This window comes from Pleurodeles waltl, chromosome 9 (assembly GCF_031143425.1).
Source record: "Pleurodeles waltl isolate 20211129_DDA chromosome 9, aPleWal1.hap1.20221129, whole genome shotgun sequence".
Taxonomy (NCBI): domain Eukaryota; kingdom Metazoa; phylum Chordata; class Amphibia; order Caudata; family Salamandridae; genus Pleurodeles; species Pleurodeles waltl.
In genome coordinates this window covers 407,773,866-408,062,223 of record NC_090448.1, presented here as the reverse complement: position 1 = coordinate 408,062,223, position 288,358 = coordinate 407,773,866, and the positions used below count along the sequence as shown (strand labels likewise).

The following is a 288,358-nucleotide window of genomic DNA, read 5'->3' as shown; positions in this document are numbered from 1 at the left end:
TGTCCGCGGTGGCGGTAGTTTCCACGTGAGCTGCCCACACAGGGCCTGGAGGCCAGGTCAAGAACGCCACTAACGGAAATCGAGGTGAGGCCCCCTGCGGACGTGTTGTGCCCTCCACTGCTGGAGGGCCCACTCTGTAAAAGCGGATGGCTGCCTGAAAGACAGTAGTTGCACACTAAAAGACGGACATTGGCAGCGAGCACGCCCTCGGCCACAGGGATCGCCGGGGAGTTGAAGCAGGCTGCCCAATCTAGTGAACAGCTTATCAGACAGGCAGCACACGGACTGGGCGAGGTGTGGTGTGAGGTGGACCCCCTGAGACTCCGGGCACTTACTGGTAACGCAGGACGCAGCGCCCACATGGTAGACACACCGCTAAGAGACGAAGCTGTGTGTGGCCGGGGGGTCAGCGGAGAGCACACGTGTAGCCCGCCCGCAGCTGGGCTGTTCTCTTTGTGGGTCCACCACGTGGCCCGGGCTCAGGTCCAAAAAGATAGCAGCACAACTTTAAGGTCTTATTTGTGCGTGTTGACCCTATTACCCATGGGGAGACCCAACGCGCTGTGATGAATGACTACCTGTGAGAGAATTGCAGTACTTGACGTGGTAAATATCGGCAACCTATACTCCTGCGGCCGCAGGAGGAGTTGAGGGTCTGCGAGGATCGCCCTGGCCGGAGAGTGGCTTTCAAGCCAGCCGACACGTTGATCGAGCCAAAGAGATTGTAAGGAGGGCTCCGCAGGACTCTCGGTACCTAACAACAAGGCAAGACCTCGTGGCTGTCTCAGCCTCCGTGGCAGCATGTGTACCACAACGTGACAGGGTGTTTGGCCGACAGCCCGGGCTGTGTCTGCTCAATGTGACTACTTGCTGGGGGACAGAACCGCATACAATCATGGTCAAACCGAAGCCACTTAGGTCACAACCGACTGTGGAAGAAGAGGTGCCGCCCCCCACGAATGCGGCCGGAGACCATGCTGCTGCCCTTCATCAGATGAACGAGACACTGCGAGCTCACTCCACACAATTCGACAAGCTCTTACAAGCCGTGTTGGACACTAAAGTAACTTTGAAGGGGAAAATAGACTTAGTGGCACTGGAAGTGAACCTACTCAGAGTGTATCACCGCAAGCTGGCAGACAGAGTTTCAGATAATGAAACCACGCTTACCACAGTTCGGCCCGAAATCAAGTAACTGCAAGACTAGCTACAGCGAATGGAAATGGAGGTTACTCTCTTGCAACGCACAGCGGAGGATGCTGAGGGCCGGGTTCGGAGGAACAACATTAGATTTGTGGGTTTCCCGGAGCACGTGGAGATGCCAAATGCCGAGGCATTCTTAGAACAATGGTTAAAAGACACGGTATTGACAAACAATGCTTCACCTTCGATCACGGTGGAACTGGCACATCGGATCCCGAGCTGGCCACCGCTCCCGGGGCCCCACCTCAACCCCTGATTGCACGTCTACTCAACTTCTGTGACAGAGAACAGATCTTCCAGAGCGTCAGGTAACAGGGCTCTAGGCAGATGGACAACAATGTTATTATGGCTAATCCTGACTACACCGTCGAGGTGCAATGCAAGTGTGCGTCCTTCACGAGGGTTAAACAACTCTTACGCAAGAGCAACCTCACCTACTCTTTACTATTCCCAGCACGTCTTCAGGTGATAGATGTGGAGAGAACCCACATTTTCCCATCCCCGGAGGACGCCTGGACTTGGTTACATGCCAAGGGGTTAGTCAAACCAAACAGCAATGACTCAAGCAGGACGCATGGATCACACCTCAGCCTCGATGTCAGAAGAAACCAGGTATCGGGATGCATCCCTCCAGGTCGCAGGTGGCCGAGAACCAAGTGCAGGCCTTAAAAGATGCTAATCTGTTCACGTCTGCACAGTACTCTACCCACTGTGAGGACAAGACCATGGACTCGAACCCATCCCAGGGCCACTCCAGTGCCTCCATCTCCCCCTCCTAATTTGGCCCAGAACTCACTCCGCGCACTGCAGATGACATTTAAACCTCGGTTTAAGCCACTGGCTTTGGGTGAACTGCCCAGTCCCCCAAGATCTGATATGTGACACAGTAGACCGCACAGAAGGGATGGTGCCTGGCTTAGCTGCGGGGGTCGAGCACAACCAAATCCAGTGCTCCTACATTGCTGTCTTCACCCATCGACCTGCACGGTCATCCCCCCAATGGCGGGCTCCAACGCCATTGATGAAGTGGACGGTAGGGTGTCCGGGGCGGAATGGGCATGAAGATTATCCAGATCGGGCTGCGTCCCATGGAACTCTTGCTTCTCTCACCCACACCTCCTCATATCCGCAAGGGTTGCCAAAGGGACAATGTTAGGACAGTTGTTACCTGTGGCACCCATTGTGCCAACGAGTTACGAGTTGGACGTAGCCCAGTAAGTTCCTTCTTTGTTCATAGTTGCTTCTATAGCACACTTTTCTTTGTATCTACGAGATGGCGAGGGATAAGGGTGGGTGACTATACAGAAGGGGGTGACTGGCTGGTAATGGTGTTCTCCACATTATCCCCACCCAAACATCGAGCACTGCCAGCACCTACACCATCACAAGTCCTTGTATCCACATGGGCACTGACACTTACAACATATTAACGTGGAACGTGAGAGTCATGGCCAATACCACCAAACGCTGCAGGGTATATGCGTATCTCAAAAGACACAAAAATCACATAGCTATACTGCAGGAAACGCACCTATCAACAGAGGATTTACGCAGCCTCAAAAGTAAATAGTGGGGTCTAGCATATGGCACCACGACGTCAGCATTTGCCAGGGGGCTGTTGGTGTGGATCGCTCCAAAGTTCTCTACACAGTAGAGCACCACAAGACTGATGTAGATGGTCGATACATCCAATTGGAGGGGTCATTAGACGGTAAGCCACTAATTATAGTAGGGCTATATACTCCCAATTCGAAACAAGGGGACTTTCTATTGTTGATCCCTCCCCAACCCCTCCAAGACCCTATGTCAAACAGCATATGGGGCGGCAACCTAAACTGTGTACAGGGCATAGATATGGACAGATCCCACCCCCCCCCACTGGATGGCGCTTCCAGCAGGAAAACTTCCCAGGTGTTGCGGACATGGATGTTTAGAGAGGAGGTTCAGTGATGTGTGGTGTCTCCTTCACCCTCTAGACAGAGAATTACTCCCCAGTTCATCGCCTACACTCCTGCATAGACATGTTGCTCAGCTCTACTGGGCTGACCAACATCATCACTGGGGCATCATACTTGGCTAAGACATCAGATCATTGTCCACTGATGACCTCCATTCAATTGGGTAGAGCGCGTGCTCGCATTCCCACTTGGCACTTGCAGCCGAACCTGCTACTTAATCCTCCATTCTGACAAGAAATGGCGGGGTGCATCTCCACTTATTTTGAAATTAATGGGGGGATGGCGGCATCGTGAGTAGTAGAATGGGATGCCCATAAAGTGGTGGTGAGGGGTCTCTGTTTGTCAGCGGCGGGTGGAGTGTGGCGCACGTTGTCCCGTGAACTGCTACAGATAGAAACAGAGCTGCAGGAAGTGTAGCTAGGGGTGGGCACTACAGCCCAGGAGGCCCTACGTGAACCACGTACACACAGAAATGAGGTTGATTCATGCCTGCAAAAATATGATTACCGTCATTACATTGCCAGGACACGGAGGGTGAACGCTCCAGCAGGTTACTGGCATCGTTGGTACACGTTGAGCAACAGCGCACTCCCATAGGGGCCATAAGATTAGATTCCGGTGCAGTCCAGTCTCCTCAGGGTTAGGTTGGAGAAGGGTCGGGCTGTCATAAAGGCTCTTTTGAGGAACTCTAAACATTCTTCAGAATCAGTTGACCAATGGAAGGGTACTCCTTTTCTCAAAAGTTTTGTAATGGGGACCACCTTTTTAGAAAACTCTTTTATAAATCGGCAGTAGAAATTGGCAAAGCAAATAAAACTTTGCATCTCCTTCACAGTTTTAGGAGAAGGCCAATCCAGGATTGTTTTAATTCGAGCAGGATCCATGGGAACTCCATTTTCCGATAAAACGAATCCCAAGAATTCTACTTCCTTTGCATGAAAGGCACACTTTTCCAACTTCACATATAGGTTATTTTCCAACAATTTCTTTAGAACTGCTCTCACATGATCTACATGGTCTCGCAAATTCTGGGAGAAGATTAAAATATCATCAATGTAGACTACTACAAATTGATCTAAAATCTCTATCAGACCATCGTTCACAAAGTGCTGGAAAGCGGCCGGCGTTAAATAGCCCATAAGACATCACTTGGTACTTGTATAGACCTAACCAGGTGCGAAGGCCGTTTTACATTTGTCTCCCTTAGCAACTCAAATTAAATGGTACACTCCGCGAAGATCTAGTTTGGTGTAGATTTTTGTGTCTTTTACCTGATCTAGCAGTACTGAAATCAAGGGCAAGGGATATTGATTCTTCACCGTAACTTAATTTTTTATTTTCAATCTCTTTATTGTTATTTGATACACAACATCATGTACAATCGAGCACCAAAGCGCTATCCTTAATGCAATACCAGCATGTAATTCAACAATAGAGAGGAGCAAACAGTATAGAGAGATCCGGAAAAATAAGAAAGGGTAGAAACAAGAAGAAGGAGGTAAGATAGTGATGGCTTGGGAGTGATCTCCGGCAAGAGGGGGTGGAGGGAGGAGATAGGGGGGTATACCCATTGTGACACAATACTTTGAAGAGTTAAATGATTCAATCACTGACGAAACCAATTGACAGTTGAAGGCAGACAACTACAGACAGCTCATCAATGTTGTCACAGCAGTTAGTAGTGTGCCCGGTATTATTCTGTGTGTGTTATTGGTCCGGATGATAGACCCCACAGCAGGTGCGTGATGTTTTCTAATCTGCTAAGTGTGCACTTAATGGTGTGGATACACGTAACGATTGTGCTGGGCACGGGTTGTGTACCTCGAATCGCCCTAGCTAGCTATATGAAACCCCAATGTATGAAGTATGAAGCGTTGTACCGGGTCATCTTTCCATATGCGTGCACTATTGTCATCTCACTTAAGCTATGCTGCTGACGTGCAAGACATACTTGTCTGGTGGTACCGCTAGTGGCTTCATGGGGGGCGAGTGTCATCTTTATTCTCGAGTGAGATGATGAGGGTATCCCATGTGTCCAATCCCTTGATCGACAACCCTCTATCTCGGAGTGAGTGTAGTACCTGTGCCTCCACCTTTGCCCATTTCAGCGGGTCGCCCATCCAGCGGTGTGTAGCCGGCGTATTCAGTGCTTTCCATTGCATTACCAGAAGGCGTTTGAACAACACGAATGCCAGTTCGATGCACCTGTTTCCCCCCCTTGGGCCTCAGGCAGATACATAACAGACAGGATTCGTGCGTGGGGACAGTGGGTGTTCCACTAGTTCAGCGGTTAAAGAGGTTATAGCGTGCCAAGACCACAATACCAGCGGGCAGTCCCATGTCATATGGTAAAAGGTGGCGTTCGAGTCACCGCATCGTCGGCATTCCTGACTAACCTGGGGGAACATACGCTGGAGCCGATGCGGGGATAGGTAGATTTGATGCAAATAATTTATATGTGTGTAACGGAATCTTGGGTTATGCAACACTTCTCTTGTCAGACTGAGTGCAGTGTGCCATGCCTTTCGTGATGGCAGCGTAGGAAGAACCCGGTCCCAACTAGCCTTCTCTCCTGCTTGAGCCATGTCTGGGCTCCCAAGCAGAACATCGTACAGCTGTGATATGCTGCAGTTAGTACCCAGGCCGGCTAATAAGTCGTGTAAGAGAGGGGTAATTGGGGGTTCGTTGTCCCCACCATGTCATGTTCTGCGTATGAGTTGTTGTAGAGCGCAGTACGTTATGAACCATCCCGATCCCACGTCATGTGTTAGCGTGAGCTCAGTGTAGGACATGAGGCCATGAATTAAGCCTGTGTTGTCCAGCCAGTTTCCGCACCCCAGGAATGGCCAGCAGTGAGATCCTGGGTGAGTATGGTGGATCCTGGCGCCCATCTAGTATGTAGTGGTGCCAGCACTTGTGAGCTACTTCCATTAGAATGTTATGTCGACGTGGAGGGCTGTTGTGGCCTAATAGCCATTGCAGTACGTTGGTGTGGCCCAAGATGACATGTACTAACTTTGTGTCTGTGTTTAGGGGGTCCTGCATCCAGCGCAATGTCCAATATAATTGTGCTGCTGCATAATACAGCTCATAGTTCGGTGTGCCTAGGCACCCCTGTGCGAGCGGTAGATGTGTGTCAGCAAGTGCTACTCGCTGTCGTCCACTGCCTCACACCAAGTCAATCATCAGACTGCTCAGCAATGTGAAGAAGATACAGGGGATTACTGTTGGTAGTGCAGAGGAATGGTATAGGAGTCTTGGAAGTATTATCATCGCGATCGCCACCCTCCCCATTCGGAATAGCGGGAGCGAGCGCCAAAACGGCAGAGAGCCCCTAACCAAACTGATCGTACGTCCCAAATTTCCTTCTCCAAGGTCCACTGCATTGTGATATATTTGAACACCTAGGTATTTAAATGTTGTATAACACCACGGTAGTTCATGTGTCCTGATCCTGATAGTGGAACAGAGACCCTCAGGAACGGTGTCAGTGGGAACAGGCAGGTCTTTGACCAGTTCACATGCAGGCCTGATAGGTCCCCAAATAGGTCCAATAGTTGCAGTAGGTCCGGATGCAACGCTGTGCAATTGTGCAGATATATCAATGCGTCGTCCGCGTAGAGGGAAATGATCTGGTGTTTATCACCATCAGGTATGCCCCACATTTGCGCCCTTCGTCTAAGCTGTGTCGCCAGTGGTTCAATTGCCAATGCGAATAATAGCGGCGATAATGGGCAACCCTGTCTCGTGCCCCTCCCAATAGGGAAACTTTCTGATATAATCCAGTCTGTCTTAACCCTGGCAGTAGGGACAGAATACAAGATTCGGATCAACCTCATAAATACCTTCCCAAACCCCATATTCCTCAATGCCTCCATTAGGAAAGGCCAGCCTAGGGTATCGAACGCCTTCTCTATATCAAGGGATACTGCAACCCGCAACTCTGGAGCGTCCGACATGAGCCTTAACAGACATCTAATATTTGTGAAGGTATTCCAACCGGGAATGAATCCTGACTGGTCTTCGTGAACCAGAGATGGCATTAGTGGGAGCAGACGGTTCGCAAGGACCTTACCCAGTAGCTTGCAATCCAGATTTAACAGTGAGATGGGGCGATAGGAGCGACATCCAATGGGTCACGACCTGGCTTGAGGAGGACCACTATTACTGCCTTGCACTGGGAATCCGGGACCTGCCCTTTTGTTAGTGCTTCATGCAACGTTTCCATATAGGGTTTGATTATCTGCACTGAGAATGTGTGGTAGTATTCCGCCGGAAGACCATCGCTGCCCGGTGCTTTATTACAGGCTAATTGTCGCAGAGCCAACTGAATCTCATCAGAGTCTATGCATTTCTCTAGTTCCATCTATTGAGTCATAGAGAAGCAAGCCAGGGGGAGTGTATGAAAAAAGTCTGCCAACTGCACCGCTGATGGGGGGGGGGCCTCGCAGCGTACAGTGCACTGTAGTATTGCTTGAATGTATCATTTATATCTGCTTTTGTGTTAACCACTGCCTCCGACCAAGCAATTGGTGGTGTATTGTCTCAGAGGCGCAAGGAAACAGGTCAACTTCACCCAGTGGCATTTTGATCCAGGAAATGAACTCCTCCTGAAAGAAAATATCCAATTGCTGACAAAGCTATTGGCAGTGAAGGATGCCTTTCAGGAATGGGACTTGTCATGTAGTCACTGTGTTTACCGATCATAAAAATCTTCAGTTTTAAAGTCTGCTAAGACATTAACTCCAAGGCAATTGAGATGGTCCTTGTACTTTGCAGATTAAATTTTTACCATTACCTATTGACCCGGTTCTGCCAATGACAAGGCAGATGTGTTATCAAGAATGAATAATATACCTGGAGCCAGAGAAATTGAAAAGATTCAATTATTCCAGCAGACACGTTTGTTTGTACCTTGCAATTTTCTGAAATAAAAAGGAAGGTTCGAGAATCCATATCTGACCAAGAAATTTCAGATTGGGCCCACAAAAAAGGAAGAAGCGTTTCATGAACTAGCGCTACAAGTGTGTCATGATGATCCTTTAGCTGCCCATAAACTAATTTTGAAGACTACCAAATTAATTAAGAGGTATTTCTGGTGGCCTGCCATTATCCCTCAAATAAGACAATATGTTCACACCTGTGATAAATGCATTTGGGGAAAGACAACACGATTAGCTCCTGAAGGTGAGCTTCAGCCTCTTCTCATTGCACCATATCCCTGGCATACCATTACTATGGATTTGATTGTATGTTTACCTTCAAGTCAAGGTTTTGACACAATCCTAGTTTTTGTAGACACCTTTTCTAAAATCAATCATTTCATCCCTCTGAAGAAGGTTCATAGAGTCTCCCAGGTTGCATAGTTATTTTCACAGCACATAGGGCCATATGTACGAAAGCTTTTTCCCATAGACACAGAATGGGTAAAATCCTTTCGTACATCTGGCCCATAGTGAGAGCTCATGGCATTCCTGTGGTTGTAATCTCAGATCGAGGTCCCCAATTTGTTTCCCAATTCTCGAGGGCCTTTATGAAACAACTTGGAATAGACTCACTTTATTCTACCAGTTATCATCTGGAAACGAATGGACAGACAGAAAGAGTTAACCAGGAGATAGAGCAGTACCTACGCTTATATCTCCTGGACCAAGATAATGATTGGCCAGGTTTCATTTGGACAGCAGAATTTGCGTACAGCAATGCTATTCATGCCTCCACTGGTTATTCTCCTTGAGCTGCTCAATCCCCAGGAGGGCAGAAACCTGTCTGTGAGGTGGAGGCAGCTGGGGCTGCAGTGGAAACCTCAGAGAGATGGTTTGGCAGTACTGGGGGTCCATGGTGGAGCCCCCAGGGTGCATGGAATACCCCCCCCCCCAATACCAGATTTGGATTGGGAGTTCAATTTTACAATCTTAGACACCTCACATGGCCATAGTCTGAGTTACCATTGTGAAGCTACATATATGTAGTGCACGCTTATAATGGTGTCCCCGGACTCACGAAGGAATTGGCCCTGGCAACGTGGGGGCACCTATGCTAGTGCAAGGGTGCCCTCACACACAGTAACTTTGCACCTAGCCTTCAGTAACTGAAGGTTAGACATATAGGTGACTTATAAGTTACCTGGTGCAGTGAAAAATGGCTGTGAAATAGGGTGTGCACTAATTTACTCAGGGAGCAATGGCAGTCCTGAAGGAGTGTTTGTATGAGCTCCTTGTTGGTGGCAAAAGAAATGCTGCAGCCCATAAGGATCTCCTGGAACCCCAATGCCCTGGGTACCATATACTAGGGACTTATAAGGGGGGACCAGTGTGCCAATTAGAATTGGTATTTGGAGTCACTAAACTATAGTGACAAATTTGGTACACAGAGAGAGCATAAGCACTGGAGTTCTGGTTAGAAGTACTCCAGTGACACAGTTAAGCATACTGACAACACACATCGGCCACAAACTATGAGCACTGGGATCCTGGCTAGCAGGATCCCAGTGAGACAGTAAAAACACAATGACATACAGGCAGATATTGGGGGTAACATGCCAAGAAAGATGGTACTTTCCTACAGGGTTGGGTAGAGGTAAAGGAAGGTGAGGGTGAATTGAGGGTTATAGAGTGGGTAAAGGTAAAGGGCGGTGTAGGAAGTTGGCTCTGTATGTGCTATTTCAAAGTAAGGAATAGCATGCACAGAGTCCAAGGGTTCCCCTTAGAGGTAAGATAGTGGCAAAAAGAGATAATACTAATGCTCTATTTTGTGGTAGTGTGGTCGAGCAGTAGGCTTATCCAAGGAGTAGTGTTAAGCATTTGTTGTACATACACATAGACAATAAATGAGGTACACACACTCAGAGACAAATCCAGCCAATAGGTTTTTATATAGAAAAATATATTTTCTTAGTTTACTTTAAGAACCACAGGTTCAAATTCTATATGTAATATCTCATTCGAAAGGTATTGCAGGTAAGTACTTTAGGAACTTCAAATCATAAGAATTGCATGTATACTTTACAAGTTATTGACAAATAGCTGTTTTAAAAGTGGACACTTAGTGCAATTTTCACAGTTCCTGGGGGAGGTAAGTTTTTGTTAGTTTTACCAGGTAAGTAAGACACTTACAGGGCTTAGTTCTTGGTCCAAGGTAGCCCACCGTTGGGGGTTCAGAGCAACCCCAAAGTCACCACACCAGCAGCTCAGGGCCGGTCAGGTGCAGAGTTCAAAGTGGTGCCCAAAACACATAGGCTAGAATGGAGAGAAGGGGGTGCCCTGGTTCCGGTCTGTTTGCAGGTAAGTACCCGCGTCTTCGGAGGGCAGACCAGGGGGGGTTTTGTAGGGCACCGGGGGGGACACAAGTCCACACAGAAATTTCACCCTCAGCGGCGCGGGGGCGGCCGGGTGCAGTGTAGAAACAAGCGTCGGGTTTTCAATGTTAGTCTATGAGAGATCTCGGGATCTCTTCAGCGCTGCAGGCAGGCAAGGGGGGGGTTCCTCGGGGAAACCTCCACTTGGTCAAGGGAGAGGGACTCCTGGGGGTCACTCCTCCAGTGAAAGTCCGGTCCTTCAGGTCCTGGGGGCTGCGGGTGCAGGGTCTCTCCCAGGTGTCGGGACTTAGGATTCAAAGAGTCGCGGTCAGGGGAAGCCTCGGGATTCCCTCTGCAGGCGGCGCTGTGGGGGCTCAGGGGGGACAGGTTTTGGTACTCACAGTATCGGAGTAGTCCTGGGGTCCCTCCCGAAGTGTTGGATCGCCACCAGCCGAGTCGGGTCGCCGGGTGCAGTGTTGCAAGTCTCACGCCTTTTGTGGGGAGCTTGCAGGGTTCTTTAAAGCTGCTGGAAACAAAGTTGCAGCTTTTCTTGGAGCAGGTCCGCTGTCCTCGGGAGTTTCTTGTCTTTTCGAAGCAGGGGCAGTCCTCAGAGGATGTCGAGGTCGCTGGTCCCTTTGGAAGGCGTCGCTGGAGCAGGATCTTTGGAAGGCAGGAGACAGGCCGGTGAGTTTCTGGAGCCAAGGCAGTTGTCGTCTTCTGGTCTTCCGCTGCAGGGGGTTTCAGCTGGGCAGTCCTTCTTCTTGTAGTTGCAGGAATCTAATTTTCTAGGGTTCAGGGTAGCCCTTAAATACTAAATTTAAGGGCGTGTTTAGGTCTGGGGGGTTAGTAGCCAATGGCTACTAGCCCTGAGGGTGGGTACACCCTCTTTGTGCCTCCTCCCAAGGGGAGGGGGCCACATCCCTAATCCTATTGGGGGAATCCTCCATCTGCAAGATGGAGGATTTCTAAAAGTTAGAGTCACCTCAGCTCAGGACACCTTAGGGGCTGTCCTGACTGGCCAGTGACTCCTCCTTGTTTTTCTCATTATTTTCTCCGGCCTTGCCGCCAAAAGTGGGGCCTGGCCGGAGGGGGCGGGCAACTCCACTAGCTGGAGTGTCCTGCTGGGTTGGCACAAAGGAGGTGAGCCTTTGAGGCTCACCGCCAGGTGTGACAATTCCTGCCTGGGAGAGGTGTTAGCATCTCCACCCAGTGCAGGCTTTGTTACTGGCCTCAGAGTGACAAAGGCACTCTCCCCATGGGGTCAGCAACATGTCTCGGTTTGTGGCAGGCTGCTAAAACTAGTCAGCCTACACAGATAGTCGGTTAAGTTTCAGGGGGCACCTCTAAGGTGCCCTCTGTGGTGTATTTTACAATAAAATGTACACTGGCATCAGTGTGCATTTATTGTGCTGAGAAGTTTGATACCAAACTTCCCAGTTTTCAGTGTAGCCATTATGGTGCTGTGGAGTTCGTGTTTGACAAACTCCCAGACCATATACTCTTATGGCTACCCTGCACTTACAATGTCTAAGGTTTTGTTTAGACACTGTAGGGGTACCATGCTCATGCACTGGTACCCTCACCTATGGTATAGTGCACCCTGCCTTAGGGCTGTAAGGCCTGCTAGAGGGGTGTCTTACCTATACTGCATAGGCAGTGAGAGGCTGGCATGGCACCCTGAGGGGAGTGCCATGTCGACTTACTCGTTTTGTCCTCACTAGCACACACAAGCTGGCAAGCAGGGTGTCTGTGCTGAGTGAGAGGTCTCCAGGGTGGCATAAGACATGCTGCAGCCCTTAGAGACCTTCCTTGGCATCAGGGCCCTTGGTACTAGAAGCACCAGTTACAAGGGACTTATCTGGATGCCAGGGTCTGCCAATTGTGGATACAAAAGTACAGGTTAGGGAAAGAACACTGGTGCTGGGGCCTGGTTAGCAGGCCTCAGCACACTTTCAATTGTAAACATAGCATCAGCAAAGGCAAAAAGTCAGGGGGCAACCATGCCAAGGAGGCATTTCCTTACACAACCCCCCCCCCAAACGAAAGAGGATGAGACTAACCTTTCCCAAGAGAGTCTTCATTTTCTAAGTGGAAGAACCTGGAAAGGCCATCTGCATTGGCATGGGCAGTCCCAGGTCTGTGTTCCACTATAAAGTCCATTCCCTGTAGGGAGATGGACCACCTCAACAGTTTAGGATTTTCACCTTTCATTTGCATCAGCCATTTGAGAGGTCTGTGGTCAGTTGGAACTAGGAAGTGAGTCCCAAAGAGGTATGGTCTCAGCTTCTTCAGGGACCAAACCACAGCAAAGGCCTCCCTCTCAATGGCACTCCAACGCTGCTCCCTGGGGAGTAACCTCCTGCTAATGAAAGCAACAGGCTGGTCAAGGCCATCATCATTTGTTTGGGACAAAACTGCCCCTATCCCATGTTCAGAGGCATCAGTCTGCACAATGAACTGCTTAGAATAATCTGGAGCTTTGAGAACTGGTGCTGAGCACATTGCCTGTTTCAGGGTGTCAAAGGCCTGTTGGCATTCCACAGTCCAGTTTACTTTCTTGGGCATTTTCTTGGAGGTGAGTTCAGTGAGGGCTGTCACAATGGATCCATATCCCTTCACAAACCTCCTGTAATACCCAGTCAAGCCAAGGAATGCCCTGACTTGAGTCTGGGTTTTTGGAGCTACCCAGTCCAGAATAGTCTGGATCTTGGGTTGGAGTGGCTGAACTTGGCCTCCACCTACAAGGTGTCCCAAGTAAACCACAGTTCCCTGCCCTATCTGGCATTTGGATGCCTTGATAGAGAGGCCTGCAGATTGCAGAGCCTTCAAAACCTTCTTCAGGTGGACCAGGTGATCCTGCCAGGTGGAGCTAAAGACAGCAATATCATCAAGATAAGCTGTGCTAAAGGACTCCAAGCCAGCAAGGACTTGATTCACCAACCTTTGGAAGGTGGCAGGGGCATTCTTTAAACCAAAGGGCATAACAGTAAACTGATAATGCCCATCAGGTGTGGAGAATGCTGTTTTCTCTTTTGCTCCAGGTGCCATTTTTATTTGCCAGTACCCTGCTGTCAAGTCAAAGGTACTTAAGAATTTGGCAGCACCTAATTTATCTATGAGCTCATCAGCTCTTGGGATTGGATGAGCATCTGTCTTGGTGACAGAATTGAGCCCTCTGTAGTCCACACAAAACCTCATCTCTTTCTTTCCATCTTTGGTGTGAGGTTTGGGGACTAAGACCACTGGGCTAGCCCAGGGGCTGTCAGAGCGCTCAATTACTCCCAATTCCAGCATCTTGTGGACTTCCACCTTGATGCTTTCTTTAACATGGTCAGATTGTCTAAAGATTTTGTTCTTGACAGGCATGCTGTCTCCTGTGTCCACATCATGGGTACACAGGTGTGTCTGACCAGGGGTTAAGGAGAAGAGTTCAGGAAACTGTTGTAGGACTCTCCTACAATCAGCTTGCTGTTGGCCAGAGAGGGTGTCTGAGTAGATCACTCCATCTACTGTGCCATCTTTTGGGTCTGATGACAGAAGATCAGGGAGAGGTTCACTCTCTGCCTCCTGATCCTCATCTGTTACCATCAACAGATTCACATCAGCCCTGTCATGGAAGAGCTTAAGGCGGTTCACATGGATCACCCTCTTGGGGCTCCTGCTTGTGCCCAGGTCCACCAGGTAGGTGACCTGACTCTTCCTTTCTAGTACTGGGTAAGGGCCACTCCATTTGTCCTGGAGTGCCCTGGGAGCCACAGGCTCCAGAACCCAGACTTTCTGCCCTGGTTGGAACTCCACCAGTGCAGCCTTTTGGTCATACCAAAACTTCTGGAGCTGTTGGCTGGCCTCAAGGTTTTTGGTTGCCTTTTCCATGTACTCTGCCATTCTAGAGCGAAGGCCAAGTACATAGTCCACTATGTCCTGTTTAGGCTCATGGAGAGGTCTCTCCCAGCCTTCTTTAACAAGGGCAAGTGGTCCCCTTACAGGATGACCAAACAGAAGTTCAAAGGGTGAGAATCCTACTCCCTTCTGTGGCACCTCTCTGTAAGCGAACAGCAGACATGGCAAGAGGACATCCCCTCTCCTTTTGAGTTTTTCTGGGAGCCCCATGATCATGCCTTTTAATGTCTTGTTGAATCTCTCAACTAAGCCATTAGTTTGTGGATGGTATGGTGTAGTGAATTTATAAGTCACTCCACACTCATTCCACATGTGCTTTAGGTATGCTGACATGAAGTTGGTACCTCTGTCAGACACCACCTCCTTAGGGAAACCCACTCTGGTGAAGATACCAATGAGGGCCTTGGCTACTGCAGGGGCAGTAGTTGACCTAAGGGGAATAGCTTCAGGATACCTGGTAGCATGATCCACTACTACCAGGATATACATATTTCCTGAGGCTGTGGGAGGTTCCAGTGGACCAACTATGTCCACACCCACTCTTTCAAAGGGAACCCCCACCACTGGAAGTGGAATGAGGGGGGCCTTTGGATGTCCACCTGTCTTACCACTGGCTTGACAGGTGGGGCAGGAGAGGCAAAACTCCTTAACCATGTTGGACATATTGGGCCAGTAGAAGTGGTTGACTAACCTCTCCCACGTCTTGGTTTGTCCCAAATGTCCAGCAAGGGGAATGTCATGGGCCAATGTTAGGATGAACTCTCTGAACAGCTGAGGCACTACCACTCTCCTAGTGGCACCAGGTTTGGGGTCTCTGGCCTCAGTGTACAGGAGTCCATCTTCCCAATAGACCCTATGTGTTCCATTTTTCTTGCCTTTGGACTCTTCAGCAGCTTGCTGCCTAAGGCCTTCAAGAGAGGGACAGGTTTCTTGTCCCTTACACAGCTCCTCCCTTGAGGGTCCCCCTGGGCCTAAGAGCTCAACCTGATAAGGTTCAAGCTCCAAAGGCTCAGTTCCCTCAGAGGGCAGAACTTCTTCCTGAGAAGAGAGGTTCCTTTTCTTTTGCTGTGTTGCAGTTGGTTTCCCAGCTGACTTTCCTGTTCTCTTGGTAGGCTGGGCCATTCTTCCAGACTCCAGCTCTACTTGTTCACCCTGTGCCTTGCACTGTGCTCTTGTTTTCACACACACCAGTTCAGGGATACCCAGCATTGCTGCATGGGTTTTTAGTTCTACCTCAGCCCATGCTGAGGACTCCAGGTCATTTCCAAGCAGACAGTCCACTGGGATATTTGAGGAGACCACCACCTGTTTCAGGCCATTGACCCCTCCCCATTCTAAAGTAACCATTGCCATGGGATGTACTTTTCTCTGATTGTCAGCGTTGGTGACTGTGTAAGTTTTTCCAGTCAGGTATTGGCCAGGGGAAACCAGTTTCTCTGTCACCATGGTGACACTGGCACCTGTATCCCTCAGGCCCTCTATTCTAGTCCCATTAATTAAGAGTTGCTGTCTGTATTTTTGCATGTTAGGCGGCCAGACAGCTAGTGTGGCTAAATCCACCCCACCCTCAGAAACTAGAGTAGCTTCAGTGTGGACCCTGATTTGCTCTGGGCACACTGTTGATCCCACTTGGAGACTAGCCATACCAGTGTTACCTGGATGGGAGTTTGGAGTGGAACCTTTCTTGGGACAGGCCTTGTCTCCAGTTTGGTGTCCATGCTGTTTACAGCTATGACACCAGGCCTTTTTGGGATCAAAGTTTTTACCCTTGTACCCATTGTTTTGTGAAGAGGCTCTGGGCCCACCCTCCTGTGCAGGTTTTTGGGGGCCTGTAGAAGACTCTTTACTATTTTTAGTTTTGGTTGTCTCATCACCCTTCCCCTGGGGAGTCTTTGTGACCCCTTTCTTTTGGTCACCCCCTGTTGAAGTCTTGGACACCCTTGTCTTGACCCAATGGTCCGCCTTCTTTCCCAATTCTTGGGGAGAAATTGGTCCTAGGTCTACCAGATGCTGATGCAGTTTATCATTGAAACAATTACTCAATAGGTGTTCTTTCACAAATAAATTGTACAGCCCATCATAATTACTTACCCCACTGCCTTGAATCCAACCATCTAGTGTTTTCACTGAGTAGTCAACAAAGTCAACCCAGGTCTGGCTCGAGGATTTTTGAGCCCCCCTGAACCTAATCCTGTACTCCTCAGTGGAGAATCCAAAGCCCTCAATCAGGGTACCCTTCATGAGGTCATAAGATTCTGCATCTTTTCCAGAGAGTGTGAGGAGTCTATCCCTACACTTTCCAGTGAACATTTCCCAAAGGAGAGCACCCCAGTGAGATCTGTTCACTTTTCTGGTTACACAAGCCCTCTCAAAAGCTGTGAACCACTTGGTGATGTCATCACCATCTTCAAATTTTGTCACAATCCCTTTGGGGATTTTTAACATGTCAGGAGAATCTCTGACCCTATTTATATTGCTGCCACCATTGATGGGTCCTAGGCCCATCTCTTGTCTTTCCCTTTCTATGGCTAGGAGCTGTCTCTCTAAAGCCAATCTTTTGGCCATCCTGGCTAACAGGAGGTCATCTTCACTGAGAGCATCCTCAGTGATTTCAGAAATGTGGGACCCTCCTGTGAGGGACTCACTATTTCTGACTAACACAGTTGGAGACAGGACTTGAGGGGTCCTGTTCTCCCTATTTAGGACTGGAGGAGGGACATTGGCCTCCAAGTCACTAATTTCTTCCTCTGTGAGGTCATCATCAGAGGGGTTGGCTTTTTCAAACTCTGCCAACAGCTCCTGGAGCTGAATTTTGGTAGGTCTGGAGCCAATGGTTATTTTTTTGATATTACAGAGAGACCTTAGCTCCCTCATCTTAAGATGGAGGTAAGGGGTGGTGTCGAGTTCCACCACCTGCATCTCTGTATCAGACATTATTCTGCTAAGAGTTGGAATACTTTTTAAAGAATCTAAAACTGTTTCTAGAATCTAATTTCAAACTTTTAACAAACTTTTAAACTCTAAAAAGACAATGCTAAACAGGGACTTAACACACAAGGCCCTGGCAGGACTTTTAAGAATTTAGAAAATTTTCAAATTGCAAAAATGAATTTCTAATGACAATTTTGGAATTTGTCGTGTGATCAGGTATTGGCTGAGTAGTCCAGCAAATGCAAAGTCTTGTACCCCACCGCTGATCCACCAATGTAGGAAGTTGGCTCTGTATGTGCTATTTCAAAGTAAGGAATAGCATGCACAGAGTCCAAGGGTTCCCCTTAGAGGTAAGATAGTGGCAAAAAGAGATAATACTAATGCTCTATTTTGTGGTAGTGTGGTCGAGCAGTAGGCTTATCCAAGGAGTAGTGTTAAGCATTTGTTGTACATACACATAGACAATAAATGAGGTACACACACTCAGAGACAAATCCAGCCAATAGGTTTTTATATAGAAAAATATCTTTTCTTAGTTTACTTTAAGAACCACAGGTTCAAATTCTATATGTAATATCTCATTCGAAAGGTATTGCAGGTAAGTACTTTAGGAACTTCAAATCATAAGAATTGCATGTATACTTTACAAGTTATTGACAAATAGCTGTTTTAAAAGTGGACACTTAGTGCAATTTTCACAGTTCCTGGGGGAGGTAAGTTTTTGTTAGTTTTACCAGGTAAGTAAGACACTTACAGGGCTTAGTTCTTGGTCCAAGGTAGCCCACCGTTGGGGGTTCAGAGCAACCCCAAAGTCACCACACCAGCAGCTCAGGGCCGGTCAGGTGCAGAGTTCAAAGTGGTGCCCAAAACACATAGGCTAGAATGGAGAGAAGGGGGTGCCCCGGTTCCGGTCTGTTTGCAGGTAAGTACCCGCGTCTTCGGAGGGCAGACCAGGGGGGGTTTTGTAGGGCACCGGGGGGGACACAAGTCCACACAGAAATTTCACCCTCAGCGGCGCGGGGGCGGCCGGGTGCAGTGTAGAAACAAGCGTCGGGTTTTCAATGTTAGTCTATGAGAGATCTCGGGATCTCTTCAGCGCTGCAGGCAGGCAAGGGGGGGGTTCCTCGGGGAAACCTCCACTTGGTCAAGGGAGAGGGACTCCTGGGGGTCACTCCTCCAGTGAAAGTCCGGTCCTTCAGGTCCTGGGGGCTGCGGGTGCAGGGTCTCTCCCAGGTGTCGGGACTTAGGATTCAAAGAGTCGCGGTCAGGGGAAGCCTCGGGATTCCCTCTGCAGGCGGCGCTGTGGGGGCTCAGGGGGGACAGGTTTTGGTACTCACAGTATCGGAGTAGTCCTGGGGTCCCTCCCGAAGTGTTGGATCGCCACCAGCCGAGTCGGGGTCGCCGGGTGCAGTGTTGCAAGTCTCACGCCTTTTGTGGGGAGCTTGCAGGGTTCTTTAAAGCTGCTGGAAACAAAGTTGCAGCTTTTCTTGGAGCAGGTCCGCTGTCCTCGGGAGTTTCTTGTCTTTTCGAAGCAGGGGCAGTCCTCAGAGGATGTCGAGGTCGCTGGTCCCTTTGGAAGGCGTTGCTGGAGCAGGATCTTTGGAAGGCAGGAGACAGGCCGGTGAGTTTCTGGAGCCAAGGCAGTTGTCGTCTTCTGGTCTTCCGCTGCAGGGGTTTTCAGCTGGGCAGTCCTTCTTCTTGTAGTTGCAGGAATCTAATTTTCTAGGGTTCAGGGTAGCCCTTAAATACTAAATTTAAGGGCGTGTTTAGGTCTGGGGGGTTAGTAGCCAATGGCTACTAGCCCTGAGGGTGGGTACACCCTCTTTGTGCCTCCTCCCAAGGGGAGGGGGCCACATCCCTAATCCTATTGGGGGAATCCTCCATCTGCAAGATGGAGGATTTCTAAAAGTTAGAGTCACCTCAGCTCAGGACACCTTAGGGGCTGTCCTGACTGGCCAGTGACTCCTCCTTGTTTTTCTCATTATTTTCTCCGGCCTTGCCGCCAAAAGTGGGGCCTGGCCGGAGGGGGCGGGCAACTCCACTAGCTGGAGTGTCCTGCTGGGTTGGCACAAAGGAGGTGAGCCTTTGAGGCTCACCGCCAGGTGTGACAATTCCTGCCTGGGAGAGGTGTTAGCATCTCCACCCAGTGCAGGCTTTGTTACTGGCCTCAGAGTGACAAAGGCACTCTCCCCATGGGGCCAGCAACATGTCTTGGTTTGTGGCAGGCTGCTAAAACTAGTCAGCCTACACAGATAGTCGGTTAAGTTTCAGGGGGCACCTCTAAGGTGCCCTCTGTGGTGTATTTTACAATAAAATGTACACTGGCATCAGTGTGCATTTATTGTGCTGAGAAGTTTGATACCAAACTTCCCAGTTTTCAGTGTAGCCATTATGGTGCTGTGGAGTTCGTGTTTGACAAACTCCCAGACCATATACTCTTATGGCTACCCTGCACTTACAATGTCTAAGGTTTTGTTTAGACACTGTAGGGGTACCATGCTCATGCACTGGTACCCTCACCTATGGTATAGTGCACCCTGCCTTAGGGCTGTAAGGCCTGCTAGAGGGGTGTCTTACCTATACTGCATAGGCAGTGAGAGGCTGGCATGGCACCCTGAGGGGAGTGCCATGTCGACTTACTCGTTTTGTCCTCACTAGCACACACAAGCTGGCAAGCAGGGTGTCTGTGCTGAGTGAGAGGTCTCCAGGGTGGCATAAGACATGCTGCAGCCCTTAGAGACCTTCCTTGGCATCAGGGCCCTTGGTACTAGAAGCACCAGTTACAAGGGACTTATCTGGATGCCAGGGTCTGCCAATTGTGGATACAAAAGTACAGGTTAGGGAAAGAACACTGGTGCTGGGGCCTGGTTAGCAGGCCTCAGCACACTTTCAATTGTAAACATAGCATCAGCAAAGGCAAAAAGTCAGGGGGCAACCATGCCAAGGAGGCATTTCCTTACAGGCGGTGAGGGTGCTTTGAGGTCTGAAGGGTAGATTGAGGTTAAGTGGGCTGAGGGTGACTTGAGGGCTAACAAGTTGGTTGAGGTAAAGGGAGGTGAAGGTGACTTAGGGGTTCAGAGGTGGGTAGAGGTAAATTAATATGAGAGTGACTTGAGGGTTCAGGGATGGGAGGAGTTAAAAGGAGGTGAGGGTGATGTGGGGCCTCATTGTGGATAGAAGTAATGGGGTGAGTGTGACTTGAGGGCTGATAGGAGGGTAGAGGTAAAGATTAGAGGTGAGGATGGCTTGAGGGTTCAAGGGTTCAGGGTAGAAAGAGGTAAAGAGAGGTGAGGGTGATTTGAGGGCTTGAGGTGGATAAAGGTAAAGGGAGGTGAGGGTTCAAGGGTGGGTAGAGGTAAAGGGAGGTGAGAGTGACTTGGGGGTTGGGGTGGGTAGTGGTAAGGGATTGTAAGGGCTCAGGGGTAAGTAGAGGTAGGTGGAGGTGAGCGTGACTTTGAGGGTTCAGGTGTGGGTAGCGGTAAAGGGAGTTGAGGGTGACTTCGGGGTTGGTGCGGGTAAAGGTAAGGGGAGGTGTTGGTGACTTGATGGCTGTGGTGGGTAGACATAAAGGGAGATGAGGGTTGAGGGATGATTAGAGGTACATGAGGTGAGAGTGACTTGGGGTAAAGAGAGCTAAGGTGACTTGAGGTGTCAGTAGAGGTAATGGGAGGTGAGAGTGATTTGAGGGTTCTGGGTGGGCAGAGGTAAGAGGAGGTTAGAGTGGCTCAATTGGATAATGTAATAGATATGGTACAGCCTGCCATTTTATAGTATGGTATGGTTTGTTATTGTATAATATGGTGTGTTATAGTCGGGTATTGTACAGTATGGTATGCTCTAAGTCATTGCCTGGTATTGTGTTGTATATTAAGGTATGAGAATGGTGTGTTATTGATGCATACAGCCTGTGAACTGCTAAAACCACACAAACACGTGCATTTAGGCAAGCGCCAATATCGCCCGCAGGTACAATTTAAAAACATGACTTACATTGCCTTTCCCAGGTTGGGAAGGAAGGCGGTATTAAACAGGATGCGACCAAAACGAGAATGAGTCAAACAAATGCCCACTTAGTGAATGCTGCAACATGTAACTTTATTGAAATTTAATAAATTGTGTTGTTGTTTTTCTACGTGGCCAGGACAATACTGGACAGAGAAAAGCAGCTTATTGGAAAGTGAACTTTTGAAAAATCTGGAAACCAAACAACAAGCAAAGTGAGTAGTGGGCCCAAGATGAAAAAGCAAAGACAAAGCGGCATAACAGCAGCTACAGAAATTAGACAGAACGGCATAGGAGCATGTAGAGAGAACATCCAGACAAACAATAAAAGCTCAAAAATAAAGTGCTACAATCCGAGTGCAAGCAGCGCGGAAGGACTCTAATCAAGCAATCAATCTGTACTTGGTCCATAGATGAAAAGAAAAACGCAGAGGCGAAGTGAAGCTGACGTGCGCAACACGAGCACACCAATTAGGAGAAAGGAAACAGGTGCCAATGAAGTCTACCAATGGTAAGAGATGTGTGGGGTTAAAAGCCCCTTTCTATTTTATTTTTTTAAAAATAGAAATGATATAGATCGTTACAAACAACAACGCGTGTGCGCTTTCTTGGGGCGAGACGTAAAAAGGAATGTGAAAGAGAACCGTAGGAGTACTAAAATGCGTTTGTGACTAAGCCCCTCTGATTTACAAGGATTTAGTTGAGCTGAGCCAACGCAAGTGTAATATGATGCATAAAACTTGTTCCAGTCTCCAATTGTGTCCCTACATTCTGAAATGGGTCAGTCTCAAATCCAATCGTGACCCATGACAGCAGTTCAATCTGGATGACGTGATAGATCTACTGCAGACATCCATATTGTGTGTAGACACAAATTTCGTTGCACAGAGGCATGTACACACTTTGTGGATGAGTCTTTTTCTCATTTCGAAGTGGATGTGAACTGTTAGAAATAGAATTCTCCATGGTCTTGGTCTGTCCGATCAAGAGAGAAGAGACGTTTTTCTTTTCATGGAGAGATAAAAGAAAAAGATGGACGGCTAAAGAAAAGAATACTTTCATATCTGAATGATTGGTGAAGGGCGCGTGTTTTCTGAAAAACTAGTAAATATGTTTGCCAGGGAGAGTGAGAAATGTTTCTGTGAAGATACAGATATGACTGTAAGGCCGACTCGTTTTGATGTGTGTATAAACCAGTGGTGGCTGGTGACTGAAAGCAGTGGTGGGCCACAAATACAAGACGGAATTGCACCTTGTGAGAGAGCCTCACTACCCACGTATTTCCATTCACCTACTCACCCACTGCCTTTGGTCACCTACCCATTTACTCATCCACAGTGTCATCCACTGCCATTCACACAACTCTTATACACAGACACCCACATTTTCTCAGCCACTCTGTCAAGCCCTGCAAACACATTCAAACAAACACACATTGCGTCACCCATCCAGTATCCAGCAGTTTCAGTGATAAAACGTACACGTTTATTTGAGCATCAGATTACATGTTTAATATGACATATCACGTCATTAGTCTGCAGAAGAAATAAAACAATAACTAGCCATGATAAATTACTGGAACCATTACTGCCTTTGAGAGACAAAATCACCTACAGAGGCAGTGAAAGGAGAGGAGAGCTGAGAGAACAGATTATTTTCTAATTGTCTTTAAAAAAGATAGAGCTCCAACTTACTTGTGTGCAGGGTTGTCTTTGGCATATCTATGACTTGAGGTCTTCAGGTCACACTCCTGTCTCCCAGAGAGCCCCGGATGGAGTTATTTATTGTATTTATTCCATTTCTCTGCCACAGACTGGGGATTTTCTTTTCGCAATGCCACATTCTTTTAATAAAATGTGACCTCTGGTACGTAGACCCTTCTGATCACACCCCACCATTTGAGTAAATAGGAAAGGGTGGAAATAATATCGGAGTGTCATGAAGTTTTCAGAAACCCGGGCTGAAAAAAAACCGCTCCAGGCCGGTTACAATCGGGGCTTCTGGTGGAGGAGGAGATAAGCCAGGGAAGTCACTGCGTTCTGAGAAAACGTAAGGGCTTTGAGCCCTGTCAGCCCTACTGTGCAGCTTTCAGCCACATACTGACACAGGCGCAGTGGGGCTTTTCAAAGTGCACAACTTTCACTCCGAAAATGTTATGCAGAAAATGTTTTACTTTCATCGTGTAATTAAATTAATGCTTCCCTAGAGAGGCCAGAAAAGGCTAGGGGCGCAGCCCCTTAGCCCTTGAACACCAGCCGCCACTAAACCCCAAATTGTTAGATACTTACCAAAAATTATACGGAGCCTTTGTGACAGTGGCTTCTAAAAAGTGTATGTGATGGGCTGATTGACAGTATGCAGAATTTCTAAACAAGTGCCTTATGGATATTTGCAGTATGTGATTTTTGTGTTGTTGATCACGTGTGGTGTGTTCACCTATCATCTGGTGTTCTGTTCTGACTATTACAGCTTGTTTTTCTTTGAAGTTTGAATTTTATGAATCCTCATAACCACATTCCTTGAAACCCATAACCCACAGGGACATACATACTCTATAAGTGGCAGCTGGCAGCAAAATAAATTGGAGAGGCGCAAAAAACGGTAACATACACACATAACACACACATAACATGCACACTAATATAAATAGATATATATTTTTAAAACACTTACCTTACTTGATGTCCTGCAGCACGACCTTGTTCTGCAGCACGTTCTCACTGTGCGAAGCCCACAGCCAACGCCCTCATCCAATCAAGACACAGTTTTCATGCTGCTAAGCAGCATGAAAAAAGTGTCTTAATTGGCTGGAACGGGCCAGCTCAACGCTCCAAAAAGCACTGTATGCCTGTGCCTTCTCTCCAACCTAGCTGATCAAGACAGCTGGTTTGGAGAGATTTGAATTGCACATGTCGGTTTGGCCGTAGCAAGGTAGCCGGCCAAACCATCATGCGGACTTCAAACAAAGGGGCCACTTCTAACTGCTGCCAGTCATTGGCAGCAGTGACGCAATGGCCTCACCCTGCCCTCGCACTTTGTTTGCTGGCAGAAAGTGTCAAAAATAAAATGGCAATAAAATCATTTTATTACCAGTTTATTTTTTACACTTTCTGCACAGCAGTGCAGGGGGGCAACGCTCCTTTCCTCCCATGAAGGAACCACCACTATCTTAGCTCGTTTTTTCCATCATAAGGTTTAGAACTATTAATCTATGTTCTGCATTGACATGGCGAATTGACGCTGAAATACAGGGAGGAGGCATTAAAGCAAGATTTACAACAGTGGGGTTACTGGAGGTCTTTTTTGATGCTGAATAATTTTACAGACAGATCAGCAGAGGCATATTTAACTTACCTGAAAGTCCATAGTGCCCATGGCCTGTAAATTAAATGCTAATAGTGGACCTGCAGCACTGATTGTGCCACCTACATAAGTAGCTTCTAAACCATGACTCAGGCCTGCCAATGTAAAGCCTGTGTGTGCAGTTCCACTGCCGCTTCGATTTGACATTTTAAACTATTTGCAAAGCCTTAAACACCCCCTTTCTACATATAAGTCACCCCTATGGTAGGCCCTAGGTAACCCATAGGGCAGGGTGCTATGTAGGTAAAAGGCAGGACATGTACTTATGTATTTTACATGTCCTGGTAGTGAAAACACCTAAATGCGTTTTCCACTACTGTGAGGCCTGCTCCTCTTACAGACTAGCATTGGAACTGCCCTCATATACTTTTAAGTGGTAGATTCTGATCTGGAAGGATTAGCCATGACAGATTTGGTATTGACAGATTGGTAATAGAATATCCTGCTTACTGGTAAAGTTGCATTTAATATTGCTATTTTAGGAATGCCACTTCTAGACAGTCTGTATTTTTGTGCACCTACTGCCCTCTGTGCCTTACGGTCTGTCTCCAAACCACATCTGGTCTCTGCTAGTTGACAGCTCCCTTTCTGCACTCCACTCAGACAACCATAAACACAGGACAGTCAGTCATATCTGCATTCATCTCCATACTGAATAGGTCTTCGGTCTTCCTGGGCAGGAATGGTGGAGGGGCTCACACTTACATTTTAAAGGTCTGTAGCCTGTCTTCACACAAAGGACTGCTAACCCCCCACAGGGATCCTGGCAGACAGGGATGGGCAGAAAGGGGAACTTGTGTACTTCAAAACCACTCTTGGAAGTTTCCCCCACTTCAAAGGCATTTTTGGATATATAAAGTGGGTTTCTGACCCCACCAAATCAGACACTTCTGGAACTACACCTGCAGCCTGTCAGACGAGCTGCCAGGCTGCCCAAAGGACTAATCTGGACTGCTTTCCTGAGAAGGACTGCTGCCCAGCTGTTTACCCAGCTGCCCTACTGGCCTCTTACACTGATGGAAGGACTCTGCCTTCCTCCTGAAGTGCTCCCCAAGGGCTTGGATTGAGCTTGCCTCCTGTTTCTGAAGTCTCAGGACCAACAAAAACTTCACCTCTTCAAGAAACTTCTTGTGCGGTGAAAATCGACGCAACGCCTTCAGAAATCGATGCAAAGCCTGCATCGCAGCTGGGAAATCATCCCACTGCTTACCAGAACGATGCAGCACCGACTTATCGACAGGGCATTCGATGCGGTGGCTGCCTTTCGATAGAAAATGAGACGCATAGCCTACCGGATCGACTTAGCGCCTGCTCTTTCTACCAGCGTGTCTAGGATTTTCAATACAGTGTCCTTGGGTGTCAAAATACCCCCGCAGTGAGGAACCAAGACTGCGTGCCGGGAAAACAATGCAAACCCTTGCAGCGTTGAAAGAAACGTCTCATTGTCTGTGCCATGCCAGAAAATCCAACACAATACCTTATTTTTCCATGCATCTCCTCCTCTGAGGGCCCCGTGTGTCGTTATTTTTTATGCATCCCAGGTTCTGTGTGTTACAAAGAAATAGCTATTGATTTCTAAGGATTGAGCCTCTTTTAAACCTTTTAAAAGTGACATTTCAACCTTTGCTTATTGGAGCTTTGTCGTTTTGACCTTATTTAATTCAGATAAATATGATCTATTTTTCTAAAGCTGTGTGGTGTATTTTGTGTTGTCTTCACTGTGTTTCTGTATGATTTATTGCACAAATACTTTACACATTACCTTCTAAATTAATCCTGACTGCTCAGTGCCAAGCTACCAGATGGTGGGCACAGGATAATTTGAATTGTTTTGTGACTTACCCTGACATGGATTGTGGTCTCTACTTGGACAAGGGTGTATACCTCTGCCAACTAGAGACCCCATTTCTAAAACACCCCATGCCTCTCTAATCCACCACCAGACACTTCCCGCCCTTTACTTAACTTTTTAGATACTTTTTTTTATTTCTTCTTGTTCCCCTAGTCTCTGTTCTCCATCTTTCTCTTTCTATTTTAAGCCATTTTGTGTTCTTCTCCGTTCTTCTCTGTCTTGAAGTCTTGATGAGACAAAAATAAGTGTTGGTCCCAAAATATGAATGCTGATGGTCCCAACCCCTCAACCACCGGTTCAAATTAAGCACTGACAGTGACATCTTAGAATTTGAAATAGAAACACAATTCGCACAGTGATATATTTATTAAAACGGTTTTATATCATTTCATTAAAAAATCACTTCAGAAACATATTAAAGAAAGCATTATTTGTGTTCCCCCTTATATTCCTCCACCAATTCTGCCTTCTGGCCCTTTTCTAACATTCCAGCACCCTTTCCTGACTGACTCACTCCGAAACCCCATTAAATAATATCTTAGATTATCTCTCTGGCCCAACTTCCTGCCTGCTCCTTTTCCAAACCACCTTCTTTCAATTTGATTATTTCCCCTGAGCCTCCACGTTTACTTCAGGAACTCTGGATTTTTAGACAATCTAAGAACTAATGTGCTACCAACTGCATTGTTGGCCTCAATTATCTTGAGGACGGAGAGAGGAAAACCCTTCCCCAAATTCTGCTAAAGAAGTTCAGCTTGATTGTTTCACTTGCTCAGAATCGATTAAGGTATTTGCGCTTCACTACTTTCAAAGTTCATTAGCTGGCACTGGGTCCATCACAAAGGAGAAAAACGTGGGGGTCGTGGGAGATAGATAATACAATATTTACATTATATTCTTTGCATATCACCTGTGTCTTTTGGACTAAACAGGATAAAGTCTGTGTCCTTTGTTTCCCAATGGATCACCAAGAGGATAAATGCCTATTATGTAAAGCATTTCTGTGGAAGGAAACAGTTAAATGTCAGAGAGATACATGTTGGGTACTATACACTAAAACGTAACCTCTACCAGTTCTCCTGAACTGCCATATGAAGAAGAGTGAAGAAAGCTCCAAATTGGTGGTAGGAAGGTTGGAGCTGATGGCGAAGGGCAAGACATATGACTGTCCTCCATAATATATGTAAATGCGGAGATTTGGAGCCAGATTACATGTGAGCCTAAGTCATCCGCTCTTGGAGGCTATAATACTCTGAGGATTCCAGAGAAGCTTGTATTGACCAGGACAAACACTGCTCCCAGACCAGACATTTAAACACATACTACACAGAAACATTTACTCAGACTCTTACTTCTATGCCAGACTGCAAAAATGTAGTCTAAAAGATGGATCTGCTGCAACAGACGGAAAGACCTTAGGGCTAGATGTATCAAGCTTCGCATTAGCGAATACCAAATAGAGATTTTTATTCGAATCGCTAACTGGGATTGGCAAAATGCGATGTAACAACACCATCACAAAAATTTTGGTGATTTCTTAAAATTCACAATCGGGAGTAGCAAATAGCGATTTGGTAAAATAGCGAATTGGTATTTTGAAATTGCTAATTGCGATTTTTGTATTCTGGAGAAGCTTGATGACATCACAACCAGGAAGCGAGTCAGTGCATGCTGTTTCCAGAAGCCTGAGCCACAGGAGCAGGCAGAGAGACCCAGCACAGCACCAGTGAGGCACTCAGGAGAGTCATCCAGGACCAGAAAATACTATGGTCACTGATGGGAATGGGAAGGACAAAGGAGAGAGGAAGCACAAACTGATATTCATTGTGCAGGAATTGGAGGTGCTGACAGAAGAGGTGGTCAAGAACCATGACCAGTTATTTGGAAAACACTCACTACAGGTCCCAGAAAGTGAGAAGAGAAAAATGTGGACTGATGTTCGACCAAAATATCCACGGTGGGTGTTGCGCAGCGTTCCATCGAGGAGATACGCAAGTGCTGGAATGACTTGCGTTCACTTGCCAAAGAGAGGGTAGCAAGCAGGCTGAAGGACTCAAGGAGCACTGGAGGAGGACCACCCACCCAGACACCGTCCACCCCCAAGGAAGACATGGTGGAGTCAACACTTCTACCTGAAGCTGTTAGTGGTGTCACTGAGATTGACATCTCAGGCACACCCGGCACCAGCACATGTAAGTGCAGTAATGATTTGAATCACCATATGTGAATGTACAAATGCCCCTTAGAAAATAGCAATGACACTATGCACAGTGCTAAGTAGTCCATGCCACATATTACATTCAACACAACAATGCCTTATGGGAGTGGTAGTCCATACCCCTAAAGTGCATCTACTACATAAATAGCAAGATAGTGTAAAACCAAACAGATAAATAACACAACAGACAATTAGAGATACTATGCCAGGGTACATGTTTATCATTTAAGTAACTGTGAGGGTACAAATCCAAGAATGACATGCTGTGCATTGTTGTTGCAGATGTTCCGGGCCCTAAGTCAGCAGAAAGTGGAAATGGGGGGAATGACAAAAGTCAGCCACAGTCCGATTCAAACACCAGTGAGTCCATCATACAAGCACCAACTAGACGCAGGGCAGGAGTGTTACCCCTCCCTGAGTTTACCCGGGTCTCCGATGAATTGCCGGAAGAAGTGCCCACACCACCTCCAGAGGTTAGAAGCATCTACAGACAGCAGTCCCTTTCCCAGCATCAGTCCACTCCCCGCAGGAGGCGTTGCGAAGAAGGCAGACAGTGCACAGAGGAAGGGGAGGGCCCATCACTGTTTGGTGGCCTTGAGGCATCCATGCTGAAAGTGCACGGCCTGCAATGTAAACACATGAAATCAATACACAGGCAGCTGGTGTCAATTGATCACAACATGGGATCAATGCACAGGCAGTTGGGGTCTATCGAATATGACATGGGATCAATGCACAAGCAATTGGAGTCTCAATAACAACATGTGCAAGCTGCATGAGGGACAGCAAGCTGCAGCAGAACACGCAAGGGAGATGACAAATGCCATTAGGGAACTCTTCACTGTAATGCAGCAGGAGCACGTCACCCACCGTAGGTGCCTTCACCAATTGATGGGCAGGTTGGATGGGTTCAGCAGATCTGTCAATCGGCTCACTACCACAGCTGCTTTGGTGTCATGACGTGCTGTGGGCATGAAAGAGGAAATGGCACATTGCAGTTGGAACGTTGCACGAGGATTGGTGCAAATCACCAATGTATTGGAGACAATGCAGATAGCCCGGAGTGCTACAAACAACGAACTGGGTGGTGGGGACAGTGAGGAACTCTCTAGCCTAAGCAGTGTCACAGCCCCTGTGATGGATCCTAGGCGTCGCAGTTGCAAACACAGTACTGCCTCTGAACTCGCAACAAGAGATGCCACTGAGACCACTGAGCGTTCAAGTAGAGTGTGTGGACGTAAAAAGTAATCAATAAGTGAAAGTAGACGTGGTGTTGTCATTACTTACATCAGAAATACATGCGTGTAATCTCAGCACGTCTTTGTCTGCCCTCTGCTGCACTGGTTCTGTCTCCTGGGTGAAGGGGTGGCAAGGGATCATCATCCTCATTGGAGTCAGGCTGTGTGGGTTCCACTGGTATGCCTCTCATCATTATGTTGTTGTGCAAAACAGCACATGTGGCCACGATTTTGCAGGTGTTTTCCGGACGGTAACCTCCAGCTGCTGCTATGACCCCTTGATAGCTTCCTGAGACTAACAGGTGCGGGAGCACAATACCTTCAAATTAGTGGGTATGGCATTGGTTCTGTGTGTGTTTCACTGCAGTAGGGGTTGTAAATCAGCTACCAAGTCAAGTATTATGGCTGAGTTTAACCTGTACTTAATCTCCTCCTCTGTTCAAATAGGGTAATGCACACTTTAAAAATGTGCTCCTGTCTCCTCCTCCCTCTCCTCAAACCTGCCAGGATCCTCATCCTCCTTGTCATTACGTAAAATGCAGCCATTGTGGAAAAGGGCTGATGCATTCTGGGCCTCTTTATATAGGTTGCACCTGTTTACCACCTGATTTCAATTTGTGGTAAATTGCAATTTTAAGAAATCGCTATTTTACTGATTCCTTAAATTTGCACTGCGAATTCCTTTCATACATCGTGAGAGTTGATTTTGCCTTCGCAAATGGTGGATTTTACCAATTCGCACCGTTTGCAAATGCAAAATCCATTGATACATCTAGCCCTTAATGAGGTGGATTGACTCTGAGAGGTGAAAAGACCTAAAAAAGAAGACAGAATCTGAGATTTTGACCAACCTCGAGAAGAGAACCCAGTATAATCAAGTGAAAAGCCTTAAATGGAAATTTGATCCAAGATGTAGGAAGATGTTAAGGAAACAGGTTCATACCGAAATTCACTTTTGACTTCGAAACAAACGGACTTGGCAAGTTGCTCTTCTGATCAACTCCAAACTTAATGTCGAAACTGTGCTAGCCTATAGTTTTTGAGACTCAGGAACACTGGGAGAAGTAAAAACAATAGATTTGTGACAAAGAATACACATGAACCAGACACCAAACATGTTTAGGCACAATCTTCCCCCATCACAACCACAAAATTCACTCTCCCAAGATCACCTAAATGAGAAAGAGGAAATGAACATTTGGAGAGGCAGTTTTGGAGGAGCTTCAAAATTGTCTCATCTCAAAGAAGTAAAAAAAAAACTTCTCCTGAAAATACTCAGCCTTGGAACACAGATTGAAAGAAAGAGGCCAACCAGTAAAATAAGTAAGCAGACTGAACAACACGTTCATGCCTGGAACAGGTACCAGGTCAGTGAGTTGAAGAAGCTTTATTGAATTAAAATGTCCTCCTCCAGCAGAAACATCCTCTTGTCAAGTTGTAATACAGAGAGCAGCCTTCCGACCTGGTGTTAGCATGTTGTGGAAGAAGAGGAAGATGACTACCTCACAGATTGCCTGACTCAGACTGGAAAAATACCGAATCATTACCCCAATATTAAAACAAGCATTGGAAAAGCCTCAATGTCTCACATTTTGGACCTTTTGGCTTTGCCAATGTTTTATATGCTGTTAACATTGTTAAAAAACAAAAACAAAATTAAAAAACCCTTTGACACTTCCTGTCACATTAGTTTAGCAGTGTGCTTACAAAATGACGCAGCTGTGTTTTGTTTCTTTCTTTTCAATTACTGATCAAAGTTAGATTGGCAACTAAAATGAAACAAGTGCAAAATCGTTTTTTAAAAGTGGGTCAGAAGAATCATTGGGGCTGCAGATGGGGGCAAAAACAACACAGATGGCGTGGATAAAGAAAGCGACATGGTGGACAGGATGGAACCAACATGGAGGGTGCGGGGCGGGAGGAGAAGCAAAATATGATGAGGGTGGGAGAAAAGCAAACTAACGAGAAAGAAGGCAACGTGGAGCTGGCATGGAGAAGCACAACGGAGTGGTGGAGAGAAGTACACGTGGGAGACTGCTGGAAAACATGCACTCTTCTGGAGTGCTTAAACAAAACGAAAAAAGTAGTGCTTGCAAAGCGAGCAGTGGAATGACACACATAGTGCATCCATGCTCCAGGAAAGAGACAAACAAAAAGGACGGAAAGCCCACACAAGCTAATGGACGAAAAGCAAGCAAATGAATGACATTTAAGCTAACCAATGGCAAACAATGGTTAGGATCTAAGTCCACTGTAAACTGACAATAGTCTTGGACAGACAGCACTTGCGCTATTAGGCAAGACTTTAACAGTTCTCATGTCTGCAAGTAAAAATGTCAGGGACTTTGTAGAAACATTTATTACTTGAAGTGTTGAGAGGGCATATAGAGCAGCTCCTCAGGGTCCAGCATAGATTCAGGGTCATCTGTAGCCAGACTCGGTGGTTGTGGAGACAGCACTTTTGAAGAGACTTGTCTCCGGTTTAGTGAAGTTTCACCACCAGTAAACAGCTGAAAGCGGCTGGTAATAGAGTGGTCGTCAAAGGGCCATGCATTGGCATACTGCTTATTCCCAGGCCCAACTTAGCAGATATTACAGGTACTGATGATATACTCCTGAGCCATACATAAAGAAGGCAAGATGATTTAAAACTTGGGAAATTGATGCGACCTGGATAGTGTCTGTACATTCTGATGACAAATAAGTACTACACTGCGGCTGATATATCAGACAAGTGTGTGTGTTTCTGGGTTTGGACCTGAGGTGCAACAGTACCTTTCAAGTATTTGTTTCAATGGGAAATCATCATTTTGGCCCAGAAGAGTTAGATAAAATGGTCAAAAAGATTAATAAACTATGAGAAGGGAAAATCGGTGGTGGATGTGTATCATCAATACCCCTACAGTAGACAATCACTGTCTAGCAAATAATCTGGTGGTCATAGACCGTATTATCTGTAATCAACATCAAGAGCAGACGCATCAGTTTCATCCGACATGAGAGTTGACATGAGATCATTTTCATGGAAAAACAAGACCCAGTAGCAGGGACCCACAAGGAAAAGAGCCCTCCGCCACAAACAGACTGCATTTACTTGCTTGCGATCACACAACACCTGAGGGTGACAACTGAAGTTTTTTCCAGAAAAACGGAGGGCAGTGACAGTGGGTAATATCCACAATGCTTAAAGCTGCATATTTCTATGTTGCGATGCATTATGCACACTGACAATAACTGAGATTTTGTAGTAAGTGGAAAGCATTACTGCTTCAGAGTACTACTATTCATCATAAAGACTGCACTGGGTGTTTACCAAATGTCTGGCACTGGTGGTAGCACATCTGCATAGGTGTTCAAGCCAAGGCGAGGGGTTTGGGACAACTGGGTGCTTAAGGGAATCACCCTTTAGAAGTACCAAACACATACAGTCCGGAGTTCACATGCATCAGTATTTTATTTTAATTTTTAAATCCTCCCAGGGCACTTGAAGAAACACCCTCCACTCTTGGGACGCACCACGAGAACTATTGACGTAATCAAGGTCATTACCTCTTGTGTAATCCTTGGATTTTAAGTATAAATAAACCCATTTCACTTTGCTCCCTTCAGATCACAATATAAAGCAGTTGATTTGTGCATCAAAGCACAATGTATATGAGAATCCCCTCTATTTCTCACCTCCATCCTTTAGATTTGAGTTCTTGATCATTATGAGAAGTCACATTTCCAGCCACCCCAGGTTCAAAGTTTTATGGGATTAGCTTTCAGTTTATTTGCGTACAAGGTCTACCCAAAACTGGAAACAATTTTGGTATTTCAGAAGTTGATTTCTTCTTACCGGACACCATAACATCTGTCATTGAGAAAGGTGGTGAAACTACTGCCGATGATGGCGTCCTGCATTTTGCTGGTTCCAAACACACATTTACAACTGTGTCTGCTTCAGAAATGTTTGAGGAGTGAATAGTCTCGAGCTACTGGGACATGAGGGAATATAATGCTGTCACCACCCACAGTACAGCACAAAATACACTTGTGAAACAAACAGTGTGTCACTGGGTACATCTTTTGTAGACCATTAACACAGATGCCACGCATAAGGGGTCGGGCATATACATGCTAGAAGTTGCTATATAGGGCATTCCAAACAGCACAGCAGGTGCTCCAGGACATCAATTTATTAGAACTTACTGCAGTGCCTCTGCTGCTCAAATTATTTTAGAAGAAGCTACTCACCAAATTACTGTTAGAACATGACCACCTTGGCAACCGTGTACTGCATGCAAACCAAGGAAGACACATTTTCTTCTGTTGTCCAGCAAAGCACAATAGCTTATGCACCGGAGTGAGACACATTGTATTCATTCAGAGGTATGGACAACAAAATTGCGGATCTGTTAAGCAGAAATACCCAACAAACAAATGAACAGGAGATCTAGACAAATGTTCGTCCTAGATTCTTTCATGAGGAGACCCGTATATAGCCTAGTTCTCAACAGAAAAAAATATTAAATTCCCAAATTATGCCTCCAGATATTCACCTCCTCCCCCAATATCCCCAGGACATTCTCTATAGATAGATTAGTCCCTGACATTTGCTTATTGTAAGAAATTAGTTTTTTGATTGAGGGGGTTGAATCACAGAATGTCACTAAATTAACTTGTGCTTCACCCTCTGGTAGCTTGGCATAAACACAATCAAGCTAAACTCAGAGGCACTGTGTAATTTTCTGCAGCATGCAACCACTGATGAAGTGAAAACACAACACAAGAAAAATCCCACATCAATTTAGAAAAATAGAGTAATATTTAGTAAATAAAATAAAACCACAACAACAAAAATCCAAGCAGTAGAACTGGAGCTATAAATTTAAATTTCTTTTAGTAAAAATAACACCTGAAGTGCCAGCCATGGACATCTAGTCGCACAAGACGGGATCAAAGTAGAAAGTTATTACCAGCTGCAATGGAGTGCGGTTCAGATACAAGAAATGGATTGGGCCCAGTATCGTCTTCCCTTCAGACTTAGAAGAATGTTTGAGGAAAAATGCCTGAGAAGTAAACTTCAGTGGAACAAGGCAGCCGGTGGCCTAAGGAGTTGTGGTTGTCGTTGGGGAGTCGCTGGACGATTTTGCTGTGAAAATTTCTACATTCGGACTTTGTCACTCTTTTGAAAAGTTGAAAATCTCCAGTGGGACAAAGTTGCAGGCTGTAGCCAACGAGGACTCCACAAGGCCAGCTACAGTTCCGAAGAGGAGCCGCTGGACAGGCTTTGTTGCTGCAGAGAATAATGTAGCGAAAGCTACCACAAAGTGAGGCTGACCGGCGATGCACCTTGGGCAGATCAGAGAGCAGGTAGGTCCCAGTCTATTGTTGGTTCCTAAGCCACTTTTCTAGCAGGTAATGTTCTTCCTAGGTCCATTTGGGCACCGTTAGCACCATTTCCATGGCTTTAGGATTGGGTGGGCAGCCCTTGGAGGGCAGGACTCACTTTGCGCACCTTCCAGATGCAGGTTCAAGGTTGTTGGAGCTTCTTCTGTCCCTGTAGCTCATAACAGGAGGCCAGCCAATTAGCTCTTGACTTCACTTTGAAAGTTCTGGGGTTAAGCAGTAAGGCAGGCCTCAATTAGCAGGGCAGTCCTCTGAGGGTAAACGACAGGCTTCAGCCAGGAGAGCTGTCCTCTGGTAGAAGCAGAGCAGTACACTGGGGTACAAAGCAGGCCTCAAGTAGAAGGTCAGTCTTCTGAAGTACAAGGCAGCCCTTCTGGAAGCCCTCTGCATATCCAGGAGTGAATTGAAGCATTGCTCTGAGGGTCCAATATTTGTACTTGTTGCCAATCTTTGAAGTGGGAGAAATGTCCCCCCCATCTGGTTCTGGAATTTCCTTCATCCCCTGCACAGGCTGCAAGAGGTCTAGGGTGACAAAGGTTCAGTGTAAAGTTCCTTGTGAGTGTTGTTGGAGGCAGCTCTTTTTTAAATGTAAGTGGGACAGGGAACAGCTCTGCCCCTCCCATCCTTGGCAGGGTGTCCCTTCTTGCCAACACCTAGCCCCCCTGTGTCTCACTGTCTGTGAGAAATACACAAATGCCAACTGTCAACTATTACCAGTCATGTGACCCAGGACACAGGCTCCAAACGGTTAGTACAAGAAAATGCCAAGTGGCATTTTCGGAATTGTGGCTTAAAATCCAACTTTACCATTAAAGAAGGTTTTAATTTACAATTCTTGAGACTAAACATGACTTTTGCACCTGTTCCCAGTCAAATATTAGTACCTATTAAGTTAACCCCATGTTATCCTATGAGGTAGGCCTCCTAGTAATGAAAAACAAATTTAGGAGTTTTCACTACTAGGGCATGTAAAACTTAACAGTTCATGTCCAACCTCTTAAATACAATGCTCCCTGTCCAATGGGCTGTGCTTTGCCAGGCTGCATTGGCAGTTTAAAACTGCACAGAACTTGCAATGGCAGACCTGGGACATGTTTAAAAGGATTGCTTAAGTGCTACAGGCCCATGTGTAGCCTTTAATTTACAGACCCTGAGTATGTGTAGTACCACTTTACTAGGGACTTATAAGTAAATTGAATGGACCAATTGTTTGTAAGTCAGTTTTACCATGTTTAAGGGAGGGAGCACAAGCACTTTAGCACTGATTAGCATTGGTAAAGTGCACTCAGTCCTAATGCCAATAAATGTGAAATTCAGAATAAAGGAGGGGTGAAGGTGAAACTTTGGAGATGACTCTGCAGAGAGGGCCAAGTCCAACATGTATGCTTTCCCATTCTCTAGTCTGCCATATGCCACATGAGACAAGCATCAAAGACCTGTGATATTCTCATTGTTCTTACAGGTGCATGTCCACCCTGGCTCTCACATCTAATGGACATTTCGGTATATGCATTTACCAAGCTGCAGCTAGAGCAAGATTTGCTAAGCCATCAGTGAGTACATCTGGCATATACAAATCCACACTTGTTGACTTCATCAAATCTGGCATCAGAGGTCTTTGAATTTAGCTGTTTAGTACTCCCTGTGTATTGTATGGATATTCATAGGAAATCACAATACCAAACAAGTTGAGCGTGTTATTCAGTAAAAGGAAGTGTTTTTCTAGTACATGTATTCGTATAAATCAGAACCTTTTCTAATTTTTGCATTGACTTTTAAATGCCAGGCTTGGTCTGAACAAAAAATTAGCAGCATGCTTTGATTTTTAGAATTCCTGTTGTAAAAGCATTCTTGAAATGCCTTAAGAGAAAATATGCCATTTAAAATGTTTCCAGTTCCTTTTTTTGGATTAAAACATTGTTCTGTCAAATAAACTAAGGACCTGGCCTGCTGCTTAACACAATTGCCTTTTGAGATGTAATAGTTATGCACACTAGAAAAATCTAATATTTTAAATGGTGTCTTGGGGTTATTTCCTTTTTTTAAACTTTATTTAAATTTTTAAGCAACCGTACATTGAATAATGAAACATGAGTATTTGGGTTGGCGCCGTCCGATCAGAGTCATGAGATACAAAGTAATGAACCACCAGGGAAATGAGTAGTGTGTCAGTAGTGCTGTCAAGGAGCATAACATTAGAAGATGTACATACATGTTTTGAGTACACCTTAATCACAGACATCACACCCCTACCAGGTGGAGCACCTACACTGGTGCATCTCCCAGCCGAGGTGAGAAACAAACACAGCCATACATGTCAGGTACTTCTCCAGGCTATGCAACTCACTGCACAAGGCGTGTATTAAGTAATCTCAAGATCCCACGCCGCCCACAGGGAGCCTTCAAGGCTGCCAGCTCATCCCCTTCTTCGTCAGTCACCACCGCCTCACTAGATTGAGCCAGGAAAACCTGATATTGCTTCCATATATCTTTTGGATGGCTGCAATCAGGTATTTGCGGTAAAGATCTGATTGTGTTTTTCAGAATGCTTTCTAAATATGTATTGTGTGCACATATTTGTGTGCATATGTGTGTGTATTCATGTGTGTATGTATGTGTGTGTGGATATATATATATATATATATATATATATATATATATATATATATATATATATATATATATGTATGTATGTGTGTATGTTGTTCTGTGCTTGCCATGTTCGTGGGTCATTGCATGGCTCCTGGGTGTGTTGTTATACTAGATATCTATGAATTCCTGGTCTCATCTTATATCACACTTATCTACCCATCATCATATGTCATGTGTCTATCAATCTATCCTCCATTCCCACTCTGACTCATCCCAAATCCATTCTACTACTTTAAACTCCTAAATAACTCTGCCTAAGCTCTTCCCTCCGCTTCCACATCTAACTCACCAAACCTCACTTTACTACCATGACCTCCCAAACAACCCTACTAAATTTGCCCTCATTTATCTCACCCTACTACTATGATCTCCCTAACCCCTGTCACAGACTCTTCCCTCCTCCATTACCCTTTACTCATCACAAGCCTAAATCCTATTATCATATACTCCCAATTAACATTTCTGGATTCTTTCCTCCTCCACCCCTCCATTACTTCAGTCAATCTAACTAACAAACTCTCATATCCACGGCTCAAATTAACTCATAATAATACTAAAACTGTACTCATATTTCCCGATACTAATCCATCACTAATTCTTGTTGGGTTCAGGAGTAGCGTGCTACTCGCTGAAAAGCGCTTCAACACCTCATCAGGGGTAGTAAGCGCTATATAAATACTATTACAATTACAATATCCACACGCCAGTCCTTCAGAGTCAGAAGTGGCCCCCTAACCCAGCACATTGCTAATCTGTGCCTTGCAAGCAGTAAACCAACGGCCAACAGCCATCTAGAAGTGTTCAGGATATCTCTGTCGTAGCCCGGCAGCACCAGCAAGGGGGTCCGTTTGATGTGCCCACCAGTAATCTCTCCAAGCTCCATCAGTACTGCCTGCCAGAACCACCAAACTCCGAACAAAACCAAGCCACATGGGCGAACTCTGCCTCCCCCTTGCCACATCCATGGCAGCAAGAGCTGTCAGGTCAACCATATTGGAACAGACAAACTGGTGTATAGCACACCCTGTTAAGATTTTTGAAGTGTAGTAACATGTGACAGCTATTCAGAGAAACAGACTTCACTAGGAACAACAATAGGCCCAATGCTTGTTACTGATAGTGCTATCCAGCTCTCTGCCAATCAAGCCTAACTTTTGTGATTGCTGGTTGCTGTGCCTCTTGTGGGAACGCCTAAAGTTTTGCTATTGGGCAATGTGGTGCAGTTGTTTGTAACAGGTGTATTAATGCCGGCAACTCTGGGGGTTCAAGTAAATCCTCCACCAGGAGCTCTCACATCATTTGGTGGACCCCATAGTAATGAAACCAGGCCAGGACAGAGGGCTCAACGCTCTGCTCACTGACCTGCTCTCAACCGCACATCGCCCCATATCGGAAAATGCCACCCAGAGTTGTCAGACCTAGCCCCTGCAGCGCATTTGCTGCCCTTTGTTCTTGTGCTAGCGGAAACCATGTACACCAATCCAACGGGGTGCACGGCAAATAAAATAAGGACCCGGCCTGCTGCTCCATAAGCCGCTGCCAGGAATAGACCGTCGTGTTCAACAGGTCCAAAATATTAAAGTGCTGATCAGGTTTTGCAAACAGTGCCTGAGGTAGCGATACCTGGGAGGCGGAATCACACTCAAGCCACAGATGTGGGAGGTCACTTGGACTCTGTAACCAATAGTGAGCGAACATACAGTGCGCAGCCTTGTAGTATGACTCTAAGTCCTGAGCATTCAACCCTCCCATGTCATACGGCAAAGTCAAGGTGTCCCACCCAGCTCACCCGTGGCTGCTTCCCAGCCCAGGCTAGGTGAAACAAGAGAACTTGCAAGTTGCCAAACACTGCGGTGAGCAGAAGGATTGGAATGTTCATGAATAAAAACAGAAAATGAGGCAAAACCACCATCTTCATTATGGCTGTACACCTGCCGAGCGACAGAGGTAGTTTTACCCAGCGATGGCCTCTGAGAGCTTCTGCACTGCTCTGCTCTAATTATCCATTAGGACCAAGGACAGGTCAGTGTGGACCTGAATCTGTAAATAACGCACCAAGGCTGTGATCCACTGTAGTGGATATTCTGGGCCATATTTATACTTTTTGATGCAAAACTGCACCGACGCAGTTTTGCGTCAAAAATATTACCGCCAGCTAACACCATTTCTTTGCGCCATGCGGGCGTCAAATTTATACTTTGACTCACGGCGGCGCAAACCACAGGTGTGAGTCATTTTTTTTTACTCAAACCAATGCGTCATGTCGTAAAGGAAAACGACGTTAACGTGGCGAAAATTACTGTGAGCTGGTTTACGACGTCGCAAACCGGATAAGCGCCGTTTTTTTACGCAATTGCATCAAAAAGTGCCGCAAACACTGCCAAATGTGCATAGGAGAGCCAATATGGATCCCACATGCTTGCACAGACCCCAGGAAGATGATGACAGACCAGGAACCAGCCAGGAGGACCCACAGAAGACCCAGGACACGGAGAAGAAGAAAAGAAAGTGTCTCTTCAGTGCAGAGGAACAGGAAATTCTGGTTAAAGAGGTGACGGAACACCAGCACCAACTGTTTGTCACCTCAAAGCTGCCAATCAGTAGGAGAGAGGCAATATGGCAACAAATTGTTGACAAGATCAACAGTGTGGTAGAAGTACGAAGAACAGTCATTGAGTGCAAGAAACACTGGCATGACTGCAAGCGCAGGACCAAGGAAAAAATGGCCATGAACAGGAAGGCAGCACTGCAGACTGGAGGTGGGAGTCCAGAACCGCAGGAGGCCCTGGACCACATGGAGGAGATGGTCGCAGCCGTCATCCCTGAGGAGATTGTCACAGGGATTCAAGGACAGGACAGTGCAGACTACCAGGAGACAACACACATGCAGGGGAAATTGCATGGGGAATTAAATTGCACAAATGTTAACTGTAAGCAGGGGGGGTGGACACACCTACTACACAATGCATGTAAGTCATGAAATTCAGGGAGTGGAATGGGTAAAGGGGCATGGGGGCATGGCCCGTTCTGAGGAAACCTGGGGCACACTACTACAAAACACCAACAACCTTTGCATGGGGGTATGCTGCCATGCCAAGGATGTTGCAAAGGTAAAGCCAGGCCAGGAGGGCAGGGTCCAACGTAAAACTGGCAGCCCGTCACACGTCAGCCAGTATTCTCTCTACAGTCACTAGGGCCCAATTAACAACCTCTGGCCATACCTGCAAGTGGAATGTAACATTGACAACAGTTGCCACTACCACCTATGCTGTGTGTGCAGGTCAAGTTGCTAATGGCAGTAACGTCCCCATGAATCAAACACATCCAAATTAGAGGGTTCAGGATGACAACGTTATCAATCCCCTGAAATCAAGACAAATGTTCCAGTCCAGTAAAATGTGATTGTCCAAAGTTGCTACAAACATCAGCCATTGTCATTAACATTAGGAGGAACACAGCACTAATGCCATAGCCATGCTGCATATGTCAGGGTCCACCCTGTGCCTGGGTCACAATAGCTCCAATGCCACCATGCAACATCCTAAATGTCATACTGCTCAGACAACAGCATTGAGGGGGAGGACACATGTAACTGGTTACAGAAATACACCTGCACAGTCAGAGGATGAAATGGAACACTGCTAGGACTATCAGTGCAATCCAATATACCACACATTCCCCAACATCAGCAGTCCACATTACCAATGCTGACATCCATATTGTGCCATAACAAAGCTATACATAGTATATGCTAGATCTCAACTACATATAGGTGGATGTGAAAGATCAGAGACTGGGGCAGGTCCAGATTATTAAGTGTGGTGCTAGTGCCATCAGAGCACCCACAGCCAGTGAAAGGCCTCGCCATGAGAATGGAAGTAGACGTAGAGGGTTGAGTAGGACAAGAAGGTGGCAATTCACAATTTGGCCTGAACCAACTCCTAGAGGATGTGATGTTGACAAGTCCACAAACTGACCACAATACATGTGACATGCAGGTGGGGCATAGACCTGGGAGAATGCTTATATTATAGACAGGAACAATGAACAGGAACCAAGATCACAATGTGAAAATAATCGGAAGGCAGGTATGTCACATTACAAAGCCCACAACACAGACACACTAATTGTACCATATCTAATTGAAGAGGACGATGGCTCTCCTGCGGATATGCCTGTCCAGGACTACCCTGATGACATGGATGACGAGCTGGCAAACATCAGCCAGCAGACCCTCCAAGATGTCCTTGGAACCCTCCAGACCACACCTTCAGTCACAAGGAGGAGCACAGAACTAGCAGCCATCACAGAGGACCCACCCACCACTCCAATTGTACGACCTGCCAGCTCCAACACAGCTGAGGATTCTGACGACCCTGGCACCAGCTTTGAGAGAACTGTAGTTGGAGTTCAGCGGGAGCTGGCCAAGGAGGTGCGGGTGGGGATGCAAACAATAGCAGCCAGCCTAGAGGGGGTGCGTTCGTGCATGATGTCAACTGAAGAACAGGCAGCAGCTATGCAAGGGAGAACAACAATCTTGCAGGAACTTGAAAAAAGGTTGAAGGAAATCAGCACAGCTGTAATAGAGTTGACCCAACACCTACAACAACAATCCTGTCAACGTGTGCACGAATGCAATATTGAACCCCTCAGGGCCGACCTGACTGCCTACCACCGTGATGTGGCTGCTATTCTTAAGAACCAGCAGTTCCTCCTTGCTGCAGTACTGCCCTTAAGACCCCACAGTTAGCAGCTACCGGGATGTTTGACTCCACGTCTTCAAACACTGAGGTGTGTGTTGCCCCTTCACAACCACCACCACCACCAAGGGCAGAGGAGACAACACACACATCAGAAGATGAAGACGTGGAACAGATCACCTTCACCCGTAAGAGTATCCGTTAGCACTAGTCCCTGCCACATGGCCACCTATTACCAAGGTCCTGTGCTTTGTAACATGCCAGACTTGCAACAACTGTACTCAAGCACTGTTCTTCAACCCACTGTTTATCTTGTCACCCTGCCCTGTGATTGTCTCTCACTAACTCATTGGCAAATCCTGTCCCTCTGCACTGTCTGACACTTCACCCCAGCATGTCCAATGACATGTCCTTTTGCACTTGTGTAGGATCACAATGGAAGATGTCACACTAATGGACTCACAATCATGGACAATGTACATATAGCACTTTTAAATAAATAGCACTTACAAAACAACTTTGTCTCTGTGTAATGTGACACATCAACCGTGATGGCCATCAGTGATGTTAACCTCAGGTCAAGGATCACCGATTGTCTATACACCTGACCTGAACGAATCTTGGCTGATAACTATGCACGGTGGCCTGGATTGTACCATCATCTGCCCTTCCTGAGGGTTATTTCAGAGGAAAATATAAACTATACACCAAAATGCTGTGTTGTACAGAATAACGCTTCCTCAAGGGATGTCTAAGTTAGAAAATAGTGCCTTCAATTTTTACTGAAAGTCAGAACTTACGTATATGACATTTGCCCCAATTTTTAGCTAACACACACCAAATAGCATGAATGGATGTGTATGAGTTTCCATACAAATAAGTAACCAGGCTGAACATTGTAACAAATGATAGGTGTGAGTTATGTATACCAAAGTACATGAGAGCATACTACCACTCACCTTATAAGGATTTGCTTGGACATCAGGCTGCAGGCAGACTTAACACAGTGTCCCCAATACCAAGGGGGTCATTACAACCCTGGCGGTCAGTGCCTGAGGTAGCGATACCTGGGAGGCGGAATCACACTCAAGGCACAGATGTGGGAGGTCACTTGGACTCTGTAACCAATAGTGAGCGAACATACAGTGCGCAGCCTTGTAGTATGACTCCAAGTCCTGAGCATTCAACCCTCCCATGACATACGGCAAAGTCAACGTGTCCCACCCAGCTCACCCGTGGCTTCTTCCCAGGCTAGGTGAAACAAGATAACTTGCAAGTTGCCAAACACTGCGGTGAGCAGAAGGATTGGAATGTTCATGAATAAAAACAGAAAATGAGGCAAAACCACCATCTTCATTATGGCTGTACACCTGCCGAGTGACAGAGGTAGTTTTACCCAGCGATGGCCTCTGAGAGCTTCTGCACTGCTCTGCTCTAATTATCCAAGGACAGGTCAGTGTGGACCTGAATCTGTAAATAACGCACCAAGGCCGTGGTCCACTGTAGTGGATATTCTGGGCCATATTTATACTTTTTGATGCAAAAATGCGCCGACGCAGTTTTGCGTCAAAAATTTTACCGCCAGCTAACACCATTTCTTTGCGCCATGCGGGCGTCAAATTTATACTTTGACGCACGTCGACGCAAACCACAGGTGTAAGTCATTTTTTTTTACTCAAACCAATGCGGCATGTCGTAAAGGAAAACGACGATAACGCGGCGAAAATGACTGTGAGCCGGTTTACGACGTCGCAAACCGGATAAGTGCCGTTTTTTGACACAATTGGGTCAAAAAGTGCTGCAAACACTGCAAATTGTGCAGAGGAGAGCCAAAATAGATCCCAGATGCTTGCACAGACCCAGGAAGATGACAACAGACCAGGAACCAGCCAGAAGGACCCAGGACAGGGAGAAGAAGAAAAGAAAGTGTCTCTTCAGTGCAGAGGAACAGGAAATTCTGGTTAATGAGGTGACGGAACACCAGCACCAACTGCTTGTCACCTCAAAGCTGCCATTCAGTAGGAGAGAGGCAATATGGCAACAAATTGTTGATAAGATCAACAGTGTGGCAGAAGTACGGAGAACAGTCATCGATTGCAAGAAGCGCTGGCATGACTGCAAGCGCAGGACCAAGGAAAAAATGGCCAGGAACAGGAAGGCAGCACTGCAGACTGGAGATGGAAGTCCAGCACCGCAGGAGGCCCTGGACCACATGGAGGAGATGGTCGCAGCTGTCATCCCTGAGGAGATTGTCACAGGGATTCAAGGACAGGACAGCGCAGACTACCGGGAGACAACACACATGCAGGGTAAGTCGCATGGGGAATTAAATTGCACAAATGTTAACTGTAAGCAGGGGGGGTGGACAAACCTACTACACAATGCATGTAATTCATGAAATTCAGGGAGTGGAATGGGTAAAGGGGCACGGGGCATGGCCCGTTCTGAGGAAACCTGGGGCACACTACTACACAACACCAACAACCTTTGCATGGGGGTATGCTGCCATGCCAAGGATGTTGCAAAGGTAAAGCCAGGCCAGGAGGGCAGGGTCCAACGTAAAACTGGCAGCCCGTCACACGTCAGCCAGTATTCTCCCCACAGTAACTAGGGCCCAATTAACAACCTCTGGCCATACCTGCAAGTGGAATGTAACATTGACAACAGTTGCCACTACCACCTATGCTGTGTGTGCAGGTCAAGTTGCTAATGGCAGTAACGTCCCCATGAATCAAACACACCCAAATTAGAGGGTTCAGGATGACAACGTTATCAATCCCCTGAAATCAAGACAAATGTTCCAATCCAGTAAAATGTGATTGTCCAAAGTTGCTACAAACATCAGCCATTGTCATTAACATTAGGAGGAACACAGCACTAATGCCATAGCCATGCTGCATATGTCAGGGTCCACCCTGTGCCTGGGTCACAATAGCTCCAGTGCCACCATGCAACATCCTAAATGTCATACTGCTCAGACAACAGCATTGAGGGGGAGGACACATGTAACTGGTTACAGAAATACACCTGCACAGTCAGAGGATGAAATGGAACACTGCTAGGACTATCAGTGCAATCCAATATACCACACATTCCCCAACATCAGCAGGACACATTACCAATGCTGACATCCATATTATGCCATAACAAAGCTATACATAGTATATGCTAGATCTCAACTACATATAGGTGGATGTGAAAGATCAGAGACTGGGGCAGGTCCAGATTGTTAAGTGTGGTGCTAGTGCCATCAGAGCACCCACAGCCAGTGAAAGGCCTCGCCATGAGAATGGAAGTAGACGTAGAGGGTTGAGTAGGACAAGAAGGTGGCAATTCACAATTTGGCCTGAACCAACACCTAGAGGATGTGATGTTGACAAGTCCACAATCTGACCACAATACATATGACATGCAGGTGGGGCATAGGCCTGGGAGAATGCTTATATTATAGACAGGAACAATGAACAGGAACCAAGATCACAATGTGAAAATAATCGGAAGGCAAGCATGTCACATTACAAAGCCCACAACACAGACACATTAATTGTACCATATCTCATTGAAGAGGACGATGGCTCTCCTGCGGATATGCCTGTCCAGGACTACCCTGATGACATGGATGACGAGCTGACAAACATCAGCCAGCAGACCCTCCAAGATGTCCTTGGAACCTTCCAGACCACACCTTCAGTCACAAGGAGGAGCACAGAACTAGCAGCCATCACAGAGGACCCACCCACCACCCCAATTGTATGACCTGCCAGCTCAAACACAGCTGAAGATTCTGACGACCCTGGCACCAGCTTTGAGAGAACTGTAGTTGGAGTACAGCGGGAGCTGGCCAAGGAGGTGCGGGTGGGGATGCAAACAATAGCAGCCAGCCTAGAGGGGGTGCGTTTGTGCATGATGTCAACTGAAGAACAGGCAGCAGCTATGCAAGGGAGAACAACAATCTTGCAGGAACTTGAAAAAAGGTTGAAGGAAATCAGCACAGCTGTAATAGAGTTGACCCAACACCTACAACAACAATCCTGTCAACGCGTGCACGAATGCAATATTGAACCCCTCATGGCTGACCAGGCTGCCTACCACCGTGATGTGGCTGTTATTCTTAAGAACCAGCAGCTCCTCCTTGCTGCAGTACTGCCCTTAAGACCCCCACAGTTAGCAGCTACCGGGATGTCTGACTCCACGTCTTCAAACACTGAGGTGTGTGTTGTCCCTTCACAACCACCACCACCAAGGGCAGAGGAGACAACACACACATCAGAAGATGAAGACGTGGAACAGATCACCTTCACCCGTAAGAGTACCCGTTAGCATTAGTCCCTGCCACATGGCCACCTATTACCAAGGTCCTGTGCTTTGTAACATGCCAGTCTTGCAACAACTGTACTCAAGCACTGTTCTTCAACCCACTGTTTATCTTGTCACCCTGCCCTGTGATTGTCTCTCACTAACTCATTGGCAAATCCTGTCCCTCTGCACTGTCTGACACTTCACCCCAGCATGTCCAATGACATGTCCTTTTGCACTTGTGTAGGATCACAATGGAAGATGTCACACTAATGGACTCACAATCATGGACAATGTACATATAGCACTACAACACTTTTAAATAAATAGCACTTACAAAACAACTTTGTCTCTGTGTAATGTGACACATCAACCGTGATGGCCATCAGTGATGTTAACCTCAGGTCAAGGATCACTGATTGTCTATACACCTGACCTGAATGAATCTTGGCTGATAACTATGCACGATGGCCTGGATTGTACCATCATCTGCCCTTCCTGAGGGTTATTTCAGAGGAAAATATAAACTATACACCAAAATGCTGTGTTGTACAGCACAACGCTTCCTCAAGGGATGTCTAAGCCAGAAAATAGTGCCTTCAATTTTTACTGAAAGTCAGAACTTACGTATGTGACATTTGCCCCAATTTTTAGCTAACACACACCAAACAGCATGAATGGATGTGTATGAGTTTCCATACAAATAAGTAACCAGGCTGAACATTGTAACAAATGATAGGTGTGAGTTATGTATACCATACTACATGAGAGCATACTACCACTCACCTTATAAGGATTTGCTTGGACATCAGGCTGCAGGCAGACTTAACACAGTGTCCCCAATACCAAGGGGGCCATTACAACCCTGGCGGTCCAAGACCGCCAGGGCTGTTATGACGGAAGCACTTCCCAGGTCATTACGACCGCAGCGGAAGCACCGCGGTCGCACCGCCGGGGCCGGCGGTTTCACGCCACAGTGGCCCTGGCGGTTGTAATCATTCAGGGCAGCGCTGCCCAGGGGATTACGAGTCCCCCTACCGCCAGCCTTTTCCTGGCAGTTTGAACCGCCAGGAAAAGGCTTGTGGTACGGGGAGTCGAGGGGCCCCTGGGGGCCCCTGCACTGCCCATGCCACTGACATGGGCAGTGCAGGGGCCCCCTGACAGGGCCCAGTGCAGCTTTTCACTATCTGCTATGCAGACAGTGAAACGCGCGAGGGGTGCAACTGCACCCGTCGCACGGGCGCAACACCGCCGGCTCCATTTGGAGCTGGCTCCTGTGTTGCGGCTGAGATCCCCGCTGGGCCAGCGGGCGGAAACTAGGTTTCCGCCCGCCGGCCCAGCGGGGATCTCCAAATGGCCGTGGCGGGGTGTGGCCGCATTGGCGGCCGCCCGTCTCGCCAAGGTCATAATGAGGGCCCAAATCTGTTAGCAAAGTATGTGACATTGAAAACATACATCACAAAATAACCACACTTTGGGATCCATAATAACCGTGAGTGGTGGGTGCAATGGATGGCCGAATCTTAGCTAAGTAGCTTTGGTGTAGCTGGCAATGTAACAGCTTAGGTGGGATATGGTTGCAGCATGGGACACAAAAGCTAATACAAAAGAGACACTGTTCACTCATGGCAAGGCCCTGATCTACAAGCATTTGACACATACTGTGAAGGGTTACCTAGATAGTTATTAAACAGTAAAAACAGAAGCTAAAACCAGGGAAAACACCTTACCTAACCTAAACTACTCTAACTACACATTACCCACAACTATCCCTAACTATCCTAAGCTAAACTTACTTATCACATTTAACGAAACAATCTAAACATCAGCCCCCCCACCCCCCTTATAAGACGGAACACATGGAGGACAACATATACTAACCTAAACACATAGGCCCGTATTTATACTTTTTGACGCTAAACTGCGCTAACGCAGTTTAGCGTCAAAAAGTTTAGCGCCGGCTAACGCCATTCTGAAGCGCCATGCGGGCGTCGTATTTATTGAATGGCGTTAGCCGGCGCTAGCAGACCGGCGCTGCCTGGTGTGCGTGGAAAAAAACCACGTACACCAGGCAGCGCCGGCGTTGGGGAAAATGGCGTTAGGGCGTCTTAAAAATGGTGCAAGTCAGGTTGACGCTAAAAAATCGCCTCCACCCGATTTGCGCCATTTTTAACGACGCCCAGACGCCATTACATGACTCCTGTCTTAGTAAAGACAGGAGTCATGCCCCCTTGCCCAATGGCCATGCCCAGGGGACTTATGTCCCCTGGGCATGGTCATTGGGCATTGAGGCATGTAGGGGGGCACAAATCAGGCCCCCCTATGCCAAAAAAAAAATATAAAAAAAATAAAAATGTATACTTACCTGAACTTACCTGAATGTCCCTGGGATGGGTCCCTCCATCCTTGGGTGTCCTCCTGGGGTGGGCAAGGGTGGCAGGGGGGGGTCCCTGGGGGCATGGGAGGGCAGCTGTGGGCTCATTTTGAGCCCACAGGTCCCTTAACGCCTGCCCTGACACAGGCGTTAAAAAGAGGCGCAAATGCGGGGTTTTTTGCCCCGCCTACTCCCGGGCGTGATTTTTGCCCGGGAGTATAAATACGACGCATTTGTGTTGCAGTCATTTTTTTGGACGGGAACGCCTACCTTGCATCTCATTAACGCAAGGAAGGCGTTCACGCAAAAAAATTACGCTCTTTCCTCATACTTTGGCGCTAGACGCGTCTAACGCCAAAGTATAAATATGGCGTTAGTTTTGCGCCGAATTTGCGTAGAAAAAAACGACTCTAATTCGGCGCAAACGGAGTATAAATATGCCCCTCACTATCTTACACTAAACAAATATATATTTTTTGTAAAATTAAACACCAAAACCCCAACATCGTCCCCCACTCACCCACCTACACACATAATAAAAAACAGTTGTAAATAGTATGATAACCCCACCCACCACCCACCACTGCTAACTAAACTAACAGCCTATACTAACCTAACACTAAGCCCCCTAAACCCACTAATTTAAAGAACCAGGAAAGAGGAGGGAGGAGAGGGAATCAGGGCTGAGTATAAGCCTACAAGTTGGCCCTCCGCAGGGTCTTTTTGATGGCACGCACCCTCTGATTCACTTGTGCCACCTCCTGCTGCAGTCTGGTCGTTTTACGTAGCACACGGACCAAGTTCCGTTGCATCTGGTTAAATGCTGCAGGGACTATGACTGCAGCAGGGGTGGTCTGGGTACCAGTGGAGGAAGTATGGGCCCTTGTCGGTGCCATGTCCGTAGGCTGAGGTGCAGGTGCCACCTGGGTGGTAGTGGTGGTGCTGGTGGTGGTGGCTGTGGTGGACACGGAAGGGCCCCCTTGGGCAAATACCCTCCACACTACGGAGGCTCTTTCATGGCGATAACATCTTGCCATGTTGCGGTACCCAGACTCCACATCCAGAATGTGGCGGTAACGCATTGCCCTGCACTGAAACTCTCGAATCTGAATGGGAGTCATATTGGCAGCTGTTAAGACAAATAGAAAACCAAACATTAGGTACTTCATTGTGTGAAATGGCTCAAGAAGTAAATCAGACAATACATCTAATGTACCTGAAACAGTCTATATCATCATACAGATCACTGATTGTCCCTGGGGAAGTACATGGCAAGCCAGCCTACACATGTCCTATCATCAAACTGCACATCCAAACCCTAAAAGATGGGTAACAACTGGAATGACTTTGGCATCATTGTTCAGCCACTTGTCAGGTAAAAATCATGCTGCAAATCCTCCACCACTGACAGGCCAACAAATTTCTATCTTCTTGATGGCAATCTAGGGCCACAAGATCTGCGGGTTGTAAATGGAATTGCCAGTATAGAATGCAGGTGCTAATCATGAGTGGGTATCCTAGGTTTGGACAAGTGATTTACAGATTTACATGTCTGTGTACCAAACTTGGATCATCAGTCCTAGGTACACTATTCACAACCCTATGCCTGTGCCTGGGTGGGGGTGGGTGGACAAGCAACTAATAATTTCCAACAACAAGGACACCCAGGAAGCTTTGGAAAGCTGTACATGGGTTTGGCCAGCACACCACAGGTAAGGAGGAACTCCAAATAGGATACACCCAAACCTTGGACAATCCCATCAACACTTATCTTTGGAGACCATTGCCAACATAATTTCCTACCAGTAACCCATTACTTACAACAAACAGATAGATGCAAGAACACCTCTGGCCATGAGCTGCATGCACACCTAGGCCATTGTACTCAAGTGCCACATACTCGTAGCACAACATGTGGAGCTACATGCTGCTAGGAAGTTAAACATACAGTCAAACATGTTCATTAGTGAATAGGGAAGCTGAAGTCTGTGGGTAAGACTTTTGCATCCCTATTCTGGGAGAATCAGGGTCTGACTGGCTGACTAAATCACTAATATGGTCCACTGCTACATTTTCTGATTTCAGGTTTTATCCACATAACTCATCACTATTCACATTTCTGTGCCTACAGGTCTGACCTAGAATCCCAAAATATGACAATACGATAAGGATTGGCCAACTCAAAGATGGGGAAAAAATGATACTCCACTCAATGAACAAAACAGATCATTGACCAGCGCATCACACATTGCTATGTGTCCGACACACAGGAGTCAATCACACATCATCAGCAGACAACACAGAACAGAAATATCAACACTTACTAGAGATGTCTGGGTCCGCAAATGGAGCCACCTCTCCGATAGTGTGGGGTGCAGGTCCACCTATAAGGCATGGACGGGAGAAATGTGCTCAATGTCTGTGCACTGTACAACACTTCAAAATACAAATACTATGTGTAATATTAACTCATAAAGTAAAGCCTCTCAGACATGATACTGCATCCTACATACCACTGCAAACATGTACAGACCAGGGGACTCCAGTGAGTGATACACACATATCTGCACACATGCAGTGGCCCTATCATGTGGTGGCAAACATGCTCCTTCATTAGTGAGCAGACAAATTCATGGAGTGTAATCCTCTCATCATGTGTATCCATGAGAGACATGCGAAGCCACTTTCCGTGAGGACTGCAATACCAGTCACCCAGACATTGTGACTAAGACCAATTGTAGACACACAGGTACAATGTACAGAGGGCCAGGGACAGTTGTTAGCCCTCAATTTGTATCATTTTCTTCATTTGGTGTGCCACAGCTATGGTGAGTTGCACCAACCATAGACATATGAACCTGTGTGCAAACCTTTTGCCAGTCATCCCTAATTGAAATGTGGCACTACAAACTCAAAATATCAGTCTAAGATGTTACCTGAATCCAGTTCAGACATGTATCCGAAAACAATTGAGGGACACATTATTTCTTGAAAATTTCTGGATTTCATAAATATGCTTCCTGATACACTCACAGACCACACATGAAACATATGTTTGAGCCCATTGCCATCATCAATTGAGGTGAAGCCAGCACTAATTTACAGGCTCCTGTTGTGTTTTGAAAGTTAGTCTAGCTGTTGCGTCAACAAATGACAGTAATGTGTAGGAAAATTGTATACTTCTCAGGCAACTGTGGCCCATATCTATACATATTTTGCACCGCAATTGTGTTGCTTTTTGACACAAAGGTGGCGCAAACTTACAAAATACAAATTTATTTTGTAAGTTTGCGCCGCTCTTGCTTCAAAACAGGTCGCAATTGCGGTGACAAAGTAGAAATATGGCTCTGTATGTTTCACTAGCATTCCACATGATCCAAAACATTGCCGGCAGCATATGAACAAATCAGCTACTGTCACTACAGAGCATTTAAACGTGCACATTACTCTGATTTGTACTCACCAACAGGGCCACCAATCACAATCCCCAGGTGGTCCAGCAGGTCTTGCTCCCTGGCAACAAGGTCAGCCCAGCAGTGCTTCAGCTGGTGGTCATTGCGCGGTGTGTTGTATATTCTCTGCAGATGGTACAACACCTTTGCCCTCCGGAGCCTCCTTGCCTCTGTGTGATAGCCTTGGATTACACGACCACCTGCCTCTATCATTAAGGTTAGGAAGTGGCACACCAGCCGAATAAACCCACCCAGCTTCTCCTCTCCCATCCTGCCAAGACGAGGCCTACCCAACATTATTGCACCAAAAAAAAGAGGGATTAAGGGGGTACAAAGGAGAATAGAGGGAAAGTAGGACAGGAAAATGCAAAATAACTAAGAACACAGCCCAACTATACCCAAACTATCACTACCCACAACAGACTCCCAACACAACAAAGACAAATGTTGACAACACAAATGACCAAAAAAACACTCAGACAGGATACCACAGACAGTTATTATACACAAAAAGACAATTTAAAGACCACACTGGAGACAAAATCACAAAATGCACAGCGAGACAAGTCTAAACACAGCCACACAGTCAGGAAATATCACAGACTGCAAAGTGAAAGTGAAAGTACACCCACTGTACCAAATCTGTAAACAGAATATCCTATTGCATCACTTCCTGCCTCAAATACGGTACGTTTTTCTTGCTATGCCTCAAAATATTATGACGCTTATAGTCTGTGCGTCATTTTTTTTTACGCACATGTTTAGAAATAACCCCACATCCATATTGTTAAATATGTTTCATACTTAACCAATTTCCAGGGGTACAGTGTGGGAATTACCACTCAGGGCCAATGGATGTTTCATGGCAATGTGCGACATATTTTGACGCGTATGCGTCATTTTTGGACGTATGTACGTCTTTTTTTACGCATATGCGTCAAACTTTCTGTCATTAACTGGGTTTGGGTCATTTCTCAATTGTAATGGTACATTACAGTTGTGACAGTACAGAGATAGGCTGATTGCACCCACATTGTGCATTACTGTGTATGAGCACATGTGACAGATCATACTACTGCGGACCATGATCCTCTACTTGGTGTAACGGATTTTCACTCTTCACTGACGCAATAGATGGCCAAACGTGTGGGATACAATTATGTATTACCCAGTTTGGGCATGTTTTGCGTCAAGAGAGGATAGCAAGGTGACGCAACTCAATACAGTAACTCAATGCCTATGGGTCAATGTGTGTGATTTGGCTACTACTATTGTTGTTGACCCACTGTGTGACCATCACAAGATGCATTTTTGCAAATCTGCTTGTATGCATGTGGAGTCAATGTGTCCAACCCTCAGATGCAAGTCAGTGTGGAAATGAGAGCGGACATGTGTTAGTCATACACATAGCAACAACTGCTGTGTGCACTTCCTAGGTTTTTTGGAACATAAATACCACCAATGACAAAGCATGCCCTGGATAGATAGCAGACGGTTGTTCATGGCAATGTTCCAAAACGTAGCCATCACATGTCCTGGAATGTTGGATACTACTTCCTAGGCACTTGTTTGTTTATCCACCATGAGTCAGGCATGGGATCATACTATGTGGGCACCATGTTTGTGACACGGACACCCAAATATAATACACAATTTTAATGTTACGCCACAGTTGGAGTCATATAACTGAGCAATGTCTCTCCTGTGGCAGTGGAGGACCAGCAGACCAAGCAGCACGTGTTCACATATTTCCAGTGGTAAAATGCACAGAGGTGTCTGGTTCATGTATGTGGGCCAATGTTTAGCCTGTATAATTATTGGTGTCTATGTTGTCACAGTTACGTGCAGGTCTAGTCATGAGTCTGTGGAGGCATTTCCTGTATCTACAAAGTATCCTCCGCAGATCAATAGAAGGAAAGCCAATGAGGAATTGAGAACACACATGGGGATGGTCCAACCCTGTCACTGCAGACGTGTTATGAGACTGTCAACAGGGCAACCTTGGTGTGCTGACAAAGTTAATGTCTCAGGATTCTTATACTGGCAGGTGTCCTCACAACATTTGTACACAGGTTGGCCTCTAAAATTCCCAATGCATCTGGGAACATCAGTGCCTCTGTGCTGATTAATCTCACAGCTATTCACCACACAAGCCCCATCAATATGTTGGGAGCAATGTGAATCAGCATGTGGACTGTCAGGGTCCTAACATGTGTAGACATTTCATGCACATTATCTGACGTTGTTTGTTGGGCTGGAGGCACCATACCCAATCCATGCATACAGCCATGGTACACTGTCACAATTTGTCACTCATGCATACATGAAACCCAGACAAGGGATAGGCCATGATTCAGCTATTTGGAGACAAGTTCCCCCCCATGGTACGATAAATAAACTGATTATGCTATACAATGTATTTGAGTATGCATTGTACACCCACCTGACACAATACCCCAGGAGGAATATGAAGGGTTGGGAAAGAAACTATGATACAAATGTAGGCACAAGGAACCTTTAGGGTAACGCAAAGACAGGAGCCAGTCAGGCTAACAGGATGCAGGGTCAATCAGGATCCAAACATTTCACAAGGTAAATACACAGTGGTCAGACAGAGACTGGTCAAAGGTGGAACAAGACTGTGGAAATGGAAAACTGTGTTTGTCCTGTGTGTTGGAACGTAACACATTAACCCAAGGGCTGTGTTACACAGCTGATTTATACGGCAATGCATAACAGTGTTATAGATAAAATGGCTGCTTCTATGCTGTTCCAAGCAGCTGCAAGGGCAGTGAATGTTCAAATGGCTGGTCTCCATGGAGGTGTTCACAGGTGTGTGCAGCATCAGTCTCTCACAAGTCCTGTAGGTGAGATTCAAGTTCAAAGGGACAACAGTACCTGTCACATGGGAAGAAATGCACTGGTGATTACAGGTCCTACAGACTACAAGCCAGTGCATTATTCAATCTGACGTCCATGCAGACAGAAGTACAATGACTATGGCATACCATACTAAAGAGGGAAGCACACTGGATTTACATTGTGAGTCTGGGAGTGTGTAGAGGAGGGATTATCTGGGGACACATATTCCCATTCCAGGGACCTCTGAAGAGGGGTGGGCTGAGACAGGGAACATGGATGTGGCTGGACTTAGGACATGGGCTGCCATGTGCAGGGGATGTCATGTGAGCAATGGTAGTCATACCTGGGGCACTTGTGCTATGAATTTGCTGCTTAAATGGAAATCTTGTCACACATAGTCCTTGCAAAGATAGGTGATGTAAGACTTACTGCTGTCAAGGGTCTGGTCATACATTCCTGTTACCAATGCAATGGAACATCCACTGCCTCATGTATGAGGCATTTTTTCCCGTATTGACGGATGGTGTCTTAGTTGTGTGCCATATGCTGCGATGAACCACGTTGCCAACATGTATGTGTGAAATAGGTGTGGTCCTCTGCTATTGCCCTTCAAATGTGAAATGTGCAGGATATATGTCATTTACAGTGTGAGTGAATGTGGCTGTACATTCATACGCATCAAACTAGTTTTGGAATTTTCTGTGTCCTAATCGCTATTTCAGCAATGCTCCATGAGGCTAAACTCTGATTCTGATAGAGATAATGTTATACAAAAATGATTATCCAGACCACGATATAGTGATTAGTATAGGTGTTTATTTACATATGGTAAGACAGTGGTGATGGATGAGTAGAGTTAAAATAAATTTTGGACAATATGTTGTCTACGACGCAATCCTGCAGCTGTCTTTGGATTGTCCACCTCATGTTGATGGACAGCATCCTCCTCTTCCTCCTCTTCAGGCATTTGTGGGTCGGGTTCATATAGGGAAATGTTCCTTCTTACTCATATGCTGTGCAGGATGGCACAGGTCAACATTATTTTGCACACCATTTCAGGTGAGTATAGGAGGCTGCCTCCGATGATGTCGAGGCACCTGAATCTTGACTTCAGGATGCCAAAGGTCCTCTCGACCATGGTGCGTGTCCTCCTATGTGCCTCATTATTGGCACACTGTGCTGCAGTGCTTGGGTTTGCAAATGGGGTCATGATCCATGGCTGGAGCCCATACCCCTGATCAGCTGAAAGAGAAAATGAGTGAGAATATGTTGATGTACCTTGCACCATAAATATCACTTTGCATGGCAGTTGTTCTCTTGTGTTGTCTGTGACTCATTGGTGTTTGTGTTATTGTGTGGAATCCTAGGCTTCTAGGATGTACCATCAGCATTGGGTTGTTTCCTTATCTGAACGGGTGTTTGGCTGTTGACCGGATGTCAGCAGTATTTTTGTAGCGTTGCAGTACAGTGTGTACTCCCTTGCATTGTGACTTGTGAAATAGGTGCCGCTGTGTCTTAACTGGGGGTGACATGATACTTCCATACACAGAATCAATTTGACAGTGGTGGTAACACGGTTGCATCTATATACCCTGGACATCCTATACAATTTCACATTTGCAATAGAATTATTTAACCATCAGTGAGACCCTTAGATTTTGCAAGGTGACAATGTGCAAAAAATCTCCGTACGTTGTGAGCACTGACGTGTTAACAATTGACTATGCACTAATTTCACATGTGTGACAAGTTCACTGCAGACCTATTTCTCTGCCCTTGCCAAGTCGACTCAGGTTGTAACGTGTACCTATTCTATTGAACATGTTCTAAATCAGATGGCTAACTTCGTTGTGAGGTTGTCATTTAGAGTTTCAGACGGTCCGTATTCCAGTACATCTGTTGTGTGTGTGTTCATTTGTCGCAATGCGTATGTGTAGGAATGTGCACTTTCAATATTGTCCCATCAATATGTGTTCTTTGCACAGTCCTCTTGCTTCTTGGTAGTGGGCAATGTGAGAGCAGGAGTGATGTGAGATGTTGGTACAGCCTCAATGATTGCACATCACCTTCATTGGAGTCATCATCATGCTATGTGTGTCATGGTGTTTGACCTGCAGCAAAAAACATTACACACCCCTTACACAGTACGTATTGGTTTGAAGGGTGTTGGATTGAGTGTTATTGATGTGATATTGAAAGATTAATCTTCCAAAATGTACTGCCAGTTGGGGCCATGTCTTTGTTTTAAACTGTCCTCTTGTGTCTGTGGAGTGGCATCTGTTGTTATTTGGAACTGTCATTTGTCCCTAGGTGTGTCTCCCATTGGGTGAGGATATCAAACATGCCTAGTGGTGTCACAACTGCAGTGTGTTCCTGTCCACGTGTCGATGTTGTGGTGTATGTGTTGTGTGTCCTAGAGGGTTGCTATGCAGTGTGTATATAACTGGGTTTCTGTACTTACCAACGCCATTTCCATATCGTCCATCCTGGAAGTGTTGATTGATGGTGCAGTGACGGAAGATGAATGAATCATGTACACTCCCAGGATACTTTGCCACGATGTTGGTGATCAAACCCCGGTGATCGACAATGGCCTGCACATTGATGGAGTGTGTGTGTGCTTCCTGTTGCGGTATAGATGTTCGGTTGCAGCAGGTGGCACAATGTGTACAGGTGTGCAGTCAATGGCACCAAGGATGTGTGGGAAGTCATTAATTTGGTAAAACCCCTGTTTTGTCTCCTGCTGCTTCTGCTGTGTGTTGCGGAAGCTGATGTGGCGGGGTGTGAGGGAGATGATGGCATCCAGTACCTTGGGTAGGAAGGCAGAGAATGATGGCTGTTAGATCCCAGCAACCAGGGCGCCAGTGGTTTGAAAGGAGCCACTTGCCAACATGTGGAGTACAGCTAGCAGCTTGGTTTCTGGTGGAATGGTGTGGGGTGTCTGCAAGCTGGGTGCCAACTGTGGCTCAATGTTGCGCAGCAGCTGCTGAATGGCTTGCCAGTTAAGCCTGTGTCTCTGAATGATGTCTTGTTGGCAGAGTCCCAGAAGGGTTGTCCTGGTGCGGAATATCCTCTCCTGCCTTCTGCGTTGCCTTTGGAGTCCCTGCTGGTGTTGTGGAAGCTGCTGTTGTTGGTCCTGTGCTCTGCGTCTGCGTTCATGCTGGATGAAAAGCACCTCCATGTCTTCCTTTTGGAGCTCTGCTGTTGCTTCTGTGTGTTTTCATTAAGTACTGGTGTGTTTGCCCCATTTTAACGCCTGCCCTGACCCAGGCGTTATTTTTTGCAGCAAATCGGGCTGTGCGTCATTTTCCGACTCTGCCTCCCAGCTGTGCGTCATTTTTGCGCGTTAGCATAAATAAGGCGCACGGGAGTTTATGTCATTTTTTGGACGGGAACGTCTACCTTGCATGTCATTAACGTAAGGCGGTTTCCCGCATCCAGAAAATGACGCACACGGCGGAATTTTGGCGTTCATGGGCGTCAAAGTTTAAATATGTTGCACGTGTTGCGCTGAATGTGCGTCAAAATGTTTGACGCACATTTGGCGCAAACAGAGTATAAATATGCCCCTCTGTTTGCACCGGCGTTATAGCCGTAGGAAGCGGAAATATCAGGGACTTATCCAAATTAATGCACAGGCTGGAATGCCACTAAACAGCACGACCTACCAGAGAACCAAAGTCAAGTTATGCTCAATGTTGCATACATAAAGGATAGTGTTGTCTCCATATGCAGAAATGATCAGATTGTAGTGCGGGAACCGAAGTCCCCTGTAGGCATGGTACTCCCACAGTGCACAAGACAGTGGCTCAGCGCCTAGGGCATACAGTAGCAATGACCGGGGTCATCCCTTTCTGGTGCCCCTTGAGATACCTTGTGCATCGAGAGCAGCATGCAGCCCTGCTTCACCCTCTGTTAAAAAACAGTGACCAAATGCAGAATGAGTATATCTTGATAGGCCGTGTAAAAGACCACTGTCAACCCATCAGTGCCCCACGTTTTTGTGCTATGCATACTTTCAATACTGCAAGGATCTCCGTGGGGCACAGCGGGGCCATGAAGTGCTCCTTATGTTCCACCGTGAGCCATTTTATGGCTATATGATCAAAAGAATGCGATGTACGATCATCATGCGCAATGCGCGACATATATTACTCTAAGTTTCGGCTAAATCTTTCTGAGACCTGCTCCAATGTACATAGAAGCATTCTTTGCTCGTCCCACACATCTAAAACTATATTTTCTTCCCGCCTAGGGTGTAAGATTGCCGCCAATGTTTCTCCCGGGTGCTCACCTTCTCCATAAACCCTCACAGTCACATATTTACCCAAGGGATTGACTCTGCGCCACACCATGATACTCCTTCATCCTGAACGTATGTCTCTCAGCAAGCTCCGCCCTGCCATCTCCCAGTGCCTCTGGTCTAAATCCGCAATCTCTGCCTCCAACCGTGCCAGCCTACCCTGCAGTGACAGAAGCACTCTGGCATGCTTTGAAATCGTCACCCCACCAGACATAGACCTTAAAGGTTGTCCAGACCATTGCGAGTTTTGCTACGGAACCGATGTTGATGCCAAAGAATTCCTCTATAGCCTGGGCCAGCGCCTCCTTAAACAGTGCATCCAGGAGAGAGTATAGCGGGAAACGCCATGCAGAAACAGGTGACTGTGGGTTGTGCAATTCCAGCTCCAGCAGTACTGGTGAGTGATCAGAGTAAGTGCGGGGCAAAGGCTAACATCGTAGCACCAGGGGCACCGGGATCTGCAACAGTAACCCGAATCGATGCACGTGTGGATGTCATGGACCGTAGAATAGTGGCAGTAACCTGTCCCCATGGGGGAATTATTCCATCGAACATATAGCAGGTCACACAGTGCCGCGTTGTCACTGAGGGACGGGCCGCGGCCGTAGGCCACCAGGGTGGACCCCCTGGAGCGATCCTGGCCCGGACTCAACACAATTTTGAAATCACCATCCCAGATCTATAGTTAGGCCTGTACACCACCAATAATAGTGCCACCACATCATCTTTGTAATAGCACGCCACTACATACCTGCCACCCGGGACTACATACACCTCATGTATTTTAACACCTAAGCCCCTCCAAACTCAAATCAGCACGCCTCTAACATGTGAGGTGAAGCCAGCCGCGCAGAAGACTCCCTGTATATAACGCTGTGTCAGTACACCACTTCCAGGTGAAAGGTGTAGCTCCTTGAGTATAGCTACGTTAATTCTACGCCGCTGCAAATATGCAACCACCTTGCGAAACTTCCTACAGTCATTCAGCCCTCACCCCGACATTCCAGTTAAGAAATTGTAGCAGCAGAGGGCTCTGAGCGCCCGCCACTGCACCAGTCGCATCATCCGCCACCATCCTGTGACTCGACCTGCCAAGGCAACCCAGCAAACAAAGCTCTCTCGGACTGCAACTAATGCCAGTGCGCAAATAACAACTGAAATAAACAAAACCCACCCACACTGTGTGCCCTAACATATACAGTGACACGTTTCCCCCCAGACCCACCCGTTAGCCATCCAACATAACCCCAGACAGAGCTGGGAGGTGCACCGATGTTGCCCAGCCAGTCACCTCCCGCCACGTGATGTCACAGGGGGGGCGTGATACAAACTTAGTGTGTGCTGCAGCAAATGGATGACAATTACACATGATGGAGCACCTCAGCAGCCCACGCCGCCCATCCTTGCACATCGTCAAGCTCCCACTGAAAAGTACCAACTATGATCCAAGTTGTAGCACCCCGGTCAAAGCAGTGACCATCCCCCCTCCCCCCCCCGCTAGCAGTCCGCCGCCAGGCTACTGGAGTCGTGCTCACGGCAGCAGGAGTAATGATACCAGCAGGAAGGAATGGCCATGCACTCCCCCCCAGCATTCCTGCAACCCAGGAAATATCCCTCATTGCAAAGGCCCAAACATTCCATCCCGTTGTAGAAAACCACAACCAACTGGAGTTAGTCCTGTTCCTCTAAGTCCTGGGAAGCGGCAGCATCTGAGTCATCCAATCGGGGCGCGATGCTGGCCCCCCCGCTCTCACTCGGCGTTTGAGGAACGGTTGCAATTGTTTCGGGTCACCAAAGATCGTCGCCTTTCCGTCAACCATAACCCGCAGACGTGTGGGATAGAGCATGCCGTACACCATTTGTAGTTCCTGCAGTTTGCACTTGGCCGGGATTAACTGACTCTGAGCTTTCTGGACCTGCTGCATGAAGTCTGTGTACAGCGATACACAGCCTTACGGCGATGCGCCTTTAATTTCCTTACTTTGCGGACACCAGCATCATGGTACCTGTAGTTTAAAAGTCTTGCTATGTGGGGACGAGGTTTTGCTCCGGCACTGAGCGTTTTGCAAGGGAGCAATGGGCACGCTCACCTACAAAAACATCTGAAAAGGTCTCTCACCCTTGGATATGGAGGAGGAGCCACTCCATGAATCTTTCAATGTTGCTGATGTTTGTAGACTGAGCTAGCCTCAAAAATATGAGGTTATTGTGGCACGACCGGGCCTCAGGATCCTCGGTCTTAGCCTGCAGTGTGAGGAGTGCTTTCTCCATCCGTTTCTGAGCTGCTGATGCTGTGACCTGCTCCTCTTCAGTCTCTGATACGCACCTTTCAACCATGTCTGGGGACTCGACGTGTTTGTCCAGACGCTCCAACATGCGATCCATTTGGAAGGACAGTACATCGATCTTGTCATCTATCAGTGTTGCATAGTGGCCAGGATCTGCCGAAGTTCACTGCCCACCTCTGGGTCAGCATTGTCCCGGCTGGGTTCTGACGTGGTTGCGCTATGGTCTCGAGCTTTGGGGGTCTTTCACAAATCGAATTGCAATTCGGGCTGTGACTTATCTGTTTTGCCCTTGATGCAAGGTTCACACGCAAGTCTTTCAGAGCCCACAGATGCAGACGGCAGCAACCCGAGTAGTGAGATTAGTGATGTCACCATAGCCACTGCAGCAGGAATCCACAGCACTCCACTGGGCAATAAAGGGTGGAAAGTCAATATAAATTCGGACACAATGACCTGTGGGCCCCCCTCCGAAAGAGTGCGCATATTCACAGTGCACCGCAGGTGCAGCACCCTGTAGTCAGCCACCTCCAGGAGTAGCACGCAGGGGTTGGGAATCCACCGCTGCCACGCCTGCAGTACCCAGGCCTCCGCGCTGTGAGGCTGTAGCACAGGGGCGTCCATGAGTTCCCTGCCTCCATCTGCTGCTAAAATAATCTTGCGGTGTCCCCTCCTCAGGGGGCCCAAGCAGTCCTCTCGAAGGCCGCCCTTGGGCCCAAACCCAGAGGGCACAGACAGGTTTCGACAAGGTCTCAGGGGCCTGACCGCCCCCTATCTGCTGTTGCTGATGGCTAAGCAGGGACCCCGTTACTCATGTGGGGCTCACCGATGGCCGTGTGCCCCCCCCATTCATCGAGGGATTGGGCTCAGTAGCGGCGATCACCAATACTTCATATTTGCTGCTCCAGGAACGGGCACTCCTCACTCATGGCTGGCCGCAGCGGAGTGCAAGACGGGGCCTTCAGTTCCCTCGCGGGACCGCTGACTGTCACTCAGGCACCCCGTCCAGGCTGTCACTCTAGGCCGGAGCACGTGAGGCAGTGGTAGGTCTCACGTTCTGTCCTAGGGCCAGCTGCCCTCCGCAAGCTGTCTCGCAGTCCCGGATGTTGGGTCTGTCGGGGAACGCCAAGAAGCACCTACTTCACGCCGACCTGGCAGTTTCCAAACGGGGTCACACGATCGCCAGGGGCACCGGGCACACACTTGGCTCCTCCTAAGCAGCTGCACTCTCTCGCCGCTTGTAGGCAGCAAAGCGGGGTCAAGGCACAGTTGCTAGTTGCGGGCTAGCAGCGGCGCCCGAAAGGCGATTTTTCAACTCACCCCCAATCTTTGGTAGAGTTAGGCTGCATAAATGTTCGACAGCAGTCCCCAGGCAAATCTGAGCACCAGGATGATGTAGGATTGAGTCACGGCAAAAGGAGCTCACCTAGATGGCGGCAAGCTTCGTCCTCCCCAAGTCAGTGCTTTATTTGTGCGTGTTGTTTCCAGTGTGGAGCATCGGCACTAATTGTTAAGGGCCGGCACTTATTTTTCTGTCTCAAGCATTTACTGAGAGCAAAAGACGCATATGGGAAAGACGGAGGAAAAGAAAAACGAAAAAGTGTCACAATGGGAGAAAGCAGGGAGCTGAAAGAGTGAGCTGAAGGTGCAGGGAGACACAGTTGCACTCAGTGAGTGAGTTACAAGTGTTGACAAGGAAGAGCCTTGCTTACAAACTTTTGAGTACAGGGTAGTCCTACATACTGACCCAAGATTTTCACCAAAGTCGGATTGGTATTTCACATCAGCCAATCCACTAAATTCTATAAATTTTTCGAAATATTCAAAACGTGGCTGAGAGCTCATTATTCACCCTTGGTGTAATTATGTACCACCACATCGACTGGGCTGGGTTAATTGGAAATAATAAACTATTTTGTTCAACACTTCTAGGCAATTTCTAAATCTGCCATTGGGGTACTCTTTTATAGGTGAATTCTTGTTGTAAAAATATCAAATGTCTGAAAAGTTGTTAGAATTTTAAGAAATCTTAAACAATAACATTAATTCATTCATGTATTCTATTTAAAGCAAAATGTATACATGTTGTTAGGCAAAACCAAAACATACAATGCTGCATACCTCATGTGCAGTCTTTGCTCTCAAGAAGGGACCTATGTTGGCTTGCATATGCAACATTCATTAATCTAACATCTGTGGAACGCTATAGAGACACCAGCCCACACAATAACAAAACTCTAGTGTGTGGATATACAGAATCGTGAAGAGTTACAATTAGGTCATTTTCTGCAACTTTCAACAAACCCAACACTGCATGGAGGACTTGCTGCTCTACAGTCAACGTACAACATATAATCTAGCTACAACACATAATGCAAAGAGAAAATGTTACTTACCTGTAGCAGACTGTTTGAGGTTCGTGCTGTTGTAGGGTAGTTCAAAAGTGAAAGAATTACAATATCAAAATGGAAAGAGTAAGAATGAGATTGTCAAAAACTGCAGAAAATTGATGTTCTTAGAAAAATGGGAAAAGAGGATGGTGGGGAAAACGGAAAATGCTGAAAACGCAAACGGGAGAGAGGAAAAGGAATGTAGAACAATGATAAATGTTTGGAAAAGAAAAAAGAACAGCAAAAAATGAAAAAGTTAAAGAAGATGTAAGATGATAAAATGGGACATAGAAAACTAAAATATCTGAAACTCCTGTGTGTGATTGACAGATCACTGATTGACCTTGGAGGTTGATTCTGTTGGTTAAGATACCCACTGTTGAGATCCAAGTGTAGGTTTCAGGTCACAGGTTCTAATCCCACTCTAGAAGCTCAGTGGGTTAATATCTCAATTATAGAGAAGATCTCTGTGCATCCTGCTGGTCAGAAATTCTAATCCCAATGAGGAAGCACAGTGGTTAATTTAACCTTACTGCAGAGATTTGTGTGCAGCGCATGGATCACAGGTTCTAATTGTAATGAAACCAATTGGGCTAAATCACCTGTGACAGAGGAGCTCTGACCTCTAAGACTCAGGTTCCAGTCCAGGTAAGATAGATCCCTCCCCGCTGTGCACTGGCAGAGTTGTATGTTCTCTGGCTGGATGATTACAAGTCCCAAGCTTCTGATATTTGGCGTACTTGTTTAAATATTATCAATGACACACAAACATGTTAAACTATCAATTAATTGTGTATTTGGGCTATATATTCTTATACGCAGTTACCCATGTTTCTAGATAAATACTTAGACTACAGATATTTCTTCTGCAAAAACACAGGGGGTCATTCCTACCCTGGCGGTCCGAGACCGCCAGGGTAGGGGACGGAGGAAGCACCGCCAACAGGCTGGCGGTGCTTCTGGGGCTATTCTGACCGCAACGGTAAAGCCGCGGTCAGAAAAGGGAAGCCGGCGGTTTCCCGCCGGCTTCCCGCCGGCGGTTTCCCGCCGGCTTCCCGCCGGCTTCCCGCTGCCCCTGTGAATCCTCCACGGCGGCGCTGCAAGCAGCGCCGCCATGGGGATTCCGACCCCCTTCCCGCCAGCCTGGTTCTGGCGGTTTTCACCGCCAGAACCTGGCTGGCGGGAACGGGTGTCGTGGGGCCCCTTGGGGCCCCTGCAGTGCCCATGCCACTGGCATGGGCACTGCAGGGGCCCCCTAACAGGGCCCCACATTGATTTTCAGTGTCTGCTTGGCAGACACTGAAGATCGCGAAGGGTGCAACTGCACCCGTCGCACACCAGCAACTCCGCCGGCTCCATTCGGAGCCGGCTTCCTCGTTGCTGGTGCTTTCCCGCTGGGCAGGTGGGCGGCCTTTTGGCGGTCGCCCGCCAGCCCAGCGGGAAAGACAGAATGACCGCCGCGGTCTTTTGACCGCGGTACGGTCTTCTGGCGGTTCCCGCCAGGCGGGCGGCGACCGCCGCCCGCCAAGGTAGGAATGACCGCCACAGTCTCCAAAATAAAGTCTGCCAAAGCCTTCACTTGCATATGCTCCCTATAATAATGTTTAAATGTATTTAATTATAAAATCCAGCCATGCTCACTTCCTGCTTACTTTAGGACTGGTTGTAGTTTGTTATACCGTCTCGTGTTTTGTCCATGTTCATGGGAGAGTAACTTTAGATTCAAGCCAGCTATTTATGTATGGCTAAGATGTGGTCAGAGTTTTTGCAAAATATTTTAATGCAGTCAGTGGGCTCTATTTAGACATATTTTGCTGTGATTTACACTTGTAGTACTGCTAACTTACTCTTAAGTTCCAGAAGTAGGTCAACAGTACTTCAAGAGTAGGTTACGTTTACTCATAGCAAAATCTTTGTGAATCGAGCCCTAGCTTTCCACAGGGTATTAACCTGTACTTTAAAAAGCAACAAAAACAGGATATTTTGCTCTTTTGCCATGCATCTGACCATCCATCCACATCTAGTATTCCTCCCTTGGTGCCTGTGGCATCCTCTAAAGCTTCTCAGGTCACAGTTCGATCTTTTTCACACTTTAACCCTGCTGCCCGTACACACTCACTCTTATTTCACCTCCCAGCTTTGCATTCATGGAATATCCTTCTGCCAGTTTCTCTAACAATCACTATCACACTTCAGCTTATTCTAATCATCATCCTCTCATTTAGGTGACTCTCCAGGACCCCAATAATGCTCAATGACTTTGCTGTTTGTGGGTTTATTGGCCGTGTGAGAAGGCAGCACAGCACCCGTGCCTTTGGCATGAGGATTTTAGGATCAGTCTTCGTTGGGCAGTGTCCGTCGGCCTCAGGAGTGCGTTGGCCGTACTGTATTTTGGATTTCCATGAGACTGATAGATACTGAAAGCTGAATGTCACTGGTAATGAAAGATCACAGTAATTTCCCCTTTCAGTACTGGATCCCAGCCAGGTGAAGCAGGGACCGGGCAGCCTCTCTCGCTTCATTGTCCACCTCAACCAGACCCATGGCCTCGATGCACCAGTCCAGTCGGCTCCCGGTGGGGTCTGAGAAGACCAGAAGCTCCAGACAGCTGCCATCTTCAGGTGTGCTTGGGTCCGAGGTAAACAGCATTTGCTCTGCACCTCCTTGCACCAGCTGGATGTTCACGATGCTGTATGTGTGGTCCTTGTTGTGAGGCCCTGCTTGCTGTAGAAGGTCACTAGACTGCTGGCCACACCCGTCCGTTCCTCCGCCTATGAGCAAAAAGAAAGGTAAGGCCCTTTTTAGTTAGGAACCATGTGACAGTCATTACTGTAATTTACTATTATTTCATACAAAAGTGCATTGGATTCCCCGTTTTGGTCCACTCCAAGTTTGATCCGAGCATTGTAATTCTCGCTATTTTTTTCTAATTTCACATTTCGAAATGTTACCAGGTCAGAACCTTAAAATCAATTTAATGCCTAATCTCCTAACATTGTTTTTCTAAAAAAAAGAAAGGACATTTTTGTAATTAGAAACTTTTGAAATCACAACGTGTTTAGGTTAGTCTGCCACTATTATAGGTTGTATGTGATTTCATAAAGGAAACAATTTGTGGAAACTGTTCTGAGAAACAGTTTCACGTAAATTGTTTAATCAAACCTTTTAAGGTGAATGGCATTTAGTGGAAAGAAATTAATTTAATTGCTTTTCGTGTGTTTATTGTGTAAAATGCAGTTCATTTTGAACACTGATTCTCTTTTGGTCTTACTAGAAGGGCACTATTTACCTTCTTATAATTTGCTACCCTCATCCAGATTCCTCTTCCTCACCTTATTTGTTCTCCCATGTTCCTTACGCCCCCATCATCCATCAGTCCTTCTCTTTTTTGGACAGGGGATAGGTCCAATCCCCACCCTGTTCCATCTTCCAAATTTAGGTTGAAGCTTACCAGAGAGCAAAGGCATCTTGAGGACATTCAGAAAGCTGACCTAGGAATGCACTTCTCTAGTTGCCTAACATTGGCCTTGTGGTTTGTAACTCACATTTTCTAGCTTTATTTGCTTTAACCTGTCCAGGTTGAGTTCATCCTACCCATAGCCCAAACCTTGTCTACTGTATTTTTCCACAAACTCGCTTTTTGTTAATAGCCCTTTAAATCCTGGACATATCTTGTCATATTTGCTGTGCTTTCAAAGACAGAGGTCAAATGTCAGGCCCTCTCCTCCAGGAAGGTTGGTGTTTATTTTTCTTTCTCTGACTTCAAAGTGAGATTATTTGTGTGACAATCCTGCTGAGTACCCATGTAAGAGAAGAGAGTGTAGGGTGTTTATTTTCCTAGCACTCAACAAAAAAATCAACTGTAATGTTGTTTCAGATTATATCAAAATTAGTACAAATGAGGCACTTTTTTGTAATTCTGAAGTGTGGTGGAAACAAATCTTTTAATACGGTCAAAACACATAAATTCTAGGTGATGACATTTGCACACATTATCATTTGTGCAGTAAAACTGTGTTTCGGTGCAAGTGTAATGGGCATTTCAATTGAAAATGTGTTGTCTGTAACGGCAGTGTGCTACCTTAACGTGCGTATTCAACACTGCGCCACTCCACTCTAAGACACTATGCGATGCGCTACACCTCTCGCTTCCATGCCATTCCACTCTATGCCACTCCACTACGCAACACTTACCCCACACCACTCTACCCCACGCTAATCAATCCTAGCCACTCCAATAAATCCTTCTCCACTCCAATGTACCCTTATGTACCCCACCCCACTCCACTTTGCTACAATCTACACCATTCTACTCCACTCCACCTAACCTACCCTACCCCACTCCACTCATCCCACTCCAGTCTACCCCACTGCTTTCTACTCCACACCACTCCAATCTACCCCTCCACATCCCAATATATCCCACGCCACTCCATCCAACTCTACTTCAACCTACTCCATTCCAATCTACCCCAATCCACTCCAATCTACCCCACTTCACTCCACTATGATCCAGGCTACCCTACTTCACTGGAATCTACCCCATTCAGTATCCCCACTCCACTCTACCCAGTCTATCCCACTCCGCCCTACCCCAATTCATTCCAATCCACTCCACTTCTCACCAGTCCACCCACTCCACCCAATCTAACCTAATTGACCCCACCCATCCCAATACACCAAACTCCACTCAAACCTCCCCAACTCTACTCCCCTCTACCATGGTCTTCCCCACCCCAATCCACTCCAGTCTGCCCCAATCCACCCTTTTCCAAAGTAACCAAATTCAACAAACTTCACTCCAATCTACCCCATTCAACTCCAATCTACTCCACTCCACTGCAGTCCAATTTACTCCATTCCATGCCAGTTGAACCCACTCTACACCAAACTCCACTGCAATGGATCCAACTCCTCTCCACTTTGCCACAGTCTGCCACAATCTACCCCTCTTCATTATACCACAATTTACCCTACTCCAATCTACCACAATCTACCCCACTCCACTTCAGCCTAGCACACTCCAATCCACACGACTGCATTCCTGTCTATCCCACTTCACTCTATCACACACCACTGTTCCCTAATCTACCCACCCCACTTCATTCTAATCTACCCCACTCCGGTCTACCACACTGCACTCCAATCCAACCTACCCCACTCCACCTCAATCCAATCTACCCCTCCCCTATAAATCCCACCCCAATCTACCTCACTCCAATATACCCAATCTGTTCCAATCTACTCCACACCACTCAACCTCAGTCTACCCCACCCCACTGCAATCTACCCCACTCCAATCTACCCCACTCCATTTCAGTCTACCCTACTCCAATCTACCCCTCCCCAATCTACCCCACTCCAGTCTACCCTACTCCAGTCTACCTACTCCAATCCAATCCACCCCACCCATCCCAATATACCCCACACCACTCTATCCAACTCCACTCCAATGTACCCCACTCCATTTTACCCCACTCCAACTTAACCCACTTCTATCTCTCTCACTCCAGGCTACTATATTTTACCCAATCCCCCTGCCATAATCCACCCAATCTATCCCACTCCAATCCACTTCACTCCACCTTAATCTACCCCATTTCACTCCAATCTAATCCTCACCACTCTACCCCACTCCACTCCAAACTATCACACTCTAATCTATGCCAATCTACTCCAATACATCCCACTCCACTCTATGCCAATCTCCCCCAACTCAATCTATCCTACTTAATTCTACCCCACTTTACTCCACTCTACCCCGTTCTAACTTAATCTACACCACTCCACTCCAATCTAATCCACACCACTTTGCCATACTCCACTCTACCAAATTCTACTCCACTCCACTTCATTCCACTCTATACCACTTCACTCAAATCTACCCTACTCCACTCCAATCCACCCCACTCCAATCTACCCACACCAATCTACCCTAATCCGATCTACTATTCCCCAATCTACCTTGCTCCGATCTATCCCACTCCAGTTTACCCCTATCTACTCCAGCCTAATCTACTCCACTCCAGTATACCTCACTCTGCCCCATTCTACCTCACCCCACTCAAATGTACCCCAATCCACTCCACTCTACCTCACTCTTCCTGCACTTCACTCTACACCAATCTACCCTAATCCACCCCACTCCAATCCACCCCTACTTCACCCTACTCCACACCACGCCACTGGCTTTTAGCCACACTGGAGTACAACATGGCTAAAACACAGTGCCAAAGCCAATAGCTCCTGCATATACAAGACCTATTTTCTTTGCCAATGCTTGTTAAACAATGCTTACATTCCCTGTCTCATGTTCTACCTTTTTCCGCTTTTTTGTGTCCATCAGTTTCTGTACCCTCATTCTTTCTATTAACCTGTTCACTAATCCGCCTTTCTCTCCATATATTTTTTTCCATGTCATTATTCAAACTATGTTCCCTGATCAGGATTTACTATGGACCAACAATTATTTATTTTAGTAATACAGTACTATATATTTTAAACTTTTCATGCAGCTTTTCTATTATTTTCAAACTGTATTTTTATGAATTTGAGTACTATACTAATTTGGACCCAGATGCTATATTTTCTCATAATTATATTACAAATTCCAACTCTTGAATGCAATATGATGAAAGATCAGTACATCCCTCACTGTAAATTTGCAATTGTAAGGTTTATTCAAAGAACAGAACACTACTGTACTTTTCCTGCAGAAATTGATAGCACTAAAATGTTTCCCAAATTCAGAGAGGTATACTCAATCCATTTGGAAAAGTAGCCCAACAGCACCTTTCCTTCTTTGAAAATATTCATAAAACCGGCAAAATTCAGGGTAAGTTTTTCCTCAAGGTTGGTGAGGAAGCTCTATATCAGTGGTTCCTAACCTGTGGTCCGGGGACCCCTGAAGGTCCAGGAAGCCTCCTCAGGGGGTCCGCGATTGTTTAGAAAATTAAATAATATTAACGGATTAATTAAGTGCATGTAAATAAAGTGGCTAAAAGTACAACTGAAATGTTTTTAACGTACTGTAACTGTCAAGGAATTTCAAATTGGATAGCAAATATTAAATTAGTATCCTCAGATTGATTCGTGGGAGCAATGCAGGTGCGTCAAACAGAATATTGTATGGACAATGTGTGACTTCAATTGAATTTAGAAAAGCTCCTACTTTCTTATAAAAACTAAATGTTTTATTTTTTTTATTTATATTTGTTGATAATTAAATAAAATGTGTCCTCATTTGTGTATGTGTTTGCTGAATGCTTGTTTCTGTATTTTTTGTGTATTATTTTGCGTTTCAAATCATCAGCAACGTTTTGGTCGGGGTCCCCGGCTTTCAGTAATGAGTCAATTGGGGGGTGGGTTCCAGTAATGATTCACTGTGGGTCCCTGGGTTCAATCATGATAACGTGGGGGTCCACAGAAGTCAAAAGGTTGGGAACCACTGCTCTACCTAAGTGAAAGACAAATTTCGCATTTTCCATGCACAATGTTTTCATTCCTTACACTGATTTACAAGCATATCCACACTACCATCCATCGATGGCCACCAATGTTTTACACAATTTCTTCTTTGTAGATATCATCATGCCTTAGGTCTTATGGGAGCTGTCTCTGTTGGCCTACTATGAGCAGTCTCAGGAGGGACAAACAAGACATCTCACAATTACAAGTTGGTCTTCAAAGGCACCTCTTCAGGTGATACTTTCCAACAAGGCTGCAAATCTTTGTTCACGTTTCTCTTTTTGCCAACCTTGTACAACATGCTCTACCACTTCAGGCAGACCCTTACCAGAAGACGCAGTAGCTCTCTGTTCGGTTCAGGCTCTGGAGATCCACCGACAACGATAAAACCTCGGTGGGAGTTAATTCTGTAACCTGAACCAAAGGGACAGCACCTTTCCCTCTTACAACCGCCTCTGACATTCTGACTGCACATTTCTTGTATATTCTCTACCCGTTGTATTGCCACTACTGTAATTGGCCCGCGACACATTCTCCTCTATACACAATTATTAGTCTTACAGTTTTCTGTATGCTTGTTAGACTCAATTGTTATATGGTTTGCACTTGCTATTGAGTATACATACATATATATATATATATATACACGTATATTTCACTGCCATGTGCAGCCTATTTTCATTTGTAAAATGCTTTGATGCCCACTGACCTATTCAATCATATTATGCTCATGCATTGTATAGTAATAACATTTTTAACACAAAAAAACACATAGAATACATTCACATGCACACAGTGTAAAATTCTATTTATTACCATTGTGTGTGTGCGGGACGGATCTCGATCCGCATGTAACGCAATAATAAACTCGCCTCCAATTTCGTGGGGGAGGGGGGCGAAGTTGAGAAGAACATGTAATTTTGTTTAAAACCAGCAACGGTGTCGCCCCAGAAGTGCCACATTCGGGTTCTCTTTTTGTTTATCAGCCGTCTTGTGCTCATCAGCTCAATGTAAAATACCCGCTGCGGCTACTTCAGGCCCAGGTTAGATCGACACCTCGGCTCGAGTGTTATTTCCACCTCGATATTTGTCTCAGCGCCTACACACACAGCATCACCATTGCCGTCGGTTCCCATGGAAACCTCCGTTGCTAAGGATTTTTTTGTACCGATTTGAAGCCAGAAAAAAATTAATAAAACCATCCGCTCGGAAGCGACACTGACGAGCGAGAAGGGACGGTGTGTGAAAAAGTGCCCCTGCTGTGATACAGGCACATGCGCTCTTGTGCGTCGTGTGTCGATGCTTCGCTTCTTGTGGTGTAAGTGATCTCTGGGTCTGGCCTGAAGCCGTTCCTAGTCTAAATGCGCGTAGTTTTATGTTGCTCTGGATATGAATTATGTGCAGCGATCTGGAGCTCGTAGGCGCCTTGTAAAGTTGACCTGCTAAAGAGACACGATGTGTAGGGTGGTAGAAGAGAGAGTAGGTGGAATCTAAACAAGGCACCCTTGATAATCGACAACCCATTTTCTGGCACGGCTGACGGCAGGGGCATAAGAAAAGCTTTGGCTACAGTACTCTTTTTTGTTTGTTAACAAATTAAACACTGCATGTCATACTTAGGGCACCACGCACCCTTGTTGTGCATGCCATACTCTGATTTATCACTAGGAATTACTGCTTCACGGACACACTATTTCCACTAAGTATCACTGTCGCCTATAGCGCATTAATTGATTGCTTAGTGCCAACAATGTACAGAACAGATTTACCTTTTTATTGGCAGTGCCGCTTAAATTATATGATGGGGAGGACCAGTGCTGCAGGGTTGATAAATTATGCAACAAAACGCAAATTATGTAGCATAACAAAGTACATTTTGTGATAGCATTACTTATTTTGTCGTTTTTTCTCTTTAACCTAGGGCAAAGGTAGCAGATTAAAACCCAAATAATGCAATGAACTGTCTGGAAACAAGTCAATCTTTGTGAAGGCCATCGATTGTGTGACACACTAAAGTATACAAAAAAATAATGGATGGAAGGCTTGAGTTGATTTCAGCCACTGGTAATTAATTGGGCCTCATCCCATTTGATCTTTATTTGCACACCATGCCACTTCAGAGTGAACCCTGCTATGTGCAAATCAGTCTTGAGCCTGCTCCAGTAGAAACAGTCCATTCCGAACTGCCAGGCCTGGCCTTCCCTGAACCGGAACAGAAGCAGGCCTGGACTGTTTTCGCCCTAGTTAGGGCTCATCTGCTAGGTAAAGCTTGGATTCAAGTGGCACACCTTGCACAGGACCCATGTCTGGGCATAACCCATCCCACTAAGGTCACACACTATAGTACTGTGCCAGTCATCACTCTGTTTTTTGTAAATTGTGATCCATTTGTGCTAGAAGCAAGTTTGTTAAAATCTGCAAATTAAGCAGCTGATGATGGATTATTGTGAAGTTGGTGCTTCCAACATGCATTAAGATAGGACTATAATAAACAATGCATTATAATCTTTATGATAAAGGGTTGATTTGTCTGCCCAGAACCTTAAGGGTGATGTGTTTCCACAGTATGACTAATATTGCTTCTCGGCAGGACCATGACATTGCAGTTTCTTCTAGAGCAGTTATTACACCTGTTCAGTATAGACAGATCCTCATCATACAGAATTTGCATATAATGGGCTTCATTTTATGGTTTCAGTACACATGTTCTAGGAAACCAATTGTACAAGTGAAATCCTAGGATGTCAGGAAATCATGCTGCTAGCTTTTGAGCCGGGGGATGTAGTGGATACCTATGTTGGGCTCCAGGGTATCAGTAATGGTGAAAATATGTGTTGGCTGGTGTATTCTCTGGAACTCAAGTTGACTCGCATGTTTAGGTTACAGCTTTATTTTGTCAATCCTGGTTCCTATCTTACATTGCTGCACCATTTGAGGTCATTGATTGGTGGCCTGGTTTCCATCATCATGCTGCATGGTTTGTCGTAGCAGAACTTGAAACTGGCATAGCGATTAGTGGCCTAGCAGTGCTGCATCTAGGGTGGTGTCCTGCAGAATAAAAGAGTACACTGCAGCAATCAACCTGTGAGAAATTCACCTGTCAGTGTCTGTTTATGTAGGTCTGGCCGTGTGTGCAGTTGTGTGAGATTTTGTCTTTTTCAGATCAAACAGCGCGTGTACTGTGTTTTTGCATTATTGTGTTGGTTGTGGAATTTTTTTGTATTGTTTTACAGCTTTTCTTTCATTCCCTACACTTCCAGGAATTTTTACCACCAGCTTTTGATTACAGGTATTTTAGGGTGGTATTTTCCACTGGCTTTCAATGACCTCTCATACTTGTAATTGGGTGTTATTTACCATGTGTTAGTTTTCAAATATGGTAAATATGACATGGTAAATAGCGCATTCATTAAATAGCGCAGTTATAGACAGGTGGTGTTTAGCAATTGCGCTAAATATCACGTTTTTTAACGCATGAAAAAAAAAGTCAGCTAGGTAAAATATTTTGCTATTTACCCTGGCATGCAGTAATTACCACTGTGCCTAACCTGCAATAAGGCTGTAGTCTTTGTGAGCAGAGCTATTTCTGTTTTGTGTTCGTCCATGTCAGATTGCAATGATAAGGTACAGGATTCTGAAAAACTCACACTCGTCAAAATTGGCTTCCTCTATCATTGGTGTAATGCAGGATTTACTTTCTTTGGAGGACACTTCAGTGCACAGAAATGGACAAGTGAAATTCAATATCTGAATGTGGGCATCCAAGTGGACATTAATTTAAAAATTAAATAGACAAAATAATTCCAGCGACTTCAACTTTTGACAGAATGTTAGAAGATTTAATGCTTGTGCTTCTTAATGACATTTGACCTGAGTTCCTTGCATCTAAAGGAATATGTTCGTCTACTAAAAAACAAGTACAGCAATAGACCTACATTGCCTAGAGCAACCCACGAACAACCAACCACAGACGAAACTTCTACTCTGACACAAACTCATTTCCAGAAGTATGCAGCCACAGCTATATACTCGAATAGAAAAAAAAACACACACACACAACAAACATACAGGCCCATTAACGAAAAACCAACACACTCGCTCCTACAGATACCAAAATAAGACCAACACATCAAATGGAAAGGTAAATAAAGATCAGAAGGGCAAACAGTCAACATAGTCACACAAGCACAAATACGAATCGGGTACATATGCAGCCAAGAGTGCACATGAGCCCCAAAAGTTGGTACAAACAAACCAAGCCCATCAAGTAAATACACAGAAATGGATGCCAAGACAAACGCCATTACCAACAAAAACAGAACAGTACCTGGACACCTAAAGAACCAGAAGCACATGGACACAGACGCACATTAGTACACTCCAAACACACATTAGCAACAAAGCACCAACCTCTTAGTTAATCCAACGCAGAATGAAAGATGCTAAAGGAATTATGCTAAACTCTTGGGAATGTCTCAGCGCCAGATGCAGAACTAAATCCACAATCTTTTCTGATGTTCCAGTCCCAAGTACCACCTATTTCTACCTCTTGATCTCACTGAACCTTTAAAAACAATTTGTTTGCACGCAGTTGAAAACCTCAACAAATGTCAAATGCCATGCTCGAGCTACCCTCAATACCATTCAGATGTGGGTGACATTTTTGATCGGGAGGAGCAGGAAGACCAGTTCGCCGCCATTCGATCTAATAACGCCCAATCCCACCACCTCGCGGTCTGCTGTAGCCACGCAGTAGGGTGACATGGCGTCCCGGATTTTCACCAGCTGCCCGGCAGATTAAGGGAAATTTAGCCCAAATCCCGGTTTTTAGAGGGAGTCGACTGAAAATGGTGGAACGCATTTGAGTTCGGGGTGTCTTAGCCCACCGTTCGCCTATGTGACCTGTAATTTACAGAGAGTCAGCAGCGCATCGTATTCCCGGGAATAAGAGTGTCAGAAGTTGATTACACTTCTTCGGCGATGAGTCTGGAGCGGGCATTGGCGCGCATTAGAAAGTGTATAGTAATACCCGTAGCAGTAACATTGCAGACCGTGCTACTTTCCACATTCAGATGGGTGGCCATGGTGATGTACAAACTGCTATCACCAAGTATTGAAAAGAGTTACTGAATACTTGGATGGATAAATCTGACATGCCAGCATTACAGCTCAGTAAGGGACAGAGACAGATCAGAACAAAGGCTCTTCGGTAGACTGTAACATTTCAGGGAATGTATCCGGGATTGTTCACGCGCAGCAAAAAACATGTTGGCATGTACAGAGAGAATGTGCCTGCGGCGTGCAGTGAATTTCTCTTGGCAAAACTTCGGTCGCGGAACAGGTGACCATAGTTTAATAACTAGCAGAATTTTGAGGTAGCTGAGGTTACCCCTGCCGGAAGTCACTCTTAGCTCAACCAGATTTCTGATCTTAGGAATTTCTCTTGTCTATAGCTAAGGTATGAGCATTGTAGTTTAAACCAACTTCAGCGATTCTAAGCCCAGACAAAAGACTGCAGAGTCAAAGCAGGGATACCTAATCAGCACAATCAAAAGCAATGTTGGGGTCCAAGCAAGTTACGTATAATGACACGATGGGCTATGCTGTAATTGGAAAACCTAACTGTGGGAACCCATAGCTGGGGCGGGAGGAGTCGAGGGGGTGGTGTTGTTGGGGACGGGGGGGTGGGCAAGATGTGACAAGAAAAAGTCATGAAAAGAAGTCTGACAATGAATTTCTACATTTCTTTTTTCAAAACTCGGTCACAGAGAAATTGCAACCAAGAGAAACATGACAGTAAATCTGTTCTAGCGTAATTGATTGCAAAGGCTGCATTTTAAAATATCTTATGGGGTTAAGGCGCCCTGTGCAGAGAGCTTTCTGTACCCAGTAACTGTCAGGGGATTATAATAATGGTAAAATAATTCTGGTGGTTAAACCACTTGCTGGAGAGAGGTGTGTTTTGTTTAGTCACAGGTTTGACTCATAAAGTAGCATGGAGGGTTATGGTGTCTCCTGCAAAGCACACTGTGTAACTTGCAGATGCCAGATTACTATCTTATGCAGACAGGTAAATGGGTCTCTGCTTTTGGCACAGAGATCCTGTTATTGCTTTCAGTTCGTAAATTTGCAAATTGCAATCCTTCTAATATAGCACAGTGAGTTATGAACAGGCATCAAGGAGTGGCATGCAAACTGCAAGACCTGAATTTAGAACCTTATTGTTTTCTTCAATCTGTTATTATAAGGCCACTAAAATGGATTCTTTGGCTAGGAATAAAGTCTTATCAGTGCAAACAATCCCAAACCCTCCATTACATTTTTAATTCTGAATTTTGTTTCTCCTAGCCATGCCATTTTAGCATATAATCCCTACCAGAAAAGATGTGTGACTCCTACTCCTTGAAACCCTCTTTGCTTTATGAAACATCATTTACATTGATTTAAACATTTCTATGGTTCATTGTCAATGTTTAATGTGTTTAATATGTAAAGCGTTCTGACACCCTACAGTAGATTGAGTAGCACTATACACGTATTCAATTAAAAAAAGTAAGTGCTATTTAAATTGCTATTTGTCTAAATAGTCGTAGATACTGATACATCTGACATTCTTTCAGAGCATGCATATCTCTTGCATGTAGGGTGTTGTAGAAAGTTAAAAACCTCACTGCATATCATAGGTTCTCCTAAGTACTTGTGAAGTGATAACAAGTGGTGTGTAATTTTTCCCAAATTCCCTTAGCGTCTAAGTCTAAGGCTGCAGATAGGTCTCAGCCAAGATTATACAATAACAAAAGAAGGGCTGATGGCCCTTCAAATTTGACCTATGTTTTGGGCCCAGCTGGAACAGAAAGTGAAAAAGCCCCCTCACTGACTGCAATTTGCTTCTCTGAACAGAAAGCAGATAACACGCAGGCATTGCTGAATTGTGTCCCAGTGTTGTCAGATTACACCAGGACCATTTCAGCATATTCCCTGAACCAGGTCAGTAATAGCTGCCAGATCTGGGATCGGACTGGCTCCACTTTCATTCCAGCACTGACCATGGCCATTAATTCCATCCAAATTCAAAAGCAGCCTGTATAAGTTTGATGGCTTGCTGCATCCTGGAAAACATTCAGCCTGGTTATCAGGAACTACTATGACATTTCCACAGCTAGCTGCCCCACCCAGTATTTCATAAGACGTTTTGCATCTGTGTTGGCCATGTAATATGACGTATTAGAGCCACAGTCGTTATTACCCTTGTCCAGTGTGAGCAACAGCAATACACTAGATTTCCTCATCAACTGATGTACTTCCCTGTTCGCCAGGATTCTAAGACTACTAACAATTCAGAGATCATGAAACTGTGTGCTTCATAAACATCTGTCAGGCCTCCCTCATCTACTGTTCTATTTCTTTTTGGGTCCTTCACTGCCAAAGCTATGACTTCTTCAAGGTAAAGGAGTTCTGATGGATTGATAATACTGGCCATTTTCCGGGACAAAAAGCAGCTTGAACTCTACTTTGAGAATAGAAATTCCTCAGAAAACACTGCACCCAAATAACATATAGTTATCTACCCATTGTAACAATTGCATCAGATTGCTTATCAAAAGGATTCATGCTATCAACTCCTATTGCTACAACCCTCCTCAAGGATATGATGAGAGGGTATAGTACAATAACTACAGTTCTTACATTGCCATAGGTTTAGCCTACTCCTTTATGTGTGTGTTTTTTTGCAAAAACACTATCTGAATTGTGTTTTTTTTTGCAAAAACACTATCTGAATTTTATGGCTGTGTAAATAAGACCCGATTATCTGCTTCTTTACCATATTGTTTATAACTTAGACATTTTGTGTTCTCCTCCCAGCAGTGGACAGATGCAAGGTTTATCTCAGTTTTAGGACAAACACCTTGCAGAATCTTTCAAGTATCTCGAAGATTCTCCAACTGACCACTGGGGGTATCTGTTATATAATAATAGGCCATTAGCATATAGTGATACCTGGCCAGTACCTCCATTTCCCCAATCCAGCTCTTGCACCAGACCGTTCATCTGTATCTATGCTCCCAGTGGTTCAATGGCCAGGGTGAATAGCAATGGTAAAAGAAGGCACCCCTGTCAGCCTCCCTTTCTCTAACAAAGATATTTCAATGGGCCGAAATACGTCTGCTTTGTTTTCCCTGGTAGCACTGTACATCCAGGGAGTTATGAACTGGAGGGCAGATCACTTCAATTGAGTGTTTCCTTCTTCCTTGTACTTATGCGTTACCAGAATGACATTATACAACATGTTCAGAACCTCTGCTTAGACGTTATTGTCAAATACATTTAGAAGTTCCTAAGCTCTGTTTAAGGTTCCAGAGCAATCTTGCTTAAGGGATGGATGCATTTACAATCAAGTGGTTCTTCTGTGGACTTTTCCTCCATCACCTTTGATTCCAAAACTCCTGGTAAAAATATGCCAAGAGAGGTAAGATGTTTTAATGTCTCATTATTGGCTCCGGCAAATTTGGTTCCCTCTCTGATTGGAGTTATTTGTGAATCCTCCATGGAGCCTCTCTCTTTCTCCTGTCTGAAACCAATAATATCTTCAGTTGTCCTGCCTCTGCTTGGTGGCCTGGGAAGTGAAAGGCTAGGTTGACAGAGTTTAAGATTATCTTTGGAGGTAGAGGAAACAGTTCCGTCCTTTAGAACAGTGTTAACTAGAAGAACCCATGAGCACCATTGGTTTTCTTTTAAAATTTAATGTACATCATATAGGTTGCAACCTTTATCTTGTCATCTCAGATTTCGTATTTCCTCCTTAATGGTTTTCATTTGGGGTTGGCTGTGTTAAAAGTCCAGTGGGCAGCAATCAGAGACTTTAGAGTACTGTGGGAGAGTAGGAAAATATTTCTGACTTAATAGGTTACTTAAAGGTTTCAGTCTACTTGATTCCCTGCGAAACACTTTGCTTCCTCCATGGGATTTACCATTGGAGGTCTTCAACAACCACCCTTTACTCCTTTGTCTTTAGAATAGTCGTGGTTGAAGGGTGTAGTATTGGTGGTGATCACTACTGTGGGGAGATTAGGAGATTTAGGCTTGCTCGTTACTTTTCCTCCTTATTTGAGAATTCAACCAGATTCATTTTTTTTCTGAAACAGGCTCCTTTTTTACCAAGGATTTTTTCTTCCTGTAAGTTAGAACATGAAGTTATTGCTGATGTTCAGGAAGAAGGTTACTATATGCAAGTGTTTAGATGTACCTAAAGCTCTACCAACTTCTTTCTAGTGAACATCTGAGTTTCACAAATAAGGTTCTTATTTTGTTACATTTGGCATAAATACCAGTGGACTGAAACCTTCCTTAGTCACTCTGAGCAGATGGATCAGGAGAACCTCTTCCCCCTAATGATCAGGAAAAGTCTGCAAAAGTGTGTTACTGCTGCATGGGACTAGACATCAGATGCCACCTTATTGGATGTACGTGTAGAGTAGCTACGTGGGCCTTTTCAAATGACGGTTTCTAATCAGGCACCATTGACAATAGACCAAAATATTTTGTCAGCTATAATATGTTATTCTCGTTGTTTCTGAATTTCATTATTGGATATCAGTAAACGACACTGGTGAAAGCTGTACATTCTGGTTGAGACTTCAAGCTGCAGATGAATCACCTTTTGAATACTCCACAGGTGTTTTTCAGCAGTACCTCAGTGCTCTGGAAAGTGGCAAATTATAGCTCCGCAGGAATGCTGTTCCGCTTCAGAAATGTGTGCGGCCAGTATGGGTGCCACAACCCCACACTGACGTCAGTTCCTTTCTTTCCGCACCACCAGATGCAGATCTAGAGTTCCCTTCAGAACATTCTGAGACATTTCACCTCAAAATTTCCCCAGGGTGCAAGTAATGTCACCCCAGAAAACTACAGATTTTATGCCCTGCTGGGGACTGTTGCAAACAAATACCGGTGACAGAACCCCTCCATGTATGCTTGTGGTGCCTGGGATCGGGCCACAACTCCAAGGCCTGTATGACTGTGCAGAAGGTCATCACGGAATGCAAGGTGAAACTCTAAATTGCCAAACACAAAAAGACTCCCCACCGGGGCTGCTCCCAGTTGTATTCCATGTCCAAGTTTCACTCATAGTCTTGTTTCAATTCTCGGAGTCGTCGAAGCTACTCGAGAGGTAGGTCTTTGTCACACTCCAAGTCATCCAGTAAATCCAGAAAGAAATAAAAGAAAATGAAGTGGGGCTCTGTTCCCTCATGCCACTTATATTCTCCTGAGCAAGAGCAAGTGCGGCTCCACTCCTCTCATTCATGCACCCAAAGTCGTCCAACTTTGGTGACGATCCCACAACTTGTGCTGACACAACCCGAGTTTCAGGGGCTGAATGTGACATCGCTTAAGATTAACGTGTTTTGCGCTGCCATGCTCCGGCTCTTCGGATCCTTTCTGGCTCCCTCTGGCGTTCCTCCATCTGAACTACCCCAGGCAGGTTCTCCTGTGGCGCCAATTGGACCTTCCATGCCCTTCTTGCCTCTGACTCCAATTTCGATCCTGCTTCTGGCCCCAAGAACTCTGGCGGCCCCAGGTGCTTTGATGTCAATGCCAACTCAGTTAATGCCGAAGAAGGAGAATCCGATTTTTCCATCTTTCATCAAGTTGGCACCATTCTGACCTTGATAGAAGTTGCACTTGATTACACCCGAGGCCTCTCTTCCTCACTGGATATACCGGCCCCTTAAGGGAGGCAGCCCACTCTGCATTCCCTCTTTGTCACAGACTCTGATAATGACTATGACAGGGTGATGAGTTCGCTCAATGTACAATGATGACAGATATTATGAGGACTTGCAGGAGGTACTGTAATTGATACCAATCCAGAGATGGCTCCTTTTTCTCCCCAGACCAGTCACAGAGCAATCCGTATTTTACATTATGGTTATGCATAGGGAGACGGAAGTTCTTAACTTCCAGCTTCCCACCATGGAGATATAAACTAATGTTCTTACAGAGGGCCTGCACTGGGACAGACTTCTGCTGAGCCTCTCCTCCCATTTAATGAAGCACTAACAGACACTTTATTAGGGGTCCGGACCAAAGTTTGCCCTGATCCCCTGTCAATCCACAAATTGCCAGGCATCATCTTCCTGCTCCAGACCGTGCTACAGGCAACCCTGCTTTCCTTTCACAGTACTCTTCTCCCAAGAGACTTGTGGTACAAGGCTCTACAAGTCAGTCTAATCCAAACGTGTTCCCAACCACTCCTCCTGACAGGGAATCTAAGCGAATGGAAACATGTGGTAAGCAGGTAGTTTCCTCCACCAGCCTGGCCCTCCGTTCTGTCAACGCCAGCCGGTTGCTAGGGCACTGCTCCAGAACCCTTTGGTATTCCATGACACAGGTTCTCCCTGGTGTGCCGGACACCTGACAACCTTCTTCCTGTCCTGGGTCAAGCAATTCTGGATTGTCTTGGTGTGCCCAAGTCCACAATTCGTTGTGGCTTCGTCAGGTGATCCATTTGCACAATGTTGTTATTTGCCGCCATGCATGATTGCGTTATGCTGGGTTCTCTGAAACATCCAGTCCTCCCTGATGGACATGCCCTTTGGCGGGATACACCTGTTCAGAGACAAGGCTGATTCTGCCCTCAAGGAATTCAAAGAGAGCAGGGCTACCACTCGCTTTCTGGGCCTTGATGCCCCCTCGCCAACCACACCAGTTCCAATGCTCTTTCCGCAATTTTGGACGAGGCATCCCTTAACTGCCAGCCTGTCCAGCCCCCACAGAGGACCCAACAGTTTAGCGATCGTGGCCATAGCCAGCATGTCACCCAATCTGCCATCCTCACCCCCTGCAGCCCCATCTGCCAAACCTCTTTAGCGTGCCCTTGTAAAAGCACAGCCACCCGATGGGAGACAGAATTTAGGGCCAGATGTAGCAAAATTGGAAATTGCGACTTGCAATTTGCGAGTCCTTCCGACTCGCAAATTGCAAGTCGCAATTTGCAATGCAGAACAGTGTCTCAGACACTGTCTGCGAGTCGGTATGGGGTCGCAAAGACCCACCTCATTAATATTAATGAGGTGGGTCGCAAATTGCGCCCCCAATACCGACTATGGGCACTCGCAAACATGGAGGCCTGCTGTAGTCACTGTTCGTGACTGCTTTTAAATAAAGCAGTTTTTTTTTTTTAAGTGTAGCCCGTTTTCCTTAAAGGAAAACGAGCTGCACTTAAAAAAAATCCGAAACCTTTAGTTTCGGTATTTTTTCAGGGTAGGTAGTGGTCCCTTGGACCACTACCTAACCTGAAAAAATAATATGTGGTCCATTCACCTTCCAATTTGCGAGTGGGTTACCATCCACTGCAAGTGGATGGTAACTGCGACACCATTTGCGACCGCATATGCAGTCGCAAATGGTATTGCATACCACTGCGAATCGCAAATAGGAAGTGAACACCCCTTCCTATTTGCGATTCGGAAATGCATTTTGCGAGTCGGTCCCGACTCGCAAAATGCATTTCTGCATAGGAAAATGCGATTTGCGAGTCGCAAACGGCAAAATTTGCCGTTTGCAACTCGCAAATCCTTTCCTACATCTGGCCCTTAGCAACTCTTTCTAGGTTGTCATGCAATCACTTCTGGCATGTGTGTGCTACAGATAGTTTACGAGGCTCATGCTCTATCATCCCTTTCTTCTCTGCTGCACCTTCCACTCTCCCCCCAATGACTGAAGGAGGAGCATCTCTTCATTTTGCAGCAGGACATGCAGGCCTTTTGGCCAAAGGGGCTGTTGAGAGGGTGCCAGCCTCAGATCTAGGACGTGGTTGTTATTCCCTCTAATTTCTAGTGCCCAAGAAGGACTGAGGTCTTTGGACTATATTAGACCTCCACCCTCTCAATGTCTTCCTCGGATAGGAGAAATTCTAGATGCTTGTCTGGTCTAGGTTCTATCTGTCCTTGACCATGGAGACTAGATGGTGGTGTTGGACCTGCAGGATACCTATTTTCATATTCCCCCCATGCCAGCCCAGCGGTGGTACCTATGGTTCGTGGTGGGACAGAAGCATTTCCAATTCCCCTTTGGTCTCGCAATGCCCTTCGGGTGTTCACGAAAGTGATGGTGGTGGTATCAGCTCATCTTCGGCTGTCTAGGGTGCCAGTCTTCCTCTACCTCAATGATTGGCAGTTGAAAGCAGGCTCTCATCAGGTAGTCATCAACCACATGCAGACTACGGCAAACTTGCAATCATCTTAAGGGTTCACTATCAGCGTGCCAAAGTCACACCTGACTCCTTCTCAGACGCTCCCATTCATCGAAGCCATTCAAGACATGGTGCAGTTTTTTGCCCTTGTCTCTGATTGAGCATGCCAAGTAGCATATGCAGGCTCTGCAGTGGGATCTGAAGCACCAGCAGGCCCAATATCAAGGGGACCTCTCTGATCCCACTCAGATTTCGGAGAAGACTGCAAAAGATCTGCAGTGGTAGTTGCTGGACCGTGATTCGGTCAATGGCAGAACCCTCTTCCTTTCCCCTCCCAGAGCTGACAGTGGTGACTGATGCAAAGCTTCTGGGTTGGAGTGGCTATCTGGGAGAGGTGGAAATCTGGGCCCCCTGGTCTCTGGTGGAATCCTGGCTTCACATCAACCTTCTAGAGCTGAGGGCCATCCGCTTAGCATTGAAAGCCTTCCTGCCATCCATCAAAGGGATGCTGGTACAGGTACTTACTCACAGCACCACTGCCATGCGACTTTGCAACACACAGGCAGGGAGGGGTCATAAATCCTGTGCCAGAAGGCCTTGCACCTCTGAAAATGACTGGACCACCAAGGATTTTCCTAGTGGTGAACCACCTGCCACGATCCTTGAACATCAGGTTGGACGAGCTCAGCCATCGACACCTAGCCTGTCACGAATGGCAGTTACACTTGGAGGTAGCACAAGGTCTCTCCTGTGAATCAGGATAACCTTGGCTTTAACTGTAGTTCACTGGTGGAATGCAGAGTGTCAGCACTTTTGCACATTGGAGTTCCCAATGCGTCTCTCTCTTGGATTTACATTCTGCATCAAGTGGAATTCGGAACTCCTATGTGCCTTATGGATGACACCTCTCTTGTTCAGAGTTCTCAAGAAGATCAGGACAGACCACGCCCAAGTCATCCTAGTGGTTCCGGATGGGGCAAGGAAAGTTTGGTATACAGAAATCCTGGGCTTGAGCATATGTCCTTTAATCATGCTGCCCTTCTGGGTGGAGCTGCTATCACAGCAACAAAGCAGTGTTCTGCACCTGGGCCTTCGTACTCTCCAACTTCATGTGTGGAGATATAGTGGTGACCGCTGTTTACCTTCAACCTTCCTCTGGAGATGGTTGATGTCATCTTATGTGTCTGTTGTTGGGACAAATGTGTGGCTTAGTGCATACATACCAGACTGATCACCTTCAGGCTACGTTATCTGACGTTCTGTTTTTTTTTCACCTGGCTTGCAAGGCTTTACTTTGAGCACAGTTAATGTTTATCTTTTAGCCCTTTTTGTCTTCTTAGGGTTGCCAAAATTAGCCCTCACTGTTTTAATCACTGGTTGTGAAGTGATTTCTGAAAGGGCTTCAACATATGTCTCCCCATTCTCATTTTGACACGCCTCAGTGGGACCTTATTCTGGTCATGACCTATCTGATGTGCACTCCTTTCCAGCTACTTCACAGTTGTACCCTAAGGCTCCTTACCATTAGGACTGCTTTCCTCACCACTATCATCTCATCACAGTGTGTGAGTGTGCTTCAGGCTCTTTGTTCCAGTCCACCATATACTGCCTTCTATCCAGACAAACTGGTTTACTGGACTCTGGCATTCTTCCTGCTGAAATTTGTTATGCTGTTCCACGTCAGACAAACCATCGCCCAGCCAGCGTTTTATGCTCCACCTCACCCTTCTGAGGAGGAGAGATTCCATCGTTTAGACCTCAAAAGAAAGCTCAACTTCTACATAGATCATACCAAAGAACACCGGGTGGACAATGTTCTCTTTTTGGGAGTTTTCTAAAGTGAACAAAGGCAAGGCAGTACAGAAGAGATTATGTTGGATTATGCTCTGCATAAAGATGTTCTTCCCACTGGCAAAAAAGCAACCTCCAGAAGGATTGCATGCTCATTCTACCAGGGCCAAAGCTGGTACCACTGAGTTAGCATGCAGAGTCCCTGTCTTAGGCCTTTGCCAGGCAGCTACATGGGCGTCTCTCCAACTGTCTGGACAGTCAGGTTCGATGAGAGAGGCCCTGCAGGACTTTCTGGTTTGAGTCCACTCACAGACCCACCTCCACACAGGCACTGCTTTGATATGTATGCAAAAGTTGAGAAATCTGTGGCTATAGATCTCTGTCAGAAGAACAAGTTACTTACCCTGGTAACGCTCTTTCTTGTTTAGACTCTATATAACTATAGATTCCATGCTGACCCTCCCTATTATGTTATTCGACTCTACTCTTTAATAAGATCCCAAGTATAGGAATCTGCACACTGTCTATCAATTTGCTTTTGGAGTTCTGCATCTGGGGATGCGGACAGTCTCAAAAGCAACAGACATCAGCTTGCAGTAAAAGCCTCTATAAAGGAGGGTACCTAATTTCTGGAGCAGAAAGACGTCCGTGTGGAGCTGCAAGGTGCCACTTTCAATCATGCAGAAGAAAAGTTTCTGGGTCCAGTCTGATGCCTGGGGAATATTCAAAAGATTAAGAATCTGGTGCTAGATAGAATAGCTACCAGCTGCCTCCAAAGAGGGTTGAAGGACAGTTGTGAGTTTTTTTGATACAGGAAGTATTCTGGAAAAGAGTCCTTACAGAGGTTCTTCCCAGACATTTTACACAAGGAGAGGAATATTCAAAGAAAGATAACAAACCCAAAAAACGAAGAAAGAAATCGAAAAGGAGAGGTACTTTTTAGGGAACGTTGCCTGAAAGAAAAAGAATAATGGACATTACCACAGACAATCTAGACGTTATGCTGGTTGTTTATTTGTTGCCCTCGATGATGAATTGTTTGAGCTTCAAAGCTGAAGTTGACAATGAACCCATCCAAATACTGTGATAATGGCGTGTTTGCTTTCATGCTTATGAGTGTTTTCAGCCGGGATTATTTACAGGCCCTTCATTGGACAAAACTGAAATGTATAAAACAAGTGGTAATGGCATTACAGATTTCACACCTGTTTCGTACAAAAAACTGCCAGTGTGAGAGGAGCAGGAAAAAATAATTATTAGGCGCTGTAGAGATCTCCAATGAAATGAGATTGGTCGCTATGTTTTTTCTTACTGCATATATACATTTCTTGAAGTATCAGATTCAGTGTTATGCAGCCAGAACTTTAGAGAAGTCTCCTCTACTGCTAGGGTAATTAGTCCTTTCTGACTTGCTCCAGCAACTGTGGAAAAAGAATAGATGATGGCAGCTGGATCCTCTAGTGTCAGCAGTGCCAAGCCAGGACAAAGCCACTTCAACCCAGAGAGAGGACATTTTCATGCCAAGGTTCATGGAACCACCATTCACTGTGAATCAGAGGTGGGGAACTCTGCTACTGGCGTCAGGTGGGTTATCTGATTTCCCTCCGCCAGCAGATCTCTACAAGAGGAGCCGGTTTGTAGTTACTTCTTCTCAGTATGCTTTTCTACAATGCTGCAGTTGCTCCACACATTGGACACGCCATTTCACTCCATTACTCATAGTACCCAGCTCAGTGCTTAATTTATAAATAAAAAATGTGCCGGAGCTCAAAGCCGTCCTCTTAACCCCTTCGCTGCCAAGCCTTTTCCCGCTCCTGTGCCGAGCCTTTTTTTTTGGCTATTTGGGGCAGTTCGCGCTTAGGCCCTCATAACTTTTTGTCCACATAGGCTAGCCAAGCCAAATTTGCGTCCTTTTTTTCCAACATCCTAGGGATTCTAGAGGTACCCAGACTTCGTGGGTTCCCTTGAAGCAGGCCAAGAAATTAGCCAAAATACAGTGAACATTTCATTTTGTTTTTAAAAATGGGAAAAAGTGGCTGCAGAAGAAGGCTTGTGGTTTTTGCCCTGAAAATGGCACCAACAAAGTGTTTGCAGTGCTAAAATCACCAGCTTCCCAGCTTTCAGGAACAGGCAGACTTGAATCAGAAAACCAAATTTTTCAACACAAATTTGGCATTTTACTGGGACATACCCCAATTTTACAATTTTTTGTGTGTTCGGCCTCCTTCCAGTCAGTGACAGAAATGGGCATGAAACCAATGCTGGATCCCAGAAACCTAAACATTTCTGAAAAGTAGACAAAATTCTGAATTCAGCAAGGGGTCATTTGTGTAGATCCTACAAGGGTTTCCTACAGAAAATAACAACTGAAAAAGAAAAAGATTGAAATTGAGGTGAAAAAAACATCACTTTTTCTCTACGTTTTACTCTGTAACTTTTTCCTGCAATGTCAGATTTTCGAAAGCAATATACCATTACGTCTGCTGGACTCCTCTGGTTGCAGGATATATAGGGCTTGTAGGTTCATCAAGAACCCTAGGTACCCAGAGCCAATAAATGAGCTGCACCCTGCAGTGCATTTTCACTCTATACTGGGTATACAGCAATTCATTTGCTGAAATATAAACAGTGAAAAATAGCTATCAAGAAAACCTTTGTATTTCCAAAAAGGGCACAAGATAAGGTGTTGAGGAGCAGTGGTTATTTGCACATCTCTGAATTCCGGGGTGACCATATTAGCATGTGAATTACAGGGCATTTCTCAGATAGATGTCTTGTTTACACACTCTCTTATATTTGGAAGGAAAAAATGTAGAGAAAGACAAGGGGCAATAACACTTGTTTTGCTAATCTATGTTCCCCCAAGTCTCCCGATAAAAATGATACCTCACTTGTGTGGGTAGGCCTAGCGCCCGCGACAGGAAATGCCCCAAAACGTAACGTGGACACATCACATTTTTTTAAACAAAATAGAGGTGTTTTTTGCAAAGTGCCTACCTGTAGATTTTGGTCTCTAGCTCAGCCGGCACCTAGGGAAACCTACCAAACCTGTGCATTTTTGAAAACTAGAGACCTAGGGAAATCCAAGATGGGGTGTCTTGTGGGGCTCTGACCAGGTTCTGTTACCCAGAATCCTTTGCAAACCTCAAAATTTGGCTAAAAAAACACGTTTTCCTCACATTTTGGTGACAGAGGGCCAGATGTATTATCACGGCCCTTTGCGATTCGGTAATAGCGATTTTTAAGAAATCGCTATTACCAACTCGCAAAGTGCCATGTATCACATTTGCGATTCGGTAATAGCGATTTCTTAAAAATCGCAAATGCTATTACCGAATCGCAAACGGCGATACCGGCCCCATTGGCAGCTATGGGCCTGTTGGCTCATAGCTGCGTATTTTTTGCATTTCCAAAATTGCGATTTCTGAACCAGAAATCGCAATTTTGGAAATGCAAATCCCCAGGGTGCTGGGGGCCTATGGCCCCCTCTGCTGCACCCCAAAAATGTTTTAGGGGACATGTAAAGTACATACATGCCATAAGGGCATGCATGCTTTACATGTTCAATTTAAAAATGCATTTTAAATGCATTTTTAAATTTTGCACCAAGTTACTACCTGGTTGCAGTCCATGGTATTTTGCATGTGCGAAAGGCCATTCTGCGAAAAATCACAATTTGTGATTTTTTGCAGCATTGCCTTGCGACCTGGATTTTGCAGATCGCAAATTGTTACTCGCAATTTCCAGGTCGCAACGCAAGAAATCGCAATTTTAGCGATTCCCCATTTGTGGTCTGCGAATGCCTTTCATGCATTGCAGACCACTGTTTTGCACTCGCAAACGGACGAATTTACCGATTCGCACCGTTTGTGAGTGCAAAACTTTTTCATACATCTGGCCCAGAAAGTTCTGGAATCAGAGAGGAGCTACAAATTTCCTTCCACCCAGCGTTCCCCCAAGTCTCCCGATAAAAATGATACCTCACTTGTGTGGGTAGGCCTAGCGCCCGCGACAGGAAATGCCCCAAAACGCAACGTGGACACATCACATTTTTTTAAAGAAAACAGAGGTGTTTTTTGCAAAGTGCCTACCTGTAGATTTTGGCCTCTAGCTCAGCCGGCACCTAGGGAAACCTACCAAACCTGTGCATTTTTTAAAACTAGAGACCTAGGGGAATCCAAGATGGGGTGACTTGTGGGGCTCTGACCAGGTTCTGTTACCCAGAATCCTTTGCAAACCTCAAAATTTGGCTAAAAAAACAAGTTTTCCTCACATTTTGGTGACAGAAAGTTCTGGAATCAGAGAGGAGCCACAAATTTCCTTCCACCCAGCGTTACCCCAAGTCTCCCGATAAAAATGATACCTCACTTGTGTGGTTGGCCTAGCGCCCGCGACAGGAAATGCCCCAAAACGCAACGTGGACACATCACATTTTTTGAAAGAAAACAGAGGTGTTTTTTGCAAAGTGCCTACCTGTAGATTTTGGCCTCTAGCTCAGCCGGCACCTAGGGAAACCTACCAAACCTGTGCATTTTTGAAAACTAGAAACCTAGGGGAATCCAAGATGGGGTGACTTGTGGGGCTCTGACCAGGTTCTGTTACCCAGAATCCTTTGCAAACCTCAAAATGTGGCTAAAAAAACAAATTTTCCTCACATTTTGGTGACAGAAAGTTCTGGAATCAGAGAGGAGACACAAATTTCCTTCCACCCAGCGTTCCCCCAAGTCTCCCGATAAAAATGATACCTCACTTGTGTGGGTAGGCCTAGCGCCCGCCACAGGAAATGGCCCAAAACACAACGTGGACACATCACATTTTTTCATAGAAAACAGTGCCTACCTGTGGATTTTGGCCTCTAGCTCAGCCGGCACCTGGGGAAACCTAGCAAACCAGAGCATTTTTGAAAATTAGAAACCCAGGGGAATCCAAGATGAGGTGACTTGTGGGGCTCTGACCAGGTTCTGTTACCCAGAATCCTTTGCAAACCTCAAAATTTGGCTAAAGAAACACGTTTTCCTCACATTCGGTTCTTGAATCTGAGAGGAGCCACACATTTCCTTCCACCCAGCGTTCCCCAGGGGGGGCAGAAATGGCCTAAAAAAAAATTGCCCCCCCACCGCCCCAAACCCCCCGAGAGCGACCCTTGCCTATGGGGTCGCTCCCCCTGTGTGACATTGGCGCCAAAAAAAAAATCCCCGGTGCCTAGTGGTTTCTGCCCCTTGGGGGCAGATTGACCTAAAACCGGCCAATCTGCCCCCAAGGGGGGCAGAAGTGGTCTAAATACAATTTGCCCCCCAGGGGAGCGACCCTTGCCTAATGGGTCTCTCCCCATCTCTGAAAAAACAAACAAACAAAAAAAAAAACCCACAATTTTTTTTTGCCCTGGCGCCTAGAGGTTTCTGCCCCCCGTGGGGGCAGATCGGCCTAATAACAATAGGCCGATCTGCCCCCAGGGGGGCAGAAATGGCCTAAAATAAATTTGCCCCCACCCCCCCTTGGAGCGACCCTTGCCTACAGGGTCGCTCCCCCAGCGTGATATTGGCGCCAAAAAAAAAATCCCTGGTGCCTAGTGGTTTCTGCCCCCCTTGGGGGCAGATTGGCGTAGCAAAAATCGGCCGGGCAGAAATGGCCTAAATACAATTTTCCCCTCCAGGGGATCGACCCTTGTCCAAGGGGTCGCTCCCAATCTGTAAAACAAAAAAAACAAAAAATCCCTGGTGCCTAGTGGTTTCTGCCCCCCTTGGGGGCAGATCAGCCTAATCAAAATAGGCTGATCTACCCCCCAGGGGGGCAGAAATGGCCTAAAATAATTCCCCCCCCAGGGAGCGACCCTTGCCTAAGGGGTCGCTCCCCTTGCGTGAAATTCACGTAAAAAACAAAAAACTCCCTGGTGTCTAGTGGTTTCTGTCCCCCTTGGGGGCAGATTGGCCTCATAAAAATAGGCCAATCTGCCCCCAAGGGGGCAGAAATGCCCTAAATATAGTTTGCCCCCTAGGGGAGTGACCCTTGCCTAAGGGGTCACTCCCCACACCTAAATCAAAAACATAAACAAAAACAAAAGAAAAAAAAACAAAATATCCCTGGGGCCCCTCTGGGGGCCCCCCTTTCTGCACCCCAGGGGCAGATCGGCCTAATAATAGGCCGATCTGCCCCCGGGGGGGCAGCAAAGGCCTTCCCAAAAAATGCCCCCCCTGGGAGCGACCCTTGCCCAAGGGGTCTCTCCCTTATGTCCATTTAAAAAAAAAAAAAAAATCCCTGGTGTCTAGTGGGCGTTTCAAAAGCCGGATTGCAAGCAATCCGGCTTTTGAAACGCTTGGAGAGACTTCAAAGGGAAGGAAATACATTTCCTTTCCTTTGAAGCCTCTCCTTGCCTCCCCCACGTGATCGAAAGAGAAATGCTTTGCATTTCTCTTTTGATCGCGCTGGAAGCTGAGCTTCCAGCACGATGGGTGAGGCTCTGTGACATTCAGCGCGCGCCCGCGCGCTGAAGTCACAGGGGGTGTGGGGGGAGGTCGGGGGTGGAAGGGGAAGGGCTTCCCTTTCCATCCCTGCCTTTGTGGGGGTGGGGGGAAGCACACAGAGGGAGCGAGAGCGCTCTCTCTGGGCTGTGTGCCGAGGACGTAGTGGTTACGTCCTCGGCACAGCAACACTGTGCCGAAGGACGTAACCACTACGTCCTCGGCACAGAACCGGTTAAACATGCAGCTAATGCAATTAAATGTGGGAACACAGAATACTGAGGCAGCGTAATCCTGAAGCCATCTCGGGCCTCTTCAATCCATTTACAGGCACTCCCTGCCCCTTCAGCTCACTTTTGCAGCTTCTGCTTTCTCCCACTGTGACGCTTTTTTTGTTTTTCCCTTTCTCTGTCTTTCCCATATGTGTCTTTTGTTCGCAGCAAATGCTTGGTGCAGAAGAAAAAGTGCCGGCTCTCAAAAATAAGTGCTGGTGCTCAGCACCGGAAACAACAAGCACAAATTAAGCACTGACCCAGCTCACGACACTTACCAAGGTGCAGGGGATTGAAAGCAGCTAAAGTAGCAAGCAGTGCCAGGCAGTCAAGGTCAAACGCGGCACCAGTCAATTCTTAGAGAGGCAGTGACACCCAATAGCCGGAGGCACAGAGGCAAGATGTGCATTAGTAGTCCAGTGACATCAGGGGTGCACAATCTCTTTTTAGGGGCTATACCCTATATCGATCGGAATTTCCCATGGCAAAGCTTGGCAATATTATTGATACCTCATCGCCATTTTGGATATGTCCCTCGTCCTAATTTTTGTTAATGTCATTCCCATGAAAATGATGACTCTCTAAGACCTGTACCACAGAAGAAAATGTTAATATAGCCGGTTTCGCTAGATATAGGCCCTCATTACAACCCTGGCGGTCAAAGGCCACCAGTGTTGTTTTGGTGATCGTACCTCCAACAGGCTGGCGGCACAAGTTGCCATAATTTAGCGCTGCGGTCAGACCATAGTTGTCCCAGCGGTTTTCCGCCATCGTTGTCCCGGCGGTTATAATTCGCCAGTGCAGCACTGCTTGCAGCACTGCCCTGGGGATTATGACTCCCCTTCCCGCCAGCCTGTCCATGGCAGTAGAGACCGCCATGGAAAGGCTGGTGTGAAGGGGAGACCTGGGGCCCCTGGGGGCCCCTGCACTGCCCATGCACTTGGCATGGGCAGTGCAGGGGCCCCCAGGCACAGCCCCACCCGGCTGAAAAGGGCGACGGGCGCAGCTGCACCCGTCGCACAGCAGCAACACCGCCGGCTTCATTAGGAGCCTGCTGCAATGTTACGGCCGACATCCCCACTGGGCTGGCGGGCGGAAACTCTGTTTCCGCCTGCCGGCCCAGCGGGTATGTTGAAATGCATAGGCGGCCGCTTGGCAGTTCAACCTTGGCGGGCAGCCTCCGCCGCCCACCAAGGTTGTAATGAGGGCCATAGTCTCCTGAGGTGTGGGTGCCAGAGATGCTTAGCAGTGCACATCGGTCCTTACTTACATCTTCACATACACAATGTCTCATAATATTCTTTGAATAGCTAGTATTTAGGCAAAAGCCATTTGTTTCATTGGAAAATAATCACAAATCTCTAAGCAAAGTTAATACATTTATATAATATCTGATTCTATCCCTCCTAGAAAATCAGATGACGGGTAGCAGTTCCTTTTTGCTAGTGATTATCATCTTGCCAGGAAACTATAAAAGATTATAGCGATTTTTCAAAGGGCTGGCAAATCTGGCTTCCCTTTAACAGAGAATGTTAGCAGAACAGTCAGATAAAGATATGTATTCCCTTTTGTCAGTAGGGCTTATGGACATCTAACCTCCATATGTTTGCTTGGAATGTGCAACATATAAGCATTTTAGTTTCACGGCACGGGGAAAAGAGAAAGAGACAATCGACAGGGGAAAGGGGACCAGATAGAGGTAGAACACCATCATGCATGTCATCCATAAATCCCACCAAATATAGCATGCAGTCCTAAGAACTCTGTTCTTGTAAATGGAAACACAGAACTATAATCAAAGATAGCAATCTTATATATTTTTAGATTGTTTCCATCCCAAATGATCTATTAGTGGGTGGCAACCTCTGCCCGCCCTGATTATCTTGCCATAAAGGATTAAAGGAAGTGGTGTTTATGTGTTTATTTGAAAAATGGTTTTCAAAAGATGTATTTTCTGTTCTCCACCACCTAAATATAAACATGTCAGAGGATAGTGCACCCAGATATGTTTCTAGAATCAGGATATGCTTCTAGAGCCACCTAGGTGTAGGGATACCAGTAAATTTAAACATGCATTGATGCTAAAAACAAACACAGGCACAAAAACAAACTCCGCTCAAGGCAACTTGTTTGGCGAAATAGTAAAATGTGGTGCATTCAATTTACCATAAATGTAAGAAAGAAAAAAATTGTGCCTAAATATACCAAAACATACGTGGGGAGTTGCTTAGACCTCCGTTGAATTGAAAGTTATCCGCTGAATTAGTGGACATTTTCTATTGGAAACAGCTGCTACTTTTATGGCGGGAACCTCTTCTGGTGGGTAAGCGAGTAGTGGGAGGTCTGCCATGCTATGTCTTCATGGCAGATCTGTCATCCCTGAGGCTATTGCCGAAGAAGGACTGTGAAGGCTGCCTTCAAATGTTTAAGAAGATTAAAAGGTCTTGTGCTATGGCTCTACGACATAAGGTGGGTTCACAGCAGGATAGCAGAGCACTCTGCTCCTCAGAAAAAGGGGTTGTAGTTAGAGAAGGTTCAAGTTTTTTTAATATGTCACGTTTAAGGTATTTCATTTAACATTTTAAGGTGAGTTTGCGATTGACATTTTTGTTAACGCCGTTATTCTTTATTACTTTTTATTTATCTCACGTAAATGTTTATGTAGATTCTCACGCTTTCCACCTCCATATTAATTGTACGTGATATTGTTTCAGAGGTGTTTTTTTCTTGAAATTATTGTCATGACGTAGACTTTATTTTATGTTTTTTGAAAATGTGTAATTGGTTCTCACTTTCAGGAAACTTATTTCTCTTACAGTGTGGCATTAAGAACTGATTTCTGACCTTCAGCTATGGCCAACGACACAATCCATGTGAGATGAGGGGCAGAGGGCACTAAAAATAGGTGGGATCTAGTTAGCGTATGAAATGCCAATTATATCACGTGTAATTATGTTGTGCAAAGTTACATCACAAAGTTATTATGTGCCTGACTTTAATGGAAGTGGGTTTGTTCTGTTCTATATAGTGTTCTATAAAATCACCTAGAAACATTCTATCTAGTTCCCTAGCTGTGAATATGTTGCTACGCGTCTCCTGAATTCTCTTTTCCTGATGCTCCATATTTCGGAGTTTAGCATTGAAAGTCGGCATACATGTTTTACTATAGCTTTGTGGATTAAGCGCTCCATGTGGGAAGCTGTCTGTAACCAGATGGTCAGGGTTTCGGTTCCTACATGATCAACTCAGCTTTTCATCGTCCAGGGTCAATGACATTAATATTAGGTCAGACTGCGTAGTAATATTTGCATCCAAAAATGTGTGTCAAGAGCCACATATAAAAGCGCTAGAGAAAAAGTTGTCACAACATTTTGCATCGTTCTCTCCTTTTTAGACAAAGCAGGACAACATACCCCTCAATCCAGCAAAGAGACGTTCGTATATCTTTGAGATCTTAATACAAGGACCAAAGAGTAACTGGAGGAAGATCCCTTGTTTTATAATTAATAGCTATTCTTGGGCCACTTTCAGACACATGGGTGCATCCAGGGGGTTGAAAGGCAGGAGACCCCATTGAACGTGTATGCAATAGCCCTTAGCAAAGACACAGGGTAACAGCCATGAAAGGGTGAGGCACAATGGGATATTATTGGTCATTTCACTTTAAGGAGACCTTATCCCTCCTCCCTTTCGACAGCACTAAGGGTGCGGTGCTCCCTCTTTACAGACTGGAGGATTGCACGCATTCTTTACTGGTGCCTGCAAGGAGGACTGTGTTTCTTACAGTTTCCTGTGCCTATGTCCATTCTCCCTCCTACTCCACATTATGGCTCTCATGATACCTGTCTCGTTGGGGGTGCTGTCTTCCAGCTCGTCAGCAGGAGGGCCCAGTAGAATCTGGCTCAGAGCACCTTGTCTAAAATAAAAGGGCAGAAAGAAAAACGAGCAGATTATTAGGGAGCACAGAATGGGGTTAGGAAGTAAGAAGGCTGCAACACTCCAGAGGGCACTTATTCTGGGCATTGCAAGAGCAGAAGTCTACTGCACCATTGGGCATCGCAAGAGCAGAAATCCACAGCACCACTGTGGGCTACAAAACTGGAAAAGACCAGGGACTATCACCAATAGCGACTTAACCATCCTAGTGCTGAAGATGAGAAGGTGAACGAGACCTCGTTCACTGAGGGAGAGTGGGCTCCATATCCTGTATCAACTGGTGTAATAATCCCTGGAGAACTCTAATACTACTCTGTGCCCAGACTCCTGCATGATCCCCAGCAGTGCACTATGCCCCATTGCCCAAAGAAAACCTGTGCCTCTGTACTACTATCTGCAGACCATCTACACCACTAGCATCAGAGGTTCTGCACGACTCCCTTACAGGTCCTGTGTAACCCCCTGAAGAGTGTTTTCACCAATTCATAAAGGATATTTGCATGCCTCACTTTACAGCTGATGCACATCTTCCTACATAGACTCGTGCAACATCCGGCAGTCTTCCACTCTCCTGCAGGAGATACTAGCACTTCTCTTTGCAGACCCCCTCCACTACTTTGCACACCTCCTGTGTTGCTTCTTACATATCCGCGTGAACCACAGCCCTGCCCTTACCTTGACGTGTCACAGCTCTGTCCACACCAGTTCTTTCTCAGTCCGTCTATTAGCAGGTGCCGAAATTTTGGCTCCACGCACCACAAGGAGCCTTTGCCCTCGATCTGTGAACACGAAAAGAGAGATAACTTATGATAGTTTTCCTCAATGCGTGGAGCATACTGGATGTTAATTGGGGGGGGGGGGGGGGATGTTGGAGTGGCAGTGTCACCTAGGAATCTACATTTTTTGGGATTGTGAACACACTGCCACTCAAAAAAATAAAATTAAGAACTCACCATTATACCAAACCCTCACATTTGCAGCAAAATAATGAAATAGAAAGTGCATCTAAAGAAGCATCCTTTGTGGTGTTACCTACACTGGGGTAGTTCCATGCTCTTGTGAGGCTAGTTATCTGTTCATGCTGGGAGTGTCACATTAGTGTTTTCCAAATGGCCCCAGGGCAGGTCATGGTCACTTTGGCCTGGGAAACTAGTATCAAGGTGTGGTCGCAGTTTTTGCAAGGCAAATCCTTCCACGTATCTTTTGTTTTTTATACATGGCCACTTAATTCTTTCCTTCAGTTGACGTTTACTGCTAAGGAACACAATGGGTTAGTGTGCCATCCTCATCAACTTGGGTGAGGATGACACCAGTCTTGTGGACTGAGCGGTTCATTAATTTTAAGTACGGACTCTGGGCAAGTACCTATAACAATTATTAAGTACACTGTTCCAATAATGTTAACGTAAGACACAAATACAACACAGGGGAACTTGGTAGCCAAGAGCAGAAGAGCCCTCACACACCCAATAGGATGTCAAGCTTCATCACTGGGCAAGCTCCTCGTCACACCGGCACTGCAATGTCTGACGGGCCACCCCTTTAAGAAAAGGGGGGGGGGGGGCTCTTAGCTGGAGATTTATTACCAATGATAGTTATGCCAAGGATGAACACAAACTATAGGTGTATTCAGGAGAGAAGAAAAGTGAAGAGTAAAATTGGCTCTAAACTGTAACCATCACATTTAATAATTCAGAATATGGTTTAGACCAAGATTAAAAAATGAAATAGGGAGTGCTAATGGAGATAATGCTCAGCCGCACTCTCATTCCATAAAGGTAAAGGGAGGTGGACACTATCCAAACTCCTATAGTGCTAGGTCGACATGTTTCGCGTCTGGGTGGTCACAAAGGATCCAGTGACACTTCTTCAGGACCAAAAACATAACTTCTCCTGATAATCTTACATAGACCCAAAGAGGATTCAATTTAGCAAATATTTTCCAGTCACTTACTCATACCAACTGCGCGTCATGGTCAGTCTAGTCGGCAAGTCGCCCATCCCAAATTAAGATAAAGGCTCCATAGGAATGCACGTGCCCAGAAACAGGTATGCGATATTGCGTTGCTCCTGTTTCAGACCGGGGACCTACCTGGGGCCGCAGAACGCGGAACGCAGAACTCGACCCCCTGGTAGGTCCCCAGACTTCAGCGATGCAGTTGCATTTAAGTATAGCCAGATTGTAGAGGTTTCTACCAGCTGTAGTAGGAAGGTGATATGGCTTAGGTCACAATAGGAATTTGTTGTATGACGTTGGAGTTCTTGTCATAGGTGGATATGACATCTTGCCTGTCAGGTAAGGGAGAGCCAGATTGAGATAACGTTTGAAGAATGGAGGTGGGCATTTAAATATGGGCCAATCCTCGACCTTAAACCAATAGAAATCTCGCCTGGTGCTCTCTTCTGTGTAGCCCTGCTATAAGTTCAGCGGATGTCATGGACGTCAATTCACTGAAATGCCAGGGGTAGCGAATGACATCACATCCCTTGACCTTCACTTTTACTCACACACACAAACTCACAATTGCATACATTCTTTCTCACATAAACACACTCTCACCAGCAAGCAAGCACACAACATACATTTAAAAGCATTTTTTACTTACCTCCGCTGCCATGGACGGGCATATTCCAGTTAATTGTACTACATTTTTATTACACTAATAGTGAAAAATAGATTATTATTCACTATTAGTATAATAAAAAAAATTGACAGAAAACAAGGAGAGTGGCGTCCCAACTGACGTCCAAAGTCCAGAAGGACGAGCTGCCTCTGTGTTCCTGGCACAGAATTTGCCATCTCTGAGGTCAGGGGTCGCAAAGGGCAAGCCAGAGGTTGCAGCTAAATTACGTCTATGGATGATGTGTTCCACCTTAAGAGTTGTGTTCTCACCACTCTTCACAATGTTGTAGCACAGAAGGGAGGCTTTGAGATAGTTTTACAGCTGCTTGACGTAGCTATTTTTAAACTGAAATATTTTTTAACAGTCGCATAACACCTGCCTTCTAAAAGCTATCTGGGTCAAGGCCCTCAGGAGAAACCAGCTTCCTTTTTCTGGCGGAACTCGACAGGAAGTATGTCAAGCTAAGTGGATAAATGTCCATTTTGCAGGATTCTATCAGCGAAGCAGTATAGACTGGCTCGTTATAATCTTAAAAATTGTTGGAAAGTAGTTGCTAGAAAACTACGTGGAGGCCAGTGCAAATACAATTGAGTGCTCTCCCTGCTGAAGTATGCCACTGTGTTTCTTGAATGAAAACTAAAAATAAAAAAAATTATAATGTAAATCATTTTACTTTAGCTGCCTTACAACTTTAGGTCTTGCCGAGGAAATTGTGTTGCTTTTTTCCAGACTCTTTTAATAAAATAATAATAATAAATAGAAAATACATAATATATACATACATAAAGGGGCTTTGGGTTAGATCTCTTCATTCGTTGTTTTGCTCATCTGTCATTCACAGATTGTTTCAACCATGACATCATACAGCCGCTATTATAAAACAATTGGGTAATCCAGTGGACCTCTAGACCTGGGTATAGTTAAGTTCAGTCAACAAATGGACTTGCCGAGACAACGTCTTGAGCTAACAAGTCATACTTAATAGAAAGCATGTGAGGAATAAATCAAAGCAAAATGTGCTCGTGTGGTGTGACAGGTGACAAATGTTGTATAGAGACCGTAAATTCAGCACCTCCTGCTCCATATTTTTATAAGTAGCCCTGGCACTCTGGCCATCCATACTAGATGCATTTTCATTTTTCTGGCTGCACAGAGGTGAGCCACAAATAGATTAAAATGTAACCTTATCCTTAAATTGAAGACGTTGGGATACCTCAGAGTGTTTTTTTTTCTGGTTGGGTGCTGTCCTTCCTCAAGCCAATCTGTTCCTTTGGGGTCATTCATTGTAAGCCAGAGGTCTTCAAACTGGGGGGCGGGCCCCCCTCGGGGGCCCTCAAGTGATCCCAAGGGGGGCACCAAACTCTGGCCAAAAAAAAAAAATATACAGATAACATGCATTGTTTTAAGCAGAAGCATGTTATTGCAGTTTTAAAAAGGTAACAGTACATAACTGCAATGTTTAAATAGGTTTAGACATATTTAAACATTGCCATCTTTCTAAAATAATTGTGAAAAATTCTGAGGGGGGCCCAATGGTTTTTATTTTTCAACTGGGGGGGGGCACGGCATTAAAAAGTTTGAAGACCACTGTTGTAAGCTAATACCAGTTGATGGGAAAAAAACTTCCCTCACTGCGTTCCTCTCTGTTTTCCAAAACAATGGAGCGAGGTGTCTAGCACAGGCCTACAGTGATAAAAATTGTGGCTGACATTGTGGAGCTTTTGTGTAAGCCAAGGCACTCAGTTTAGCTAATCCATCTCTTTAGGCTCTTTGTATGTGACAACCCAACTGCTGCTCACTGAGTGTGTTAGAATGTTTATTTTAACCCCAGGCCACAACACATCAGGTGCAGAGGGAAGTTTGTGCGAGGGGTGTGTTATCAATTTTGCACAGTTTTCTTGCATGTACTCAATGCTTCACTGTCACAAGTGTGTGAGGTGGGTTCGACCAATATTTGACAGTGGTAGTGGCAGGTATGGGAGATGTGATTGCATTAGAGGCATCCGTAATGAGCTGTATCTGCACTTAGCACTCTCTGTAGGGTTCTTCCCTTTTATTTTCTGATGTGCACCAGTGGTAGTCTTGTCAGATTTGCCCAAAGGAATAAGCAGTGAGTGTGTACTTTGAGCTGAATGGGAAAGAATTGATGAGTTGTGAGCCTGAGAATCTATTTCAGGAATAAATACCCTTGAATTAATAGGATTTTATAGGGGACCACTTAATCATAATCTAGCATGATTCTGGTGTGCATGGGTGATAGAATGCAGGGGTAAACCGTGCACAGTAAGTATGCACCATGTTTGGGGTGCAACAATATATTGCTATGACTGATTTTAGCTCATCAGAGTGTGTCCTGTTACAGGGGTTCCCTTAGTTTGTCCAGGCTATGTGCAGTCCTCGGTGAAAAGAGAAAGGAAAATTTTGCCTCCAAGCCCGCCATCCCTCTTCAAATAGATGCTACTTAGGAAGTTGACAGAAGACAGACTGGGCTTGCACCAGGTACGGCCATTCTAGCTCAGTAAGCGAACATCTGTGCCCAGGCTTGAGCAATACAAATACAACAGAAGAGTAGACATCCTACCAAATAGCTGCCTCTCTGACCGTCTCCAGCTTGATCCTCCTTTCTGCTAAATCCCCCTCCTTGTCCCCTGAGCCTAATGTAGAGGTAGGGCAGAGAACAGACCTGGATGGGTTTATTTCGCTACTGGATTATTCCACAGGAGTCTTTATTTACCCTCCTGTGCCCAGAGCCCGCTCTGATCTCTAGCAAATTTGTGCGCTGGTTGGGACGACCAAAGAACCCGGCAAGCTAGATGGATCTGCCGCAGAACACACCCCCTGTGTTCAGTTTGCAGTGCCAACACAGGACATCTCACAGTGACGCACCATTAGAGATGTGCCATTTGTGGTGTTCTGTAACTGAGTGATGAAGTAATACTCTGGAATGTATGGTTGATTGCTAACATGGAATGTGGTGAAGAAGATTCTTAGTCAGTTGCGCTGTTCTCTTGAAGTGGATGGAGTCTCTGAAAATGACTACTTGATAAAGAAGATAAAATCAAGTTCATCAAGCTGCGTGAGCCTTCTTATTGGAACGTAACATTGGCAGCGAGTGACGTGCTGCCCATCCAGTCATTTTCAGGAGGATGTATTTGAATTAGAACTACGGAGACTTCAACACTGCAATCAACAGGGTATCAATATTCTAATTTTTCAAGGATCACTACCTTTAATGAAACTCATCGACTGACTTTTGAGGCATTGGAGAGATGTACAAATGCCATGAAGATGTTGAAGGGGCTTGTGTAGGGCTTAGGCTCTGATGTATCCGTGAACATTTCAGAGGCTCGAGGACTGAAGGCTGACAGCGACAGTTGTTTTGAAAATAAGCCGGAGCTGTTGTCAGGTGAGTGCGTTGAGAGCTGCCTCTGGTATCGTCATTGCGGTGAGAGATGCCTCTCGTGTTGTAATCTTGGTGGCGAGTGAGATGCCAGGTGAGTGCTGCCTCTGATGTTGTCACCCCTGCCACAGAACAAGCTCCACCAACTTTAAAAACTGGTGTCCTGATTGGTTGTCCTCCTAGCGGTAGAACAAGCTTCACCGCTTCTAAAAAAACAATCATCCATGGTTTATGTAGCGGCCATCTTAGTCAAGGAATGGTTTTGGAGCTCCAACGCGTATCGTCAGTGATACACACTCTATTTAGGATAACTCAGAACTACAATGCATGTCAACAGTGATATGCACACTAACTATAATAGTATTTACTATTACATTTTGGGATGCATTCGGATCTGTAGTGCGTATCGCCAGTGATACGCACACTATTTAGAATATTTCAGACCAACAACACGCATTGCCCACACTTGAAATACAACACGTTGATGCTTGAACAATGCATATCAACAGTGATATGCACAGTAACGTTTATGGTATTTATTAACAACACAATGGCGCTATGCGTGTTTTCACCATTATCATGAAGACTTTTGATTTTATGTTGTAACTGTGTTTTCATGAATTGTTTCATATATATATATATATATATATATATATATATATATATATATATATATATATATATATACCCAGTAGACATCTTGCATAAGTTTGCCATCTGATGTTGAGCTTGGAGTGTTACAAGTTCTTTGAAGAAGGTTTTCGACTCACAAGATCGAGTGACTTCTCCTCTCTGTAATAGTGCGCCTCGGCATTGAATCCTTTGTTAGATTGGTTTCCTGCAGGAGGGTGAAGTAAAAAGTGTACAAATGTATATGTACATATATATATAGTGAGAAATGTGTGATCTGATGGATGTATAGGAATGTGGAAGTAAGCATCTTTTAGATCTAATGCTGTCATGTAGTCTTGTTTCTGTGACAGGGGAATGATGTCCTGTAGGGTGACCATGTGGAAATGCTCTGACAGAATGTACTGATTGAGGGGTCTGAGATCCAAGATTGGTCTGAGAGTACCATCATTCTTTGGTTTGAGGAAGTATAGGGAATATACTCCTGACCCTTGTTGGGATATAGGTACCATCTCTATGGCATCTTTGAGTAGAAGTGATTGTACCTCTTGTTTTAATAAATTTAGATGTTCCAGAGAAAGTCTGTGCAAGTGAGGGGGGATGTTTGGTGGACTAGAGGTGAGTTCTAGGCAATAACCATGTTGGATAATTGATAGTACCCATTGATCTGTTGTAATGTTGTGCCATTGTTGGTAGAATTTTCCAGCCTTCCTCCTGCAGGAGATGTGTGCTCTGTGGGGATGTGTAAAAAGTCACTGTTTGGTTGAGGTGGAGGAACCTCTTGGGGTGGTAATTTACAGCTGCCTCTAAAGATATTTCCTCTGAAAGAGCCTCTGTTGTAAAAATGTGGCCCTTGTTTCTGTTGGGATGTGGACAGCTCTGGGGTTGATGGTATAAAGCCACCTCTAAACTGGGGTCTACGAAAAGTTCCCAGAGTAGGGGTAGTTTAAGGAGCACCCAGAGCCTTAGATGTATCAGAGTCTTTTTTTAAGCTTTTGTTTGGTGGTATCTACTTCTGGGCCAAATAAGTGTTGCTTATCAAAAGGCATATTTAACACTGCCTGTTGTATTTCTGCGTTGAACCCTGAAGTTCTTAACCATTAGTGCCTTCTAATAATCACACTGGTATTGATACCTCTTGCTGCTGTGTCTGCTGCATCTATTGCAGATCTAATTTGATTATTAGAGATAGTGTGCCCCTCTGTTACTATCTGCTGTGCCCTTTTCTGATGTTCTGGTGGACAGTACTGTAAGAACTCCTCCATCTCATCCCAGTGAGCTCTGTCATATCTTGCTAACAGTGCTTGAGAATTTGCAATCCTCCCGTGATTAGCAGCTTGAGTTGCTACTCTTTTCCCAGCTGTGTCAAATTTATGACTCTCTCTTTGTCTGAGGGAGGTGCATCCCCTGTGGATTGGCTATTTGCCCTTTTCCTTGCTTTACTGACGACTATAGAGTCAGGTGGTAATTGGGCTCTAGTATAAAGTGAATCTGAAGGTGCAGGTTTATACTTTTTGTCTACCCTTGGTGTGACAATTCTAGACTTCACAGGTTCTTTGAAAATGTCCTCTGCATGTTTAAGCATGTCTGGGAGCATAGGTAGACATTGATACTCTTTGTGAATAGATGTTAATGTATTAAATAAGAAGCCATCTTCAATGAGATCTGTTTGCAACTGCACGCTGTGATATGCAGCTGTCCTAGCTATAACCTGATTGTAGGCAGTGGTATCTTCAGGTGGAGATGGACTAGCAGGGTATAAATCAAGATCATTAGAAGGTATGGGATATGAATCATATAAGTCCCATGGATCTATATCCTGATGAGTATCGTCTAAATCATCCCCATGTTTTCAGATAGGGGATTATGGAGAAAATTGTGTAGGGGAAGGTGGTGGTGGAGTATCTGGTGGTGGAGAAGCAGGAAGTAAAGTAGAATGTGGTGGTGAAGGCTGTTTTAGTGCCTTTGGTTTCTCCTTTTGCTTAAATATTTTAGCAGGTGGAGTCCCAGATTCTACAGTCTCTTGTGAAGTCAATTTTCTCTTTGTTGTAGCAGGGGGAGAAGCAATAATTCTAAGTGTGTCCTTATGGATATGGATTTTGCTCTGTTTAGCATCTATTACTTCCAGTATGGGCCTTATTTCAGAAGAATCCTCAGTAATAGCATATTTTCCACCGACAGGTTTCAGCTCTGAAGTGGAAGTCTCTTATTTTCAGCTTAATCCCGAAACAGGTATGGCATGCTGTTTGGTCGGTGCCGAATGCACTTTAGTCTTCAGTTTCGGTGCCAAATCCGAGGGTTGGTCATCCAACTGTGTTTTTGGGGTCCGACCATGGCCGGCAAGCAGTGGGGAACCCAAGACGGGTGTTGAAATCTTTTTTGTTGCTTTTTGTGGATGGGAAGGGGCTGATGTACTCACTTACTGTGCCGCTGCGATGGAATAGCTGTCCCCATCACAATCTCGATCCGAATCGGAGTCTGCGATGGAAACTGCAGTCTGATGAGCCATCTCTTCTTGAGCGTCTTCTTCTCCGAAGATGCCAGACGTTTGTTCAGATGACTTGGACGCCATCTCCAACCAATGTGCTCTTTGATCCCTAAGAGTTTTCTTCGAACTGAAGTATCGACATGCTTCACAGCTTTCTTCTCTGTGATCGTGAGAAAGACAGAGATTGCACACAGAGTGCTGATCGGTGTATGGAAACTTAGCGTGACAACGAGGGCAAAAGCGAAACGGAGCCCGTTCCATCAGCCTGACATGTTTCGACAACCACAAGTCAAAGTAGGCCCAAGAAGGGCACGGTCGCCAGAAAAGGGTGTTTAATTGACCCCGACGATTACAATCGGATTGAATGTAAGTTAGAAAACGCGATCGAGAACAATATCAACGTATTTATAGAAAAGAAGAGAGAAGTTCAGATAGTACCGAACCGACATCTACCGGAGCGAGAGGAAACCCGTCTGAACCCGACGGTGGAAAGAAAACTAACAAAGGACTCCATGCCCAAGCGCACTATCTCTGAGAGGAGGAGTCACTCGATCTTGTGACTTGAAAACCTTCTTAGAAGAAAAACAACTTGTAACACTCCGAGCCCAACACTAGATAGTAGACTTATGCAAAGCATGTGTATCTGCAGCTACACATGCCATCAAATATATATATATATATATATATATATATATATATATATATATATATGTTTTATTGCATGTGTTGTTATATTGGGTGAGGGAGGTGATGTGGTGTTCTGTAACTAAGTGTGCTAACATGGAATGCGGTGAAGAAGATTGTTAGTCAGTTGGGCTGTGCTCTTGAAGTGGATGGGGTCTCTGAAGATGATTACCTAATAAAGAAGATAAAATCAAGTTCATCAAGCTGTGTGATCACCTCCTTCCTCTCCGACAGGACCCAAAGTGTCTGACTCTCCCCTTCTACTCAGTGGCCACCAAGATCATCTGCAGCGTCCCGCAAGGCTCCTCTCTGAGCCCCACTCTCTTCAACCTCTACATGGCCCCCCTAGCCACCATCGCCACACACCACAACTCAACATTATCTCATACGCTGACGACACTTAACTAATCATCTCCCTCACCAACGACACACACGCAGCCAAAACCAACTTCCACAACGGAATGAGGGCAGTCGCTGCCTGGATTTAGGAGAGCTGCCTCAAGCTTAATACCAAAAAACAGAAGTCCTTGTCATCAGCAACATCCCCTAAACCTGGGACATCTCCTGGTGGCCCACTGCCCTCGGAAGTGATCCGGCCCCCACCGACCACGCCCTCAACCTCGGCTTCATCCTGGACTCAGCACTCTCGATGAACCGTGAAGTCAGTGCAGTCTCCTCCGCCTGCTTCAACACCATGCGCATGCTTCAGAAGATCTTCAAATGGATCCCAACCAAATCCAAAACAGTCACCCAGGCCCTCGTCAGCAGCCGTCTCAACTACGGCAATGCACTCTATGCCGGAACCACCACGAAGGTACAGAAAAGACTGCAACGCATCCACAATGCCTCTGCCCGTCTCATCATGAACACCCCCAAATACAGCCACAGCTCTGCTCTACTGAGAGACCTGCACTGGCTCCCAATAAACAAGAGAATCACATTTAACCCCTTCGCTGCCAGGCCTTTTCCCCCTCCTGTGCCAGGCCTTTTTTTGCCTATTTGGGGCAGTTCGCGCTTAGGCCCTCATAACTTTTTGTCCACATAAGCTAACCAAGCCAAATTTGCGTCCTTTTTTTCCAACATCCTAGGGATTCAAGAGGTACCCAGACTTTGTGGGTTCCCTTGAAGGAGGCCAAGAAATTGGCCAAAATACAGTGAAAATTTCGTTTTTTAAAAAAAAAATGGAAAAAGTGGCTGCAGAAGAAGGCTTGTGGTTTTTCCCCTGAAAATGGCATCAACATAGGGTTTGCGGTGCTAAACTCAGCAGCTTCCCAGCTTTCAGAAACAGGCAGACTTGAATCAGAAAACCCAATTTTTCAACACAATTTTGGAATTTTACTGGGACATACCCCATTTTTGCAATTTTTTGTGCTTTCAGCCTCCTTCCAGTCAGTGACAGAAATGGGCATGAAACCAATGCTGGATCCCAGAAACCTAAACATTTCTGAAAAGTAGACAAATTCTGAATTCAGCAAGGGGTCATTTGTGTAGATCCTACAAGGGTTTCCTACAGAAAATAACAACTGAAAAAGAAAAATATTGAAATTGAGGAGAAGAAAACATAAATGTTTCTCTACGTTTTACTCTGTAACTTTTCCCTGCAATGTCAGATTATCGAAAGCAATATACCGTTACGTCTGCTGGACTCCTCTGGTTGCGGGGATATATAGGGCTTGTAGGTACATCAAGAACCCAAGGAACCCAGAGCCAATAAATGAGCTGCACCCTGACGTGCGTTTTCATTCTATACCGGGTATACAGCAATTCATTTGCTGAAATATAAAGAGTAAAAAATTGCTATCAAGAAAACCTTTGTATTTCCAAAAAGGGCACAAGATAAGGTGTTGAGGAGCAGTGGTTATTTGCACATATCTGAATTCCGGGGTGACCAAGCTAGCATGTGAATTACAGGGCATTTCTCAAATAGATGTCTTTTTTACACACTCTCCTATATTTGGAAGGAAAAAATGTAGAGAAATACAAGGGGCAATAACACTTGTTTTGCTAATCTATGTTCCCCCAAGTCTCCCGATAAAAAAGATACCTCACTTGTGTGGGTAGGCCTAGCGCCTGCGACAGGAAACGCCCCAAAGCGCAACGTGGACACATCCAAATTTTTGGAAGAAAACAGAGGTGTTTTTTGTGAAGTGCCTACCTGTAGATTTTGGCCTCTTGCTCAGCCGGCACCTAGGGAAACCTACCAAACCTGTGCATTTCTGAAAACTAGAGACCTAGGGGAATCCAAGGAGGGGTGACTTGCGGGGCTCGGACCAGGTTCTGTTACCCAGAATCCTTTGCAAACCTCAAAATTTGGCTAAAAAAACACATGTTCCTCCCATTTCTTTGGCAGAAAGTTCTGGAATCTGAGAGGAGCCACAAATTTCCTTCCACCCAGCGTTCCCCCAAGTCTCCCGATAAAAATGATACCTCACTTGTGTGGGTAGGCCTAGCGCCCGCGACAGGAAACACCCCAAAGCGCAACGTGGACACATCCAAATTTTTGTAAGAAAACAGAGGTGTTTTTTGCGAAGTGCCTACCTGCAGATTTTGGCCTTTAGCTCAGCCAGCACCTAGGGAAACCTACCAAACCTGTGCATTTCTGAAAACTAGAGACCTAGGGGAATCTAAGGAGGGGTGACTTGCGGGGCTCGGACCAGGTTCTGTTACCCAGAATCCTTTGCAAACCTCAAAATTTGGCTAAAAAAACACATGTTCCTCACATTTCTGTGGCAGAAAGTTCTGGAATCTGAGAGGAGCCACAAATTTCCTTCCACCCAGCGTTCCCCCAAGTCTCCCGATAAAAATGATACCTCACTTGTGTGGGTAGGCAAAGCGCCCGCGACAGGAAATGCCCCAAAGCGCAACGTGGACACATCCATATTTTTGGAAGAAAACAGAGGTGTTTTGTGCGAAGTGACTACCTGTAGATTTTGGCCTGTAGCTCAGCCGCCACCTAGGGAAACCTACCAAACCTGTGCATTTCTGAAAACTAGAGACCTAGGGGAATCCAAGATGGGGTGACTTGCGGGGCTCGGACCAGGTTCTGTGACCCAGAATCCTTTGCAAACCTCAAACTTTGGCTAAAAAAACACATGTTCCTCACATTTCTGTGGCAGAAAGTTCTGGAATCTGAGAGGAGCCACAAATTTCCTTCCACCCAGCGTTCCCCCAAGTCTCCCGATAAAAATGATACCTCACTTGTGTGGGTAGGCCTAGCGCCCGCGACAGGAAACGCCCCAAAGCGCAACGTGGACACATCCAAATTTTTGGAAGAAAACAGAGGTGTTTTTTGCGAAGTGCCTACCTGTAGATTTTGGCCTCTAGCTCAGCCGGCACCTAGGGAAACCTACCAAACCTGTGCATTTCTGAAAACTCGAGACCTAGGGGAATCCAAGATGGGGTGACTTGCGGGGCTCGGACCAGGTTCTGTTACCCAGAATCCTTTGCAAACCTCAAAATTTGGCTAAAAAAACACATGTTCCTCACATTTCTGTGGCAGAAAGTTCTGGAATCTGAGAGGAGCCACAAATTTCCTTCCACCCAGCGTTCCCCCAAGTCTCCCGATAAAAATGATACCTCACTTGTGTGGGTAGGCCTAGCGCCCGCGACAGGAAACGCCCCAAAGCGCAACGTGGATACATCCAAATTTTTGGAAGAAAACAGAGGTGTTTTTTGCGAAGTGCCTACCTGTAGATTTTGGCCTCTAGCTCAGCCGGCACCTAGGGAAACCTACCAAACCTGTGCATTTCTGAAAACTAGAGACCTAGGGGAATCCAAGATGGGGTGACTTGCGGGGCTCGGACCAGGTTCTGTTACCCAGAATCCTTTGCAAACCTCAAAATGTGGCTAAAAATACACATGTTCCTCACATTTCTGTGGCAGAAAGTTCTGGAATCTGAGAGGAGCCACAAATTTCCTCCCACCCAGCGTTCCCCCAAGTCTCCCGATAAAAATGATACCTCACTTGTGTGGGTAGGCCTAGCGCCCGCGACAGGAAACGCCCCAAAGCGCAACGTGGACACATCCAAATTTTGGGAAGAAAACAGAGGTGTTTTTTGCGAAGGGCCTACCTGTAGATTTTGGCCTCTAGCTCAGCCGGCACCTAGGGAAACCTACCAAACCTGTGCATTTCTGAAAACTAGAGACCTAGGGGAATCCAAGATGGGGTGACTTGCGGGGCTCGGACCAGGTTCTGTTACCCAGAATCCTTTGCAAACCTCAAAATTTGGCTAAAAAAACACATGTTCCTCACATTTCTGTGGCAGAAAGTTCTGGAATCTGAGAGGAGCCACAAATTTCCTTCCACCCAGCGTTCCCCCAAGTCTCCCGATAAAAATGATACCTCACTTGTGTGGGTAGGCCTAGCGCTCGCGACAGGAAACGCCCCAAAGCGCAACGTGGACACATCCAAATTTTTGGAAGAAAACAGAGGTGTTTTTTGCGAAGTGCCTACCTGTAGATTTTGGCCTCTAGCTCAGCCGGCACCTAGGGAAACCTACCAAACCTGTGCATTTCTGAAAACTAGAGACCTAGGGGAATCCAAGATGGGGTGACTTGCGGGGCTCGGACCAGGTTCTGTTACCCAGAATCCTTTGCAAACCTCAACATTTGGCTAAAAATACACATGTTCCTCACATTTCTGTGGCAGAAAGTTCTGGAATCTGAGAGGAGCCACAAATTTCCTTCCACCCAGCGTTCCCCCAAGTCTCCTGATAAAAATGATACCTCACTTGTGTGGGTAGGCCTAGCGCCCGCGACAGGAAACGCCCCAAAGCGCAACGTGGACACATCCAAATTTTTGGAAGAAAACAGGGGTGTTTTTTGCGAAGTGCCTACCTGTAGATTTTGGCCTCTAGCTCAGCCGGCACCTAGGGAAACCTACCAAACCTGTGCATTTCTGAAAACTAGAGACCTAGGGGAATCCAAGATGGGGTGACTTGCGGGGCTCGGACCAGGTTCTGTTACCCAGAATCCTTTGCAAACCTCAAAATTTGGCTAAAAATACACATGTTACTCACATTTCTGTGGCAGAAAGTTCTGGAATCTGAGAGGAGCCACAAATTTCCTTCTACCCAGCGTTCCCCCAAGTCTCCCGATAAAAATGATACCTCACTTGTGTGGGTAGGCCTAGCGCCCGCGACAGGAAACGCCCCAAAGCGCAACGTGGACACATCCAAATTTTTGGAAGAAAACAGAGGTGTTTTTTGCGAAGTGCCTACCTGTAGATTTTGGCCTCTAGCTCAGCCGGCACCTAGGGAAACCTACCAAACCTGTGCATTTCTGAAAACTAGAGACCTAGGGGAATCCAAGATGGGGTGACTTGCGGGGCTCGGACCAGGTTCTGTTACCCAGAATCCTTTGCAAACCTCAAAATTTGGCTAAAAATACACATGTTCCTCACATTTCTGTGGCAGAAAGTTCTGGAATCTGAGAGGAGCCACAAATTTCCTTCCACCCAGCGTTCCCCCAAGTCTCCCGATAAAAATGATACCTCACTTGTGTGGGTAGGCCTAGCGCCCGCGACAGGAAATGCCCCAAAGCGCAACGTGGACACATCCAAATTTTTGGAAGAAAACAGGTGTTTTTTGCGAAGTGCCTACCTGTAGATTTTGGCCTCTAGCTCAGCCGGCACCTAGGGAAACCTACCAAACCTGTGCATTTCTGAAAACTAGAGACTTAGGGGAATCCAAGATGGGGTGACTTGCGGGGCTCGGACCAGGTTCTGTTACCCAGAATCCTTTGCAAACCTCAAAATTTGGCTAAAAATACAAATGTTACTCACATTTCTGTGGCAGAAAGTTCTGAAATCTGAGAGGAGCCACAAATTTCCTTCCACCCAGCGTTCCCCCAAGTCTCCCGATAAAAATGATACCTCACTTGTGTGGGTAGGCCTAGCGCCCGCGACAGGAAACGCCCCAAAGCGCAACGTGGACACATCCAAATTTTTGGAAGAAAACAGAGGTGTTTTTTGCGAAGTGCCTACCTGTAGATTTTGGCCTCTAGCTCAGCCGGCACCTAGGGAAACCTACCAAACCTGTGCATTTCTGAAAACTAGAGACCTAGGGGAATCCAAGATGGGGTGACTTGCGGGGCTCGGACCAGGTTCTGTTACCCAGAATCCTTTGCAAACCTCAAAATTTGGCTAAAAATACACATGTTCCTCACATTTCTGTGGCAGAAAGTTCTGGAATCTGAGAGGAGCCACAAATTTCCTTCTACCCAGCGTTCCCCCAAGTCTCCCGATAAAAATGATACCTCACTTGTGTGGGTAGGCCTAGCGCCCGCGACAGGAAACGCCCCAAAGCGCAACGTGGACACATCCAAATGTTTGGAAGAAAACAGAGGTGTTTTTTGCGAAGTGCCTACCTGTAGATTTTCGCCTCTAGCTCAGCCGGCATCTAGGGAATCCTACCAAACCTGTGCATTTCTGAAAACTAGAGACCTAGGGGAATCCAAGATGGGGTGACTTGCGGGGCACGGACCAGGTTCTGTTACCCAGAATCCTTTGCAAACCTCAAAATTTGGCTAAAAATACACATGTTCCTCATATTTCTGTGGCAGAAAGTTCTGGAATCTGAGAGGAGCCACAAATTTCCTTCCACCCAGCGTTCCCCAAAGTCTCCCGATAAAAATGATACCTCACTTGTGTGGGTAGGCCTAGCGCCCGCGACAGGAAATGCCCCAAAGCGCAACGTGGACACATCCAAATTTTTGGAAGAAAACAGAGGTGTTTTTTGCGAAGTGCCTACCTGTAGATTATGGCCTCTAGCTCAGCCGGCACCTAGGGAAACCTACCAAACCTGTGCATTTCTGAAAACTAGAGACCTAGGGAAATCCAAGATGGAGTGACTTGCGGGGCTCGGACCAGGTTCTGTTACCCAGAATCCTTTGCAAACCTCAAAATTTGGGTAAAAATACACGTTACTCACATTTCTGTGGCAGAAAGTTCTGAAATCTGAGAGGAGCCACAAATTTCCTTCCACCCAGCGTTCCCCCAAGTCTCCCGATAAAAATGATACCTCACTTGTGTGGGTAGGCCTAGCGCCCACGAAAGGAAAGGGCCCAAAACACAACGTGGACACATCACATTTTTTTATAAAAAGCAGTGCCTACCTGTGGATTTTGGCCTGTAGCTCAGCCGGCACCTGAGGAATCCTAGCAAATCAGTGCATTTTTGAAAACTAGAAACCCAGGGGAATCCAAGATGGGGTGACTTGCGGGGCTCTGACCAGGTTATGTTACCCAGAATCCTTTGCAAACATCAAAATGTGGCCCAAAAAACACTTTTTCCTCTCATTTCGGTGACAGAAAGTTCTGGAATCTGAGAGGAGCCACAAATTTCCTTCCACCCAGCGTTCCCCTAAGTCTCTCGATAAAAATGGTACCTCACTTCTGTGGGTAGGCCTAGCGCCCACGAAAGGAAATGGCCCAAAACACAACGTGGACACAACATATTTTTTCACAGAAAACAGAGGTGTTTTTTGCAAGGTGCCTACCTGTGGTGTTTGGCCTGTAGCTCAGCCGGCCCCGGGGGGGGGGGGGCAGAAATGCCCTAAAATAAATTTGCCCCCTCAACCCCCACCCTCCCCCGCCGGGAGCGACCCTTGCCTACGTGGTCGCTCCCCCTGCGTGACATTGGCGCCAAAAAACAAATCCCCGGTGCCTAGTGGTTTCTGCCCCCTTGGGGGCAGATTGACCTAAACTCTGCCAATCTGCCCCCAGGGGGGCAGAAATGGTCTAAATACAATTTGCCCCCCGGGGAGCGACCCTTGCCTGATGGGTCGCTCCCCATCTCTAAAAAAACAAACAAACAACAAAAAAAAAAAAAGAATAAAAATTTCCCCTGGTGCCTAGAGGTTTCTGCCCCCAGAGGGGGGGGGGGCAGAAATGGCCTAAAATAAATTTGCCCCCCACCCCCCCCCCCGGGAGCGACCCTTGCCTACCGGGTCGCTCCCCCTGCGTGACATTGGCGCCAAAAAACAAATCCCCGGTGCCTAGTGGTTTCTGCCCCCTGGGGGGCAGATTGACCTAAAATCAGCCAATCTGCCCCCAAGTGGGGCAGAAATGGCCTAAATACAATTTGTCCCCCAGGGGAGCGACTCTTGCCTGATGGGTCGCTCCCCATCTCTAAAAAAACAAACAAAGAAAAAAAAGAAAAAAAAAAAAAAAAAATCCCCTGGCGCCTATAGGTTTCTGCCCCCCCCCGGGACAGATCGGCCTAACAATAGGCCGATCTGCCCCCAGGGGGGGCAGAAATGGCCTAAAATAAATTTGCACCCCCACCCCCCCACGGGAGCGACCGTTGCCTACGGGGTCGCTCCCCCTGCGTGACATTGGCGCCAAAAAACAAATCCCCGGTGCCTAGTGGTTTCTGCCCCCTGGGGGGCAGATTGACCAAAAATCAGCCAATCTGCCCCCAAGGGGGGCAGAAATGGCCTAAATACAATTTGCCCCCCAGGGGAGCAACCCTTGCCTGATGGGTCGCTCCCCATCCCTAAAAAAAGAAACAAACAAACAAAAAACAAAAAATTGCCCTGGCGCCTAGAGATTTCTGCCCCCCCTGGGGGCATCTGCCCCCAGGGGGGGCAGAAATGGCCTAAAATAAATTTGCCCCCCCCAAGGAGTGACCCTTGCCTAAGGGGTCGCTCCCCTTGCGTGAAATTCACGCAAAGAAAAAGCTCCCTGGTGTCTAGTGGTTTCTGCCCCCCTTGGGGGCAGATTGGCCTCATCAAAATAGGCCAATCTGCCCCCAAGGGGGGCAGAAATGGCCTAAATATAATTTTCCCCCAAGGGGAGCGACCCTTGCCTAAGGGGTCGCTCCCCACCTACAAAAAAAAAAAGAAACAAAAAAATAAATGGTCCCTGGTGCCTAGAGGTTTCTGCCCCCAAATGCCCCCCATGGGAGCGACCCTTGCCCAAGGGGTCGCTCCCTTATGTGAAGATTAGTAAAAAAAAAAAAAATCCCTGGTGTCTAGTGGGGTTTCAAAAGCCGGATTGCAAGCAATCCGGCTTTTGAAACCCTCGGAGAGACTTCAAAGGGAAGGGCCTCCCAAGTGATTGAAAGAGAAATGATTTTGCATTTCTCCGAGGGAGGCCCCTGTGACTAATCAGCGCGCGCGCTGACGTCACAGGGGGGGGGGGGGTCGGGGTGGAAGGGGAAGGTCTTCCCCTTCCATCCCCGACTTGGGGAGGAGGGGGGGTGCACGGGGGGCGCGCTAGCGTGCCCCCAAGTTCCCCTGTGCCATGGACGAGATTATCTCGTCCAAGGCACAGGGGAACTGTAGCCTTGGACGAGATCATCTCGTCCAAGGCACAGAAGAGGTTAAGCTTCTCACGCAATCCTACAAAGCCCTCCACAACACCCGACCAGAATACCTCAACCAAAGACTCCATTTCTACATGCCCACCAGACATCTCCGCTCTGCCGACCTCGCACTCGCCACCGTCCCACGCGTCCGGAAGGCCACAGCTAGAGGACGCTCTTTGTCCCACCACGCCGCCAAGACCTGGAACTACCTTCCCATCCACCTCAGGAGATCTCGAACTCGATCGCAATTCAGAAAGGACCTCAAAACTTCTCTTCACCTGATACCCTCCATCCATTCATCGACCTCTCACTTACTGCCCCCAACCCCCCAGCACCTTGAGACCCTAGCGGGTGACTAGCCGCACTTTACAAGTATTATGATTGATTGATTGATTGTGAGCCTTCTTATTGGAACTTGACATCATTCCACTCTGTTTCTTACGCATGACCATTAAATACACCATAAGAGGCAGAGGTGTTGCTTGGTCCTTGTTGTCTGTTTTTTACCATATTTAGTGCAGCTGAAGGACTACACTTATTCCAAGCCTCGATCTGAAGGAAGAAATGTTAATACTGTGGTAGGGTTGCACTGTACTGGTGCAGGAATGAGGTGAAGAGACTGGGCCTGTTGACGACCAGACCTGCAGGACGGTGTAAATAGACTTATGGAAAAAAAAAGAAAGTTCAAGTTTTTTTTTAATGTATATCTCTGATTTTGGAGGCAGCAGAATTGTTGTTTTTTTTATGTTTATATCTGATTTTGGAGGCAGCAGAATTTTTCAAGAAGAGTTGTGAGTGTATGGATAGAAATGTCTTTGTCGTTTTGGACTTATATTCAGTGGTGGGGAATCGTGTACACTAGAGGTGTTTCATGTTATGCAATCCCCTACCTCACATTTCTCTTTGATGACTGACTTTTTGTAGGCAGGGTGCTGCAATGATGGTCTGTTATAAATATTACTTATTAATGCATTTATTGCTACTACCCTGCCACTATATTATATTGTGGATGTGCAAAGGGTGCTTGCGAGTGCACTCCATGAGATGCGCTTCGTGTTAGGTTGTCTCGCAACATCCATTGCTCTACAAATCTGCCCTCATATTCAATGGGCCATGCTGAGGCTGCTGGTATGGATGCCCCTTCTCTCTCTTAAAGCTATCAGTATTTGAAGACTCATTAACTTTTCACAACTCTTCCAAGTCCCCTATGGTGCTGCGACTAAGTGCCCATGGCTGGTTGTGAAGTCCAACTGTTGTATGTGTATGTAGTTCCTTTATAATTCTATTGTAGAATTGGAATTGTTATTGTTTGTATTAGGTTCCTGGCAGAGCGCGATGCCTGGAGGTTTGTTCAGTGTGACTCCAGACATCGACCTGCTGTACTGGCCTTCCATAACCAGAATAATCCTACATGAAACTACCTATTTGTCGAGGTATTATTACACAACACCAACCACTTTGTAAGTAAGATACGTGGGTCTGGCAGCAAAAACATTTCACTGATTTTGCCTTCCCAAGAAAAGTAAATTAGATCCTTTATGTACGTCTTGGTTGTGGTTTCTTTTATCACTTTAGTGCCACAGACCTTCCATAGCATGGATAACTGTTTAAATGCAACTTGAACAAGAACGAATGTTTAATTATGACACTAATGAGTATATGTTTATTGTAGTTTTTGTAAATTGCTTCAGAACATATTTCTACCACTGTAAATGGCAGAGTTTACTATTAAGCAATTTAGTGGTACACTTAGAAGGATGGAAGGCAAACTCTGACTTAGTGTCCTTCAAACTTGTAACCTGAAGATGTTTCAGCAGCAAACATTGAATTCCCTGTTCTGTCAATTGTCCTAATGCTCACGAAAAGCATACATATATATGGGTATGTGTGCCAGTATTGCACCTTCTGCAGGTATCTATGTGCACCCTGCAGGGTCCGGTTTGAATCCGAGCAGTGGCATCTCGGCCTTTCACCATTCTGCAGCCAATAAACGATACAGCTTTTACAATATACGTGCCCGTATAATTCTAATGTGTGAAGAAACTCCTGTTAACGTCCATATGGGAATCATGAGCTGTGGGGATTATATGTCATCCAGTAAATACCGGTGTGGTAAAATCTGCATCCCCTTGATACATTTCGGCAGGTCAAATCTGCCAAATTTTACTGATAGAAATGTGTCCAGAAAATACTTGGACATGCAGATTTTTTCGCAGTAAACACCATGATCTGCCTATTACGACCCATTTTGCGAGCAAAACTTGTAAAAGGTGATCATTATCTCATATGGTACAAAGCTGAGCATCTTGGTATTGTATTGCGTCCTATGAGATAATTATTGCACAGGACATTGGAACACTTGTAAAGAGACTTTTTGACTAATTTGACTAATTAACTAAGGTACTAATTGAGAGTTTGGCGGACAAAGCGCATCTGCCAAAAAATTGCAAATTTGCGGGTCTCACACTCTATTTACAAACTGGGATAGCTCCATGGGGTGGCCCAGAACACCTCTCTGTTTTGAGGATGCACTCCCGAGATGACAGAGCATGGGCATGTGCCTGCCTCCCTACACTTTGACAAGGCCCTGTCCGGTGCTCTGACGGGGTGTATTTTGAACTGCAAGGGTCCTGCAACCAAGGGAAGTGTTCTAGATAGAGGAACGTGTAGGAGAATGAATAGATTGTGCCCGCCACAGTACACTTACTCTTGAGCTTGTCTGTTATGCCAGTGATGTGAACCCCCTAGTCAGTCACTGGACCTTGAAGCACAGAATTCGGTAGTTGCAGCACTGCTGTCACACAGGAGAGGCACATGCCCACTGAGAAGCAATGTCTACAGCCTACAGTTCTTTGTATTTTGGAATTTCTTTAGTGTGGTTGGGTTTGGTTTGGGAGGGGTTGAGATGAACTACAGTGGTACATTGTTTTCTTAGTGGTTGTGGGTTTGATATGTATGGGGCTGTAGGGTTGAATGAAAAGAAGCTGCTTATAGGACGAAATATCCTCCTGGTCTTGTCCTTATGTTTGGAGGTATGAGCAAATTATTTATGTTGTGGTGGATTTCCCCACTTCAGTCCATACCTCAGGGGTGGACTTGTGTGAAATGGATTTTTCAATTATATTCTTGCTTGAATGGAAAACATGTTTTCCTCTTTGCACTAACCTCACACTTTTGATGATAAAGAACTTATTATATGGCGGGAACAGTGAAACAATTGACTTTAAATATCCGTGGGCTAAATAAGTGTACAAAAAGAAATAGGGGCATATTTATATCCCACCTGTGCCGAATTTGCTTCATTTTTTTTTTTTTACGCAAATTTAGCACAAACCTAACTCCAAATATATACTTTGGCGCTACACCCGGCTAGTGCCAAAGTTTTGGAGTTGAAGTCATTTTTTGCTAGCAGGAAAATACATTGCATCAATGAGATGCAAGGTAGGCGTTCCCGGGCAAAAAATGATGATATGGCCTTAGCGCCATATCTATCCCCTGTGCTAAAATCAAGCACGGATGGAAGAGGGCCTTAAATTATGGCGCTAAGCTTGCTTAGCGCCATTATTTAACGCATGGGTCAGGGCAGGTGTTAGGGGACCTGTGGGCCTATTTCCGTGGTCAGAGACCATGGAATGGGCCCACAGGTGCCTTTACCTAGCCCCAGGGACACCCCCACCAGAGGGATGCCAGAAAATGGGGGGACCCCATCCTCTGGCGAGTAAGGTAAGTATGGGTAAGTGTATTTATTTTTATTAAGAAGGGCCATAGGGAGGCCTAACTTGGGCCCCCCTACATGGCAATGGGCCCAATGGCCATGCCCAGGGAACATTTGTCCCCTGGCCATGGCCATTGGGGTGGTGGGCATGAATCCCATCTTTACCAAGACAGGAGTCATGTCCATGGGGGTTGTGCGTCAAAGGATGATGCTAGTCTGGTTAGAGGCATTATTTATGCCTCTTCCCATACTAGCGTCATCCTTTGACGCACAACCTCCTGTTCCCCCTACACCTCCCCCACCCAGCTAGCGTCCTTTTTTTTATGATACTAGCCAAGCCTAACCGCCGGCTACCGTTATACCATAGATATGACGCTCGGCTGGCGTCTTGGGATGGCGCTAGTCAGCAGTATACTTTTTCACGCAAAACTGCGTTAGCGCAGTTTTGCGTGAAAAAGTATAAATCAGGGCCATAGGGTTTTGTCATTCCATAGAAGGGAGTAAGGATTGCTTTTCTTTAGATAACCTCCCTAAATGGATTGGAACTCTGTAAATTGTATTGGAAATGGAGGTGCTCTTCCTCCACTCAAATTTTTCAAGGTGAGTGGCCATATGGATTGGTGAAGAGATGCCACTTAGGGCACATACAGTACGGTACTGAAAGATCTGGAAGAGAGATATGTGGCACTGTCTGGCTCCACTGATGGATTGAAACTATGATCAGTAAATGTTTATGCCTCTTCAGTGATGTGATCCTCTTCCAAGATTGTTGGATGGGGTGGCGTTATGGGATGGCATCTCCTTGGTGTGGGCTGGAGACTTTAACTGTGCATGCCAGTTGTCCTGGATGTTTAGACATGAACTTCTTCCCTAGCCTTACAGAGGAACAACATATAGAGCTAGAGGTTCTCATCTCTTATGAGGAACTGTCAGCCTCACTAGCAAACTGTTAGTGGGGGGGAAACCCCATGCACTGATGGACAACCTTTTGAATGTTATAGTTGTTACTCTAGCTACCTCTTACCCAGGCAACTGGTTATTTTTGAGGACTCAATGTCTCGAGGCTGGCTTACTGATTTTCTAAAGGGGCTATGATTGTACTAATCCCTAAGCCTGATAAAGCTCGAACTATCTTCAAGTTGTATCAACCTTTATTGAAGTAAAATGTGGGCATGAAGATTCTCAGTGGAGAAGTGGCAGAGAGAACGTTGATGGTCGTACAGGTCTCAATACACCCAGATCAGTCAGGATGTATACCCTGGCGGAACTCAATTGTTAACTTACATAGTTTGGTTCATGTTTGTAATTTTGTAGCTCTGGATACGCATGAATTATCCATGGCATTACTTGATATAGAAAAGACCCTTGATACTGTGGCATGGGAGGTCCTATTTCAAACTTTACAATGATTCAGATTTGGCCCATATCTCATCAGTCTGATTAGATTGATCTACTCAAAACCATGTGCTTCAGTGAGAATGGTCCAGGAGATATCTGAGAGCAAGCTGCTTGAAAGAGGTATGCTTTGGGGTGTCCTCTTACTCTTCATTATTTTTGCTAGTGGTGGAGCCTAAGACCAATATGCTTAGGACATTCTTGAGGAACTGGGGGATACTAAAAGGAAATCTTATGCATTCGGTGTCCGTCTGTGCGTCAACACTTTATTATAACTATGGGACCCTTTGAGCTTTGTGATCTATCTATTGAGGCCTCCCCGTCACCTGGAGCATCTACTGCTCCATCTCTGACATTGTCAACCTCAACATGAGAACATCCCCTGATATAACAATGACCAGCAAGGTTGTCTATAGAAAGTGGAACTAAACGCAGTGAAACAACTCAACCCACAAATTAGAGCTGCTTTAAACTTGGCATTCCAACAGCTTTAACAGTCTCATTCTCTTTGAAACGTTCACATGATCAAACCATCAACCTATAACAACTAAAACATAAAGAAGATGGGAACCGAAATCATTGCCTTCTTATCTTAATGGAAGAAATGTAACAGCCATTGCAGCAAGGCTAATCTTCAACCAGATCATTGGTGTTGCGAAAATGCCACATGAAGGAATTTCTTATGAGTCTCAGGCTTTGTCTAATGCAATTGTAGATCTTATTTAAAAGAAAAGATTCTGGAGCACCACCTTGGGAACAATACTTATGCTATCCAACCCAGTCAGTCCGAGATGAAGATTACATTCACCAACAGACTCTGAACCATGGCCTCTATTAATCAACTCTCGGAGTTCCTATACAAGGAATTGGTCATTGCATGGTCTAACTGGTTCAGCATCAGTTCCCTGTCCTGTCTGAATGTGCAAGGACATCCTGATTGCTCCCACCACTGAAAGGGCTCACTTCAGCAACTCTTTCTTCAGGCAGAGAGAAAGAGGGACCCATAGAGAAAAGGACTCATAGAGAAATTGTACAACCAAGAAAGTGGGCCCCAAAGACAGCTGGTGAAAGAAACCCGAAGTACTTAGCAGTAAAAAAAAAAAAAAGAGATGTTTTGTTACCTATTTAAATACCTCTTGAACCATCAAAAGATTGTTCAAAGCAATAAAGGTTGAGTAAGCAAAGGTAGAGAAAAAAGAAGAGCAAAGAAAGAGGAAAAGGTCAGATATGAAGAGTGAGGAAGAACATTTTCAATAGAATGATCTTTCCAAAGAAACTGAGGCCCACATTTAGTAAAGCTTTGTTTGGGTGCACAAGTGAAACGCAAATAATAGTGTAAATGTATTTACCATTTTAAAGGTCTTCATTTGCACAGATAAATTATTTTGCACTGTGCAAGGGAAAACATTTGTATAAGTGGGTCTCATTTCTCACCAGTCAGAGCAACCGTGCGATGCTGAGCCATCTCATCGACAGGTTTGGGAAGAGAGTAAAAAGAAGTACAAACCAAAACATAAACGGGCACGAGGGGCCATTGAGTTGAATCAGGGGATGGGACAACTTTATAAATGAGGGTTCAATAGATTATAGAGCAGGCCAGAGAGAGAACATTTCAGGCAGGAGACCGTTGGCCTGATTTATACTTTTTTAGCGCCACAATTGCGTCACGCAAAAGTGGCACAAACGTACAAAATATAATTGAATTTTGTAAGTTTGCACCGCTTTTGCGTCAAAAAATTACGCAAATGCGGCGCTAAAAAAGTATAAATCAGGCCCTATGTATCCTGAGCTGGTAGGGAGAGGGAGGATAAGCGGGAAGTTCAGAAACCTTTTCGGGGGGCAGAGACAAACAGGGTTAGAAACCACACCCCTTACGTTGGCTTTGGGGTTGAGGGAAGAAGAGCATTCAGTTAACAGGTATGGCAGGGTTTGAAATACTCCATGCGGGTATTGACTGTCTTCGAGTACCTGCCGTGAAAGCTGAAAATTAAATTAAGTTGGGCAAATGACTGCAAAGCCTATTCACTTTGCCCACTTCTATGCCTGCTGCAAAACAGTAGACTATGGTATGTCTCACGCCCTCTTTTTCTCACATTGGTTATTCTGATCTGAACAAAACCCATTTAAATTCAATTTTTGATTTACTTTGATCAGTCTTGCTAGTAGGTGGTTTCTTGCACTTGCCCTTCTGCAAGAAGCCTGCTACCTCCTAGTGACCATTCGTTCAAGGTATCTCATTATGTTATCCGTTGCCTCACACGTGAATGGCAATAGAATACACCTAATATGCCATATGTAAAAGTTCCAGAGTTGTTTTAGCTGAGCTGTTCTTCGTGCACTGTTGCCAGATATGTGCACTCTGAACATTGCTTTGTAACCTTCTGCTTTTACCAGGGATCAATGGTATGTTGCAGGTTTCGGTCTTGTTTAGGGACCTTGGATAATCTTTTGTGCTTAGTTTCTATGCTTTACGAGTGTTTCTACAGCCAACACCTTTCCAAATGTGGGTTGCATCTAAGGCTACGAAATTGCCCAAGCAGATGACAGCCAAGAATATGTTAGTGGAACGGAAACTCTGGTTCACCACATGAAACCACACATTTCACATGATATGTGTTAAAAAGTCTGGGCAAGTGACCCCCACACTGCCACAAGAGAGTTGCTCCCGTTCTAACATTATTGTATCATGTGCTAAGTGCAGTACGAATTGAACATTAACTAAAGAAATATGAGTAAACTGTAGGTTGTTAGGTTTTGTTATGCTGATACCTGTGGCCCAGAGTGTTTTAAAATCCACCATTACCTATATATTTTTACAGAGAATCGATATTCTTTACTATGCATTTTTCTAGAACAGTAAAGGGAGCCCTCACAAGAATTTCTGAATACAATTTGAAGATGACTGCGCTTGTTCCAGAACAGGAAATGAAGCCCTCACAAGTATTTTTGACTATAATTTGAGGATGGCTGTGCCCACCTTCTCTGAAGCGTTAGCTCCTTGCCCCTAACGTTTGGTTCTGGATGCGGCCCTGGTGGTCAGCATTTTCAGTTTGTTTGTGAGTGACGTTTTTATGGTCATGGCGCCGAGAGCAACCTATTGGTATGCTGCGAGGCATTTGTACTGTGGTGTGGGTTATGGGGAGAGTAGCTTTTAGAGTATCAGCTGGGGCAAAATAGTGCGCTTTATTAACTCAAACTATACAGCACAGCTGTCTGTAAACCTGTTCTTACCAATTCTTCAAGGTATACATAGATCGGGCTTTGGCTCCACCCAAAGAAGTATCACTCTGTTACTTCATACTATTGACTGTTTGGTGTATCATTCCGCCTCCTAAGATGTGCTTGTCTTACAAAAGTTGAGTGTAAGGAAATGCCTCCTTGGCATCGTTGCCCCCTGACTTTTTGCCTTTGCTGATGCTATGTTTACAATTGAAAGTGTGCTGAGGCCTGCTAACCAGGCCCCAGCACCAGTGTTCTTTCCCTAACCTGTACTTTTGTATCCACAATTGGCAGACCCTGGCATCCAGATAAGTCCCTTGTAACTGGTACTTCTAGTACCAAGGGCCCTGATGCCAAGGAAGGTCTCTAAGGGCTGCAGCATGTCTTATGCCACCCTGGAGACCTCTCACTCAGCACAGACACACTGCTTGCCAGCTTGTGTGTGCTAGTGAGGACAAAACGAGTAAGTCGACATGGCACTCCCCTCAGGGTGCCATGCCAGCCTCTCACTGCCTATGCAGTATAGGTAAGACACCCCTCTAGCAGGCCTTACAGCCCTAAGGCAGGGTGCACTATACCATAGGTGAGGGTACCAGTGCATGAGCATGGTACCCCTACAGTGTCTAAGCAAAACCTTAGACATTGTAAGTGCAGGGTAGCCATAAGAGTATATGGTCTGGGAGTCTGTCAAACACGAACTCCACAGCACCATAATGGCTACACTGAAAACTGGGAAGTTTGGTATCAAACTTCTCAGCACAATAAATGCACACTGATGCCAGTGTACATTTTATTGTAAAATACACCACAGAGGGCACCTTAGAGGTGCCCCCTGAAACTTAACCGACTGTCTGTGTAGGCTGACTAGTTCCAGCAGCCTGCCACACCAGAGACATGTTGCTGGCCCCATGGGGAGAGTGCCTTTGTCACTCTGAGGCCAGTAACAAAGCCTGCACTGGGTGGAGATGCTAACACCTCCCCCAGGCAGGAGCTGTGACACCTGGCGGTGAGCCTCAAAGGCTCACCCCTTTGTCACAGCCCAGCAGGGCACTCCAGCTTAGTGGAGTTGCCCGCCCCCTCCGGCCACGGCCCCCACTTTTGGCGGCAAGGCTGGAGGGAACAAAGAAAGCAACAAGGAGGAGTCACTGGCCAGTCAGGACAGCCCCTAAGGTGTCCTGAGCTGAGGTGACTCTGACTTTTAGAAATCCTCCATCTTGCAGATGGAGGATTCCCCCAATAGGGTTAGGATTGTGACCCCCTCCCCTTGGGAGGAGGCACAAAGAGGGTGTACCCACCCTCAGGGCTAGTAGCCATTGGCTACTAACCCCCCAGACCTAAACACGCCCTTAAATTTAGTATTTAAGGGCTACCCTGAACCCTAGAAAATTAGATTCCTGCAACTACAAGAAGAAGGACTGCCTAGCTGAAAACCCCTGCAGAGGAAGACCAGAAGACGAAAACTGCCTTGGCTCCAGAAACTCACCGGCCTGTCTCCTGCCTTCCAAAGATCCTGCTCCAGTGACGCCTTCCAAAGGGACCAGCGACCTCGACATCCTCTGAGGACTGCCCCTGCTTCGAAAAGACAAGAAACTCCCGAGGACAGCGGACCTGCTCCAAGAAAAGCTGCAACTTTGTTTCCAGCAGCTTTAAAGAACCCTGCAAGCTCCCCGCAAGAAGCGTGAGACTTACAACACTGCACCCGGCGACCCCGACTCGGCTGGTGGCGATCCAACACCTCAGGAGGGACCCCAGGACTACTCTAAGACTGTGAGTACAAAAACCTGTCCCCCCTGAGCTCCCACAGCGCCGCCTGCAGAGGGAATCCCGAGGCTTCCCCTGACCGCGACTCTTTGAATCCTAAGTCCCGACACCTGGGAGAGACCCTGCACCCGCAGCCCCCAGGACCTGAAGGACCGGACTTTCACTAGAGGAGTGACCCCCAGGAGTCCCTCTCCCTTGACCAAGTGGAGGTTTCCCCGAGGAACCCCCCCCTTGCCTGCCTGCAGCGCTGAAGAGATCCCTAGATCTCCCATTGACTTCCATTACAAACCCGACGCTGGTTTCTACACTGCACCCGGCCGCCCCCGCGCCGCTGAGGGTGAAATTTCTGTGTGGGCTTGTGTCCCCCCCGGTGCCCTACAAAACCCCCCTGGTCTGCCCTCCGAAGACGCGGGTACTTACCTGCAAGCAGACCGGAACCGGGGCACCCCCCTTCTCTCCATTCTAGCCTATGTGTTTTGGGCACCACTTTGAACTCTGCACCTGACCGGCCCTGAGCTGCTGGTGTGGTGACTTTGGGGTTGCTCTGAACCCCCAACGGTGGGCTACCTTGGACCAAGAACTAAGCCCTGTAAGTGTCTTACTTACCTGGTTAACCTAACAAATACTTACCTCCCCTAGGAACTGTGAAAATTGCACTAAGTGTCCACTTTTAAAACAGCTATTTGTGAATAACTTGAAAAGTATACATGCAATTTTGATGATTTGAAGTTCCTAAAGTACTTACCTGCAATACCTTTCGAATGAGATATTACATGTAGAATTTGAACCTGTGGTTCTTAAAATAAACTAAGAAAAGATATTTTTCTATATAAAACCCTATTGGCTGGATTTGTCTCTGAGTGTGTGTACCTCATTTATTGTCTATGTGTATGTACAACAAATGCTTAACACTACTCCTTGGATAAGCCTACTGCTCGACCACACTACCACAAAATAGAGCATTAGTATTATCTCTTTTTGCCACTATCTTACCTCTAAGGGGAACCCTTGGACTCTGTGCATGCTATTCCTTACTTTGAAATAGCACATACAGAGCCAACTTCCTACATTGGTGGATCAGCGGTGGGGTACAAGACTTTGCATTTGCTGGACTACTCAGCCAATACCTGATCACACGACAAATTCCAAAATTGTCATTAGAAATTCATTTTTGCAATTTGAAATTTTTCTAAATTCTTAAAAGTCCTGCTAGGGCCTTGTGTGTTAAGTCCCTGTTTAGCATTGTCTTTTAGAGTTTAAAAGTTTGTTAAAAGTTTGAAATTAGATTCTAGAAACAGTTTTAGATTCTTTAAAAAGTATTCCAACTCTTAGCAGAATAATGTCTGATACAGAGATGCAGGTGGTGGAACTCGACACCACACCTTACCTCCATCTTAAGATGAGGGAGCTAAGGTCTCTCTGTAATATCAAAAAAATAACCATTGGCTCCAGACCTACCAAAATTCAGCTCCAGGAGCTGTTGGCAGAGTTTGAAAAAGCCAACCCCTCTGATGATGACCTCACAGAGGAAGAAATTAGTGACTTGGAGGCCAATGTCCCTCCTCCAGTCCTAAATAGGGAGAACAGGACCCCTCAAGTCCTGTCTCCAACTGTGTTAGTCAGAAATGGTGAGTCCCTCACAGGAGGGTCCCACATTTCTGAAATCACTGAGGATGCTCTCAGTGAAGATGACCTCCTGTTAGCCAGGATGGCCAAAAGATTGGCTTTAGAGAGACAGCTCCTAGCCATAGAAAGGGAAAGAAAAGAGATGGGCCTAGGACCCATCAATGGTGGCAGCAATATAAATAGGGTCAGAGATTCTCCTGACATGTTAAAAATCCCCAAAGGGATTGTGACAAAATATGAAGATGGTGATGACATCACCAAATGGTTCACAGCTTTTGAGAGGGCTTGTGTAACCAGAAAAGTGAACAGATCTCACTGGGGTGCTCTCCTTTGGGAAATGTTCACTGGAAAGTGTAGGGATAGACTCCTCACACTCTCTGGAAAAGATGCAGAATCTTATGACCTCATGAAGGGTACCCTGATTGAGGGCTTTGGATTCTCCACTGAGGAGTACAGGATTAGGTTCAGGGGGGCTCAAAAATCCTCGAGCCAGACCTGGGTTGACTTTGTTGACTACTCAGTGAAAACACTAGATGGTTGGATTCAAGGCAGTGGTGTAAGTAATTATGATGGGCTGTACAATTTATTTGTAAAAGAACACCTATTGAGTAATTGTTTCAATGATAAACTGCATCAGCATCTGGTAGACCTAGGACCAATTTCTCCCCAAGAATTGGGAAAGAAGGCGGACCATTGGGTCAAGACAAGGGTGTCCAAGACTTCAACAGGGGGTGACCAAAAGAAAGGGGTCACAAAGACTCCCCAGGGGAAGGGTGATGAGACAACCAAAACTAAAAATAGTAAAGAGTCTTCTACAGGCCCCCAAAAACCTGCTCAGGAGGGTGGGCCCAGAGCCTCTTCACAAAACAATGGGTACAAGGGTAAAAACTTTGATCCCAAAAAGGCCTGGTGTCATAGCTGTAAACAGCATGGACACCAAACTGGAGACAAGGCCTGTCCCAAGAAAGGTTCCACTCCAAACTCCCATCCAGGTAACACTGGTATGGCTAGTCTCCAAGTGGGATCAACAGTGTGCCCAGAGCAAATCAGGGTCCACACTGAAGCTACTCTAGTTTCTGAGGGTGGGGTGGATTTAGCCACACTAGCTGTCTGGCCGCCTAACATGCAAAAATACAGACAGCAACTCTTAATTAATGGGACTAGAATAGAGGGCCTGAGGGATACAGGTGCCAGTGTCACCATGGTGACAGAGAAACTGGTTTCCCCTGGCCAATACCTGACTGGAAAAACTTACACAGTCACCAACGCTGACAATCAGAGAAAAGTACATCCCATGGCAATGGTTACTTTAGAATGGGGAGGGGTCAATGGCCTGAAACAGGTGGTGGTCTCCTCAAATATCCCAGTGGACTGTCTGCTTGGAAATGACCTGGAGTCCTCAGCATGGGCTGAGGTAGAACTAAAAACCCATGCAGCAATGCTGGGTATCCCTGAACTGGTGTGTGTGAAAACCAGAGCACAATGCAAGGCACAGGGTGAACAAGTAGAGCTGGAGTCTGGAAGAATGGCCCAGCCTACCAAGAGGAAAGGAAAGTCAGTTGGGAAACCAACTGCAACACAGCAAAAGAAAGGGAACCTCTCTTCTCAGGAAGAAGTTCTGCCCTCTGAGGGAACTGAGCCTTTGGAGCTTGAACCTTATCAGGTTGAGCTCTTAGGCCCAGGGGGACCCTCAAGGGAGGAGCTGTGTAAGGGACAAGAAACCTGTCCCTCTCTTGAAGGCCTTAGGCAGCAAGCTGCTGAAGAGTCCAAAGGCAAGAAAAATGGAACGCATAGGGTCTATTGGGAAGATGGACTCCTGTACACTGAGGCCAGAGACCCCAAACCTGGTGCCACTAGGAGAGTGGTAGTGCCTCAGCTGTTCAGAGAGTTCATCCTAACATTGGCCCATGACATTCCCCTTGCTGGACATTTGGGACAAACCAAGACGTGGGAGAGGTTAGTCAACCACTTCTACTGGCCCAATATGTCCAACATGGTTAAGGAGTTTTGCCTCTCCTGCCCCACCTGTCAAGCCAGTGGTAAGACAGGTGGGCATCCAAAGGCCCCCCTCATTCCACTTCCAGTGGTGGGGGTTCCCTTTGAAAGAGTGGGTGTGGACATAGTTGGTCCACTAGAACCTCCCACAGCCTCAGGAAATATGTATATCCTGGTAGTAGTGGATCATGCTACCAGGTATCCTGAAGCTATTCCCCTTAGGTCGACTACTGCCCCTGCAGTAGCCAAGGCCCTCATTGGTATCTTTACCAGAGTGGGTTTCCCTAAGGAGGTGGTGTCTGACAGAGGTACCAACTTCATGTCAGCATACCTAAAGCACATGTGGAATGAGTGTGGAGTGACTTATAAATTCACTACACCATACCATCCACAAACTAATGGCTTGGTTGAGAGATTCAACAAGACATTAAAAGGCATGATCATGGGGCTCCCAGAAAAACTCAAAAGGAGATGGGATGTCCTCTTGCCATGTCTGCTTTTCGCTTACAGAGAGGTGCCACAGAAGGGAGTAGGATTCTCACCCTTTGAACTTCTGTTTGGTCATCCTGTAAGGGGACCACTTGCCCTTGTTAAAGAAGGCTGGGAGAGACCTCTCCATGAGCCTAAACAGGACATAGTGGACTATGTACTTGGCCTTCGCTCTAGAATGGCAGAGTACATGGAAAAGGCAACCAAAAACCTTGAGGCCAGCCAACAGCTCCAGAAGTTTTGGTATGACCAAAAGGCTGCACTGGTTGAGTTCCAACCAGGGCAGAAAGTCTGGGTTCTGGAGCCTGTGGCTCCCAGGGCACTCCAGGACAAATGGAGTGGCCCTTACCCAGTACTAGAAAGGAAGAGTCAGGTCACCTACTTGGTGGACCTGGGCACAAGCAGGAGCCCCAAGAGGGTGATCCATGTGAACCGCCTTAAGCTCTTCCATGACAGGGCTGATGTGAATCTGTTGATGGTAACAGATGAGGATCAGGAGGCAGAGAGTGAACCTCTCCCTGATCTTCTGTCATCAGACCCAAAAGATGGCACAGTAGATGGAGTGATCTACTCAGACACCCTCTCTGGCCAACAGCAAGCTGATTGTAGGAGAGTCCTACAACAGTTTCCTGAACTCTTCTCCTTAACCCCTGGTCAGACACACCTGTGTACCCATGATGTGGACACAGGAGACAGCATGCCTGTCAAGAACAAAATCTTTAGACAATCTGACCATGTTAAGGAAAGCATCAAGGTGGAAGTCCACAAGATGCTGGAATTGGGAGTAATTGAGCGCTCTGACAGCCCCTGGGCTAGCCCAGTGGTCTTAGTCCCCAAACCTCACACCAAAGATGGAAAGAAAGAGATGAGGTTTTGTGTGGACTACAGAGGGCTCAATTCTGTCACCAAGACAGATGCTCATCCAATTCCAAGAGCTGATGAGCTCATAGACAAATTAGGTGCTGCCAAATTCTTAAGTACCTTTGACTTGACAGCAGGGTACTGGCAAATAAAAATGGCACCTGGAGCAAAAGAGAAAACAGCATTCTCCACACCTGATGGGCATTATCAGTTTACTGTTATGCCCTTTGGTTTAAAGAATGCCCCTGCCACCTTCCAAAGGTTGGTGAATCAAGTCCTTGCTGGCTTGGAGTCCTTTAGCACAGCTTATCTTGATGATATTGCTGTCTTTAGCTCCACCTGGCAGGATCACCTGGTCCACCTGAAGAAGGTTTTGAAGGCTCTGCAATCTGCAGGCCTCTCTATCAAGGCATCCAAATGCCAGATAGGGCAGGGAACTGTGGTTTACTTGGGCCACCTTGTAGGTGGAGGCCAAGTTCAGCCACTCCAACCCAAGATCCAGACTATTCTGGACTGGGTAGCTCCAAAAACCCAGACTCAAGTCAGGGCATTCCTTGGCTTGACTGGGTATTACAGGAGGTTTGTGAAGGGATATGGATCCATTGTGACAGCCCTCACTGAACTCACCTCCAAGAAAATGCCCAAGAAAGTGAACTGGACTGTGGAATGCCAACAGGCCTTTGACACCCTGAAACAAGCAATGTGCTCAGCACCAGTTCTAAAAGCTCCAGATTATTCTAAGCAGTTCATTGTGCAGACTGATGCCTCTGAACATGGGATAGGGGCAGTTTTGTCCCAAACAAATGATGATGGCCTTGGCCAGCCTGTTGCTTTCATTAGCAGGAGGTTACTCCCCAGGGAGCAGCGTTGGAGTGCCATTGAGAGGGAGGCCTTTGCTGTGGTTTGGTCCCTGAAGAAGCTGAGACCATACCTCTTTGGGACTCACTTCCTAGTTCAAACTGACCACAGACCTCTCAAATGGCTGATGCAAATGAAAGGTGAAAATCCTAAACTGTTGAGGTGGTCCATCTCCCTACAGGGAATGGACTTTATAGTGGAACACAGACCTGGGACTGCCCATGCCAATGCAGATGGCCTTTCCAGGTTCTTCCACTTAGAAAATGAAGACTCTCTTGGGAAAGGTTAGTCTCATCCTCTTTCGTTTGGGGGGGGGTTGTGTAAGGAAATGCCTCCTTGGCATGGTTGCCCCCTGACTTTTTGCCTTTGCTGATGCTATGTTTACAATTGAAAGTGTGCTGAGGCCTGCTAACCAGGCCCCAGCACCAGTGTTCTTTCCCTAACCTGTACTTTTGTATCCACAATTGGCAGACCCTGGCATCCAGATAAGTCCCTTGTAACTGGTACTTCTAGTACCAAGGGCCCTGATGCCAAGGAAGGTCTCTAAGGGCTGCAGCATGTCTTATGCCACCCTGGAGACCTCTCACTCAGCACAGACACACTGCTTGCCAGCTTGTGTGTGCTAGTGAGGACAAAACGAGTAAGTCGACATGGCACTCCCCTCAGGGTGCCATGCCAGCCTCTCACTGCCTATGCAGTATAGGTAAGACACCCCTCTAGCAGGCCTTACAGCCCTAAGGCAGGGTGCACTATACCATAGGTGAGGGTACCAGTGCATGAGCATGGTACCCCTACAGTGTCTAAGCAAAACCTTAGACATTGTAAGTGCAGGGTAGCCATAAGAGTATATGGTCTGGGAGTCTGTCAAACACGAACTCCACAGCACCATAATGGCTACACTGAAAACTGGGAAGTTTGGTATCAAACTTCTCAGCACAATAAATGCACACTGATGCCAGTGTACATTTTATTGTAAAATACACCACAGAGGGCACCTTAGAGGTGCCCCCTGAAACTTAACCGACTGTCTGTGTAGGCTGACTAGTTCCAGCAGCCTGCCACACCAGAGACATGTTGCTGGCCCCATGGGGAGAGTGCCTTTGTCACTCTGAGGCCAGTAACAAAGCCTGCACTGGGTGGAGATGCTAACACCTCCCCCAGGCAGGAGCTGTGACACCTGGCGGTGAGCCTCAAAGGCTCACCCCTTTGTCACAGCCCAGCAGGGCACTCCAGCTTAGTGGAGTTGCCCGCCCCCTCCGGCCACGGCCCCCACTTTTGGCGGCAAGGCTGGAGGGAACAAAGAAAGCAACAAGGAGGAGTCACTGGCCAGTCAGGACAGCCCCTAAGGTGTCCTGAGCTGAGGTGACTCTGACTTTTAGAAATCCTCCATCTTGCAGATGGAGGATTCCCCCAATAGGGTTAGGATTGTGACCCCCTCCCCTTGGGAGGAGGCACAAAGAGGGTGTACCCACCCTCAGGGCTAGTAGCCATTGGCTACTAACCCCCCAGACCTAAACACGCCCTTAAATTTAGTATTTAAGGGCTACCCTGAACCCTAGAAAATTAGATTCCTGCAACTACAAGAAGAAGGACTGCCTAGCTGAAAACCCCTGCAGAGGAAGACCAGAAGACGACAACTGCCTTGGCTCCAGAAACTCACCGGCCTGTCTCCTGCCTTCCAAAGATCCTGCTCCAGCGACGCCTTCCAAAGGGACCAGCGACCTCGACATCCTCTGAGGACTGCCCCTGCTTCGAAAAGACAAGAAACTCCCGAGGACAGCGGACCTGCTCCAAGAAAAGCTGCAACTTTGTTTCCAGCAGCTTTAAAGAACCCTGCAAGCTCCCCGCAAGAAGCGTGAGACTTACAACACTGCACCCGGCGACCCCGACTCGGCTGGTGGCGATCCAACACCTCAGGAGGGACCCCAGGACTACTCTAAGACTGTGAGTACAAAAACCTGTCCCCCCTGAGCCCCCACAGCGCCGCCTGCAGAGGGAATCCCGAGGCTTCCCCTGACCGCGACTCTTTGAATCCTAAGTCCCGACACCTGGGAGAGACCCTGCACCCGCAGCCCCCAGGACCTGAAGGACCGGACTTTCACTAGAGGAGTGACCCCCAGGAGTCCCTCTCCCTTGACCAAGTGGAGGTTTCCCCGAGGAACCCCCCCCTTGCCTGCCTGCAGCGCTGAAGAGATCCCTAGATCTCCCATTGACTTCCATTACAAACCCGACGCTGGTTTCTACACTGCACCCGGCCGCCCCCGCGCCGCTGAGGGTGAAATTTCTGTGTGGGCTTGTGTTCCCCCCCGGTGCCCTACAAAACCCCCCTGGTCTGCCCTCCGAAGACGCGGGTACTTACCTGCAAGCAGACCGGAACCGGGGCACCCCCCTTCTCTCCATTCTAGCCTATGTGTTTTGGGCACCACTTTGAACTCTGCACCTGACCGGCCCTGAGCTGCTGGTGTGGTGACTTTGGGGTTGCTCTGAACCCCCAACGGTGGGCTACCTTGGACCAAGAACTAAGCCCTGTAAGTGTCTTACTTACCTGGTTAACCTAACAAATACTTACCTCCCCTAGGAACTGTGAAAATTGCACTGTGTCCACTTTTAAAACAGCTATTTGTGAATAACTTGAAAAGTATACATGCAATTTTGATGATTTGAAGTTCCTAAAGTACTTACCTGCAATACCTTTCGAATGAGATATTACATGTAGAATTTGAACCTGTGGTTCTTAAAATAAACTAAGAAAATATATTTTTCTATATAAAAACCTATTGGCTGGATTTGTCTCTGAGTGTGTGTACCTCATTTATTGTCTATGTGTATGTACAACAAATGCTTAACACTACTCCTTGGATAAGCCTACTGCTCGACCACACTACCACAAAATAGAGCATTAGTATTATCTCTTTTTGCCACTATCTTACCTCTAAGGGGAACCCTTGGACTCTGTGCATGCTATTCCTTACTTTGAAATAGCACATACAGAGCCAACTTCCTACATTGAGGGATTAACTTTTTGTATCTCAAAAAGTATAGTGAGCCATCAGACACTAAGGGGGTTATTCTAACTTTGGAGGAGGTGTTAATCCGTCCCAAAAGTGACGGAAAAGTGACGGATTTACCACCAGCCGTATTACGAGTCCATTATATCCTATGGAACTCGTAATACGGCTGGTGGTATATCCGTCACTTTACCGTCACTTTTGGGACGGATTAACACTCCTCCAAAGTTAGAATAACCCCCTAAGGCCCATATTTATACTTTTTTAGCGCCGCATGTGCATCGTTTTTTGACGCAAAATCGGCGCAAACGTGCAAAATACAATTGTGTTTTGGAAGTTTGCGCCGATTTTGCGTCAATAAACAAAGCAAATGCGGCGCTAAAAAGGTATAAATATGGGCCTAACTTTTTTATCTCAGAGATACATTTTGTAGAGAAAACAATCTTTTTTTTCTTTCATTAGGCATTCTTTTTATGTTTTGGTCAGGACTCAAAATGCAAGTCAGACCTTTTGGCTACTGCGTGGAATTTTGTATGTGTGTGTGTTTAGCAGTGTTGAAGCTAGGGGAAGATGAGTACCCTTTTGCATTATGTGGGGTATGCATACAGTGCAGGCTGTCTTGTGTTGTCATTGCAGTTTGGGGTGACCAGTACCCTTTTGCATGATGTGGTGAATGCATATAATGGCAATTTCTTGTTTGGTCAAAGTAGGTTTGGGGAAGATGAGCATACTGATGAATAATAATGTAGGGTGTGCAGTGTGTATTTTTGTCTTTTGTCAGTGCACGTTCAGGGAAGGCAAGTGCTCTTTTGCATGGTGTGGTGTGTGTATGAATTTCTGAAGTGAGTGAGCCTGAGTTGCTATAGCATGGTGAGTATGGATGAGAAAATGCATGGAACCTGAAGTTGATCCCTCCCCATGAGGCTGTGCTTGTTCCTGTCCAAACGCAATACGTTACAGGAGAGAGAGTTTGCAAGGGAGAGAGCTGCCGCTATGATCACCATCGTTTTTGCTGGGAGAAATTGCTGGGACTGTATCAAGCCACCGCATCAAGCTGAGCTGACCGACGGAAAGCCGATGGAGTTTTGAGTTCTGAGGCAATAAGACAGTGGTGAAGCTGCAATTCCCGTCTCACTGCTACATTCTCTTATTGCCCCCCAAGCCCGATCTTGACCTGGTGTTAGTTTGGCCTTCTCCATAGCCACTGGCACTATAGCAGCACTGTGCACCCTTGCTGCTCCTGACCGCCGCCACTGTACCTGACCCGCCTGTGGAGACGAGTGGGTGCAGATGTAGGGCAGGGCGGATAGGCCGGTGATTTTCGGTGGTGGCTGCATGAGTTGCAGGGGCTACGGTTGTGTTTGGGAGCATTGTGGTACCTTTGGGGGCAGCCATGGTACAGCTTTTCCTGCTGCAGCCTTTCCCTCCCTTCCCAGCTGCAAGGGGGGGTGGGGTGGGGTCACCTCGTAGCCCAGAAGCGGTAACAGGGCCGTTGGCTGACAATTGCGTCTTGGAGGCAGATAACTGATTTCACAGCCTAGGCAAATCCATAAATCTAGCAAAATCCTATCAAGTGAACGAGTGGCCCAATAGTGGATTGTCATCAATCCACTCGGCTTCCATCTGCCATTACCTGCCATTACTTGCCATCTCCTTGCTTTCTTTTGCCAATGCCTGCCATCTTCTGAAGTTCTGGCTTGTGTGGGTGGAGGCAGCAAGACCAGGGGAGAGGAGGGAGGTGGATGGTCTTTGTGGTCAGTGACCAGTTGTTGCTGCTGTTGCTGTACCATGCTGTACTGCCCTGCTAGTTTTATTGGTCTTGCTGCAGGTTCTGGTTCTGTTGGGCCCATCATTAGTCATTAGTGCTTTCCACGTTGGTACGAATGTTTGAACTCCCCCTTGTTATTAGCTTCTGGGGCTCATAAGCGCTGGACCACTACGTGATTGCGTACTTTACTTTTCACCCTTTGAAGCTGTGTTGGGCTTTCAATGATTGTTGCACTCTTGGGTTTATACTGAGTCTTATGACATTCTTCCTGCTTTTTACTTTGCACAATATATACGATGTGCAAAAGAAAAGCCATGGGGGGTGCCCCCCTAACCCTTCTTTCTCCTAAGAGTACTTCTATTGACAGGATGTTGCAGTGAGCGATTGGGTTATCTCCATAGAAATAGAACTCACCGAGAGGAGATTGTCCTTGGGTTCTGGACCCCTACAAGTTTTGGAGCCAGATGTCAGTTCGTCTTCTCTTTCCTCTTGCAAAATGCCTACAGCTGATTATATGGCTGATCATCTGGTTGCACCTTTGGATCATGCTGGTAAAGTGGCAACCATTTCTAATTTACATCAAGTCTCCTGTGTTATTGAGAAGTCCCCCGAGGCCGGTCTCCACCCACTGGTGGCTGATAAGTGGCCTAGGCCACAGACTCAGAGTCCTCAGTTATCATCTATCACCAAGGAAGGAGAGCTGTTCTACTTTTGGTTCCAAGGCCATCTCAATGCATTTTAAAAACCCTTCTGCAGTCGATGGCTCAGCCACCATTTCCTTTTGGGTTGTTCAAATAAAGGAAGATTGTATCTCAGAGTTTAAAAATGTACTTGCTGCATAACTCTCCCCCATTCTTGATTGACTGCAGGTGATTGAACAAGAGCTTAAGGGTCTAATGTTAGATCTTTTTCATGTTTCCCTGACCCTAAACATCGCCCTAGGGATAGCCAGCAGGCTGTGTCTGACCAGTCTACTTCCTTAGTCCCTATGGTTCCTGCCATTCCAGTTGGTGCAACGGTGTATAGCCCCTTACCTGCCCGTTCCTCCACACATGATATACATCCCGCAGCTTCTTCATTACTCTCTAGCACAGGCAGTAATTTGGGCCATCGGGAGTCTACCATGGGCTGCAAGGGTAATAAGGGCAGCGACCTAGGCCCCGACCTCCCATGGCTGAAGCCCATGCTCCATTTCTGAGACACCTGGTGATTGATTTACCACCACCCTTCTGCCCCTATGTTGTGATTCTTGTAGGAGTTACACAATTGCACGATGGACAGAGGGAGGTAGTGGGTGAGCTTACCAACACAGTATTGGATTGTCTGGTGAGAAACAGAAACTTTCCCCTCTTTCAAGCTAATAGCATTTTGCTAATCATAGGGTGGGATGGCTGGGTCCTGGCAAGGCTAAAGGCCCTCGTGACTGTGTTGTCATCAATCTTAGGTCTTCCCATTTAGTCGAATGTTTATTTTTGGGTCAGCTTAGTAGATGGGTGAGTTCATCAGGCATTGACTTGCTTCAGTTGGGTTATTTTTACAAATCCCATCACTTCTATAGGTCGTTTGCCTCTCAACAGCCTAAATGCACACAGATTGTTCCTGCACTGGTCCATGCACCCAATGACCCTGCCTGCACGCAAGGTGTACTTGGCCTTTCCACTCCTAATTACTTCTGTGTCCTTGTTGATGTTGACTGACAAAATCCCCCAGTGGGCTTCCATAGATATTTTTCAACTGAGGATCTGCACTTAAAGAGTTGGGGCATTGAGAACTCATTGGGGGGTCTAAGAGGTTGTCTTTTGTCTCAGGGAGCAGGTCACTCAACACCACTATGACTGGGTGACATAAGTTGGTGGCACAGGAGTGTTATCTAGCCATGGGACCTTCTGTGGCAACAAGAAACTATAGGCAGAGGGATTTGTCCAAGTCAGTGTTAATTATTAAGTCACCCACACCCATAGGGGTCCCAAATAGTCCCTCTCCCATAGCCAGTGTGCCACTGCATCAGTCTAGGCTCAATCCTTTTAGCTGCAAGCTGGCCTCTTCTCTGCCCTAGTCCTCCTTTAGACAGAGCTGGGAAGGAAGGGCACAGTACTGGAGATATACCAGCCTCACCAAGCTCAGCCCCCCTTTTAAATTGCTCTCCTGGAACATTGGCAGGCTTGCTTCCAAGCTGAATTGTCCCGATTGGGTTGAGTTCATTGACTCATATGACCTCTGCCTATTTCAGGAGACCTGGTGCACCAAGGTGGTGCATCGGATTGGACATGTCAACTTTGGTAAGGCAGCTCTATCCACAGGTGAGGGGAGTCCATCGAGGGGACTAACTATGTGGGTGCAGTCAGTCCTCCCCTGTAAGGTAGAGGAACTTATAATTTCCTCCGGGCATCTTGTGCATCTCCCTGATCTTTCTGCAATTCATCTTGTACATTTATAATGTGTACCTTAGACCTGGAGGGCAAAATAGAGTTTTTTTTACCTTAAAGTTGCTAAGCACACACCTGGTATCTGCCCCAGCTGGAGTTAGGAAACTGGTGGGAGGAGATTTCAACTGTAAATTCGAACCCCTAGAGGGCAATCTAGTGACCCTAACTCATGAGGAAGACAGGGTATGGTCCTTTCCCAAGTTAGTAATCCCTCCAAATAAGAAATGGCCCTCACTCACTCTTCAAATAACTGCTGTAACATTGAATCAGGGCTTAGGAGCCTGTAATGGCAGATTTATATCTGATAGGGATGATAAACATACCTTTATCATCCCCTTAGCACCGGTTTCATTGACTGCATTCTGGTGTATGTGTGAGTTTGGCCTTATCTTATCAACATGGCTGTGCTCCCAAGAGAGGATAGTGATCATAACACACTCTCTAGCATCATAGCTCTCAGACTTTGTGACATGGCAGGCAGATCTCCTGATCCTATTCACAGATGACTGAAGCATTGAATATAGAGGTGTGTGACCTGGGAATATTTGAGCATGGAGCCATAGTTGGATGGATGATGAAACCCATATTAGAGCTATTAATATGATCATCTACCTAAGTCCCTAACATGTACTGAGGAAAATATCTGTCAAATCTCTGGTAAGCTACGTTGGCACTCATTACATTTTGCAAACATGGAATCCATGGTGCACTGGTTATGGAACAATCATCTTTTAACCCAAACATACTGATCTAGAGCTCTACAAAGCAGCCACTTGGACACCAGTCATTTCTTGGGAATCTCAAGCCCAGGAGAGAGTAAATGACCTTGTAATGGCTCTGGCAATCTAAATTCACAATTTCGGACCTTAAATCTGGGGTGCTTGTATCTGACAGTATCCCCTTACCTTGGCACTGTCTGTCTGCACCTTCCGGAAGCACTTGCTGAGGGATAGGTTGTGGCGCACTGAGTTCTTCCATCCCATTGATGCTTCCTTATAGTAAGGGAAGGTGTTCAGGATCCAGCTGTAGATGTCTTTCACTGGCAGGCACTTGCTCTGCGACCCCTCAATGGCCATGAAGATCAGGCTGCTGAAGGAGTATGGGGGCTTGGCCAGGCAATTTCCTCCTCCTCCAGCCAAGGTTGGCTTCTCTGTGCAGTCAGGGGGCTCTGTTCTGACCCCAGTCTCCCTTCCTAACAGCAGCCCTCTTAGCAGGTTTTTATTCTTATGCAGCCAGTCTAGGTTAGTCAGGTCTGTGTCAGCACGGGTCGGATCTCTCGAGGGTACCTTTAGCCAACTTCCAGCAGCATCTTTAAGGGTCTCGGTGTGCCACCGTGGCCTTGCCATCTGTTACGGTGTTCTGATCTGTAACACATACACAATTAGAAGAGTATCGCCTCCCTCCCACTTCAAAACATATCCAATTCTTGGGTAGTGCCCTATGTATAGCAAAAGACTGCTCCCCTTTCAGCATTGTAAGGGAAACTTGGGATTCATAATCTAAGCCGTTTTTGGGTTATAGGCCACTGAACGACACTTAGACCATGTGTCCTGTGTTGTTAAATTCTATGCAATCCAGGTGTTCTAGCTCATTGAGAGGTACACTACTCCATCTGTTCCAAAATATTAAATGACACATTTCCCACCTGTTCTGCGCTATAAAGACACCTACCGCCCAGGTCATTTAGGGTTACTTGGTCCCTTTGCTTTAGGTCATTGACGGACACTTATTCAACATGTTGTAGATCTTTGAGAGATACCTAATCCTCCTACCCTTATGTTGTCCATCATGTCTATCTTACTGAAAGCCCATTCTCCGCCTGTTCTAAGTTATTGAATGAAACTATTCCCATTCAAGTTCACCAAAGATACATGAAAACATCTGTCATTGAGGGCTACTTGTGCTCTGCGTACTAGCTCATGTATAGGATACAGGTATCACATGTTTTAGGTTGGTTAGGAGCAATAGTTTCCGCTCTTCTGCATCATTGATTTCCACATTTTACTCATTTAAAAGTCATTGATGGAAACTTGGTTCATCTGTTCTATGTCATATATGGATCTGTTTATTGTGTTGAACTTGATGTCACATTGAGACTAATTCAAAGTGCTTTTCCACCAGACGTACATCTAACGGGAGAAATTTCAATGTCTGGTAGATGTGCAGTACTGGTTACTGATTGTCTGACAGCTGTATCATAAGAAATCTGGAGGAAAGTGAGAAGCACAGTCTTCTCTGATTGACTTTGGGGGATCTTTTCTAGTGAAGAGGTGAAGGACAGTGGTCCATTTCTGGTTGGCTTACAGGGCCAAGCAAAGCTTTAGGGCATCCCACTTGGAAGCATTTATAAACAAGCTAACTGTCCGAGTTAAGCACCATCTTGAAGTTGTTCTAGATCTTTAATGGTTGGTCCCATACAGATAGGCACTTGGGGGCATTAGACTCTTCTGATCTATGGCATTTAAGGACAGTACCTCACCTTGGTCTAGTTCCACTTATCCTATAGCATTAAGACCAATGAGATCATATTTTCCTAGGTAATTGGAGTACAATTTGTCCACCTATTCTAAGTAATTTTTAATGTGTGGTCTAACTGTTTTAAGTTGCAAAGTGACATTTGCCTTACATGTTTCAAGTCATTGAGGAGCTCTTGACACCCTTGCTTCTGGATCCTTGATGGATATATAATCCACCTGTTCTACATCACTGAATGATATTTGTTAAAGCTCCATGGGGGCATGTAGTCGTTATTTAGGTCTTAAGCAGCCTCAGTCCATTTCTTATAGAATAATTGAATTCATGAGAGACATTTAGCAAGCCTACTCCAAATCTTTAACAGACATTTGGTCAGCTTGCTCTTTGGTCATTTAGGGACACTTGGGCCCTGATTTATACTTTTTTTGCTCCGCATTACCGTCATTTATTGATGCAAATCGGCGCAAACTTACAAAACAAAATTGCATTTTGTAAATTTGTGCTGCTTTTGCGTAAAAAAAGGACGGTAATGCTGCGCAAAAAAAGTATAAATAAGGGCATTGGTATGTTTGTTTTAGAGAATATTGAGCCTAATAGGTTGCCTGTTCCAGGTTACTACACGATATTTGAAAGCAACACTCAGCCCCTCGTTCTTGACCATTGAGGATTGTGTCATTGAGGAACACTTGATTCATCTCTTGTCAGTCAGTGTGAATGCTAGGCCTAACTAATTTTAGGTTATTGAGGGTCAAATGCTTGCTACATTGTAGAAAATTGAGGGACACAGCCGATCAGTTACAGGTCCGTGGAAGAGTCTTGTCTTCTTCATCGTTTAACATTGAGAATCACCTGAATCAAGTGCCTCACAACTTCCAAAAACATATCACCCAAGTGTATCTCAATAATAAAGAACAAACTTCATAGTTGAGGGACACTTGGGCCCATATTTATACTTTTTTAGCGCCGTATTTGCGTTGTTTTTTGACGCAAAATCGGCACAAACTTACAAAACACAATTGTATTTTGTACGTTTGCCCTGCTTTCGCGACAAACAATGACGCAAATGCAGCGCTAAACAAGTTTAAATACGGGCGTTGGTTTATCTGTTTTAGGCCTCTTGGGGCCCTATAATCTGTTCTATATTAATGAAGGACACTTTTCCCACCTGATCTAGATCATTGCTCAAACTCATTCTGTGTTCTAGGTCATTTAGTTTAACTTGTTCCAACTGGTGTAAGTGATTGAGTGACATGTGCCCTCTGTTATAGGTCATTGACAGCATGATAGGTACCTCTGTTTTAGATCACGGAGTGATACTTGGCCCACTGTTCTTGGTCACTTACCAAATAGGCCAGAGAGCAAATATTCACTCCACTTGTTTTGGGTCATTGTTGAACACTTTGCTGCTCTTGCTCGTTGTCACAGAGGGATGGTTGTTTGGTGTGTTCTAAGACCTTGAAGGACACTTCACTGTTATGTTCTAAGTCACTGAAGTCACGTGTACAAGTCTTCTGTCATTTAATGCCACTTGCTTCTATCAGTACAAGGTCAGTGAGTGACCCACAGCCCCACTTTTCTAGTTCATTTTAGACACCTGATCCTTGTGTATAGAGTATTGAATGTGACTTGGTGCCCCATTCAAGATCAACTGGTCATACTTAGGCCCATATTTATACTTTTTTAGTGCTGCATTTGTGCCGCTTTTTGACGCAAAAGCAGCGCAAACTCACCAAATGCAATTGTATTTTGTGAGTTTGCACCGCTTTTGCGTCAAAAAATTATGCAAATGCAGGGCTAGAAAAGTATAAATATGGGCCTGAGGCCCATATTTATACTTTTTCAGCGCCACATTTGCGTAATTTTTTAACGCAAAAGCAGCGCTATCTTACAAAATACAATTGTATTTTGTGAGTTTGCGCTGCTTTTGCGTCAAAAAGCGGCGCAAATGCAGCGTTAAAAAAGTATAAATATGGGCCTTAGTGTGTTCCCTGAGTTGTTAATGGGCAGTAGTAGTACCTGTTCTGGATCATGGAGGGGTGCCATGTTTTGCATAAGATGGTGTATGGTGTCTATCTGTTCTAGAAATACCAAACATATAAACTGTTATTGGAGGAAATCTTGCAATAATTCTAACCACTGGCAATTGGTTGTGTAGCATTCCAACCCATCATTATTTTATCCACTATGCCACCTCAGTTTGGACCCAACCATGTGCAAATCAGTCTTGACCCTGCTCCAATAGGGCCAGTCTGAACTGCCAAGCTGCACTAGACTGACGAGCCCCAGTCAGGATGAAACCAGTCTAGGTTTGCTTCTGTTCCACTTAAGGGATGACCTGGCCTGTCAGTTCGAGCTGGGCTGTTCCTGTTGGAGCACAGCCAAGGCTGATTTGCATGAGGTGGCATGGTGTGCAAAATAACACTGGTCTGAGATGCGGCCAGAGTAATTACCAGTGGCTGAGATTAATTCAAGCATTTCATCCATTCCAATTTTTTTTGTATATTTCAGTGCAATGGGTATTCACAGATGTGGGCCCCCGTGCTAACTATGCCACGGAAACCAAGCTGCACTTGACTGATGAGCACCAATCAGAATGCACCCGGTCTGGGGTTGCTTGTTTTCCGGTTCAGGGAGGACCTGTTGTTTTTGAGGCATGTATTTTTTTGTCCAAGCCCAATCACTCTCACCACCTAACCCGCCTTCTCCATTTCTCCGCTCATCCCCTGCTCAACCAGCCCTCCCTCTATTTCTGCTGCTCTTTTCCATCTGCCATGCACTCTCCCATTCGTTGCATCTTTTCTCCCCGTCTCTAGTAGTGCAGGTTTTCTCCTTCAAACTCTCTATTTCCTCTTTTCCCATCTCAACTGCTTTCTTTTCTGCCGTTTCCATTTCCCTTTCCATCTCTCTTCCTTCCCCTTCAGCTTCCGCCCAGTCGCCCGTTCTTCTCCAATCCCCACCTGATGCTCCCCGGTCTCCCGCCAGTTGTCTACGCGTGGCCCACATGATTTCCCTAGATCTCTAGCCTTCCTGTTTCCACTCCATCTCTCTTTCGCTGTTTTCCCATTTCCCTTCTCTCATGCCACCTGTCCACACCGTGCTCTCCTCCGTGACTTCGCTGTCACTCCTCCCGCTTTCTCCTTCCCTTCCTCCGCTCTCTCATCTCGCGCCCTTTCTCCTCCTGTTATTAACCCGCCCCAACTCTCCCTTGCTCGGTCTACTGCTGTTTTGCTTCATCTTCCTTCGCCCCTGCTCCCTTCTTCTACGCTCTCTCTCTTGTTTCGTCTCTATCCCGCGTTCTCCCCTTCTGCCATGCTCTCCCCAGCCCTCTAATCGCTCTCCTGCTTTGCCCGCCTTCCTTCCTCTTTCTTCTCTTTCTATATCCTCCTCTCTGTATAGCGCTCCGTTTTCCTTCTTCACATGCCCTCTCTCCCGCTCGCGGCCTCCCTCAGTTGTTCTCCCTTTTTCCTCCTCGCACCGGCCCCTCGCCTCTCTCCCCAGTTGTATCCGTCTATCTTCTCCGCTCTCTCTGCATTTCTTCATCTCTTGCTGTCTGTCTGATTCTCTTTTATTGCATTTCCTCCTCTCTCTCGTGCTCTTTCTATAGTGGTGTTTAATCTCTCCGGCTTTCGCCCTCCACTCTCCTTATCTCCCCGTCGCCTCTGCTGCCTCTCCCTCTTCTCCTGCTCTCTGCCCACCTCTCGTGTTCGCCTGCTGGCTTCCCATCTGCCATACTCTTTCTCCCCCCGACCGCGACCCGCGCTCCCTCTCTCCGGCAATGGTGGGATCTCGGCAGTCCCTGCCACCTGCCTGGTTCCCGGCCCTTCTGCCTTACCTCACAGTGCCGGTCTGAGTTCGCCATTGCTTGAAGGATAAAGAGGCTGAGAGGGGCTGAGGTGCCCCCTCCATGCCTGCAACCACCGGTCGCCATGACAACAAGGACGCTGCTCCCTCTCCTTCCTTATTGTGCGCCTGAAAGCATGTGGAAATGGTTGGTGGGGGCAAGGAGCTGGGCGGAGAAGGGGAGAGACGATTTGGGGGTTGGGGTGAGGAAGGGAGCTGGGGGAGGGGGGCAGAGAGAGGACCGAGGAGCAAAGGAGGAGGGAGAAGAGATACATTGAAGGACCAGGGTGAAGATAAGGAGGAATTAGGTGCGAGGGGAGGATGAGATATAGAAGACTGGGAGGGAGGGAAAGAGAGAGGGTGGATCAGTGAATACAAACTCCGGCACCTATCAGCATTCAGAAATCTACAGACTTCCACTACCCCAGGCATCCCCACAGCCCCGGTTCAGACTGGGCATCCCTCTACCAGCGGTCTGGATTGACTGGGTGACCCCAGTATTCACTGGCACCGATGGATGTACAGTCGTCTCCCCTCTGCACCTCGGTATCCAGCGAGCCAACGCCTGCCGCTCTACTCTTCTTACTCTGCCAGGGAGGTTCACGCCGAATGTCCCTCAGCGTCCTGGATTTACAGACTACAGCGCGTGCCACATAACTCACAAGTCACCTACTGCCCTCCCAGCGCCCAGCTGCACCCACAGAGGGGCAAACTGCCTCGCAGCACCCAACGTGTAGGCTTGCATTTCCCGACACCAATAAGTGGTCACATGGGCGATACCGAGCTTCTGCACCCCGAAAGTGCACCCTACCATCCCGTCTGACCCCATGGAGTTACAGACGTCCCCCAGCACCCATCCAAACTCGGAGTTACAGGTGTCTGTCTCCCAGCACCCCCGAACGCACAAAGAGTGACCCATTGTGAACCGACCCAACAGCCAGTCACCACCCAGGGAGTTTCATGCTGCGCCATCAGCACGCGGACTGTTACTCTCTCTCGTATATGTTATGTTGGAAGAAATTCCTCCTGCGGATTATCCTCAGATTGGAGTATGTTTGGTTCATTCTTCTCTCGCTCTGTTCCTTTCGACCCAGAACACGTGCGCTGCTGGGGCGGAGGCGCCTGCCTGGCAGTCTGTTAGCGTTGTGCTGTGGGTTCTCAGTCTCGCAGAGGCGTGTCCCTTTGCTGCACTCCTTTCGGTAGCGGATTCGGGTCATTCGGCTCAGTCTCTGGGCTACTGCTATTTTTTTGGGAAGGGTGCGTCTCTGGTTCAACCATGAGTAGGTTTTCATCGGTCAGCGGTGCATTTTCACGTTTTGCTAAATTTCAGTAAATATGAACTTAGACACGATGCAAAGGACCCACCGGGGCTGCAACCAGGAAAGAGAAATCGAGAGAGAGAGAGATGTCAGCTCCACTTCACCTACACGAGGGGGAGGGTGAAGGGGGAGAGGTGGAAGGGACTAGGAGGGATCTGTTCGCGGCAGCGGCAGGCGAGCCCTCTCCGTGGTGCCGACCTGCGATCCCGGTTAGAATAGGCTCCCCATGCAGACCCTGGCAGCTGGAGGCTGGCATGACCACCCGAAACAGACCCGTGCAGCTGAAGCCAGGTTGCCATTATTGCTAGGCAGCTGGAGCCAAGCTGGCATGATCACTCGCTAGAGACTTTGGCAGCTGGTACCACTTTGCCACGGTCGCTCGATAGACAACCAGCAGCTCGAGCCACATTGACACGATAACTCAACGTAGAGACCCGGCATCTGGATCCTTGTTGGCAAGATCGCCTTATAGGAGCCAAGGCAATTGCAGCAACATTGGCTTGAACATTTGAAACACTTCCCGGCAGCTGGTTGGTTGGTACCACGTTGGCACATTGACATGACAGTCTCAACATCTGGCACCTCGTTGGCATGATGACGTGATCTGAGGAAACATACTAGTGATGAGAAATCTTCACACGCGCTGACCCTGATCCACCTGAAGGTGAGTGATGAAAGAGGGATCATTTCCTGCCAGGTCAAGTGTACCTGGTGGGAACTGGGTTGCTGGGGATGGTTGGTTGACCCCCAGTGCCCTCCCAGCAATGGGACTAGAGGGCTCTATCGAAATTACTTTCACTAAAAGCCATCAGGGTGTAATTCCTCAATTCTGGAGAGCAAGTGCGGGCTTCAGATTACTCCTCTTCAGAAGAAGACATGAGATGTTCTCTTCTTCAGAAAGGACAGTGGATAATTATTCTTTAATAATTGATATTAAGAGTTTTTTGACAGAAGACATAGGGAAACCTCTCCCTCATAGCAGACTTTGGGGTGGGCGGGGCTCTCTTTTCAGTAGAGGATATCTTGGACTGAGGATATCAGTGTTTCTCTTCAGTAGAAGACATTAGGGGACCTCTGCTGATAGATCTCCTTAATGGTCTCTTTTTGATTGAGGAAATCACAAGTCACTTCCATAGAAGACAATAATTGATCCCTTACAACTGGAGGGCAGTATTAGTATCTCTTTGACAGAGTACATTATTGGTTTCTGATGGCTGAAGGTCTCAAGTGGTCTCTGGTTAATATAGACCATCCACGTCTGCCTTCAGTGGAAGACATTAAAGAGTCTCTCGTCGACACAAACCATTATCTGTCTCTCCTTGACGGAGTGTTAGTGGTCTCCTTCCTGGATGCCTTAGGTGGTTTCTCTATAATTGAGGATATCGGAGATCATTGAGGGCCACATCATGATGAGTGTCCTTGACTTCTGATGTCCCGGGAGGCTGTTATATCAGTTTAAGTATATATTTTTCTTATTTTTCTAGTGTTGAGAGCTAGGTCACTTTCTTGACACCTCTTTCTCGTTTCTTTTTCAGGGTTGGAACCACCAAACAGATAATATTTTGAATTGTCTGTGAGCAGGAGTAGATATGGCCATTCTACACTGACCAGGTGGATGGCATGGAGATTGGACTCTGGCTGCCATCATAAGGCACAACCTCAACACTGTGGCACTTACGAGTAGGGCTCTCTTCATCAAAGCACACATCACCATCAAACTGACCACGGGTCTGGAGGGCCCTCATAGTGCCAAAAGGCTGTAAATTGTTGGTATAGTAACACTAGGCCGCCCTGGCAGCTGCCTATCCCTGATGCCTCTGGGCAGGGAGCTTTTGGAGAATGCAGCAAGTCGATCAGCCGTCCCCAAGGCGGTCTTCAGTGCCCTCCATGGTGGAGTGATGGCCCCAAGCAGCTCCCAGACCTCAGGGGGCTGCTGTTGTAGTGGCAACTCCAGGTGCACAGACCTGCCACCCAGCGATGATAACGCCCGTTTTGCCCTACTTGCCCTACTGATGGTCACCTACTTACTCTGTGGTGCCGGAGTCTTCTCAGCGCTGGAACACCCAGTGGAGCTGGAGAACCAGCAGCGTTGGAATCAGACTATGAATACCTTCTCTCAGGACTTTGAGGTGAGCCCCGCTGAGTTGCGCCGGTTCCTGAGGGAGTACGAGCTCGCCATGGCTGCCGGGGTCCGGGTGGAACCACTCAAGCCTCGCTGGGACTTCGCCGGGGCCCTCTACTTCGTGGGGACTGTGGTGTCCACAATCGGTGAGACACATCTTACTCTTGCCAGCACAAACTTATCTGACTGCTCTCAAATAGTCTTTACCATATTCAGACTTGCCTTGCCCCAGCTCCTCAGCTTTAACGAACTGCCCTTACTATGCCAACACTCCCCTTATCAAACTCAAACTCACCAAAACTCTTATCACTACACTCAACCTTTCCTCACCACAATTAAACCCTCCTTACTATACTTTTCCACATTTTCCTTACAGCACTTAGGCCCATATTTATACTTTTTTAGTGCTGCATTAGCGTCATTTTTTGATGCAAAAGCGGCGCAAGCGTACAAATACAATTGTATTTTGTAAATTTGCACCGCTTTTGCGTCAAAAAGCAGCGCAAATGCAGTGCTAAAAAAGTATAAATAGGGGCCTTATTCTTCTCGCTCAACGCAAGTCCTTAATACCTGCCTAAAACTCACCTCACAGGTTCCTCTTCACACAAGTTCACCTCACTACACTCATTCTCCTCAGTGTTCACAAATCTCATCACCAGACTGAAAATTCCTCAACTCCCACAAATGCAAAGCACACAGATTCTCCTCACTACATTCAAACTCAGCTAACCTCAATCAGGGCCCGATTTATACTTTTTTAGCACCGCATTTGCGTCATTTGTTGACGCAGAAACGGGTCAATCTTACAAAAATCAATTATATTTTGTAGGTTTGCAATGCTTTTGCGTAAAAAAATGGCGCAAATGCGGCGCTAGAAAAGTATAAATCAGGCCCTGAGTGTCCTTAACACCAAGGCACTCTCCTCACCCCACTCAAAGGTTCATCGCAGAGATTCACAAACTGCACTTTGCAATACATTTTGTAGTACCACAAAACTCACTAAAAAGTGCTATTCTCAAACTGTACTTTAGCAGTAACCTGAACTTTTGTGTAAGATCAGTACTTTCCTGTATTCACAAACTGCACTTTTGTAGTAACTCCCTACCTACATTATTTTCATTGGAGGGTGTGTAGACCATGTGTAGTGCTCGACTTAATACAAAGGTGTAGGTTATTACAGAAGTGTAAATTACTTGAAAAGTGCAGGTAGGGAATACCAAAAAGTAGTAAACTTAGTCAAAAGTGTAAATGTACTAAAAAATATGTTACTTTCGTGATTGGGGCCCCTAGTCTCGTCACCATGCGCCCAGTTTAAGTTGCTGCACTGAAACTCTCCTCCACACCCAAAACACGCCTCACCTCATCCAATCCTTCTCACAGCACTTAGATTTTGCTCATCCTCGTCCCACTACATCATCTTTCTTCTCTGCTCTTTAACGCTTCTTAACCTTCCATTCCTCTCTCCCACTCCTCTCCTACACCTCGTCACTTTAGGTCTGCCCTTAAATACCCTTTCCTCTCCCACTTCCATCTTTTTCCTCATCCAGCCCTGCCGAGCACTTAGGTCCATGCATGATGTGTTGCTACAGTCCAGGGTTTTTCTTTGAATTCTGGAATGTATACAGTTGTTAATTCCATTATAAACAGGAGTACAAATCCCAGAATCCAGATTAAAAAACGTGGACTTCGGCTGCATTTCACCCGGGGCCTCCGTGTGCTCGCCTCCGGATCTTACCCCTTCTGGGGTCTCTTCTTCCTTTTCCCCATCACCTCGTATACCTTCCGCTTCTCACTATCATCCCCTCACCCCGGCATACTCCCTTTCCCCAATCCCCTCTTTCAGTACCCCCCCCCCCCCCCCTTCTCGTTTTCCCTCTCCGGTCCCCAGCACCTTCCCTTCTCCCCCTCTACCTCGCTCTCTACATTCTCCATCACCTCACACTTTCTTTTACATCCTAACCTCCCGCTTCCTCTTCTTTTCCTCTCATCATCTCTCTTCCCACCCCTCGACTCTCCCTGCTCTCATTTCAAACTCCCCTCTCCTCCATCAATATCTTAACTCTCACAGCATTCCCTCTTTCTCCCATGCCTTCCTCCTGTATTTCCTATTGTCATTCCCCTCCCCCGCCTCCCTCTCTTCGCACCCCTTTCCCCTCCGTTCTCTCCTCTCTTTGTACTCCCCCCTGCAGTGACTCTGTGAACATCCATTATTGCCTATTATTGGGACTCAGGATGGAGAGAACTGTGAATCAGAGATAATGAGCGGTAACGGAAGATGTGTCAGAGAATATTTTAAGATCTGAGATGTAAAGGGGCTGGGGTGGGGGCGACAGGGGGGTATTTTAGTATTCAGAGGGACACATCTGTTACTTCGACAGCACTAAGCACCTAGCAGAACAAAATCAGAAACATTCTGAATATAAACCACGTTTGCTATTTTTTTATTTTTCATTATATAGCTCACCGATGCCAGAAAATATGAAAACGCAAAGTTGTGTGCAGTCCTTTAGAACCTACACTATCCTATGGTATTAATTAAAACATTTTACCCTCTCCAAGTGCTGTTCGGGTCGTTTAGGACCCTCATCCTGAGTCACAGGCCGAAAGTCCCAAGGACCTGAGACGTTATATTAAGAGCCAAAGCAAATAAACAGACGAGGGCCTATCAGGAGGAGGTAGGAGGCCTTTAATGACCGAGACAGCCAGAGGGAGGAGGACTAAAATGCATTAGAACATTGGACCCACAGAGGGCACAATATTATACATTAAATAGGGAATAGCAGAAGGACAGACATAATTGTTAGAAATGATCTATAGCAGGGCTTTAATTGGGTGGGCCCTGCCAGTGCTAAACATGCTGTAATTAGAAAATTGCTTTGAACTGGATCCCTACTGGGCCCTATACTCTTGCCCTTTGTTTACTAGACAAACACTGATTGATTTCACCGCAATGACTCTATAAACACCCTTAAATTAATCCATAACAGCGATACAGTCCTTGTTTGGATTTCACATGTTTTAATTCATTTTGTATTTCCCAATAGTTTTTTATTTTTCCAGATATTGTTTTTCTGTAGTGCTCTTGTAGAGCATATGTTAAACTGTGTCACCTCTGTAGGCCTGATTCACAAAGGATTTACCACTTGTAAAGTTACAAGTGTGGAGACTCCATATTCAGAGCGGAATCTACACACTGAACACTGCAGTGGGGGAGATACCGCCACGAGTGTGGAGATTCCCCCACAAGTGCAGACTCCACACTTGTAATTTTGTGAGTCTAAGGGTCTGATTTAGATGTTGGCAGTAATGCTCTCTCCTTTGAGTTTTCAAGTGATCACCCATCCACCGCCGTAATGGTCTGCCCGCCAGCCGTATTTAGATGCCGGCAGTAGCATAGGCCAAAACCCGCATTCGAACCGCGTCTCCGCCAAGAAACACCGCCGATGTTGACGGCAAGATAGGGAAAAGCGGCTGCCAGAGGGACCACAGCCACCTTTCCCACCATGGAGATTTGGTTGTGCCTTTTCGCCAAGCAAAAAGTGGTGGTCCGACTTCCACTTCTGAGTTGGCAGATTGGGGGGCAAAAGGGGTGAAAAAACACCTTTCTCCCTGATTCTACCTCCATTCTCGACTGTACCCAAATGCACAACACCAGCTGTGGCTGCTGCCACTGACACTTGAAGAAAACACGACCCCCTCGTTGCCGGACTTGAAGGTGGGGACCCCGTATTGCAAGGGTACTTTGGGTGAGCACTGCATGGGAGGTCGGGACCATTGCAGGCATATACATGTCACAGTAATTTTCTTATATGTAAATCACTGTGACATGCATATGTCGGGGAGACAATTGTGTCACACATGGCTGGGGACACACTGGCACAACACGCATATCTCCCACATATACACATGTCATTGTGGTGTCAGTATTCATTGACAAATTAATGCTGGCACCACAATGTCGGTACAATCACTCTTGACAACAGTGTCCATGGGTGCGCATTGCCAGGAGACCTGTACTGGTAGGTTTGTGCTATCTGTTGTGTATGTGATTCAGTACGTGTATGTGTGTGTGGATTGGCTGGTTGACGTGGAGGGAGCTGGAGTGGGTGGTGTGGTTATGTCTGTATCTGTGTCACCTGCATGTGTGATCGATGTTGTGTATATTATGTTGCCATGTGACACATTCAGGTGATTGTTGTTATGTGGTGGATATTGTCGTGATGTGTGTAGTGCTTGTGTGTGAGTCTGGTTGTGTAGCTGTGTGTAGTTGTGTTGGTTGTTGTGTTGTGTGTGGGTGCAGTATCAATGGTGTGTGTGTTGTGTCATGGATGTATGCCAGTATGTGTTTTCGTCATGTACGTGTTGTGTTGGAATTTTCATTGATAATGGTGTGTATTTGGTGTGTAGGTAGTGCAGGGGGACACATATGGCTAAGGTACAGTGTGTGTGTGTGTCACTTACCTCTATTCTATAGCCACTGCCATTGTACGAAGTCCATCGGGTTCTACCACCGTCTCCCTTGGTCAGCAATCAGTCGCCAGTACACCGCTTGCAGAGCTGTAACATCTAAATACGGTGGGCAGAACACTGTTGACTTGACGGTCTTTTCGGGTACACCACTGGTGCGGCTTGGTGGTAACACTGTCCAATTCTAATTCAGGTCCCTTTGTGAATTGGGACCATCCTAACTGGTTGTTTTCAGGATGTGATTGAGTGTTCATAATGGGGCACAACTGAAACTCTGGAGTTGAGGCTGAAGGAAGAGTGAGTTTCTCGCATCGCTTATCAGTGGGTCATAAAGGTGTCCAGACCACAAGCTTATCCAGCCCTAGGCCTCTTTGCAGAGCACACAGAGCCATGGTCACATATGTGCCAATTGTAATTACCATTTTATGTGATCATGTGTGAAGTGATATATGCAGCTGTTGAAATACTAACAGCACCAAAGCAAAAGAAGCAAATGCTTGTTGAACAGAGAAATACAGTCTATGTGTATGTGATGGTGAAAGGGAGGCGATGCAAGGAAGTACATGTAGAAAGATGAAGTGAAAATATGGGGATTAAGAGGAAGGAGGTATTGGGGGAAAAATTGGCATAACTGTCTTAAAGAGTGAACGATTGCAGAGGAAAGTGATGTGAAGAGAAGAATAGGAGTGGCTGAGAGACTCTAAAACTCAATTCACAATTGTTTTTTTGTAGAATTGAAACATTTTAAATTATAATTATAATTCTCGTTCACCAGTTTAGTCACCCTCTCTTCCTGTCCATTGCTCTCGGAATGACATAAACTGCAACATTTTTGTGTTTAATGCCTGCACAACTTTAAAACTGCTTCATCTCTGAGGAAACAAACTGCACACCATTATCCAATATCAATTCAACTGGAAAACCTTCTCTAGCACACACATCAGTAAGAAATGTAACAACAGTGTTGGTGTTAATTTCAATTGCAAACTTCACTTGCAACCACTTGGACAGATCATACACCAAGACTATTGCAAACTGTTGGGCATTTGGAAGACTCTGAAATGGACCCAATAAATCCAGACTAATTCTATCCCATACCTTCTTTGGTCTCCCAACTTTGCTGATGGGTGGTGTAGCACACTTCAGAACTTTGTCATATCTCACACAAATGGCACATTTTCCAATAAACATCTCCACATCTCTGTCCATGTCTAGCCACCATCAGGTTTCCTTTAATCTCTTTTCGATGAAAGTCCTACCTAACTGCACCTCATAACCAATGCCCAACAGCGCATGCATTTCTGACAAAACTTGGGGAATCAATAGATCAGTGCTAAATAACAATCCAGACTTGACAGATGATTCAGTCTGCACTTTACTGTATGATTGAAGTTCTACAGAAAGATTCTTCTCCCTTCGCCATCCATTCTTCAAGTACTCCATGACCTTATTCAAAGAAGCATCACAAACGTTTCTCATTGACACATTTTGTCACATTCCACACCACTCTTGCCACTAAGCACCCTTCATCCTGTTGCTCATCCAACATTTCCTCGCTATCATGGCCTGACATAGGAAGGTGAGAGAGAGAGTCTTTCTTATTTCTTCCGCCAGGTACGTATTCCACAAACAAATGGTAGTCTTGAAGTTTGACACCCAACTTCACCAGTCTGGCAGTGGCTTTTGTGGAATGAGAATTGGAACCACTTATGATAGGCACTAATGGGTCAAGCTCCCCGAGCCTTAAAAAGCCCTAGGAACCCCATCCCCCAATGTCTACTCAGTGACTGTGTTCCAGGGACACTGTCATTTTCCTGCCCACAATACAGCGGGCTGGGAAACATGGGTTTGCTCCCATCTGGAGATTTTTAAATCTCCTGCGAAATGGGAGCAAAGATACAGGTCTACTCCCAACTGACGGGACCTTTAAACATTATCCAGACGGCTGGGAGCAGACTTTTGTTTTATTCCACTGCCTGCACTCCTTTGGACAGAGAAATAGAACACATATGCTCCTGCCCGGAGGGAGCAAACAGAAAACAGCTGCTCCCTCCCGGTCTCCAGGCTGTGAAGGCTCAGGTGGGTGGCATGCACCCCTCCTCCCTTTTATAGTAACATGCAGGATCCCCAGGCCTTAAGGCTCGGGGAGGGGAGCTCGAAGCCCCCTCCTCTTTTTTTATTGTATTGGGCCCCGGGGGTGGGTACCCAAGGCCTGATAAGGCTCAGGGGTGCGCCTCCCTCCCCTTTTTATTGAAATTTGGCACCGGGGACGAGGTCCTATGGCCAATTACGGCTCAGGGAGGGGGCTGCATGCCACCCTCTCCTTAATATGTATGTTTTGACACAGTGGGATGAGATTCCCAGGGCCCAAAGACAACCTTACGCCACCCACACCAAAGGCTGTGCATGGTTTGGGGGTGGCAGCCTGTTGGGGACTTGGGCACAGGGCGTGGCTGCAAGCCAAGCCCTGTGGCCAGTTCACTGCTGCACATGGCCAAAGGGCGTGTGCAGCATGTGATTGGCTGACTACGGTCGACCTCATGCCACGCAGGACCAAAGGTTGTGTGCAGTGTGGGATTGCCTTTATTTATGGTAATAAAATATCACTTTTCATTAAAAACCCTAGTAATTCACACACCGTTGTTAGATATGATTATAAGATTTGTTTTTGTTTACAAAAAACTTAGAAATTCACTGAAAAAAACAAAGGTTAAAGTAATGTTATAGTTAGGTGTGATAGAAAGATTTGGTTTTGTATAGAAAACCTTTAGAAACACACTGAAAAAAATCAAAGGTTAAAAGATGAATGACAGTGACAACAGTAATGTTTTGAACTTAAAAAACACAGAAATTCACCAGTTATAGTAAGCAGAGCTAACTATAACTTGCTTCCCCACATGCACTGTTTATGGCCTCTCATACTACATCACACATGACATGTTCTGTGACATCATTTATGACATCACTGATGACATCATCCAAGCTTATTTTGTACACTCTACTCTATAAAAGAGTATGGCATTAGAGATGGAAGGTAAATACAAAATAGTTTAAAATAATATGAGGCATCAGTAATGCCATCACACATACAAATCCCTTGGGTGTTGAAGGTTTGTGTTATGTGCTGCATTGACCCTAAACCATATACTTCAGGGGCAGCCGAGTTCACATTAACAATCAACCACAGATAAACCTCTTATTCCACACAGTGTTCCATATGTATACAACTGTTCAGAGAACACCAAACTCCCCCAGATACTCAACTTCCGTTCCATTACTAATGCCCTACTATGGACAGCCTTTATGTGTATCAAACCCTTCACAGTCACCGAACCTTCAGTGAGAAATGAAGTGGATTACTCAATGAAGAGAGTTTACTCTGTAACACACTGTTTGTAGACATTGAAACTATCATGAGAAATATACTACAGAGTATTAAAAAGTATTTACCAACAACAGTGTTCACTCTATGCTAAACCTGTCCAAAGAAACACTATTCATTAATAATAGCCAAGTTCTGAAAATGCTAAAGGTCATGCTATCTGCAGCCTTTATTCTGTGGTGAAAACTTTACAGATAGCCTGTCTTTTGAAGCTGAACAAGCACATGTACATTTGTTACTATCTAGTGCACAGAGTCTTCTACATTACGTCAAAATTGGCATGCTATGTAGATTCTGTTTAGAAACTCTACACAGCTTACAATACTTAGGGGGTCATTCTGACCCTGGCGGTCGGTGACCGGCAGGGTCACCGACCACGGGAGCACCGCCAACAGGCTGGCGGTGCTCCGTCGAGCATTCTGACCGCGGCGGTTCAGCCGCGGTCAGAAACGGAAAATCAGCGGTCTCCCGCCGACTTTCCGCTGCTCGGGAGAATCCTCCATGGCGGCGGAGCACACTCCGCCGCCATGGGGATTCTGACACCCCCTACCGCCATCCTGTACAGGATGGCGGTAGGGGGTGCCGCGGGGCCCCCGTAAGAGGGCCCCTGCAGTGCCCATGCCCATGGCATGGGCACTGCAGGGGCCCCCGTTAGAGGGCCCCACTGTGTATTTCAGTGTCTGCAATGCAGACACTGAAATACGCGATGGGTGCAAACTGCACCCGTCGCACATACCCACTCCACCGGCTCCATTCGGAGCCGGCTTCCTCGTGGGGAGGGGTTTCCCGCTGGGCTGGCGGGCGGCCTCCTGGCGGTCGCCCGCCAGCCCAGCGGGAAAGCCTGAATGGCCGCCGCGGTCTTTCGACCACGGAGCGTGTTTGCGCTGGATTTGCGTCATTTATTTTGATGCAAATTCACCGCAAACTTAACTCCATATTTATACTTTGGCGCTAGACCCGTCTAGCGCCAACGTTATGGAGTGAGGCGCATTATTTGTACGTGAAAACCTACCTTGCGCTAATGACATGCAAGGTAGGCGTTCCCGTGGAAAAAATGACTCTAAGGCATGTGTGCCTTATCCATCCTCCGACGTCAAAATGACGCACAGGAGGAGGCGGGCATTAAAACATGGGGCCAAGCCGGATTTGCTCAGTTTTTTAACGCCTGGGACAGGGGCGTTTGTGGGCGCATTTCCATGGTGGGAGACCATGGAAGCAGTCCACAGGTGCCCTTCCCTGCACCCAGGGACACCCCCTGCCACCCTCGCCCACCCCTGGAGAACACCCATAGATGGGGGGACCCATCTACGGTGAGTACAGGTAAGTGAAGGTAAGTATTTTTTTTATTTTTTTTAAGTGACATGGGGGGCCTAATTTGGGCCCCCCTACATGCCACTGCGTCCAATGGCCATGCCCAGGGGACATAAGTCTCTTGGGCATGGCCATTGGGCAGGGTGGCATGACTCCTGTCTTTGCTAAGACAGGAGTCATTTCCATGGATGTTTTGAGTCAAAAAATGGTGCTAGTCAGGTTAGAGCCAATATTTTTGACTCTAACCTGACTTGCACCATTCTTTGGCGCATAACCCACAGTCTTTCCTTCGCCTCCGCTGCCCGGTTACCGTCATTTATTTTGACGCTGACCAGCCCGCAGCACCGGCTACCGTCATTCCATAACTAAGGCGCCCGGCTGGCTCGTTGGAATGGCGGTTGCCGGCATTAAACTTTTTGACGCAAATCTGCGCATAACACAGATTTGCATCAAAAAGTATAAATATGGGCCAAAGTATCACAAATTATTGGATGATGTCATTTCAGATGTCATCTGTGATGTCATAAATTATGTGATAGAATATGTCATGAGTGATGTAATATGTGAGGTTATGAGCAGATAAGCAGTGCTTGGCACGGCCCCCCTCTTGGTGCCATACATGGTCCAGGGGACTGCCACTCCGCAGGGCCAGCTCCTGCTACCTCTTAAGGCGCCCACCGCTGGGAGATAGCTGTTTGCTTTTGCTTGGTGGGATGGGGTCCCCGGGGCAAATCGGCCAAGGGAGTGGGGGCCATGTGGCCCCCCTCCCTTTTGAAAAACATATTTGGCCCCGGGGAGGTGGCGGTCCCTAGTGCCTTGGAGGTCCTTGCAGCCCCCAATAAATATTTTTTAAATATCCTGGGGGAGGTGGTGGTCCCCAGGGCCCAGGGGTGTACACGCACCCCCCATTTATGTTTTTTAGTGTTGTCCCAGCCTTCAACCGGACATGGCGGGGTTGGCCACAGCAGTCAACCCCTTTTAAGCTCCAAACCCCTCGCCACACATGGCCAAAGAGGTTTGGAGTTCAAAGGGGGGCAATGTTAAATATATGTATTTATATGGGCCCAGGGGACCGCCTCCTCCACGGGGCTACATAATAAAAACACTGAGGGGTGTGGCGTGCAGACCACCCACCACCTCCCCAGGACAACACTAAAAAAATATAAGGGGGTGCTGCATGGACCTCGCCTGGCCACAGGAACCACCATCTGCCCGGGCCTACATTTTAAAACTATGTTGGGGGGAGGGGGGTTCGGACTCCCCCAGGCATCAACGACCACCACCTCTCCAGGGCTATTTAAAATGTTTATGGGGGGCTGCAAGAACCCCCGGGCCCTGGGGACCACAACATTCCAAGGGCCAAATACTTTTTTCAAAAGGGAGAGGGCCGGGGACTGCGATGGATCCCCCACTGATTTCATTTTGTAGCCCCTGGGAAGTGGGACCCCTCTCTTAATTTTTTAAAATATTGCCCCATGGTGGTAGAGGTCGCCGGGGCAGCCACGCAGCCTCCTGGATACTATTAACAAATAACTCCTGGGAGGTGGCAGTCCCCAGGATCCGGGATTCATTTTCTAATAATAATTAATAGGGGTTTCAAAAAAGTGTTTCTCCAATGTTAATTTCCATAGACTCTTTAGATACGCCTGCAGCCTGAACCACTGGATGGAATTACACCAGATTTGAAAGAAAGGTAGCTGTCTGTACTCAGATTACGCTTTTTGTTATTTGGTATGAATCCATTCAAAAGTTTAAGAGAAAGTAAAGAAAAAAACAAACTTGTATATCTAGGGCCACAGATCCGTTATGACGTTTTCACGATTATCGCGGCGAATTCGCGAATGTGTCCACCAACCGGAATGCTGTGAGTGGCTTGCCACAACTTGACCAGAAAGTTGCGCCCTCCATTTTAGGTAATGAAACATGGTCTCCACGGCTGAAAAATAAAATTAAAGTGGCATAAGGGGACAGGGTGGAGGTATCCAGACCCCAGGGCTGTGATATAGGGGTCTTTAAGGGTGAAATTATAATCTTGAAATTATTTTTTTCATGATTTGCATTATCCGAATATGTCGCAAAGCTCAGTGCGCCCCCTGTCTAACATAGCAACAAATTCACGAATAGCGCCAACATTTTAAAAAAAAACATTCACAGATTCATTCATACACTAAATCATTCACTCATAGAAGCACTCAGACACTCATGCACCCACTCACAGACCCACTCAGAGTCATACACCCACTTTCAGGCCCACCCACCCATTCATGGACCCACTCAGACCCTCACTCACCCACTCACGGACCCACTTAGACACTTAAGCACCTACTCACAGACCCACACAGATCCTCACGCATCCACTGATGCACCCACTCACAGACCCACTGGCACACCCACTCACAAACTCACACAGACACTCACACACCCACTCACAGAGACACTCTCACAACCACTGTCACACTCAGAGACACCCTCTCACACCTACTTTCACACCGAGATAGACACTGTCACACCCACATAGACCTTCTCACACCCTCTCTCACACTCAGACAGACACTAAACCCACTTTCACACCTAGAGACACCCTCTCATACCTATTCTCCCACCCAGAGAGACAGGCCCTGCGGGCAACTCCCACTGCGCCTGGCCATTTGCTGTGCGCAGCACAGGGTTGGGTGGTTATGGGAGTTGGCCACAGGGATGTCATAGTTAGGAAATAGAATTAAAAAAACATATACATCCCCTTAAAAAAAACAAAGGCTACAGGTACGTTATAGTTAGGTTCTGAATTTACTCACAAAAAAACAGAGAAATTTAGCAGTTACAGTCCAAGTTATTTCAAGTAACTATTACTCACAGCCTAAGGTAACTATAACTTGCGCCCTCGCCATGTACTGCTAATTACCCCAGATATTACAGTACTCATGACAACTTTTATAATGTCAATAAAATATCAATGAAACATTAGCAGTCAAATTATTGAAGAAAAACTGTACATGGCGGGGGCTAAATATATATATATATATATATATATATATATATATATATGACAAAAGACACTCTTCAACACGCTACTCCACTGTACAACACACCACTCCACTCTACGACATGCCACTCCACTCTAAGACATGCCACTCTATGACACGCCACTCCACTGTACATCAGTCCACTCTATAAATCTCCACTCCACTCCACTCTGTGGCCCTGCACTTTATGCCACTTTACACAACTTTACTCCACTTTAAGACACTGTGGCCCTCATTCTGAGTCTGACGGGCGGCGGAGGCCGCCCGCCAGACTTCCCCCCTCCGAAATACCGCTCCGCGGTCGAAAGACCGCGGAGGGTATTCCGAGTTTTCCCCTGGGCTGGCGGGCGGTCTTCGCAAGACCGCCCGCCAGCCCAGGGGAAAACTCCCTTCCCACGATGACGCCGGCTCGTAATAGAGCCGGCGGAGTGGGAAGGTGCGACGGGTGCAGTTGCACCCGTCGCGTATTTCAGTGTCTGCTTTGCAGACACTGAAATACTTTTAGGGGCCCTCTTACGGGGGCCCCTGCCGTGCCCATGCCATAGGCATGGGCACGGCAGGGGCCCCCAGGGGCCCCGCGACTCCCCCTCCCGCCATCCGGTTCCCGGCGGGAGAACCGCCAGGAACTGGATGGCGGGAGGGGGAGTCGGAATCCTCCATGGCTGCGGAGCGCGCTCCGCAGCCATGGAGGATTCCTACGAGCGGCGGAAAGTCAGCGGGAGACCGCTGGCTTTCCGCGTCTGACCGCGGCTAAACCGCCGCGGTCAGAATGCTCGTTGGAGCACCGCCAGCCTGTTGGCGGTGCTCCCGTGGTCGGTGGCCCTGGCGGCCACCGACCGCCAGGGTCGGAATGACCCGCTGTATGATTAGCCACTCCACTCCATGTCATGCCACTCCACTCTATGCCCCTCCACTGTAAGACACTGTACGACATGCCACTGTATGACACATCACTCCACTATACTCTGTCACGCCCCTGCATTCTATGCCACTCCACTCCACTCTACTCTTCGACACTCCACTCCACTCTGCAACACTTAAGCCCACTCTGCAAAACTCCATGCCAGTTCACTCTGACACATCGCTCTACAACATGCCACTCCACTCTACAACATGCCACTCCAATTTACAGCACTCCACACCTCTCCATTATAAGACAATGTATGACAAGCCACTCTGACACACCACTTCACTCCATTGTATGAAATGCCACTCCGCTGTACGCCACTTCACTCTACAACATTCTACTCCTCTCTGTGCCCCTCTAATATAGGCCACTCTGACATGCCAGTCCACTCCACCCTGTGACACAACACTCCACTCTGACATGCCACTCCACTTTACGCCACTCCACAATGCTCTATTCTACTCCATGCCACTCTGGTGTATGAAACACCATTCCGCAGCATTCTACTTTTCTGTACGACATACCACTACACTCTATTCCACTCTATTTCACTCCACTCTACAACACGCTACTCCACTGTATGCCACTCCACAACACTTTACACTACTACACTCTATGCCACTCCAGTCTACGTCACTCCATCCTAAACATCGACACTCTACGCCACCCCTCTCTACTTCACTCAGTGCCACCACAGTCTACAGCACTTTACAACATTCTACTCTGCTCTGACACTCTACACCCCTCCTCTCAACAGCACTCTACTCTGGTCAATGCCACTCCACTCTACAACACTGAATTCTACTTTATGCCACTCTACCACACTGTACTCCACTCTATGAAATTCTGGCACTTTACTCCACTGTATGGCACTGTACACAATTCCCTTTGCACCACTTTACTTTACTCTATTCTGTAACACACTACTTCACTCTACTCCAACTCTCCACTCTAGGAAAGTGTACGTTGACGCAGTCTACCACACTTGATAACACTGGACTCCACGCTATACCACTTCACTCCACAACATTCTACTCTACAACAAACTACTCTGAGACTCCACTCTACGATACACTTCTCCACTCTTCTCTGACACTCTACTTGACCTTTATGACACTCCACTCTGACACTCTATCCACTCTACTGAACTCTATGCCACTTCCACTCTATAATACTGTACTCTACACCACTGCACTCTGCTCCACTCTACGCCACTCCACTGTACTCCACTCTATGACACAAACACATAAAAAAAACATTGGAATCCAGTGAAAAACACAAAGGTTAAAAATTACTTATAATTAGGAAAATTTGATTTATTATTTCTATACCAAACAAACTTAAACTACGCAAACATTACAAATGCTAGAGTTATAGTTATAACTTAAAGCCAAAGCTTACTATAATTCACAGACTTCCAGAGTGTTGTGAACTCGCTAAGTAGACTACATTCATCCCTCCACCATGCACAGCAGTACCCTCTCATACATCAGTTATACCATGTTAAATCATAGCATTGATGGCAACACTAATGACATCTGAAATTATATCATTTATGAGACCACTATGCTTGGGAGAAGGACGTTTTATACTTAATGTAGTCTGCCTAGTGAGTTCACAACACTGGGTCTGGCGGTATGCGAGTCACAGTAAGTTTTAGCCAGGGCGTAATTTCTAAATTTAAGTTACAACTATAACTTTAGAATTTTTAATGTTTGTGTTTTTAAGTTTATTTTGTATATAAATAATAAAGTTTCCTAACTATAGCTAATCTTTCACCTTTGATTTTGTCTGTGAAAAAAATATATATACCTAAATTAATATAAATCAAAATGAAGAAAAAAGGGGGCGTATGGATGCCTCCCCATAAAATTTGGGGAGGCCCCCATACGCCTATACGGTGTCTGTGTATATATATATATATATATATATATATATATATATATATATATATATATATATATATATATATACACACACATACATACACAATTGAATAGCCAATAATATAAATACACATTGAAGTCAAACATCTTATAACAGCTTGATAACTTTTTCTAATGTTCATATCCCATCTACTATTGCATATTATTTGGAATCAATAATTAATAATTCCATTCATAAATATATGAATTATGATTAGGTTGGAAGACATTGATGCATACATTTCTATTGTAGTGTAACAGGATAAATGAAAATATAAAACATTGCAGACACTTAAGGAGATAATTCAGCAAACAACTTTATGGTTACTAGTGTTAATCGTTCCAGATAACAAATTCATACTTGTCAAAGGTAGTGTAACATAAAAATGAAAATGCAATCCATTGAGAGCACCTCAGAAAATAATATAGCCTCCATTTTCATGCTTGCTGATATTAATCAAACAACATTTCTATAATGTCTTCCACTTACTAGGGAAACCCTATAATTTGAGATAGCAGTGTCTTATATGTCCATAAATACAGATTGTGTCACCCGAAAAGAAAAATAAGAGAAACAATGTCATGAATAGTTTGCTGCTCATTCATGCAAGCAAATCACTACTAAATAAACCTGAATTTACGCAAGAGGGAAGAAAGACATTCAAAGTGCTATGAGAATTATACTGAACCGTAACTAATGACTGTTATTACCTTAGTATTTAGCCTGTTGACCTCTGGAATTGTATTTGCTCGTATGACATGCGCACGCCTCTACTGTCTGCAGCACAATTACAAAACCCACTTTGTAACGGTGTCTACACTTGGGATAAATTACAAACTAGCACCGTTATTATTATATACAAATAAATAGAGCCACTCACATGTACTCCTGGTCTCGCTTAGCCTTTCCAATAGAGTAGCAATAAACTGCTGCTGTTGTCACATGTTTATTTTAAATCGCCCCTCAAATGAGGGAATCTATAAACAAATATGGAGATCCTTCATTTATCATTTCCACTGACTCCCAATTCAACACGGGTTAGTACTTGGGGGCATATTTATACTCTGTTTGCACCGAATTAGCATCATTTTTTTTTTAACTCTAATTCAGTGCAAAACTAACTCCATATTTATACTTTAAGTATAAAGACGCCTACCTTGCATCTCATTAAGGCAAGGTAGGTTTCCACTTCCCAAAAATGACTTTAACTCCATAAATTTGGTGCTAGTGGTGTGCCTGCAAGATTCAGTGAAGCAGTTCCGCTGCTCCACAGGATTTCCTGGGTCTATGTTGAAGTAGGCAGCCCTCCCAGGTTTTGAAGGCACAGCAGCTTGCAAGATGAGTAGTCTTTGGCGCACATTGTCGGGAACAGCATACACTCCGGTAAGGCTGGGCCCAAGTCAGGTGCTTCTTCCTTGGGCTTTGCTTTTGCAGCTATTGAGTGTCCTTTGTAGGTCAGTAGGAATCTGATTTCCCGGTGTTGGGTGTTCTGCTAAATACTGAATTTAGGGGCTTCAGGGCCACTTACCCCTGGGGTCACTAGGCCTCCTATATGACCACTTCTTGTGGGAAGTGGGCATAAGCCTGTTCCAGAGTTCCTAGTTCTGGCAGCACTAAGATGTCAGATTTGTAAATGTTGTGTCCACATCAGGCAGCTCACCATCGGGGTGGAACTGACCTGAGAAGTGGACACACCTCTCTGAATACTAAGGGGCATATTTATACTTGTTTTGAGCCAAATTTTCTTAATTTTATTTACACAAATTAGGTGCAAAACGAACTCCATATTTATACTTTGGCACTAGACCTGTCTAGCACCAAATATATGGAGTTAATGTCATTTTTTGGACCTGGAAACCTACTTTGCGTCAATGAGATGCAAAGTAGGCGTTCCTGTGCAAAAAATGACTCTATGGCCTTGGTGCCATATTTAGCCCCCTGTGCTAAAATCACGCACGGGAGGGAGGAGGGGCCAAAAAAATGGTGCAAAGATTTGCACCATTTTTTAACGCCTGGGTCAGGGCAGGCGTTAGGGGACCTGTGGGCCTATTATCATGGTGGAACACCATGGAATAAGCCCACAGGTGCCCTCCGTAGGCCCCAGGGACACCCCCACCCACACCAGAGGGACAGAGGAGGGTCGGGGACCCCATCCCAGGTAATTATAGGTAAGTACAGGTAAGTATATATATTTTTTTCAAAGTGCCATTGGGGGCCCTGAAATGGGCTCCACCTACATGGCACTGGGTGCTGTGGCCATGCCCAGGGGACCCTGGTCCCCTGTGCTGGCTATTGGGGTGGTGAGCATGACTCTGGTCTTTTCTAAGACAGGAGTCGTGTGGTATGGATGGTTTTGCATCAGAAAATGACTCTAGGCAGGTTAGAGTCATTTTTTTTTTCTCTAACCTGCCTAACGTAATTTTATGGTGCAAAATCCCCTTCTTCCATACCGCCAGCCCCACCCGACTAACGTCATTTTTTTTTACGCTAGCCCACCCTTTGCACTGGCTTGCAGCATTCCATAAATATGGTGCCCGGCTGGTGCACAGAAATGGTGCAAGCCTGTGCTAAACATTTTGGTGCAAAACTGCATTACTGCAATTTTGCACCAAAAAGTATTAATCAGGGGCTTAATTTCCTGCTTGTCCAGGTGCCAAATGGCGCAGGGGGGTCGACATCTCTCCTTTGAGTGAAGACAGATCTACATACCAAGGGCGGTGGGCTTCTTTGAAGCCCCTTGCCTTGGAATGCAGATTCTCAGGTCATCCTGTTGGAAGAGGTGTGCTAACACCCCTACCAGAGTAGGCTTTTGTTCCTGTCTGCCCGAAAGCAAAGGCCCTCACCCTTGGGGTCAGAAACGTGTCTGGTGGTCACTGGCTTGTTAGAATTAGCCAGCCAGCAAACTAGTAAATTATACGTTTTCAGGGGAACCTCTAAGGTGCCCTCTATGTACCTGTATTGATAAAACCATCACTCGTATCCCTGAGGGTTTATTAATATGAAATGTTTGATACAAACGTCCCTATTTTCAGTGAAGCCATCATGTAGCTGGGAAACTTGTACTGACCCCTGTCCAGCACATGTACTTAAAATGGCTTCCCTGTTCACTCACTATGTCTGAGAATCGAAAAAGACATAGCAGGGACATATCTTCTGGTGAAGATATGCCCTCACATGTAATATAATGCACCCTGCTGTAAAGTTGACTTACATATATTGCATGCAGTGTTAGGGGACATGGCACACAAGCTGCATGCCATGTGGTTTTTTTCACTTTTAGCTGCACCAAGACACACAACCTGCAATAAGAGTCTGCATGTGCTAGGTGAGGGTTTCCTGAGGGTGCCACAATACATGCTTGCAGCCCCTAGGCACCCTCTTTGGTACCCACACCAAGGTACTGCGTACTAGGGACTTACAGGGGGGGGGGCAAAGGTATTGCCAACTGGAGAACAATTGCAATTGATTTGTGTATGATTCTCTATGTAAGAATATGCAAAGTTTCAAAGCACTGTTAAATTTAAAGAGCATTAGTATCTAAGGGTCATTTAAAAAAAAAAAATTAGCGAGCAGGTGAGAGTAATTTCAAGTAGCTTAAAGTGTAGCGAGTGGAAAACACAAGTTTGGTGAGAGAGGAGGACAGTGTACAAGACGCGCACACTCTTCTTTTTTTGAATGAATGTTGAGAATCTGGGGAAAGGAGTTTAAAATTAGCATGTTTTGACAAGAAACGACAATTGCTGTTTGTATTGAATATCGGGCAATATGTAGTTTCTGATTCCCACAACATGGGGCATTTTTTAAATGATTTTTAATGAGTTTTCATGTTTAATACCATCATTCACAGAATAGCAGCAGAAATGCAGGACATTGAGATTAAACTTAAACATTAAAACATATTAAGCAAATAAACCTTCCCTCCCCTCCCTGCCCATACTTATGCTTGACATTTTCGTGCTATACTACTCAGAGAGTGCAAGATAACAATCATAGGACATCTCAATTTTCTTTTTTAGCCAGGGACAGTATTAGATGATTGGGCAGTAGATCCTGTGGTATGTGGGGGTTACGTAGGTCAGCTATCATAGCCCTCCAAGCCTTGAGGTCATCCTCTAGTTTCATGTCCCTGAAGACATGTTTCATGCCAATCTCTTCCTCAGTTGCCCATTCTAGGAAGTCTCTGAGCCAGTCGGTATATCACAGGGGGATTGCCTTTATCCGTTTTATGGCTAAGCAGTGTTTAGTGATACCTAATAGGATACATTTTCTACTAAGACTTTTGCCCTTGGGGGAAGGGATCAGTCCCAGTAGCACTTGTCGGACCCCTAGAAGTACACTCCATCTTGAGACCCTATTTAGATTTTTGAGTACCAACTGCCAATAGGAAGAGAGGGCTGCACACCCCCAGACCATATGTAGGAAGTCAGCCGCCGGTTGCTGACACCTGGGGCAACTATCGGAGCAGGTGGGATAGATTACTCTCAGAGTTTTGGGGTAGAGATAGGTTTGATGTATATAATTGTACTGTATAAGTTTCAATCTGGTGTTCGAGCTAGTTGTACAAACCCCCTCGTGTGTGCGCAACCAGTCTCTTTCTGTCATGGGTTCAGTCATTGCTCTCTCCCACTAGTCTGCACAGGGAGGGTCCTCTCGCAGTGCCCTGTACAGATGGCAAATCTCTAGCCATCTCCAACAAAGTCATAAGGGTGGCAGATACAGGAGGGGCCTCAGAGAACGCAGGCCAAATCTCTCTCGCCGTTGCCGAGATTTTTTGATACTGTAAAAATTGGCCCTTGCCGAGTTGAAAACTTTCTATCGCATTGAGATACGTAGTAAAAGGCTCCCTGGGTATAAATCCCCCAGTGTGGCACAGACCCCCTCTTTCCATTACTGCAGTGACATAGATTCTGTTATCTTATGAAAGGATGTAATATCCATAATGGCAGGTCTGGAGAGTAGGAGGCTCGATGTAACATCCTCTTTATTGCTTCCTCCCATATTGTGGCCGATTCGCAAATTAAGTAAGGTACCTCTGGGGGGACTCGGGAGCTGTGCATCAATAAGAGCGGCAGGGCTCCTCAGGATAAGTACCCAACAAGAGGGTTTTCTCCCAATATTCTTCTGTATCTATCCAGTAAATGGCATGCTGTAAGTAAGCTGCCATATATTAGAGCTCTGTGCAGGGAGCCTTAATGTCCCCCACATGCCCAGGTTCCCTTTAGCATGGAAAGGCTGTTTACGTTTGCCCGCCCATAGTAGGTCAACCAGTAAGGTATCAATGGCTTGAAAATATGATCGTGGGATCATATGGAAGGTACTCTGGCGGATGTATAGCCATCAAGGAAGAAGTATCATCTTTGCAATAGCTAACTTCCCCATGAGGGAAAGGGGCAGATCCCTCCAAAAGCACGCAGAGGCCCGAAGGCTCTGGACCGTCCTCCCCATGTTGAGCTCCAGAAAGGTCTCCTCCCTGGGTGCTAAATGTATTCCTAAATAACAGACATCCCGTATTTTCCAGGGGAGCCCCACCGGCGGGAGGGCATTGAGGGGGACTCCGCTTAAGGAGCCCATGGGATAGAGTCGGGACTTAGTGGGATTGACTCATAGCCCAGAGATTTCCTCAAATTCCCCATTAACTGCGTAGCATAGGTACGGAGTAGGTTGGATGATGAAGATATGTTTGTGCATCATCAGCATGGAGAGAAACCACATGGTTGGTGTCCCCCACTGGGATCCCCCAGGGACCCAGGAGCCTGCGGAGCCTCACCACCAGAGGCTCCATGGTAAGCACAAACAGTAGTGGAGACAAAAGACAACACTGTCTCGTACCTCTACATAGATTGTACCCAGGCTTGAGGATTTGTGTATAGGAGCTGGATCCATTGAACAAATCCGGGGCCCACACGCCTCAAGTCTCCCCATAGATACTCCCAGTTCAGAGAATTGAAAGCCTGTTCGAAATCAAGCAAGGTAATTGCCAGCTCGTTGTCTCGTGGTACACGTGGGCAGTCGCCTTAAATTACGTAGTGGACTCCTGCTAGGGATAATTCCTGACTGGTCCAACTGCACCAAGGAAAGGTAGTGAGGAAGAAGGCAGGTTGCCAGAATCCCCTGAGTATCTTGACGTCTATATTTAAGAGTGAGATGGGTATATATGCTGTGGCCATGGTAGGGTCTTGACCAGGCTTTGTGGGCCATAACTATGAGGGCCTCTGGAAGTGTAGGGGTGAGAGTACCCTTCTGAAAAGCCTTGTGAAAGACCTCTTGTAATTTGTCTGCAAGGACATCTACATAGCAAAGGTAAAATTCTGCCGGGAGCCCATCATTACCTGGCGTCTTTGCAGTTTTTAGTGGCCTCAATCTCATCACGTGATGGGTCTATCAAGATCAGTGCTGTCCTCCTGACTGAGCCTAGGAAGCAAAGCTTCAGCCAGATAATCTGCTATGACTCGAGGTTGTGCTGGTCTCTGGTCAGTGTAGATATGACTTAAGTGATCCCAAAAGACCGCGTTAATCGCTTTTTGCGTAACAACAGGGTTTCCTTGCTGGTCATGTAAAAGTAAAATTGGAGCTCTGGTATTTTCCTGTTTCATCAGTTGGGCTAGCATCGCTACTGTCTTGTCACCTTTTGCGTGAAGTCTGTTGATATGCAGTGTAAGTGTGTTTTTCCAATCTACGCCAATCATCCAATAAGGTTTTAGGGGCCTCCTGCTAGTCTGAGAGGCGCTTCCGGCACATTGGAAGCTTTTTCTCAATCTCACCCAGGGCTCGCTCATGTCTCTGAATGTCGCCCTCTAAGTGACGGCGGGCCCCATATTTTGTCTTAAGGCATACTCCACAAAGGACAGATTTCATCACCTCCCAGCCTGTAGCCCTGTTACCCAGAGAACCCCCAATTCTCTTGAAAGTAGTGTGTTAATGCATCTGCTATTGTGGTTGCAAAAGGGGGATCTGCTAGCGCCTCAGCTCGTAGTTGCCAGAGCGATATCGGAGGCCTGTCATACTTCTTCCCCACTGCCAGCAGAACTGGCGAATGATCTGAAATATACCTGGGTAAATAGGAAATGCTGGAGACTAGGGCCCATATTATGCTTTTTTGTGCCGCATTTGCGTCATTTTTTTACACAAAAGCGGCGTAAACTTACAAATTACACCTAAATTTTGTAAGTTTGCGTCGCTTTTGCATCAAAAAATTACACAAATGCAGCACAAAAAAGTATAAATATGGGCCTAGGAGTGCTAACTTATCAGTAATGGGGCAGTAGTCCAACTGACTATATGTGCCTGAAGCTGGTGTATAGCTGGAGAATTGTGCAGTCTGAGGGTTTCGGATCCTCCAGAGGTCCGTAAGCCGTAGCTTGCATATTAGATTGTGAAGTGCACCTGTCAATCGGGGTTTAGTGTGTTGTTGTGGTGGATAGCGATCAAGGCCCACGTCCAAGACAAAATTACAATCGCCGGCTAGAATGATATCATCTGCCAAAAATTGGGAGGCTGCCCTTGCTACTGTGGAGAAAAAATCCCCACAATCATTACTGGGAGCATATATATTAATAAGGCACATCTCCCGACCATCTAGGGTCCCAAACAGAATCACGTATCGACCCTCTGCGTCCAGGATATGGTTGTGATGAAGAAAGGGCACCCCAAGAGCCACCCATAGCAGCGCCCCTCGGGCATAACCAGAATAAGGTGTAGTGTATATCTGCCCCCTCCAATGCTTCTGCAGGGCAGGAATGGAACCTCTTCAGGTATGGGTTTCCTAGAGATATGCAATAGATGTTTTATAGCGTTTTATATATGCATGGATCCTTCTGCGTTTTTCTAATTGGGCTATGAAGCGGACACTCCAAGTCATCAATTTAAAGGTTGAATCTCCCATTTGCACACATTGTGCTCCTGGTGATAGCTAGGCTTGTCCTGTGTGTCCCAGCAGGATATCGATTCTAAGGTAGCGAATGTGTGTAAATGCACAAGAATAAGATATAACATCCCCATACAACAAACCCATTGAACCTTGATAAACCCTTAACTCCCTCCACCCCATGGGCAGCAGTGCCATACCCGCCCATCCAGCAAGATGGTGATTGGAGGGTGGCAACAGCCACCCCATTATCCATAGTAACAAAATAGCCAATTAATTCAGATTGCAAAGAAACGTCCCAAAAATAATAATAAATGCAGCGCTAGAGGGGTGGTTAGAAAAGAGAGTGCGAGGTGAAACACCCTCAAGCTCCCTCCCCAAATCACGCCACCCTGTCCCAGAGCTTCCCTGCTGTTGGATGTAACTACAGGATAGACAGATTATTTTACTGCAATGTCACCCATCCATCATGATCTGTCAAAACAACTTGGTCCGCTGAACTAACAGCTCCCAACCAGAGTCTGCCAAAGGTTCAATCCTCATTATCATAACTGTTGTGCCCATAAGCACAATACCACCTTACAATAGTCAATAGTTCATATACCATTGTAGGCTCACCAATCTCCTCGTGCAGTCAGCCCGCACCTCTACTGTCACTAGCAGATCCCGACCTGCTGGGTCTCTCACAAAAAGACTCCCATGTCTTGGACTGCCTCAGTGGATCTGTTGTGTAGCCATTTTAGCTATAGTTCTATACTTGTTATTTTAAAGAACTAGGCCTGTTGCTGTGCACTTTAACCTAGATATGTTTTATTTGAACTTTGTTATATTATTTTAATAGTAGCCACATTTGCGGTCTTGTTTTATTTTCTCTTTCTAGCTGTTCTTCGCCTAGGTCAGCACTGGTTTATAAACAAGACATTTCTTTCACTCTGTGCTTTTCTCAAGGCTGCAGTATGATAGGTTGCAGGCAAAAGTGGTACACTTTGGGGGTCATTTTGACCTTGGCGGACGGCGGAGGCCGTCCGCCAAGGTACCGCCGCTGAATGACCGCACCGCGGTCAAAAGACCGCGGCGGCCATTCAGACATTTCCTCTGGGCCGGCGGGCGCTCTCCAAAAGAGCGCCCGCCGGCCCAGAGGAAATGCCCCTGCAACGAGGACGCCGGCTCAGAATTGAGCCAGCGTAGTTGCAGGGGTGCGACGGGTGCAGTTGCACCCGTCGCGTATTTCAGTGTCTGCTTAGCAGACACTGAAATACTTTGCGGGGCCCTCTTACGGGGGCCCCTGCAGTGCCCCGCGGCACCCCCTACTGCCATCCTGTTCCTGGCGGGAGACCCGCCAGGAACAGGATGGCGGTAGGGGGTGTCAGAATCCCCATGGCTGCGGAGCGCGCTCCGCAGCCATGGAGGATTCACAAGGGCAGTGCTAAACCGGCGGGAGACCGCCGGTTTACCCTTTCTGGCCGCGGCTGAACCGCCGCGGTCAGAATGCCCTCGGGAGCACCGCCAGCCTGTTGGCGGTGCTCCCGTGGTCGGTGACCCTGGCGGTCACCGGCCGCCAGGGTCAGAATGACCCCCTTTGTCTCCAGTGTTCACAGAAACATACACACTCTTACGTGGGGATCCTTTCTTGGAACATCAGATGTTTTATTATAAAAAAACTACTTTGACCCATGTACGTTAGAGGGAGATTCCAGCCAGATGACCACGACTGTATGCTGATTGCTTCGCTGCAGCTGCTTATGTAGACTACAGGCCTCTTGCTCAGGTATGAGGGATGATGTCTTCCCAGGGGAAACCTGAAGGGCAGAATTAGAGCTCAACATGCTGTGCTCCAACGTAGTCCTAGGTAGGAACTATCCTTAAAAACCTTAGTGACAACATGGTAGCGTTATTCTTGTGTTTTACTCTCCTTGTCACAATTTTAATCCTATTGTGCTTCATCGTCCTAGTTATTGCAATACATGCTTTATTATCTAAGATGCAGTTAATTCAATAAAACCTTTTGAACTTTACTCTGCCTCTGATAGTCCTCTCATATGTGAGACTAATGTAATTGAAAGAAACGGATGAGATCTGAGTGACCACGATTCCGCTGAGGAGTCATTTATGTCATGCGGCCAGTTGCCCCAATCATCCCTGCTCTTGGGCTGAGATGAGGCACTTCTAGTTAGCCGGAACAAACCCGGATTAGGCCGACAGGTGTCACATGATGCAGAATTAGACTGAGTCCCCCGCAGTACAAGTGATTCTGCTACCCGAATCCAGTAGTCTCATTGGGATAATGAGAACCTATGCGACATGGCGCTGCCAACGTGTGGTCAGGCAGTAATTTTCGGGTCCTCCTGAGTATCTCTGTCTCACTACATGCAAAGACACCTCAGTACTATTTACGGAGGCTTCCATGGTATTGAGGATTTTTTTCCTCCTCAGCTATGTATGGGGTACCTAACTAACGCGGTAGGTTGTTCAAGATTGAACTCTAAAAGGATAATCCCCATTTGGTGTGCTCATCTCTGAACAAAATTTACCATTCACCATGGCGAACCCGCAACAGGTAGCAATTTCAGTCAATATACGACCACCCCTTACTGCACATTTATTGGCACATGGCCTAATGGCCCGGGGGTCCAGTTACATTTGTTGTTGAGGCTCATCCAGCATATGGAACAGAAACTTTCTATTCTTGGGTCACATTTCCAGCAATTGATGGGAACACAAATACATTTCACTGCTATACACCAGCAAACATACATGCATAATATAGAGCATATGTATATTTAGAAATACCTCTATCTTATCAAGACCATAATAATTGGCTTGATGGCACCCTACCACATACAGTCCCACAGGTTAGGTTAGGTCCTCTAAGTAATGATGGTCCTACCTGGCCTTTTTTGGCCGCATATACATCGCACCCTTATGCAGCAACTTTGAAGGTAGCTGAATTCCGTCGCTTATATACTGAGCTTACGGCAATATACAGACTGTTAGTACAGTTTGTAATGCAAACATTAAATACAAACCCAGCATGTGCTGCCCCGGCGCAACCACATACCACAACGCTAGGTATTAATCCTGCAACTGTACATTCGATTATGGGTAAGGTGCCCGCCAAATGGGAAGAGATTCAGTTTTGGTTAGCTTAAAAAATAAATGCACTGGAAGCAGTATTCCCCGTACGGGACCTCAGGATAAGCATAGAATATTAACTATGTGCTTGTCATTTGGGATAGTTCCCACAGTAGATAACTGCAATACTTGGGGCATGGTATTTGCTACGCTCTATACTACCGCACATGGTACACCGACACTTGCCAATTTACTGGAAGTGTTAAAACAAATTCAAGATGAATACGGGGCTGCCCCGGCCCTAGACTTGGGGATGCAACTGATGGGCAATTTTGCCACTGTATCTTCAATTATATCAAGTAAACCTAAAGGGGAAGCAGTTGCACTAGCAGTGCGTATGCGGGTCCGGGACGTTTCTCCACAGGATCAAGAACGTGAGCTGCCAAAGATTATTGCGGAGACCAATTCTAGTAATTGTCTAGGTAGTCTGGGGGCCAGACCCATGAAACCACAGTTTCAGGGTAAATCTGATAAAGATTCTACCAAGCAAGCACCTGAGGGTTCTAAAAAATGCTGGGATGAAAAACAACAAACACTTAAAAAAGAAAGGGGAGAATCTCTGCACTTGGAGACCCCACAGAATAGATATAATCTCAGAAATAGAGATAATATAAAAATGCCTGACAGATATCAGTATATTGATACACGCCAATCTCGTGCCTTTTCAGGACTCACCGGAAAAACGCAGTGAGAGAGGTGGGTGGTCAGAGCGAAGAACTGAGTACGTGAAACCGAGACAGGAATCACAACGCTCTACAGAAGTTATTGTTAAAAAAGAAGAGAAACTTCCCCAACACAAACCCTAATTTAAAAAGAAAAATGTGCAGCAATCACGATTCATCATGCCACTCAAGAAGAGGGCTCTATTGAAGAACAAGACGTGGGCACTAGCACTGCTAGACAGCGCAGCAGAGGTCACAATCGTTCGCTGGAATCTTCAAGAGCATCTGGAGGTGAAAGCAAGTGATGACTTCTAACAAGTTGAAACTGCGGACATGCATGTCTCCACGTAGGGTGGGATAAAGATTCCCCCTATCATGTAATTCCAATTAAGAATCAACCCCAACCTGAACCCTAATACCCAATAAAACATGATGCTAAAGCATCTTTGAGGGAAATCCTCACACAACTAGAGTATCCGGGTGTAATCGAACCCTGTGTCTCACCAATGAATAATCATCTATTCCCTGTAGCTAAACCGGACCGTTCATACAGAATAGTCTTAGATTGCAGACACTTAAACAGTCGTACATGCACGTATGCTATACAAAATTCTTCTAGCACGGCACTTATGAACAACATAGTGCGCAAAATATACAAAACAACATTGGATATTTGCGATGGCTTCTTCTGCCAAAATATAGCACCTGAGAGTAGAGACTTAACAAGTTTCAGAGCACTAGCCTCCCAGAAAAAAATCTGTTGTTTACCACAGGGCTACAAGAACAGTCCAGGACTGTTCGCGGCTCGTGTGACTTCAATATTGCACGACATTGACCCTGAAGCATTGTCCTATGTAGATAATACCTACCTTACAGACGTTGAATTACTGCAACATCTAAGACGGGTAGCCTGCATTTTTGTAGGATTTGCCGAATTCAGGTATAAGTTCAACTTTTTAAAAGAAATAGCCTTCCTTAGCGTCCTGTTTCTGGGATACGAATTATCAAGTGAAGCGTCATAATTCCTAGAAAAATGCACACAGTTACAACCTCCAAATACCAGTAAAAATCTCCAATGTTGTTTTTTTAAAATTTTGGCACAACATACATTCCAGATTACGTATCACGCATAAAACCCTTATATGACTTAATACGTCCTGACTTTCCAATAAATTCTGGACAGTCGAACACACAAGTATTTTCAGAGCATTGCAACAAGACATGCTTGCAGCACAACATTTACAGACAACGGGACAATAAAAAACATCTGCTCATCAGAGTAATTGCTGGTTGTAAGGAAATGCCTCCTTGGCATGGTTACCCCCTGACTTTTTGCCTTTGCTGATGCTATGTTTTGAATTGAAAGTGTGCTGAGGCCTGCTAACCAGGCCCCAGCACCAGTGTTCTTTCCCTAACCTGTACTTTTGTATCCACAATTGGCACACCCTGGCATCCAGATAAGTCCCTTGTAAGTGGTACCCCTGGTACCAAGGGCCCTGATGCCAAGGAAGGTCTCTAAGGGCTGCAGCATGTCTTATGCCACCCTGGAGACCCCTCACTCAGCACAGACACACTGCTTGCCAGCTTGTGTGTGCTGGTGAGAACAAAACGAGTAAGTCGACATGGCACTCCCCTCAGGGTGCCATGCCAGCCTCTCACTGCCTATGCAGGTATAGATAAGTCACCCCTCTAGTAGGCCTTACAGCCCTAAGGCAGGGTGCACTATACCATAGGTGAGGGCACCAGTGCATGAGCACTGTGCCCCTACAGTGTCTAAGCAATACCTTAGACATTGTAAGTGCAGGGTAGCCATAAGAGTATATGGTCTAGGAGTCTGTTATACACAAACTCCACAGCACCATAATGGCTACACTGAAAACTGGGAAGTCTGGTATAAAACTTCTCAGCACAATAAATGCACACTGATGCCAGTGTACATTTTATTGTAAAATACACCACAGAGGGCACCTTAGAGGTGCCCCCTGAAACCTTAACCGACTATCTGTGTAGGCTGACTGGTTCCAGCAGCCTACCACATCCGAGACATGTTGCTGGCCCCATGGGGAGAGTGCCTTTGTCACTCAGAGGCCAGTAACAAAGCCTGCACTGGGTGGAGATGCTAACACCTCCCCCAGGCAGGAACTGTCACACCTGGCGGTGAGCCTCAAAGGCTCACCCCTTTGTGCCAGCACAGCAGGACACTCCAGCTAGTGGAGTTGCCCGCCCCCTCCGGCCACGGCCCCCACTTTTGGCGGCAAGGCCGGAGAAAATAATGAGAATAACAAGGAGGAGTCACTGGCCAGTCAGGACAGCCCCTAAGGTGTCCTGAGCTGAAGTGACTCTAACTTTTAGAAATCCTCCATCTTGCAGATGGAGGATTCCCCCAATAGGGTTAGGGATGTGACCCCCTCCCCTTGGGAGGAGGCACAAAGAGGGTGTACTCACCCTCAGGGCTAGTAGCCATTGGCTACTAACCCCCCAGACCTAAACACGCCCTTAAATTTAGTATTTAAGGGCTTCCCTGAACCTAAGAATTTAGATTCCTGAAACTACAAGAAGAAGAGGACTACTGAGCTGAAAAACCCTTGCAGAGGAAGAACAGAAGACACCAACTGCTTTGGCCCCAGACTCACCGGCCTGTCTCCTGCCTTCCAAAGAAACCTGCTCCAGCGACGCTTTCCAAGGGACCAGCGACCTCTGAATCCTCTGAGGACTGCCCTGCTTAGAGAAAGACAAGAAACTCCCGAGGACAGCGGCCCTGCTCCAAAAGAACTGCAACTTTGTTTCAAGTAGCAGATTTAAAGACCCCTGCAACTCCCCACAAGAAGCGTGAGACTTGCAACACTGCACCCGGCGACCCCGACTCGACTGGTGGAGAACCAACACCTCAGGGAGGACCCTCCGGCGACTCCAAGACTGTGAGTAACCAAAGTTGTCCCCCCTGAGCCCCCACAGCGACGCCTGCAGAGGGAATTCCGAGGCTCCCCCTGACCGCGACTGCCTGAACTCCACTTCCCGACGGCTGGAAAAGACCCTGCACCCGCAGCCCCCAGCACCTAAAGGAACGGAACTCCTGTGCAGGAGTGACCCCCAGGAGGCCCTCTCCCTTGCCCAGGTGGTGGCTACCCCGAGGAGCCCCCCCCTTGCCTGCCTGCAACGCTGAAGAGATCCCTTGATCTCTCATAGGAAACCATTGAAAACCCGACGCGTGTTTGCACACTGCACCCGGCCGCCCCCGCGCTTCTGAGGGTGTACTTTTTGTGCTGACTTGTGTCCCCCCCAGTGCCCTACAAAACCCCCCTGGTCTGCCCTCCGAAGACGCGGGTACTTACCTGCTGGCAGACTGGAACCGGGGCACCCCCTTCTCTCCATTATAGCCTATGTGTTTTGGGCACCTCTTTGACCTTTGCACCTGACCGGCCCTGAGCTGCTGGTGTGATAACTTTGGGGTTGCTCTGAACCCCCAACGGTGGGCTACCTTGGACCAAAAACTGAAACCTGTAAGTGACTTACTTACCTGTTAAAACTAACATTACTTTACCTCCCCCAGGAACTGTGAAAATTGCACTGTGTCCACTTTTAAAACAGTTTATTGAGTTTTATGTAAAAAGTATACATGCTAATGTAATCATTCAAAGTTCCCAAAGTACTTACCTGCAATACCTTTCAAATGAGATATTACATGTAGAATTTGAACCTGTGGTTCTTAAAATAAACTAAGAAAATATATTTTTCTATAACAAAACCTATTGGCTGGATTTGTCTCTGAGTGTGTGTTCCTCATTTATTGCCTGTGTGTATGTACAACAAATGCTTAACACTACTCCTTTGATAAGCCTACTGCTCGACCACACTACCACAAAATAGAGCATTAGTATTATCTCTTTTTGCCACTATCTTACCTCTAAAGGGAACCCTTGGTCTCTGTGCATGCTATTCCTTACTTTGAAATAGCACATACAGAGCCAACTTCTTACATTGGTGGATCAGCGGTGGGGTACAAGACTTTGCATTTGCTGGACTACTCAGCCAATACCTGATCACACAACAAATTCCAAAAATTGACATTAGAAATTGATTTTTGCAAATTGAAATTTTTCTAAATTCTTAAAAGTCCTGCTAGGGCCTTGTGTTAGTCCCTGTTAGCATTTCCTTTTAGAGTTTAAAAGTTTGGTAAAAGTTTGAATTAGATCCTAGAACTAGTTTTAGTTTCTTAAAAAGTATTCCAACTTTTAGAAGCATAATGTCTAATACAGATGTGAATGTGGTGGAACTGGACACCACACCTTACCTCCATCTACAGATGAGAGAGCTAAGGTCACTCTGTAAACTAAAAAAAATAGCAATGGGCTCCAGACCTTCCAAACTACAGCTCCAGGAGCTGTTGGCAGAGTTTGAAAGAGCCAACCCCTCTGAGGATGGCAACTCAGAGGATGAGTATAGTGACTTGGAAGGTGATTCCCCCCTACCAGTCCTATCTAGGGAGGACAGGGCCTCTCAAGCCTTGACTCCAAAAATAATAGTCAGAGATGCTGGTTCCTTCACAGGAGGGACCAACACCTCTGAAATCACTGAGGATAACTCAAGTGAAGAGGACATCCAGTTAGCCAGGATGGCCAAAAAATTGGCTTTGGAAAAACAGATCCTAGCCATAGAAAGGGAAAGACAAGAGATGGGCCTAGGACCCATCAATGGTGGCAGCAACATAAATAGGGTCAGAGATTCTCCTGACATGTTGAAAATCCCTAAAGGGATTGTAACTAAATATGAAGATGGTGATGACATCACCAAATGGTTCACAGCTTTTGAGAGGGCTTGTATAACCAGAAAAGTGAACAAATCTCACTGGGGTGCTCTCCTTTGGGAAATGTTCACAGGAAAGTGTAGGGATAGACTCCTCACACTCTCTGGAAAAGATGCAGAATCTTATGACCTCACGAAGGGTACCCTGATTGAAGGCTTTGGATTCTCCACTGAGGAGTATAGGATTAGATTCAGGGGGGCTCAAAAATCCTCGAGCCAGACCTGGGTTGACTTTGTAGACTACTCAGTAAAAACACTAGATGGTTGGATTCAAGGCAGTGGTGTAAGTAATTATGATGGGCTGTACAATTTATTTGTGAAAGAACACCTGTTAAGTAATTGTTTCAATGACAAACTGCCTCAGCATCTGGTAGACCTAGGACCAATTTCTCCCCAAGAATTGGGAAAGAAGGCGGACCATTGGGTCAAGACTAGGGTGTCCAAAACTTCCACAGGGAGTGACCAAAAGAAAGGGGTCACAAAACCTCCCCAGGGGAAGGGTGGTGAGACAGCCAAAAACAAAAGTAGTAAAGAGTCTTCTACAGGCCCCCAAAAACCTGCACAGGAGGGTGGGCCCAGAGCCTCTTCACAAAACAATCCTGGGTACAAGGGTAAAAACATTGATCCCAAAAAGGCCTGGTGTCGTAGCTGTAGTCAGTCTGGACACCAAACTGGAGACAAGGCCTGTCCCAAGAAAGATACCACTTCTAACTCCAATCCAGCTAAAACTGGAATGGCCAGTCTCCAAGTGGGATCAACAGTGTGCCCAGAGCAAATCAGGTGTCACACTGAAGCTACATTAGTCTCTGAGGGTGGGGTGGATTTAGCCACACTGGCTGCCTGGCCCCCTAACATGCAAAAATACAGGCAGCAGCTCTTAATTAATGGGACAAGTGTAGAGGGCCTGAGGGATACAGGTGCCAGTGTCACTATGGTGACAGAGAAACTGGTTTCCCCTGGCCAATACCTGGCTGGACAAACTTATCCAGTCACCAACGCTGACAATCAGACTAAAGTACATCCCATGGCTATGGTAACTTTAGAGTGGGGAGGGGTCAATGGCCTGAAACAGGTGGTGGTCTCCTCAAATATCCCAGTAGACTGTTTGCTTGGAAATGACCTGGAGTCCTCAGCATGGGCTGAGGTAGAACTGAAAACCCATGCAGCCATGCTGGGTATCCCTGAAGTGGTGTGTGTCAAGACAAGGGCACAGTGCAAGGCACAGGGTGAAAAAGTAGAGCTGGAGTCTGGAAGAAAGGCCCAGCCTACCAAGAGAAAAGGAAAGTCAGCTGGGAAACCAGCTGCAACACAACAAGAAAAAGAGAACCTCTCTTCTCAGGAAGAAGTTCTGCCCTCTGAGGGAACTGAGCCTATGGAGCTGGAACCTTATCAGGTTGAGCTCTTAGGCCCAGGGGGACCCTCAAGGGAAGAGTTGTGTAAGGGACAAGAAACCTGTCCCTCTCTTGAAGGCCTTAGGCAGCAAGCTGCTGAAGAGTCCAAAGGCAAGAAAAATGGAACACATAGGGTCTATTGGGAAGATGGACTCCTGTACACTGAGGCAAGAGATCCCAAACCTGGTGCCACTAGGAGAGTGGTAGTGCCTCAGGGTTTCAGAGAGTTTATTCTGACCTTAGCCCATGATATTCCCCTTGCTGGGCATTTGGGACAAACCAAGACGTGGGAGAGGTTAGTCAACCACTTCTACTGGCCCAATATGTCCCAGAAGGTTAAGGAGTTTTGCCTCTCCTGCCCCACCTGTCAAGCCAGTGGTAAGACAGAATGGCATCCAAAGGCCCCCCTTATTCCACTTCCAGTGGTGGGGGTCCCCTTTGAAAGAGTGGGTGTGGACATAGTGGGTCCACTTGAACCTCCCACAGCCTCAGGAAGTATGTACATCCTAGTAGTAGTGGATCATGCTACTAGGTATCCTGAAGCTATTCCCCTTAGGTCGACTACTGCCCCTGCAGTAGCCAAGGCCCTCATTGGTATCTTTACCAGAGTGGGTTTCCCTAAGGAGGTGGTGTCTGACAGAGGTACCAACTTCATGTCAGCATACCTAAAACACATGTGGAATGAGTGTGGAGTGACTCATAAGTTCACTACACCATATCATCCACAAACTAATGGCCTTGTTGAGAGATTCAACAAGACATTAAAGGGCATGATCATGGGGCTCCCAGAAAAACTCAAAAGGAGATGGGATGTCCTCCTGCCATGTCTGCTTTTCGCTTACAGAGAGGTGCCTCAGAAGGGAGTAGGGTTCTCACCCTTTGAACTTCTGTTTGGCCACCCTGTAAGGGGACCACTTGCTCTTGTTAAAGAAGGCTGGGAGAGACCTCTTCATGAGCCTAAACAAGACATAGTGGACTATGTACTTGGCCTTCGCTCAAGAATGGCAGAGTACATGGTAAAGGCAAGTAAAAACCTTGAGGCCAGCCAACAGCTCCAGAAGTTTTGGTATGACCAAAAGGCTGCAATGGTTGAATTTCAACCAGGGCAGAAAGTATGGGTTTTGGAGCCTGTGGCTCCCAGGGCACTTCAGGACAGATGGAGTGGCCCTTACCCAATCCTGGAAAAGAAGAGTCAGGTCACCTACCTGGTGGACCTAGGCACATGCAGGAGCCCCAAGAGGGTGATCCATGTAAACCGCCTAAAACTCTTCCATGATAGGGCTGATGTGAATCTGTTGATGGTAACAGATGAGGAGCAGGAAGCTGAGAGTGAGCCTCTCCCTGATCTCCTCTCATCAGACCCTAAAGATGGCTCAGTGGATGGAGTGATCTATTCAGACACCCTCTCTGGCCAACAGCAAGCTGACTGTAGGAAGGTCCTACAACAGTTTGCTGAGCTCTTTTCCCTAACCCCTGGTCAGACACACCTGTGTACCCATGATGTGGACACAGGAGACAGCATGCCTGTCAAAAACAAAATCTTCAGACAGTCTGATCAAGTTAAGGAAAGCATCAAGGTGGAAGTCCACAAGATGCTGGAATTGGGAGTAATTGAGTACTCTGACAGCCCCTGGGCTAGCCCAGTGGTCTTAGTCCCCAAACCTCACACCAAAGAAGGAAAGAGAGAGATGAGGTTTTGTGTGGACTACAGAGGTCTTAATTCTGTCACCAAGACAGATGCCCATCCCATTCCTAGAGCTGATGAGCTGATAGACAAATTAGGGGCTGCCAAATTCTTAAGTACCTTTGTCTTAACAGCAGGGTACTGGCAAATCAAAATGCCCCCTGGAGCAAAAGAAGAGAAAGCATTCTCCACACCTGATGGGCATTATCAGTTTACTGTTATGCCCTTTGGTTTAAAGAATGCCCCTGCCACCTTCCAAAGGTTGGTGAATCAAGTCCTTGCTGGGTTGGAATCCTTTAGTGCAGCTTATCTTGATGATATTTCTGTCTTCAGCTCCACCTGGCAGGATCACCTGGTCCACCTGAAGAAGGTTTTGAAGGCTCTGCAGTCTGCAGGCCTCTCTATCAAGGCATCCAAATGCCAGATAGGGCAGGGAACTGTGGTTTACTTGGGACACCTTGTAGGTGGAGGCCAAGTTCAGCCACTCCAACCCAAGATCCAGACTATTCTGGACTGGGTAGCTCCAAAAACCCAGACTCAAGTCAGGGCATTCCTTGGCTTGACTGGGTACTACAGGAGGTTTGTGAAGGGATATGGATCCATTGTGACAGCCCTCACAGAACTCACCTCCAAGAAAATGCCCAAGAAAGTAAACTGGACTGTAGAATGCCAACAGGCCTTTGACACCCTGAAGCAAGCTATGTGCACAGCACCAGTTCTAAAAGCTCCAGATTACTCCAAGCAGTTCATTGTGCAAACAGATGCCTCTGAACATGGGATAGGGGCAGTTTTGTCCCAAACAAATGATGATGGCCTTGACCAGCCTGTTGCTTTCATTAGCAGGAGGTTACTCCCCAGGGAGCAGCGTTGGAGTGCCATTGCGAGGGAGGCCTTTGCTGTGGTTTGGTCCCTGAAGAAGTTGAGACCATACCTCTTTGGTACTCACTTCCTAGTTCAAACTGACCACAGACCTCTCAGATGGCTGATGCAAATGAAAGGTGAAAATCCAAAACTGTTGAGGTGGTCCATCTCCCTACAGGGAATGGACTTTATAGTGGAACACAGACCTGGGACTGCCCATGCCAATGCAGATGGCCTTTCCAGGTTCTTCCACTTAGAAAATGAAGACTCTCTTGGGAAAGGTTAGTCTCATCCTCTTTCGTTTGGGGGGGGGGTTGTGTAAGGAAATGCCTCCTTGGCATGGTTACCCCCTGACTTTTTGCCTTTGCTGATGCTATGTTTTGAATTGAAAGTGTGCTGAGGCCTGCTAACCAGGCCCCAGCACCAGTGTTCTTTCCCTAATCTGTACTTTTGTATCCACAATTGGCACACCCTGGCATCCAGATAAGTCCCTTGTAAGTGGTACCCCTGGTACCAAGGGCCCTGATGCCAAGGAAGGTCTCTAAGGGCTGCAGCATGTCTTATGCCACCCTGGAGACCCCTCACTCAGCACAGACACACTGCTTGCCAGCTTGTGTGTGCTGGTGAGAACAAAACGAGTAAGTCGACATAGCACTCCCCTCAGGGTGCCATGCCAGCCTCTCACTGCCTATGCAGGTATAGATAAGTCACCCCTCTAGTAGGCCTTACAGCCCTAAGGCAGGGTGCACTATACCATAGGTGAGGGCACCAGTGCATGAGCACTGTGCCCCTACAGTGTCTAAGCAATACCTTAGACATTGTAAGTGCAGGGTAGCCATAAGAGTATATGGTCTGGGAGTCTGTTTTACACGAACTCCACAGCACCATAATGGCTACACTGAAAACTGGGAAGTCTGGTATCAAACTTCTCAGCACAATAAATGCACACTGATGCCAGTGTACATTTTATTGTAAAATACACCACAGAGGGCACCTTAGAGGTGCCCCCTGAAACCTTAACCGACTATCTGTGTAGGCTGACTGGTTCCAGCAGCCTGCCACATCCGAGACATGTTGCTGGCCCCATGGGGAGAGTGCCTTTGTCACTCTGAGGCCAGTAACAAAGCCTGCACTGGGTGGAGATGCTAACACCTCCCCCAGGCAGGAACTGTCACACCTGGCTGTGAGCCTCAAAGGCTCACCCCTTTGTGCCAGCACAGCAGGACACTCCAGCTAGTGGAGTTGCCCGCCCCCTCCGGACACGGGCCCCACTTTTGGCGGCAAGGCCGGAGAAAATAATGAGAATAACAAGGAGGAGTCACTGGCCAGTCAGGACAGCCCCTAAGGTGTCCTGAGCTGAAGTGACTCTAACTTTTAGAAATCCTCCATCTTGCAGATGGAGGATTCCCCCAATAGGATTAGGGATGTGACCCCCTCCCCTTCGGAGGAGGCACAAAGAGGGTGTACTCACCCTCAGGGCTAGGAGCCATTGGCTACTAACCCCCAGACCTAAACACGCCCTTAAATTTAGTATTTAAGGGCTTCCCTGAACCTAAGAATTTAGATTCCTGAAACTACAAGAAGAAGAGGACTGCTGAGCTGAAAAACCCCTGCAGAGGAAGAACAGAAGACACCAACTGCTTTGGCCCCAGACTCACCGGCCTGTCTCCTGCCTTCCAAAGAAACCTGCTCCAGCGACGCTTTCCAAGGGACCAGCGACCTCTGAATCCTCTGAGGACTGCCCTGCTTCGAGAAAGACAAGAAACTCCCGAGGACAGTGGCCCTGCTCCAAAAGAACTGCAACTTTGTTTCAAGTAGCAGATTTAAAGACCCCTGCAACTCCCCGCAAGAAGCGTGAGACTTGCAACACTGCACCCGGCGACCCCGACTCGACTGGTGGAGAACCAACACCTCAGGGAGGACCCTCCGGCGACTCCAAGACTGTGAGTAACCAAAGTTGTCCCCCCTGAGCCCTCACAGCGACGCCTGCAGAGGGAATCCCGAGGCTCCCCCTGACTGCGACTGCCTGAACTCCACTTCCCGACGGCTGGAAAAGACCCTGCACCCGCAGCCCCCAGCACCTAAAGGAACGGAACTCCTGTGCAGGAGTGACCCCCAGGAGGCCCTCTCCCTTGCCCAGGTGGTGGCTACCCCGAGGAGCCCCCCCCCCTTGCCTGCCTGCAACGCTGAAGAGATCCCTTGATCTCTCATAGGAAACCATTGAAAACCCGACGCGTGTTTGCACACTGCACCCGGCCGCCCCCGCGCTGCTGAGGGTGTACTTTTTGTGCTGACTTGTGTCCCCTCCGGTGCCCTACAAAACCCCCCTGGTCTGCCCTCCGAAGACGCGGGTACTTACCTGCTGGCAGACTGGAACCGGGGCACCCCCTTCTCTCCATTATAGCCTATGTGTTTTGGGCACCTCTTTGACCTTTGCACCTGACCGGCCCTGAGCTGCTGGTGTGATAACTTTGGGGTTGCTCTGAACCCCCAACGGTGGGCTACCTTGGACCAAAAACTGAAACCTGTAAGTGACTTACTTACCTGTTAAAACTAACATTACTTTACCTCCCCCAGGAACTGTGAAAATTGCACTGTGTCCACTTTTAAAACAGTTTATTGTGTTTTATGTAAAAAGTATACATGCTAATGTAATGATTCAAAGTTCCCAAAGTACTTACCTGCAATACCTTTCAAATGAGATATTACATGTAGAATTTGAACCTGTGGTTCTTAAAATAAACTAAGAAAAGATATTTTTCTATAACAAAACCTATTGGCTGGATTTGTCTCTGAGTGTGTGTTCCTCATTTATTGCCTGTGTGTATGTACAACAAATGCTTAACACTACTCCTTTGACAAGCCTACTGCTCGACCACACTACCACAAAATAGAGCATTAGTATTATCTCTTTTTGCCACTATCTTACCTCTAAGGGGAACCCTTGGACTCTGTGCATGCTATTCCTTACTTTGAAATAGCACATACAGAGCCAACTTCCTACACTGGTGCCATTGGTTTCACCTATGTAACATTTAATGAGGGTGAGACAGTCCCAATTGCATACAAATTACATTTGTACTCGACAGCAGAACAACGTTTTGCTCCCACTGAGAAAATTCTCACTGCTGTTCAGATGGCTGTCATTAAAGAAAGACCACTAGCCCAGGGGAAACACATTATTGTCGTATCTCCAATCGCAGCCCTTGAGGCTGTTACCAAAGCCAACATTCCAAACACTAAAGCATTACAGCCACGTTGGATCCAATGGGCAATGTCTCGGACAGCCACTGATGCTGACTATATTTTTGACCCAAAGTTACAAACTCAACAATTTTTGCAATATGAAGTAGAATACCCAGTTCCGGCAAATACCTTGCCTATTTGTAAGGAAATGCCTCCTTGGCATGGTTACCCCCTGACTTTTTGCCTTTGCTGATGCTATGTTTTGAATTGAAAGTGTGCTGAGGCCTGCTAACCAGGCCCCAGCACCAGTGTTCTTTCCCTAACCTGTACTTTTGTATCCACAATTGGCACACCCTGGCATCCAGATAAGTCCCTTGTTAATGGTACCCCTGGTACCAAGGGCCCTGATGCCAAGGAAGGTCTCTAAGGGCTGCAGCATGTCTTATGCCACCCTGGAGACCCCTCACTCAGCGCAGACACACTGCTTGCCAGCTTGTGTGTGCTGGTGAGAACAAAACGAGTAAGTCGACATGGCACTCCCCTCAGGGTGCCATGCCAGCCTCTCACTGCCTATGCAGATATAGATAAGTCACCCCTCTAGCAGGCCTTACAGCCCTAAGGCAGGGTGCACTATACCATAGGTGAGGGCACCAGTGCATGAGCACTGTGCCCCTACAGTGTCTAAGCAATACCTTAGACATTGTAAGTGCAGGGTAGCCATAAGAGTATATGGTCTGGGAGTCTGTTTTACACGAACTCCACAGCACCATAATGGCTACACTGAAAACTGGGAAGTTTGGTATCAAACTTCTCAGCACAAAAAATGCACACTGATGCCCGTGTACATTTTATTGTAAAATACACCCCAGAGGGCACCTTAGAGGTGCCCCCTGAAACCTTAACCGACTATCTGTGTAGGCTGACTGGTTCCAGCAGCCTGCCACAACCGAGACATGTTGCTGGCCCCATGGGGAGAGTGCCTTTGTCACTCTGAGGCCAGTAACAAAGCCTGCACTGGGTGGAGATGCTAACACCTCCCCCAGGCAGGAGCTGTCACACCTGGCGGTGAGCCTCAAAGGCTCACCCCTTTGTGCCAGCACCGCAGGACACTCCAGCTAGTGGAGTTGCCCGCCCTCTCCGGCCACGGCCCCCACTTTTGGCGGCAAGGCCGGAGAAAATAATGAGAATAACAAGGAGTCGTCACTGGCCAGTCAGGACAGCCCCTAAGGTGTCCTGAGCTGAAGTGACTCTAACTTTTAGAAATCCTCCATCTTGCAGATGGAGGATTCCCCAATAGGATTAGGGATGTGACCCCCTCCCCTTGGGAGGAGGCACAAAGAGGGTGTACCCACCCTCAGGGCTAGTAGCCATTGGCTACTAACCCCCCAGACCTCAACACGCCCTTATATTTAGTATTTAAGGGCTTCCCTGAACCTAAAACTTTAGATTCCTGAAACTACAAGAAGAAGAAGACTGCTGAGCTGAAAAACCCCTGCAGAGGAAGAACAGAAGACACCAACTGCTGTGGCCCCAGACTTACCGGCCTGTCTCCTGCCTTCCAAAGAAACCTGCTCCAGCAACGCTTTCCAAGGGACCAGCGACCTCTGAATCCTCTGAGGACTGCCCTGCTTCAAGAAAGACAAGAAACTCCAGAGGACAGCGGCACTGCTCCAAAAGAACTGCAACTTTGTTTCAAAGGAGCAGATTTAAAGACCCCTGCAACTCCCCGCAAGAAGCGTGAGACTTGCAACACTGCACCCGGCGACCCCGACTCGACTGGTGGAGAACCAACACCTCAGGGAGGACCCTCTGGCGACTCCGAGACCGTGAGTAACCAAAGTTGTCCCCCCCGGGCCCCCACAGCGACGCCTGCAGAGGGAATCCCGAGGCTCCCCCTGACCGCGACTGCCTGAACTCCATTTCCCGACGGCTGGAAAAGACCCTGCACCCGCAGCCCCCAGCACCTAAAGGAACGGAACTCCTGTGCATGAGTGACCCCCAGGAGGCCCTCTCCCTTGCCCAGGTGGTGGCTACCCCGAGGAGCCCCCCCCTCGCCTGCCTGCAACGCTGAAGAGATCCCTTGATCTCCCATTGAAAACCATTGTAAACCCGACGCATGTTTGCACACTGCACCCGGCCGCCCCCGCGCTGCTGAGGGTGTACCTTTTGTGCTGACTTGTGTCCCCCCCGGTGCCCTACAAAACCCCCCTGGTCTGCCCTCCGAAGACGCGAGTACTTACCTGCTGGCAGACTGGAACCGGGGCACCCCCTTCTCTCCATTGAAGCCTATGTGTTTTGGGCACCTCTTTGACCTCTGCACCTGACCGGCCCTGAGCTGCTGGTGTGGTAACTTTGGGGTTGCTCTGAACCCCCAATGGTGGGCTACCTTGGACCCAAAACTGAAACCTATAAGTGACTTACTTACCTGTGAAACCTAACAATACTTTACCTCCCCCAGGAACTGTGAAAATTGCAGTGTCCACTTTTAAAATAGCTTATTGTGTTTTATGTAAAAAGTATATATGCTACTGTAATTATTCAAAGTTCCTAAAGTACTTACCAGCAATACCTTTCAAATGAGATATTACATGTAGAATTTGAACCTGTGGTTCTTAAAATAAACTAAGAAAAGAGATTTTTTTATAACAAAACCTATTGGCGGGATTTGTCTCTGAGTGTGTGTTCCTCATTTATTGCCTGTGTGTATGTACAACAAATGCTTAACACTACTCCTTTGATAAGCCTACTGCTCGACCACACTAACACAAAATAGAGCATTAGTATTATCTCTTTTTGCCTCTATCTTACCTCTAAGGGGAACCCTTGGACTCTGTGCATACTATTCCTTACTTTGAAATAGTGCATACAGAGCCAACTTCCTACATTGGTGGATCAGCGGTGGGGTACAAGACTTTGCATTTGCTGGACTACTCAGCCAATACCTGATCAAACGACAAATTCCAAAAATTGTCATTAGAACTTGATTTTTTGCAATTTGAAAATGTTCTAAATTCCTCAAAGTCCTGCTAGGGCCTTGTGTTAGTCCCTGTTAGCATTTCTTTTAGAGTTTAAAAGTTTGGTAAAAGTTTGAATTAGATTCTAGAACTAGTTTTTAGATTCTTAAAAAGTATTCCAACTTTTAGAAGCATAATGTCTAGTACAGATGTGAATGTGGTGGAACTCGACACCACACCTTACCTCCATCTTAAGATGAGGGAGCTAAGGTCATTCTGTAAAATAAAGAAAATAGCAATGGGCCCCAGACCTTCCAAACTACAGCTCCAGGAGCTGTTGGCAGAGTTTGAAAAGGCCAACCCCTCTGAGGATGGCAACACAGAGGATGAGGATAGTGAATTGGAGGAAGATTCCCCCCTACCAGTCCTATCTAGGGAGGACAGGGCCTCTCAAGCCCTGACTCCAAGCATAATAGTCAGAGATGCTGGCTCCCTCACAGGAGGGACCAACCTCTCTGAAATCACTGAGGATAACTCCAGTGAAGAGGACATCCAGTTAGCCAGGATGGCCAAAAGATTGGCTTTGGAAAGACAGATCCTAGCCATAGAAAGGGAAAGACAAGAGATGGGCCTAGGACCCATCAATGGTGGCAGCAACATAAATAGGGTCAGAGATTCTCCTGACATGTTGAAAATCCCTAAAGGGATTGTAACTAAATATGAAGATGGTGATGACATCACCAAATGGTTCACAGCTTTTGAGAGGGCTTGTGTAACCAGAAAAGTGAACAAATCTCACTGGGGTGCTCTCCTTTGGGAAATGTTCACAGGAAAGTGTAGGGATAGACTCCTCGCACTCTCTGGAAAAGATGCAGAATCTTATGACCTCATGAAGGGTACCCTGATTGAGGGCTTTGGATTCTCCACTGAGGAGTATAGGATTAGATTCAGGGGGGCTCAAAAATCCTCGAGCCAGACCTGGGTTGACTTTGTAGACTACTCAGTAAAAACACTAGATGGTTGGATTCAAGGCAGTGGTGTAAGTAATTATGATGGGCTGTACAATTTATTTGTGAAAGAACACCTATTAAGTAATTGTTTCAATGATAAACTGCATCAGCATCTGGTAGACCTAGGACCAATTTCTCCCCAAGAATTGGGAAAGAAGGCGGACCATTGGGTCAAGACTAGGGTGTCCAAAACTTCCACAGGGGGTGACCAAAAGAAAGGGGTCACAAAACCTCCCCAGGGGAAGGGTGGTGAGACAGCCAAAAACAAAAATAGTAAAGAGTCTTCTACAGGCCCCCAAAAACCTGCACAGGAGGGTGGGCCCAGAGCCTCTTCACAAAACAATTCTGGGTACAAGGGTAAAAACTTTGATCCCAAAAAGGCCTGGTGTCGTAGCTGTAGTCAGTCTGGACACCAAACTGGAGACAAGGCCTGTCCCAAGAAAAATACCACTTCAAACTCCACTCCAGCTAACACTGGAATGGCTAGTCTCCAAGTGGGATCAACAGTGTGCCCAGGGCAAATCAGGTGTCACACTGAAGCTACATTAGTCTCTGAGGGTGGGGTGGATTTAGCCACACTGGCTGCCTGGCCCCCTAACATGCAAAAATACAGGCAGCAGCTCTTAATTAATGGGACAAGTGTAGAGGGCCTGAGGGATACAGGTGCCAGTGTCACTATGGTGACAGAGAAACTGGTTTCCCCTGGCCAATACCTGGCTGGACAAACGTATCCAGTCACCAACGCTGACAATCAGACTAAAGTACATCCCATGGCTATGGTAACTTTAGAGCGGGGAGGTGTCAATGGCCTGAAACAGGTGGTGGTCTCCTCAAATATCCTAGTAGACTGTTTGCTTGGAAATGACCTGGAGTCCTCAGCATGGGCTGAGGTAGAACTGAAAACCCATGCAGCCATGCTGGGTATCCCTGAAGTGGTGTGTGTCAAGACAAGGGCACAGTGCAAGGCACAGGGTGAAAAAGTAGAGCTGGAGTCTGGAAGAAAGGCCCAGCCTACCAAGAGAAAAGGAAAGTCAGCTGGGAAACCAGCTGCAACACAACAAGAAAAAGAGAACCTCTCTTCTCAGGAAGAAGTTCTGCCCTCTGAGGGAACTGAGCCTATGGAGCTGGAACCTTATCAGGTTGAGCTCTTAGGCCCAGGGGGACCCTCAAGGGAAGAGTTGTGTAAGGGACAAGAAACCTGTCCCTCTCTTGAAGGCCTTAGGCAGCAAGCTGCTGAAGAGTCCAAAGGCAAGAGAAATGGAACACATAGGGTCTATTGGGAAGATGGACTCCTGTACACTGAGGCAAGAGATCCCAAACCTGGTGCCACTAGGAGAGTGGTAGTGCCTCAGGGTTTCAGAGAGTTTATTCTGACCTTAGCCCATGATATTCCCCTTGCTGGGCATTTGGGACAAACCAAGACGTGGGAGAGGTTAGTCAACCACTTCTACTGGCCCAACATGTCCCAGAAGGTTAAGGAGTTTTGCATCTCCTGTCCCACCTGTCAAGCCAGTGGTAAGACAGGTGGACATCCAAAGGCCCCCCTCATTCCACTTCCAGTGGTGGGGGTCCCTTTTGAAAGAGTGGGTGTGGACATAGTGGGTCCACTTGAACCTCCCACAGCCTCAGGAAATATGTACATCCTAGTAGTAGCGGATCATGCTACTAGGTATACTGAAGCTATTCCCCTTAGGTCGACTACTGCCCCTGCAGTAGCCAAGGCCCTCATTGGTATCTTTACCAGAGTGGGCTTCCCTAAGGAGGTGGTGTCTGACAGAGGTACCAACTTCATGTCAGCATACCTAAAACACATGTGGAATGAGTGTGGAGTGACTTATAAGTTCATTACACCATATCATCCACAAACTAATGGCCTTGTTGAGAGATTCAACAAGACACTAAAGGGCATGATCATGGGGCTCCCAGAAAAACTCAAAAGGAGATGGGATGTCCTCCTGCCATGTCTGCTTTTCGCTTACAGAGAGGTGCCTCAGAAGGGAGTAGGGTTCTCACCCTTTGAACTTCTGTTTGGCCACCCTGTAAGGGGACCACTTGCTCTTGTTATAGAAGGCTGGGAGAGACCTCTTCATGAGCCTAAACAAGACATAGTGGACTATGTACTTGGCCTTCGCTCAAGAATGGCAGAGTACATGGAAAAGGCAAGTAAAAACCTTGAGGCCAGCCAACAGCTCCAGAAGTTTTGGTATGACCAAAAGGCTGCAATGGTTGAATTTCAACCAGGGCAGAAAGTCTGGGTTTTGGAGCCTGTGGCTCCCAGGGCACTTCAGGACAGATGGAGTGGCCCTTACCCAATCCTGGAAAAGAAGAGTCAGGTCACCTACCTGGTGGACCTAGGCACAAGAAGGAGCCCCAAGAGGGTGATCCATCTAAACGCATAAAACTCTTCCATGATAGGGCTGATGTGAATCTGTTGATGGTAACAGATGAGGACCAGGAAGCTGAGAGTGAGCCTCTCCCTGATCTCCTCTCATCAGACCCTAAAGATGGCTCAGTGGATGGAGTGATCTATTCAGACACCCTCTCTGGCCAACAGCAAGCTGACTGTAGGAAGGTCCTACAACAGTTTGCTGAGCTCTTTTCCCTAACCCCTGGTCAGACACACCTGTGTACCCATGATGTGGACACAGGAGACAGCATGCCTGTCAAAAACAAAATCTTCAGACAGTCTGATCAAGTTAAGGAAAGCATCAAGGTGGAAGTCCACAAGATGCTGGAATTGGAAGTAATTGAGCACTCTGACAGCCCCTGGGCTAGCCCAGTGGTCTTAGTCCCCAAACCTCACACCAAAGATGGAAAGAGAGAGATGAGGTTTTGTGTGGACTACAGAGGTCTTAATTCTGTCACCAAGACAGATGCCCATGACATTCCTAGAGCTGACGAGCTGATTGACAAATTAGGTGCTGCCAAATTCTTAAGTACCTTTGACTTAACAGCAGGGTACTGGTAAATCAAAATGGCACCTGGAGCAAAAGAGAAAACAGCATTCTCCACACCTGATGGGCATTATCAGTTTACTGTTATGCCCTTTGGTTTAAAGAATGCCCCTGCCGCCTTCCAAAGGTTGGCAAATGAAGTCGTTGCTGGGTTGGAGTCCTTTAGTGCAGCTTATCTTGATGATATTCTGTCTTTAGCTCCAACTGGCAGGATCACCTGGTCCACCTGAAGAAGGTTTTGAAGGCTCTGCAATCAGCAGGCCTCTCTATCAAGGCATCCAAATGCCAGATAGGGCAGGGAACTGTGGTTTACTTGGGACACCTTGTAGGTGGAGGCCAAGTTCAGCCACTCCAACCCAAGATCCAGACTATTCTGGACTGGGCAGCTCCAAAAACCCAGACTCAAGTCAGGGCATTCCTTGGCTTGACTGGGTACTATAGGAGGTTTGTGAAGGGATATGGATCAATTGTGACAGCCCTCACAGAACTCACCTCCAAGAAAATGCCCAAGAAAGTAAACTGGACTGTAGAATGCCAACAGGCCTTTGACACCCTGAAACAAGCTATGTGCACAGCACCAGTTCTAAAAGCTCCAGATTACTCCAAGCAATTCATTGTGCAAACAGATGCCTCTGAACATGGGATAGGGGCAGTTTTGTCCCAAACAAATGATGATGGCCTTGACCAGTCTGTTGCTTTCATTAGCAGGAGGTTACTCCCCAGGGAGCAGCGTTGGAGTGCCATTGAGAGGGAGGCCTTTGCTGTGGTTTGGTCCCTGAAGAAGCTGAGACCATACCTCTTTGGTACTCACTTCCTAGTTCAAACTGACCACAGATCTCTCAGATGGCTGATGCAAATGAAAGGTGAAAATCCAAAACTGTTGAGGTGGTCCATCTCCCTACAGGGAATGGACTTTATAGTGGAACACAGACCTGGGACTGCCCATGCCAATGCAGATGGCCTTTCCAGGTTCTTCCACTTAGAAAATGAAGACTCTCTTGGGAAAGGTTAGTCTCATCCTCTTTCGTTTGGGGGGGGGGGTTGTGTAAGGAAATGCCTCCTTGGCATGGTTACCCCCTGACTTTTTGCCTTTGCTGATGCTATGTTTTGAATTGAAAGTGTGCTGAGGCCTGCTAACCAGGCCCCAGCACCAGTGTTCTTTCCCTAACCTGTACTTTTGTATCCACAATTGGCACACCCTGGCATCCAGATAAGTCCCTTGTAAATGGTACCCCTGGTACCAAGGGCCCTGATGCCAAGGAAGGTCTCTAAGGGCTGCAGCATGTCTTATGCCACCCTGGAGACCCCTCACTCAGCACAGACACACTGCTTGCCAGCTTGTGTGTACTGGTGAGAACAAAACGAGTAAGTCGACATGGCACTCCCCTCAGGGTGTCATGCCAGCCTCTCACTGCCTATGCAGATATAGATAAGTCACCCCTCTAGCAGGCCTTACAGCCCTAAGGCAGGGTGCACTATACCATAGGTGAGGGCACCAGTGCATGAGCACTGTGCCCCTACAGTGTCTAAGCAATACCTTAGACATTGTAAGTGCAGGGTAGCCATAAGAGTATATGGTCTGGGAGTCTGTTTTACACGAACTCCACAGCACCATAATGGCTACACTGAAAACTGGGAAGTTTGGTATCAAACTTCTCAGCACAGTAAATGCACACTGATGCCCGTGTACATTTTATTGGAAAATACACCCCAGAGGGCACCTTAGAGGTGCCCCCTGAAACCTTAACCGACTATCTGTGTAGGCTGACTGGTTCCAGCAGCCTGCCACAACCGAGACATGTTGCTGGCCCCATGGGGAGAGTGCCTTTGTCACTCTGAGGCCAGTAACAAAGCCTGCACTGGGTGGAGATGCTAACACCTCCCCAGGCAGGAGCTGTCACACCTGGCGGTGAGCCTCAAAGGCTCACCCCTTTGTGCCAGCACCGCAGGACACTCCAGCTAGTGGAGTTGCCCGCCCCCTCCGGCCACGGCCCCCACTTTTGGCGGCAAGGCCGGAGAAAATAATGAGAATAACAAGGAGGAGTCACTGGCCAGTCAGGACAGCCCCTAAGGTGTCCTGAGCTGAAGTGACTCTAACTTTTAGAAATCCTCCATCTTGCAGATGGAGGATTCCCCAATAGGATTAGTGATGTGACCTCCTCCCCTTGGGAGGAGGCACAAAGAGGGTGTACCCACCCTCAGGGCTAGTAGCCATTGGCTATTAACCCCCCAGACCTAAACACGCCCTTAAATTTAGTATTTAAGGGCTTCCCTGAACCTAAAACTTTAGATTCCTGAAACTACAAGAAGAAGAGGACTGCTGAGCTGAAAAACCCTGCAGAGGAAGAACAGAAGACACCAATTGCTTTGGCCCCAGTCTTACCAGCCTGTCTCCTGCCTTCCAAAGAAACCTGCTCCAGCGACGCTTTCCAAGGGACCAGCGACCTCTGAATCCTCTGAGGACTGCCCTGCTTCAAGAAAGACAAGAAACTCCCGAGTACAGCGGCACTGCTCCAAAAGAACTGCAACTTTGTTTCAAAGGAGCAGATTTAAAGACCCCTGCAACTCCCTGCAAGAAGCGTGAGACTTGCAACACTGCACCCGGCGACCCCGACTCGACTGGTGGAGAACCAACACCTCAGGGAGGACCCTCCGGTGACTCCGAGACCGTGAGTAACCAAAGTTGTCCCCCCTGAGCCCCCACAGCGATGCCTGCAGAGGGAATCCCGAGGCTCCCCCTGACCGCGACTGCCTGAACTCCATTTCCCGACAGCTGGAAAAGACCCGCAGTCCCCAGCACCTAAAGGAATGGAACTCCTGTGCAGGAGTGACCCCCAGGAGGCCCTCTCCCTTGCCCAGGTGGTGGCTACCCCGAGGAGCCCCCCCTCGCCTGCCTGCAACGCTGAAGAGATCCCTTGATCTCTCATTGAAAACCATTGTAAACCTGACGCGTGTTTGCACACTGCACCCGACCGCCCCCGCGCTGCTGAGGGTGTACCTTTTGTGCTGACTTGTGTCCCCCCCGGTGCCCTGCAAAACCCCCCTGGTCTGCCCTCCGAAGACGCGGGTACTTACCTGCTGGCAGACTGGAACCGGGGCACCCCTTCTCTCCATTGAAGCCTATGTCTTTTGGGCACCTCTTTGACCTCTGCACCTGACCGGCCCTGAGCTGCTGGTGTGGTAACTTTGGGGTTGCTCTGAACCCCCAACGGTGGGCTACCTTGGACCCAAAACTGAAACCTGTAAGTGACTTACTTACCTGTGAAACCTAACAATACTTTACCTCCCCCAGGAACTGTGAAAATTGCACTGTGTCCACTTTTAAAACAGCTTATTGTGTTTTATGTAAAAAGTATATATGCTACTGTAATTATTCAAAGTTCCTAAAGTACTTACCTGCAATACCTTTCAAATGAGATATTACATGTAGAATTTGAACCTGTGGTTCTTAAAATAAACTAAGAAAATAGATTTTTCTATAACAAAACCTATTGGCTGGATGGATTTGTCTCTGAGTGTGTGTTCCTCATTTATTGCCTGTGTGTATGTACAACAAATGCTTAACACTACTCCTTTGATAAGCCTACTGCTCGACCACACTACCACAAAATAGAGCATTAGTATTATCTCTTTTTGCCTCTATCTTACCTCTAAGGGGAACCCTTGGACTCTGTGCATACTATTCCTTACTTTGAAATAGTGCATACAGAGCCAACTTCCTACACTATTGAACAATATCAAAGAATCATGTACACCAATGGCTCAGCACAACCTGCAATAGGCACAAAGCATCAATACTCCACTGCTTGCGCAGTCGTAAGCAGCTATATGGAAGTTAGTAAATTCTATCCACAACATACCTTTACGCAAACCCTAGGAGATTGCACTGCACAACTGGTAGAGCGAAAGACTCTGGTAATGGCACTGGAACATACGGATCCTGACCAGTTAACGATGATTTTCTGTGATTCATACTATTGTGTCCAATCCTTCAATGAATATCTGCATTACTGGTGCGAGAATGGGTTCAGAGATTCTAAAAGTAACACCATCAAACACAGACTTCTGTGGGGGAAAGTAGAGTATCTGATGGAAACGCTACGAAATATCCATGTTGTACATACACTTGGGCACCAGCCGTTGAAATACACGTTACTGGAAATACACTGCCTGATGAAGCAGCCAAATCAGCAGTAGCTATGGCTTCTGTTGCTGCAGTAACTCGTTCTAGAACGAAAATGGATGATGAAATACTGGCTGCCATACAAGCCTCTGCTGATGGCACACCTTTACCTAAAGGATATCCCATTAAATATTCCTACCGGATTTGAGGCTTCCTTGACGCAGAAGTAAAAATACAAGACCTAAGAGTTGATCAAACCAGCGCATGAGGGGGTTGCCTCTGTCAATGCTGGTGTGGCAGCTACAATATCATTATTGCAGGCTCATTATTGATGGCCAGGTCTTTACAAACAGACCAAGCAGTATGTACTCTTTTGTAATATCTGCCAACAAATTAAGGGGTCCACCGTCAAGCGCCCACCGCAGACAGCCCTCCTAATTTCTAACAAACCATTACAATGTGTGTACTTGGACCATTGCGGTCCTTTGAAACCTGATAGAGCATACAAATACATTCTAGTCGCTGTTGACTCCTGCTCCAGATTTCTATGGGTGTGGCCACAATGCTCAGCTGACGCTCGGACTGATATTAAAGATTTGCAAGTCTTTATCGGCACAAATGCAGTTGTGACTTTCCACTCTGACCAGAGACCTGCTTTGGCATCAAGGACATTCAGGGACGCCATGTCTTCGTTAGGGGTCCAACTCCATTACTCGTCTCCATTTCATCCTAAGGGAAATAGTGTTGTGGAGCGACGAAACTGAGATTTAAAGCAATCCTTAACAGCTAGAGTATTAGGTACGGGTCGTAGTTGGCTTAATAACCTGTATAGGGTCCAGAGAACACTTAATAATCTGCCTAGAAGGTCCCTGGGGGGTCGTACTTCATACAAGTGCCTGTTTGGAACTCAAATGTATGTTTCAGATCTTGATGGTCCTGGCGTGGAGGTGGCAGAAACACCCTTTGACATAAATGAACGTGTCACTGTCTTGCAGGAATTACAACAGTTCTGTGACGACAACGCTTCTGCCAGTGCTGCCTCCCTAGGAATTAAGGATGTACCAATAACATCTACCGGCTGGATTCCAAAAGTTGGGGATCTAGTACGTGAAAAAGTTGCTGTGAAAAAGGAGTTCAGTCCTTCCTATCGTGCACCAGTTCCAGTCCTGGGAATACACCGTACTAAAACTGTTATTCTACCACCACTGCCTTGCTCTAAAGAAAACCGCTTTGTCTCTATCAACAATGTCAAGTTACACCATGTGGCTGATCCTGCACAGCAGACCAAGAGGAACAACCAGTAGTACCTGAATCCCTCTCACTACTGGTCAAGATGTCCTTCTACAAGTTTTGAGCAGCAACACTGACACCTCTCCGAGCTTGGAGTGGGTGGAAAATAATCTTGCATTAGTTCCACTAACATCCATTGCAACAAGCAACGCAGAAATTGCTGATCGATTTGACTCGACCTCTACACAAACGGATGACGTCATTTATTGTGAACCACTGCAGGAGACTTCTACCAGTCCTCCTGGGATTGTTTGGGATAAAGTTACATTTGATATATACAGCCCGACGGAGGTCATTCAAATACGAAGGCCCTCATTATGACATTGGCGGTAAAAGCCGCTTACCGCCGTGCATAAGACCGCCAACACACTGCCGCGGCCGCGGAATTCCGCCACAGCTATTATGACCCACATCTCGGAACCCTCCATAATTCAGACACCCACACAAGTCCGCCACACCAAAGGTCAGTGATAAACTGGTGATAACAGAACCTCCACCATCACGCCAACAGAAATACGCCCACACTATCACGACACACGAATCCACGCGGTGGTCTTTCAACCGCGGTATTCCATTGACGGTACACACCGCCGCGCTCAAAATACATACACACATACAAAATATCCCCACATTGGACGATTCAAAATACACACACCTGAGACACATACACACACCACTCCCACACACCCATTACAATATAAAACACACACCCACATCACCCACAAACCCCCACGACAAAAAATTCTGAAAGAAGGCCAGAGAGAGACACCGCCGGCAAGTACAACAGCATCCACAGGCACATAACACCATCACCCACACAACTTCCACGCACCTCACACAACACACCACTACATATCACCACACATATCACCACACTTATCACCACACACTCCACCCCACACATCACCTACACCACCCCACGGCACGGCAAAGACACCCCAGGTTCTCGGAGTAGGAGCTCAGGGTCATGGTGGAGGAAATCGTACAGGTAGAGCCACAGCTATTCGGAGCACAGGTGCAGCACACCTCAATAGCAAGGAAGATGGAGCTATGGCGAAGAATAGTGGACAGGGTCAACGCAGTGGGACAACACCCAAGAAATCGGGAGGACATCAGGAAAAGGTAGAACGACCTACGGGGGAAGGTGCGTTCCGTGGTCTCAAGACACCACCTGGCGGTTCAACGGACTGGTGGCGGACCCCCACCTCCTCCCCCACAACTAACAACATGGGAGGAGCAGGTCTTGGCGATTCTGCATCCTGAGGGCATCGCAGGAGTAGGTGGAGGAATGGACTCTGGTAAGTCAAAGCTTTACTATTGCATCCCCCACCCTACCTGCATGCTATCACATACCCCCACCCTCACCCTCACCCCCATCACTCCAACTCCTCACAAATGTCCCAATATCACAAACTACCCATCCCAACACCAAGCCCTGCATGCAACACCAAAGCATGGACACCCATCACCAAAGCATGCCCTTTGCACATAGCCATACACCCCCCTAAACCATTATCACAGAAGGTCCCACACAAGAATGGAATCACTGGGGTACAGGGTGACCCACCCATTGCACACCATGGCACACACAGATGCAATAATCATGCCTTTCCACCCCTGCAGGACCACTACCCAACGTCAACAGACAGGAGGGTCCACACATGTCCACTCCACCCACAGAAGAGGCCCACAGTGATGACAGCAGCTCTGTCCAACTGGATCTAGATGACCAGCCCGGACCATCGGGGACCTCTGGACAGTCGGTTACCCTCACACAGGCACAGGCCACCACAGACCTTCCCCCCCTCTGGAAACACCAGCACAGCACCCACCCAGCGGGCCCATACCTCCGTCCCCAGGACACGTCAATCAGCTGTGTGTCCACCACTCCAGGGAACCCAGTATAACCCACCACCCCAACAACAACAGGGACCTGGGGGCAGTGGCAGTGGGCACACGGTCCAGGGGATGGAGGCCCAGGAACACAGGGGAACTGGGAGGGCTGCCGTGCGACAGGGGGCGGACAGGCCAAGGGAACCCACACTCCCCGAGGCCCTCTCCTCCATCATGGGAGCATACCACCACTCCCAGGAGACGATGGCAACTGTACTGGCCAAGTTTCAGGAGACCCAGCACATGCAGGAGGAACAGTATATGGGCTTCAGGGAGGAACTCAGAACCATCAGCTCCACCCTGGGCACCATCGTAGGGGTGCTAAAGGAAGTACTCAACACCAGGAGGGACACTGTAGCACTCCAAGGGGCCCCTGACACTAGCATGGACGATGAACTGCCCACCACCTCCGGCGGCGCTAGTGGACAGGACGCCCCGCCACAGGACCACCACACCAGCACCCCACCCCCTGCAGACAGAGAACCACCCCGCAAACGGTCCCTGAGATCCAGGAACAAGACAGAGAATGATGCCAAGACCCCGCCAAGAAATGAGACCACCCTGATTGTCATCCTACTGTCCCACTTTGTCCCCCTGTCCATAATTAAACTGCCCCAGCTCCACTTCCTATGCCCATATGGGCAATGCACCTGTGAGACTAATAGACTGGACTCTGCCATGGACACTCCTCCGCCATCACCCCTCACCATTTAACTTCCCCCTCCAATATTTTGCATTTAAATAAACACACCTAAAGCACAAAATGATCTGGAGTCTGTCTGTGATTTCGAAATAGTGTATTTGCAATTACAGTGACAAAATGTTTTTGAAATAGTAATGTCAACATACCTATATCACATAGCTCTAGTCCATGAGGAATGGGACCCACATCTGTGAAACCGTAAGGGAAAGTGACAACTCAGTGACCATACACTGGGTGAAAACGACAGACAGGAGAGACGTAGTAGTGTAAAAGTACATGTAGTAGGCAGGATTGTATTCTTACCTGTGTTTCACTGGAAATATTGCTGGATCACTGAGTCCCTGTTCTGCATGTCTTCTTCCTCTGCTTCATCCTCATCACTGTCCACAGGCTCCACAGCTGCCACAACACCGCCATCTGGACCATCCTCCTGCAGAAAAGGCACCTGTTGTTGCAAAGCCAAGTTGTGAAGCATACAGCAGGCCACGATGATCTGGCACACCTTCTTTGGTGAGTAGAATAGGGATCTACCTTTCATGTGGAGGCACCTGAACCTGGCCTTCAGGAGGCCGAAGGTCCGCTCGATCACCCTCCTAGTTCGCCCATGGGCCTCATTGTAGCGTTCCTCTGCCCTGGTCCTGGGATTCCTCACTGGGGTCAGTAGCCATGACGGGTTGGGGTAACCAGAGTCACCTGCAAATGGCGAGGGACAACTGTTAGACACACACTAACCTGTAGGGATACACCCAGACAACCATTCCCACTGTCTTGCTTCCAGGTGCTCACCTAATAGCCACACACGGTGCCTCTGGAGTTGACCCATCACATAAGGGATGCTGCTATTCCGCAGGATGTAGGCGTCATGCACTGAGCCAGGGAACATGGCATTCACATGCGAGATGTACTGGTCTGCCAAACATACCATCTGTACTTTCATAGAATGATAACTCTTCCGGTTTCTGTACACCTGTTCACTCCTGTGGGGGGGGATCAAAGCCACATGGGTCCCATCAATGGCACCTATGATGTTGGGGATATGTCCCAGGGCATAGAAATCATCTTTCACTGTAGGCAAATCCTCCACCTGAGGGAAAACGATGTAGTTCTGCATGTGTTTCAGAAGGGCAGACAACACTCTGGACAATATATTGGAAAACATAGGCTGGGACATCCCTGATGCCATGGCCACAGTTGTTTGAAAAGACCCACTTGCAAGGAAATGGAGCACTGACAGCACCTGCACTTGAGGGGGGATTCCTGTGGGATGGCGGATTGCTGACATCAGGTCTGGCTCCAACTGGGTACACAGTTTCTGGATTGTAGCAGGTGAAACCTGTAGGTGATTATCAAATGTCGCTCCTCCATTGTCGACAGGTCCACCAACGGTCGGTACACCAGAGGTTGCCACCATCTCCTCACATGTCCCAATGGACGGTGCCTATGAAGGACAACAGCGAGCACAGAGTCAAACAACTCAGAGGTACGTACCCACAGTTAACACAGAACACCAATCATACACAAAAGGTGGCCTGTATGTGTGTTGAGACTAGGCCTATGTATGTGTGACGCAGTTGAAAATGAGGCCATGTGGGCCCCTGAAATGGCGGCTGCCTGACCTCTAAAGTGGGACAATGGGATGTGAGGTAACTGCGCTGACGTTGTACACCGTCGCGGTCAGAGACCGCGACGCAATGCTGCATTGGTTAACATTGGACCCTATGGGTCCCAGGAGCCAATGACGGTGTACGCCGGTGGTGATGGTACGCACCGCCGCGGACGTGACCGCCATTTTCTATCTGTTCAATCACTCGATACCTGATCTTCGACAGGAGAGGACCTACACTGCAAGTGCTGCTGTGACCTCGGTCTGGATGAGACAATGGCTTGTGCGTCTGGGGAAAGGGCCCCTGCCTTCACATCAGAGGAGTTGGAGAAGCTTGTGGATGGGGTCCTCCCCCAGTACACGCTACTCTACGGTCCTCCAGACAAACAGGTAAGTACACAGGGAGCATGTTGTATGGGCTATGCCTGTGTGGAGAGGGCTGGATGTAAGAAGGAAGGGGGCAGAGTGCTGCATGCATGAAAGACGGTGAATGCATGTGCCACATGGCAAGGGTAGGGATGGGGGCCAATCACTTTGACGGTGCAGTTGGTAATGACTTCTCTTCTTCCCCTGTACATTTCATGTAGGTCAGCGCCCACCAGAAGAAAGATATATGGCGTGCCATTGCCAAGGACGTCCGGACCCTGGGGGTCTACCACAGACGGAGCACCCACTGCCGGAAAAGATGGGAGGACATTCGCCGCTGGAGCAAGAAGACGGTGGAGGCTCAGCTGGGGATGGCCTCCCAACGTGGGAGGGGTGCCCGTCGCACCATGACCCCCCTGATGTTCAGGATCCTGGCGGTGGCCTACCCGGAGTTGGATGGGCGCTTGAGGGCATCACAGCAGACACAAGGGGGTGAGTACACTCTCATTCTGCTGACTTTGCATGCAGTGGAGTTGTCTGGGTGGGGGAGGACGGCTGTGGGTTTCCCTAGGCCAGGGCGAGTTCGGTAGGCAAGGCCCCTCTGTAAGGCAGGCCATGTGGCACCCCAGCCCACCTCTGTAGAGTGCCAAGTACAGCTAGTCATGCCCCTGTGTCATCTATGTGTGCAGATGTCATCCATAGGCTTGTAGGCCATTTCCCAGTAATTGAACAGTGGAGCCCAAGAGCGCAGCGTAGTGCAGGGGGCTTCTGTGTCTGTCTTGTCCGCCAATGGTAGCGGTAATCCATGCACTCAACATGTCTTTCTTCTGTCCCCCCCCTCCCTTTTTGTGTTCTCCCTGTTCTTGTGTGCATTAGCATCATCAGGCGGAGGAGCAGTGGCACCGGAGCACGAGGGAGCTGCATCCCACATGGCCCTGGAGGGCAAGACTACGGACTCGGAATTCACCAGTGGGATGGAGGGCGAGGGGAGCTTCACAGCGGGGACAGGAGCTGACACCAGCGACACGGACACGTCCTCTGATGGGAGCTCCCTTGTGGTGGCGGCACCATCTGTGCCCCCCGCATCTACAGGTACAGCCGCCACCCCCCCCTACCAGCACCGCCCTCCCAGCAGCCCCTCAGCCTTCACCCCGTGCCCGCTCACCCAGGAGGGTGGGCATCACCTTCGCCCCAGGCACCTCAGCCCCTGCCCCTGTCACCCCTGCTGCCCTCAGTGAGGAGGCCATTGACCTCCTCAGGTCCCTCACTGTTAGGCAGTCTACCATTTTGAATGCCATCCAGGGTGTAGAAAGGCAGTTGCAACAAACTAATGCATTCCTGCGGGAGGGCATTCATTCTGGTCAGGCGGCCCTTCACCGAGCTTTTCAAACTCTGGCCTCAGCACTGATGGCAGCCATTGTCCCCGTCTCTAGCCTCCCCCCTCCAACTTCCTCCACCCAGACCCAATCCTCTGTACCTCTGCCTATCCCAAGCACACCATCAGACCAGCCTGCACACACCTCAACACACAAGGGAAGCTCAGGCAAACATAAGCACCACACATCCCACAGGCACTCACGCAAGCAACACACACATGCAGACACACCAACATCCACTGCCTCCACTGTGTCCCCCTCGTCGTCGTCTCCCTCCTCCCTCCCAGTCTCGTCTACACTCACACCTGCATGCACTACCCCTACAGCCACTACGTCCCTCACCAGCACACCCACCAGCACACCCCGCTCACGTGCAGTCACCACCCCCACTACCATTCACACGTCCCCTGTGTCCTCTCCCAGTGTGTCTGTGACGCCCCCTCCCAAGGTACACAAACGCAGCCACACACCCACCCAACAGCCATCCACCTCACGACAGCCTCTAGCGCATGCACCTGCACCCAAAGTCACCAAACGTACACCTCCTACTACCACCACCTCTTCCTCCACTCCCAAAACCCCTCCAGCTACCCGTCCCAGTGTGTCCAATAAACTTTTCCTGTCCACCCTTGACCTCTTTCCCACACCTTCCCCACCCCGTCCATCTCATAGGTCCCGAAGTTGCACCTCAGCCACAACATCTCCGGGACCAGTGGTGCCTATAGTCACAGGTATGTGGAGTGCACCGGCCACCAGGACAGCCAGTGTGGCACGGAGCCACAGCACAGCCAGTCCCCCACCTGTGAAGCATCAGAAGTTGGCCAGTGCCCGGCGGGAGAGGGGGAAGACTCCAGCCACCAAAGCCGCTCCCAGGGGTCCCGGTGGGAGTGTGGAGTCAGCTGTGACACCTCCCAAGGTGGGGAAGGGCCACAAGAAACCCAGCAAGTCTGGGAAGAGCTGAACGGCGGAGAAGACCGCCATCATCCCCACTGTCCAGGAGGCCCCCGCCAGCCCAAGCCCAGCTGCCCAGGAGGCCACTGCCAGCCCCAGCCCAGCTGCCCAGGAGGGCACCGCCAGCCCCAGCCCAGCTGCCCAGGAGGCCACTGCCAGCCCCAGCCCAGCTGCCCAGGAGGCCACTGCCAGCCCCAGCCCAGCTGCCCAGGAGGGCACCGCCAGCCCCAGCCCAGCTGCCCAGGAGGGCACCGCCAGCCCCAGCCCAGCTGCCCAGGAGGCCACCGCCAGCACCAGCCCAGCTGATCCGTGAAGGACCGCCAACTCAAGCACCGCTGGGCCATGAAGGACCGCCAACTCAAGCACCGCTGAACAGGGCACCGCCAGCACAAGCACCGCTGGGCCATGAAGGACCGCCAGCACATGCACCGCTGGGCCATGAAGGACCACCAACTCAAGCACCGCTGAACAGGGCACCGCCAGCACAAGCACCGCTGGGCCATGAAGGACCTCCAGCACATGCACCGCTGGGCCATGAAGGACCGCCAACTCAAGCACCGCTGAACAGGGCACCGCCAGCACAAGCACCGCTGAACAGGGCACCGCCAGCACAAGCACCGCTGGGCCATGAAGGACCGCCAACTCAAGCACCACTGGACAGGGCACCGCCAGCACAAGAAGCGCTGAACAGGGCACCGCCAGCACAAGCAGCGCTGAACAGGGCACCGCCAGCATAAGCACCGCTGGGCCATGAAGGACTGCCAACTCAAGCACCGCTAGCCCATGAGCATCAGGGGCACTGACGCAACTGGGTCTGTCACGGTGTGAGTGATGCACTCTGGGCACCAGTCCCTCTCCAGAACCAGTGGAGAGATCCATCCACTACCTCTGTCCTTCACAGGATAAAGCACTCTGGGCACCAGTCCCCCTCCAGAACCTGTGGAGACATCCATCCACTACCTCTGTCCTTCACAGGATGAAGCACTCTGGGCACCAGCCCCCCCCCCCCCCCCCCCCAGAACCAGTGGAGAGATCCATCCACTACCTCTGTCCTTCACAGGATGAAGCACTCTGGGCACCAGTCCCCCTCCAGAACCAGTGGAGAGATCCATCCACTACCTCTGTCCTTCACAGATGAAGCACTCTGGGCACCAGCCCCCCTCCAGAACCAGTGGAGACTGTTATCCACTTGAGAGACTCTGGCTTTGCACTCCCCAGGATTGAACAGTGGGCAAACCACCCACTGTAGAGACTTGAGAGACTGTGGCTTTGCACTCCCCAGGATTGAACAGTGGGCAAACCACCCACTGTAGAGACTTGAGAGACTGTGGCTTTGCACTCCCCAGGATTGAACAGTGGGCATTGAGCCCCCCTCGTGGATCTGGCGTCGTACACTCGTCCGGCTGAGGTGCCCCCCCCTTCCCTTCCCCCTGAGGTGCCTGTTGTATTTCTATCTGATGCCCCTGCAGTGTTCTCTCTGTTTTGATCGGGTATCGAGTGTGGGCCTCGCCCATGCATTTTGGGCCCAGTGGTCCACGGACTATAAATGGTGCAATACCTGGACTTTTATTATTGGTGTATATATTTGTTTATGGTGTATATATTTGTTTATGGTGTATATATATTTTGGAGTACTGGATTTTAATAGATTACAATTGTTACAATCATTTCCTTTTGTCTTTGCATTCTACCAGGGGGCTTGGGGGTGTAACTGTAATGTATCAACATGTATTAGTGTGTGTGTTGTAGTGGGTGGGGGTGTTGCATGTGTGTGTCCATGTTTTTTCCCTCCTCCCTCCCCTGTGTCGTAGGTGCAGTACTCACCGCGGTCTTCGCCGCCGGCGTTCGTGCTCCTGGTAGAGGAGCAGGAAGACTATTGCAGGTAGAATTTGGAGTTCCGTTTCCATGGTGTCCTCGTTCCACGTGGGGTATGTAGAGGTGAGCGTTTTTCCTTCGGGATTCCTGTTTCTGCCGTGTTTTTATCCGCAGTGAATCCGCCCCGGAAAAGGTGGCGGATTGGCCTGTCATAATAGTGTGGGTGGTACATTGTCTCCCGTCTGTCTGTTGGCGGTGACCGCCGCGCTCTTTGTTTGTACCGCCGTGGCGGTCAGAGTGTTAAAGTGGCTGTCTTTGTTGGCGGTTTCCGCCACAGTCGTAATTGCAATTTTTTTACCGCGGCCTGTTGGCGGTCTTACCGCCGCTTTAACACCATCAGCCAGGGTTGTAATGACCACCTAAATTTGTTTAAACTATCTATGAATGATATAATAATACCCAGAGTTGTTTCTGATTACTGGGATGTGAAAACAGTTGATTCTATGATGACTGAGGTGCAGTATTTTACTGTATTTGAAAGTGAGGATGTTTATCAATCTAAAGAAAATTATGGTGACATGTTTTGCTACAATTATTATGGACACCATTTCATTCACAGCAAGTACCCTGAAAGCTATTTTTAACTACACACAATGGGAACATTGTCCAACTCCTCCACAAGGAAGTTCTCAAACATATTCTGAGAAATTTACATATTTTTCTGGGCATATTATTTCAAATTGCCATTGATGGAAAATGTACAGATTTTATTGACAGATACAAAATTCATTTATTCGGATTCCTTTGTTTCCCGGTTGGCTATAGAAGGTTATGAATATTGGTTGAAGTCGATTGACTTTAAAAGTGTGTGGTGAACAAAAAATTGGCAAATAAGGTGAAAGGAAGCTTTATTTAGAGCATGCCTGATACCCGTTCAAATTATATTTTTAAATGAAACTGTACAACAGACAAGCTATTAAGGCATAGCAAAAATTAAGGATTTGAATGCGCCCAGTATTCCTGCCCCTGAAAATGTTTCAAGTGGGAAAAGTTTAGCAATGCTACAGAAGATCAGCTTGATGAATGGGTCCAAAATGGCACAGTTAATGCTTCACTTTCACGTCCTGGTGGGTGGTTATTGTGGCCAATAGAGACCAATGGGTGTCATAAGTGTTTTGTAAACTCCAAGGAGGATTTTAGAACAAGTAGGCCGGAGCACCGCTATGTGTCATCTGAACATGCAGATATACTAACAACTTACAGTGTAGGGAAACTATGCCAGCCATGGTTGAATAGTTCCTCACTAGATGCTGTTAGAGAACACCCCAGTCTCCTGTCTAATAACACTGACTTACAGGATTTCCTGTTAGGCCCCAGGAAACAATGCAGAAAGTGCTTCTTATTTGCAGTTTATAATGAAATTTGGAAGCTTTCCCAACTAGAAGCTGCTTCCCAGTTAAGGCAAATAGACCAGGAAAATTTATAGAAGGCACAAGCTGTTGTAGATAATGGTCTGTCTGACCGAATATACACCTTAAACAACATAGTTTCTTCTGCAATAAACATAGTACGAAGCAACATGTCCTTCTTACACCATGGACAGGGTCAACTAAGATCCATTATGCAGTTAGGTTGGACAACTACAAACACTGAAGACAGGTCGTGTTCCCTGGCAAAACGTTAGCGCACATATTTTCTACGTTTAATTTAACACAACAACAACTACTAATGGCTATAAAAGAAGCAAATTATGTCATGTTAAATATTGAGAAATTAGAAAAGTTGCCTTTTACTGTGGCTGAAATACAATCTGCTGAATGGTTAATACATGGGGTCATCAAGCTGCCGATTTCAACACTTCAATTCACATCCTGCTTTAAACACATTCCAGTGGGCAGATATGAGAAGTTAGGAGATAGTTACATACATGCGTTCCAGGTGCTCTCGAATGGCAGCTATATGCTCCTTAATAGTAAGAGCTCTTGTGGGATTCAAGCCAGAATAGTTTCAGTCATTTCGGTATCCAAAATTGTTACATGCTGCAGGAATGTACTTTTTCCTCCTATAGGACAGAGGGAAGTAGCTGAGATTTGGCCCCATATCGCTACTTCGAATGTGAATTTTGACAAGTTGAGCAGACTCAATGCTTTATTGTTTCAAAAACATGTGGCGCTTACATCTGCATGCGAGACATATGCGCTTCAGGTTGCGCGGCCATCCGCAGAGATACAGTTCCTTTTTTTTCCCATTTATTTATTTATTTATGCTTTATAGTAAACAGACAAAAAAAGATACCCTTCAGCCCTTACAACATTAATGCAGACATAGCCACATCCTTGTTCATCTGTGAAAACATCTCCGTCAGCTCACAATAAGGAGGATCTCGGGGAAGGTCCCACTCAGTTCTAGTAAACAGAGTCCAACTGTGATATTAAATGTCTGTCCTCAAATAGCATAGAGCCTAACCAGTCACAATAAACGCCTTGGCTTGAAGGGCGAAGAACAGAATAACAATCAACAGAAATGGAGAAAGGTAGCTGGGAAAGGAAGCGGACAGCACCATCATCAAGCTTCACAGCCAGCAACAGCACGCAGGAGCGGTAACACAAAGCAATTCCCACAAGTGTAACCAATCAGCAAGAGCGCCCCTTAGTTAGTGAACAGACTCCAGATAAGAGCGCACGGGCGCCCAAATATCTCGCGGCCTAGAACCCTCCGGAGCCAGCTCCCAATAAATCGTCAGTTGTTCGTGACTGAACGCAGCATCACGCAGCCAGTCAGAGACCCGAGGGGGACGGCCACGGCCCCAGCAAATTGCAACCCTGCGTTTAGACCACTAATCTCCGCACAGCCAGCGGCACCCCATCCCAGTAGCACCAGCACAGGAGAGGGAACCCATTCTAGTCCAATCATCTCATCAATCGCATGCAAAACTTCCCACCAGAAGTTATGTACTTCCCCACAGTACCACGCCAAATGAAGAAAGTCGGCATCCGGAGCATGACATCTTTCACAGTTAGCATCCGCGCACAGCCCCATAGCACACAAGCCTCGAGGAGTATAATATAGACGATGTAGGAATTTGAAGTGAATGAGGTGCAGCCTGTAGTTTGGTGATAACGCCCTCATATGCGCACAGCATGTCCTCCAGACCTCATCCGAAATGTCCTCTCCTACACCAGCCGCCCACTTCTCTTTAGCAGCCATCGCCAACCCACCCCATTGTTCCTGCAGGCAGCCATACAATTTAGTAATAAGCTTCTTCGGCGACTGTGCACTCCACAGAACCTCCAGCGCACGGCATGTCAGCGGAGTCTCAGGGAGACCAGAATAGCACGCACGAAGCATTGCACACACCCACAACACATATAACCGATGTAGCGCACTATCAGGTCCATCGCCAAGTGCCGCCTCTGGGGAGTTCAACCTCCCGTCCACAAACCAGTCCCGCAGGAGCGACAGGTCCGAATCACAGAGATAGTTTCGCAGCTGCGAGTCTTGGAACATCACCTCATCAGCCACAGCAGCCACCGACATCGACGGCGCAAAGGGTTTGCGCACCCCGGAATGCTTCAATATAGCCATCCAAGCCCTGATAGTACATGCCACCGTGTCCACACCCCGGGGCCGGGGCCGAGACAAGCCCCCCAGTACGTGCTCCAGACCATCCGGCCATACCGCATCGCTCTCTGGGGCTAAATGCAGCATGTAGCGAACCGGGCGGATCTCGTAGTATGCGAAATGGGCCTGCGCGCAATAGTAATAAAGCTCCAGGTCAGGCGCCACAAGCCCACCCAATTCAAAAGGTAATGTTAGTTTCTCCCATGCAATTCGAGGTTGACCACCGGCCCAGACCAGTCGAATCATAGCGGAGCGTAAGCGTTGTACAAAGCAGGCTGTGAGGACAAGAGGAAGATTAACAAACAAGTGCAGGAATTTAGGCAACACCACCATTTTAGCTATAGCAATCCGCCCTGTCAATGACAATTGCAGGTAGCACCACATCTCAATTCTATCTTCCAGCCAAGACATAGCTTTACCATAATTGGCCAAGATACAGTTCCTCTTAAGCACAAACTTTCCAAGACACTTTGGTGAACTCATGGGACATATATTTAACGCGTCCAGTACTACTGGCATCGCAAATTTCTTTAAGACTGTTGGTTCTGGTTTCGTTCACACCTTCTCCTGTATATTTAGCCTAATACTTACAGCCATCCTTTCAATATTCTCCAGTATATTGGGGGGATTTCCGATAACTTTGGCTATAATAGGTGGCATCTTGCTATTGCTACTTTTTATGCACAATGGTTGTCCCGCTACAACAAGGAGGACTGAAAGTACCAGCGCAGCTGTGTTGTGAACGCATGATGCAGTACTTTGGAGCACCAGTCCTCGAGCAATTGGAGTACAACTGGTCTCTGCCATTCAGACCAGTTTTACATTGTGTGAAGCCTGTGTTTCGGTGTCTCTGGTGCTCTTTCGAATGTGCACTGAAAGTTTGTCTTTCTACACAGTGCTTGCTTTCATTGGACGCTGATCTGTCGATGTTCTCGCTAAGGGCTCATTACCAGACATGCGCGTTGCGGGTGCGTTTGCTACAGGAAGCTCTGTCTATGAGTTGCCTTTTGAGGATCCAGCAGCTCTACACTCACTGTTGGGCACACCACCGAATGCTACTTCCTCGGCTGGAGCTCAGGCTTTGGAACATGAATGCTCCTTGGTTTTCCTTGGCGATGAACTTCCTACTTTACCACCTGCCAAAGTGGAAGATTTCCTGTCTTCAATTATCCCGGATTTAATTGGCGACTTTAAAAATGACTCTGACTTTTGAATTTCGTCTTTTCTTGACACCACAATTGGCATCTTAAATTATCCTTTTAATACATGCTCAGGTGTCCTTTTACTTGTCATTAATGACATTCCCATATATATGCCTTAGGATGAATTCTAGTAGCTTTTATACATTAAGTTAGGCTTTGAACCACCTTTGAACCAGCAAGGGGAGGGTGTTGTGTAGCCATTTTAGCTATAGTTTTATACATGTTATTTTAGCAAACTAGGCCTGCCGCTTTGCACTTTAACCTAGATATGTTTTATTTTAACTTCGTTATATTATTTCTACAGTAGCCACATTTGCGATCTTGTTTTATTTCCCTGTCTAGCTGTTCTCCGCCTATTTCAGCACTGCGTTCTTAAACAAGACATTTCTTTCACTCTGCGCTTTTCCCAAGGCTGCAGTAAGATATGTTGCCAGCAAAAGTGGTATACTTTGTCTCGATTGTTCACAGAAACATACACACTCTTACGTTGGGATCCTTTCTTGGAACAACAGATCTTTTATTATAAAAACACTACTTTGACCCATGTACGTCAGAGGGAGATTCCAGCCAGATGACTATGACTGTATGCTGATCGCCTCGCTGCAGCTGCTTATGTAGACTACAGGCCTCTTGCTCAGGTATGAGGGATGATGTCTTCCCAGGGGGAACCTGAAGGGCAGAATTAGAGCTTAACATGCTGTGCTCTAACATAGGTAGGAACTATCCTTAAAACCCTTAGTGACAACATGGTAACGTTATTCTTGTGTTTTACTCTCCTTGTCACAGTTTTAATCCTATTGTGCTTCATTGTCCTAGTTATTGCAATACATGCTTTATTATCTAAGATGCAGTTAGTTCAATAAAACCTTATTGAACTTTACTGTGCCTCTGATTGTCCTCGCATATGTGAGACTAATGTAATTGAGAGAAATGGTTGAGATCTGAGTGACCACAATTCCTCTGAGGAGTCATTTTGTCCTGCGCCCGGTTGCCCCAATCATCCCTGCTATTAGATGGAGATGAGGCACTGCTAATTAGCCGGAACAAACCCTTATTAGACCGACAGGTGTCACATGGTGCGGGATTAGACTCAGTCCCCCGCAGTACAAGTGATTCTGTCACCTGAATCCAGTAGTCTCATTAGGATAATGAGAACTTACGCAACCATTCAAGGGTTCCATCCGGACAATCAATGATCCTGCCAGGATGACCAGTGTCATCATGATTTTTCCATTGCTTCTTTTTTTGTTGGGGTCGTGTAGATTGATATTGTGATGTAAAGGACTGTGGATTCGTGTCTTGTCACGGGTTCTGTGAGAGAGTCTCAAGCCAGTCGTTCGCCTCAGTTGGATTGAAGAAGAACAGTGCCGACCCCTTATGTTGGACCCTACATTTTGCAGGAAACAGGAAGCTATATTTCAGATTAAGAACTTGCAGCCTTTTCCTGACTGCCATGAATGTTTTCCTTTGTTCTTGTACTCGTTGTATGTAAACCGGAAATATCGAAATAGGTTGACCTTGATACATTGGGGGGTCCTGTGTCCAGATACATTGCAGAATGGCGTCTCGTCCCTGAAATTGAATAGACGGGCTATCATTGCACATGGGGGGCAGCTTCAGCGGAGGGACCAGAGCCCTTTTAGCCCTCTCGATCGAGAAGATCTTAGACAATCTTGTGGGATTTAATGTGGTTGTGATCCATTCTTCCAGGAATAGTTCAGCTGACAGACCCTCTGCTCTCTCCGGAAGCCCCACAAAGCAGAGATTGTTTCTTCTGGAGCGGCCTTCGGCATTTTCAGCGCGTTCCTCCAGCCCCGTAGTTAGTTTTTGTAGATCTAGAACTGCCTTATGGAGGTGACCCACCTCCACTTGAAGAGCTGCGATATCCTGCTCTGTCGTGCCCATTCGATCCAATACCTTATGCAAATCTGCTCGGAGCAGGTTGACCTCCACCTCTACTGCGTCAATTTTATGAATCACTTTAGTCTTGGAGCCCTGGATTGCCACCATTAGATCATTCAGGGAAGGAATGGGGTCTTACATGCCCTGTTCCGGAGCTTCCGAACCCTGTTCCCCCTCCTTCTCCATATGCTTTAGGGGCTGTACTGGTTGAGCATAATTGATGATTTTGTTAATCTGCGGCACCTTAATGAAGGTGGCAGCTGACCGCCCCTGATCATGAAAGTCCGCATTGTAGGGCACCTGCAGCGCAGCTTCTGTAGGGGGTTAGAAGTTGGTAAAAGCACTATGGTTTACTTGCTTAGGCCAATGGTGTTGGACCTTGTGACATAATCTTAGATGCAGACTCTCATGAGTTGGGTCTGCCTACTCTTGCCGTATGGCTGCGATTTCTGCCCATGTGTAGTAATTTGTCTTGCCTGTTATGTTCCAGGTTTGTGGTATTGTCCATAGGTCTTGTGCCTCCCAGGGGCCCCATGGAGGCTCGTACCTGGGGCTCCTCAGCCCCCTCTCCTGTTAGGTTTCAGGGCCTTAATACCAAGGGCCCGCCGAAGTTTCAAGGGCCAAGATTCTCACCAGGGCATTGTGTTCATCATAGTATAATGTCGCTCAGAACCAGTGTGGGCCCAGTCCCCACCTCGTGGAGTCTCAGTGCCTCCCTCCCTACATTCCACCCAGGCAGCGTCTCACGCAGCAGGCCTCCTCCGTTTCACCTCAAGTCCTCCGGTCATCCGGAGTCCCACTATCCAGCTCACAGTCTTGCATCTGGTCCTAGTCTACCAACAGACTCCGTCCCTTCAGGACCCCGAATCTCTGTGTATTGTTGTGGGGATTGGGCCTTACCTCCAGTGTAGATGTAGAATCGGAGGCAGGCTGATGCTCGTCCTCAAGCGCAGGGGCCCCGGCGTGGCCCAGCGAGTCAGGTCGGTCCTCTCCCTACTAGCCGGTGCCTGCTGCACACACCTCCAGGAGTTGTCGCAACTGTTATAGGTGGCCCTGGCGTCTCCAGCCACACCTAGGGCCCACGCAACGGGAGCTGCCCCCGCGCTCCACTCAAGCCCAAATCCTGGCCGGTGTCCTCACATCTTCCCAAGGCGGCAGGCCACAGTTGGTGGGATCCCTGGAAGGGCAGGGACTCAGGCTCCTTGGACTCGAGGAGGCCACCCTCCTTACCGCAGACTCCAGTGCAGGTTGTGGGAGACGGCGTGTCCCCCTCTCTCTTCGCACGCAGGCCTCTCCCTCTTGAAGCAGGCACATGTTGTCCGGGCTCACAGCCGCCTCGGGGTTTCAGGTGCTTCCCTCAGCTTTCCACTCAGGTCAGAGCCACTCAGGGATATTTTAGAGCTGTAGACAGGTGTCATAAACAGAAGGATTCTGTAGGATTAATTAAAATGGAGTGGGAGCTCCGGGTGAAGCATCTAGTTGGCCATCTTGCTGGCCCCCCTCCAACATGGAGCTTTAAGTATAACAGTTGTCTAGATGTATCAGTAAATGGTGGTTCAAGTGTTGTTGCAGCGATGAAAAGTTCCAAGCAAGAGCATTGCTGTTTAAATTGACAGGTAAAATTTGCACATCATTTTTGATAACTTAGTGGTCTTACAGCCGTTCCAAGACTCTATACCTAAGCAGACTATTTGTTTTTTCAGAGTGGCATACTATCTTTTAATTAAAAGGAAAGTCACAAAGAAGTTAAGAAGGGATGTGGAGTTCTGTAAAGGTGTTGTGTGATTGGTGTTGCCAAATTCTTGAGAAAACGGCTTTGAAGGGCAGGTAAGACCATGGAGGATACCAAGTACTAACCAGTGTTGAATTGGGAGTCAGAAAAAATGATACATGAAGGATCTCTATATTTGTTTAAAGATTTTCTCATTTGAGAGACAATTTAAAATAAACATGAAGGAGCTGTAGTGGTCCTTAGAGGTATAGCCTATGGATACCTGGTGGCATGGTCCACCGCCACCAGCATAAATCTGTTTCCAGAGGCAGTGGGTGAGTCTAGGGGGCCAACAGTATCCACTCAAACCCTCTCAAAGGAACCCCAACTGCTGGTAGTGGAATTAAGGGGGCTTTTGGGGTGCCACCTGTCTTGCCACTGGCTTGACAGGTGACACAGGAGCAACAAAACTCCTTTGTATCTTCAGACATATAGGGCCAGTGAAAGTGTGGGACAAGTCTTGCTTTGCCCTAGATGACCTGCAAGGGATATGTCATGGGCAAGGGTCAACAAAAATTCTCTATACTGGAGAGGTACTACCAACCTCCTGGTGGCACCAGGCTTGTGTTCCCTAGGCTCTGAGTATAAGAGGTTGTCTTCCAATACACCTTGTGGGTGCTACTGACACCCTCTGCTTCCTGAAGGAAAGCTTGCTGTCTTAACCATTCCAGTGTGGGGCAGGTTTTCTGTGCCATACTGAATTCCTCCCTGGCAGGCCCTCCTACACTTAAGAATTCAGCTGTGTCAGCTTTCAATTCTTCAGTTGTAGGTTCTGCCAGGGGAGTGGATTCATCCTCCTCAATTGGGAATCCTCACTGGAGGGTGGGGTAGCGGGCAACATTTTGCCCTTTCTACCCTTGACTTTGGTAGCCTCTTGTACCATTATTCCAGGCTCCAAGATTCCTTTCTCTTTTTGTGTTTTGGCCTTACCCTGGCCAAAGCAAAGATATGCCCTGGGATCCCCAACACTGCTGCATGGGCCTCCAACTCCACTTCAGCCCAAGCTGAAGTCTCCAAGTTATTCCCCAAGAGACACTCTACAGGTAGGTCTGTGGACACTGCAACTTTCTTTGGGCTAGAAACCACCCCCCAGCTGAAATCAGCAACTGACATGGGGTGGCACACAGTGTTGTTGTGGGCGTCAGTCATTTGGTACTGATGACCAAGTAGGTGTTGCTCAGGGGACACTAGTTTTTCAGTCACCCTAGTGACACTGGCACCTGTGTCCCTGTAGGCCTCTGCCTGAACACCATTTATTAAGGGTCATACCTATACTAACCCATGTTGAGATGACAGGAAGCAAGGGTGGCAAAATCAATGTCCCCGTCTGAGACTAAAACAGCCTCAGTAGTTTCCCTTACTAAGCCAGTCCTCACCACACTTCCTAAAGTGAGCCCAGCTACACCCTTGGAATGGCTATTGTTACCTGACCCACCACTACTGCTGTTACTAGGAGCACTAGGGGTAGAGGTGGGAGTTGTAATGGTGGGTGACTTGGTGTTTTTCTTAGGGCAGGAGCTGTCTCCTGGCCTATGGTCTTTGTTTCTACAAACATAGCACCAAGGCTTCTTGTTATGGGAAGAGGAAGAGGTTTTGGACCCACCTCCAGAGGAATTTTGTCGGCCTGGTGAAGACTCTTTGGATTTGGTTTTGCCCCCACCCTTGTCCTGATGCTTACCTGCTTCTTTTTTCTTGCCTTTGTCACCCCCTGTGCAAGCTTTTCTGCTCCAACATTGTTCTGATCCATTTGTCTGCCTTCCTGCCCAATTCTTGGGGAGAGGTCAGATCTGAGTCTACCAAGTACTGGTGCAACAAATCAGACACACAATTGTTAAGTATACGCTCTCTCAGAATCAGATTGTATAAGCCCTCATAATCGGTGACCTTGCTACCATGTAATCAGCCTCCCAAAGCCTTCACAGAGCAATCAACAAAATCAACCCAATCCTGGGAGGACTCTTTCCTGGTCTCCCTGAACTGTATCCTGTACTGTTTTATGATGAGGCCAAAACCATCCAAAAGAGCAGACTTTAAAACTGTGTAGTTATCAGCATCTCCCTCTCTGACAGTAAGGAGTCTATCCCTTCCCTTGTCAGAGAAGGAGAGCCAAAGGATAGCGGCCCACTGTCTCTGGGGGACCCTCTGTACCTTGCAGGCCCTCTCCAGAGCAGAGAACCACTTATGGATGTCATCCGCCACCTTGTAGGGGGGAACAACTTTACTAAGATTCCTGGAATCAAAAGAGTCCTCCCTGACCCTAGGTTCCCTGAAACCAAAGTTACTGCTGCCACCATGGGGTACTAACCCCAACCTCTGCCTCTCTCTCTCTCTCTCTCTCTCTTCTGCCAAGGCCTCCCTATCTACGGCTAGCTGTTGCTTTTGCAGCCTCTGCTTGGCCTCCTCCAGCCTCAGTTTTGTGAGCTCCCTGTCTAAGGAGTCTTTTTCTGGAATTGAGCAGCATGTCCCCTCAGATTCTGAGGTGACATGAGAGTGGACAGAGGAGGATCTGTCCCTAGTCTTGCTAAACCTCTGGGCACAAAGGGGGGCCTACTAACATGGCTTCCCCTCACACTACTTGTAGTGCTCCCAGCTGTCCTAGGGGGTTTACTAGGGACCCTATAATCCTCTGTGGGACCCTCCTGACCTTCCTCAGTGTCCAGATCTTCTCTTTCTAACACTGGGGGGCTAGAGTCTACATCCTCCTCCCTCTCCTCCTGGCCACCAGCATGATCCTGGTCATCCTGGAGGAGGAGGCTAGGGTTCCTCCCTGTCTTCAGGTGGCTTTCTTAGCACTTCTCCCTACGCTCCTGAAAGGTGAGGCTCTCATAAAGATAGTCCATAGCCTGGGATGTGCTCTGTCCTGAAGACATGTTTGTGTTAGAGTGCTGTAGGGTGTGCCTAACTTCCCTAACTTCTGGTCTCTCTTAGAGGAATTTGGAGCAAGGGTTATGCTTAGACCCCTCTCTTACCCAAACCCCAGAGACTATGGGGGTTATTATGACCCCGGCAGTGAGTGGTAATGAGGCGGCAATATTGCCAACAGACTGGCGGTACATACCACCACATTATGAGACTGGAGGGTTGGCTACACCTCCACTCATACCGCCATGGCAGTATGAGCTGCCACGCCGGAGATGTCTAGTACCAGCAGTGACATTATGAGCCAGCTTACCACCATGGTTTTCGTGGCATCACAGGTAGGCAGCTCCCCCACACCACTGAACACACACCTGACACCACGATCCAAACTCACCCCCCACCCCCTCCGCTCTTCACACTCACCCCCCACCCCATACACGCACACACCCACAGACATGCACCACACATACACCCAATCACTCACACTGGCATACACGCATTCATTCATGCATACTTCCAGACATACTCACACACATTCTTACACACTATCATGCAGACAAGCACCCATTTCACCATTCTTACACTCATTCACTCACAATCATACATCCATACAAACAACACAACACACACAGACGCATTCACACACACACTCACACATTTATGCACACACTCAGACACACACAACAACCTCCACCCTCCCACCCCCTCCCCTATCGGAACCCCTACTTACCTTGGTCGAGGAGGTCTTCTGGCAGGGAACGGGAAGGGGCATTGTTACAGCCAGCAGAGCCCCACCAGCAGAAAACCGCCAAGCCGTATTACTGGACATAAAACGGCTGACAGCGTTCTACTGGCGTGGGGGTGATGGTGGTAGCAGCGGCAGCTTACCACCGTCTGCCAGTATGATCACTGCCAGATTGCCACCCTTCTTGTGGCAGAAATCAGGCAGTGCTCATAATATGGCAGACGGATGGTAGCCGGATGACGGTATGTTTGCGGCAGTCACTGCGGCGGTAGGCGGTTTTTACTGCCAATGTCATAATGACGGCCTATGTCCTGACACTAGGTATAAGTGTAGAACCCTAGCTAGTAAGTGGTCTTCCCTGTGGAAAGTACCAAGTGACACAGTGCTAGGGCAATTGCAAGTACTTATATCACTGCTGCACCATCAGTGTAGGAAGCTGGCCTGGTGTGTGCTAGGTACCTAAGGTGCTTACACCTTGTACCAGGTCCAGGTCTCTCCTCTTAGTGAAGTGTAGGCAGTGTCTAGAAACCAGAATCTCTAGTGGCGCCTGTGGATGAGCAGCCAAGGCTTATCTAGGAGACTTGCAAAGCTCATACAATACCACTGTAGTCACACAACACTTACACACATGAAAGAAAACACTCAGTTGTACAAAAATAAAGGTACTTCATCTTTGGAACACAATACCACAAAATACTAGAAGGGCAACCTTCCAATTGGAGGTAAGTAATACACTAATTAAATACACTGGTAATCAGAAATAGACATAAAAAGGTTAGAAAACCGTGCAAATACCCATAACCAATCGTGACCCTAGGGGGAGCCCAAACCATATACTAAAAAAATGGAATGCAAACACAGGACCCTGACCTAGGTAAGTGGAATGTGTAGAGGAGAGTTGGGGGTACTAGAAAACCACAGAGGTAAGTAACACAACACTCCCCAGCGACCAGGACAGCAGGAGTAAATCACTGGATTTTCCCCAAACCGTTCAAAAGGAGGAAAAGACAAAAAAGACACCCAGACAAGACTGCAAGAAACCACAGGTGGATTCCTGAAGAAGACCACCTGTGGAGAGAGGGGACCAAGTCCAAAAGTCACAGTGGAGTCCAGGAGGAGTAGGAGCTACTACCCACCCAGCTGTACTTGCAGGAGATGGTCGACGGTGAGGAAGAACAGGCCAGCACTGCAGCCCTGGTGCCGGAGAAGAGTTCCTGATGGATGCAGAAGATGTCCCACACTGGAGTGAAGACTGCAGACAGGTGTTGGTGCAGGAATTCCACCAACAAGCCTTGGCAAAGGCAAACTCGTGGTTATTGGAAAAGTGGTGCTGCCAGGGACCAGCAAGGACCAGGAGGACTCAACTCAGGAGGGGGAGACACAGGGGACCCTCAGCATCGCAGGGAGTCCACAGGAGCAGAGGCAGCACCCACAGGGATACAGAAGTTGCAGAAGGAGCCCAGGCAGCACTACAGAACCAGATCCCACGCCAAAGGAGAAGCATGCAGAGGGCTGAGATTCACAGGAAGGAGTACTGGGGACTGGAGCTACATGTTAGGTGAAGATCCTTTGGAGAAGATGCAAACAAGCCTTGGCAGCTGCAAGAAACATGATGCACAGGGTACTGTCCTGCGTGTGAAGGCAATGGCCTCCAACAAAGTTGAACAGCTGGCAGAGAGTACTACTCCGGACCACCATCCATGATGCAGGATCCACGTAGCTCAGGATGAGAGGAGATCCACACAGCCGTTCGTCGTTGAAGCAGGTGCCTGCGGATGCAGGGGAGTGACTCCTTCACTCCAAGGGAGATTCCTTCTTCTTCTTGTGCAGGCTGCATAGTTGCTGTCTTCTGAGGATGCACAGCCAGGGAAATGTTGCAAAGCTGGCAGGAGCCGTGGAAAAAAAGTTGCAAGTCTTGCAAGCCCAATCTGAGGACCCACCCAAGAGAGAGACCCTAAATACCCCTGAAAGGGGGATTCGTCACCTAGCCAGTTAAGCACCTTTCAGGAGGGGGCTCTGACGCCACCTGCCTGGACTGGCCACTCATATGCTCCCAGAGTTCCCTGCCAGCCTTGGAAACAAGATGGCAGAACCCAGGGACCCTCTGGAGGAGCTCTGAACACCCAGGGATGGTGATGGACAGGGGCGTGGTCACTCCCCTTTCCATTGTCGAGTTACACACTGGAGCATGGACTTGGGGTCCCTTAACTGGTGTGGACTGGTTTATGCACGGAGGACACCAAATGTGCCCTTCAAAGCATACAAGTAACTTGAGGTGGCTACCCCACCTAAGCCATTCACACCTATTTCCAAAGGGAGAGGGTGTTAACTCCCTCTCCCAAAGGAAATCCTTTGTTCTGCCTTCCTGGGCTTGATCAGATCAAGCAGCAGGAGGGCAGAAATCAGTCTGAGGGGTGACAGCAGCTTGGGCTGCACATAAAACCCTGGAAGACTGGTGGTAGCAATGCTGGGGGTCCTCTAAGGAGCACCCAGAGTGCATGGAATTATACTTGCAATACTTGCAACAGTATTGGAGTATGATTCCAACGTGTTTAATAATAAACATGCCCAGGTTCAGAGTTACCATTGAGTAGCTGGACATAGGTAGTGACCTATGTCCAGTCCACATGTAAAATGGCGTTCCCGCACCCACAAGGTCCAGGAAAATGGATCTGGAGTTTGTGGGGGCACCTCTGCTAGTGCAGGGGTGCCCTCACACACAGGTACCTGCACCCTGCCCACTGGGCTGAGAGGGCCTACCATAGGGGTGACTTGTAGTGACCTGGTGCAGTGACCTGTACTGAAAACGGGTGCATGCAGCTGTTTCACGCATTCTGTCATGGCAGGCCTGCAGAACTCTTTGCATGGGCTCCCTATGGATGGCAGAATAACTGCTGCAGCCCACAGGGATCCCCTGGAAACTCAGTGCCCTGTGTACCTAGGTACCTAGGGACTTACATGGAGGAACCAGTATGACAATTATGGGACGAAAAAGGTACAGTTACCAAGTTAGAAGGGAGAGAGCAGAACCACTGGGGTCCTGGTTAGCAGGATCCCAGTGGACACAGTCAAACACACTGACAACAGGCAGAAAATGGGGTTAACCATGCCAAGAAAGAGGGCACTTTCCTACACTACTATTTCGAATTATAAGGTTTTCCTATTAAGTGAAACAGCTGTTGATGACTTAAGTATGAAATAATAGAAATGTTGTTCGAATAATATTCCCTTTGGTGTTTGCAATGTATTATATTTTAATTTATCCTGTTCTAGAACATTTGAGATGTATAGCTCAAGTCTTTCAACCTAATCCGAATTCATATTTATGAATGGAATGACTAGATTATTGATTTAAAGTAATATGCAGTAGTAGATGGAATATGGACATCAGAAAGAGTTATCAAGTTGTTATAAGATGTTTGACTTCATTGTCTGTTTATTTTTTTGTTTATATTTATTGTTTATGTTTGTATTTATAACAGCCCCAAAGAAGCGCTCATTACGTTAAACATGTGTTGGCTGTTGGATGCTATGTACAAGAATAAAACTTAGTTTTTGATAAGGATTCATCTTTGGGACAACATTCTTTTTCAGATTAAGAATTTTTCTTTTTTTATTATACTATACCAACACTGGCAGGGTACCAGTGCTCTGAGAAATTAGCACCGGGCAAAATTCCTGATACCTGTTCTGTATTTTTTGATTGACAAAAATCACAAACACAGATGCGTTTCAGCAAGCGCCTCTGTCAATGTAGGAGTTGCGCAACAAAAGGTCAAATTAATACCATACATTCATTAGTCAAACTGTTAATCAACAAAAGACAGGGAGGACTGCTCAAATTCTCTATGGTCAGAACCATTACAATGCAGTTGCCATCTTTAAAAAGCACAATTAATTATTTAAAATCAATGGCCACATTTAAAAAGTGTCAGGGTATAATTCCCAACCTTGATCAACCATGACCAAGTTTGTCAAAATACCAATAATGCTATAGTTACGTTCATTCTATTGCCTCCACTTGTAATCAGTTAATCAGTTGGTTGGAGTAGAAACGCTTATAGTGCATAGTGTCACAGATTTGTAACAACCAAAATTAGTCAGTCATAATTCAGCCCTGTATGTGCTAATGTCAGAAAACTTCATTCTTACTCTCACAGCTGATTCCACCTCCAAAAAATATAACAAATTGAAAGCCAAACTGAAATATCATAAATAATGCTACAGTTACATTCATTCTATTGCCTCCACTTATAATCAATCAGTTGGAGTAGAAACTCTTATAATACATAGGGTCATAGGTTTGTAGCATTCAAAATTAGGCAGTCATAATTGAGCCCTAGATGTGCTAGTGTCAGAAAACTTCAATCTTACTCTATAGCTGATTCCACTTCCAAAAACTATAACAAATTGAAAGACAAACTGAAAAATCATGAATCTGATGTGTGCCCTTAATCTAAAGCAGCTGCCCTCTTTGAGTGCTCGTTCATATCATTATTCACATTATAAATTCATGTGGCTGGTCACATTCCCCATTGTTACCTTTAGAAACACACACTTACCTGACAGAATGATTGCAAGAAATCAAAATTAAAGTAAAGAAATCATAGGGCAAAAATCTTCACATTCCAAATCTATTCATCACATTATTGCCTATTAAATGAGCCACATCATGTTTCATATATAGTGCTCCCATGTATCCCAAATGTATCACAAGCTCTTCTTCACTGTTCAGGCCTAAAGGTACTTTCGTCTGTAAGCTTATGATGTAACGAGACTCTAAATATCTGAATTTCAATACTTTATCACCTCCTCTTTCCCCCTGGGGTATGCAATCCAAACAGTGAAAGTTAAATACAGTTTTGTCACTTTCATGACAGGATTTGAAGTGCCTTGCTACTGGATAGGTGGGATCCCCGTTTGTGATGGCTATCATATGCTCTAGAATCCATTCTTTGGTGGGGTTTTTAGTACTGCCAATATATTTTAATCCACAAGGACAAATGAGGCAGTAAATGGTGAAAGCAGTATTGCAATTCATAAACTTAGTGATTTTCTTCGGTGTCTTACACCCAGGAATCTCATAAGACAGTACTTTTGTACCATTCTTACAGGCCTTGCATTTGGCACAAGGATTGAATCTCATAATTTCTTTAAAGGTTGTGGCCATTGTTTCCTGAGAGAGGTGACTTTGTAATATTTGATCTTTAAGCGATTTCCGTTTCTTATAGGTCACATGGGGGCGCTTTGCTAGATCTATTCCTATCACAGTACCTGATTTCAGAACATGCTGGTTCTTACATAGAATCCTTCTAAATGGTCCTGCATCACCGGAAAAACCTGTAATTAGTCTAAATTTAGCGTTTTCATCCTTATTCCTCATTTTTTCTATGAAGAGATTCTGTCTATGTATGTCTTGCACTCTCTCCACTGCTTGAATAAGAAGTTTTTTGGGGATAACCTCTTACTTTAAGCCTCTTGATTACCTCCTTTGTCGCATCTTGAAAATCCATCTCTGTAGTACAATTGAAAATTCACTTCATTGTTATTGAGGATAAATAGATATTCCCTAACCGATTCTTTTTAACCCCTCCAAATTACAAATAGGACGTCATTATACCTGCATCAGGTTACAATTTTCTCAACCCACAAGTCATTAGCTTCTGACCGTGCTACCTGCTTCTCCCACCAGCCCATGAAGAGATTCACAAAGTAGGTACCCATGTCCATCCCACGTATTTGTCTGTAAATTTGTCCCTGGAACTAAAAGATGTTCTTAGTTAAACAAAATTCAACAAAATTCATCAACATCCTGTAGTGTTCTATAAATTTCAATGAACGTCCTTTTAGAAAGTACTCAATTGCTTTCAGTCAATCCTCATGTGCAATACTACGATATAGACTGCTCATATCAAGAACAATAATATAGAGTGTCAGGATAACATTTTGGTTGTTACAACTTGTGACACTGTGCATTATAAGTGTTTCTACTACAACTAATTGAATACAAGTGTAGGCAATAGAATGAATGTAACTGTAGCATTTTGGGTATGTTGCCAGAATTGGCCATGATTGATCAAGGTTGAGAATTCTATCCTGATATTCTATATGTATTCCCATTGATTTTAAAGAATGAATTGTGCTATTTAAAGATGGTGACTACATTGTAATGGTTCTGACGATAGGGAATTTGGGCAGTCCTTCCTTCCTTTTGTTAATTAGCTATTTGATCAATGAATGTATGGTATTTATTAGACCTTTTGTCGCACAATGCCTACATTGTCAAAGGTGCTTGCAGAAACGCGTCTGTGTTTGTAGCCGTTCAAATAAATGAATGAATACCTTTTCCTTCTGTGAGTGTCAAATGTTCTTTTTGTTGGAGCATGTGTATATATATATATATATATATATATATATATATATATATATATATATATATACATATACACACACAGTACGTTATGGGAGGCACCCATACACCCCTGTTTTTTAATTATTTTAATTTACAGGTGGGGCCCCTTAACAACCCCTCCCTTACCTTCATTTCTTTTATTTTACTTTTCCCATTAATCCTGTTATTTGTTTGTCCCTCTCCATTGCTTTGACTCCCTACATTTGTGCTATTTGTATTTAATCATCTCATTATTTTCTTTCCAACGTAATTAAAACAAAATAAACAGAGTATGGCGTTGGGCAGTGGGCAGTCACATCCCTTTTTCTGAGGTAACAGTGGCTCTTGGCCACAACTTTTATGAAGGTGTTGTTTTTGTGTAGGCTACAGGCTGACCTGTCCAAACTGGCTTGATTCATTTTGACGAGAATACATTTTTCTTATCTGTTTCATCTAAGAATGCATTGATCCGAAGTAGACACATGTCGGCTTGGCTAGAATTGCCTATTCAGGAAAAAAAATTAAAGTGAGTGAGCAGCTTAGAGACATGCAACAGGGTCAACAGGCAACTATGTAAAGGCTTGTAGGCCCAGATCTACTAAACTTTCATGCCGCACAGCAAGGGAATCTGCTGCGCGTCTGAAAGAGCACAAATGTGCCACATGTACTAAAATATTGCATGCTTATGCTCTGCCCTTGCTCTGGCACAGTTGGGAAAGCCTAATACCAACACAGACACTTTTGCGTCATGTTGCCAGGGTACCTGTGTTGTGGTCAGAATAGTTTTTGTATAGGGAGAGATAACTTCCTGCACAAAATCTATTCTTACAGGCTTATTCCTCTTTGCATGCAATTAGGAAGTAACAAGGAGAAATAAAGGTATTTGTCCTTGTTATACCAGCCTTGGGTAGGAGCACTATACTAGCCCTAAGGCAGGTTTACAGACTTTAGGAAATCTATGTTACTCCAACATATATAGATGTATGGACAAGAACGTCCATGCTCCACCCATGTAACGCACCCCAAATGCAAATTAATGCAAGGCAGCGCTATGAAGTCACACAAATCGAGCACTGTGTGGCTTTGTAAATCTCAATACACTTTTGTGTTGTGCTTGCGCCAAGACACAAAATGTTAGTAAATATGGGCCTTTACATCAAACATATCAGCACATTGTTATAGGGAAAACCATATACAAGGTGGATGCCCATCTGGAGGTACCCAAACCCTTATGTATTTACAACATACTACACATACACACACTCCACAATCAGGTGAATTATGGACGCCCAGTCATGGAAGATTGACGTATTAGGGAGGGTCGTAGGTAGCCCCTTTTACTTGGGGTGACAGGTAAAAAGGACTGTACTCAACATTATAAATTAGCTACCACCAACCTTCATTCACGTCTTGGCCTTGCATGACCTGGAAGGAGTTCATGTTGAAATTAGCTTTCTTCTGGGTGATCCCCATCCCCAAAAAGAATAGTATTCTACTGATGAGAAGCCTTTTACAAAAACATACAGGATACTTAGTGGTGGTCTTGTGAGACAAGTGTCTTGACATGAGTAGCCCGTGCAGGAAAACATTCGAAATCATTCAAAAGATTTGAAACTATGAGCTGGCTGTCACAGGGCCATAGTGCAGGAACATTTTACCTTATCACAGTTAAGCAGCAGACTTGAAACTGCCTTAGCACAAACATCTAAAATCCCAATATAGACCTTGATTAAAAGTGTTGTCAAAATGTTCCGGTCTCAAATGTATTTTGATAGAACTTCTTCAGAATTTAGAACATGTGTATAAAATGTTAATCATACAGCGGATTAATTCCAATCTGCATGGGTGTGGCCTTGAATGTGTATGCGTGAAAAAAAACAGGGAAAAATTGGTTATGGTTCAGCGAACACAAAACTGAGAAATCCCAGAAATTCACAAGTTATGGTTTGCAACGCCCAATAAGTCACACACGCTATGTGTTGCTCCTTTTACTTTTTTTTTTAACATGGCAAAGGATGTACTGAGCATGGTGCTGTGTTATTGTGTGCGTATGTTATGTTATATTCTTTTATGTTACGTTATGGTATGTTATTTTTAATGTGCAGCAAATACCTTGAGAGGTGTTGTGGCGATAGACAGAGCATAGAATGGCAACACTGGTATGATGGAAGACCTAGGCCCTGATGTATACTTTTTTGCTACGCATTTGTGTTAAAAAATGACGCATGCGCGGCACAAAAATAGTATAAATCTTGGCCCTAGTTCTTTCAAAGCCTGGTCTTCAAGGGGGAAAAGGGGTCAATAAGGGAGTATTACGGAAAATGCAGGGAAGCTTATTCCAAAGTGGAGCAGCTTTAACAGAGAATACTTTCTCACCCAGGATAACCCCCTTAATTCCCTGCAAAGCGAGGATTGATGCATCTGAGGATCGCAAACAGCAAGTGCGTACGTAGATGGTGATCTTTTTCCCCACAAATATTCTGCACCTATACGGTGAATAGCTTTAAACACAAGACAAAGACACTTAAAAACAATTCATTTTTCCACCAGAATCCTAAATAGTTTTTAAAGCTGCAGAAGAGAACCTTGGGAGCCCAAGAGCCATTCTGTCCACCACCTTTTAAACCTTTTGCAGCTTCTTCATCCGGCCATTGTCCATAACAAAAGCGAGAGGACAGCAGTAGTCCAGACACACCAGGATGGTAGCCGGGTCCACCACGCAATGGACATTTTTTGGGAGAAAGGGTAAGATCTTCAGAAGGAAGAAGTAAGTAGATGCAACATGTATGAACTGCCCTTTTAACTAGAGCTCTAGCTCAAGATATACACCCAAGTGTTTTACCATTGTGGTGGGGCAGCTAAAATAGATGAAGCTGATGGCTACTACGTTGCTCACCATAACTGGTGAATTTCAACGTTTTTTTTAGCTTTGTGTTCATTGATTAATGACTGACCTTTGACTATGTTTTTTCAGTGAATTTAATGGGGTTTTCCTTGATGTATTGCATTCACCTGCAATGTACCCATTCTGGGCTGTACACGGCATTCGGCTAGACCCTTTGCCCTACCTCCTCCAGCTATGTGCAGCAGATTTTGGTCACAGGTCCTGCCTGTCTGAACTTAATTTGCTTGTTGCAATATTTCATGAGGATTTCTCAAACAGCGCCAACGTTGGTCAATTCCTTTTTTTTTTAATCACCGCTCCCGCCTCCAATTTTTCTTTGCCTCCCACCCCGTGAAGGAACTGCTCAAAATCTGATATAACCAACGAAACCGAAACCTTATAAATGTCTAGCAAACTATGTGCACATTCTTCAAACGGTGCCAAATTTATTAGCAAATTAACACTTTTTTGTTCCACACCTCCTTGAAATCTGCCCTCGGAGGATCTGCATGAAATTGGGAAAGCCAAGAGCAGGCTAAACATCCTAATACTCTGCCAACGTTTGTGAATATCCATTAAACTGTGTCAAAGGTATTTGTAAATCAAAAATGTTTTGACTCCCTTGCCGCTTTTTAATTTTACCCCACCCCCTACTATTGGATCTGCATGGAACCTGATAGGCCTGCACTGGGTGTAGCATGCTAATTGTCTGCAAAATTTGATGCAGATACATCAAACAACACTAAAGTAATTAGACATTAAAATTATACTTACCCGTTTTAGTCCCCCCTCCCGTCGGCCTCCTTCCTCCTTAATGGATTGGCACAAAACTTGATAAACCACTAGAAAACGAATTATTTAAAGCTTCCCCCAAACACTGTGCAGACTCATTACTCAGTGCCTAACTTATTAGCAAATAAACACTTGATGGTTCTACACCAGTTTCAAAATACCAAGAGTAATCTCAGCCTACTAAAGGGCATATTTAGCAAAGTTTTTGCACCAGTGCAAAGTCATAAATAGTCATACGAAGTAGCACAAAATATTGCTAAACTTTTTACTTACCAGTGCAAAATGTTATTTGCACTGGACAATTGCCTAAAAGTAGAGAAAAGTGGTACTATACGTCAAGGGGCATCCCATTTATCCCACATGGGCTTTCCCAGGCACCCACACATGGTTTTTGATTCAAAGCCCTAGCTTCAAATATTTATAGACAGTGCCCTGTGACAAAAAATGCCTGTTTGAGGCAGGGGTTCACTTGGAGAAATATTTTTAATTTCTCCAAACTTTTCAAACTTTGCATCTGTGCTGCAGTGTACAGCACACATTCAGTGTTTGGAAAACGTTTTAGTTACACCAACACACACGCACACTTTCTTTCTCTCTCTCTCTCTCTCTCTCTCTCTCTCTCTCTCTCTCTTTCTTTCTCTCTCTCTCTCTCTCTCTCTCTCTTATTTTGCACAATGGTGTAAAGGTATTGCATATTGCTAGGCACTATGAAAGAGTGAAAGTACCCTATAAGAAACAAATGGCACCATAGCATAGTAGATATGGCGCTGCAAGTCTTTCTGCACCCAGGGCTATGCAGTGCAGCACCTTTTGTTGCTGATGTGAATTACACTACATTTGAGTAAATCTTACCCTAAGTGTCTGCTGGACTTCATGCAAATGGGTCAAACAGGCCAGAGTTATAAGTAAAACAACAAATGGCAAGGGAGGTGGTTGGAGCTTGCTGCTGTTGTAGGCATGGGCTTCTGTGCCATGTGTCCTTACCCTCATGCTTGTTTATCCTGCTGTGGCAATCTACTGACTGAGGTCCTGACATAATAAAGTATGTACACCTACCAAGGGCGCCAACTTGCATTGCCTATCAGGTCCAAAATATGTAACTAATATAAAACCTGCAAGTATATTAAGAAACAACAGACTCAGGGATTTATTTGAGAGGTTACACAAATTCAACAAGAATTGCATTTTCCTTGATTCAGTTTGTCAATGCGCATACTGTGATGCATAAAATAATTCGTTGTGTAACACAAAGAGTATTAGTATCTATTTAATTCAGTGTCAATACTCAATAATGTCGCCTGAAGCTCAACCTGCACCAGCCACTTACACTGTAAGGACCGTATTTGTATCTAGCTGCCCATGATCTGTGGTGCTCTAGTACTCTCATCCCTTGCCAGCAAGTGACGATATAAGAGCAATGTCTGCATCCAATTTCATTGAAAAACGAATCCATAACACATTCTGATAACTATTTCATCTACACTGCTTAATTGGCATGTCCAAGGTGAATGCCACTTACCATTTTAGAGATCCATTCACAGAATGTCTTTTAATAATTGCCTTTTATATGGCTTTAAATGTATAGATGCCATTTATACTGAACATGCTTTATCTCTGTTGATTTTTGTAGAAGGTTTGCATAGATCTATTTCCCAAGAACCCTTCAAACATGCTGTCACGGGGTAACGTTTCAAAATTCATTATAATTGCTATTCCAGGTGTGGACGTTAGTCCCCCAACTCCATTTCCTTTTTTTTACTCTCCCATATATTTTCTCTATTTTGCCTCCCGTCTATCCCTTTTTTTAGGGTCGAGCGCAAAGTGCTCCATCCCTGGTGTAATCACTGTGTGGGCTTTTAACCACACCCATGTCAAGCCCATCGGTTTGATTGGTTTGTCGGCTTGCCTTTTAAAATTAGCTTGATTTCATTAGTGGAAGGCAAACATACATACATGCCTCTTCCGGTGTTTAGCCCGCCTCATGCACACTGGCCAACTACTGAAAACATACGAGGCTCCATGTTTTCCGTATGGTTTCTGCACAATTTTTTCTCTTTATTTCGTAGGCAGTGCAATCAAGCTGGGCAGTAGTTGAACGCTTTGCATGACATCGACCGTGTTACATGGATATTTGCACTTTTGCCGGTTACATGGATAACTGCACTTTTACCGATACATTTCACTGTATGTGAAACTGTTTTACTTTTCAGTTTATGTGGGAAGAAAAGTCCGGTTAGGAGTTTACAATGCTAATAGCTTTAACTCGAGTAAACGCGAGACCCATTGCATTATTGTGAAATAGATTATATCCGAGTCCCATTGTTTTATAAGGCCCTAGTCTGCTGAGTAAAAATGAAACAAATGAAGATGTTTACTTTTAGATGAGGATGGTACCCCTCAGGAAGGCGCTGTGCTGTACTCAGTTCAGAGGTCCTTTTTCTCACTGAGGAGAAAGTGGTTTAAAACATGTTCTTCATGGAAACCCGTTATAAACAGAAAATGATTGAGCGTTATTCAAACGAAATGCAATGAACATGTCAGACTGAGGACCGAGCACTCAGTGTGCGTGAGCACAAAGGGTTGTATGTCACCACCTAAAATACAATGGAGTCCATATTGTACATAGAATCTACTACATTGAAATGAGCCCCTCTGAGATTACCACTGCAAGGATTATCACTCCTGAGGTTACCACTACTATGATTACTATCTCTGAGATTACCACTGCAGGGATTACCATGGTTGAATTACCACTATTGTGATTACTACCTCTGAGAGCAGCACTGCAGGGATTACCACTGTTGAGATTACCACTACTGTGATTACTACCTCTGAGATTGCTCCTGCAGGGATCACCACTGCCAAGATTACCTCTACTGTGATTACTACCTCTGCGATTACCACTGCAGGGATTACCACTGCTGAATTACCACTACTGTGATTACTACCTCTGAGAGTGCCGCTGCAGGGATTACTCTGCAGGGGTTACCACTGCTGAGGTTACCACTACTATGATTACTACCTCTGAGATTACCAGTGCAGGAATTACCTCTGCTGAGATTACCACTGTTGGAATTATCACTGTTGAGATTACTACTGCTGGAATTCCTACCTCTGAGATTGCCACTGCAGGGATTACCACTGCTGAGATTACCACTGCTGTGATAACTAAATCTGAGATTATCCCTGCAGGGATTACCACTGGGGAGATTATTTCTACTGTGATTACTACCTCTGATATTACTACTGAAGTGATTACCACAGTTTAGATGGCCACTTTTGAGATTACCACTACGTTGAGCAAGATAGATTCAAGAGTTAGGGTACTGAGCCGATGCTAACCTACATCTTAAAATGAAACCTTACTTTATAACTTCCCACAACCCTATCTTTATGTCAATACAGTGCCCTCTCCTTAACACAGCAATTACACTGGGCCAGGGGGTGCCAGTGGGCCCACCAGTACATATTTTGGAGAACCAGGACTCTTCTACTCTTTCCATGGTGGTCCTATTGGTCTTTACAATGCATGGGCCTGCCCTGTCCATTAGTCCCACCCAGGCCCTGGCATAGACACGACTATAGCATTCTCAAGTGTCAGGGACATCAAGCGCTTTATTTTTCTGTATCCATTCTTATGTTAAACCATTCTTTGCCCAGGCAAAAACACACTTATATTTTCATGAAATAATATTTGGTACACTGTAACAAGTCCAGCATTTCAGGATTTTAATTGAGTATTTCCCCGTTCTTTGTCCATGTACACAGGCATGCTATCAGTTTTAGGTGGACCAGCCCCTTTGTTATGTTCTAGTAGATGCTGTTTTGTTTCACCCTTTTCCTTTTTTTATGGTAGAACACTAAAAATGTGTCCCCATGACCAACCCTGTTACATGGATATTTGCATTTTTGGCGGTTTTACTTTTCAGTTTATGTGGCAAGGAAAGTCTGGTTAGGAGTTTACAACACTAATAGCTTTAACTCGAGTAAACATGAGACCCATTATGTAGGAAGTTGGCTCTGTATGTGCTATTTCAAAGTAAGGAATAGCATGCACAGAGTCCAAGGGTTCCCCTTAGAGGTAAAATAGTGGTAAAAAGAGATAATACTAATGCTCTATTTTGTGGTAGTGTGGTCGAGCAGTAGGCTTATCCAAGGAGTAGTGTTAAGCATTTGTTGTACATACACATAGACAATAAATGAGGTACACACACTCAGAGACAAATCCAGCCAATAGGTTTTTGTATAGAAAAATATCTTTTCTTAGTTTATTTTAGGAACCACAGGTTCAAATTCTACATGTAATATCTCATTCGAAAGGTATTGCAGGTAAGTACTTTAGGAACTTCAAATCATCAACATTGCATGTATACTTTTCAAGTTATTCACAAATAGCTGTTTTAAAAGTGGACACAGTGCAATTTTCACAGTTCCTAGGGGAGGTAAGTATTTGTTAGGTTAACCAGGTAAGTAAGACACTTACAGGGCTTAGTTCTTGGTCCAAGGTAGCCCACCGTTGGGGGTTCCGAGCAACCCCAAAGTCACCACACCAGCAGCTCAGGGCCGGTCAGGTGCAGAGTTCAAAGTGGTGCCCAAAACGAATAGGCTAGAATGGAGAGAAGGGGGTGCCCCGGTTCCGGTCTGCTTGCAGGTAAGTACCCGCGTCTTCGGAGGGCAGACCAGGGGGGTTTTGTAGGGCACCGGGGGGGACGCAAGCCCACACAGAAATTTCACCCTCAGCAGCGCGGGGGCGGCCGGGTGCAGTGTAGAAACAAGCGTCGGGTTTGTAATGGAAGTCAATGGGAGATCTAAGGATCTCTTCAGCGCTGCAGGCAGGCAAGGGGGGGGTTCCTCGGGGAAACCTCCACTTGGTCAAGGGAGAGGGACTCCTGGGGGTCACTCCTCCAGTGAAAGTCCGGTCCTTCAGGTCCTGGGGGCTGCGGGTGCAGGGTCTCTCCCAGGTGTCGGGACTTAGGATTCAAAGAGTCGCGGTCAGGGGAAGCCTCGGGATTCCCTCTGCAGGCGGCGCTGTGGGGACTCAGGGGGGACAGGTTTTTGTACTCACAGTCTTAGAGTAGTCCTGGGGTCCCTCCTGAGGTGTTGGATCGCCACCAGCCGAGTCGGGGTCGCCGGGTGCAGTGTTGCAAGTCTCACGCTTCTTGCGGGGAGCTTGCAGGGTTCTTTAAAGCTGCTGGAAACAAAGTTGCAGCTTTTCTTGGAGCAGGTCCGCTGTCCTCGGGAGTTTCTTGTCTTTTCGAAGCAGGGGCAGTCCTCAGAGGATGTCGAGGTCGCGGGTCCCTTTGGAAGGCGTCGCTGGAGCAGGATCTTTGGAAGGCAGGAGACAGGCCGGTGAGTTTCTGGAGCCAAGGCAGTTGTCGTCTTCTGGTCTTCCTCTGCAGGGGTTTTCAGCTAGGCAGTCCTTCTTCTTGTAGTTGCAGGAATCTGATTTTCTAGGGTTCAGGGTAGCCCTTAAATACTAAATTTAAGGGCGTGTTTAGGTCTGGGGGGGTTAGTAGCCAATGGCTACTAGCCCTGAGGGTGGGTACACCCTCTTTGTGCCTCCTCCCAAGGGGAGGGGGTCACAATCCTAACCCTATTGGGGGAATCCTCCATCTGCAAGATGGAGGATTTCTAAAAGTCAGAGTCACCTCAGCTCAGGACACCTTAGGGGCTGTCCTGACTGGCCAGTGACTCCTCCTTGTTGCTTTCTTTGTTCCCTCCAGCCTTGCCGCCAAAAGTGGGGGCCGTGGCCGGAGGGGGCGGGCAACTCCACTAAGCTGGAGTGCCCTGCTGGGCTGTGACAAAGGGGTGAGCCTTTGAGGCTCACCGCCAGGTGTCACAGCTCCTGCCTGGGGGAGGTGTTAGCATCTCCACCCAGTGCAGGCTTTGTTACTGGCCTCAGAGTGACAAAGGCACTCTCCCCATGGGGCCAGCAACATGTCTCTGGTGTGGCAGGCTGCTGGAACTAGTCAGCCTACACAGACAGTCGGTTAAGTTTCAGGGGGCACCTCTAAGGTGCCCTCTGTGGTGTATTTTACAATAAAATGTACACTGGCATCAGTGTGCATTTATTGTGCTGAGAAGTTTGATACCAAACTTCCCAGTTTTCAGTGTAGCCATTATGGTGCTGTGGAGTTCGTGTTTGACAGACTCCCAGACCATATACTCTTATGGCTACCCTGCACTTACAATGTCTAAGGTTTTGTTTAGACACTGTAGGGGTACCATGCTCATGCACTGGTACCCTCACCTATGGTATAGTGCACCCTGCCTTAGGGCTGTAAGGCCTGCTAGAGGGGTGTCTTACCTATACTGCATAGGCAGTGAGAGGCTGGCATGGCACCCTGAGGGGAGTGCCATGTCGACTTACTCGTTTTGTCCTCACTAGCACACACAAGCTGGCAAGCAGTGTGTCTGTGCTGAGTGAGAGGTCTCCAGGGTGGCATAAGACATGCTGCAGCCCTTAGAGACCTTCCTTGGCATCAGGGCCCTTGGTACTAGAAGTACCAGTTACAAGGGACTTATCTGGATGCCAGGGTCTGCCAATTGTGGATACAAAAGTACAGGTTAGGGAAAGAACACTGGTGCTGGGGCCTGGTTAGCAGGCCTCAGCACACTTTCAATTGTAAACATAGCATCAGCAAAGGCAAAAAGTCAGGGGGCAACCATGCCAAGGAGGCATTTCCTTACACATTACATTACAAATGCTTGTTCTGTTTTGGGAAACCCATTCCTCACCCATTTCTCCTCCTCGTAATCCTTTCCCTAACATTCTTCCCTAATGTTTGCCTTCTATTTTTTCTGTTTTAATATAAAAGTGGTTCCCTCACCAGAATTCAGTATGGGGTCCACTTAATTTATTTTAATAACTGAATTTTCATAACTTTTTTTGGATGGGAAGAGGTTTCTATTATTTATTTTATAGGACTGTGTTGTTTCTGTGAATTTACATAGTACGGAGGGACAGTACTAACCTGTCCTTAATCATGAGCTGTGTTACATCAAGAGTACTCACTGCTCAATTAGAAGGTCACTGTAAGAATACCACTTTTTACACTTTACTAGGAGTATCACTATAAAAGGAATTTTGTGATAAAGGCAGTACTCATTAGGTCTGTGTTGCTGCTTGCAAGATGTTTTGTTAATTAAAAAAAACGAAGAAAAAAAACGTAAATAGGCCCTAGAGCTGGAGCTGGCCATTACTTAGCATTGGTTGGATTCATCTTTACGCTAATTTCTTCCTTCTCATTGGTCAGTGCATGCCGATTTCACTTTCTGTTTGTGTGTTTGTCCCATTGTTGGGGCCAGGACAAGTACAGCTTCCTGTCCACAGCCAATGTCCTTCCACTGAGCACGTGCTTCTGGGGGTTCTTTTTTTTCATTTCAGTTGTAGTATTCTTCAAGAGTGCATGTATTGTAGGCCATCTCCCCTCCCCACAACACACCTCTCCTGCATCGTTGCTTGCACCAGCCCACCTTGACCCAATCCTGTGTTGTTGCTTGCACCTGCCATTGCCTCCACCCCCATGTCGTTGCTGTTTGTATGCCCTCTCAAAAAATCGGAATTGTCACACTTAAAGGAGTGTGATAGTAGAATTTGTCCTCTTCACGGAAACTGCTCAAAAACTGTTTGAACTAGGTACGCAACTGTCTTACCAAAACAACCTTTGCAAGCACTGTTAACATTTAAGCTCAATCTTTTTCTTACAGCTTACTTATACCGTGTGCAACCTTTCTTCTATTTTTTGTACAACCTTTCCTCTGTTTTTTGTACTAGTATTCACAGTGCTTTCTGTCCCAGACTTAGACCTACTTGCACTCTAAATAAACATCACTTTTTCCCCAATGCACCAACCAGGATTAAGATGCCCAATTACACCCCTGATATCTAAAGTGATCACACTAACCAACCGAGCTTTCTCGTCAGAAAAATGCTTTTTGTACAGGAAAATGTAAGTTTCATTTTTTTTTCATTTAAAGTGTGTGCATTATATTTTATATGCAGTTACCTGTAGAAGAAGGCCAGCAAAATAGTTACCGATTTTGTTGTTCTTTCGTGTGTCTCTGACCCCACTTCTTACACTCACTGACCACGCTTTCATTGTACTCAGGATCACAGTTCTCATACATTTCTTATGCATTTCGACCGCTGCGTACTAGCATACATATACAGATTTGCACAAGCAAGGGAACCCACTCAAACATTTTTTGCAGAGACCGACAAACAAACTAAGACACAAACATTTTCTGAAGAAATGCTCTTAAAAACTGTCAGGTTTGGACAAAGACACAACCTACACAAGCACACTGACGGGGTCAGACACAAGCGCACACGTACATAATCACATGCACCCCCACACATGTACAAAGCAAACTGCTAATTCCTGTGTGTCACATTTCCCACCCATCGCCTTGTTACTAGCAAGTACATTTCTAAATACAAAAAATCCTAAAACGTCCCTGTAACTTAATGTTAGTAACTGGTATCACGGTTAGCACCTTGATGTATGTCTCAGTGTCCAATCAGTCAGACCTCGAGTATCACCAGGTCATGTGTATGTTAGTCATCTGTCTGTCACTGCGCTTATGTACTGTCTGTGATAACAACGTGCAGCAGCACTGGTACATGAGGTTCTAAAAAAATAAACACAACAAAACACATGGCAAGCGCCGACACAAGTGTAATTACACGTATGAACACACACACCTTCACTCACTCACTCTCTTTCTTCCCAAAAAAACCTAGAATAAAAAGTGAATTCAGGAACATACAATGCAAATGCTCTAAATATTAATTTGCTGGAAATGAGCCCCACATATGTTTCTGAATCGCCGAAAGAAAATCCTCGATTTAGTTGGCAGTTTAATTTGACATGATTTTTATTATTACATTTACCTTTCGCAAATACCCTGTTTATGACACATTTGGCAGAACTCTTGTCAACAGGCGGGGTGGGGTAATGGTTGGGTGGTTCTGTGTGAATTTTCTCCTCAAGAATGGTAAAAAGGCCCTCTTTCCACTACAAACCATGGCGTCCCAACACCTCCTACCCCACAAAGCTAGGGTAAAATGGGCTGCAACCAATCATTAAAAGACAAACACACTTTGCGTGCCACTCGACCTCACAGCCATGTTTTAGGCTCTCAGGCCCATATTTATACTCTGTTTGTGTCGAATTAGTGTCATTTTTTTTAATGCTAATTTGACGCAAACCTAACTCCATATTTATACTTTGGTGCTAGAGCCATCAAAGTTATGGAGTTAGCATCAGTTTTTTACTGTGAAAACCTACCTTGCGGCAATGAGATGCAAGGTAGGCGTTCCCAGGCAAAAAATTACTCAAATCCTAGCGCCTTATTTATCCTCCCGTGCAAAAATCATGCATGGGAGGAGGAGGGCCTTAAATAATGGAGCTAAGCCTGCTTAGCACCACTATTTAAAGCCTGGGTCAGGGCAGGCATTAGGGGACCTGTGGGCTCATTTCCATGGTCAGAGAGCATGGAAACAGCCCACAGGTGCCCTTCCCTGCCCCCAGGGACACCCCCGCCCACCCGCACCTACACCTGGAGGACACCTAAGGATGGGGAACCCATCCCAGGTAAGTCCAGGTAGGTATTTTAAATTTTTTCTATAAAGTGCCATGGGGGGGGCTAACTTGGGTCCCCCTCTATGGCACTGTGGCCAATGGCCATGCCCAGGTGACATAAGCCTCCTGGGCGTGGCCATTGGGCTGGGGGGCATGACTCCTGTCTTTACTAAGACAGGAGTCATGTCCATGGGGATTGTGCATCACAAAAATGACGCTAGTCAGGTTACAGTCATTATTTTTTTTACTCTAACCTGACTAGCGCCATTCTTTCCCACACAACCTCCAGTTTTCCCCACGCCTCCCCTACCCGGTTAGCGTAAAGAAAAATTACACTAACCGGGCCTTAGCGCTGGCTAGGGTCATAGCTTAAATATGACACCTGGCTGGCATCCAGGAATGGCGCTAGCTGGCGCTATACTTTTTGACGCAAACCTGCGCTTACGCAGGTTTGCGTCAAAAAGTATAATTATGGGCCTCAGTCCTTGAGAGTGGGCGATCTCTCGGAGACAGTAGCCTTCACTTAGGTAAAAATCAAAAACCTAGTAACTGCACAGAGAAGGATTAGGAGCGTTCTCTTCGGCGCCAAGCACAGCACATTTACATCCCAAAGTGATTATATTCTTCCACAAATAATTTACTGTTTTTCTCCTGTAATTCAAACATATTTTACAGAAACAGACAGACAGAGGAACGCATATTAGTAGAAAAAGTGGCACTTAAAAACTGTCAGGAACAGACAAGGATGTGCTGGGCTAGCGCGGCCCGCGTTATCGCGCTGCGCGCATGGGGAGTAGAGAGTGACACAGACGCTGTTGTGACTAACTCGCAGCCATGCCCGTCGTGTATTTATTCCTCCACACACCGCAATGTCGGCAAACCATTTAGCTTACGTACCCGGGGTCTCAACCGAGACACCCCTCTATGAAATTTTACATTGGTAAATTACATCCCTCCGCAACTTTAATAGCGAACCAAACCTAACATAAACTGGGATAAGCCCCAAAAGTCAGAATAGTCTTACATCAAAAATCCAGTCAGCCTCGAGGACGAGGCAGGGTTGCCCTTCAGGTGGTTCCGCGTGTGTTCTTCCCAGCTGGTCTGCGGCTCTTGGGTACTCTCCGGTGCTGGAAGGTGAGCAGGGTCCAGACTTCGCTTGTCCCCGTGGGTCCGGAGAACTTGGGGCCTTGCAGGCTCGGATTTCTGGCTGCTGGAGGGTTCAGGATCACGGTGTTCGGTCCTTCCATCAGTAAGGCATCCGGGGCCTCCTCAGGGTCCAGATCGTTATCAGGGGAGGTTCGGAATCTTTTGAAAAATTACATGTTCTGAGTCAGTTTCTCCATACTGACTTGCAGTTACCAACCTGCTGGATCTTCTTATGACTCTCCATGGCTGTTGCTCATAGGGCAGGCTGAATTTGCTGCCCCGACTAGGACTTCATCATCAACTTGGGTCGGACTCAGCTGTGCCCTTAGGGCTCTGCTGGCTCGTTGATTTGTCTCCCTGCGTCGGTGTGGAACGTCCAAATCACTGATGGGAACCGTCACCCACAAGGAGTGATGTGGGTTAGTGTCCATGACTACTCGCCCCAAAGTGACGTGGCTAGGGGCTCGTCCTGTCGTTGAATGTGGCGTTTAACGATATTCCTGGAGAAAACTATATATGGCGCGCTTCATTGGTTGATCATCAGCATGGGTGATGCACATCACTTTGTTAAGAGTTCTCATAAACCTCTCTACTTCCCCATTTGCTTGGGGCCTTCGCTGGGTTATTTTCTGATGAGTTATACCTCACAAGTGTAGATATTCTGCAAAGTCTTGCCCCTGGAATGGGGGACCATAGTCAGTTAGCCACTGATTGGGAGTTCACTATCTCGACCTCCGGGTATTTTGAGTAGTTATCGATGACAACAAGGGTATGTTGTCAGTCTGGGAGGTGTCCAAAATCAAAGCTAACTGCTTCCCATGGGTAATGGGGGCCTTCTTCTGTGATAACCAGCAGAGGACAACCTGGGAGCCCTGCAGCCTTGCATAAAAGACAGGATCGGACAACTTGTTCAACCATTGAGTCCATGCCGGGAAACCAGACTTTGGCACGTAACCAATTCTTTGTCTTGGTGTTCTTGGTGATGCCTTGGTGGCCAACATGGGCCAGTTGAACAACTTGCTGCATCAAACCGGCGGGATTGACCATGTAAGGTCAATACAGGAGGCATCCGCTGACATCTCTGGACAACTCATGCTGGATGTGCAATAACGCCTCCAGGCTCTTTATTGCTTTGGGGGTCCGGCTTGGCACCATTGCTTTGAGGGGCCCGCCACTGGTTTGACTGCAGGGCATCAAGGACCTATTGCAGACATTTGTCCTCACTGTTGACTTGCTGCAATGCTCCATGGAAATTGGGAGAGGCCTTGACCCCTCTGTGATGAAACGCACATAGTTTTTAGTTGCCTCAGCATCAGCCTCTTCACAAGGTGTTGTCGCTCGTGGGGTCATCCGGGTTTCTGGCACCTGGGTGATATTCTGGTTGCCGTACTCCTGTAGCTGGAGCATCCACTTCTCAGTCCGAGGGGGTGGCTTGGATGCTGACCCTCGGAACAAAGGGATCAGTGGTTTATGGTCTGTGGTGACAACAAATGGGTGCCCATGGACATAACGGTGGAAGTGCCGGCAGGCCCAGTGAATAGCAATTGCCTTTTTCTCTATTTGCAAATACGGCTGTTCAGTGTCCGTTAGGGAGCAGCTGGTGTCCAGCCTACATGAGAGTGCAGCCTGCTGAGCACAGCACCTAATTTCTTTGGACTGGGGTCCACTGAGATTGTAGTTTGTCATCTGGGGTCAAAGTATGCCAGGGAGGTATCGAATGACAGGGCATCTTTAACTTTGCGGAAAGCTTGTTCTTTGGCTCGACCCTAGGTCCATGGAGTGTTGGCTTTCATACGCTCCCTTAGTGGTTGGGTAAGGCTGGTCAGGTCTGGAATGAAATGCCCACAAAAATGGACCTTTCCTAGGAAACTCCGGACTTCAGAGGTGTTGGTGAGAGCTTCAGCTTCCTGGACATCTTTAACCTTGTCAGGGTCTGGGGCGATGCTATCTGCCGAGAAGGTGTACTCAAAGAAACGTATCCTCTGTTTAAGGAACTCACACTTTTCACAGTGTAGAGTCAGGCTGGCCTCTTGGATTCTCTGGAGGACTCATCTTAGGCGCTCATGGTGTTCCGGCAGGGTTTTTGCATGTATAAGAATGTCATCACTGATGTTTAGGATACCTGGCAGGCCAGACCGTACCTCTCAGATGGTGTTTTGAAAGATTTCGGCCGCAGTCAAGATGCCAAAGTTGAGACAATGGTATCTCCTCTGGCCTAGGTGTGTCGAAAAAGTCATGATGTACCATAATTCGTAGGCTGATGAGGAGTGAAAACACCCTAGTAGGGGTATTAGGCAGCCTGTCCATATGCAAACACCTGTATCTTTGCCTTGGTTAGCAGGGGTAGTTCCTTCAGTGACGCATAGGTGCTTTCTGCCATTAACTAATTCGAGCACCTGTGTCAGGTCGCTGTGATGTCCTGTGTGCCTATACTAATTTGGCATTTCCGGAGAGGGTGGCGTTTTCTGGGCGTGGTCCCCAATGACAAAAACGGTATGGACTGCGTAACTCTCAGTGTCATCTTCCATGTCATCCGGTCTCCCTGCGCTTTCCAAGACAGAATGAGCCACTTATTTTGCAGTTTTCAACTTCTCTGATCTGCATACTTTTGAGAAATGGTTGTATTTGCCACACGCCACACAGCGCCGTCCTTTGGTCGGTGCGGAGGGCCTCCATAGTATCCACACTCCTTGTGCTTGACTGAGGGTGCTTGGGGCAGGGCATTGCTTGGACGTGCCTGTGCTTGGTTTGATGGGACAGTGTAGGGCAGTCTTTTTGGAGAGTTCCTTTGACCGCCGTAACGGCAGAACGCTTTGCAGGGGCTTTCCTTGCCCTTGAAGGATTGTCTCTCTTAGCGTGGTGGACAAGCACCCTTGTATTATTTGTCCTCGTATCGCCTATGGTACATTCGCAAAACCACACATGCGAGCTAGCTCAATGAGTCTCCTGTGAAAGTGGTCAAGGGTTTCCTCTGATTCTTGGCAGGCTTGTCGAAACATGAACCTCTCGTAGTCTTGGTTTCCCATTGGTTCAAAATGGCTATTCAGGGCACAAAGAAGGTTGTTGTACATCTTTGGTGTTTCCTCGGACAGTGTTTTGAAGACTTTGTGTATGTCTTTCCCTCCCAAGTGGAGGAGCAGGCCTCTCCGACGTTCCACAGGGATGGTAGCTCCTTCAAAGTTAAAGTGTAGATGCCGCAAACTGGGCTCCCTCAATGGTGAAAGGTTCAATTGCCGGGATGGTGGCCATGGTGACGTGGATTGGACTAGGTTAAGTTGTGGTCACGGTATCTGAGTCTCAGCAGCAGTAGGTATGAGCCTCTGGGATTCTTATGTGCTCTCCCAGTTCAACCTCTGTCTTCACACCCTGAAAGGAGCAGCTAGGGTAGGTATAGGGTAGGTATGGTGAGGGCCAGGACTCAGCTCACCACTTTCCTTGTTGGTAACACAGAGTCTGGGCGTGTTCTCACTGCTGACCTGCTTGCTGCACCTGTCCTGGGAGAGCTTCTTCCCTTCTCCTCTGTGATGGCATGTGTAATGGATGACGTTTGTGGCAGTGGTTCGCCGTACGGGGCTCCATGCGGCCAGAATGCCTCTTTCTTTGCTGATGGTGGGCAGGGCAATTCTGGGCCGGGTCTGCAATTGCCTGTGTTGTGCTGCAGACGCTCTTGCCGCGCCTCCGACCTTGCAACAGAGCATCAACGTGCAAGTGTGGGGTGGGTGGTATTTGCCCGCCTTGTCGCCAGTGTGCTGGGCTAGCGGAGCCCGCGTTATCGCAATGCACGCCTGGTGAGTACAGAGTGACACAGATGCTGTATTGGTGGTTAGCGTCAGTCATGACTGACTCAAAGCCACGCCCATTGCATATTTATTGCTTCTGCATGCCACAACGTAAGCAAGCCATTTAGCTTACATCCCCGGGGTCCCCACCGAGACCACCTGTCTATGAAATATGAGATTGGTATATTACAATGGACACAGGCACACTGACAGGCACATACACACAGAAGCACAGATATAAATTTGCATGTGCCCCCCTCCACACATGCAAACAACAATTAATCCCTGTATCACATTTCCCACCCATCTTCTTCTGATTAGGAAGCAAGGGCCATATGTACAAAACATTTTTGAGGTTGCAAACGACCTTTTACGCAGAATCAGGCCATTTTCAACATAACAATGTTTTTTTTATGTACAAGCACCAAACTGCAAACCTACAGATTCTCAATTTGGGTTTGCGATTCGGTATTTGGAAGTGCTGTGTTTAGGGCGTCTCTTCCAAATACTAAATCATAGTGGTATATATAAATGTTTTGCGACTGATATGCGGTTGCAAAACTTTAATATTTACCAACACCTCAAAGGAGGGGACAACTTGTTTGCAAACCGGAAGAAGTCCCCAAAAGACCCCTTCCCCTTTAGGAATATTAAAAAATATATGCTTTTAAGAGTAGGCAGTGGTCCCACAGGCCACTACCTACTCTTAAAAAATCAAAGTTACATTTTTTTTTTAAATGTATCCCTTTTTTCCTTTAAGGAAAACATGTTGCGTTTAAAAAACATGATTGCTTTTTTTAAAAGGAGTCACAGACTTGGTGGCCTGCTGACACTAGCAGACCACCATCCTTGTGATGTGTTCCTAATGGGTCGCAAATTGCAATTTACCTCATTAACATTAATGAGGTCGATTTGCGATTGATTAGGAATCTGTATTTAAAAAATAAAAGTTTCATACAATAAGAATAGTGATTTAGAAAAAAATCGCTAATTGCAAATTGTTATTCTTAATGCTTGAATATCTGGCCCCTAATTTTTAAATACAAAGATTCTGAAACATCCATGGAACTTAATTTTTGTAACCGGTATCACTGTTAGCATCTTAATATTTGCGCCATCTCTCAGACCTCATGTATCACCAGCTCATGTGTATGGTATCCATCCGTTTGCTTAATTTTTCATCTACTATTTGTTTTACTTTTTACAATTTACAAACCTGGAGAGCCTTTAAATCACCACAAAGTTGGTAAAATCTAACTTCACAATTTTCATTAGCACCCAGCATAAAGAAACCGTTTTTGAAGTGGTACCATGTTAAACGGGAATTGCCAATGCCATTAGCCTTACCTACATGAGAGTTATTGGCTTTGGCAATGTATTTTTTAGCCATGTTGTACAACAGGGCAGCTGTTGTGCAGAATGTCTGAAAGTGAAATAAATAAGCACTATGACGTGACTAGCACTGCTCAAGTCATAGTGCTTTTTTTAAACTTTCAGCCATGCTGCATAGCTGCTGTGCTGATGTGCAAAATAGCTTAAAAAATGACAAAGCCAATAGTACTCACGCAGGTGTTTCCTATTGGCTTTTCCTATGCTAGTTTTTCCTTCATATGTCTGTTCTGTTAATGTTGCGCTTTTGACAGTGTTTAACCTTTGATTTCTGGTCTTCCCCAGGGTTCGGCATGACCACACCTGCCACCACAACTGGCAAGATCTTTCTCATCTTCTACGGCATGATCGGTTGCTCTAGCACAATCCTGTTCTTCAACCTTTTCCTGGAGCGCATTATCACCCTACTGGGAGTGGCCATGCGAGCATTCCACTTGCGCCAACTACGGAGCCGTGGTGTTTTTCCAAGGGCCTTGCCCACAGCTGCCTTGGATGAGGAACGTAGCCACCTATCAGGCTGGAAGCCTTCTGTCTACAACGTAATGCTTATCCTTGGCCTAAGTGCACTTGTGATCTCCTGCTGTGCTTCCACCATGTACAGCCCCCAAGAAGGATGGAGCTATGTAGACTCTCTCTACTTTTGCTTTGTGACATTTAGCACCATTGGCTTTGGTGACCTAGTGAGTGGGCAGCGACGGATTTATGATGGTCAGGGCCTATATAGTGCTGGCAACTTCCTCTTCATACTTCTGGGTGTTTGCTGCATCTACTCCCTCTTCAATGTCATCTCTATTGTTATCAAACAAGTCCTTAACTGGCTTCTAAGGAGTTGCTGCCCCTGTTGGCGGGCCCAAAGGCACCAACGGCCCTGTCGAAGGGCAGGGAGACGGCACCACCGTGTTGTGGCTCCTACCTCGGCCGGACGCCCACCACGGAGTGAGATTTCCATGGACACAGAGGCAGTGTACGAAAGTGAGGCTGATGCCAGGCGCACATCACCTGAGCTGAGTGCCCGCGACTCCTCTTCTGTGACTGCATCTGGGAGTGCTGGCAAAGCAACCAGCTCTGAGGTGGGAAATGGACACCTTAAAGTGGCCTGGAAGGACCAGACACATGGTTCACCCACAACTGGCACACATGACTCAGGAGAGTGTGCTCATCAGAAGGGTCTTCTCAGCAACATTGGCTCCCTGGCTGTTATGAACAACAAGCTGGCAGAGACCAGTGGCAGTCGACGTCATGGTGGATTGGCTTCCTCTGTGGTGGCCACTGGTAAGCTTCTAGAGGGCATGGAGCACCCGAACAGACAATCAAGCTGCCAGAGCTCACCAGGAAGTGTTGTCAGGGGCTGCCACCGGCAGACTGATGGGTCACCGATGGCCCCAAAAGACAGCCAGGAAGAGAGCAGTGAACAGGAGGCATCATCTTCCAGTGGTGTTGATTACTTGGCCAACAGCAATCAACCTCAAAGCGGAACCTTCCCCCATCAGGCATTTGCCAGTGACAGTAGAGGGAAACTCTGCAAACAACCTTCGCAACTTCAGGGCAATGACTTTCTAGATACAGAGAGTGGTAACCACAGTGGTGGCCGGCCCTCTGGCTCCACTGGCGCCTCAGTGGATGAGGGTGGCTCCACAGTGGCCCTTCACCCACGTTCTTTGGCATTCCTTCACCGGAAACTGGTCCAGTCAAGCAGTGTGGACAGTGCCCAAGATGTGTCAAGTGAGAGCCGCGGCATGACTCTCCGAAAGACCTGGTACCATCACTATCGAGGCGAAGGCTCCAGCAGTAGGCTTCTGGATGATGTAGGTTCCTTGGCAGTCATGAATGACAGGTTTGCTGAAACTACCAGCAGAAGAAAGATGCAGACAAAGTCAAAGGTATCAGAAGAGCTTGACGACACCTAAGTGATCGATCAAGGCCTTATCAGTAGGTTGGATCAATCGACTTAAGTCCAACATATTTTCAGACAGGATGTCCAAAAAACCTAAACAAATTAATCAATTAATTGTTCTACTCTGGGCACTCCATGGGACATAATACCTGCAGTGTGAAGCAGCAGTATCAGAAAGATACCCTTAATGTGCAGTGGATTGATCAGTGGAACATGATACCCAGTATTAATCAGTAGGATGTGATTTTGAGGGGGAAGGATGGATGTATTAGCTGGATGTGGTACCCAGAGGGCCCAAAGGATAAAACAAAACATTGTACCTAAAAGGTCTGATGGATGAATAAGTAGGGTCCTCGTGTAAAATCCTAGAGGATTTCTCAGTGAAACAGGGTAATCAAGGGGTACAATGGATTTGTTAGTGGGGCTCTGGCACCAGAGAGTGTAGTACATAGATCAGCAGGATATGGCACTCAGAGGTTATACAAGGGATGTATCTGTGGAAAATGGTACTTGGAAAGGGATATATTAGTTGTGTATGGCATCAACTGGAGTATGCTTCAGTGGTCCATAATGCCCTTAGGATACATTGATACATTAGCCTTACATGCCTCTGTGGTACAGGTCTGTGGTGCAGGGCACACGAAGATTAATGTGTTGGTGTTGTGTACCAGTTGCTCACTCATAAAAATCTGTGTCAGCCCATCTATCTAGATGGGTTCAACATCCTAAGTGTGAAAGCAGGACATAACTTATCGTATGCAGTTAATGCCTCCATCCTTATATTTTTATGTGGATTAGAAAGGCAGCCCCACACTGTTATGGGGAATCTTAACAACCTCAAATGTGCTTTTTGGGACCTAGTTGCCCTGTCCTGATAAGTGAAAAAACAGGAAAATCACTCTTGCTTATCCATTAATAACCAGTGTATTAGGAAACAGGGTAGACTTCTTGCAGTTATGGGTAATAGTGTACCACCACCATGGTTAAGGTGAAACAGGGTAACGCCATCGTGGCCTTAATTGCATGACTGTCCAGACTACTGGTATCATCAATAATTACATCTACAAAATCAGTATCGATAGACGATGCAATCAGTGTCAAAATTACCACGTTAACATACTAAGGGCCTCATTTACAAGAATCTGATGCATCTGCTCAGGTGCAACAGATTTCTTGCACTACCCTGCGCCCCTAACGACACTGTGGTAGCACTGTATTTACCATACAGAGCTCCCCAAGCGCACATTTTCCACGGATGCATCAGAAATTCGGCAGCATCTGTGGTGCTAGTCACGCATTGCTGGATGAGCGTCCAAAAAATGACGGTTCTCTAACAAAACATGGAAGGCTCCCATTTTAAGAAGCCTTGTGTCAGTTTAATGCCTGCTCTGAGCAGGCGTTGAAGTATTGACGCAGTGAAGGTTCAGAACAGCGCAGTGAAATCTTGTAGATTTCACTGCGCCAGTTCTGTGTGGCTTCTAAGGGGGGAATTCTACCTTGCATACATTATACCCACACTAGTATAATGTGGCGCAAGGCTTTACAAACTGGTGCAATGGTCCCATGGTGTCAGTTTATAATGTATGGCGCACTTTAGGGGACTGCTGAGCACCACCACAATGTACGATAAATTATGCTACGGTGGCGCAAGGGGCTTGCAAATAAGCCCATAACTACTTTTTACTCTTCTTCCACATCTGTAGTCCCCAAGATGTCCCTACTGTACCTACTCCTTGATCATTGGCTTGACCACTTGAGTTCCTACAAGACGATGGCCAATGAAAAGAAGCACAGTAAAGGAAACATAAAGGCCCTTCCCCTCATTGCAGTGTTGAACAAGCGCCCAGTTGTCATACAAAGCCAAAGTAGCAGATGCACTGTTAGCCCCAACAGTGAGCACCAGGCAAAAAACAATCTTAGGTGCTTCTGCAACGCTACCATGTATGTAAGGTCATGCATGCTGATACATCCCTACCATATTCTAGAGCACTTCAAAGGTAAAAGTGCCGCCTACGTTTGATCCAGGTGACCCACAATAGGTGAGAATTTATTAAATGAGCATGATGTTAGCCTCAGTACATGCACTCATGCCATGCAAAATGGCCTTTTATAGCCATGCTCCTCTGAACTCTTTGCTACGTCTATAGGAGATAACCAGTCTATAAGTCCACTTTGCAAAAAAATACAATCAGACAAGACCCGTTTCCTACAGAACAGAGGAGGCTGTTTCAATAGAGCGTGACCGTGGTGGGTACACCCAGTAGAGCCTAGCAGGTGGGGAGAGGCCTGTGTTGGAGCAGGACAATGGTCAGTACCTTTATGGATTATGCATACAGGATGCAGTAGTGTGGCTCAATTGATTATGCATCCTTTGCGTAGGGATAGTGGCAATAAAAGAGCTACCTTCTGGAGCGTTGTCCCTCTCAAGACAACAATGACATTACAATAGAAAGGCAGATGGAATACAAGGTTAGAGTGGTTCTGTAAACTCATCCATGCTTTTATCCTGTGTTTCACTTTCTTTATTGCCCATGCTACAACCTAAGGGACTTTGCACTTCCCACAAGAGGGCAGGAGTATCACACTCTAAGACATGCTTGACCTGAGCCGTGGCGCCGAGTTCCTAATGTGACATTTGTCATGCTCCCTGAACCAGCTGATGTAGCACTGGATAATACTGCCATGCCTCCCTACCCCCTTGTGAGAGTGTCCTGTTTCCCTTTCTAACACAACACATGATGGATGATTGCACCATTTACCCTAACTTGTGTGTGCAGTCCCTGCTGATGCCAAGCTGCCCAGCACTCATCAGTAGGCATCACTTCTTTGGTTCAGATGAATGCACAAAGCATGCCTTTTGCAGGGAGGGGAATCTGCCTGGGAAGAGAACCTGTGTGTGACTGCAGTTGAACTTCTTTATTCCTAGACTTTCTAGAGTCTAAGACTTCCTAAAGAATGTTAAAAAGATGAATTGCAGCAAAAGGTAATACAATGTGATGAAAAGACAAGGGGCCAGGTGAATATGGGTTAAAGTATTGATTTCCTAATGGCAAATCTTAGCGATTTGCTATTAGGAAATCGCAAACTGCGATGTATGACAGTGTGTTTAACACTGTTAGCGATTCGCAGTGGGTCGCAAATGGACCTGCCTTATCAATATTTATGAGGCAGGTCACAATTTTCGACCCACTGTGAATGGCTAAAATCACAGGGATGGTAGCCTGCTGGGGGCATCAGACCACCATGCCTGTGATTGCTTTAAATAAAGCAATCTTTCTTTTCGTAATGCAGCCTGTTTTCCTTAAAGGAAAACAGGCTGCATTACGAAAAGAAAACTGAAAAGTTTTTTTTTTCATTTTTTAAGAGGAGGCAGTTGTTCGTGGGGCCACTGCCTGCTCTTAAAAAAATGTTTGCTCCCCCATTCACAAATGAATGTTTGCTCCCCCATTCCTGTTTGCGAATTAGTTACCACCAACTTGAAGTTGGTGGTAACTGTGATTGGTTACCGACTCTCAAAATAGGGATGGTACATGGCCAGAAGCCTTTCACCGGTCGCAACCTGTAAACCTGTTTCTTATATCTGGTCCAAGGAGTGGTACTTTTGTGGGTGCAGTAGAAGCCTCATCCCACCTTGTCAGTCCTACATCACTCAAACAAATTCTCAGTCACGTAATGCACTTCAGCATGATGGGTGCCCTTTTTTATCAGGATCCTATTGGAAGCCCTGGGTGGCCAGGTTGGAGGTCTGTCTTCTTAGGTGAACGGGAGAAAAGACCCTGGTGCTGAATCTAGTGGGATACCAGGTTCACATATTTTTCTGCACTCTTCAAAAAACAGAATTCCAGCAGGAGTACTCCTGGCTCTGGCAGCCCTCACCACATACTTTCAACCTCTTGTGAATCAGATGAGTTTTTTTTTTCCTTGAACAACACAGAGAGGACAGAACAGTGATGAGTCTGTCAATGCCATACATAACCAGTTTCACAAACTTTGTAGCCCATTTGCTTTTGATACCTAGAAGATGAGATTTGTGCCAGGTTACCCAAGGTTTTCATTGAGCCAAATTGAGATGGGCCATCCTGACTGAACAAAAGATGACCCTCAAGAATATTGTGCTTAATTTGGCCACCAGCTAGCCACCTGAAATCAGAATGGTGAACATTGATTTTTTTTTTAATGTGGCCATCATACACACTTTTATTAAATTATCTACTGGCACTTCCTGAGATATCTTTTACTTTACAAAAGTATGCCAGCCCGTGGGCTCTTACCCAAACATGTCCAGGTCATTCAGCCCTGAGCATATGCCTACAATATGGGTGAGGATGTCTTCAGCAAGAAAATCCATGTTTATTTATATATGGGCACATTTACTAATCTTTGATGCAAAACAGGGCAGCAAGTAAAGCTGCTGTGCTGTGTTGCATTGCATTAAAGGGAAACAGCAGAATGCTTCATATTTACAAAGATATGATGCTCTTCAGGTCTCTCCTTGTACTGGCGCACTTGTGTGTATTGCCTAGCACCAACGCTTGCATTACAGCCAGGATAATTTTTGTGCTAGAAAGGGACACCTTCCTACACAAAAACAATCCTTAGAGGCATATTTGTCATTCTATGTGTGCTGCAGAATGCAGCACATGTGGCAAAAGAAGGTAATGAGAAGAAACAAAGACATTTCCCCTTGGCCCGCCTCACTGAGGGAAGGTGTAACATTTTAATTCATTCTTAGGTTTACCTGCTTCAGTAAATCTTGGAATGCGCCAAACTCTATGAGTGGATGCAATGGAACCCCCATGCTCCATCCATGGCATGCCTCCCAACTTGAAATGTAACGTAACTCAGCATAGGTATCTACGTTTTGTAGCATTTCTTTTCAAAGTCGCGCAAGGTTGAGCAAATCATCCCTTCTGTGCCTTTGTAAATATTACTGAAGCTCTGCATCATCCTTGCATCACATTGTGCAAAGGCTTCATAAATCTGGGCCGTAGTGTATGACCTTGTGTCATGCAGATGGTCGATCTCTAAATTACAGATCAACATTCAAGTGTAGACTGTCACAGCTTTCAGACACTGGTGCTTCTGTAAACATAATGAACTGGAGTGGTTACTAAGATGTGCGCAACCACCGACCACAATACCAAACCAGGTATCCATTTATTGATATGCACCATCATTTAATTCAGCTGGTCACTCATCACTGACATTGTGCATGTGTACCACAAGGTGCATGCCCCAATATCCCTAACAAAATAACTAAATGAAACACCACTTAGCTACAGCTCAACCAAGGTTCTACCTCATCTAATTCACTATGGCCCATATTTATACTTTTTTAGCGCCGCATTTGCTTCGTTTTTTTATGCAAAATCGGCGCAAACGTACAAAATACAATTGTGTTTTATAAGTTTGCGCCGATTTTGCATCAAAAAACGACACAAATGTGGTGCTAAAAAAGTATAAATATGGGCCTATGTACGGCTTTCTAACATGTCAAAACACTATTCTCAGGGCAGTTAACAAAAAGCTTCAAAATTGATTTCAAAGGACTGTTGAGCCTGATACCCTGAGATACCAGTGCCTAGCATTTAACAAGCAGAAACAGTTTGATGAAGAGCTAGAATTTCTTCAGGGTATTTACATCATTGAAATGGTGTATTCATTCTAGTAGCACACAAGACAAAATAACCTGGAGAGGTGCAGGTATGTTGATATTTACCTTCCAGGTCTCACTATCAAAAGGGAGTGTCTCATCACCAGCACCAATGAGGACCTTTTGGCTGAAATCCACCAGTTGCAGTGATTCTTTAAGATTGACCCAAACCTTTATAAAAAAAAATATCTGTGAATTACCACGTTCTTGATCCATATTGGGTTACTGCAATGTAGATGCCTCAGCATCTACAGCAAAGCTAAGGTATGCTAGAACTGCATCCTAAAATTACAGTTAGATCCACTTAGTGTCCTCAATGTCAATTATGACATTTTAGCACATCCAACAGCCCCCACATGACCCCGCTACAGACTGATCGGCCCTGAAACACATAGTGAGATGACACTCCACAGAAGCAAGTCAAAGTTTCTCTTGTCTTACATCTAGTTCTTTGTATACCATTTTTCAGAGCACTAAGGCCCATATTTATACTTTTTGACGCTAAACTGCGCTAACGCAGTTTAGCGTCAAAAAATTTAGCGCCGTCTAACGCCATTCTGAAGCGCCATGCGGGCGCCGTATTTATGGAATGGCGTTAGCCGGCGCAAGCAGACCGGCGCTGCCTGGTGTGCGTGCAAAAAAACCACGTAGACCAGGCAGCGCCGGCGTAGGGGGAAAATGGCGTTAGGGCGTCTTAAAATGGGGCAAGTCAGGTTGAGGCAAAAAAATCGCCTCAACCCGATTTGCGCCATTATTTTCAACGCCCAGACGCCATTTAAATGACTCCTGTCTTAGTAAAGACAGGAGTCATGCCCCCTTGCCCAATGGCCATGCCCAGGGGACTTATGTCCCCTGGGCATGGTCATTGGGCATAGTGGCATGTAGGGGGGCACAAATAAGGCCCCCCTATGCCCCCCCAAAAAAAATAAAAAATGTAAAAAATTATACTTACCTGAACTTACCTGAATGTCCCTGGGGTGGGTCCCTCCATCCTTGGGTGTCCTCCTGGGGTGGGCAGGGGTGGCAGGGGGGGTCCCTGGGGACAGGGGAGGGCACCTGTGGGCTCATTTTGAGCCCACAGGCCCCTTAACGCCTACCCTGACCCAGGCGTTAAATAGTGGCGCAAATGCGGGGTTTTTTGACCCGCCACCTCCCGGGCGTGATTTTTGCCCGGGAGTATAAATACGACGCATTTGCGTCGCCGTCATTTTTTTAGACGGGAACGCCTTCCTTGCATCTCATTAACGCAAGGAAGGCGTTCACGCAAAAAAATGACGCTCTTTACTCATACTTTGGCGCTAGACGCGTCTAACGCCAAAGTTTAAATATGGCGTTAGTTTTGCGCCAAATTTGCGTCGAAAAAAACGACGCTAATTCGGCGCAAACGGAGTATAAATACGGGCCTAAATATCCCAAACCCTAAGAAAATAGCCAATGTCAAAGCCACAGCTGTGCCCCAACCTGCATCTGAAAGTGAGAAATTCCTGGGCCTTAGTGACAGACTGCTTGCTCTTCATCAAACACCTGATGTCTCTTACAGTGACCTTCTGCAAACTACTTAAGATATCTTCTCCAGGAGAGTGGGCAAAAAATGCTGCCAACTGTTCCAGGACACAAAGCACACTTTATAAGCAGACACCACCATGAAGTACTATGGTCTAGCTGGTGACTTTTCTGTTGGTGTGAGTTCTAAAGGTCTGAGTAGATTCTGTTTCTAATGCAGAAAATGAATGTGTTCCCACCTTGTATCATAACGTTTACATCACGGTAAATGAACAAAGGTACTATTACAATGAGAAGGAAGCTATGGCAATACTATGTGAGTATTACCTCTTCCTGTCTCTGATTATACAGTCAACAGTTCCAAGTAGCTATTAATCATAAATCCCAACCTCTGTTTCAAGATGAAACCTCAAAATCACTTCCAAATATTGAAAAGTAGATCTCCCTAATCAAAGATGACTCATTCCAAGTGAATGACACAAAAGGTACCGACAACACATCTGCCTGTTTGTTCTGACATCCTCACTCCACCACAGAACAAGAAACTTTCCGGGCCTAAGTAAAAGAAGTACATGCAAGGCTCCTTCTTGGTGGATTCTTACCCATTCCAGTACCACCCCAATGAAGGAAAAGATCCCACCTCGTTTGATAAGTGCCTGCAGCTGGTGCTAATTGCCACCATCAAAACCAAGTTGAAAAATCTCCATCTTATAAACTAGGAACAAACATCCCTCTTGTTTCTGCATAATATCCAGTGAGAACTGTCAGCAACAGATAAAGGTCTGCTTATCGGGGGCACTTGCCTAGTTTTCACACTAACAATTGTTCTAGACAACATGCTACAAGTTCATTCCAGATCTCGGGTATTGTCAAAAACAAAGCACAATTCAGAGGAAAAGTCTGGATTTTTGACTTGGGCGCTCAGGTTGAAGCCACGATGTAGGATTGCCTGATAGGACAAGCAGCAACACCTAAAGGCAGGCCAGCCCAAAATAGCACTGAGATTATACCACCCATTCCTTAAACAAGAATCAGCATCTACTTCTGCAGCCTCCCTGATGGCAGTTTATTCATTGTGGAGACTGCTGCTGCACATACTGAGGCAGAGATTGCCATTACCTTTTCAGTAAGTAAAGTCTAAACTAAGTTATGGAAAGTACTAGCCACACATGGGCTTATAAAGTCATGAAGAGCGTATATTGGGTGTCCTGTAGAGCAGGAAATGTTAGCAAATTCTGTGCTGAATAACATAACTCTGCCTCACACTCAGGTGTCTGCAAAAGAAAGTTGAAGTATAGAATCAAAGGGCCTGAGGATGAAAACCTGTAGCAGCTATTTGCATCATTGAGGGGATATGGAAGCATTGCTCACTGTCTCTATGAGAATGGATGGTGTCTTATTTCATTTCAAGACTGGAGGGTACCATTTTGCATTAATCTTTTAATTGCATGTCCTGCAGCACCTTTAAAGAATTTTACAACAATAAACTTAAATCTAGAACCAGAACACCATAGTCTGTAGATAATCCTCCCATAGAACACTCTTCCTCTTTTAAATGCTGCTCCTGAAAAGATAAGTACAAACATATTTGTAGCGATATGAAATGCATATGTGTTGTGTAATTTGTTTAATGTATATAAGATGTGGGTTCATATGGGTTAAGCTTCTAATTCATAGAAGCTGTATCTAGGTTGAGAAGGTATAAGAGTTTGACCCCTGGGTGGGGGGCCTACAGGGGAAGGGATTGATCCTGCGGTTTGCAGTGTCCTAGGGTGAGGAGGTTAGAGGGTGGTCGCTCAGTTGCTGTGCATCAAAAGGGGGAATGTCTGTTTATGCTGTCAATTTGATAATACAATGCTTGGTTCCCCCACTTCGAATTATTGTCAAAAGAGGGGTTATCGATGGTCGCATGTTACAAGATGCAATGGCTGTTTGTCGTTTAATAAAAATAATTTATTAAAAAAATGTTTTAAAAAAGAGTTTGACCCCTGTTTTTAGATAGTTAATTTGTTTTGTATTCATAAGTATTGTAGCTATATTTCATGTAATTATTTTTAATGTGAGCATTTCACAGAGTCTTACAAACAATACTTAACTGAGATGCGATTACCAGCAATTTGGGAGGCCAGGAGCTTCGGCACGAGACAGCTGTGGTAAATGAGTTTGAGCTTAAGTCTAATCAAGGCGCATTCAACAGCTCCAAAGACATGTTCATACACATGTATTTCTTCTGTGCGGCATCGCTTTCACAAGCGTTCATCTCCACTTAAGGCGTGAGCACAGAGGCAGCTGAGAGTGGTGCGTACATGTTGCGCATTAAAAATAAACAAACAAGTTATTTGAAATCTTGTGAGTGATCTCGTGTTTTTTGGAGGCCATTTTAGGTTGATCTAATTGAAATTGAAAAACAGATATGCGCATGATCGTGCTGTAAAAAAATTATTGAGAGATCGGACAGAAACAATAGTTTGCCAAGAGAGGAGTGAGGGTTGTAATCCTAGGGGTTGCCACTCCTATTGTATCGGGTAAAGTCTGCTTTTCAGTTTGTCCTTAGAAATGGGAAACCTCCAGCCCATTAAAGCATAATAGATGTAAGGACATCACTGATATATATCACATGAATAAATGATGGGTTAATCCAGAATAATGCAAAGCATTGAGCAACAGTTCTGAAGTGATGCAAAAATCATAGTGAATGTATTAATGTGCACGAGGATCCAGTGTATTCCAAAGATTTGGCATCCCCTAAACATAAACAGCCGAAATGATAGTTTGTACTGGGAGTAAGGTTGTACAAAGACATAAAAGAGCGTTCAATTGTTAATTGGTTTTACTGAATAAATTGGAGTTATTGTCGTATAATTTATAGGGTTTATCGTAGTCTCTTTAGAATTGGTTAAAATCCATTTTTTTACTTTAAATTTATAGGGATTGTTTGTAGTTTCCAAAGGTTTGTTACTGTATAAAGATTTATTCAATTTTTTATAGGATAAGTTATGAATTCAGAGCAAGGAAGTCGTTTGGAAATTACTGGTTCTGGGATTAGTGTGGAGGTTATTAGAAAATGAATACAACATGAAATGCAGGTGCAGGTGAAGGAAACAATAAATATTATTTTGAAAAAAAAATAAGAAAAGGAAAGACATGGAGTCAGAGGATGAATGTTACTCCTTATCAGTGGAGGAAGAATTAAGAGGAGATAAAGGAGGTAGAAATTTGAAGAAGAGTAAGCATTTTTGATGACATTAATATGTCAAAGAAAGGAAAGGATGGATTGGCCTCCATCAAAAAGAAATGTGTCCCTTGTGGTACGCAAAGAAAGGTGTCCTTAGTGGCAAACAAGAGGACGAGTTCTATTAAATCGAGTTGGGACAGGGTGCCCTGTCGGATGATATAATGAGTATGATGAGTATGCCTTTGACATTCAGCAGGATGACAAGTTCAGTGCTGAATTACAGAACTGAGAGGATTTAAGTTCCAATGAAGTGATAAGAAACCCTCTAGGTGAGGAGATGTTTTCACCATTCAATATTAGGCATTCAAGGAGTAGTGATTGGTGGCAAGTGGAGCATGTGGGCAAATTTATTTAGTAATGGATTGGGAAACCACTGGATAAAGAGGTTAGAAGAGTGCTGGTAGCTGAGTGTTCAAGGTCTGTAATTGATGAGAAGGTGTGCTGTACACCAAATCTGGACCCAGAGATTATTATTTCTTTCATTTTGTTTTGGCAGAGACCCAAGGAAAGGTCTGGAACTATCCTTAAAGCAGTGCTGAGATAGGATAATGGATATCCCAGGTCCTTTAGCTAGGATTTTAAATATGGTAGATGAGGATCATGCCAATAAGTCATCAGTGGATTTGGAGTTGCTCCAAGGATGGAGTCAAAGGGCAATAAATATGTGAGGTAATGCAAATGCAGGATTGTTGACAGAAAAGAGAAAGGGCATTTTAAGTCTTTAAGTCTGTCTTCCACACTATGGTACTTCACGAAAGTGATGAGAGTGGTGATGGCCGATTTGAGAGAAAGATGTGTATGGTTGATAGTGTATTTAGACAATATATTTGGATAGGATTCCAGGTAGATATTGTGGAAGTTATGCTACAACTTCCGGAGAGGAAAGTGAAAATGATAAGGAAGGAGATATTGCATGAAGGAAACGTTTTCATTAGGAGATTTGGCTTGGATAGTAGGATTGTTTTTATCTTCTATTCAGACAATTTTCCTATATTCTATGCACTATTGTGTTTTACAGAGGATGAAAGGAGATGCTTTGAGAAAAGGTTTGTCGTATGGAGACAAATTTACACTAGATGTAGAAGCGAAAGAGGAATTCAATTGGTGGTTAAAAAATATGGTGGCATGGAATGGTCAAGCCATTTTTGGATGTTTTCCAGAATTTGTATAAGAGACAGATGCCAGCCAGAGAGGCTGGGAGGGCACGCTTAGGAGAGCAACAGACAGGTGGGAAACGGTCAGAGACTGAGAGGATGAATCACATAAATTGTTTGAAATTAACAGGAGGATTATATGATTTGGAAAGCTTCAAAGGGATTTTGAGTGGTCGGACAGTGTTGATGAAGATGGAAAATGTCTCAGCAGTGAGTTATGTCAACCGATTAGGTGGGAGCACGTCACGCAGGTTGACAGAGTTGGTGAAGGAGCTTTGCTATTTTTGTTTAGAACATAAAATAAAGGTGAAAGCGAGTAATTACCAGGAGAGATGAATATGATAGTGGACTGGAATTCACAAACTTTAACAGATTTCGGCAATTGCCAGCTGGACCGTTGGTGTTTCAACAGAACTGAGGAGATTTGGGGTCCATTGGATGTGGATCTTTTTGCAAGCAGACTGACATTTCCAATAGAGAAATATTTCAGCTACGTGCCAGATCCCGAAGCGTTTGCAGTGGATGCTTTTCAGCAGGTTTAGAAGGGGATGAGAGCCTATGCCTTTCCCCATTTACAATGATTCAGATGGTTCTTTTGGGAGTGAGAGCAGAGAAATGCGAGTTAGTGCTAGTAACAATGTTTTGGGTGCCTCAGGTATGGTTCCCATCAGTGATGGAGTTGGCATGTGCCAGACCTTTTTTGATTCCAGCAAAGGAAGGCTTTCTGAGGAATGGAGAAGGAGAAGAGCATCCTTTAGTTCAGGACATGGTGTTGAATCTTCTTGTATGAAAAGTGTCAGGAGATCTGAATGCATCAAGGGACTTTCGACCAGGACCGCTCAGTTACTGGAGGAGACATTGGTGTCATGAACAAAAAGAAGATATAAAAGAATATGGAGAGTTTAGGCTTGTTGCTGCATGGAGAGAGGTTTGGATCCCTTAGAGGCTCCTATTGTAGAGATGCCTATTTTTTTGGTGGAGCAGTTTGAGAAAGGTTTGAGATACAGAACTACGAATTGTTACAGATAGGCAATTTTGGTAGGTCAAGTTGATGGTAGATCAGTTGGGAAGAAAGTTATGGTATGTAGAATACTTATGAGTATGAGGTTGGAAAGACTGCCTAAAGCTAGGTATGATGTTTTATGGAATGTCAATTTGGATTTGCCATTATTTGAATCCTTGCCAATGTATAGGTATTTGGATTTGAAGAAACTATCATCAAATTTAGCAACTCTATTATGTTAAGTTTAATGTAGAAGAGTATCCAGTGTGAAAGCTTTGGAGATAAGTAGCAGAATTTATGGTTCAGGTGGAGAATATTTTGAAAATTGGAAAAAGACAGGGACCATGTGTGAATCTGTCTTTTATCCAAGGTTTCTGGAAGAGAGGAAATTATGGCCCTCATTACGACCCTGGCGGATGGTGCAATGATGGCGGTAAGACCTCAAACAGGCTGGTGGTGCAAACCGCCAATGTACCGCACCATCCGCCACGGCAGTAACAACCCCCAGGCTGGAGACAACGGTCCGCAGCCCGGCGGCTGTCACTAGTCCGACGGCGGTATCAGGACCCCGCATACCGCCAAGGATTTTGTGGGGCTTTAAACCGCCACGAAATCCATGGCGGTAGGCACTATCAGTGGCAGGGAATTCATTCCCTAGGACTGATTGGGGTATTCCCCCCCTTCCCTGAGTCCACCCCCATCACCCACGACCCCCCTAGAATCCCCAAAGGTAGTAGGACCCCTCTCCCCACCCCCGATCCTCATATACCCCCCAAACATACCCTCATATACCCCCCAAACATACCCCCACACCCTCCTTCACGCACGCACACACCACTCACACACATACACGCGCACATACATGCACACATACATAAACATAACATTTCCCCTACACACATTACACCTCCCACATACATACACGCACTCACACACCCCCTCTACACACTCATGCACACCCCCATGCACACACACAATACCCCCCCCACCTCCCTCCCCTATCGGACGATCACCTTACCTGTTTCAGTGATCCTCCGGGAGGGAAAGGGATCCATGGGGGCTGCTCCGCCGCCAGCACCCCGTCACCAGAACACTTCCACGCCGAATACTGAGACGTAGTTCAGTGGGCGGTATTCTGATGACGTGGCGGTGATGGTGGAGCAGCCTCCACTACACCGCCGACCGCCAGTATGTCTGCTGGTCCAAAAAAGGGCAGAGGGTCGCCAGCAGTCATAATATGGTTGGCGGAAGACCTCCAACACTGGCGGTCTTCGGCTCAGCGGACTTTGAAAAAGACCACTGAGGTTGAAATGAGGGCCTATGTGTGGTGGAATGTTTGACTGAGTATGAGGACAGAATGATGGAGTACAGAAGTCATGGAGAGAACCAGTTGCTGACTGTAGGAAGTTGGCTCTGTATGTACTATTTCAAAGTAAGAAATAGCATGCACAGAGTCCAAGGGTTCCCCTTAGAGGTAAGATAGTGGCAAAAAGAGATAATCTAATGCTCTATTTTGTGGTAGTGTGGTCGAGCAGTAGGCTTATCAGAGGGTAGTGTTAAGCATTTGTTCTACATACACACAGGCAATAAATGAGGAACACACACTCAAAGACAATTCCAGTCAATAGGTTTTTGTATAGAAAAATATATTTTCTTAGTTTATTTTTGAGAACCACAGGTTCAAGATTTACACACAATACATTAGATGAAAGGTATTTCACTCGGGTATCTTAGGAACTTTAAATCAACAAAATAGCATGTACAGTTTTGGCAAAAATGGCAATAAGCTATTTTAAAACTAGACAGTGCAAAATTCAACAGTTCCTGGGGGAGGTAAGTATTTGTTAGTTTTTCAGGTAAGTAAAGCACTTACAGGGTTCAAGTTTGGGTCTAAGGTAGCCCACCGTGGGGGGTTCAGAGCAACCCCAAAGTTACCACACCAGCAGCTCAGGGCCGGTCAGGTGCAGAGTTCAAAGTGGTGCCCAAAACGCATAGGCTTCAATGGAGAGGGGGGTGTCCCGGTTCCAGTCTGCCAGCAGGTAAGTACCCGCGACTTCGGAGGGCAGACCAGGGGGGTTTTGTAGGGCACCGGGGGGGATACAAGTTAGCACAAAAAGTACATCCTCAGCGGCACGGGGCGGCCGGGTGCAGAGTGCAAACAGGCGTCAGGTTTGCAATAGGTTTCAATGGGAGACCCAGGGGTCTCTTCACCGAAGCAGGCAGGCAAGGGGGGGGGGGTGGCTCCTCGGAGTAGCCACCACCTAGGCAAGGGAGAGGGCCACCTGGGGGTCGCTTCTGCACTGGAGGTCGGATCCTTCAGGTCCTGGGGGCTGCGGGTGCAGTTTCTTTACCAGGCATCGGGTTCTTGGAAGCAGGCAGTCGCGGTCAGGGGGAGCCTCGGGATTCCCTCTGCAGGCATCGCTGTGGGGGCTCAGGGGGGTCAACTCTGGCTACTCACGGGCTCGCAGTCGCCGGAGAGTCCTCCCTGTAGTGTTGTTTCCCCGCAGGTCGAGCCGGGGGCATCGGGTGCAGAGTGGAAAGTCTCACGCTTCCGGTGGGAAACGTGGAGTCCTTTAAAAGTTGTTTCTTTGTTGCAAGTTTTGGTTTCTTTGGAACAGGGCCGCTGTCCTCGGGAGTTCTTGGTCCTTTTAGATGCAGGGTAGTCCTCTGAGGCTTCAGAGGTCGCTGGACCCTGGGGAACGCGTCGCTGTTGCAGTTTTTCTCGAAGTGGGGAGACAGGCCGGTACGGCTGGGGCCAAAGCAGTTGGTGTCTCCGTCTTCTCTGCAGGGCTTCAGGTCAGCAGTCCTTCTTCGTCTTAGGTTGCAGAAATCTAGTTTCCTAGGTTCTGGGGTGACCGTAAATACTGAATTTAGGGGTGTGTTTAGGTCTGCGAGGGCAGTAGCCAATGGCTACTGTCCTTGAGGGTGGCTACACCCTGTTTGTGCCTCCTCCCTGAGGGGAGGGGGGCACATCCCTATTCCTATTGGGGGAATCCTCCAAAATCAAGATGGAGGATTTCTAAAGGCAGGGGTCACCTAAGCTCAGGACACCTTAGGGGCTGTCCTGACTGGTGAGTGACTCCTCCTTGTTTTTCTCATTATCTCCCCTGGACTTGCCGCCAAAAGTGGGGGCTGTGTCCAGGGGGTGGGCATCTCCACTAGCTGGAGTGCCCTGGGGCATTGTAACATGAAGCTGGAGCCTTTGAGGCTCACTGCTAGGTGTCACTGCTAGGTGTTACAGTTCCTGTAGGGGGGAGGTGTGAAGCACCTCCTCCCAGAGCAGGCTTTTGTTTCTGTCCTCAGAGAGCACAAAGGCCCTCACCACATGGGGTCAGAAACTCGTCTCTCAGCAGCAGGCTGGCACAGACCAGTCAGTCCTGCACTGAACAATTGGGTAAAATACAGGGGGCATCTCTAAGATGCCCTCTGTGTGCATTTTTTTATAAATCCAACACTGGCATCAGTGTGGGTTTATTATTCTGAGAGGTTTGATACCAAACTTCCCAGTATTCAGTGTAGCCATTATGGAGCTGTGGAGTTCGTTTTTGACAAACTCCCACACCATTACTTAATATGGCCACAACTGTACTTACAATGTCTAAGAATAGACTTAGACACTGTAGGGGCATATTGCTCATGCAGCTATGCCCTCACCTGTGGTATAGTGCACCCTGCCTTAGGGCTGTAAGGCCTGCTAGAGGGGTGACTTACCTATGCCACAGGTGGTATTTTGTGTGAATGGCATCCTGAGGGGATGCCATGTCGACTTTGCCTTTTTCTTCCCACCAACACACACAATCTGCAATGGCAGTGTGCATGTGTTAGGTGAGGGGTCCCTTAGGGTGGCACAACATATGCTGCAGCCCTTAGGGACCTTCCCTGGTCACAGGGCCCTTGCTACCACTGGTACCTTTTACAAGGGACTTATCTGTGTGCCAGGGGTGTGCCAATTGTGGAAACAATGGTACATTTTAGGTGAAAGAACACTGGTGCTGGGGCCTGGTTAGCAGGGTCCCAGCACACTTTTCAGTCAAGTCAGCATCAGTATCAGGCAAAAAGTGGGGGGTAACTGCAACAGGGAGCCATTTTCTTACACAAGCCCCCCCCAGCCCACAGGCCAGAAGACTCAGCCAAAGCGGGGAGAGTCTTCCTAGTCTGTCAGGCGAGGAAGAGTAGAGGAAATAGGCTGGTTTGTTGCAGGGCCTACTCTGCCTTACATCCTCCTGTTGAGGTCATTCCCCCTGGGGAACTGACCCACTTCCACAGTGATAGGACCTAGTCTGAATTGCCTCTTGTCTGTGCTTTTAATGTCTTCACCCATTCTCTCTATTTTGGGGTTAGAGGTATCCACCTCTGCTAATCTTATTTTAGCCAGGGTCACCCCTAGCTTACCCAAAGAGGTTACCCAGAGCTGGAGTAACCCCCCATGACCAACAGGGTCAGGAGGCCTAACTTGCTATTTGGCATGGGGTCAGACCACCATGCCAAGGATAGTGCAGCCATAAAGGCTAACACCCAGCAGAGGCCACTGACAGCTGTCAGTGCCCAGAACCACACCTTTAGCTCTTCACCTGCAAGGGAGGGAGCTAAGTTACAGGCTTCTTTGGGTTCAGGTTACCTGTCTGCTGTGTAAGAGTGGGGGGTTACTACATCTTGTAGTAAACACCCTTCTTCCACTCTTTCTTCTGTTAACTGAGGAGCCACCCACTCAGGTTTAACAGTTGCCTGACTAGCCAGTATTTCTTGTGGGTCAGGTTGGACTTTACCAGTGCCATTTTTGGAGTTCTCCCCTACTGGAGCAGAATCTCCTTGGCTTGCTGGAACCTTGGCTAAAGGTTGTCCACCTTTCCTACTCTGTTTTCCTTTCTTTTTCTTTTGGGGCCTACTTGCAGTTACTGCAGGGGTAGCACCTCCAGAATACTTAGGAGAGGACTGGCACTGGACCAGTTCCTCTCTTGGGCTCTGACTAACCTCTGGGTAGTCATTTCCAAGGAGACAATCAAGGGGGAGGTCTGTACTGACTGCCACCCTTCTCCAGCTAAAAGTCCCACCCACTTCTATGGGCACAAAATCCACAGGCCTATCAGTGACCCTGTCTGGGCTAACTCTTACTCTGGCAGTCTCACGTGGGATGTACTGGTTTGAGAACACCAGCCTGTCATGCACAATAGAGTGACTGGCACAAGTGTCTCTCAGGGCAGTGGCTGGGATTCCATTCACCAGTAGGTGGTGGAAGTGTCTACTTCCCTCTGGAATCTCCAACTCACCTGTTGGGCCCTTTTTCCAGTTGAAGGCTATGAAGACCTCCTCATCTGAGGAGTCATCCCCAATCTCTACACTGGTCACCCCTCGGATTTTGCTAGGGGGTTTGTTTTTGGGACAAGAAGTGTCCTTGGTGTGGTGCCTTGTCTGTCTACAGTTTTGGCACCATGCCTTAGTGGCATCCCAGTTCTTACCCTGGTACCCACCTTAGTTTTGGGTTGCGTCTTGGGGCCCACTCACCTGGTCTGGTTTTTGGGGGCCTACAGAGGACTCTTTTTCTTTATTTCTAGTGTCACCCACTTTCTCCTGGGGAGGCTTTGTAACCCCTTTCTTTTGGTCACCCCCAGTGGAAATTTTGGTTACCCTAGTCTTGACACAGTGGTATGCCTTCTTTCCCAATTCTTGGGGAGAAATTGGACCTAGGTCTACCAGATACTGATGCAACTTTTCATTGAAGCAGGTACTTAAAATGTGTTCTTTCATAAACAAATTATAAAGCCCAACATAGCCATGCACTTCATTTCCAGTTACCCAACCATCCAGTGTTTTCACTGAGTAGTCTACAAAATCAATCCAGGTCTGGCTCGAGGATTTTTGAGCCCACCTGAACCTAATCCTGTACTCCTCAGTGGAGAATCCAAAGCCCTCAATCAGGGTAGCCTTCATGAGGTCATAGGATTCTGCATCTTTACCAGAGAGTGTGAGGAGCCTATCCCTACACTTTCCAGTGAACATTTCCCAAAGGAGAGCTCCCCAGTGAGATCTGTTTACTTTTCTGGTTGCACAAGCCCTCTCAAAAGCTGTGAACCATTTGGTGATGTCATCACCATCTTCATATTTTGTTACAATCCCTTTGGGGATTTTTAGGATGTCAGTATTCTCTCTGACCCTATTTAAGTTGCTGCCATCCTTGATGGGAGCTAAACCCATCTCTTTTCTTTCCCTTTCTATGGCTAGGAGCTGTTTCTCCAAAGCCAATCTTTTGGCCATCCTGGCTAACAGGAGGTCATCTTCATTGAGGCTGCCCTCAATGTTTTCAGAGGTACTGGACTCCCCTATGGAAGAACCAGTTTCTCTGACTAGGATTTGAGAAGTCAGGGTTTGAGGGACCCTGTTCTCCCTATTTAGGACAGGAGTGGGGAAGTCATCCTCCTGTTCACTAATTTCCCCATCTGAAGGATTATCCTCAGACGGGTGGTCCCTTTTGAACTCTGCCAAAAGCTCCTGGAGCTGTACTTTGGTAGAGTTGGACCCAGTTTTTATGTTTTTGATTTTGCAGAGAGTCCTTAACTATGACATCCTAAGATGCAGGTAAGGGGTGAGGTTGCGCTCCACCACCGTCTCTTCTGCAGTAGACATTATTTCTCTAAAAGTTGGAATACCTTTTAAGAATCTAGAACTATCTCTAGAACTTAATACAAACTTTTACAAAACTTGTAAACTCTAAAAGAAATGCTAACTGGGACTAACACAAGGCCCTAGCAGGACTTTTAAAAATTTAGAAAAATAGCTCAAATTTCAAAAATCAGTTTCTAATGAAATTTTTTGGAATTTAGTTGTGTGATCAGGTATTGGCTGAGTAGTCCAGCAAATGCAAAGTCTTGTACCCCACCGCTGATCCACGAATGTAGGAAGCTGGCTCTGTATGTACTATTTCAAAGTAAGAAATAGCATGCACAGAGTCCAAGGGTTCCCCTTAGAGGTAAGATAGTGGCAAAAAGAGATAATCTAATGCTCTATTTTGTGGTAGTGTGGTCAAGCAGTAGGCTTATCAGAGGGTAGTGTTAAGCATTTGTTCTACATACACACAGGATATAAATGAGGAACACACACTCAAAGACAATTCAAGGCCAATAGGTTTTTGTATAGAAAAATATATTTTCTTAGTTTATTTTTAAGAACCACAGGTTCAAGATTTACACACAATACTTTAAATGAAAGGTATTTCACTCAGGTATCTTGGGAACTTTGAATCAACAAAATAGCATGTCTAGTTTTGGCAAAAATGGCAATAAGCTATTTTAAAACTAAACACTGCAAAATTCAACAGTTCCTGGGGGAGGTAAGTATTTGTTAGTTTTTCAGGTAAGTAAAGCACTTACAGGGTTCATGTTTGGGTCCAAGGTAGGCCACCGTTGGGGGTTCAAAGCAACCCCAAAGTTATCACACCAGCAGCTCAGGGCCGGTCAGGTGCAGAGTTCAAAGTGGTGCCCAAAACGCATAGGCTTCAATGGAGAGGGGGGTGCCCCGGTTCCAGTCTGCCAGCAAGTAAGTACCCGCGACTTCGGAGGGCAGACCAGGGGGGGTTTTGTAGGGCACCGGGGGGGGACACAAGTCAGCACAAAAAGTACACCCTCAGCGGCACGGGGGCGGCCGGGTGCAGAGTGCAAACAGGCATTGAGTTTGCAATAGGTTTCAATGGGAGACCCAGGGGTCTCTTCAGCGAAGCAGGCAGGCAAAGGGGGGGCTCCTCGGGGTAGCCACCACCTGGGCAAGGGAGAGGGCCACCTGGGGGTCGCTTCTGCACTGGAGGTCGGATCCTTCAGGTCCTGGGGGCTGCGGGTGCAGTGTCTTTACCAGGCGTCAGGTTCTTGGACGCAGGCAGTCGCGGTCAGGGGGAGCCTCGGGATTCCCTCTGCAGGCGTTGCTGTGGGGGCTCAGGGGGGTCAACTCTGGCTACTCACGGGCTCGCAGTTGCCGGGGAGTCCTCCCTGTAGTGTTGTTTCTCCTCAGGTCGAGCCGGGGGCGTCGGGTGCAGAGTGGAAAGTCTCACGCTTCCGGCGGGAAACGTGGAGTCCTTTTAAAGTTGTTTCTTTGTTGCAAGTTTTGGTTTCTTTGGAACAGGGCCGCTGTCCTCTGTAGTTCTTGGTCCTTTTAGATGCAGGGTAGTCCTCTGAGGCTTCAGAGGTCGCTGGACCCTGGGGAACGCGTCGCTGTTGCAGTTTTTCTCAAAGTGGGGAGACAGGCCGGTAGGGCTGGGGCCAAAGCAGTTGGTGTCTCCGTCTTCTCTGCAGGGCTTCAGGTCAGCAGTCCTTCATTTTAGGTTGCAGGAATCTAGTTTCCTAGGTTCTGGGGTGCCCCTAAATACTGAATTTAGGGGGGTGTTTAGGTCTGGGAGGGCAGTAGCCAATGGCTACTGTCCTTGAGGGTGGCTACACCCTCTTTGTGCCTCCTCCCTGAGGGGAGGGGGGCACATCCCTAGTCCTATTGGGGGAATCCTCCAAAATTAAGATGGAGGATTTCTAAAGGCAGGGGTCACCTCAGCTCAGGACACCTTAGGGGCTGTCCTGACTGGTGGGTGACTCCTCCTTGTTTTTCTCATTATCTCCCCTGGACTTGCCGCCAAAAGTGGGGGCTGTGTCCAGGGGGGCGGGCATCTCCACTAGCTGGAGTGCCCTGGGGCATTGTAACACGAAGCCGGAGCCTTTGAGGCTCACTGCTAGGTGTTACAGTTCCTGTAGGGGGAGGTGTGAAGCACCTCCACCCAGAGCAGGCTTTTGTTTCTGTCCTCAGAGAGCACAAAGGTCCTCACCACATGGGGTCAGAAACTCGTCTCTCAGCAGCAGGCTGGCACAGACCAGTCAGTCCTGCACTGAACAATTTGGTAAAATACAGGGGGCATCTCTAAGATGCCCTCTGTGTGCATTTTTTAATAAATCCAACACTGGCATCAGTGTGGGTTTATTATTCTGAGAGGTTTGATACCAAACCTCACAGTATTCAGTGTAGCCATTATGGAGCTGTGGAGTTCGTTTTTGACAAACTCCCAGACCATATACTTAATATGGCCACAACTGTACTTACAATGTCTAAGAATAGACTTAGACACTGTAGGGGCATATTGCTCATGCAGCTATGCCCTCACCTGTGGTATAGTGCACCCTGCCTTAGGGCTGTAAGGCCTGCTAGAGGGGTGACTTACCTATGCCACAGGCAGTATTTTGTGTGCATGGCATCCTGAGGGGAATGCCATGTCGACTTTGCCTTTTTCTCCCCACCAACACACACAATCTGTAATGGCAGTGTGCATGTCTTAGGTGAGGGGTCCCTTATGGTGGCACAACATATGCTGCAGCCCTTAGGGACCTTCCCTAGTCACAGGGCCCTTGGTACCACTGGTACCTTTTACAAGGGACTTATCTGTGTGCCAGGGGTGTGCCAATTGTGGAAACAATGGTACATTTTAGGTGAAAGAACACTGGTGCTGGGGCCTGGTTAGCAGGGTCCCAGCACACTTCTCAGTCAAGTCAGCATCAGTATCAGGCAAAAAGTGGGGGGTAACTGCAACAGGGAGCCATTACCTTACACGGACATCTTCTGTTAAGCCATATGGTGCAGTGATTACCACTACAATTGACAGATGTATTAAAGGTGTAATGGAGTAAGCAGGTATAGATGTGCAAATATTTAAGGCACATTCTATAAGAGGTGCAATGGCAAGTAAAGTGTATTTGTCTGGTGGGAGGTTGGAGGAAATTCTCAAAGCTGCTGATTGGTCAAATGCAAGTACCTTTGCAAAGCGTTTCTTTAGATCAGTAAAGCATGTGTCAAATTTGGTGTTGAAGGGCTTTCAACATACATAAGGGTAGCCTCTGGTTTTTAAATGAAATAGTGATTTTCCAAAAGTAATGAATAGAGAATCAAGATTTCATTAAATACACAGAGGCTAACATTATCCCACCCTCCACTTCCCTTAAAATGATTTTTTAAAAAGGGGATTGTTATGAAGTTTATTATTATTGTTATGGAGATTATGTTTTTGATGTAGTAACATTTTTAGTATTTTGCAAGAGTTGAATACATGGTAATGGAAACATTGATTATTTGTATACTATTTTAGATGCACAATAAGGAAGAATAAAGAGGAAGAGGAGTTGTATAGTGTCTATTCGCGGAGTAGAAGGTGTCACTATGAAGGCATGATGGTTCACTGAATTTAAAGGGAAAGAGTGTTATATGGGAGGATTATTTATGGACTATGGTGTACTGGCTCTAGTTTGAAGTTTAGTGTTGTAACGTTCTTTGAAGGTGCTGCAGGAGTGGCAATTAAAAGAATAATGCATAATGTTAGCCTCCGCCTCTTTAATGAAAGCCTGAGTCTCTATTCGATACATTTGGAGAATTGCCATTCTCTCTATATTCAGATGTTCTGTGTACCAAACCAGACAAACTCTTAGAAAATACATACCACAGGAGAACAAGAATATCACTTGGAAGCACAATTCCTGCATATCAGGCATTCAGATGGGAGATATAGTGCTAATTTATGTTTGTCACTCGGAAAACAAGTTCCCCATTGCCGTCAAACCCATACTGTGGGTGTCATGACAAGAAAGCAAGAAAGGGGACTTGTGCCTATGTTTGAGAGACATAGAAAAGAGATAGCTCACACGTTACTGTTCATCAAGAAACGTCACAGCCTCCCATTGCCCATCCAGTCAAATTATAAAGGCAAAGACAATGGTGATTTGAAAGCCAGGGTAGGCAGCAGCATGTCCACTGATGAGACTGATAGAGCCTGAGGTGTCACCCCTTCTCTCTACAGAACTAGCACCCCTGCCTATTTGGCAGACAAGTTAATCATCTCTGTTGGCTCTCAACTCACTCGCAGCAAGGACACTATCAGACTGGAGACAAAGGAGTGTAAAAAAATGAAAAAAGACAAGTTAACAGACTTTTACACACCCAGGATCACAAATGCCATCCACATATCCATTTGGACTGCCTCAACCCTGCTCCAATGTAGGGAAGGGCTGAAGACACACCTCTTTAAATAACACTCCATCACGGTGCAGCTATATTAGAAACCAGCTTCCTTTCCAGTCACAAAGTGATTGCATCTTTGTCTTTGACGCTCTTCTGCACTGCCTTCCATCTAGGTTCACTTTATACAAATACCACATACATACATGTCTACAACCTTAAGCTTCCTTTAGTGCACCCATCTCCTATTAAAGGTTCAACCATAATAACATCATGGGTACAATTAAAGGAAGGCTACAAGCACTAAAATATCATTGCAGTTCCACTGGGTCATGTACTTCACATCCCTGTGTCTCTTTTGCTGCACTGTCTGTGCCACTACAGATAGGACTCTTAAGGCATGTACCTACAGAGAAATATTGCTGTATCCAACAACAGAATAATGACCTCTCTTTCTTCCAATAATATTTGTTTAGTTATGAACAGGGTGGCATATGTACAAGCCCTGTAAGCCGCTAGTGTCACATTTTCTGTGACGCACCTGTGGCGCATAGTGCAGACCTATATCTACAAGGCCACGCAAAGCCACTTTGCATGGCTTTTCGTAGCCTTGTAGATGTAGTGTAAGGCAACGCAGCTCAAGTTGCAGCGTTATCTTCCACTACACCAGGGAAGCATACCACGGGCATTGCGGTGGGTGTTCCCATGCAACACCCATGGGTTTTGATGCATTCCCAGATTTACACAAAGCTTTAAACCTGTCAATGCGTCAAAACTGTACACTTCCCCAGGGCAGGTGCAACGAGTAAAAATATCTTTATTTCTCCTCGTTGCTTCCTCTTCCCATGTGTGCTGCATTCTGCAGCATACATAGAAAGAGGAAAGTGCCTCTCTGGATTTTTTTTTTGCAGGAAGTTGTCCCTTCCTGCACAAAACCAATGCTGTTGACAACACAGACACCCTTGCACCATGGTGAAAGGATGCCTCAGTTGGCGCTAGGCAACAATTTGTGCGTCAGTGCGGGGGGAAAGGAGAGAAATGCACCGCATCTTGTAAATACGGTGCATTTCGGCCTTTTCCCTGCGGCGCAGGGAAGTGCAGCAAGGTCACCTACTGCACTGTCCTGTGTCACGGGACTTGCAAATATGCCCCTAGTTCTCTACAATGCCTCTACTAAGCTTCCCACCTGAGAACGACTAAAAAACAGAAAACTTTGCATGTCTACTTTTGGGTAGCAACTTGGGTGTGGTTCACCATAATCGCTCACAGCAATCGAAAAAGAAATGGTGCAAAATGTAATGAGGTTTTCAACACCAACTAAGGGTCTAGCAATTGCAAGAGCGCCTGCTTCTCAATTTTATGGCACCAATACGCCAAACGTGTACCCACTAGTATCTGACAGTTAGGTTATAGATTTGTGACAGGAATTTCATAACTTGACAGTCAGTGTTTCTAGCTAGTCTCATGTTCCACCTCCTATCCACACATACAGGGAGTGCAGAATTATTAGGCAAGTTGTATTTTTGAGGATTAATATTAATATTGAACAACAACCATGTTCTCAATGAACCCAAAAAACTCATTAATATCAAAGCTGAATATTTTTGGAAGTAGTTTTTAGTTTGTTTTTAGTTTTAGCTATGTTAGGGGGATATCTGTGTGTGCAGGTGACTATTACTGTGCATAATTATTAGGCAACTCAACAAAAAAAAATATATACCCATTTCAATTATTTATTATTACCAGTGAAACCAATATAACATCTCAACATTCACAAATATACATTTCTGACATTCAAAAACAAATTTAAAAAAAATCAGTGACCAATATAGCCACCTTTCTTTGCAAGGACACTCAAAAGCCTGCCATCCATGGATTCTGTCAGTGTTTTGATCTGTTCACCATCAACATTGCGTGCAGCAGCAACCACAGCCTCCCAGACACTGTTCAGAGAGGTGTACTGTTTTCCCTCCTTGTAAATCTCACATTTGATGATGGACCACAGGTTCTCAATGGGGTTCAGATCAGGTGAACAAGGAGGCCATGTCATTAGATTTCCTTCTTTTATACCCTTTCTTGCCAGCCACGCTGTGGAGTACTTGGACGCGTGTGATGGAGCATTGTCCTGCATGAAAATCATGTTTTTCTTGAAGGATGCAGACTTCTTCCTGTACCACTGCTTGAAGAAGGTGTCTTCCAGGAACTGGCAGTAGGACTGGGAGTTGAGCTTGACTCCATCCTCAACCCGAAAAGGCCCCACAAGCTCATCTTTGATGATACCAGCCCAAACCAGTACTCCACCTCCACCTTGCTGGCGTCTGAGTCGGACTGGAGCTCTCTGCCCTTTACCAATCCAGCCACGGGCCCATCCATCTGGCCCATCAAGACTCACTCTCATTTCATCAGTCCATAAAACCTTAGAAAAATCAGTCTTGAGATATTTCTTGGCCCAGTCTTGACGTTTCAGCTTGTGTGTCTTGTTCAGTGGTGGTCATCTTTTAGCCTTTCTTACCTTGGCCATGTCTCTGAGTATTGCACACCTTGTGCTTTTGGGCACTCCAGTGATGTTGCAGCTCTGAAATATGGCCAAACTGGTGGCAAGTGGCATCGTGGCAGCTGCACGCTTGACTTTTCTCAGTTCATGGGCAGTTATTTTGCGCCTTGGTTTTTCCACACGCTTCTTGCGACCCTGTTGACTATTTTGAATGAAATGCTTGATTGTTCGATGATCACGCTTCAGAAGCTTTGCAATTTTAAGAGTGCTGCATCCCTCTGCAAGATATCTCACTATTTTTGACTTTTCTGAGCCTGTCAAGTCCTTCTTTTGACCCATTTTGCCAACGGAAAGGAAGTTGCCTAATAATTATGCACACCTGATATAGGGTGTTGATGTCATTAGACCACACCCCTTCTCATTACAGAGATGCACATCACCTAATATGCTTAATTGGTAGTAGGCTTTCGAGCCTATACAGCTTGGAGTAAGACAACATGCATGAAGAGGATGATGTGGTCAAAATACTCATTTGCCTAATAATTCTGCACTCCCTGTACACAGGGTACCGTGTTGCAATATTATAGTGGGTAGACGAACATCTACTGGAGGGAATTTTAAACAAGGAAATGAACATGGTAGTTTGTTTATTTTAAAATGATTTCAAAAACTGTACAGTCATTATGAAATACATTTTCTAATAGAAGAATGAATACATTTGAAGGACACTTACTCAAACAGGGTTTCTCAGTTGGTGTCCGTCGTACCAAAATGTTTGGCAAAAGTGGGCACTAAGACATGTTGTAATTGTGAAAATTGGTATTTGACGTGCTTTGAAACATTTTCATACAAAAAGGCTAGTTTATCTCTATAGTATAGTCTCAAACATCTTGGTATATAGTGGTCTCGTGTCCATTACCCTCAAGCCACGTTCGCACACAAACACAAAGTCCACACGGACTTACTTGGTATTGACCACTAAAATGCAAGCTACTGATTATGTTGTGCTGAAAAAATTAAACCTTGATTTACAAAGATGTGTGTGTTTTCATAATTAAAATGTATACACAGACTTACGTGTGTAGATTTTTTTTAGACCACTACTTATGTGGAAGTTCAACAGAAATGTAGAAACTGCAAAGCATTAGCCACCAAAAATAGGCACGTGTGAAAGTTATATACATGCCAATAGGCGTGACTAGCAACTTTAAAAGTATTTGTTTATCTTGCTTATGTTTATTAATATGCTGGGCAGAGCATTGGCAATGCCTGTTGATTCATTGTATAGTAGTCTCCTAAGTGATGGTATGTATGTATACCACATCGAAACATATTTCAGGTTTAAGAATACCAGGTGGCTCTTATTAGGGATGCTGTAATCAAGTCGTTTTTTCCTTCTATTCAAATTTCTAATCCACAGGTTAAGTCCAAATGGTTCGGCAGAGGTTTATAAGGCCTAAAACTCCCAGACATGCAGTCATACTTTTCCATACCTGTGCGCTCACCCTAATTTGGTGAATGTCGCTGTCTTTTCAGTCATATTCATCCTACCGATAAGCAACATACATCCATACCCTTCAATTGGATCACCTTCTTTAAACACCTTGTCACCGTACAAAAAAAACTGTGCATCCACCTTAATTAGATCACCCTTATTTTAGAGTCACTAGGTTGGCAGATATGGTATTCAGTTAGAAACCTAGGGCTGCAAGTCAAAGAATGCAAATTTAAACGTGGCATGGCCAAACTAGTCCCACAGAACAGCAAGAAAAGTGCCAAAAGAAAAGTTGATAACCTTTGAGCTGCGTATTTGGGCAAAAGAGGCAAAACGGGGAAAACGATGTTCCTTCCGCTTCTCTCCTGTGGCCGGAAGTGCAAAGGATAAACCAAGACTTTCTCGCTAAACTCATGTAACGACTAAATCGGATCGTTATGCCGAAGGAGTGGGTTGCAAAATGCATGACATTTACATGCCTTGTTGAATCCTGCCTTCTAGTGGTTAAATGCAGCATAACTATTAGTTTCGAAAAACAATCTTATAATTGTAGCTGTATAGTGGTGTCCAAAGTCCGAGTCATATCCTTTGTGACAAAGACGATCCGAATTAACAGTATCGCCAGGTTACATTCACTGATATGGCGAAACCAGCTACTCTTTGGCTTTCTACAAGACTCGTAGCCAGCAGTAATGCTGCCAATATTTTTCGGGTCACTGACCAGTCGTATGAAAGTCTCATACAATGGGGGGGGGGGGTGAAAGGAATAAATGGCGCTCTATATCCCACAAATTAAAAAACAAAATCTCATAACGCTACTGCTGATGGAGAGCTACACCCCCACTAGCGCCCTACGTGATGACCGAGGTTATCACTAACAATAAAACTAATCAGCCTGCGTTGTTAGTATCCAATCAAACTTGTTTAGTGCAGTTACTCACAATCTACATTGACTCTCAAAATAAACGTCTGCACATGAGTATTAGAGAACATATAATATATTCTGTCCAATAGATTCAAATTAATTTTAATTTAAATACATTATAACACAAAATCCAAGTTCGTCACACTCTTATATAATGTTCCTGTTTATATCCAGAGATCCTCAAAATTCTTCAATAGTTTGCAATTAAATCCATGGTTAAATACTCAATCAATTAAACCGTCCATAAGCCAAATCAATTAAGCCGTCCATAAGCCAAGTCAACACGTGTTTCGTCTTGGGAGTGCCCTTTGACTTCCTCAGGACTTCCTAAACGGCATTTACATAAAATATACATTAGTTAACCTTCAAATTAACACTTGTTGTTGGTTATTATTTTGCAAATACCATGCTCTCCATGTGGAAACCGTAAAATTTTAACTAAATGTTACAACCAAATGATAAGTGAATGTGCCCAATTAATCTCCTAAACATGCTGGGATTTAATAGTGATAACATAATAAATATTGCTCCACTCACTATTAAAGTGTAAACCTTTGTGCATCAATCCACATAATAGTGTTGTGAACAACTGTATTTTCCCTATTTGTGTGCTGATTCCCCATCCAACTATGCTGACAATGGATATTAATATGATAATGTCTCACGACATACCTTTAAAGATGAATTACTGCCCTTTTATTTCCCATATTCGTCAGGGTTTTCAAATAATTATAGGTCTAAAATGGTCAAAAAGACTCAATATCAACCAGTGTGAACATTGTAGTAATCAAATGCGTTAGGGTGTATTAGCCAGTATCCCATTTCTTACCTTGGCTCAGCATTCGAAGTCGCATAGTTAATTGTTTTATTTCATTTGAAGTGGTTTCGCTCCATCGCGAGTGCGCTCGGAGCTCGAAAAACCCGCCATGTTTCACATCGGCGATGAAATAGACTAATACATAAACATAGAAAACAGACTACCCAAGCCACTGAAATCGAAAAAGGACTCCTGTGTAAGCGCTCCCATGTTATAACTATAGACTATTCAGTAGAAAAAGGACAAATCGGTTCACAATCAAGAGAAACTCCTAATTTGAAGCTTATAACTGCAAACTAAATTTAATCTCAGAGAACGAGATCATAAAGATTATTTAAAATCTCTAAACCGCTGTTATGTATAAAGTTGTGAAAAAAGTATTTAAGAAAAAATAAATAAAATAAAAGGAATTAAGTAGAAGATAACCAGTTTGGATTCTCTAACTGACATTACTCATGTACACTAACTTCCTTATATTAAAATACAAGAGTGTTAGTCCTAAATTGGGCACATTTGTGACTATTACCATACGCATTATTCCTCAAATATATATTACTAATCCGTTTTAACCCTCACCAAGAAAGTACTCCAATTCATAATCTGAATTCAGACCTAATTCCACTGCCCCTAATCGCATTATCCACTTCAACTCTTTTCTCCGTAAGGCCAATTCTCTATTCCCACCTCGTGGGTTCTGTGCACAAAAATCAAAGCCAAATTTGTTTAATTCCTTATGGATACCTTGTTTTTCACACGTTTTCATGTGGAGGGCAATAGGATATCGTTCATCTTCCTGTTTTATCGCTCTCCAATGTTCGGAAATTCTCACTTTCAGGGGACGGATACTACTGCCCACATAAATCTTACCACATTTGCAGGATAACATATATACTGTGAATTTGGTATTGCAGTTCAAATGTGACCTAATATTATACTCCTTACCATTAGCATCCTGAAAGGTCTTTTTCGCTTGCCAGGCCCATTTGCACATGGCACAGCATCCACATTTATAAAAGCCTAAGTTATGAAAATCTAACCAATTAGATCTAGTGGTATCAGGCAAATAACTAGGACTGAGAATATTACTAAGTGTACAGCCTTTTCTATATGCTACCTCTGGCTTGTTGCCAATATATCTATGAAGAGTTCGATCTTGCATGAGTACAGCCCAGTGTTTCTTCATAATCCTCAATAATTTATGTGAGTTCTCAGTAAAATCTAGAATTATCCTGACTTTCTGAAAGTTCTTACTTTTATTCTCATCACCCGTGGGACAATGATGCAATAAAGTCTTGGATCTAGATATTTTAGAAACCTTATGTTGTGATTTTGTTACTACATCCTCTGAATAACCTCTATTGATGTATCTCACTCCCATATCCTTGATGCATTCTTGAAAATCACTATTCAAACTGCAATTACGTCTAGCTCGTACCATCTCTCCAAAGGGAATGGCTTCTATTTGATGTTTCGGATGTGCGCTTTTCGCGTGTAATATAGTATTGCTAGACGTAGGTTTGCGATATAACCTACTTTCAATCTTATCCTTCACTACAAACAATTCTATATCAAAAAAATCTATGTTGGTTTTACTATATTTGTATGTGAATCTAATATTGACATCATTCTGATTAAGGTAATCACAGAATCTCATTAGTTTACCTTCTTCACCTGTCCATAACATAAAGCAGTCATCAATGTATCGTCCCCAATAAAGAATATCCGACTGCCACTCCACTGCTTCTGAGCCCCATATCCATTTTTCTTCAAACCATCCCATGAAGAGGTTCGCATATGAGGGAGAAAATCTCGACCCCATTGCTACCCCCCGTTTTTGTTTGTACCATTCTTTCTTAAAAAGAAAGTAATTATGATTCAAAATGAGATCAATCATTTGTATTAGCATACGTGTATGTGCCATTAACTTTACTGACCTTCTATTAAGTATATGCTCAATTGCTCTTATACCAGATTCATGCTTAATACTTGTGTATAATGCCACAACATCTAAAGTCACCATGATCATACCTGGCTCCCACTGAATGTCTGATAATATGCTAAGTATATGTTTTGTGTCCTTAATATACGAGGGCAGGTTATACACAAAGGGTTGCAAAAATATGTCCACAAATTCAGACAGCTTCTCGGTCGGACCCCCAATACCTGAGACTATCGGTCTCCCTGGTGGAAAATCACATTGTTTATGTATCTTTGGTCGTATGTACAAACAAGGATATCTTGGACGATTTACCCACAAATACAAATATTCATCTTCATCTAATAGCTTTTCATCCCGCCAATTTCTCAACAGTCTATTTATCACGCCAGTAAACCATGTCATGGGATTATATGATAATCTCTCATAGCAATCAGTGTCCCTTAGCTGTGTATAAACCTCTTTTTCATAGTCAACACGATTCATCACCACTGTATTTCCCCCTTTGTCAGCTCTTTCGATAATCAAGTCCTCATCAGATTTCAACATTTTCAATGCCAAATGTTCGCGATAATTTAAATTGGAGTTCATAAAAGTCCTCTCTCTGGTTTCTTCCCGATTCAGATCTTGCCACACCAATTTGAGAAATACATCAATGTTATTGTCCAACACTTGTCTTGGTGTCCAAGTGGATTTCCGTTTGAGTCCACTTGTTACATATACATCTGATATGATATCCAGATCCTGCAGTACCATGGAGATCGTTGTTGGATGATCTTCATAATCCGTAATTGACAACAGCATCGCGGTATCATGTACATCCTGTATTGTTGTCTCATTCAGAGTCGGTACACTCTTGGGTGTATCTGCTGCTGGTGTCAATAGGGCATCAAAATGTCTCTTTAATTTAAGTTTCCTAATGTATTTATACAGATCTATCTTAGACTTACAAGTATCTCCCCTAGATGTTGGACAGAAACGTAATCCTTTATTTAATAATTGCAACATATCTGGTGAAAGTTCTTTCTTAGATAAGTTTACAACATTATTTGCTAATTTCCGCTGATGATCTATATCTTCCTGTCTTGGGATCTCGTTTTCATACCCAGGTATGGTTTGCCTCCCTTTGCCTCTGCTTCCTCTTCTTGACCTCCTCCTCGACCTCTCTTTTGACTTTGTTCCCAATTGCTCTGTTTTATCCTTTTTAGTTCCTGTAAAAAAGCACCCCCCAGTGTGTCTGACCCTACTGATTGCACATCCGCTCCCTCTATATCACTGGTGCTCACTTCCACACTGCTTCTTGAGGTGGTTGCTGATTCTAAGGAACTTGTAGATTCAGATGTTGTTACTACATACTTAACTAAATGATCATATTTCTTTGAAAAAGTAAATACTCTCCCGTTACGATAGTCTAGCTCATCCCTCTTCATTTTTCTTGCTTTTCTTAGTTTGATCTCATCCTGAAATTTCATTATTACTTCATTCAGAATGATATAGTTCTTATCTGTCGCCTCTTTTAAATTCAATTCCTTGATTTCTTTTTCCAATCCCTCAATCTCAGATTGTAACCGTCCCACTTTTCTTTCTGAGTTCTCAACTAAAATATTCATAAGTTTAATTGAGTTTGATTTCAGTTCATCTTCCCATTGCTTAAGTAGATCTGACTCCAGATCATCATATGTCGGAAAAATGTGTGACCGTAGCCCTCTGGGTATTCTATCTAACTTTAAGTACTGCTTGAGTGTGACTGCATCCCACCATCTTGACATTTCATTTTTCTTAAGTTTCTCATGACATATAAATTTGTCTCTAAGACCCTCCTTAATCTTTCGGGTTCCGCTACCAATCGCTTGGTATGCTGTGTGTCCACTAACAAGGTTTTTAAATAGTTCTTCTGCTATTTTTTCCCTATCCATCCTCAAATAACATCATGGCTTATTTGCCAGTTGTTGTGTGGACAACGTGGGTATACGGCTGCCTACTCCTGAAACAAATCTCATACAATGGGGGGGTGAAAGGAATAAATGGCGCTCTATATCCCACAAATTAAAAAACAAAATCTCATAACGCTACTGCTGATGGAGAGCTACACCCCCACTAGCGCCCTACGTGATGACCGAGGTTATCACTAACAATAAATCCAATCAGCCTGCGTTGTTAGTATCCAATCAAACTTGTTTAGTGCAGTTACTCACAATCTACATTGACTCTCAAAATAAACGTCTACACACGAGTATTAGAGAACATATAATATATTCTGTCCAATAGATTCAAATGAATTTTCATTTAAATACATTATAACACAAAATCCAAGTTCGTCACACTCTTATATAATGTTCCAATTTATATCCAGAGATCCTCAAAATTCTTCAACAGTTTGCAATTAAATCCATGGTTAAATACTCAATCAATTAAGCAATCCATAAGCCAAATCAATTAAGCCGTCCATAAGCCAAGTCAACACGTGTTTCGTCTTGGGAGTGCCCTTTGACTTCCTCAAGACTTCCTAAACGGCATTTACATAAAATATACATTAGTTAACCTTCAAATTAACACTTGTTGTTGGTTATTATTTTGCAAATACCATGCTCTCCATGTGGAAACCGTAAAATTTTAACTAAATGTTACAACCAAATGATAAGTGAATGTGCCCAATTAATCTCCTAAACATGCTGTGATTTAATAGTGATAACATAATATATATTGCTCCACTCACTATTAAAGTGTAAACCTTTGTGCATCAATCCACATAATAGTGTTGTGAACGACTGTATTTTGCTTATATGTGTGCTGATTCCCCATCCAACTATGCTGACAATGGATATTAATACGATAATGTCTCACGACATAACTTTAAAGATGAATTACTGCCCTTTTATTTCCCATATTCGTCAGGGTTTTCAAATAATTATAGGTCTAAAATGGTCAAAAAGACTCAATATCAACCAGTGTGAACATTGTAGTAATCAGATGCGTTAGGGCGTACTAGCCAGTATCCCATTTCTTACCTTGGCTCAGCATTCGAAGTCGCATAGTTAATTGTTTTATTTCATTTGAAGTGGTTTCGCTCCATCGCGAATGCGCTCGGAGCTCGAAAAAAACCCCCACGTGTTTCACATCGGCGATGAAATAGACTAATACATAAACATAGAAAACGGACTACCCAAGCCACTGAAATCGAAAAAGGACTCCTGTGTAAGCGCTCCCATGTTATAATTATAGACTATTCAGTAGAAAAAGGACAAATCGGTTCACAATTAAGAGAAACTCCTAATTTGAAGCTTATAACTGCAAACTAAATTTAATCTCAGAGAACGAGATCATAAAGATTATTTAAAATCTCTAAACCGCTGTTATGTATAAAGTTGTGAAAAAAGTATTTTAGAAAAAATAAATAAAATAAAAGGAATTAAGTAGAAGATAACCAATTTGGATTCTCTAACTGACATTACTCATGTACACTAACTTCCTTATATTAAAATACAAGAGTGTTAGTCCTAAATTGGACACATTTGTAACTATTACCATACGCATTATTCCTCAAATATATATTACTAATCCGTTTTAACCCTCACCAAGAAAGTACTCCAATTCATAATCTGAATTCAGACCTAATTCCAATGCCCCTAATCGCATTATCCACATCAACTCTTTTCTCCGTAAGGCCAATTCTCTATTCCCACCTCGTGGGTTCTGTGCACAAAAATCAAAGCCAAAAAAATTTAAATTCCTTATGGATACCTTGTTTTTCACATGTTTTCATGTGGAGGGCAATAGGAAGTCGTTCATCTTCCTGTTTTATCGCTCTCCAATGTTCGGAAATTCGCACTTTCAGGGGACGGATACTACTGACCACATAAATCTTACCACATTTGCAGGATAACATATATACTGTGAATTTGGTATTGCAGTTCAAATGTGACCTAATATTATACTCCTTACTATTAGCATCCTGAAAGGTCTTTTTCGCTTGCCAGGCCCATTTGCACATGGCACAGCATCCACATTTATAAAAGCCTAAATTATGAAAATCTAACCAATTAGATCTAGTGGTATCAGGCAAATAACTAGGACTGAGAATATTAATAAGTGTACAGCCTTTTCTATATGCTACCTCTGGCTTGTTGCCAATATATTTATGAAGAGTTCGATCTTGCATGAGTACAGCCCAGTGTTTCTTCATAATCCTCAATAATTTATGTGAATTCTCAGTATAATCTAGAATTATCCTGACTTTCTGAGAGTTCTTACTTTTATTCTCATCACCCATGGGACAATGATGCAATGAAGTCTTGGATCTAGATATTTTAGAAACCTTATGTTGTGATTTTGTTACTACATCCTTTGAATAACCTCTATTGATGAATCTCACTCCCATATCCTTGCTGCATTCTGCTAGACGTAGGTTTGCGATATAACCTACTTTCAATCTTATCCTTCACTACAAACAATTCTACATCAAGAAAATCTATGTTGGTTTTACTATATTTGTATGTGAATCTAATATTGACATCATTCTGATTAAGGTAATCACAGAATCTCATTAGTTTACCTTCTTCACCTGTCCATAACATAAAGCAGTCGTCAATGTATCGTCCCCAATAAAGAATATCCGACTGCCACTCCACTGCTTCTGAGCCCCCATATCCATTTTTCTTCAAACCATCCCATGAAGAGGTTTGCATATGAGGGAGAAAATCTCGACCCCATTGCTACCCCCCGTTTTTGTTTGTACCATTCTTTCTTAAAAAGAAAGTAATTATGATTCAAAATGAGATCAATCATTTGTATTAGCATAGGTGTATGTGCCATTAGGTTTACTGACCTTCTATTAAGTATATGCTCAATTGCTCTTATACCAGATTCATGCTGAATACTGGTGTATAATGCCACAACATCTAAAGTCACCATGATCATACCTGGCTCCCACTGAATGTCTGATAATATGCTGAGTATATGTTTTGTGTCCTTAATATACGAGGGCAGGTTATACACAAAGGGTTGCAAAAATATGTCCACAAATTCAGACAGCTTCTCGGTCGGACCCCCAATACCTGAGACTATCGGTCTCCCTGGTGGAAAATCACATTGTTTATGTATCTTTGGTAGTGTGTACAAACAAGGATATCTTGGACGATTTACCCACAAATACAAATATTCATCTTCATCCAATAGTTTTTCATCCCGCCAATTTCTCAACAGTCTATTTATCCGACCGAGAAGCTGTCTGAATTTGTGGACATATTTTTGCAACCCTTTGTGTATAACCTGCCCTCGTATATTAAGGACATCAACAAACCATCTTTGAGGTGATGCTGTAAGTGAAAATGAGACATGCATTTTGTCCGGTGGGAGTGGCTTTGATATTGTATCATTGGATTGGCCTGATCTAGATGGCCTTTTGAGTGTTCATGGCCCAGAACGTGTTAGTTCATCCCTCCTCAGAGGAGTCTACGTCCGACAGTGTAAGTAGTGTCCCTGTGTCATCTATGAGTGGGTAATCCTGAGGGATCAGATCCCAGGCCTGTGTAGGTCTTTCTGTGCCTCTGATTCCAACAGAGCAACCTCACGCACAGTCCATTCAGACCGTTTCAGTCTCCATCCCTGGAGAGAAGGGCCCACGGGGAACTTCCAGTAAAAGGATATCTGGCGTTGGGTGAGTATAAGGACCAAGGCCCATATGTAAAAAAATTTAGCGCCGCATTTGCGCTGTTTTTGACACAAAAACGGCGCAAACTTACAAAATACAATTGTATTTTGCAAGTTTGCGCCACTTTTGCGTCAAAAAATGCAAAAAAAGTATAAATATGGGCCCAAGTCTGCAAATCACTCTTGCATAGTGCATACTTTGACTCGTGCCAGGTGTTTATGAGGGGCTTTGATTGATAGCACTGGTGCTTAGGCTGAAGGCAAGGCAAAGTGCCTGACTGTGGGTTGGTCTCTCTGCAGAGCACAAGGAACAATGGCCAGTTGCAAATGAAATTCAGTGTAAATGTGTGTGAAGGGGTGTGTAGAGATCAAAATATTTAGAAGGCAAAAGCAAATGAAATAAAGTGCTTAAATGTGAATGAGTGCAGTGTATGTTTGTGGTGGTAAAATGAGAGAGATGCGAGGGAGTGCATTCAGGAGAGAGGAAAAAGAGGGTGCTGAAGAGGAAAGGGAGGATGTTGAAAATGTGCAGATGGATGAGATGTGGAGAGAAAAAGGGCATACATATCTAATGTAAAGCACACATAAATGAAGGCCATGCTCTTTCCATAGGCCTCAATAATATTTATTTCACAGTCTCACAATTTCAGAATTGAAACATTTCCAATGTTAATTATTTATAACTAATCATTGTTGTTACTCATTTATTTTAAACAGCTAACAATCATTGACAAAGCCAATAGTGTTGACAGGTTTTAGGTGTATGTCAGTTGTTGTGTTATATTTCTGGTTGCAATAACATCTCAGAGAGAAAACAATATACAGGCCGGGTGGAACACTATGTGAATCACAGAAATGAATTTTTTGTGTTCCCTTTTAGAGAGCCCCCACTGTTTTCATCCCACTTAAAGACCTGTCTGCACATATTTATGTATGATTGATTGCAGCCAGTAGCTGTGGGTGCTTCCTGTTGTCTGTTTAGAACATTTTCTTCCAAAGTTGATGCTGCATGCAGTGCAAGACAGTGAGCAAGCACACATTTAAAGGGCCTGAAGTGGTCACGTTGTACAATTTGCACATTAATGTAACTGTTGAACGCAGTAGGATATTGGGCAGTTTTTAATGTGTTTAGTGTTTCAAGACTACACGTTCCCACTGCTATATAAACCTTGCTTTCTCACTAAATTCATTTGCTTTCAAACGCACCATTTGTTAATCTTTTTTCAACTTTTTCATTTCTTGGGAGGAAGACTCACCTTGGACCCCACGTTGGTCTATTAAGCTTGCTCACTTCACTTGTTACATAAAAGTCATACCCAACGTTTACACTCCACCACTTGCAAATGTCACCAGCCACCATTGGGAGACAGAGTGAGATGTTTTACATAGAAGACCCTTGTCTACTTTCGTTGCAAAGCCCGGGCCCATGTAAATTGAAGGGTGTCAAGCAGGATACCAGTGTGACGGTCTTTTGTTCGGGTATGTGGGCTAATCAGTAAGGCCTGCAGCGTCACACAAGTGGGGATGAATCATGTTCCAGCAGGTAATCTGCAGTAGGCTGCCCATTTCAGCTGTGCAGCAAGATAGTACAATTACAGATCAAGGACTGCTAGCCTGCCGTCATCGTTAGGAAGTTGTAGTTTAGTCAACGCAATTCTATGGCACCACATCCCCCAGATGGAATAAGTCCCCAAACTATTCATCTTGCAAAAGATGGATATTGGGAGCAGAATTGGAAGTGCTGCAATATAGTATAGAAGACTTTAGACGAACACCATCTTTGACAGATCAACCCTGACAGATAGTGTGAGAGTCAACCAGAAATGTACAGAATGCTGTAGCGAGGTTAGAGCCATTCTGATATTGTCCTTTAAGATGTCAGCCACGGTATGGTAGATGCAAATGCCTAGGTGTTGGAATGTGACTGGCTCCCACTGAAGATAGTGTCCAGAAGGTGGTATTTCTTGTGTTGCTGGGACGTGTCGGGAACGCATTAAACTTATCCCAATTAACATGAAGGTGCAACAGGTGACCAAAGTCGTCTAAAGCTTGAAAGGCGCCCTCTACATCAGAGTGTTTGCCTCAGAGATGTAACAACATGTCATCTGCATAGAGGGAGATTTAGAAGGAGAGGCCA

At 46.2% G+C, this 288,358-nt stretch overlaps 3 protein-coding genes across 5 annotated transcripts; 1 reads left to right on the top strand and 2 right to left on the bottom strand.

Annotated features, from left to right (window-relative positions):
* Positions 1-66,926: 66,926 nt before the first annotated feature.
* Positions 66,927-277,254, bottom strand: LOC138259414 (forkhead box protein N2-like). 3 transcript variants are annotated; one of them, XM_069207162.1, is made up of 5 exons: positions 277,195-277,254; positions 140,943-141,401; positions 98,459-98,562; positions 97,690-97,763; positions 66,927-67,438 (listed from the first exon to the last, which is right to left on the bottom strand). In XM_069207162.1, exons 2-5 carry the CDS (start codon positions 141,381-141,383, stop codon positions 67,134-67,136), a joined length of 924 nt encoding a protein of 307 aa, XP_069063263.1. In that variant the 5' UTR covers positions 141,384-141,401; positions 277,195-277,254; the 3' UTR covers positions 66,927-67,133. The 3 variants fall into 3 exon arrangements, with proteins under 3 accessions (XP_069063263.1, XP_069063262.1, XP_069063264.1); XM_069207161.1 differs by lacking the exon at positions 277,195-277,254 and adding an exon at positions 146,345-146,539; XM_069207163.1 differs by lacking the exon at positions 277,195-277,254 and adding an exon at positions 146,208-146,243.
* On the bottom strand, positions 145,669-146,052 carry LOC138259666 (octapeptide-repeat protein T2-like). The gene has a single exon (XM_069207537.1). It carries the CDS (start codon positions 146,050-146,052, stop codon positions 145,669-145,671), a length of 384 nt encoding a protein of 127 aa, XP_069063638.1.
* LOC138259412 (potassium channel subfamily K member 13-like) lies at positions 149,222-252,722 on the top strand. The gene is made up of 2 exons (XM_069207160.1): positions 149,222-149,939; positions 247,784-252,722. Exons 1-2 carry the CDS (start codon positions 149,483-149,485, stop codon positions 249,403-249,405), a joined length of 2,079 nt encoding a protein of 692 aa, XP_069063261.1. The 5' UTR covers positions 149,222-149,482; the 3' UTR covers positions 249,406-252,722.
* Positions 277,255-288,358: the final 11,104 nt, after the last annotated feature.

What these genes read in the sequence shown, in the direction of transcription:
- LOC138259414 (XM_069207162.1), bottom strand. Translation starts at nt 141,383, where the DNA reads ATGGCAAGGCCACGGTGGCACACCGAGACCCTTAAAGATGCTGCTGGA. An exon ending in CAGAGCTGTGACACGTCAAG is followed by an intron (nt 97,764 to 98,458) that starts GTAAGGGCAGGG and finishes CTTTTATTTTAG; the next exon opens with ACAAGGTGCTCTGAGCCAGA. An exon ending in CAGCACCCCCAACGAGACAG is followed by an intron (nt 67,439 to 97,689) that starts GTATCATGAGAG and finishes TTTTGCTCATAG; the next exon opens with GCGGAGGAACGGACGGGTGT.
- LOC138259666 (XM_069207537.1), bottom strand. Translation starts at nt 146,052, where the DNA reads ATGAAGAAATGCAGAGAGAGCGGAGAAGATAGACGGATACAACTGGGG.
- LOC138259412 (XM_069207160.1), top strand. Translation starts at nt 149,483, where the DNA reads ATGCCTCTGGGCAGGGAGCTTTTGGAGAATGCAGCAAGTCGATCAGCC. An exon ending in GACTGTGGTGTCCACAATCG is followed by an intron (nt 149,940 to 247,783) that starts GTGAGACACATC and finishes GGTCTTCCCCAG; the next exon opens with GGTTCGGCATGACCACACCT.